The 260394-nt window shown below is 46.2% G+C and overlaps 6 protein-coding genes across 13 annotated transcripts; 1 reads left to right on the top strand and 5 right to left on the bottom strand.

Annotated features, from left to right (window-relative positions):
* Positions 1–17550: 17550 nt before the first annotated feature.
* Pu (GTP cyclohydrolase punch) lies at positions 17551–47796 on the top strand. 2 transcript variants are annotated; one of them, XM_050192674.3, is made up of 6 exons: positions 17551–17810; positions 29434–29791; positions 41594–41759; positions 42484–42515; positions 42601–42685; positions 47504–47796. In XM_050192674.3, exons 2-6 carry the CDS (start codon positions 29500–29502, stop codon positions 47634–47636), a joined length of 708 nt encoding a protein of 235 aa, XP_050048631.1. In that variant the 5' UTR covers positions 17551–17810; positions 29434–29499; the 3' UTR covers positions 47637–47796. The 2 variants fall into 2 exon arrangements, with proteins under 2 accessions (XP_050048631.1, XP_050048633.1); XM_050192676.3 differs by having other exon boundaries at positions 29411–29791.
* On the bottom strand, positions 47658–55958 carry LOC126545047 (RNA-binding motif protein, X chromosome-like). 3 transcript variants are annotated; one of them, XM_050192677.3, is made up of 3 exons: positions 55815–55958; positions 49241–49776; positions 47658–47955 (listed from the first exon to the last, which is right to left on the bottom strand). In XM_050192677.3, the coding sequence occupies exons 1-3, from the start codon at positions 55815–55817 to the stop codon at positions 47943–47945; spliced, it is 552 nt and encodes a 183-aa protein (XP_050048634.1). In that variant the 5' UTR covers positions 55818–55958; the 3' UTR covers positions 47658–47942. The 3 variants fall into 3 exon arrangements, with proteins under 3 accessions (XP_050048634.1, XP_050048636.1, XP_050048635.1); XM_050192679.3 differs by having other exon boundaries at positions 49274–49776; positions 55815–55957; XM_050192678.2 differs by having other exon boundaries at positions 49241–49755; positions 55815–55957.
* Positions 55959–59309: 3351 nt separating this feature from the next.
* cn (Kynurenine 3-monooxygenase cn) lies at positions 59310–97217 on the bottom strand. Its single transcript, XM_050192666.3, has 14 exons — positions 96988–97217; positions 84731–84800; positions 84033–84223; positions 81061–81109; positions 79729–79816; positions 71851–72019; positions 70344–70537; positions 70128–70185; positions 67221–67310; positions 66354–66411; positions 64649–64731; positions 63258–63359; positions 62457–62516; positions 59310–60222 (listed from the first exon to the last, which is right to left on the bottom strand). The coding sequence occupies exons 1-14, from the start codon at positions 97030–97032 to the stop codon at positions 60127–60129; spliced, it is 1353 nt and encodes a 450-aa protein (XP_050048623.1). The 5' UTR covers positions 97033–97217; the 3' UTR covers positions 59310–60126.
* A 10862-nt stretch (positions 97218–108079) lies between these two features.
* LOC126545037 (RAC-beta serine/threonine-protein kinase-like) lies at positions 108080–118291 on the bottom strand. Of its 4 annotated transcripts, none has more exons than XM_050192662.3 (8): positions 117654–118291; positions 117094–117223; positions 115179–115348; positions 114842–114964; positions 114657–114768; positions 113465–113975; positions 112294–112749; positions 108080–110341 (listed from the first exon to the last, which is right to left on the bottom strand). In XM_050192662.3, the coding sequence occupies exons 3-8, from the start codon at positions 115321–115323 to the stop codon at positions 110105–110107; spliced, it is 1584 nt and encodes a 527-aa protein (XP_050048619.1). In that variant the 5' UTR covers positions 115324–115348; positions 117094–117223; positions 117654–118291; the 3' UTR covers positions 108080–110104. The 4 variants fall into 4 exon arrangements, with proteins under 4 accessions (XP_050048619.1, XP_054934141.1, XP_050048621.1 ...); XM_055078166.2 differs by lacking the exon at positions 117654–118291 and adding an exon at positions 117302–117643; XM_050192664.3 differs by lacking the exons at positions 117094–117223; positions 117654–118291 and adding an exon at positions 116472–116562.
* Positions 118292–118790: 499 nt separating this feature from the next.
* Cpsf100 (cleavage and polyadenylation specificity factor subunit 2) lies at positions 118791–172462 on the bottom strand. Its single transcript, XM_050192656.3, has 16 exons — positions 172153–172462; positions 170231–170496; positions 163382–163627; positions 156852–156940; positions 152164–152262; positions 150569–150691; positions 147323–147490; positions 145051–145148; positions 142554–142641; positions 141830–141936; positions 138088–138173; positions 134786–135030; positions 132157–132325; positions 127473–127528; positions 126592–126726; positions 118791–118908 (listed from the first exon to the last, which is right to left on the bottom strand). Exons 1-16 carry the CDS (start codon positions 172299–172301, stop codon positions 118816–118818), a joined length of 2217 nt encoding a protein of 738 aa, XP_050048613.1. The 5' UTR covers positions 172302–172462; the 3' UTR covers positions 118791–118815.
* An 11510-nt stretch (positions 172463–183972) lies between these two features.
* On the bottom strand, positions 183973–244846 carry LOC126543700 (atlastin-1-like). 2 transcript variants are annotated; one of them, XM_050190806.3, is made up of 11 exons: positions 244438–244844; positions 228989–229312; positions 227442–227690; positions 222687–222908; positions 212042–212218; positions 211931–211987; positions 206990–207061; positions 204475–204621; positions 197949–198188; positions 193439–193534; positions 183973–184271 (listed from the first exon to the last, which is right to left on the bottom strand). In XM_050190806.3, exons 2-11 carry the CDS (start codon positions 229304–229306, stop codon positions 184221–184223), a joined length of 1629 nt encoding a protein of 542 aa, XP_050046763.2. In that variant the 5' UTR covers positions 229307–229312; positions 244438–244844; the 3' UTR covers positions 183973–184220. The 2 variants fall into 2 exon arrangements, with proteins under 2 accessions (XP_050046763.2, XP_072141161.1); XM_072285060.1 differs by lacking the exons at positions 211931–211987; positions 212042–212218 and having other exon boundaries at positions 244438–244846.
* Positions 244847–260394: the final 15548 nt, after the last annotated feature.

The following is a 260394-nucleotide window of genomic DNA, read 5'->3' as shown; positions in this document are numbered from 1 at the left end:
CTCGACGGGCGCTGCCACTCTGCTAGCATGTTTACATTTGGCCAGCTGTACCGGCGTTCGATTTTGCAAACTTCGGGCAGGTTCGGGTTGTCTTGGGATCCCAGCCCACGTGACTTCCTCTCAGAACCGGAACTAGCTGGCTGCCGTCTGGCTCCCAGCGGGCTGCCAGAACTCCGAAAATCGAAGAGGCCCATTATGTCATGACGTCACGGCACTGCATGCTTCTGGGAAACGAAACCGGAACTCGCTGTAGCAAAAAGTTGTTATAATATTATTTACGGCACTCTGAGGCTCGTGTGGTGACGTAGAGGTAGAGCATCCGCCTCGCGTGCAAGAGGACCGTGGTTCGAATCCCGGTGCCGCGCAATTTTCCACCGGATTAAAAAAAATCCACGTGTTGATAAAATTGCATAAACAGGCCTGGAATGCGGCCTGATCCCGGTGACCAGAATCGGTAACGAACTACCTCACCAGAGCAGGATTGGCCACCCTGGTGAAGTACTTGGCCACGGCCTCCTATATGAATACAACAATCAAACCCCGGCCCTCAGTCTCCAACAGCTGCGAAGCAACGGACCACGGCGGTGGTCAGACCTGTGATGCAGCAGAGAGTGAAACCCTGGATCCAAACAGTCCACCATTGGAATCTGAACATGGCAACGTTTAACGCTAGAACGTTATCTAGAGAGGCGAGTCTAGAAGTGCTACTGGAGAAACTGGAGGGCAGTAAATGGTATATTATAGGGCTCAGTGAAGTTAGGAGGACAAAAGAAGCATATACAGTGCTAAAAAGCAGGCACGTCCTGTGCTACCGGGGCTTAGCTGAGAGACGATAACTAGGAGTCGGATTCCTGATTAATAAGAATATAGCTGGTAACATACAGGAATTCTATAGCATTAACGAGAGGGTGGCAGGTCTTGTTGTTAAACTTAATAAGAGGTACAAATTGAAGGTCGTACAGGTCTACGCCCCTACATCCAGTCATGATGACCAGGAAGTCGAAAGCTTCTATGAAGACGTGGAATCAGCAATGGGTAAAGTAAAACAAAATACACTATACTGATGGGCGACCTCAATTCCAAGGTAGGCAAGAAGCAGGCTGGAGACAAGTCAGTGGGGCAATATGGCATAGGCACTAGGAATAGCAGGGGAGAGTTATTAGTAGACCTTGCAGAACAGAATAATACGCGGATAATGAATACCTTCTTCCGCAAGCGGGATAGCCGAAAGTGGACGTGGAGGAGCCCGAATGATGAGACTGGAGAAGCCTTCGTCCTTAATTAGATTCTTAAGCTGACTCAGCGAAATGTTGACTGACTTCTTTGGATTTCTTCCCCGTGTTTCTCTGTGACTGACAACTACTTTACGCTGCCTAGATAGTACAAACACACTTATGTATTAATTGATTAATTCATTAATTCATTTATTTATACTACATACTGCAGCCCTGTTGGGCTATAGATGTAGTGGGCAAAAAGTAACCACGTACACACATTGAGTAATAAATACAAACCGCCCAGTGTATAAGAATAATTTTAAAAAATGCAAAGCCAGAAAAACACTCTCGGTGTTAACACCCTACGGCTTTCTTTTTCTGATGCTAGGGCTTTCAGGAATTCTGACAATGACAATGATCGAATACTGCCAGCTAACGAATTCCAATGATTAATAGTGCGCGGAAAAAGAAAACTCAGTGCCCTTCCACTCTTCGAAGAAGCATGACCATCGAAGCTGCGTACGTATAGGCGAACTGCACCTCCACCGCGGGTCGAACCGGTATTGCATTATCTTCAGGATCGGCCCACGTATGGGGAGTGCTTAACGCCGTCGCCACCTTCGCCGTGGGTCGGCCCGGTATTGCACTATCTTTTGGATCAGCTCGCGTATGAAAAATTTTGAGGATGCTTAAGCTTCGCCTTGAAGAGTGGAACGCGATAGCGTTCAAAGATCCCTGACTGCGTTTCATGCTTCCTGGCAACTGCAGCTTATGTAACCGTAACGTTTACCGGGGAACGCTGGCTGCAAACACTATGCACGAAGGCGAGCTTTCTGGTGGAAACGCGGCCTCTTGCGTCGAACTCCTGTTATTGTTTCGCACTTTTAATATTTCACTCTGAGAAGAGCTAACATAAAGGACATGCGCTGTCGGTGTTCTTTTTTCATTACATTTATTTGTGGGCTGCCGTTCTCAAAATTCCGAGGAATAACTTTGTAAAGAATGAAAGACAAAGTATTAGCAACTTCGGTAGTAGAGAAGTAGTTGGGTATGCGTGGTTCGGAATTTAGTTCGAAATTCATTTTGCCGAGGCAACGTCCGACGGCGGACGCCGGATTTCCTGCCACACGCGCTCCTTAACGGTTAAAATTGTTGGTCTACACGCGGACGCGATCCGCCAGATCCTAACCATAGACAGTTTCGCTGTAAAAACTGTATTTGCACATGGCAGTGCGCGACTAGAAAGGTGCGAGATTTAAAGCAAGGTGACTTCGAGTAAAAGACGGGTTATCAATATTTATGAGACTGTTATTGGAGAGGTAGCATAATAAATAAAAAAAAACAATATAGTAACTTTAATTACTCATTTTTTCACCGCGTTGGAAGTGACTGAATGTTGGACGCGTAGATAGCTGATGAAGGTGAGGAATCGCGGTCATACCCGCGGTAAATGAAGCGCATGGCTTTTCTTTCCACGGCCTCGCATCAATTTCACAAATTTTATGTAAACTCCAGACTGCAGAAGCATCTTCTAAAATAGGATGTGTAAGTGATTGCATGTTAGTAGGCAGGTTTCTTTTGCCACCTTTGTTAATGTTGTGCCTAAGTAAGCCAACTTTTTTAGCGCATTCGAATAGATATATTATGGTTGGACCATGACATGTTAGAATGTTACTCAGTACATTGTTACGTAGTATTACGCAGTACGTTGCTGAAAATGACGAGTTTACAAAGTCACGAAGCTGTTCGAAGCCGGAAGGACGAAGTTTAGGCAAATCCATATATTTCCCATAATTCCCATGCTGGCTCAACCGCTCCTATTGCAAATCCCATAGGAACTAGCGCCAGAGTTGCCTCTAGTAATTATTGCATGAAACTCTATGCCCACTACGGCGTACCTGGTAATCACATCGTGGTTTTGGCAATTAATATGCCCGAATACAAAAAAAAACTTTGCTTATGCGGTACATGAAAACTCATTACAACAAAGTATAGCGACAATAAAAAACAGAAAAAAAAGTTTTTTAGAACAAAGTGTACAACTTACATGAAAAAGCGGGCAGAAAAAGCAAACCCAGTGCATTCTCTTCACAGTTCACATCGTAAACAATAATGATTATGTGGTGGACAGTAGTCATAGAGCCCCGCGGTGGAAGAAAAGACTGGACTAGCGCCATCAGGCATATAGGCTCGACGATGGTAGCCACGACATCAACGGCTACAGTCACCTGATAAATAAATGGCAGTTATTTGTGGGCCTTCTGTTCCCACAATTACACAAATTTTAAACAGGCTATACGATTTAACAAACCTTGTTGCTGAGCTAGTTGGTTCATGACTTAAAAACAAAAGTTACGGCGCTAACCAGACGAGGACGAAGTGAGACACAAACGACATATACGGGCGCCAACTTCCAGCTGTTTATTTATCAGAGACAACGCAATGTTATACATGAAACCAAAGTGCAAAGTAATCACAGCAGAGAAAACATAATAAAATAATAAAAAATTGCGCTCGCTACTTACAGATTGTACCGTGTCAGCCTCACCTTCTCGGGGTCTAATGAGCTACAGCGCATAAGCAATAAAAGACCGAAATCTGTTTCTCTCGTGGGAACATCAGTGATCTGGCCCATCGCCTGTGCTGCTAGTTTTGCTCTGGTGCGCATGCGTTTAGCTTGATCGTGCGATTTTGTGATATGAGTTCACTTAGCATGCATATATATATATATTATTTCATTTATTTATTTATTTACAGCATACTGCAGGCCGTGTGGCCCAAGCAGGAGGGGCATGGTAACAAATAAAAGTACATGTATAAAAGGCAGAATTGCAAAAATATGAAATTCAAGAAATGAAACAATATAACACGAAACAGCAATGTTAGTTAGGAAATACTAATAATATGAGTTTGAATTGATTCAGGTGAGTTCAGATGATGGAAAGGGATGAGGTTCCATTCTTCTATGGTTCGAGGAAAGAATGAAAATTTAAAGAGGTTTGTCCTGGCAAGGTAAGGGGAGAGAGCGAGGGGGTGGGTATGACGGGTTTCCCTGGATGCGGAAAGTGTTATGTATGGACTAGGATCTAAAGAAAGTTTACGGTTTATCAAGGAGTAGAGGAACTGCAGGCGTATTATTTTTCTCCTCGTTTGAAGGGTGTGAAAGCCATTTGTCCGCAGTAATTCAGAAACAGACTCTTCTCGACCGTATTTGGAAAAAATAAAACGTATGGCTGTATCCTTTCAAGGGCGTAAATGTTGATTTTGGTAAACGGGTCCCAAATAACACACGAGTATTCCAATTTGGGTCGAATAAATGTGGTATAGGCTAAGGATTTTACTTCATGGGATGCATGTTTAAGCTTATGGCGAAGTAGACATAGCTTTCTGAAAGCAGCGGAGGCGGTAGCAGCAATATGGCTATTCCAATTTAGGTTGTTCGTAATTGTAATTCCAAGATACTTGTACTCGCTCACTTCGACCAAGGGATCTTGGCCAATAGAATAAGAAAATTATATATATATATATATATATATATATATATAGTGTAATGAGGAGAAAGAGATGACCTCAGACTAGGGTGCTGGCACGGCGGGCACTTCACATGAAGAGGCAGAAGTAAACGGGCGCTCTGCTACCTCACCACACCTCGAGCTTTCTTTTAGGTGCCTCCGAAGTGGGCGAAGTCTGCCTATATAGTATATAAGGCTGAAGGAATGCGTGACCGCTGATGGAATCGAACCTTTGTCTTCCGGTACAGCAACCCAATCGAAATGCGAAAACACCCGTGTACTTAGGTTTAGGTGCACGTTAAAGAACCTCAGGTGGTCCAAATTTCCGGAGTCCTCCACTACGGCGTGCCTCATAATCAGAAGGTGGTTTTGGCACGCAGAACCCCAAAATTAATTAATTACAGCAACCCAATGCTCTAACCGTTAAGTCACGATGGCATTTTTTCCTTCTTTGTTGCCTATTCAGCAACATCAACAATCAACAATCAAAAAACGTAACCACCATCATGGCGGATCATGCATTAAAGTGTTACGCCGCACCACCTGCTTCTCTCTCGTGCAAAAGTGCGCTCTTTGAAGCGTCTGGCGCGCCGCGTCATGTACCCTTTTCTCGTATTCTCTCGTGACAACTAGCGCTTTTGAGACGCGGTATTGGACTCGATTAGACTGCAGTGACTTCTGGAGCGCACATGCTAACAATGATGATGGTTTTTGTTGGCATCCCCATTCGAACCGATGCGGAAACGGAGTAAAGAGAGCAAACTGAACACAAGCAAAGAAACTGAGCACATGGAGGCTGAATAAGGACACATTTGAAAGAAGTGTGCCTATTACCCCAAATGCCCCATTGGCTTTAGCGCATGATCAGAGTTCACTCACCGCTGTGTATCAGGGTAGTGTTGCGAGAAACAATATAGTTTATTCAATTTTTTATGTGAGGTGAACGCTCTGTGCTGCATCCTAGTTTTGCGGCACTGGGCACGTGTGCTATTCTATGTACAGGCTGCAGGCATTTGTGCCGAATGTGGCGTAAATGGGACTGTCACGTGTATATAGGGCTCTTGTGGCTAAAGGGCACACTCAAATTGGCGCTCAAATTTCGCACCCATATGCAATATCACGGTGCATGCAGTTGATAGCACTGTGTACGCTCTGGGGCGTTGCTCGCCTTTTCGGCCAGAATAGATAAGATCTACGGCGACGCCAGAAGAGAAATGTGGATCGCTCTGAGAGTACACAACATTCTACTTGTATAGCAAATCTACCGCGCCGGGTAACAAGTAAAAAAAGAAATATTAGCACAAGATTTATGCTTAGAAGCTAGCTGCATTGTTCAGTTATTCCTTGCTGCACGAGTGGTGAAAACGAGCACCCGTGATCATTTCATTTCACTAATGACGTCAAATTGCAACACTCCGCGACAATGACATCGACGTGGCTTAAGGAGGCCAGTGACGCAAGCGAGATTTCGTTACGTTAAGCGAATACAGTCGGGGCACTGGATGCCTCGCAGGATGCCGTTTCGTTGCGTTGTACAATTCTGACGAATTGCTTGCAGTCAACGAACAAGTTTTTCAGATAAGGATCTCAGCCGTCATAATGCGCTGCCCTTGACGAAATACAGGTACTAGAACTAGCGATGGATTGATTGATTGATTGATTGATTGATTGATTGATTGATTGATTGATTGATTGATTGATTGATTGATTGATTGATTGAAAACATATTTATTTGCAGGATATTCGTAGAACTCGTGGGTGGGCCGCCTATTCCGGTTGCCCACTGGTTACTGCTGCTGCGCTGGCCCTCCCCACCAGCCAGTGCTGACGCTCAGGATCATCGCCGAGCAGAATAGTCTCCCACTGCTCTTTTGAGGGATTTGGAATGGGGCCAACTATGGGATTAAATTGGCAAGCCCACACCATGTGGTAGAGGTTAGCTACCTCTCCACAGTGTGGGCATTGCGGGCAGTATAGTGTAGGGTACCACTGGTGCAACTTAGCTGTGTTCTCTTCCAACTTACTGAGGGATTTATGTGGTGTTGGGTACTCCTTCCTGGCTGTTCTGTATGGTGCGAGATTGTCAGCATACACTGCTAAAGCAGTTAGGTCCCAGCACTCTTCACGGTCATCAGGGGGAGACGCCCAGGACAGCGCAAAAAACAACACCCGAACACACCGCGCCTGCATCTCCTCCATGGTTATCCATCAGGACTACGTGGGAACGTACAGCTTTCTCTGACAAGAAATGCTTTGTCATAAGGCCATTCACAGCATTGAAAGCGCAGTAACATCAATTCAAAACAACAAAGGTCACGGCACAAGTTGCAGAACATCGACAATTGTTGGCTCCTGTCCGTGAGCAGTAAAACACATGCGCGCAAATGTATACCACGCTATAGCAGCAGGCTCCTCTACTTGGGAAATACTGGCGAAAAGCGCTGTCCTTTCATATCCAGATTTAAAATATTCGCGATCGTCCAAGAGGCCCTGTCGGCCGTTCAGGTTGAAAAGCCTCGTTGGTCAATCCCGCTAGAAGAAAAAGAAAGGACACCGACCAAGAAGATGTTGAATTTACTACCCGAATTTACTGCAAGAATTTACTACCAGTGCGGACTAGATGTCGGCAAACTACCAATTTCATATCTCAATAGCGACTATGAGTATCTGTCATTCAGCGACTTGCTAAACAGTGAACGCTCTCGCGAACAAACGCATTTCCGGCAGGCGCCAAGAACTATATACACTGATCCTAATCCCAAAACGAAGTTTGTGGAGGGCTGAACAGTTGCATCGACCTGTTACGTACTGGCGAACTTCAATAGATCGTGCTGCATTAATGCGGTCATCGTTGCAAACTTTATATCATATTCGCTTTCTCCATTACCTTTTCTTCCCCTTACCCCTTTCCCCGTATGCCAAGGCTGAGTGGCAGGGTAGAACACGGTAGTTCAGGCCGACCTCTCAGCATCTCTGTCAGCTCAAAAGGAACGCACAAGGCGACAGAAGAACACAGTGCCATATCAACCAGTTCATCAGTCAATGCTTTCATACCTGTCGGCCATTTAATTTTGTACTCGTGTTTGGCAGTCGCAAGTCATAGGGAACGTAAATAAGGGGTAAAACTATATTTTCTGACATGAAACGGTCACATGGGCCACTTGGTCAATCTGCTCCGTGAGGCGGAGCATGGAATCGATACACCCGTCCATCACATCCATTGTCTGCTGCTTCGTGCAGCTTCCATATAGGTATAATTCACCTCGTAGGGCTGCGAAGCATCTGCTGCGGCGTGGAAGCAAAGGAAGCGCTCGGCGGTTCAAAGCTCAGTAGTGAGAGCATGACGTCCGGCCGTTAGCCTCGGCGCGCCGACCCTCCTTTCTTATTTTAATGCGATAAACATTCTTAGGGTACTTCACGCCCTTTCCGGGGCTATCTATCTATCTATCTATCTATCTATCTATCTATCTATCTATCTATCTATCTATCTATCTATCTATCTATCTATCTATCTATCTATCTATCAAACCATGTTCCCGCCAGCCTGGGTCACTGGGTATAGTATAGGTTGCGCGTCGGGCTGCTGTGCTGAACAGGTTTCGAAGCCGACCTTCGGACCAACTTGGGACACTGGGTATACGTACTAGTAAGTGTGTGTCGTTCTACAATGACAAAAGAAGGGATCCTTTGAATGTTTCCGATGCTCGGCGGAATCGGAGCCGCGCCGAGCGCGGACTTTGCGGGGGACTCTCACGGACTTTGTGGACTTTGCCGCTAGATATGGTCCATCGTGTGCAGTGGGAAGCGCGGGAGAGGAGATCTGCTGCATTCAACCAGCCAATTTCGCGGCGGCCGATTTCGACCCGCCTAATGTACCACTAGAAAACCTTTGAAATGTATACTATAGGCTGGGCGGAACCGAACCCACTTCGCACGGGTTCCTCAAGGACCACACCCGACGCTTAGCAAGCTGGCCACAAATTCGCTGGGCATGAACCGATTGTCATTGACTGTCTTTCACCAACGATTTAACGAGCTGCACACTATCAGTGCACTGAGTATGTGCCTCTCTTCAATGAACGTCTCGCCAGCTTGGGTGCCACTGGGCGTGCGGCCAGCGAGCGAACAATTATCAGCGTCTGCACGTACCGGCGCGCCAGGCATCTTGTCTCGATGGCTACACACGGGCTTCTCGGCCGCGCTACTAGATGGCGGAGAATTTCCAGAAAATAAGTACGAGAGACAAGCCCGGCGGCCACGGGACACGTTTCTCGGTATTCGCAACCACCGGCGCCCTGTGCATTTTGGAGGCCACGTGCACGCTTCGGGGCAGCTCCGCTAGGTGGCGCTGAGCGTACATGGAACAGACGCCTCATACATAAGGCATTTCGACGGCGGCAATATATATATATATATATATATATATATATATCTGACAAAAAATTTATTGCTAAGGCGCGCAGCCACTTCGCGTCAAATTATGCCACCATGATTATGGTGGTGGTGGTAACAACTTTATTGACAATCCGGCAAATTCGTGGCCTGGGCTTAGGCCGCCCCCGAGGAGGTCCGGAGATCCTGGCTTGCTGGATGGCCCATAGTTGATTTTCGAGGTTTGAGCTGCGCAACGCGGCCGTCCATCGCGCCGCAGCTTCATCTGGGGAAACTGCATTTTCTCTGCATATAACTTCACATTCCCAGAGAATGTGTCTAAGAGATGCGTGAGCCCTGCCGCATAGTTTGCAGTTATCGTCTGAGTAGATGTCCGGATATATCCTCCTGAGATGGACGGGGTTGGGGAAGGTCTTTGTTTGTAGCTGCCTCCAGTCTACCGCTTGGGCCCTGTCGAGTTTGGGGTTAGGGGGCGGATAAACACGCCTTGAGTTTTGATGAAATTTTGTAATATCACAGTACCTGGTCATTCTGTCCCTCTCTGTCCATGCTTCCGTTGGATTTCCAACCCCAAGAGAGGATCCTTCTTCGCGGGCGCGGAATGTGAGACCTCGCGCTACGCGGTGCACCTCCTCGTTGAGGTTGGGTACGGGGGTGTCGGGGGACGTGTGAGCTGGGAACCATATAATGTGTCGTTCCTCCGTCTCCTCGGAGGTGACAGTTCGCGTTGGCTTTGAGTATAGCCTCAGCCTTCGGCGAAATTCTTATGCTATTCAGACATTAAAAAACAATAAAATTTCATTTAGGAATTGACGCATTTATATAATTTATATCGACGACAAAGCTGATACATGACTTGGCTAAAATGGGGCTATAAAAAAGCAAGACAGTGCACTATCGTGTCTTATTTGCAGGCCAGACTTGTTGCAGCCCAGGTAACAGCGGAGATATCGTTGTTTTCCAGCCAGATTTTCTAGTTAGTTGTACGGCCACGGCTACGGCTACGTACGGAAAACAGTGAGCGATATTTTCCAAGTCGCCTATCACTCAATCGCGCTTTCGGCATTGTGTGCATGCTACATTATCCTAGATTTAAAAATACAGGAACGAAGCTTTGCGCTATAGAGAGAGAAGAGAGAATAAACGTTTATTTGGCAAATAGGAAATTTTCCTCGATGAGAAGAGCCCTCAGACCAGGGCTCCATTGCCATGCGCTGCTTCGCGGGCCAGCTGGATCAGCCGTTGCTACTCCTGCCAGCTTGTGCTGAGCAGCGCTGACTCCCAAGGGGAAAGGGTAGGGTTGGGTACAAGAGGAACACCCGAAGGGTTAGGGCATTTCTATGTGGAGTGGTACACCGTGGGTTTGGCCCCACAGTAGGAACATAAGGGTGGGACGAAAGATATGTAGCATGTGGAGACAAGGAATTGGTCTGCAGTTGCCGCCAGGCAGTGGCATCTGCCATGTATTAAGCGAAGGATGAGGAGGGGGATAGCTATGACGGCCTTGTCGGTAGTACTCGAGCGTCGCGGTGTAGTGTAGGGGCTCTGGCGGTGCGTCGTCTGGGTTGGACAGCTCTTCCGATGGTGCCCGGCCGGTCAGACTATGGAAAGAGGCGTGCCCAGGAGTCCAGACGATGCGCACCCTGCGTAACGCGGGAGGGGGGACAAAGGAGAGGATTCTACTTGCGTGTGCAGTCACAAGCCCTTGCGCGAAGGCCCGGCAGGCAGCCTGCGAGTCCGTCACTATGGTGATGGGGTCGCCATGTGTGGGGAAGGTCGAGGCGTGAACAATGGCCAGGCAGATAGCTTCCTCCTCTGATGAGCAGCTGTCCGTTGTGACAACTGTGGCACAAACCCTAAGTTCCTCTGTGTTGTCAGTTTTACAGCTAGACACATGGCACGCCTCCCCGGATAGCGGGCCGCGTCAGTGTACAAAACCGGTGTCGTTGCGGTGCCATCTCCAAAAATGCGTGCCAGGGCCTGAGTTCGGGCGCGTCTACGACCGGCGTGTCGCGCGGTATGCATATTGCGGGGAATCGGAGCTAGCGCGTAGAGCAGCTCTGAATGATAGCGCGTAGAGCAGGAGCGAGGCGATATTGTGGGACGTGTGTGAGTGTCTCAGGGACAGGGTAGCCAAGATGAGAGAGTATAGCGCAGCCAGGACGGCTGCGCCTGAGACGTTGGGGCTGACCGTTGCGATGAGCCTTGAGAATCTCGCCTACGGTGTTGTGGATACCAAGCTGAAGAAGCTGTTGCGTGGAAGCATGTGGAGGCAGTCCAAGAGCCGCTTTCACTGCCTTCCGTAGAAAGCCGTCCATCTTCTGAGTCTGAATGAGGTTCTGACATCGCTCTGCTTAGGACAAAAAAGAGACAGACACAGATGTGCGCAAACTTTGAAATGTTTATTATTCGCTAGCGCACGTCAAATATGTACACGAAGGGTGACTGTAAAGAAAAAGAAAACTCGTTGTCTTTTTCGTGTATATATATTTGACACGGGTATATATTTTACGTGCGCTAGCGAATAAACAGTTGAAAGTTTGCGCACATGTCTGTCTGTGTCTCTTTTTGGCCTTCGCATAAACAGTATAGCGCAGCAAGCAGAACGATGCCATACCAACTGCCATACCAGAGGGAACAATAAAGCTTGGACTGGGGCACTCGAAGCTTTATTGTTCCTTTCTGAGTGCCACTAGCCCTCGCCATCCTTTCACATTCAAGTTTTTCCTTTAATCCATGTCGCTATTTCGGAGTCCACCTCCGTAAACTTTCTGCTCCGCGGGAAAGGGGCGAAGAAGGCGGGGGAGGGGGGCCGTCAGAAAATTTCGGGAGGGATTTCGACCCTCTCCTGGCTATGCCAATGCATGGATTATTTTTTTCACCCTCCATGCCTTTGGGCCCCATCTGCGCGGCCTTCGCCATTGGCTTTCCGCTCTGCAATCCCTCATTCTCTATTACCGCTAAATTACCGCTTGCCTATCACGCGGTATGGGCCAATTTCCCATGAACCTTTCGTTTATATTCTTAAAGCCAAGCTTTCTTTGCCGCTTCCTTCGACTTTATCCCTGCTTGTTTGCTTGCTTTTGCTTGCTTGCTTTTGCTCGCTTTGGTTGCTTGCTTGCAGTAAGAGAGGAAAGGCGACGGGAGAAACTCGTTTTCACCTCACTGCGCCGAATGTGCGCAATGCCCTCTGGATCTCCCTGGCTGTCGCCACATTAGCCGCTTGAAAGCTGTAATTATCGCTGACTCCCCTCAGAAGCATTGCAGAAATGCAGCGCTTCCTTTTCTACTAACTTGCGAGGCCAGAGGGGACGCAGATGGAACTGTATAGAGGAGAAGAGGAGAAGGAGAGGGAGGATAAGAGGCAGTTCCCTTATGAGAGTGGAAGGAGGTGACGTCAGAAGGCAAGGAAACCTCACTGCTATACGACAGCGGTTGCGGGGAAACAGGATAAGCTTAACTTCAATGTACGCTACAGTACGTTGCTGCTATTTCTGAAAAATAAGCGCTATGCAAATATGTCAAGCGGACAAATTACGCAGGGCGTGCAGAAGCAGAGCCACATTATTTAAAGCGCACCGCAGGGTCCAGGAGACTCTACAGAAGCGGTCAACCGTCAAATCAACACTTCTGTGCCCGCCGCGTTAGCTTTACCGCTATTGCTAGAGGTCGTGGAATTGATCCCAATCGCGGCAGCCGCATTTCGGCGGGGGCGAAATAGAAAACGCACGTGCACTTAGGTTTTGGGACACGTTAAAGAACATCACGGTGTAAAAATTAATGCGGAGTCGGTCACTAGGGCTTGCCTCATAATCCGAGTGTGGTTTTGACGCGTACAGCCCCATAATCCGATTCAAGTTTAATACTTCTGCCACAATGCGATGTGCCATGTGAGGAAATGACTATGGTCAGCCCTCTCAGAGGTTATAAAATATGGCGGACAACAACGCCTCAAGCAAACACCTTTCCCTGTGTGTTCTGTGTACTACGCAGACGAACAGCAGTGGTGCACGCAAGGTAGCGTTTAATATCAACTCACCACTCTCGTGTTAGCCTAAATGTCGAAGAAATTAAGCTTTAACCGCCAACATCACCGCTAATTATCGTCGATCAAAGCGTCCAGCACGGAAAGCTTCGCTTACATCATTTCCCACAGTGCGTGGGATCTATATGATTTTTATGGCTAGGCTTCAAAATTGTCACGTCCCGCTGCTTCCTGGACCTCTTTAATTTCCTCCATGGGTGAGAGGGCGCCCTTAGAGCGATTGCGCAGGGGCCAATCAGCGTACATCCCGCACCGAGGCGGAGAAACGCGGTTTACGCGGAAAATTAGTCACTGCGGCTACAGTGTACTTAAAAATTAAATTATTGGGTTTTACGTGCCAAAACCACTTTCTGATTATGAGGCACGCCGCAGTGGAGGACTCCGGAAATTTTGACCACCTGGGGTTCTTTAACGTGCACCTAAATCTAGTACAGTGTACTTATTCTAGTACAATGTACTGCGGCGCGCTAGCCAAGGCCGCCATGTTTCCGGCGGGGCGACGCTTCCCGCGGAGATGACGCTGACCGCCAACACGCGCCAGCTGGGGAATGAATGAATGAATGAATAAAACTTTATTTGGGAGTGAGGAGGAGACGCGGGCAAACGCCTCGATTCTCGCAGCGTGAGGGAGTGCGCGAGACGGATGCGCATGGACACGGAGGTGGATTAGTGTGCGCACACCAGTAAACTAGCGGCGAATGAATTAATGCGATTGGTGAGAGGTAAGCCTTGATCGCACGCGGTGCGGCTGACATTTGCGGCGACAGCGCGAGGAGAGGCATGAGCGCTCAACAAGTGTTGGCGAGAAAAAAAAAGTCAGTCAGGTTACTGCAATTGAGTTGTGCGCTTTAAGCTGTCATTGCCACGTGCGAGGTCAAGAATCGATCGGCGTAGGCGGTTGTATTTAACTGTTAGTGTCTCCGTTCTTGTTTCTCAGGCGTGTGGTTCTTAAGACGAATGCGAGTCAGCCGGCCCACGCAAAAAAAAATTATTAAGTGTGCAAGCATTCGATTCTAGAACACTACGCTGCGAAGAAATATTCCTTCTTACCAGATTTCGTTTTGTAAATGTTTGCAAGAAGAGAGGTTCTTGAATAGATGCGTAGCCATTATATATATGTAATAAAATACTCTTATCACGCTTAAGCATATGTCGAGCAGAGTTGCGAAGTGGCAACTCCGGAGTTGGAATCATTCGAAATCATTCCACAATTTCAAACAGACGGAATGGAGTTGGAATGGCACGATGCATGTCGCGCAAATGGAATATAGGGGTAAAATGAGAGGCCGAGATTCAGGAATGAAGCTGGAATGGAATGGGCACTTACTCCTGGAGCGCTAAACGTTCATTTTGAATAAGTCAACAAAACCGGCATATTTGTCAATTACCCTAAACTGGACCGAACCAATTTTGCATTTCTAAGTTTTATCTGAATAGGCTGGTTCTTTCAGTATATATAGGTGACTGCCTCTGCGGCAGTAGTTACATACAAAACGATATTCTACACATTAATTCTACACGTCTGAAGAGTGATTCCATTTAGCAAGAGCATGACTGGTTTGCGACGCGATAGTGGAGGCCAAAAACAATGTCGCAAACGGTTGCAACATGCGCCAGTCCATGGTCATTGGGAACACGCAACATGTTTTTTCGCATATTGTCTTGTATCTAGAAGGCACGACAACAGGCGGTCGCGGCGGTATGCATGCACGAAAGAAAATAATGCCGATGAAAACATGCCAGTAAATATATTTTTTTAATTCCTGCAAAATACGAATATGCGTCTCGATTTTCAAAGTGACAGAATAATGGCGGAACGCGAAATAAAATGGTACGTTACATTAATTGTACCGTTGTCATGGATTAAAAATTTTGCTTTTTGTTACGAGGCAAGCAAAGCGAAAATAGTAGACAATTATACAGAAGGAGTTTAATTTATGGAAATATAGGAGTCGAAAGGATTACCTCAGCCACTCCATAAGTGGATATGGTCCAACTCTTATCACAATTCTCAGTAGCTAAAAGGAGTGAAATTAACGGGGATTTCCACTCTCCAGAATAGAGTGGGAATGGAATAAAAAGTAGGCAGTAATAATAAGGAGGCAGTAGTCTTCGATTCTATAGCAGCAGCCATGGAAGAATTGCGCAGCCTCGGGCGCTGAAGACGATGACGCTGGCCATGATGATGAATATATAGAGATGAAGAAGATGAATGGGTAATATAATGCTCACACAATTACCCCCGCGCGTGGAAGCGGCCAACCTGGCCGCTGGTTATGGCGGGAAACGCCATAACAAAAAAAAATCCACTCGATTAAGATATACATCGGGATCTTTTGTCGGTGTGCTTCAGTGCGGGCCATCGGCGTCATCATCAATCTATGTCCACTGCAGGACGTATACAGTCTGCTATCTGCAGTATGTGTGACGAGACGCGGACTGTACTCGCCGTTTTTATAAAGTTCAAGGAATTAAAACCTCAGACTAAAAAAAAAAAAATTCCCTTTAGCATATCCACAACACGTTTCTTTCCACCAAGGAATGTTTCTTGGGATATAACCGTTTCTCGACCACAGGTTAGTCTTGAAGTTTCTCGAAGATGCCGGTATATATATTGCGAGTTATCAGCCTCCTACACTCGTAGCGCATCCTCTCTCCGCATGCTGCGCTAGCATTTTCGCGGAGCTATAGCACACGCCCGAGCGCGTCCGCGATCGCTTCACAGTGTGCACGATGATCGAAAAAAAAAAAAGAGGTATGAGGTGTAGAAACGTCGCTTTGATAAATGAGAGTGCGAAAGGTCGCCCGTGATGACCGCACCTATGTCCAGGAATTTCGGACATTGTCCATTTGGCTGTCTGTCGAACTTCACCGCATGTAGTCCACCAGCATAACTCAATGGGCAGCGTCTTTTTAAAACAAAGTGACATTTCAGAAGGCCGCTCGAATTTCGACAACTTTCCGTTTGCAACGCCGAGAGGGCATGCGCTTTTATTAGCGCACGCGTATTTGCGGCACCTAGTCGTAATTAACGTCTTCGCTGCGTTATAGCAGTGTTTTGTTAGGTTTTAGAAAGCTGCTATAACGCAGCAGGAAAGTTTCGAATAAGTTCCGCAAACACGCGTGTTCTCTGAAGACCATATCCTCTCGACATTGCTAATTGAAAGTACTTAAAATTCGGTTTCCTCGCTTTCTGAACATCTGTTTTGTGTCATCTGCTTCCGGAGCTTTTCGTCTGCGCTCGCCCGTATCATCGCGATCTCCGCCGATGATATATGCAAACCGCTAAACAAGTTATGCCTGAGTTCTCCATGGCGACGCCGCACAGTAAACCGCAGCGACACCGGACACATATGCGACGCGTTCTTCGTCAGTCATGACGCATTTCGTGCGCCGTGTGTTGCGGAAGACGAGGTCTCTTTAATAACAGCAGCACCTGTGGTTAAAATCAAATTATGGGGGTTTACGTGCTAAAACCACTTTCTGATTATGAGGCACGCCGTAGTGGAGGACTCCGGAAATTTCGACCACCCGGGGTTCTTTAACGTGAACCTATATCTAAGTACACGGGTGTTTTCGCATTTCGCCCCCATCGAAATACGGCCGCCGTGGCCGGGATTTGATCCCGCGACCTCGTGCTCAGCAGTCCAACACCATAGCCACTGAGGAACTACGGCGGATGGCACCTGCGGTATGGCGGTTACGGACGGCTGCTATACGCGTTAAATGGTACGCGTTAAAATTTGCATGCGGTTATGTTTGAGCTGTGGGCCGACGATTGTCGTAGGTTTATATCGACGTTTAATTTGGCCTTCGCAGAGCGCAAAGTATTTTCCCACCGTCGTCCTCTTCAATCCCTCCCTCTTCCAAGCAGGTGGACATAGTGATCCTTCCAACTGTTCATTTATTTATTCACTTATTTACTGACTGACTGAGGGATGGATGGATGGATGGATGGATGATGGATGGACAGGCGAATGGATGGATCGGGTTCTACGTATCAAATCAACACACGGATTTTGAGAGACGCCGCAGCAGATATCTCCAGATCGTTAACGACCAGATTCCGCCCTCGTCCAAACACGGCTGCCGCGACCTCGTAGTGCCCGGAATCGGAACGCGGGTAAAGTTTGAAAGAACTTGTTTCTGTGCAGGGAAAGCGAAGTACAAGCCCAGAGGTTGCAGTTGCCGCTTAACTGAACGCACGGACGCCGGAGGGCCGGAGTATGAAACTCTATGCGCCGGAGGACAGCCGCGCTGTCTCTCTCTCTCTCTCTCTCTCTCTCTCTCTGGGCGGGGAGTATTTAGTCGTGGTAGTGCGCGTGCTCGCGGAGAGTGCGCACAGCTGCTCGGCACGAGCGCTCACCCTCTCCGCCAAACCACGTGGTGTCACCGACGGGGTTGCCTCGCCCGAGGAGAGCCATTCAGGCGCCAGCGACAACGGCGCTCCACGACACGCTATAGTGCGTCTCCTCAGCTATCGTCGCCAGTCGCGCAGGGTATACGTCAACGGAGGGCTTCCTCGGCCGCGCGACCCTCCACCACGAAACCGACTTGCCTGAGCCCATCTCCGAACGGACGCAGTCACCTGGCCGTATCCCCCTCGGCTTTCAACCGATTGCGACGCGACAATTACGGTAACAGGTGAGCGCTTATCGGTGCGAGTTATGCACAACACCAACATCGTCCGCGAACTGTGATTGAAGGTGCCTGCAACAACGACCACACAAATTCGTCTTTTTTTTTTTCTTCTTTTAGCGCTGTCGTCGTTTTTCATTTCGGATTTTCTTTTCTTTCCTCGTAGAAGGCAGCTGTGGAGTTGAGATATGCGGTTGTCATTAACGGTCACTTATCGCGCGGCCGATAAAAAAGAACACTGTACACCGTGTATATTCAAGTGTCACACCGTGTCACAGTTATGTACAGAGACTTTTAATAATGGGACTCGCAGTAACACTTCGAGTCCTGCAATAATGCCATGGATTGCGCAGGCGATGCCGCTGTGTGAATGGCTGCCCGTCGCACGTTGTCAAGTTGTGAAACTGCAAGCAAATCATAGGCGTAGTAATTGTTTATTTTTTTTAAATCTGTATACTACGCTGTCCCACTCAGGAATTTTTCTTTTGTATGTGCCTTCCATCTGTATATTCCACTAGTCTGCAATCCAATGAAACCGGAATATGTGTAATAAGCATACTTTTCACTAAGAAAAAAAAGATAAATGTGAAATAAAAGACAACTAGCTTGGCGCCAATACGTGGCAGCCGAAACCGATGTTTTACCGGCTGGTCCTAAGATCACGTACGTATTGCATACGATATGTCTCCGGTTTAATAGATGCCCCACGTCGCCCACCAAGGCCGCTAGTGGCGCTGGCTAACACTCCCGGGGCTATATAGATTACAAATACGTGCGAGTTAATCCCCATAAAACTGACGGATGCACCTCACGCGCGTCATATCGAGGTTGTGAGTTCGGCCGACGACGTGCTGTCTTTTATTTCACTTCCCTTTTCCTTCATTAATGTGAGGTTTATTGCAAACAATGCTCTCATACACAATTATTTCAGTCCTTCAAAAAAGTTGAATTCCTTCGTGCATTTCTACGGCTCCACTATCTGTTGGCCTCACAGAACACTTGCTAAAGCCCGAGTTGGGCCCTCGGTTCCCCTCCTTATGTTCTCTGATTGATATGTATTAATGAGTCAAGGCACGTGAGCCACGCAGCGTGCTTTCGCGGTGGTGTCGGCGCGTCAATCCCGCAGCGCGCGAGAACCTAAGCTTTCATTCAAGGGCTGCAGAGGGCAACGCCGCCACCATTTTCACCGCTGCAGCTACACCGTTTCCGCCACCTGCCAGCGATGGACACACGCTAGCTATATACGACGGCTCAGTCGTATATCACCAAGTGCATTTTATTGCGCGATCTGAACATAATGGATGCGTCGATTTTAAACGTCCCTTCGCAGAAAACACATCGGAAATGCGTTACCTGTGGCTTCCCATTTACAATGTCGTGTGCTACTCGCACTTTGTGCGAAAACACTCGCACACTTAGATTTTAGGTGCGCGGTAAAGAACCCCGGGTGGTCCAAATTATCACGGAGCCCCCACACTACGGCGTGCCTCATAGTCAAATCGTAAAACAAATCGTAAATCGTGGCACGTAAAAGCCCATAATTTAATTCGCACTTTGTAATCGGGCAAGAGACATATTCACCCACTACGATTCAACCGTGATAACTGCGAGGGTGCGTATTTGCGCAGCGCGTGAACTAACGCATCGACGACGCTTGCTTTGGTCGCCGCTTAAAAGGCGCACATGTAGCCTCCCGAGATTCCCTGTATCGTATCGCGTGAAGCATTCATTCCGGACATGAAGTCATATGCATGTAGCGCAGTGGAAGTGGTTTGGTCGCGTTCTCGCCGTAGCCTCCAAGAAAACTGACACCAGTTCACGCACGGTGTCGCAGACCATTGCGTCGTCACTGATGATCGATGAAAAGCACCCGTCAAGGGCGTGCGTTTCGAATATCGCGAGATGACGAAATTCACGATGCAGTGTCAACATGCGAACCAATACCACACGATGTTGCGTCTTCATCGCTGGGCTTATAGGCAGAGAAAAGCGGTACTTACCGCAGCAAACGTGAGCAGACCGCTACCTTGTCCACAAACACATGGAGATGCTGTTTTCACCAGCTAAACATGGTACTTAAACAAAAAGAAAGTATATTTTTCTTTCACTCGACGGTGCATAGCATACTAGTAATAACAAGTTCGAAAGAGATTCTTTTGAGCTGTGTCTCGGTCTCAGAGGGATCTGTGTACTGGTGTTCCCTCGCTTGTGCGATCGGATCCCTTGACTCAGGTCAAGCGCGGTGTCGGATTTTTTGGCACCACGCGAGATGACACGTTTTGCTAGTTCCTATACGTGAGGTGAGTGTGCCAGTCCCCTTCCGCTTTGTATCGAGGTTGCAATAGTACAAGTTCAATGTCTCGCAACATTCACAGCAGGAAAAAAGAAATTAATAGCGAGATAGAAAAAGAAGTGGCAGAACCATCGCGGCAGATATCTATTTTCATGCTGTAACAGCGGTGGCGTGTCCACGCACGTCTCCTTTCTTTTTGGCTGGTAGACAGGTTAGTTACTCTGGCTTTAAGCTTTTCAGCTCTTATTTCTGTTTCCCTCTCTTTCTGACCGGTTTTCGTTGTTGTTATTATTATTATTATTACTATTATTATTATTATTATTATTATTATTATGCTTTCACACATAAAAACAGTCACAGAGAAGAAGAGAGCTAGCTGGCAACTGCCACCAGGAGGGGGCAGAATGCCTTCCGGCTCTGTAGAAGAGAAAAGGTACACAAAAAATGTTAATGAATGAAACAACAATAAATATATTGAGATAGAGAAAAACAAATTGGACCGGGGCCGAAGAAAAACACAAGAATAAAACGTGCATGTGCGTCGCAGACTCATATCGGGCTGATGTCGACGCAAAATAAAACGAGCCAATCGCGTATAGGCAGTGCGATCAACGCCATGGTATGCCGATATCGATAACGCTATTGCATTAAAGCCGCTCACGTGCAGCAACAGCGTGCGTAGGTTTTTTTACAATTTGTATTCTTTTGTTTTTAACCACTCGTATACGCGCTACCTTCATGTACTTTATCATATTTTACTACTCGACAGTTACTAACACACTTTCCAGGCTGTGTAGTGGGGCTCCTTATCCAAGAGTATGCACAATGCGCTAGTTCAACTAATCAATCAATCAGTCAATCAAGTGAAAGTTTATCACGATTAGGAAACGTCCCTACAGAGATATTCGGACGATAGCCTGAATGGCTACAGTGACAGATCCAGTACAAGCTATAACTAGAAAATGCTCTAGAAGATGTTACTATTTCATTTCATTTATTTCATCCTTAAAGGTCCGAAGGCATTACATACAATTCGCGTAGAACAACGCATAATAGAAATACAAGCACAATGAACACAAACACTGCAAACGTGGAGGGCGAAACAATAAATATAGACAGACAAGGGATTAGTAGGAGAGTGACAATATAATGAACACAAACAAATGCGATTCACAATCGCTAATTATTAAACACTGATTACTTGCACAAAAGAAACGACCACATAATAATAAGCAAGAAATGAGCTGTAAGTGAACGAAAGGAAATGCGCAAAGTCTCCCAATGAATGAAAGCATAACGTGAAATTATCAAGACGGTGCTTGGCTAGAGAGGAAGCCGTGCTTAGGCATGTTCGTTCTCGGCACTTTGACTGCGCCGGTGTCATTAGCGTAGACACGCGTCAGGGCGCGTCGTCCGGTGGTGGGTGAGGTCGCCAGGCCAGTCGACGACCTTCGTGCGAGTGGGCAGAAAATCCGGCGTCCGGCGTCGGACGTCGCCTAGGGCAAAAGAATTTCGTACCAAATTTCGAACCACGCGTGCCCAACCACTTCTCGACCACCAAAGTTGCTCGTGCCTTGTCATTCATTCTTTACCGAGTTTCTTGGACGTCACTCACTCGCTCGCTGCACTAACTCGACGGGAGCTTGCTTCACTCCGCGGCCACATTGCGTCATGTCCGCGCTGTCCTCCAGCCTCGATCTCGCGACGCGCGAAAGCGGTTTCTCCATCGGCGTTCCAGTGTACTTTTGTGCTTGAACGCGTAAAACGACGTTTCGTCAAGAAAGTAACTGGAACGCCAATGCATTTCCGCGCAAAGTTCGAGAATTAATATCTCGAAACTGGCGTCATCCTGAGAATTCCTTCCAACTGGATCCGATCGCCTTGCGAATTCCACGGCTTGAATTTGTAAATTGCAGTAGGGGCTGTAAATTAATTAGTTAAAGAACTTGATTAGTGTATTTTTGTTGGTTAGACAGTTATGCTTTTAAATTTTCTGTGCAAGTAATGTCCGCCTCTTCGCGTAAACCAGCTCATCAACTAGAATTGTGCTATCTGCTACAAGAAACCTTTTAAAAAAATTTTGAAAGTGTTCGCAGAAACATGCTGTATAAGTAACCCGGGTAGGGTTTCGGTAATCGAAAGAGAAATACACGTGGGAATGAAATAATCTAACAATATATAGCCACAGCGAGTTGGATGAGCATGACGAGGCGCATGACGCATGCGTTTTGCAAACGTGAACAGATGATGACGACCCAACGCACAAAGCGCCACTGATTAAAAACGCGGTTGCGGAATGCAAATATAGAATATACGCCAGGTTAGAATCGCGCCATTCCGTCACGTACGTCCGCTTTCTTTGTTCTTTTACGCTCGTTCTATAGTCATTACGTCATTGTAACACTAAGCGCAACACAATCATGCATGCCAGGCGTTTATGTTATCTTTTTGCGGATCGCGTATGGCACCCCCTTTCTAAACCTGAAGAATGCAGAAATTGAAAAACTAAATATCACGATTAGAAAAGCTACCAAGACTGCGTTGGGGAATTCCCGAAAAAGCATCTACGACGCGATTACTCAAACTAGGCATTAGCAATACATGGGAGGAACTCGCAGAAGGGCACAAAACACGCCAGTCTGAAAGACTCAAATTGACTACCACCGGGAGAAGCGTGCTCCTTCGGCTGGTGAACCAGGCGAGGGAAGCAGCAAGGCCAATGGCTATACCTGAACTGAGGAGGCCACCCGACTTGGGTGAAGAATGAACTCTTTCTCACCGATTCGCATTATTAGATGTTTGTTCTCTCTCTTCCAGTTAGCAGTTTCTTAAAAGCGTACCTCCAAAAGCTCGGAGCGACCTTATAACTGGGACATTCTTTTTAGCAGATTTCGATGACGGATATTTCGAAAGTAATGCAGGTATTCAGTGTTTCCGCAAAGCAGACACGACTTCTACTCCTCGGCTTCAGTATCGCAATTGCCACTTGCGCGCTAAAGTTAGCAATGACGTTATTAGCACAATTTGTGTGTGTGTGTGTGTGTGTGTGTGCGGGGGGGGTAATCGGCGAGACGATCGTTAAACATTTTCTTGCTGCTAATGTCCGCCTATATAGCCGCGTACGTCGCCTATATATCTAATAACTAATAGGCCACTGCCACGTAAAAATGTCAACAAAAGCTTGACCGACTTTCGGTGCGACGACAGTGCCAAGACTGACTGTTCTGAAAGTGGCCTTTCTTCCCCCTTCCCTTCCCCCAAGTGCAGGTTAGCAAACCGGAGGCTTTAACTCTGGTTAACGTCCCTGCCTTTCTCTCATTCGTCTCTCTCTCTTTATATATATATATATATATATATATATATATATATATATATATATATATATATATATATATATATATATATATATATATATATAGATATACCGTGCTTTGGGTCGGGTGCACGTTAAAGATGCCCATTTTACGTTTCAGATTAGCGCGCCAAAAGCATAAATGATTACTCGACCAACGAACCCATATTGCCGTGCCTTGTTACCATTCGCGAGTAGTGCCACGCATCCGAGGTTACATTTTAACTGTTCGGCCTCCTAACATTTCTGCACTAACTGAGGAATGACACAGAAATGTGGGACGAGCTCGGTGACTTGCGTAAGCGAAGCAGACGCCGACGCCGCTGCAGCGGCGAAAGTTTTCAGATTACGCGGTTGCAAGAGGCGTGCAGACTGGTCGGCGTTCGCGGCCGGAGTGGCACTGACATTGGGTCAGCGAGGTGATAAAGTGGTCAGCTTCCGAAAGAGCAAAAAAAAAAAAGAAAAAATATGCCGGCGTCGTCCTAAGCTATATCGCTTTCACCGCGACCCGCCATGAGGTCGCGCCATGCAGGCGCGCTCGCATAAAACTTTTTTACTCGCGCCGCTTGACTCGTGTTTCCCTGGGACAAACCGATGGTGACCGCACTGAGTGACCCTGTGTACTTTATTTCCTTTTCTTTCTTTCTTTCTTTCTTTCTTTTTCTCGTACGTCTGAAAGCCCCTACCGCGCCAAATATCACGACAGCGTCGTTTCCTGTATACTTAGCAAACCGTGAATGCATGATACAGTTATATCTTCGCTTGGCTCGCGACATCTACAGTGACGACGATTTCGCGGGATGTTTCGCCACTCGCTTATACATTTCATTCATCCGTTCATTTAATCACTCGCTCAAACATCACTTCTCATTAGTGACTTCACTCGCTCACTCACTCACTCGATCATTCATTATTATTCTGTTTTTACCCTGTGCAATGGCTACATATCGCTCCGTTTCTCTGCCGCTAGAATTGAGGCCGTGGCTTCAACTCCAAGCCCGGAGGGAGACAGAACGGAAATACAAAGAAAAGAGCAACGATAGAAAATTTGTTAAGTAGTGAACTTTATTCTCTTTTGGGGGAGGGGGGGGGCGAGGAGGGGGGAGGAATATTGTCCATTTATTCTACGGGCGTGAAGCGTGCACTGGAACCGAGGAGGTTGTACACTAGGTTACTGGAACACAGCAAAAACCGATGCCCCGTTGGCTCGGGTACTGCGGCTTTTCGAGCTTTATGGCCTTCAAGTATAAGTGCCTCCCTGTATGTACGTGCATACTGCGTGCTTTAATAATACACTCGCGTACAGTATACGTTCGTGCAAGAGAGAGAGAGAGAGAGACAGGAAAGGGGGAAGGCAGGGAGGTTAACCTGAGGGAGAGATCCGGTTTGCTACCCTACGCTGGGGAGAGAGGGGAGGGGGAGGTAAAGTGGTAACAAAGTAGAGATAAAGAAAGAAAGGAGCGTAGACATACAATCACAGTCGGTCACTGTCGCCGCATACTGCCACCGCACAGCACAGTAGCACTTGCAGCACTATAAACATCTGTTCAGGCTACAGCCGCTTGACCAATTCTGTCGCCCTAAAAAAAAAAAGCATCTCCAGTGACCACTGAAGAACGGCTCTCTCCCTGCGTCTCTCTCGTGCGCTCTCGTTAGAGAGCTTTAGACAAGCGCCGACACGCAAAGGCTTGCGCTCCGCCTCCTCGATCCCAGCAAAGCACAGGCAGACTCTGGCATACAGAAGCCCGCTTGCACCTCCTCTATTGTCAACAGACAGCGAGAGCGCATTCACATATATGCGCCCTCCCTCGCTCGCGCATGCGACACGAAGTGCGCAACGCTTATAATTTTCCAGGACGACATCTCATTTGCATTCACCTCAGCAGTCACATCGGAAACGCCCTCCTTCCTCCCCGCTTCTCCGTTCCTCGTTGCGACTCGTCTAATTACGCTTCGATGCCCAAAGGCGCATCGTAAATGCTGCCCCGTCAAATTATGTCGGCGTTGCTGCCGCCAGAGCCGGCTCTATAATGGCTCCCTGCGCAAGCGCGCCGCCTAAGCGCCGTCGTCGCCACGTGACCTCCCCACAAGGATTGCAGGACAACTGGTTAATTGTTCCGTCTCGTAAGCTGCGTACACACCGAGAAGACGCCTTACTTCTTTCGTTCGACTATGCCTTCCACAATTTTGCTGCCGTCACCACATCGGTTTCGCGCGCGTCAACAAGGTCACATGACTGACAGCATCCGCATAGTTGCGCAAATTCGGCGCCTATACAGTGCGGCTCGAATGTCCTTTTTTCTTCGAGCGCCAAGGTTGGCGTTACGGTGGCCCTCCCAAGTATACCTGAGGCCACCCACCCAAAACGCAAGGCTGGCGAGGTGCACTGTGGGACGTGTGGAGAGGGCTGGCGACATTGCTCCGAGCAGCGCGTGCCCACCACGATAGCTCAGTCGATATGGCGCTCTCCTGCTGAGGTTTCTGGTTCGACTGCCAAACGCGGCGACCGCAATCCGATGAGAGCGGGACGAAAAAAAAAAGACGCTCGCGTAAAGTGCTTGGCGCTAGCGTTCAATTGGACCCCACGTGGTAAACATAAATCCGGAGCCTTCCAGTACGATGTCCGTCGTAACTCAGTGGGCAGTTTCGGGACGTTATAAGGCCGCATAATGATTATTAATGCGAAAAACATTATACGCTTCATTACGCGAAAATCCGTCGGCCTAGTCGGCCAGACAGAAAGGTGCTACCGAAAGTGTCCGACGGCGCAAAGAGTAAAAACACGTCAAAAATAAAAAAAAAGCTCGGGGTGACGTCGATCTTCTCACGGAGGTTTCTGCAAACAGAGTAACTTAATCGCTTTGAAAAGGAAATTTGGTACATTTCGGTCTGGGTTAGAATCGAATCCGGGCTTCCGGGGTTGCGAGACGAGCAGACTTCCCCAACGCCACGCCGGCTACACGGTTCTGGCTGACTAGAGGTGTGGCCTAGCGTGTGCGTCATTGGGCACGTGATGGCGCAGCCAATGGGGAAGAGGTGGCGCCACGTCATGAGCGTACAAAATGAGCGCGTTGACGACGTTCCGAGGTCTACAAACGGTGTAATGCTTTCGCATTCCCACACGTAAGCATAATTCAGTGTATTTGCCGTATGTTCTTTTTTATTTTCTTTTTTTAGCATGGCTGCAGCAGCAGCAACCGTTACGGAGCCCGAAGTATAGAGGAGCGGGAAATTTAGTGGGAATGAGGAAATGTAAAGCGTCGAGGAAATTGAAGCACAACTAAATGTTCAACAGAGCAGACACGATAATATATGGCTTGCAAACTGGGATTTAAATATAGCACAGTAGAAGCAAAACGATAAGTACGAAGTCGCGACAAACTTGTTTGGGCACTTGACGCGCATCAGATCCACGTGGCACCGCAGCGGAAACTACAGCTGGTGCAAGCTAACCAAATGTGCTTCTGCTGAATCGTCGAGCATGTGATTCCCCGAACGCCAGAGTACACTTTGGTTTGCTAAGAGAAAAAAAAGGAAAAAAGAAAAAAAAAAGGCAAGTATGAGTTTGCAAGGTGACTTTGGCACGCAGCGTTGGCCGTGTTAGCCAGAGACACTGTGTGTTTTAAACTTATTGTAGTGTTCCCTCTTAGCCTCTCCTTGTGTAATTTCCTGTTTTACCGGGCGTTCGTATTACGATATTCTCAAAATTTTGTTATTCTATTTTCTCTCTTTGTGTGTGTGTGTGTATTTTGCGTTCTCTTTGTGCGTTTGTACCTTTGTTTAACACCTTTATGTGTATTTATTAAACTTTGTAGCTGTAACGCCCGTTTTTTTTTCCCCCCTTGGCGCAGCGCAGAGACACCATCTCTGGTAATGCGGTTTCAAATCTGCCGCTTACATGTTTTCATCACTGGCAATTGGATTGTTTTTTAGCCCAGTTGGCGGCGAGTATTTGGTGCGCGGCACATGTGTGCGGCTCTCGAACAACGGTTTCCGGTTTCCTCTCCACGTGTGCACAGAGTCTTAGGTTATCCGAGGCCAGCGTTCCCAACTGAGATCAGGACACCCCAATTTGAGCGTAAAAAACCGTTAGGGAAGCAGCAGTTATAAAGGCCCCGAAAACGGAAAAAAAGAATAAAATTGAATAAAGAGAGAACAAGAACTCTGAATTCAGGCTGCGATCAAGAACACCATAGATAGAAAACACTATACTTCTATTTTATTGCACCTGCATTGACCAACAAGAATAAACACAAAGCAAATGGGCTTGATTTTTTTTTATTAGTTAAAACCACATGAAGGCGACAGACGATGAAATTGAGTTAGCGGTTCTTTTTAGCGGTAATGTAGAACTGAAAAGTGTACGAAACGACAACGTGCCACAGGTGGCAGTGGGACATATCACGTGACTGGATGCTAAAGCACCGGAAATAAACATATGCATCCTTTTCTTTCTCTCTCTCTCTGTCTTTGCGATGAACAGTTGTCATAAGGCGCAATGCTTAGTGTGCGTAACGTTTGCGGTAAGGACATCGCAGTGTGTGAATTCAAGAAATGTTTTTGTGGTATCCGCTGTCGCGTACCCAGCGATATCATAGCGTGACACTGCGCACAGCATATGCAGGAGGCTGTATCGTTTCGCCTAAATGCCTGCATGACAAGTTCGTACTGGGTGGCGAGCACATTCTTCCGTCGGTATAGACAGTTCGGACATACCGTGGAAAGTCTCATCTCTTTGAGATACAGAAATAGATAAACGATACGCAATGTGAGCAATAGGGCCGTCCAGCAGGCCCGCGAAGTGGCCGCCAGGTACTCCCTGTCGGTCCCTAGGTCACGTGGGAGACACGCGTTCTGCAGGACCAGAATAAAGTTTTCCAGTCCATTAATAAACGTTTCAATTTTGTGAACGGCACATTTGTTTTGCACATGTGAACTTGATAAATGATGTCGCTGTACTTCTTTTCTAACTGTCTCTTCTACACGGTCACTGCTTGCAGATACAATTATCATGTAAGAGGAATATCCGGCGCCACCTAAAGGCACCAAGTCTGTTTAAGTGCAGTTAGTAAACAAAAAAACAAGAATAAAGAAAAACAGATTCTTCTCTTGTTTATGAAAACAAAAAGAGAGTTAGTGGCATTATAATTGTGACGACTGCTACTTTTTAAATTATAGCCAACAAACACTGACACGAAGGACAACACAGGGGAAATTACTTGTGCCTAATAAATGAAATAAAGAAACGATAAATTAATGGAAATGAAAGTGTATGAAAAACTTGCCGCAGGTGGGAAACGATCCCACAACCTTCGCAATGCGACCACAACCTTCGCAATGCGAAGGTTGTGGGGTCGTTTTTCGCCTGCGGCAAGTTGTTTTTTCATACACTTTCATTTCCATCAACTTATCGTTTCTTTATTTCATTTATTAAGCACGAGTGATTTCCCCTACGTTGTCCTTCGCGTCAGTGTTTATTGGCTTCTTATGATACATGACTAATCAAAATCGTGCCCCTCGGTTAACTGTCTTTCTTCTCGTTTATATATATTCTTATGTATTATCCTTATTTTCTTTATTCTTCATAAAGTATTGTTAATTACGTATTTACGCCCACGTTTCTCAACTGTATGTAGCAAGTAATTTGCCTTCTGCTGCATTTCGTATTTTTCCGATTGTGTGTTTACAAGAAGGCTAGCCTTTCACTCTCTCATGTTTAAGACCTCCTTTTCTATATATTTCACGCCTAAATGTGCTTATACTGTGTGGCATAAGTAGAATTGAATTGAAACGAATGTTGAGATAAGAAACAGCGCAGGTTAGGAAAATCTAGAGCAGAATTTACGAGAGTGTACGTAAACGGAACTCCGCACGCGTAGACGCACTAAAACACGCAAGGACAACATACGATCCTCGTGCATTGCGGGACAGCGTGTCGAGCTCGACCCTCTCTGAACGCAGCGTCGGCGCTTCGATCCCTTCAGGCTGCGGCGGTGTTGCGACCGGTCCCCACCTGGTGGCCCCCTTGCCCGGCCGCAGAAGCTCACACCATGGGTCTCACGTCGATAGTCGAGCCCCCAAAGTCCGAGGGGGCCCGCGAGGCAGAGCGCGTCTCCTCCTCGGTCGCCAATGGCGTCGCGATGAACGGGTCCGATTCAGTTGCCATGGAGCCACCGCGGGACGCAGAGGAGCGGCAGCTCGTCGAGTCCATGGCTCGCGACTACCGGTCCCTTCTCGAGAAGGTGGGCGAGAACCCCGACCGCCAGGGGCTGCGCCGGACACCCGAGCGGGCCGCCAAGGCCATGCTCGCGTTCACCGCCGGTTACAGCCAGGACGTCCGAGGTGAGCCTGTTCGCGAGGCGACTTACGCCCTCCCAGAATGTGGAGACCCGTGGCTGCTGATGCTGTCTCGCCAAGTAGCACTAATACGAGTTAACCCTGGAGATGTGTCGGTGGCGGGCTCTGTTCTTTACGGAATTATACGCTAAGAGGCCGTGCTTCTCAGTACAACACACACACCTCTTCAAGCGCGCAGTTCTTTTATTAAAACGAATAGGTTATCCGTGCCTCGTCTGTACGTGCTTGGCCCGTTTGCTCGGTCGGCTTCGTGCTGCCGAGCAGATGGTCTAATGGCAAACTGAGCTGATTCCGATGATGTTATTGAGGTTAAGATGTGACATGTCATTGCTGTTGTATATTCTTATTGTGACGTTTTTGATGTTAAGTTATGGCATAGCGACTCTACAAGTACAAAAAGCAATACAGCACTGCGCGCGATCCTTGAGACAGCCGTGATCACATAACGGATAGCGTGCCGAAATTTCGTTGAGCTTTTGTTAAGATAAAAAAACACGATATGGACAAAACATAGCGCAGTGGTCTCTACAGACGACTAAATGTCTGCCAATGCGGTTGCCCGTTTCCGGCGGTTACAAGACTGTGGCACTGGTTGCGAAGGTTAGACCAAACGCCTCGTGGTTCACGTTCCTCTACGCACATATTTCCCTGCTCTCTATAGGTCTCTATTCCATCTCTATAGATATAGTACAGCGCATGAAAGCAAACCGGCACCTTTCTTTAGTTAGACTCTATGCCCTTTCTATTTGCATGCTTCTCTCTCTCAAAAACATTAAACGAGTCTAGTGCAACCCAGACGATGATGGCTGACTACGGCACGACGACAAAAAGGGGGAGGCCGATTGTAACAACGACAATGAATGGACGACGGCGCCGCAACACTTTATTCTAACAAGGTTGTTAGAATGAAGACGCATAGTGCTGTGTTGAACTCCAGAGACCACCGTTTTCTCTTTTTTTTTTTCAAGGCTCGCGCGCTATCTTCCAACGCGGCAACTTCTGCTCGCATATCATATCAGTTCGCGTTATCGGCGCGAAAAAGGGGCGCAGCAGTGCGTTAAGCAGACGAGCCCCCCTCCTCCACGTGGAACTTTATAACTCGCAGTGGCCAATCAATCATCATCAACGAGCGGCCTCACGCGAGGACCTTCCCAGTCGACTCGAGAGATAGCGGGAACTGCCTGAAAACGAGAGAGAAAGAGAGAGGCTGGAAACCACCGAACAGGCGACGCGATAAGAGCGAGCGAAGACAGCGCTTGGCTACAAGGCTCGAGCTTAACACCGGGGGTGCCGTTAACAGTACTTCGTATCTCTTGTTTTCCGCCCGAATTGCTAAACAGTCCCAGGTGGTCAACGCGAAATTCCTGGCCTGTTCCGTGTAAACACTGCTTATAGACAAAATTTATGTCCGACATGCCCAGGCAAATTCAGAGAGAACAGACTAACTGCGAAGTGTTTCTCTCTTTTCCTTTTTAGAGTACGGGATCCTAAGTAAACAGCACAAAAACAAAAGCTACTCAACACACACACACACGCATATATATATATATATATATCGCTTGGTTTTAATCAGTAACTAAAAATGAACATATTCTTCGCTATTAGATCACAGCGTACAACAAACGGAGAGGGACTGGCAGACACCACCAAGTGCTTGGTGGTCTCTTCACCACCAGTTCGTCCTGAGGATGTTCTTCACATTCGTTTTACATTAAAAAAATACTGTTCTACCGAGTATTGTAGAATGCTTTTGGACATTCATTCTTTCTCCAAATATGCGTATGTTGCGTGTATTATATTTATGTGTCCATTGTTCCACTCCCGCTTATAGCCCCCCCCCCCCCCCCCCCCACACTAAGGTTACAGTACTGTGATCTGTCTATCTCTCTTATCTATCTAGAGTGCGTGTCTTGAATGCGCCTGGCAGAATGAAAATATACGACGTTGTTCTTTATGAAATACCATATACTTTCGTTCAATTAAGTACATGTAACTTCCGCTGCGTTGTCCTTGGTGTCGTTGTTTGTTGGCTTCTTGATATATACTTACCACAAATTCAAGAGGAGTTCGTAGATATTCGGATACTCACCATATAACAAAGGAATGCAAAATTTTGACCACATGTGCGATTGGAGCGAACGTTCGATTTTGTTGTCTCTGCGGCAATGGGTCATTTGGCGAACGAGGAGCGCCATTTGTCCAGTGTTCTGCGCTTCACGCAGGCTCCGAAAGTGGCGGCGGTCTGTGCCCGGCATCTCGGAGGCCATAAAAAAAGAGGACGAAGCTGACGCCATGTGCACCGCAATGAAGAATAAAATTTTAAAATACTAATTTTACAAAATCTGAATATTTGAGTTCAAAATATGAGTTAGTCTTAACGTAAATGCTCTCTTTTAGCTTAAGTACTATTATTATGTTTAAATTCTCCCTATTTCTTCTAATTTGTGCAAGGCCTGAGTACTCTATTACAGATCATACTTTATTTGCGATCGGTTACTTTCATATTGTCATTTACATTTTTGTTATCATAGTACAATCTGAGTTATTGCCGGGTTTATGCCATTGCGACATAATCATCAATATGTTTGCTGTGAGAAAGTGTTGCGGTCACAGTAAAATTAGTTAATTTGTAGTTGGAGTTTTAGCTCCCCAAGATCTCAGTCCCTCAGGACTCAAATAAAGTTCTTGTCATGTCATGTAGTTGGAGCAATCGCTGAAGTTTTCTGGTGTTCCTGACGCAGGCTCCGCGTGCCTCCTTTATTGCAGCCACGGCATAAGGTCAGGCGTAAGTGCGCACTTTTTCGTGTATAGCGTGTCGCAGACACGCAAGATACGAGGGGATCACAACGCTCCTATCGCCGGATGAAACACGAAACGCTCGTTTGTCGACGCCACCCTTCATGTCTGTACAGCGTACCCACCGCGGTAGCTCATGTGACTGCGGTGTTGAGCTGCTGAGAACCAGGTCGTGGGTTCGAACCCGGCCACGGCGGACAAGAACGCTCGTGTACCGTGCTTTACAGGTGATCGTTAAAGAACTTCAGGAGGTCAGAATTAACCTGGAGCACTCTACGACTACGACGCGCCTTGTTGACCCTTTTCGCGGCGATCCCGTGGGCGCTGCCATGTTTGACCACGTGGTGACGCGTCCATTGCTTGTCTTAGCTGCCTCCGTTGCCTCCGTGTTTACAACGGATGGGTATGACGCAGGTGCGGCTTAGCAAAAATCTCTGTTTCGGGAGATATCGCAGACGGTGACTGGGCGGACGACACGAAGCTTTGGCCACACTGCTTCAGAGAACATGCAAAAGCGCTTTCGGAGTTGGTTAAGCTATGTCCAAACGGCAAGATCAGCGCATATGGTGCTTGTTCTAAAAGCGGGGCTAAATATGTATTCCAAGCTATCCAAACTTTCCGCTTATGAATTGAATCAGGATTAGTGTGTGTTGCCGTTCGTTATTTGTTTGGCAAATATTTTGAAGCAGCGGCTTGTCATATTTCAGACTCAGTTGTACACTGTAATACCTTGTAGCAAATATGTATTATCGCTAGTAACTCGCTTACCCTTGTGGACCGTCACGAAACATTCAGTTTCGACCATTCGTGCGTTATCGGTGTAGTCCGTCGCTTATTGTGCGCATATGGCGTGCACATGTTCAAGTGTGCGCCCATTCCCTTCTTGACACGTCGGCGATAGAATGGGAGGAAGTTTCCGCGCCAGTTGGTGTAGATCTGTGTAGATACTGTGCGCGAAACTTATTATGACAGTAAACGGCGCTACTCCCTTTATCATTGTTTGACGAGCGGTACTCACTTTTGCCGACGACGTTCCGGGGCTGAAGCACTTTCTTTGAAGGTTAGCGATACAACGCTGGCGGATGAGCAAATTTCCGTATCCTCGAGGAAAGCCGTACATTTCGAAGCGCCGGTAACATGTACGGACGGTTGCAGCAGCGGTCCGCGAACTTGGCCACACAGGTTCATTCCATTCCCTTATGTGCCAGTCACTATTCTTGCAGCCAACTAATGCACACGTGCTTCAATCCTCATGATTCAATACAGCGTGACTGGAGCACAGTGCGTTAGCGAAGACTCAGTTGCATCTCCGACAGCTGATCGCACAGAAGCAAGGTAGAAGCGGTAATGGTTGCGTATTCGTGCGCTGCCGCTGAGGCCACGTGTGGCGCGCCGCCAAAAGCGCCATCTCGTTTCTTTAGAACAAACCACTCCACGAAGAGCTAGGGTCAATAAGCAGATTGAATAGAATTATGGGGTTTTACGTGCCAAAACCACTTTCTGATTATGAGGCACGCCGTAGTGGAGGACTCCGGAAATTTTGACCACCTGGGGTTCTTTAACGTGCACCTAAATCTAAGTACACGGGTGTTTTCGCATTTCGCCCCCATCGAAATGCGGCCGCCGTGGCAATAAGCAGATTGTGGTGTTGACCCGTAAATACCCCCGCCCCAACTTCCCTTAATGTCTATGGCGGTTCGCTTGTCTTATGACTACACACTAGTATGATGGCAGCCTGTACGTGAAAGGCTTCAAGTTAGTCCTTGGAAAGAGGGATTACGGTGGCTTTGTTCGAAGTATACGGTATACGAATCGGGAACGTGTAAAGTTTGCCTGGAGTACGGAAGCAGGTCGAATTCACAAATGCTTCATTTGACGTGTAGGAATTTGGCAATTCAGCACACTGAAATTTACACTTAGCTTTCCTGCTCGCAGAGCGACACATTGTACTGTAGAATATTTTAAAGAAATTTCGATAGGCAGGAACAAAAAGGAGGGCATTTTTCGAGGACATTAATCATAAAGGGTGAAACCGCCACAGTGAGAGATGGTATCGAAGCGGCGAGGAATAAAGCACAAAATAATAGAAGATGGCATTATGAACGCAGCTCCCTTAATTTATACCAGCTATAGAGAAAAATATGGAAATGTTCACACGTTCTGCACAATATGAATCATATAGTCCACGCAATATGATGTGGACTTCCCGATGTGTCGTCTGGTCAAATATATTTAATGGGATCGAAAACGACTGCACTGTTCAACCATGCAAGCTGCATTGGTTCAGCCAATCTCGCACAGTCTGTAGGCAACACACCAGGAAATGAACTGATCCACATCCGGCCCTGTAGTATCTTTTTCTCTTGTTTTCTTATCAACGAGATAAAAGACGCTCCCAGTTTTTGTCTGGTCATCGCACACATTTATGCAGTAAACGACACCATAAAAAAAAAACAACAGAAGCAAGAAAGGTGCCCTAATAAGTGCGATTTTAAAGGCGGAAGTATACTTTTTTTTTTTCATTTCTTTAGCTGCGCATGTTGCCTCTGTGGAGCGCATGTTAATTGCTGGAGTGCGCCCAGGAAACGCGCCTGTTCAAGCAACAGGTGGCGCGCGCGCCACCTGTTGCATCGGTTTTTTGTCGGTATGTCGAACTGTTGCGAGCAGCAATGGATGACGACGTCAAAATACGACAAAGAATGACGGCGTGTTCGAAACGAGACACGTGCAGTAGATTGTTTTGCTTGTTCCCGGTGACCTTTTTTTCTCCGGATGTTATCAAAGTCATTGCTCGGTGCAAGTTAATATATTGTTCCGAGTGCGCGCGCGGTCGTCTTTTCTAGGCACAAGTTCGGCCCGTTAGAGTTAGATATTCGAACAGTTTTCACAGGTGTTCGACTATTGTTCCTGACAGCACATTTGCATGCCCTGTTTTGTTCCGTTAGTGCCATTTCGTTTCGGTGTGTGTGTTAAAGGTTACGCTGTCCGCAAGATCATCTCAACTGCTAAACGCTCTCATCCAAAGCAGTCACCCGCTGCGGCAGCTCATGCAGTGAATATGGCGCAGCCCTGCTGAGCGCGAGGTGCCGGGTTCGAATCCTGCTCAGGCGGCCGCATTCCGACGGGCGCGGAATATGCAAGAACGCTCGTGCAGCGTGCATCGGGTGCGCGTTATAGAATCTCAGACGGTCGAGATTATTCCGGAGTCCCCCCCTGAACGGCATGCCTCGCAATCAAATCGTAGTTACGGCGCGCAAAATAGCGAAATTTAAATTGAAACTACGCAACCGCGTGGTCAGTCTCGCGCCATATATATTTGGTTGTCCACTTGAATCGCGATACAAATTAGCCGCGCGATCACGTAACAAAAGGTGGCGTATCGCGAGCCGTACATTGTCCATCGGCTACTTTCGGGGATATTTACACTTCTGCGAGGCCTATATAACGTGCTTCGTGGGTGACGCCTCGATGGCAGAGACGGGCACTCGGGTAATGCATTCAGGAACTACATGTGGCGTCAAAATAACCCTGGTGGGAGGCGTCCATAGGTCGTCCGCGCGCTCACATCGTCCGCATAAGGCCTTCAACATTTCGACAACCAGCAGCGACAAAACCTAGCGATTAATAGAGCGTTTCCGGTGCTACCATAGAGGCGTGCGTATAGCACCTTTTCATTCTTTTTTGTTGCTTTCTCTCGAGAATTAGCAGATGCGAAGTACACAGATCCACCAAAGAAACGCGACGCAATGCGATTTTGCAACCGGCCACGGAACGAACTGTAAGAAGTTGGTCTTGACAACGTAAAGAACAAAACCGTCTTGTCTCTTAAGAAAAGAATTGGATTGTAAAACTTTATTTGTCCAACAGATGTAGGGAAGTCTTTAAGCCTTCCCACCTAGACGACGGCCAGGAGTCCTTGGACCCTAGCGGAGGTTTCGGCCACAGTCGGACGGTCTTCAGTTGAATTTCCGGATCGGAGCTGAGTAATAAAGTCTTCCATTGTTCTAAAGACTTTATTCTTCCCTCACAGAGAGCCTGCAAAAATTATTACCGAAAGTCGTTCCCGTTTCATCTCATCCTATTCGTCATATCAACCACTTCTGTCCTGCTACTGTTGCGACTGGCTGTCGGAAATGCAACTGGGTTTTCGCTCACGCGCTGTGCTTCATTCATGCTGCTAAGCGTGAAATGGTATAGATGGAAGACTTGTGCAGTGCTTGGCTGCAAAAATGGTGACTAGCATCTCAAAGGAATGGAATGAATCGGCGTGGACAAATTCACAGACCGCTACTATAGAGAACAACTGCCCGCGTTGCCGGCATTTCGCGATGCACGGCTTTTCCTCAAGGATAAAAAAAATCACTATTCCGCCAACGTTGCATCGCTAGCCTCCAAAGAAAGGAATTCAGCCCCGGGACGTCGGCAAGAGTGAATATCGCTCGTTAAACAATGACAAAAGGAGCGGCGCCGATTTCTGTCACAGTTAAGTATCTGGTACTTTATATAAACACACGCACCCCAACTCACACGCAAACTTACGTACACTGTATCGCCAAAGTATCAACAATAAGATAATGGGCGCACGCTTTAGTCAATGCGCCGAAAATTCGTTGCGGCTACTACACCGCCAGCTACACACCAATGTTCGAAGCTGAACGTTTCTGGACGGTCCACAGGAGATAAGCGACTATAGTTACTAGATATAATACGTCTTCGCTAAAAGCTATTACAAAGTACAGAACATCCACGTTCCAAGTCCTTGCGCGCAGCTAGTACAAATACACCGCAACCGAGCACACCTACCCGCAAGCGATTAGGCAGAAAATAAAGAATTATTTCTTTATTCCTCTGAAGCTGTGGCCAAGGTTTCGTGTCGTCAACCTAGAAACTGTCCACGATATGAACTGAAACAGAGGGTTGCTGAGCCGCACCAGGCGCTGTTCAGATCCTTTGTGAACACCGAGGCAACGGGGGCAAGCAATGGACGCGTCACCACGTGATCAAATATGGCGGCGCCCACGGGATTGACGTGGAAAGAGTCTATAAAACAAAAAGGCAGAGTACCATTACAAAAAGCAAAGGCCGCAGATGAAACATGGTCAGCAGACCATGCAGACGGCGTTTCCATAGAGGAAAGTCAAAGAGGAGTCGGGAAAAAGTGGGCGGTAATCTGGTAGGTCGCGGTGGCGCCGTCCAAAGTTGGCGGCGAACTTCATGACCTCCGAGACGGCCGACTATGCGCCTCTGAGGCTGCGTAAAAGCTTATCGAGTTGCACAAGCTGTCGCTAGTGAAAGTAGATGAGTACTTATATAAGGCGCGAGGTCCTCCGGTGACCCACGATGTGGAGTGTTGCAAGAGTGTCGCACGCGCAACTCTTTTCGAACGACCCGAATAAAAAGGAATTACCAAGGCGAGCGCATGGCGACCGTCTGGCGCAGCAGGTGTCCCCAACGGCTAGAGAGAAAAAGAGGGGAGAAAACGAGAAAGAGGGAAGAGAGAGCGGATACGCAGGGACGATGCTGCCTTAACAGTTGCCAGGCAACGGCCGAGAAACGAAAGAGCTGCGACGTGGGCCCAGCCACCGACATTCCTCCATCCGTGGACTGCGAGAAAAAGAAGGAAAGAGAAAGCGTTTCAGTCGCGACCCTTTCCTCCTTGACTTGCGCGCTACCGCTGTCAGGACGACGACTATACGATCGATGGCCACGTTCAGCCGGAAGTCATTCAGGTCGCGCCGACTGAAAAAGAAAGGCGAGCGACCCAAAAGTGCAACCGTCTCCAGCGTGGGCAGGATGGAAGTCATGGCCAAGAGGATATATACTGCGCGCGATAGGATTTTTATAACGCCCCGTACCTCCCACCGATTTTTTTCTTCTTTGTTTCTTTTTCCTTTCTTTGTAGTCTTGCGCGGCGTATAATCCGGGTCTCCGGTCCCATCCGTGGGGGGAAGGTGCATGGCTCAGCGCGCATTAGCGAGGGACGTGCTCTTTTATTCGCTTAGGAGCCACGGGAGATGCAAAGACGCTGTCCGTGAATTATGCGCATAGTACAGCGCCGACGTCTGCCGCGTGAACAGAGATTGCTGCGAGTTAATCACCACCGTGGCTGCAGCTACTCACGAGACCTCGCTGCCGTCAAGCGACGCGTAACCAAATAGCGGATGAAATGTAACGGATATAGAAAAGGGACATTGAAGCGAAATACTATATACAAGTGTAGACTGATAAAGTGTTATCACGTAAATTTTGCGGTAAGAGGTTGATCACGTAACAAAGAAAAAGGTCAAATTTACCTTAATTGAATTTCGCGCCTAAACACGAGCGCCGGGGCGTCAGTGTGACGTCACGGATTTCAAAGTATTTTCTCGAATGTGGGCCATCACAGCGTAGTAAAAGTTCTTGCAATGTTCTAAAGTCCTGTCTTTGCTCCTTTGGAATACAATGTGGCCCATCTTAAGCGACAGAACCAAGCCCGAGCAGACGTCATAAAAATTTATGTGGTGTGCGAACTTCAAAGCGGCATCGAGGTTGGGGGTCATCCATCTTTCGCTGATGCGTACTGTCTGGCTTATATACCATGCCTCCTTTCACATACTACACTTTAGCACCTTTATCGGTGTATAAAGGGCGCTTGCCTGTCTCACGGCCCTCACCAGGCGACATAGGAAATTTCAGTTATACGCTGGAAGTTTTTGGTGGAACGCCCTCTAGAGAGCGTTCTACCACAAGAATTTTTCGAATTAGTTCAAGTCCTGTTTATTTGCATCATTACAATGCGGGCATGCTCGGGCAAAAAGTGAAGATCAATTTACTTGAGAGCGCCCGAGAAATTCAAAAAACAACTCCACGAGTTAAACAACGTAATAAAAAAGGAACTACTTCGCAATAAACTACAATATTACCAGTTACTAATGTGCTTCAGTGCATGAAACGACGTTTTGTAAACAAATTAACCAGAACGCCAATGCATTTCTCCGCAATGTTCGGGAATTGATATCTCGAAAGTGGTGTCATCTTGAAAATTCGTTCCAACTGGATCCGCCTTGCGAAGTCCACGGCTAGAATTTGTAAATTGCAAATATGGGCCATAATGTAAGTAGTTGGAAACTTAATTAGTGAATTTCTATTAATTAGTCGATTTTGCATCTCAATTCTTTGTGCACGTATTGTCCGCCGCTTCGAGTAGACCAGCTCACGAACTAGAATTGATATCTGCCACCGGCAACTTTTAAAGATTTTTGAAAGTGTTCGCTAAAACACCCTGTACGTATAAAATATGCACTGTAGCACATGTTCAAAACTCTAAATCTTCACGAGACAAGGAACGGCGGGCACCGCATTCAAGCGCCAACATCTCTTCCTTTGTCATGTCTGTAAGAGAAGAGCACTATACCATATTTCCAGTAGCCTCCGCTGGCGAAGCAGAAAGGCGCTTAAGGGATGCTTGCTAGAGGACGGGCGCAGTCTGGTGGCTCACAGCCAGTCATTGTAAAGCCGGACTTGCCTCCGTGCATTCGCCCATGAAAGAGGCCTTGCGTACTTTTCTTGCATGTGCCCAAGAAGGAATTGATCAAGGGGAAAAAAAATTGAACATGCAGGCGTAGGCCACTTTATTATTCAGGCAAAAAATTGGCTCGTCGTCAGGGCGATGGCTTCATGCAGGTGACATCAGCACCACCGCCTATAGTTCGGCTACACAGAAAAGATGCCCAAAAGAATAAAAAATGTGTCGCAATAAAAGTTTGGTTTGCGCTACTTCGTCTGTTCCCCGATTACGGTTAAACGTACCGAGTAACCTTAATACAAGGTTTATAAGGGGAAAACTCACAGCCCTAAGCCACTACAAATACAGTGCACGTGTGTGTGTGTGGAAGGGGGGAGGGGAGCGGTGCCTGAATGGTGTCTCCCAGTAGCGACGAAGGAGAAACCATTCAGGCATCTTATGTGGACGGATGTTACGAGCGTCCCCTTTAGAATGGGGCGGTGGGTTGCGCCACCAAGCTCTTGCTATTATACTGTTTAATGTCCTACCTAGGTTAAAACAAAGAAAAAAAAACACTATGAACTCCCACAACCAAATTTTCTGACCCCTATTGTGAACTTTGCTTTTGTACGTCTTCGTTTTTTGCCGTTTCCCTACTTTTCTTCCACTAATCGCCTGTTATTAATCTCTATTGCGGATATGTTTACTTTTCCCCTGCTCTTGCTGAACCCACAAGGGCTTCAAGGAGGCCAGTGGTGCCTGCGCATCTACTAGCGTCCCCTTGCGGTCAGCGAGGCAAGGGACGAAAGGTCGGCGACACGCACAAACGCGCGTCCGGAAAGATGAAACATTATCGATGATAAAGACAACTGAAACCTGAGCTTATCTTGCCTCAACCTAAATGATAACCACGCCATCGTGCGACTGCAAATGTCACCAATATAAATTGTCATGTCGTTCGAATGAGACGTAACAACAATCAGCAAAACTAAATAGAGTCATCCGAACAGCCGTGTTCTTCCAGAACTTGTGTCCCAGAGAGAGAGAGAGGAAAGGCAGGGATGTTAACCAGAGGGGAAGATTCGGTTTGCTACCCTACGCTGGGGAAAAAGGGGAGGTAAAGCGATAACAAAGGAGAGATAAAGAAAGGAGCATAGGCATACAATCACAGTCGGGTCACTGTCGCTGCATACTGTCACCGCACAGCACAGTAGCTAGTGTCTCCCAGAAAGTAGCTTCGGCAGTTACGAAGTGGCGTCGTCAACGATCTCTTGCTTCTCTTCTTCTTACCACGGTGCCCTGCTATGCGAGTAAAAGCAAGCCCAGTCATTTTTTTTTTTTTTGCGTATTCGGCAAGTTTACCTGTCTTCACTAAAGTTCTATGTGTGCATTTGCGCACAGATCGCAAACGCATGCACACAAACGCACACGATTCGTCGGTAGTCAGCTGTGTTAGTTTGTTACCCAGAGCTTACTACAAGAAACAAAAACCCTCACGTGCTTCGCAGATGTAGTCAACGATGCCGTGTTCCTGGAGGACCACGACGAAATGGTCATCGTCAAAGACATCGAGATGTTTTCGCTATGCGAGCACCACTTAGTGCCCTTCATCGGAAAGGTGTCCATCGGGTACCTGCCCAACAAAAAAGTGCTGGGCCTCAGCAAGCTGGCCAGGTGAGCGGCGCTTAGATTTTATGCGATTAGCATTCTTTGGGAACTTCACGCGAAGCCGCCGTGGTGGCGTAGTGGCTTCGGCGTTGCGCTCCTAAGAGGGGGCTGTAGCCGCAGGACCAAATCCCGGCCGCGGTGGCCGTAATTCGGTAGGGGCGAAAAAATAAAAATAAATAAAGAACGCCCTTGTACCGTGCATTGGGTGCACGTTAAAGAACCCCTGGCGGTCCCAATTATTCCGGAGTGGCCTCTACGGCATGCCTCATAATGGTATCGCGATTCTAGCGCGTAAAGCCCCAGAATTCAGTTCGACTTGACGCACTTTTCGTTATGCCCGTAGGTACTAATCTCTTTCACGCCGGGTTATTGCATAACCAGTGCTTAATTACTACGAGTATGTTAAAGAGGGGACAACCGTGTGGGGGCGTTCCGCTTTCCTCTCCCCCACTCCCCGGTCCAGTACCCATTGTCAGCAACACGCGATAACCGACGAACACGAGCAAGAATTAGAGCCCACAGGACGCGACATTAACTGTCGTCCTGTGTTAAGTCGTGCAAGAATTAAAGACCACAAGACGAGCCATCAACAACGATCGTCATGTGTTTAGTGCTAGCGAGCGCGGCTTACAGTCGATCACTCCCAACCTGCCCGCTTTACCATCCTTCCAGAATACCAAGCACGAATGTTCGTTATCCACCTTGCCCTTGGTCTTTTTATTTTTTGCAGGATTGTGGAAGTGTTCAGCAGGAGGCTCCAAGGTACGTTGTAGCTGCTTTGAAGATCTGTCAAGGCTCACATCGTAGGCTGCGGTTAAAGCCATTTGTTCTTGTGTTTTTCTCACAGTGCAAGAGCGGCTAACCAAACAAATTGCAATGGCAGTAACGGAAGCAGTCGGTCCCACCGGTGTGGGAGTGGTGATACAAGCAACGTAAGTGCACGCGACTGCAGCTTCACGCCTGGTAGTCTGTCGTACGCAGCAGCTCCGAGTGATCAGCTCTTTCGAATTGTGCCCTGTGCCCGTACGACATGTTCCCGGATCGCTACCAGCGCGCCATACGGCGGATGACTGGCGAGTTGCGACAGAGTGCAATTCTGGAGTCCTGCGAGTGACCTAAAACGCAAAATGTCTGGTACACAATAGCTAAAGTTATCTTTCATATTGCGCAGACTCGCCTTTTACTTTGGACTGACATATATTTGCTTTCGTTTTCTTTTTTTTCTGGCCGTTTGACTGTCTTAGCAAGCTTACTCTCAGATTGATGCGTATTTTGCAACAGCTTATGTGTTTAAGGTAGGTTTTCTTGTAGCGTTATCTTCGTGCGCTCATTATAAAAATGCTAACTGCACTTTTACTAATTGTTATTTTAATCGTTAGCTTTTACGTCAATTGATACACTTACATTATTTACATTGCTTAGCTTAGGTGTTCCGACTCGTGATTGCTACGTGCATCGCCCTCCTTACACTGTGCCACAGTTGAGCTCTCGGGCATATCTAACCGGTGTCACATGTACACTACTGATCGCGATCGGGGCAGATTCGGATCGAGTGTTTGCTACACGGTCATTTACGATCTCCATCTTGCGGATTTGCATGTAGGTTGCCTCGATAACCTCATCGCCCGGCGGAGGACATCGAGGCACACTAATGCCTAATCACAGGCTGACGTCTGCACCCTCTAGCGCAAGTATTCTGAAACGGTTAAAGAAAGAAAGGCAGCTCGAACGTTTAAAAACCTGTTTATCAGTAATAGCAAGCTGTAACATTCAAACATTGTCCAAATTTAGCCATATTTAGCGAACCTAAATTTGTAGTCGAAGCGTTATGCAGTTATAAGTTCACGATCAGCAAACGACAACTCGATCCGGATCGTTGCACCGTGTATAGTCGGATACAACTCAAAAGTCTGCAGTGAAGCCCCGCCCACGCCCTCATAACCGCCGGCCACTGTTCGTCCGCGAGGCTGCAAATAGTTCGTACTTCAAACTTTCTTCGTTACCTAAATAAGGCCGTAACCATAAGAATAAAATTTAAGTGCGTAATTTTGTACGTTTTCACTCGTCTATTATAGAGGAACGGTGAAAACCTAATTCTTCATTGAACTGAAATAAAACGCATGCTTCGCTGCAACTATTTATTGTCACGTTTCACTTCAGTTGGCAGTGAAGTTTCACAGGTAAAACGGAGTCAGCAGTGAAACGAACTGTGCCGCCGGCTTTTGAAGAGTGAAGAGCTCGACACCATACACTTTGTCCGTGTCTGTTGCACACCTCATCGCTTCCGCTGATGAAGACTTCAAGAACAGCAGACGTTCCGGAGGTATCAAGTACGATGCCATTTTGAAATGGTCGCCCGACGACGTTTCTGTTTGCTTCCGCGATTGGATGGCGGAGTAACAAACCCGCGCAGTCCGTGTGCCTTGGTTGCCAACTGCTGATCTTTAAAGTTGTATCTTACTATAGCTGCGAGCACTGCTCATCGCGATCAAGAAATAAGATCCGGATCGACCCCGATAGAAGTGGGCGTGCGCCATCGGTAAAATGAATAAGGTAGTAAAGTTCTTACACGTTGGCCACGGGCATAAAGGACGGCAGCAACGCGGATACTTACTCGCCAATATATAGTAGGATCGGCACTCACTCACGTTGTATAATCATGCCAAGTTACACTCACTAACACTCACTCGCTTTCATAATCTATTCCGTTCACACTTCTACTGTTCTTAGCACTTATCCGCATTCACTCACATACGTACACTCATACTCGCACCCACTCAACGTCACCGTTTAAACCGCCTAAGGCCTAACGCTCCACGTCAGGCTTGTGAAATAATCGTGTCTCTAGAGCACTCGATATTGGCCACTGGCTGGTACCGCACTTGCGCAAAAGGTCGTACACAAATCCCGACGTCGCTTAAGGGGGTATTGTAGGGTAAACCGCCCATGAATTTGCAATTTTGGCATGCAAAGAATCGACTGCACTACGAGGAACAAACCTGTGGAAGCGAGACCTCGAGCGCCCGCTCAAGGCGGTTCAAATGTCGCGCCAGTGTGCCGCGCGCCCTGGCGTTTAAAGATGGCGGGCGGAGGCCGGTCTGTTTATCGTTGTCGTTGGCGGCTTTCTTCCTTGTGGAGTCTTTTTTTTTTTTTTTTTTTTTTGTGTGTGTGTGGTAAGTAAATGATTTGTACTGGAAAATCATACATTAATTAAAAGAAAATGAAACATCCACCCAATCGCAGCAATTGTCACAAAGGAATCCCATACAGGTTCCCAGCAAGGAAAACATCGCAGTTGAAAAATTCGTTCTGGTCCGGGGCTCGACCCCGGGACCAGTCTTTCTGGGGCAGCCGCTCTTCCATCTGAGCTAACCACGCGGCTAGCAGATGACGGGGCGAAATAGAATTTGTTAACTCGAACTAAGAGTTTGGCATGCAGAAAGGGAACTTTCAAAGAATCAGTTTTCTGAGCAAATGTATTCATGGACGAACACAGAACAATGAGTCGCTCAACCAACTCATCTGGTGCCGCTGCCCCAAGAGAACTCAGTCAGTGCTTACACATTGAAGACCGCAACTAAGAATGATTTAGCCTGCTGCAATGACGGTAATTCTGCACGAAAAGCTGTTCTGGAGGCCCTTGGAATCGTTCCAGGTCTTGTTTTTTAATATTGCCCTCGACAGGATGGACAAAGAGCGTGTTGTCAGGGCAGAATTCTACGACTGTCGAGAGCAAGGAAGGACGACGGATAAAAAGGAACCCTAAGGGATTTGGCGAAAATTTCAGGAAAGTCAGCAGCGATATATATATTCTTCTGGAGCATTTCGAGCATCCATAAGTAGTATTTGAACAGAACACTTCAATGTTTCTCAAATTGCACTTTTTTATGAATTTGTCAAATCCAATGTATCTTTTCAAAGTATTCTTCGCATTCCAGTGAATGCTTCGTACACATGTACTACAACCAGCCATAAATATCCCGAACTAAAACATCTCTGATATGAATAGCAATGGAAAAATTTGCACTGCAAACCCCCCCCCCTTGGGGCTTTGAGCAAGGAGATTCTTTTTTAACGCAATATTTCGCAACAAGCAACTGTGCAATGGAAGCGTTGTCTTCGAGTTCGAAGTGCAAGCCTACACAACCCAGTTTTACTCAATGCAGCTTTTTTAAAAACGAGGTATTGTTAAACAATTTATTTAGAGTTCATGGAAAGTAAGCCATACAGGGGCGAGAATGCGGAAGCATCTCGATTTCGTCATCGCTCAACAGGGCGAGGCCGGAGCGAAAATTGCATACCGCCTGCTCAGGCAAGGTTCGGATAACTTTCGCAAAGCTAAACTTGTCAAAAGGCTGAAACCAGCATTTACACACTTTAAAGTTTACGGTGCAAGACCAAAGTTAATGCGGCTAGTGCCGCTATTGCCAGCCCGCCCAACCCTTCGAATCGGGCGGCGGCGGTGCGCGCCACCCAGCCTTGAATGGTACCATATGCATGTAAACCTATGTATTTACTCCTTAACTTCCGCGTTGATATTATTCACCAATCAGATCGCCTCAGTTTAGTTTATTTCTACCTGTTCAAAGTCCATTTTACTTTCACTGTCTCCCTAATGCAAGTTTTCCTATTGGAAGCGCCCCTGCAGTTCCCGATCACAAAGCGGTGACGCTATGTACTGTACCTTGGGAACGGGGTAGGGGTGAGCAGGCTGCTTACGCAGGATCGCCTAATCAGAGTTACTTGTGCATTAGTACGACGTCACATCACACACTGACCACGCTTTCTCGCTGTCCTGCGTGCGCTAGGCTTCGTCGTACAAGAGACGCCAGCTGAACCCAACGCCAGACGTCTCTACCGTACCTACCTTGAGTTTTTGTTTTCGGACAACCGCATCCGCCGCACCAAATGCCTGCATCAGCCTAGAAACCGGGCTTGACCGTATGCAAGCACAGTGAACATAGCTACTACCGCCGTCGCGAATGCATGCTACAGGCGAGTTGCTACTACCACATGCGGCGAGGTCGTAGGTTAATTCGAAAATGGACATCAAATTCACGCTAACTAGGCAATGCTGACCGTTAACCATGCGAAATTTGCACGTCAAATCCTCCGGCGGCCAACAGCCGCAGTGTTCAAAACGCGGCGTTTTCAGATCCACGTCCGCTCTTGCCTGTTACGTTCACCCGGGAACTCGTGCTGAAACAAGTAAACTTACCCGACCGCTTTGCTGGCATGCCCTTTGAAAGATGGCGACGACAGTAACCGTTTAGTTCAACTAATCGGGCTTTAAAACTAGCATTTTGGTCATTTACAGTCTCGCTCTTCCATTAAAACCAGCCTCGGTCCACCAACTCTGCTTCTCGATCGCTGACCAGTTTAAACTCCCCCAATCGGCTTTGAATGCCAGCCTCTCCGAAGGTGCGTTTCCTGCAGGTCTTGCCTGATGAATATCTTGACATTCCACGGCGTTGTCCAAGTCGCTTCCGGACTCTTGCTGCCGCATTCATACAAGACTCGTCCTGTTCCAAATATTTGTGTTCGTTCCCTGGCAGCCAACTGTCCACAAACATTGCGAGGCGTCACATCGCTGCAGCCTTACAATTCAGATTCCTGTACTCTACCACACGAATTGGGCATTCCCACCCCGACTACGTCTAAGCTACGTTTCTTGCACGCATTCTCAGAGCTATGCTAAGCGCTTTCTCGGCTCAGAGGGAGGCCAACCTGAAGTCTTCTCAACTTCGCAGGCACATGTGCATGGTGATGCGTGGCGTGCAGAAAGTGTCGAGCAAGACCATCACGAGCTGCATGCTGGGCGTGTTCCGGGAGGACCCCAAGACGCGCGAGGAGTTCCTCAAGCTCGTGCTAGGAGGCCAGTGAATGCGAGACCAAGTCAACGGGTGGCGGGAGGGCCCGAGGTCACCACCCCGAGTGAAGAAAAATGTGTTTTTGGCTTTTATTGTCGTGACGCCGTGTGGCGGGCCCGTCGTACCCATAGACGGGCTCCACAAAAAAAAAATGAAAAAAAAAAAAAATAAAACGCTGTTTGTGAGAGCACTCGCGTAGCACAAGCACTCTCTCTAGGCCGGCCAATTCAGCGGCGGCCACACAGGAAGGGACGGCCGTGCGAAGTAGTAGAAGATGCGAGTCGACCCGGGCCGGCCGAGTGTCGACTGCGTCAGCGCCTCAATTGTAGCCGCTGCAGAGTGGAGAGAGAAGGCACCGTTGTGACGCAAAGATCGTGGCGTTGCCGGCGACGCCGGGTTTTAGGGCGAAGAAAACGTCTGATCATGCATACAGGCCACCCCCACTTTTTTGCCCCCATCCCCCCCATTTTTTTTTCTTTTGCGAGCAGAGTTCGTTCACAGCGGAGTCTGGTGGTGGCGCCGCCCCTGACCTGAACGTGGAAGCATGGACGACCACTGCTTTCCAAACGACAATGTTACAGCTAAAGGTGCTGCAGAGTGGTAGTACAAGCGAATGCGTCGGTTACCATAAGCTCGGCACTAGCAATTAATGATCGCGCAGTTCCACGTACCGAAAGTTTACCGAACGCTTCACACTGGCTACTCATTTTATTGCATTCAGTATATAACTCGACATTGTAACGAAGGGCTGCGAATCGAATCAATTTACGACCAGTCTGTACGCTAACGTACACCGGATCTCAGTACACGAGTTTTTTTTTCGTCCCCATCGTAATGCGACCGCCGCGGCCGAAGCTCGGGATGCGGTGGTGGCCGACAAAATGGCGTCGGTGTGTCACGTTGTTCCAAGGACAGTCGCTTGCTCCTGGACCAAGGCTATGATGTCTCGGAACCACAGAGGTGACGATGACGTTTGGACCGGGTCTACTGGTTGCTGACCCCCCAGGGGCTTCGTTGGCGTTAAGCACGAAGAGAGTTCGTCTGGCACTCGGCGAGTGTCGCCATTAGGGCTGACCGGTAAAGCGAGCGAATAGAAGGCGAGGCGGGTTGATCGTAAGCCCCTGGGTAACACAATGCCGCTGAGAGCAACTCGGGCTTCGGCGCTGTTAAGGCGGGTAACTTGTGTACTGAGCGTTCGCGGCACAGTTCACTCGGCCAGTGGCGATTCTCGGGGTCACCGGAGGAATGGTCTAGACGAATCGGACGGTTCATCCGCCCCCGTCTTGTTAACACTGGCGCGCAGGCACCACGCCGGCGCGAACGCTCGGGTACAGTTCGCGACGCGGCCGCGATGGTTCTGCACCGCGGTTCGTAAGTTGAGGTACGGTCCTAGACGACGGTTTTAAGACGCCTTGAGGGGGGCTGACCGGCCTCAGATTACCGTTACCAACCTAGCGAGCCCTCGAATAACCTCGTCTAACCCGCGGTCGGGCTTTTTTACGATTGTTCTCTCTCTAGAAGTTCTAGAAGAGGGGGCAGTTCATCCGCCTTTTGCTTTAAGACTGGCGCGCGCTGCACACACCTCCGCGCGATCAGATCCCTCCTCGAACAGAATACCTCTGTGCTCCCAAGGGAGATCGGCTACGGTACCGCGGGCTGGAGCCGGTGCCATAGTCCTGGCAGCCATCGTCGCCGGCACCACCGTAGCGGTCGTCGTGGCCCCACGAGTCGTAGCCCGGTCCGCGCCGGCCGCCACCGCCGCCGCCACCGTAGCCGCCGCCTCCGCGTGGTGGGCCGGACCGGTAGCCTCCGCCGCCGCCCGGGGACGGGCGCGGGGGTCCGCCGCGGTATCCGCCGCCGCCTCCTCCGCCTCCACGGGGACCTCCGCGGAATCCTCGCGATCCGCCCCGCTCGCGGGAGTACTCGACGCGCAGCCTGGACCCGTTGAGGACGACGCCGTTCATGTTGCGGATGGCCTCGTCCGCGTCCCGGTCGTCGTCGAACTCCAGGAAGGCGAAGCCCGGCGGGTTTTGCGCCACCCAGACCTGGTTGAGCCGGCCGTACTTGCCGAACTCGCGCTCCAGGTCATCCTTGGCCATGTTGTCGCCCAGGCCACCAACGAAGATGCGCGTCTGCGGCTTCCGCTCGTAAGACTACAAGGTGCAAGAGCAAGCAGAACAAAGGGAGCCTAGAGACTCGATTTCTATCGCAAACACATGGAGCCAACATATAATGAGGCCAGCGAAATCATAGGGCAAAGACTAACGCAGTAATTGTTCTGCGTTCCAGTTAAAATGAAAAGTTATCACAGACGCTTTCTCAAGCTTCATTGTCTGTTGGGTCCATGTATTAAATCAGGTGACACACATGGCTCGCAGGAAACGCTTCCAATTGTCAGATGTAGCTATGGCTACAAGTGACGACGAAGAATTAACGTTCACGGCAGATTTCTTTTGCCGAAATCATCCGATTATGAGGCACGCCGTAGTGAGGGGCTGCGGATTGCGTTTGACCACCGGGTGATCAACGTGCCCCCAATGTACGGGACACGCGCGTGGCCAATTATTAGTCGCGAATAACACCTCGCCTGAAGGGGTCCCGCAATTCCTCCGCAACCTAGGGACTAATATCTCCCGCGACACACACGGCCTCATACGCTGGTGTGCCGCCGGTCCCGGAGGCCACGCTCCGCCGGGCACTACTGTCTACTACTACCATTCCACGCTGAGATCAGATGGACAAAAGGCTAGGCAGTGATAAGATGTAAAACCTGATTAAATCAAGCAGGCTAGGGTTCTATTCGCCCCCGCCCCGTTTTAATGAGGATGCCAATAAGCAAACAAAAAACGGTGTGGGGAGAGCACTGGCCAGATTGTTTTAGGGAAATCCTACAAAATTGGCCAAGCTACACTTTCTATTTCTAGCACGAATAGTTGGTCTCCGAAAACACGGTGGCTACAGGATGTTTTTGTCTCTATACAGTTGCTTCTGGCGCATACAGTCAGTAAGGAAATTATGTTGCCTTCAAGATCAGCTGTTACTCCGAGCAGCGGTTGCTGGATGGTCACGATCTATTACGAACGGGACATATTACGTGGTAGCATGTAGCCTTCAAGATTCCACTGACACGCCTAGGGTGATATCTCGGAGGCCACATATGACGTAATATGCTCCATTCACAGAGCCGGCGGTACTCCTGTCTTAATTAAGCTCATTGTCCTCGCTTAATATAACACCGTTGGCGAGGGACGTCTTGAACTCGAGCATTAATCTGACTCAACCCAGGCTGAATAGTTGTTACTTTAGCGCAAATTTAGCAGTAAATAAATGGTAATCTAGCATTGTAGTTCATCCAATGTATGCCTTTACTGCAGTTCATATTTTCATTGGCATTTATTCAGGGACACTAAGAGAAACACTATCATTTGGGACTGATACTCCTTGGAAACTATTTGCGCTTATTACGAGGTAATAGTTTATTAGAACAGAACAAGTTGAAAGTTCTATGCTGTTTTATTTCCCGGCGAAACTCCACAAGCGGCGCGTCAATGTGAAGTCACGGTGTTAAAATCGTTTTGCTATTTGGGCGGCTGTGACGTAGTGAAAATTTCAAAACGTGCGAAGTTCAGTCTGTGACTCCTTCAGAACACAACTCAGCCCATCCATAATATAGGAGAGAGCATTACGTTCCGTAACCAGCCTTGGCGAGCTAATTCTTCGTAAAGCCATTGCCCTCGCTTTCCCACCCGCAGTATCGGCCCAGCACGTGATGTGCGAGACGCAGCGTATTGGCCGATAAGTTTTCAATCGATGCGCGCTTGTTCGCTGCGCTGCCGTGGCTCTCTGCCCGCAGTTCGGGATGATGAAATGAGGCTGGGCCCTTCGCATTGGGCAGGCAAATCGAATATGTCCTAGCCAAATTAAACAGGCACAAAAAAAAACCCATCCCACGTACGCACTACACTGCTAGTCCGTCGCTAGTGTAAGCGTACTTGGTTACACCACGTAGTCGAACCGCTGCGTCGCGCTCAGCCACTGTCCAATCCTCGCTTCGGCGATGCGAACCGCTAAAACCTGCGGCGCACGCGCCCTGACGTGCCATCACGCGTTGGGCCGATACGCTCTCGCTTCAATCGCGTTGGACGATGCTCGCTAATTTTTCCTTCCTCCGTGAGCTCCACGTTTACCGATAAAAAAAAAAATTATCCAGACCCGACCAGACGCTGTCACAGCGATGACGTCATCGCGATGTGAAGCCACCTGTCTCAAATCTGCACCATTTCTTGCTTACCAGGCCTCTTCCCACGGTAAGAGCGCCTTTCAGGGTATTACAGAAATTTAGCTTGTCCCTAAACGTATTGGCGTTCGCAGATTAGCGGTGATTTATTTATTGGCATCCCCTTTGAAACGGGGTGATGAACTGGCCTAGTTACTCAGGTATGCTATGCTATACACGCGTCTATGCTAGCATTCTTGTATAAATTTCCTTAACCATTTTTTTTCATCGAAGCTTCTGTCTTGTACCGTTAGCTATGCTGTAATGGATCTGCCGTATCAATTTCTTGCATTTTTTTTTCTCCTTCAGTGCTCTAAACGTCTCTTGCTTATCTCGACTGCGACTAGTTCATGCTCCAGGGGACGTGCACGCAAGCGACATCTTGTGACTGCTTTTAGCTACAGCAACGCCACCAGGCAATGAAGCCAAGTAAAGCGCAGGGGTCAAATAGGCCGCGGTTGAAATGTGCAAAATACGCAAAGCGAACAATTGGACTTCCCGCCAGCCGAACCCACAACCTCGGCATCACGCGTGCCTTCAACTACTAATTCTGTTACTACAGCCACTATGTTGGGTGAGTATGTGAACCAGGATAAGATCTAGCCCTGAAAGTGTTAGACCCGCACGCCGTGCCTATGAGTGGCGCTGGCTAACACACCCACGGCTAGATCTAGAACAAATAAAAGATATTGACCGGATTAAGGTTCGTAGCACAAATGGTGGCGCAATGCACGCCTAATTCGGAGATTGTGGGTTCCGCTCCAACCGACGGCAGCTAACTTTCTCGTCCACTTTCATTTTCCCTTTACTGTTTTCTACATTTCAACTTCAACCACAGCTAATTACCGCTATGTTTTCCCCGACTTCATAAGCCTGTTGGCTTTAAATAGCAGTGATTAACAATAGGGTACGTCGTGTTCTCCCCTTCTAGACAAAGTTAGCAGTGCAGTGACTATACCTCACACTGCGCCAATGCCGGAGCAATGCGTTGGTAACGATATAAACGTATACCTATTAAGATTTTCCGTCCAGAGAAAACGCACGAAATAAAATATTAAAACAATGTGTAGTTGCACAACGCGCCACGAGACGTCGCTACCAGCTACCAAGTGCAAGCCGCTTTGTGCAGGGGATGGCGAGCGGGAGACGGCGGATCACTCGATCCTTCGTCGGGCAAAGATGCCTCCCCCCGCCAAAAGGGGGCACCACCATGCCGCAAGCCCCGGATTTCTCGACACGGAGCGCAGTCGCTGCTTCGGAGGCGCAGACACAACAAAAGGTGGCCTTAAACTATGCTCGATGGCCAGAAGCAGTCGCCAACGGTGCCGGTGTTTTTACCTGGCTAGGTCACCAACGTTGAGCCAACCGTGACAATTGAGCTCAGTGGCCACAAACTCATCAGCATCATGCCACCCACAGCACCACGGCAAATCCCTAAATACAAGGTTTCCGGACAAGTTAAGACTAATGCCGAATAATAAACACAGCTAAACAATTTGTCAATTTAGTATTACCTTAAGATGGGCCTGAGCTGATTCGTACAACAGAGGCGCACAAGATCAGAAATTACTATGCTACAGGGAGACTCAACCGAGCATAGAAACGGGGTTCAAGATCATCCAGCGGACTAAATGCGCGTGTGACTGCACTGCTTGTTTTTGCTCCGGGAGTGTTGTTCGAGGGGGAGGCAAATGGCCGATAAGCCAGTGCCCGACCGCGGTGTCGGCCTACTTCTGCATCTTGACAACTCGCAAAAAAGACAATCGGGCTAACATCGCCACGAGCATCTAAACGCGGCTAACTAAATGTTTACCGAAGCACTGCTGGCATCTCTTCGCGGCACGTTCACATCAACGACGCGAAAATAGGCGGCGCAGGGGACGACACACACACATCTGCACATTTTTGCGCCGTTGTAAAAAAGTACCGCGAAACGGTACAAAACACGCCCTGCAAGCAACAAGCTATTTTGAACCGCCGACATCGGCTGAGCGGAGAATGCTCTGCAAGAAGCATACCAGTAAAGAGAAAAAAAAATCGTGTGATTTTATAAAGCAACGGTCAACTTATTGAGTCGCCCAACGTTAAGCTTTGGAAAAACAGCGCAGCTGCTTCGAATAGGTTTAACTACGCAGCATGGCTCAAGTTGCAGTGACCGCATTCCGCACACGGGATGTTGCAGCAAACAAACGCGTCTTATATGGTGACGTGCGCCGTGCATATTAAGCACGTCGAAGCAAACGACCGTTTCCTTCTAGGCGTTACAGATGGTGCCAGGTGCAGACTACCCGTACTTTTTAATGTATCTGACGCTCATTCGCCGAAAAAAAAAATTCCGCATCAAATTCAAGAACTCGGCCATGAGTGAAACGAGTTTACTCGGGCCTCCCGAGAACTGTGGAGCAAGAAAAAATGTTGTAAGGGAGTCAGCATTACAGCAAGTTAACATCAAACATTTGAGGTCTAAGGGGAAAGTCCACACGTCAGCCACCTGTCACAACAAACAGCAGCGTTGCACGCCAATGCACGCAATTAAGACTATCGAAGCATCCTGCAAAGTTCTACGTTTTATGCCAGATATTCTTTATCCTACTTAAGCGAAATAAATGGCGAAATCGACGAACAATCATGTACCCAGCAGGTATTATTAAACACCAAAAGCCGGAAATTATCTCCCTGCGCGGCACAAATTTCGCACTGGCTGCCTCTATCACTATGTTCTGAATTCTGCCGAGTCACCACCAACTTGCGCCGTCTGCGATAGGAGCAAAAGCACTTAAGCACCTCACCACGAGGCGCTAGGAAACGGTAGCAAAAATAATGTATTGCTTTCAATTGAAGCTACAGGTGCGTCGGAACAGCCTGCCTAAATTCCTGTTCCGATTCCTTAGCACACCGCATTTCAGAAAATGGTGCGATGCGCGGTCAGACGACGCATCCATTATTACTATACAGCCAGCTGCGGATGTTCGTGCAAGGCGCGTAAACAAAGCGCCTGTAGGTTGACGTATCACATGCGCAGAAAGCAAGGAGCTATCGTCTATAACCCCCACAGTACGAACCGCTGGCGTGGCAAAAGTCAAAGTACGCGCTACGTATTACACACTACACACGAGTGCCGAAGCGCAAATGCTAAGCCACGCGAGGCGAACGCCGGTCGATCCCTCCAGGCGATGACAAAGGAAAAACACGAGGCCCCTCAATGCACGTGAACAGGTTGCAAGTCCATTGTGCTTTGAGAACAAAGTGCAACCGCGTGTGTCACTAAGACGCGAAGGCTACGTGTAACGACGCTGCCGGCGTCGCTCGATATTTTTCTTCGTTTTACAGTTGGCGGCAAGCGCAGGAGCGGCGGAATTTGAGTGGGTCGCGCCTTTCCCGCCCTTCCAACGCGGCGGAGGGCCGCAGTGCAGGCGCAAAATAGCGAGGAAAACACTCCGGCATTCCGCAATGCAACGCGCCGCTTTTTAAGCGAAGCGCCGAAGGATAATTTAGGAAGGCCGCACGCGTAGTGGGTGCAGCTCGAAGGATAAACAACTGAACCACAGACAAGGGCCTATTTCAAAGTCAAGCTGCCCGACAGTTTTTAGACACGAACGCCAATTACAGAACGGAGCTGCGAAATAAACAACCTCGAAAACGCCGGCGAGTCGCGAGCTGGTTTGACACGGAGCGACGCCGGCCAAAATAGCGCGTCTGGGCAGTACAATGCTCGCCGCGTGAGTTGATAGTCCTAGGGAGGCGGCGGGAGAAGCGCCCACGAACGACGCAGCAGCCGCCGGCGCGGGAAAGAAAGAAAAATGCCGGGGCGGGTGGTTGAACGCGGCGGTAGCAACGCTCGGCACATTTCACGGCAGTGAACTTCGGTTTTCTTCCTCGGGAATAGCTAGGATTGAGATGCTGATCCACACTTACCATGACTGTATCGGGGACGGCGTCGGCGTCCGATGCGAAGCGATCAATACGAAGCCGGCACAGTAAACAGCACCCGTCAGGCCGCCGTTGTCGGTCGATATCAGTGAGCGTTGGGCAAGCGGCGAGGGAGGAGGCCGCCGTCCGGGGTTCACAAATCCTTCAGCACGGCTCGCCACGGCGCAGGGAGAAGCCAGTCATGTGTGGAGAGGAGGAGCAGCAGCTTCTGCTGGCTGGAGGCGTTGGCCGCCGCCGGATGGCGACGGATTCCTCCGGCACCGCCGCCGCCGCGCGCGGCGCGCGCATAGGCAGCGACGCGCGCGTTCCGCTGACGTATATCGTTTTGGGCGAGGTATGACAGCCGTGGGGAGAAGCTTGCCGCTGGGTTCAAGGCCGTGTTGGACGGGCTGCAGCGCTCATCAGGGCTGACTTCTGACAGCAAGGGAAAAGGAGCCCTACTTGACGGGAAAGCTTACTGCGCAAGAGCGCGCAGACTCAATGTATTGTATTGTGGTCTTGTTTCTCTGTGCTTTCGTGCAGTAGTCTTTTCTTTCAAATATGAAGTCAGCAGGCCGTCAAAAATTTCTGGGTGAAGGGAAGACCTTGTCCCCTACGTACCCATGTACGTCATAAGCGAGCGACCATTCCCGCTTATTATAAGCGAACTTCTCCTTGCTGTTAGTAAAGCTAGGTCTCCAGTCGCTTGCTGTGCTTTCGTTGTTTTGAGGGTAACGGGAGGGGGTGGATCAATATTGCGGTGCAATCTAGCACAATGTTTGATATTCGTACCATCAACTGCGACCCCAACCTTGTGGCAGCTAGGTGCAAGCATGACGTCTGACGAGTCTACAAGCGCATCTCTGACGGAACAATTGCCTGCGTAACGTTTCGTAACATTTAAATTAATTACCACCAAATGCACGAAGCAAGACGCGGAATTTACGTTCTGACGATGCGTGCCAATGCGTATTAAAAATTTGGCATCTTTTATTCACCCAAATTAATCCTTCCTATTTAAAACAAATCTTGTCTCTTCTTTTTTCTTGCCTCATCACAATACCGTCTGACTTCAGGTTCGGAGTCGCGCGAGAACATGGAGTCCTGGTGTTCCTCTATATACAGATCCGCCATTTAATATATATATATATATATATATATATATATATATATATATATATATATATATATATATATGTATATATAGGTCACCGATGAACAACCCGCGACATCGAGGTAAACTTCGTTCAAAAGCATCCTTGAAAACATCGGTGACAGTGACAACACAGAACAGGAGGCGAGCCAAGAGACATCTTTCTCATAAAAGACACGCGTTATCTAAGAGTCCAGTCACGTGCAGTGGCAAATGCATGAGTGTACTGTACTGAAGGACAACTTTCTGTCGCAATGAAGGGAAAGCTACGGGAGCTCTCCTGCTGCACATGTGTTACCGCGCCAAGTAGTGCTTTTGGTTGCTCGGAACATACGCTGAATCGACGCAGCTTCCACGTGAGACGGTTTCGCGTTTCCCTAGACGCGGAAGGGAAAAGCCGCAAAATAAGTAAACCTTTACGCACGGTGGTGTGTTGTGTCTTATTTAACTGTTCCTAGTAAGGTCTTTAAGATTTGTCTTCCCCAGCTTAAACAAAAACGCGGGACTCTTTTCGGAAACGCTGTCACTTGTGCGCGCTTTGCCTTCGTAGCTTTCCCTTAATTGCCACAGAAAGTTCTCCGCAATTATAGAACGGGAGAGTGGGTTCAGCGGGCGCCATGGGGTACGAGGGTGACGCAAGAACGTTGAAATTGCGGCGGCGCTGCCATCGTCTTATTCTGTAGCTATGGGTACTTCGGCAGCGCCCATCGGCTGAGACGAGCTCACGGGCTGGGTTGCTGTTGTCTGCTCGGCGCAACGTCGTTTTAGGTGGCTTGCATCGTTTCCGTCGGGCTTTCTCCATTTTACTGACTACAAGTGGATGGTGAATATGATCGCCGTTTCCGCCACCGAGTATGAAAACTAGATGCAGTAAAGTCAAGCGCCTGTCAAAGCTCCATGCTGCGGTAGGTTTTCCGAGGCGACAAGCGTCCGGCCGGCGCGTGGGGCCGCTCATTCAGGTGAAGGCGACGGTGGCGCCACCAACTCATCGATAAAAGAAAAAAGCCCCAGCGGGGAGCCCGCGCTGGATACACTCCCACTATTCTCTATCCAAGTGAAAGAGAATTAACGCTCATTTCCGTGGCGTTACGGCGAGACGTTCGTGGTTGAGCAACGTAAATAGATATCGAAGGCTACGCTTTTGCAGACTCCACACGCCGGAATTATTGCAGAGCCGGTATCACGTCATCCACGTTTTCGCTCCTGGGAACTGTTTCGAGCAAGGACGCACAGAAGATGAGTGGAGTGATGTTTTGCGGGCGTAACTCTCAAGTTCTGCTATTGTAGGTTTTCTGTGGCATGGAGGAAAGAAGTAACTAGGGGGGAACGTCACTGGATAAAAGTGAAACAAGCAAAAGCGGGCCTGCCCTCTACCGCCGTGCGGCTGCAGTACTAGCACACGTGTACGTTGCAATGAAGACCGCAAACTACAAATAGCCGACCGATGTTGCGGAAGCATGTAGGGGAAACTGTGCACAGAGCAGTTGGCAAAGCACCCGAGCAAGAGCGCATCAATTATTATCATTATTTGTTTTGAATACATATATACGTGTATACGGATGGCAGGAAAGGGAAAGCAAGGAGCAGGCTGGCAACTGCCACCGGAAGGGGCACAACGCCTGCCCACTCCTCAGAAAGAAGGAGACCGAAAAATAGAAATCGAAGATAGGAAGACGGGGAGGAGAGAAAAAGATGTCAAAAATCTCAAAAATTAAGTAGAAGACACACAGCACAGGTCACACACTGCACAGGTCGCTCATAGTAGGGTCGGTCACTGCTGGTCACGCTACTAAAGATTGTCATTTGAGAAATTGCAATATGCTACAAACGTGAACCTAAATTAGTTGCTTCTAGAAAAGTAACGAGAGCGCGATGTGCCTGATCGCGTCGAGACGCATATCCAATGGGGTACAAACGTGCATCTTAGGCCGACTTTTTCAGAAAGAAAAACCGAACCTGATGGCTTCACGGAGACTTGGCTTGCGTAAGGCTGGCTACCTGACGTCATTCTCCCACTTTCCTTCCTCCAATATATCTTCTAGGAGGTGCTGTTATGAAGTAGACGCACAACGGAACTCCGGAGGATGCGTATCCGGCAAAAGCAACGCTACTGTCGACACGTTGAGACGATATATATATGATTCGCGATCCACGTTCTTGCATGGTTCTTGTGTTGCGCGACTGTTCCCTCCAAGAAAAAAAAATGTTCAAGGACACCTTCGTAATGGTCATGTAACGGCGGGCACATTTACGTCAGCAGTAAAGACAGCCAGTTTAATAAACATTCCACGCGCTTTGCGCGAAGTGACACCAACACACCACATCGAATAAGTTTAGACAGATATGCATTCAAGATTCCATTTGAATTTATTTGAGGCAAGGGAAAATAGCTTGCTAGCGGAGAAAATGTAGAGCGAAGTTTTCCTTCTTGCATTTCGAATCCGAATACGCTATTTTTCGTGCTAACTTGCTGCGTTGAGCCCTTGGTTCCTTTACAGTGAGATGTAATTCTTCTGCGATGGGTATAAAACTAAGTAGCCTCGCCGGCAGGTGTCCTCAAAATCCATGACGTCGCGGAGGACTAGTGCGGGAACTTCAAGAAGGCGTCGCCACTTGCCTTTTCGTTTTCAGAACTTTCCTGGCTTGCATAAGCCTCCACTCATGATATATTCTTTTTCTATAACTTATAAATCCAGCTTAACGTAATGCTAACATATTGTGCCTATTTAAACACGACGTCGTGAGGTGTCGCAACTAGCACTGCTCTAACAAATGCATGAACGGCGCCAAAAAAAAAAAAAAAAGACAAGAATTGATGGTATAAGGTACAAAGAAAAAACGCACAGGCTTCCATATGCTTCTTTGAACTTCGAAGTTTATTCTAATCAAAGTAACTCTTTATATGATGGGCAGGGCGGAAAAAAAAAGTAATAAACGATGCCGTGACCAACGAACCTCGTACCTCCTGTACTCGTCTTTGTCATTTTTTTCCGCGTCGTTCACGCATTCATTTGAACAAAGAACCAATCAGCACAGACTGAGGTTTTAATTGAGCACTGCTCCTCTTGTCAAGGTCCTCGCGCACGCGCTATAACACGTCTTCGGTATGCAAGAACAAACGGTGGAATTCACGATGCGGAACAAGCTATGCGATGACCTCCGTGGTTACGGGTAGTAGTACAGTTGAAGCCACTTCAAGCCGGCCGCCAGCGCCGCAACAGCGACGCTCACCAAGGTGCCGTTCATGATGCGCGACAGTACCTGCGAGATGGTGCATGGCCCGGGGTAAATAAAGGTAAGACATCCCTCGGCACTCGATGGACGAGCATGACTCCACCTGTCGGTGCACTTCACACAGTCTAATCAACAAAACACACAGTGACAGAGGGAACAATAAATGTATACGCACAGGGACAGCGCTGAAATACACATTTGCCGCGTAGAGGACACACACAAAAGTAAGACACGTTGCCGCCACTGCGTCGTCAATGTGACTTCGTTTTTCGTGCTCTTTACGGCATCTATGTCTTTCGGGAAATGCCAACTATATATGCCAGGAAACAGTTATGAGAAAGGACAGCTATTTTTAATTTTCTTTATGCCTCCTTTACATATATAAGCACGCCGGCTGAGACTTAAAACCAGCTGAATTAGACCAAACCAACACAATGCCGTTCCCTCACGTGTTCCAAGCATCCTAGCAACTTGCGTAGAACCATTGTTGTATACGTAGTGGCTAACACCCAAACGTGTAAAGTCTGCCTAACGAGTTTACGGACTCTCTTTTCAAAAACCACACACACACACACACACACACACTGAAATACTGATAGTTCAGATATTGAAGCTTACTACGAACATCGGCGGATGGATAGCCTTATCTGCGTGTCGTATGTAATGTTCATAAAGTCGAGCATATGTACGTGGTTGCAGAACTGCTTCATACTTAAAAAACGCCAAAAATAGCTGAGAGATAAAATGGTATTGTCACACATTACAGCTGACAGCGTTTTTCCCCCTTTCTTATGTTCAAGTCATAAAGCATCAGTAGGGCATGTACTGGGGCGTTTCCCGCCCTTCCCCTTAAAATTTTCACGTGACACTGTAATGTACGCGAGTCGAACAAGCTATGTAACGGCGCAGCATTAGCATGTATTCGTACTTATTCATCTTTAATTAGCTACATAATCACAGTTCCGCTTCCATGCGGCTCAATATGTCAAGTAGTAAAAGTGACGTGGTGCCGTGAAGTTGTCACAGCGAGCTATACAACACGTTTCCGTGCCTTCCGCTTCGCTCGCGATCCTCCTTCGCACAGCCATCTTGGTTCACCACGCGCGCTACCGTCGCGGGCATCGCGAATTACGCGCTCTGAACAACCCATTAGAGAGCAAGCCATTATAGATTAGGGGACTCAAGCGGCTTGCGTACGCAAAAGCTAGGGGCAACGGTACTGCTCATGCGCAGACTCTGACGTCTGGGTCTGCGCATGCGCAGTATCGTCGCCCCTAGTTCTTGCGTACGCAAGCCGCTTGCGTCCCCTAATCTAAAGCTCTCTGATTGACGCGGCGTACGTGCCAGACAGCAGTAGCAGCAGCAGTGCAAAAGTCGAAGGAAGAGGCAAAGAAAGCTTCGCTTCTTTGCATCTTGCTGCGCGCATGCTGCGCCAACGATACGCAAGGACGAGGGAGTATCGACACAGACAAGCGCAAGCTTTCAACTAAGTTTTCTTTCCATCAGAGGCGTCCCTATAAGGAGTTTACCACATACGCACAATGAAACAACAAACAGACAAACCCACTGAAATATGAGCATGATCATTACGTCACCACAACAGTCGGCGCTTGAACTTTCTTCGCTGCTAAACAAAGAACTAAACGGAAGTTTCACTTTAACACATGCGTTTCCTGTCGAGGCAATACAAAACGCTTCTATCAGCTCTCTGGCAGTGGTATTCCTGGTGCTGCCCAGAATCTTGATCCTCTGGAGCCGCGTAGCGCACATGCAAATTCTACAATGCGCAGACAAATGCGCAATACCTCTCTTTCTTGTCCATGTTCATGTTCCATTGCACGATCGCTGAAGGAGCGGCCAGTTTTCTTCTGCTTCCTGCGCTGTGCGCTTTTTTTTTTCGGAGGGGAGGAGTCTATGTGTACTGCGAATTGTTCGCTGCATGTGTAATTCGAGCCGGCATTGGATCCCTATTAGAATGGCACAGCCCACATTTGAACCACGCTGTTAACCTTATGCCTTTTTTGGGGGGTCAGGAACTGCAAATACATAGCATAGTGCATTTCCGCGTGAGGCATGGCCGGCTGCTGCAGTTCTTCAGAGCCCATTGAGATCGAAGTGCAATAGCAATTTTGCTCTGCAGCCCCCTATGATAATGTAACCGCCGTGGTCGACAATCGAACCTGCGACTGCGGCCAATAGTACACTGAGCCACCGCAAAGGATGGTGTAATATCGGAATAGCTGAGAAAGATATATTGATACCTTGTCCTGCCACGCTCTGTTCTTGACGCATTCGTGGTACCTGATCCTTGTAAACGTAACCTGAAAATGCAAAAAAATAAAGAAAAGCGAAAAAGAAAGTCTGAATATTTCAGTGATTAGGAGCAGGTGCAGGACATGACATATAGTGATCGAAATTGGTGCCGTAGAGTGTAGTCGTGCCCATTAAATAAGTAATATCTGAAATAATTCGTGCCAGCTTATCTGTTCTCGCGATATTTAGTCGATGTACTTCATAGCGACGTGACCGTTTGATTGGGTAAGAAAATTGCAGTTCACGAGCTGGCCGCCGCGAGCATAAGTTATAAATTAGAGAAGTCGTCATATCGCAAACTGAGACATTCGACATAGCAAGTCGAAGTATAAACCAGAGCAGAAGTATAAACGTACCATAAGGACGGAACAAAGATGTTTTCTTTATATATGCGGATACCTCAGTATGCGTGAACCAAACAAGCCCTACAACAAGTTATTTTTAAGCCGCTGAAAGAGAAAATATAGAGTGCGTGCTCAGTGTAGTTGTCATTGTTCTTGGATATGTAGAATTTCTTTCGTTACACTTATTCATTTGCAGTCATAACAGCGCAAGCGTGGTGGTTCCTTGGCTCTAAAGTGACACGAGCGATCATCAGCAATTTCCATGCACAAAGTGTACCATTGTGAACGTGATTAGCTAAAATTTTTCGACATTTGTCAAACTTAAGCTTCCCAACACTTTCTAGATGATGGGCATCCTTCCATTAAAAAATTAAAATGTGCCATTAGGCAGCATATTGTACGTACCGTAGTGTAGAGTGGTATCCAGAAGTTCGGTAGGATCGTGTTCAAGAAGAGGTCGAACTTTTTCCGTATCAAGAACGAAGTGGAGTTCACCAGGTGACGCATCTGGAACGATTACAAAAAGATGACGAACCTTCAGGGGGGGAGGGGGGGGGAGACGATGATGCAGCAGTTTGAAAACAAAAGTTAAGAGCAAGATATGGGAACTGCTGTCAACATGAACTCGAGAGGTTCTGTTGTCTATTCTTATATTCGTGATCATGGAGCAATTAAGACAGGCGTGCCGGACTCGCCTGATGGGGCAGTCTAACTTTCATACCACCGATTCGAGCTTCGTGCAGCAACATATCGATGGCATTTATCAAAGCGCAACAAGGGAAACGTACAGAACAGGACACACATATATAAAGTGCCTACTACCTACACTAATTTATTCCGAAAAAAAACGTATACAGACAGACCAAAATAATTAATAAAGGGAGAATCAGACATTCACCCGTTCGTAGCAAATGCTACAAAGGAAACCCATACGGGTTCCTTTGTAGATGACGTATGGGTTTCCTTTGTAGCATTTGCTACGAACGGGTGGATGTCTGATTTTCCCTTTATTAATTACTTATCTCCACCTTGCGGGTTTCCGCAGAACTATGACGTCAAACAGACCAAAATAAGTACAGTGCGACATAAAAAGATCGAAGAGAAAAGCGAAACTTCATGATGTGTATTTATGTCGTGCCACTATACTGCTATTGACGCTCAGACGCCGTAAAACCTTAGTGGACAGCACCAATGACATCAGGTGGGTTATTAGGGACGCCGAAGAGAAGGGCTTCGAATTGATTTTGACAACCTGCGATTCTTTAACGTGCTCCTAAATCTGGGTGCGCGAGTGTTTTTACTGCATTTAGCTTTCCTTTGGGAGCGAACCGCGATTTCTTGCGTGTCTAACCGTTTTCGCGGGCCGATCCCGAAGATAGTCTAGTCGACAGCGGCATACAAACCGCACGCTGGTAAGAGGAGCGTTTTGCATTCGTCCCTCCCGACAGCTATAGCGTCTTGAGACGCTTTCGTTTAACACACTGAGCCTCTGGTCGCAGACACTGCGTGTGCTTCCGAACTGGTGCTTGAGGACGCGAAGTACCGGATGGCTCCTCCCGCGTACAGGCAAAAAAGGCAGGGTGGCAAGGGTAGCGCCACCGATAACACACAATACGGCGTATATAGTGCCACTAATAACCATCTCCAATGATATTCTTGGATAGCAACCGGGGTTACTTCACTTTTTCTTTCTGTCATTTCGCCCCCATCGAAATGCGGTCGCAGCGCCTGGGATTCGAACCCTCGAGCTCGGCAGCACATCGCCGTCGCGGCGGGTTCAGCACACACGCACTCACCTCTACGTAGTTGTAAAGGGCCAGGTCGCACATCGCCTCCACGTCGGGATTCCTCGTCTCGGTGAATTCCTCGAAGATGGCCTCTGCGTGGAGTGCAATTCAGAAAGTTTCAGCACGCGCGAGCTGTTGGGAGGTGAACACTCGCAGTGCCAGCATGGACTATATAAAGGGCGAATACGGGTATGACTGATATTCTACATGCTAACTGAGATCGAGAAAATGCAGTGGATGCAGTACAGGTAAAGCATACTGCGTGGAAAAAGATCACATGACCTTCCAAGCGAAAGGAAACGCCGTCGAGGGCGATGGACGATTACATGCATGGACTGGTTGGATTGGCGAATTTGCATGCGCAGGATAGAATCGGTCCAATGTATCCGGTCCAATGTACACACACACACACACACACACACACACACACACACACACACACACACACACACACACACACACACACACACACACATATATATATATATATATATATATATATATATATATATATATATAATTGACTCGTCATCCTGGCCCTGCGAAAGTGGATGTCCAGCGACGCTGTTGAAAGTCACCACTGCAACTTCTGAGGGGGGGTACGCAATGCTTTATGGCTTTAGAGTAATGGTAGTAATGGTAATTTTTACAGCACTCCGCAGCCCGTAGCGGTGCTGCAACAACATTGAAATCAATTGATAGGCTGGTTATATTATACATGAAAGGCTATAGGGACATCGCTTCCCACGTCGCAAGCTGCCGCGGCGACGGCAGCTTGCGACGTGGGAAGCGATTCATCAATTATCATCAATTATGTGGTGTGGATGCTTGTTTTGTTGAGCTTGTTCTTTATTGAAACGTATCCTTACTGAACGCACGCTGTTCTGCATGTTGTATGCGTGATTCAAAAGAAGGTATGCACTGTTCGCTTCACTTTGCCGAATGCTTGTAACCTTTGAGGGTATGAGCCATGGATGATGATAGTTTCTTGTCGACGCTATATATATATATATATATATATATATATATATATATATATATATATATATATATATATATATATATATATATATATATATACGCCACGAAGAAATCGCGGGATTTTAGCCATCGGCTTGTTGTTACAGTGTAATGGCCGTAACTGTGAGTCGTCCAAATTAGCAAAGACGATCGGCGCTCAAGCAGTCGCACTCATTCAGCTTTGCCATCGCAGAAGTCTGACACAACTTTCTCACTTTTTAGAGGGCTGGAAAATGCCGCCTTCGGAATTGCTTATGTAGGCGTCCCTGAGGCGCGAAGAGGAAGTTTAAGAAATCATGCCTGATCCTACATTTTTTACATGATGGCGGCTTTTTGCTGTTTTCTTAGAGGTCGCCCTTTTCTTCTGATGATTGTGATCAACGAACAGATGCCAAAGCGCGCAAACGGAACCATTAAAAATGAGAAACCTAGTAGTTTCAGCACTTCCAAAGCTCCAAGAAATCCGCTGAATTCCCGTGACTATCCGAACAGTATCCAACGTTTTATACAGATAGAATGAAAGAGAAATACGTTTTTTTTTTCGGGATATCGCCTGAAATTCTCGGAAAACTGAGACTACTTGTGTTCTTATTTTAACCTTTCACTCACTCCCTTAAACGATTAAGTTTCTTTCCTTTCTCACTTGTCCGAATAGGCTGCAATGATGTAAAAGTGAAATTTTGGTTTTTCTCACTCAAGTTGTGGCCGTGGGCGTCCAGGAGTTCATTCAGAAGACAACAGTCCTCGAAACCCTGCGCAGACGGCACAATCAAATTATATGACTCAGTCCAGAGAGACAAAAAAGAAAAAACTAAATCGCTTCGCGATATTGCAGTTTTTACAAATCGGTGAGTGTGGATTCAAACAATGGACGAGTTTACGAACAGGTACGACCGCCAACGTTGCTAAATCACTTGTTGAATTTTCAAACTCAGCCTTAGAGTCATCATGATCCCTTTCCCAAAACATAAGATTTAACTCCAGAATTTAATCTTTAATACCCTCTTCCTCGTTCTTAAACAACAGCGTCGATACTCATTCGACTACCGCTTCAAAAAGAGAGCCCCTTAGTTGGTCAGCGCACTGCTTCTTCATCTTTATTTTTTAATATGCGTCTGTTAGCGGCCATAATCATGAAACGTGAATACGCTTCGCTATTTCGGCTTGCGTCGACCTCGGATGCTAGTGGGCTGCTGGGAAAGTGTGACGTCACGCCAAGACACGCGTCGGTCGCGCTCCCAACAATGACTCGGCACTTCACGTGAACCTACGACGGAAAAAATCGCCGATTCATTCCGCGGTCCAGCAGTCACGTGGATCAGCTACACCGTCATCATACATTGCGCGAAGGTTCAGCTTTTTATCACTTGCTCGAGTCTGGGTGCCGAGTTTGGATTGGGTGCCACTGAGCCACGTCACCCCGGGCGACGGTGAAATGAATCAGCGATTTGTTCAGTCGTGAGAATCTGCTCTTCTACCAGCACTGCCGGCGCCAGTGTCACGGCACCGCTACACATAAGCATGCGTTACTCGGAGTCAGACGTATACAGTCGCCTCTTACCGCGTTCATCCCTTGGCCGTAGAAAGGAACCATAGCATGCGCTGCATCACCAAGGATCAGGGACTTGTCGAACACGTTGTACGGCTTGCACTGAAAGGACAAGCCGTTAGCTGATCATTTATTTGTCGTGGTCGTCGTCGTCGTCATCATCAACATCGTCATCATCAGCCTGTTTTATGTCCACTGCAGGATGAAGGCCTCCCTGCGATCTCCAATTACCCCTGTCCGGCGCCAACCGATTTCAACTAGCCCCTGCCAATTTCCTAATTTCATCGCTCCGCTTATAGTTATGCCGTCCTCGACTGCGATTCCCTTGTCTTGGTACCCACTCTGTAACCCTAATGGCCCACCGGTTATCTAACCGGCACATTACATGACCTGCCCAGCTCCACTTTTCTCTTGATGTGAGAGAGATATAATGTTTAATGACAGAAAGGTGGAGAGGTCGGCCTGAGTGAAGTGCCTCTAGCCTGCTACTCCACGCTGGGGAAGGGGCTTGGGGAATAACAGAGGTGGGATGAGAAGAGGAAAGAGGGTGGTGGTACGGCAAATACGATGAGGGCTGCACATTATACTGTATCTGTGCATTGTGTACGTGCACACTTCACACCACAGCACAGTCATCTTAGCGAGCAGAGTTAGAAGTTACTGCAATGTAGCCATGAGACTGTCTATAGCGTTCATAATTTTAACCCGCTGTTAGCGCCACTGGCGTATTTAAAGCGGACAGTAGCAGCTGCAGGGCGGCGATTATTTGTCGCAGCATGGTTTTGATAGCAGAGTCCGATGGTGCCATCTGATTGCACTGTCCTTGCTCGCGCTGACAGTCTAAGGCCCGTATGCGCGGCGGCAAGCGTGGCCATACATTCGATTCCGGGCTTGCGCAGCTGGCTTGAAGCAATGTCACTTAGAATATCGTCTATACCCGTTTGCTCGTTATTGCACGATATATACCCGATTGCTCGGTATTGATCGTTAAACAAATTCTTCATGTCGGAAAATTTATGTCGGAAATGTCCAAAAAGCAAGGACGTTCACCACTGAAAGTAATTCAACGCCGGAGCCACTAGTGAAACCTGAAATGTGCTTATACGAGCATATAGTAGTTATGCGGTGACGTCAAGGTTCGTGCCGTAAACGTACTACAATGTACGGAATAGCAGAACACCGGAGAAAGACATATGCTGAGCCGCGTTAGTAGTGCCGTCTCGTTACGCTAATGTAAACAATAGAGTCCACAGAAGTATAATTGTAACGATCATGGTATTTGCCGGTGCAAAGGACGTGCAGGCAGCAACAATCTATAACACGTGGTACGACAACCGCATTACTCATTCACATTCCATACTGACAGATGTAGTGGGATGTAGTAGTGGAAGTGTAATTTTCTTTTTTGCGAATTTCTCGCCCGAAAAGCTTTTGCAGCTGACTGTATGTATAATGCCGTCAACATTTAGGAAAGATCACCTGGTGGGGAAACAACTATGTAGTGTATATATAAGCGCAGTATAGTACTTGGGACTTTATGAACTCGTAATATTCCTTCTTATACTAGTATTTATTTTTATTGCTATGTAATAAAAGTAGCCTATGTAATAAAAGTAGGTTAACAGCATTCTTTTACCCTCATTTTAATAAAAGAAAAGCAGCTTAAATTTACAAAGAAGGCTCGTAGATCGACATTTCATTAAACAATGTTTGCGTTAAGCGTCCTATTGGCTTGGTGCCTCACAGGGAGATGTTCACTGCGTCTTTTTAGTGGAAGGCAGTTTCATTGACCTTTGACAAAAATTTGTTTTTTACCTAGATTCCCCAAATACTTTTGAGGTTGGAGGTATACGATACGTGTAGCAAGTCCGCCGGCGTTAATGAATTTACCGTCGCGCTGTTCGTCGGCTGCTTGAACCGTGCTTTTAATTCTATTTCTCTTTTTTTTTCTCTAGCTTCTTTAGGCGCATTTGCAGATGTCCACGTCATTGTACAGTGAGAATTATTGGGGCTATATATGCAACCTGTGAGAGCCGCCGTGCGTTGCTCGCGCGTATTGAACTGTGCAAGGGCTCTTTTTAATGCACTCGCAAACAGCGTCGTGCTGGCGTTTTGAACCAAACAGAGCAAACGCAGCTTTGTGATTCAATCAGAGACGACGAGATGGCATTCGTGCGGAATTTTACGGTGTTCAGGATAACATTTACGGAGCGCCGAAGCGTGAAGTCGTCTTCAGCGACGAAACGCTGGCGTGGGTCGTGTTGTTACGATTCTGCGCACAATTATAAGATAAAACTCTGGCTACCGCACGTACTTCAAGTTATAGGGCTGCACCTAAAGAATAATCGCCCACGAGATAAAGAGAGAGATAAAGAGAGAGAGAAGCAGAATGAAAAAGTGAAAGTGTATCCTCACTTCCTGGCACCAGTGATGCCAACTACCGGCACAAGACACCCCATCATCAATGCATACCCTTTGGCTCTGTCTACACGCGCAAGAAGCAATGCGACAAAGCGTCTCAACACTACACCCGTCTTCAGTCCGAAGACTGGCTCTCTCTACCGCGCGAGACACAGGAACATCTACCGGCCGCGCGTGCGGCACGTTCAGCGCGAGCGTTGGACGAGGTCATGTGACTTCCGCAGAGCCCTGGACAAGGGGTTGTGTTGAATGCAGTTCACTTTCTTTGCCAGCATTCAAAGGAGCCTATATAGGCACGAGAACCGAAGCTTCCAAAAAATGAAAACGTGGACATCTAACAAGTGCGCCTCAATCGGCTGACCTTTCCTTTATCATCGTAATATGCACCCGCCTTCAGTTGGTTGCCCTGGATAGTTACCATTATACAGGCGACTTGTCTTGGCTAAATTTCTTTTTTCATCAGTCGCAGCTTTTAAGCAGGAAAGTCATGACTCTCACCTTGATCATGACCATAGGCGATGCCTTCACAGCAAAGAAACTCTTGACCAGGTGGTCCCTTTAGGGTCCGCGTCGCGTTGCATGGCATTGACGGCCAGGTTGTGGACGGGAGAAGGACACAGGACAGGGAGAGAGGAAAGACGCACAGGTCTTCAAGAAACGAACAGCACAAAAGAAGCTTAAGAGACGCGCGTGCATCAGGTGTTGTATACTGACTGTCCAATAAGAGGCACTGCATCTGGGAAGTACTTGTCGAAGAAGCTCAACAGCTTCTGTCGGTCGGTGAGCCCGTCGAACACGGCGAACGGCATGAACAGCGTAGCTGTGTACGTCTTGTCCTGGTTGGGCAGTGCGATCAGCATGAACTCGCCACGGGGCCAGATGTGCAGGTAATTCACCTCCATTGCAAACTGCACAGCCATGAAGTCGAACACAAGATCGAGCACAAAGTCGGACACAAAGTCGAACACAAAGTCGAACACAACCTATGATAGGTCCAACAGCGTCGTCACTGACGCAGTCACTAGGCTCTTGCAAGAAGCGAAGGATACCGGAACAGGAAAGCGTCGGGAGAAAGAGGATATTGATACATAATACATGATACATAATACATATATACTTACTATATAGTCACTATATAGATAGCACTACCCTATATATATAGCACTATATAGTAACTATATAGTACGTGCCCAATATAGTTTTAATGATAACGGATATATTTCGCACAATGGTTGTCGCACCATATAACAAACGCCTGCTGAGTCATGCAGAACTCGAGTACGTTCAGTAGGCCATCCAGCATTCTTTGTATCCTATAGCCCTTGCTTCCTCGAGATTCCAACCCATAGTGCCCTGCCAGCGACGTATCGCTGCCGTTTAAACAATGCCCCATCTGAGCGTTTTATTGTGTAGACGTCTGCACTGCACACGTCGACACAACTGCGGTTATTGCCCGCAGACTAGGCGGTAAAGAACACCTTGCGTGCAGAAAGCACTTCTCCAATTCAAAAGTTAGTGCTCCCGAACTGCAAGCCCTATCGAGAGCTTCTCTGATAAACAACAAAAATGCCGACTGCCCTGAAACTATAAAAACTGGCATCCGATACCTTTTTTCTTCTTCTGTTAGCCTAGAAATTCCAGCTGATTTTCCATGTGAATATCGTCATTGTCATCGTTTTTCCAGCTTCCAGCGCTTGAACTCGATACATTATTCGCACTCGCGGTACTAAATATGAGCTATTATAACATCCTGACAGTAGCTGTTGGAAAGCCCAGTTGTGACCATCAGCGCATCCTTCAACCACGCTTTCTGTGTGCATGCGTGCGTGCGCGTGCATGTGTCAGTTTCACCGTTCGTCAGTACTTCTAACAGGAGACAAAAGACGGCATATAAGTTGAACATGCTGTTTTTTCACTACTGCATAGGGGAAGGGGAGGGGGTGAAGGTGTAGAGGTGTTGCCTTTTCCGGGGATGCTCCAGAACTCGGGTACACTGTTAGATCGACGAATTGTGCATGCGCTAATTCACACGCCGCAAGGTAGGACGGCACACAGCTTTACGCCACATAGAACGCCGAAACGTCCCGTTAGCGTGCTGCCTGCGCTACAGAAAGTAGTGCTCCGCAGTTTGAGCACTTCATCCTGTAAGTCTCCGTTTTTTTTGTACTCGCGTACCTCCGTACTCGTTTGCCCTGCATACTATATATTGCGTAGTGCATACCTCTCCGTCCTTCGTGGGCGGTATGCAGAGCTCGAGGTATCCGTGCGGGATGTAGGTCTGCGAGTAGTTGAACATGGGTCGCCGCAGCATCTGGCGCCTCACCGCCGAGTAGGCGCCGTCGCAGCCGAGCACCGCGCGGTGGTGAACGCGGACCTCCTTGCCGTCGGGGCTGCAGCCAAAAACAGATATCGCGCCACAGTGTGGCAGCTGGACGTTACGGGATGATTGTGAGATTGGTACGTTCTCTCGCTGAATATATCCCATAAACCATTCGGCATCAATTTAGAAAAAAAAGGCTTCCTGATCACCGCAAGTGTTACAATAAACGTGCCTCTTGACACATACAAAGATAGCAGACCTAGATAGCAGACTGTACACTAGCAGCCGTTGCGCGTTTCAATATTTCTGTTCATTTCAGATTCAGTCGGAGTACACCGCGCCAAAGGGACCCCGTGTAGGCAGGCGCCAGGCATCGTGTTGCATCACTTAATGGCACGATGACTGCAGCGCCGCAACATACCTCAACGATGTTCGCTGCAAATCTCACGAACTACAACTGACGGCATGGCTGCATGCTATACCATCATATAGGGTAAAATATCGAACCTCTCTATATATGACACTGTTCACCTTTATTACCCGCCATGGTTGCTCAGTGGCTATGGTGTTGGGCTGCTGAGCACGAGGTCGCGGGATTGAATCTCGGCCACGGCGGCCGCATTTCGATGGGGGCGAAAACACCCGTGTACTTAGATCTAGCTGCACGTTAAAGAACCGCAGGTGGCCGAAATTTCCGGAGTCCACCACTACGGCGTGCCTCATAATCAGAAAGCGGTTTTGGCACGTAAAACCCCATAATTTCTTTCACGTTTATAACGGTTGCTGTAATTGTATTTGGTGTGCATGCATGCAAGAGAGGGATTTCAGTCGCTTTGCGTGCAAAAGCAACAGTTTGGATACGTGCGGAACTCTTTCGTGGGGTACTCCGAATTAATTTTAACACTTACATATTTTTTAACGTCATCTAAATCTATTACTTTCCATCCTCACCGTGGAATGCGGCCGGCCCAGCCGGCCGGGATTCGACCCCGGCACCCCGTGCACGTTTTCAATACCAGAACGTGCCACGGCATTCGAACCATCGTGAATCGAAGCGGAGCGATACGAAATGCTAGCGAATGAACGAGCAGAATGAAGTTCGAGAGACGTGTCGACACTCTTAGCCTCGTTCCACATCATCATCATCATCATCATCATCATCATCATCATAATCAGCCTAGTTACGCCCACTGCAGGGCAAAGGCCTCTCCCATACTTCTCCAACTACCCCGGTCATGTACTAATTGTGGCCATGTTGTCCCTGCAAACGTCTTAATGTCATCTGCCCACCTAACTTTCTGCCGCCCCCTGCTACACTTCCCTTCCCTTGGAATCCAGTCCGTAGCTCTTAGTGACCATCGGTTATCTTCCCTCCTCATTACATGTCCGGCCCATGCCCATTTCTTTTTCTTGATTTCAACTAAGACGTCGTTTACCCGCGTTTGTTGCCTCACCAAATCTGCTCTTTTCTTATCCCTTAACGTTACACCCATCATTCTTCTTTCCATAGCTCGTTGCGTCGTCCTCAATTTCAGCAGAACCCTTTTCGTAAGCCTCCAGGTTTCTGCCCCATATGTGAGTACTGGTAACACACAGCTGTTGTACACTTTCCTTTTGAGGGATAGTGGCAACCTACTGTTCATGATTTGAGAATGCCTGCCAAACGCACCCCAACCCATTCTTATTCTTCTGGTTATTTCAGTCTCATGATCCGGATCCGTGGTCACTACCTGCCCTAAGTAGATGTATTCCCTTACCACTTCCAGTGTTTCGCTACCTATCGTAAACTGCTGTTCTCTTCCGAGACTGTTAAACAGTACTTTAGTTTTCTGCAGATTAATTTTCAGACCCACCCTTCTGCTTTGCCTCTCCAGCTCAGTGAGCATGCATTGCAATTGGTCTCCTGAGTTACTAAGCAAGGCAATATCATCAGCGAATCGCAAGTTGCTAAGGTGTTCTCCATCAACTTTTATCCCCAATTCTTCCCACTCCAGGCCTCTGAATACCTCCTGTAAACATGCTGTGAATAACATTGGAGATATCGTATCTCCCTGTCTGACGCCTTTCTTTATAGGGATTTTGTTGCTTTCTTTGTGGAGGACTAAGGTGGCTGTGGAGCCGCTATAGATATCTTCCAGTATTTTTACATATGGCTCATCTACACCCTGATTCCGTAATGCCTCCATGACTGCTGAGGTTTCGACTGAATCAAACGCTTTCTCGTAATCAATGAAAGCTATATATAAGGGTTGGTTATATTCTGCACATTTCTCTATCACTTGATTGATAGTGTGAATATGGTCTATTGTTGAGCAGCCTTTACGGAATCCTGCCTGGTCCTTTGGTTGACAGAAGTCTAAGGTGTTCCTGATTCTATTTGCGATTACCTTAGTAAATACTTTGTAGGCAACGGACAGTAAGCTGATCGGTCTATAATTTTTCAAGTCTTTGGCGTCCCCTTTCTTATGGATTAGGATTATGTTAGCGTTCTTCCAAGATTCCGGTACGCTCGAGATTATGAGGCATTGCGTATACAGGGTGGCCAGTTTCTCTAGAACAATCTGACCACCATCCTTCAACAAATCTGCTGTTACCTGATCCTCCCCAGCTGCCTTCCCCCTTTGCATAGCTCCTAAGGCTTTCTTTACTTCTTCTGGCGTTACCTGTGGGATTTCGAATTCCTCTAGGCTATTCTCTCTTCCACTATCGTCGTGGGTGCCACTGGTACTGTATAAATCTCTATAGAACTCCTCAGCCACTTGAACTATCTCCTCCATATTAGTAACGATATTGCCGGCTTTGTCTCTTAACGCACACATCTGATTCTTGCCTATTCCTAGTTTCTTCTTCACTGTTTTTAGGCTTCCTCCGTTCCTGAGAGCCTGTTCAATTCTATCCATATTATAGTTCCTGATGTCCGCTGTCTTACGCTTGTTGATTAACTTAGAAAGTTCTGCCAGTTCTATTCTAGCTGTAGGATTAGAGGCTTTCATACATTGGCGTTTCTTGATCAGATCTTTCGTCTCCTGCGATAGCTTACTGGTTTCCTGTCTAACGGCGTTACCACCGACTTCTATTGCGCACTCCTTAATGATGCCCATGAGATTGTCGTTCATTGCTTCAACACTAAGGTCCTCTTCCTGAGTTAAAGCCGAATACCTGTTCTGTAGTTTGATCCGGCATTCCTCTAGTTTCCCTCTTACCGCTAACTCATTGATTGGCTTCTTGTGTACCAGTTTCTTTCGTTCCCTCCTCAAGTCTAGGCTAATTCGAGTTCTTACCATCCTGTGGTCACTGCAGCGTACCTTGCCGAGCACGTCTACATCTTGAATGATGCCAGGGTTCGCGCAGAGTATGAAGTCGATTTCATTTCTAGTCTCACCATTCGGGCTCCTCCACGTCCACTTTCGGCTAACCCGCTTGCGGAAAAAGGTATTCATTATCCGCATATTATTCTGTTCTGCAAACTCTACTAATAATTCTCCTCTGCTATTCCTAGAGCCTATGCCATATTCCCCCACTGACTTGTCTCCAGCCTGCTTCTTGCCTACCCTGGCATTGAAGTCGCCCATCAGTATAGTGTATTTTGTTTTGACTTTACCCATCGCCGATTCTACGTCTTCGTAAAAGCTTTCGACTTCCTGGTCATCATGACTAGATGTAGGAGCGTAGACCTGTACAACCTTCATTTTGTACCTCTTATTAAGTTTCACAACAAGACATGCCACCCTCTCGTTAATGCTATAGAATTCCTGTATGTTACCAGCTATTTCCTTATTAATCAGGAATCCGACTCCTAGTTCTCGTCTCTCCGCTAAGCCCCGGTAACACAGTACATGCCCGCTTTTTAGCACTGTATATGCTTCTTTTGTCCTCCTAACCTCACTGAGCCCTATTATATCCCATTTACTACCTTCTAATTCCTCCAATAACACTGCTAGACTCGCCTCACTAGATAGCGTTCTAACGTTAAACGTTGCCAGGTTCAGATTCCAATGGCGGCCTGTCCGGAGCCAGGTATTCTTAGCACCCTCTGCAGCGTCACAGATCTGACCGCCGCCGTGGTCAGTTGCTTCGCGGCTGCTGGGGACTGAGGGCCGGGGTTCGATTGTTGTATTCATATAGGAGGTTGTGGCCAAGTACTGCACCAGGGTGGCCAATCCTGCTCTGGTGAGAGAGTGCGTTACCGGTTCTGGTCACCGGGATCAGGCCGCACTCCAGGCCTGTTTGTGCAGTTTTCTCAACACACGGTTTTTTTTTTGTATTTTCCGGTGGAGAATAGCGCGGCACCGGGATTTGAATCACGGTCCTCTTGCACTGGAGAGGATACTCTACCGTCCCCGTAGGAGTTAAATTAAAAATTAATTTATGGGGTTTTACGTGACAAAACCACTTTCTGATTATGCACGCCGTAGTGGAGGACTCCGAAAATTTCGACCACCTGGGGTTCTTTAACGTGCACCTAATTCTAAGTACACGGGTGTTTTCGCATTTCGCCCCCATCGAAATGCGCCCGCCGTGGTTGGGGTCCGATCCCGCGAACTCGTGCTCAGCAGTCTAACACCATAACCACTGAGCAACCACGGCGGGTCCCGCAGGAGTTGTACGCCTCATTTAACCTACAGTGGTGCCCTATTTGGTCAGTCAAGGTGGACCAATCTGAGCTCGGTTATACCGCATGGATGGCACTCGGCTAGAGAACCTGGTATTTATGACCTGCACATGTGAGTGTGAGGCCATACATATTTGAAGATATATATATTTCTTCTTTTTTTTTTTGAAGGTTCCCGTACAGTGATAAAATAAAGGAAAATACATTAAAAGAAAGAAAAAAAGGAAAGAAAAAGGGGCGAAAAAAAAAGAAGGAACATAACAGGTGATTTGAACTCGTGACCCTTCGATGTTGCCCGGAAAGATAGCTCAGTCGGTTGGTTCGTCAGGCCCCAGGCTACTTTCAAGCGCCACAGCTCCTGCTCCGAGCCTCACACTTACGTGGAAAGAGACTCATGTTGTCCGCGATAGTCGGTTCCGAGTAGTTGGAAGGCATACTTTCTAGGAAAAATGGCCGCTCGAGGAGAAGAGCGAACTCGAGCGGCTTTAGAGGCTAGGAAAACTGCCTTAAAATATTTAGACTTGAGGGAAAGCTTCGTTAACAAACTATAACACGGCAATCAGCACTCGAATACGACGAGAGAAATTACTGAGACGTGGAAAATTCCCTTGAAAAAAATCTGGTTTGCGAGACAAATGCTTGTATGTATTGAACCTCTTAAAAGATGAGGGGGGAAATATGCGCTCACCGAGAGGGCATCGCCAGCACGAGACCACCACAAGGCACCTTACAGAGATGTGGAGAGCTTCGCGGCCGGAACGAAGCCTCCCCTCCCCGCCGGCCAAGAGGGGAAAACGCGCTTTCCGATCGCTCAAGGTTGCGCGGACAAAGCATAACTCTAGCGTCTAGGAAAAGCTTAACCAGGTGCGATGGCGGCACGCATAGCGTGGGAAGCTAACCGCCAGAATAACTATACCAAGGACTGCTGCTGATGAGGGCGAAATACCTTCGTGTAATTATAATAACCCTAATAGGACTACTTTCGAAAAAAAAAAAGGAAACGGCCCAGAGGGCTATACTACGAGAGCTATGACTGATAGTTTTCTATATATATATATATATATATATATATTCATCTCATCTATGGGATCGCATGCGCGCGCTGTTTCTTTGTCTCTGCGTGTAGTACAGTTAAGAGAGCCAGTTTAAGGGCGGAGAAGAAGAAAGAAGAGAAAAGCAAAAACTGCAGCGCCGTGGTTTTAAAGCGCACCCGTGGTAGAGAAACGGAATGCGATATAAGCGTGCGTAGCCATGATACGCACACGACAAACTGCCTTAAAATATTTAGACTTGAGGGAAAGCTTCGGTAACAAACGATAGCACAGCAATCAGCACTCGAATATAATTATAACCCTAATACTAATTGTAAATATTCATCTCATCTATGGGATCTAATGCGCGCGCTGTTGCTTTGTTCTGTGTGTAGTAGTTAAGAGAGCCAGTTTAAGGGCGGAGAAGAAGGGAGGGAAGGAAAGTCTCTGAAGCAAAATTACAGCGCCGTGGTTTTAAAGCGCATCCCGGGGTAGAGAAACGGAAGGCGATATAAGCGTGCGTGGCCATGATACGCACACGACAAACTGCCTTAAAATATTTAGACTTGAGGGAAAGCTTCGTTAGCAAACGATAGCACGGCAATCAGCACTCGAATATAATTATAACCCTAATAATAATTGTAAATATTCATCTCATCTATGGGATCTAATGCGCGCGCTGTTGCTTTGTCTCTGCGTGTAGTAGTTGAGAGAGCCAGTTTAAGGGCGGAGAAGTGGGAAGGAAAGGAAAGTCTCTGAAGCAAACTTGCAGCGTCGTGGTTTTAAAGCGCAACCGTGGTAGAGAAACGGAAGGCGATATAAGCGTGCGTGGCCATGATACGCACACGACAAACTGCCTTAAAATATTTAGACTTGAGGGGAAAGCTTCGTTAACAAACTATAACACGGCAATCAGCACTCGAATACGACGAGAGAAATTACAGACGTGGAAAATTCCCTTGAAAAAAAATCTGGTTTGCGAGACAAATGCTTGTATGTATTGAACCTCTTAAAAGATGAAGGGGGAAATATGCGCTCACCGAGAGGGCATCGTCAGCACGACACATCCACAAGGCACCTTACAGAGATAGCTTTCATTAAATTAAGCAGAACATATTTTCAAAACTGCTAAACTTACTAAGCGGAACTTGTGTGGCACGAATGTCATTGAGCGTCGACTCTTCCTTCGGTCGAGCTTCTCGCCACTGTTACTTAGTTGGGCCCAATTCCGATTCCTCCAATTCTAATGCTTGTAAAACGCCGAAGTGCTTTTCTGAGATAACCTCTAGAGGAATTTTACTTAATTTTATTGCGTTTGAGAGAGAAAATTATATTCCAGTGAGTGCAAAAGGGAAATGTTGTTTTGGACCTGAATGTTTTTATTGATATTACCAAATATCTGGTAATTACGCTTGAAGACAAAATACAAGCCCGAAGTTTACAAATTCGTAATCCTTCACTGAAAACAGATATCGCGGTTTAATAAACTGCAACCGTTAGAGCGTCTAAAGAAGACAAGTTTGGTGCTATTAATTTACAGCTTATGTTGATTTGTTTCAATGTTTACAAGGGTTTTGCATAAGTCCTATCCACAATTAGAAATATATTTTACAGGTGTATATAATATATCAATGTTGTCCCCTTTAGATGTTTTCTTAGGTTCAGCTTGCTAAATTGTTATATCGTTTTCAATTACCGGGTTACAGAGTTCTAAACTTTATAGTAATTTTTTTTAATTTTGTTACTTTTAAGAATTCTTGCAAATAAAGTAACGGCTTAAATCAAGAATTAGCTGCCAGCGGTCACTAGCGTTTAGCTTTTTCCTTTAAATGCAACGAACCTAATCAAATTCGGCGCAGTAGTTGGGGAGCCCCCGCGCTAAAGAGAGAGAAAACAAGGATAGGAAAGGCAGGGAGGTCAGCGAGAAGAGCATCCGGTTTGCTACCCCACACTGGGAGTGGGGGAAAGGGGAATAGAAAGAGGAAAAAAGGCAGAGAGTAAGCACAGAGTGCGGGGTGTGTGAGAGGGACGCTAAAGCTTCCGAAAAACTTGGCGGAACAAACTTGCAAATATGTTCCACTTGGTGATACTTGTGTGGAACAGGATTAGAGACAGCGCAGCCGGCGGCCCGCTCACCCGCGAAAGTTGAGCCCCGCCTGGTCCAGGTCGGCCGACTGCAGCTTGTGCCGGAAGTGGAGCCGCACGTTGGGGTTGGCTTCGCAAGCTGGAAACCACGAACACCGCAAGGTCAGCGAAGCGCGCGTCGGCGACGATTGTTGCGCGGCGTCGAAATACACGTGGCATTTCTCAAGTGCATACAGTTAGCGCTGGGTGAAAGCAGCAAACACGAGTCGAGTTGATGCAATCACGCAAGTAAGTAAGTTTATTTCGACCATCACGCCATACATGATGATGCAGCTTGCAGCTTGCAGATGATGCAGCTGCAGATGATCGTATCATGTTTCCCTGCAGCGACGGCCTTCGCTAGCCCACATTTTAAGAACGCAAGGTAGGCGCTATATATATATATATATATATATATATATATATATATATATATATGTAGTCATATCATAAGCAGCCAACAAACACTGACACCAAGGACAAGATAGGGGAAATTACTTGTGCTTATTAAACGAAATGAAGAACTGATAAATCAATGGAAATGAAAGCGGATGAAAAAAACAAATTGCCGCAGGTGGGGAACGATCCCACAACCTATGCGAGTGTTCTGGGATCGTTCCCTACCTGCGGCAAGTTGTCTTTTTGTTGATTTCGCGCAATTTTTCTCACGAAGAGGCAAGGCGCTGCTTTGCATGTAGTTCAATAGACAGTGCACAAACTTCGAAGTATTCATGATTTATAGACAATATCGTTTTCGCCGCATCGCTCCACTGTTGTCGTTCGTCCTCCCGTTGCTCTCTTTCCGACCACGGACTAAACACTTACTCTCCGAAATTTGCACACGGCACGCACACTCATGCAGCATAGTCCTGTGAGGGACGAAAGCGCCCTTTTTAGGACTAATGGCCCAGTTACTCACGTTTTCCCCGAGATATTTCTCACAGTATATATATATATATATATATATATATATATATATATATATATATATATATATATATATATATATATATATATTAACTCTAAGGGTGCCTCCAGAAGCAGCACCGCTGTTCGACGAGAAGCTGTACATATGCCTTCGGGCATATGCTGTATACGTTGGACGCATACATATGCCTTCGATGCTTCAATGTTTCTACTTCGTGCAAAAGTTGGCATTGTTTTTTTTTTTTCATGGGCCAGTTAAAAAAAAGGCAGTATACGTTGTCGAAAGGTGTGGCTTTTCTCAACTAGTCAGATTCTGAATTATTCAAGTTTCAGTGGTGTCGATAGCTGCATGATTAGTACACCCGCCCACTCTGCCGTTTATTTCTCAGAATGCCCCACTGCCACAAAGGCACTCACCGGAAAGAAGGACCTCGTTGAGGTAGCGGCGACCCACGGAGAAAATACTCTGCAGATAAATCAATATTGTTAATTATACGGCTGACTTGTCTGCCAGTTTGGTTATTTTGTCTCAGTCGATGCCTTCATTCCGGCAATCCTGCGGAATTATATAATTAGATTGTTGAAGTGTACTTTGTTTATTCTGCAACAGCCTACCAATAATAATAATAATAATAATAATAATAATAATAATAATAATAATAATAATAATAATAATAATAATAATAATAATAATAATAAGAAACAATAGCAGTTACAACTTACAAAAATTGAGATCACAATCAGTGCGATATCCTGTACCACATATCCCTGTTCTGCCTTAATATGCTCTTTAACTTGTTATTTCTTTCTTTCTATTTTTTAAGGATTACCACACTTTCCATAACATTATTTGCTGTAGGATAAGTTTCTTTGTATGCTTTCAGTTACATTTTCCTGTCGTAATGCCACACGATTCTCGGCCTATCCGGCACAGGGATAGTTCGAGCTTTAAGAAAATCATCATCATCGACGCATTTCTCTGAGATCTGGGATCGCCTTCCTGCATCAACCATCCTGTAATCACCCAACATAGAGTTGAGAGCATTAATAAATGAAAACAAAAATGAATGAAATGATCACTTCCGTGCAAAACATCGGTCGTCTTCGGGAATTACTAGCTAAAATTGTATAGCCAGGAATTTTCTCTTATTGCTGTACTTCTCAATTCGATCACCACCCACTGTAACGCATTCGGACCTGAGGGAGGGGGCTCCTAATAAATGAAATAACCATCATCATTATCATCAACACGTACAACAGCAACATTTCTAAGAAATACAAAAGCGACGAGCAGAAGTCCATAGTAGTGAATATGCGACCCTGTCGCGCGCACGGCACTGTAAATTGCAACTCAAGGTGCACAAACGCCGACGGCGATTGATTCCAAGCGATTGTCTCTTAACCTTATCCATCCGAGTTTTTGGCCAACCCCACATAGCCATGATTTGGGAGGAAAACGAAATAAAACAAACACGGAACACCCGCGTGACGTCGTCCACGTCATATCATCACGTTGCGGTGCAGTTTTCAAGCCACGAGTCGTCGCGAAACAGTCCATTTCCCCTCTCAAGGTTTGCCTAATTCACTCGTCAGCCTCCCTTCACACCTGCCATCTGTTTGTCAGCCTATCAGCGGCACATTTCCGCCCCACGTGGCATTCACCTGCTGGTTATAAAATGATTCACGTATACGCCTTTTAAATTCTCAAGCGAACTCTCGTTTTGCATTCGGGACGGCATCGAAATCAAAGCTCAAGGGCAGCGCCTACACATTCCGACGTACGGTCTCTATCGCAGCGAGAAATGGTCGGCCGTGTTTTGAATACATTTAGCTACACGGACAACGTCGCCGCCTGCTATGGACCAAGGCCGCGATCTGAGTGGTGATATAAGACGATAGTAATAAATGTCTGGAGTTCCTTAAGCAGCTGAATCGCCGCGACGGTGGTGAATTAAGAGGAAAGTAAGGGGATTTGTTGTCGGCTGTTCTGCTGGCATTATTTCAGAGTTCCGCGCGCTGCTATACTGTATAGGGCATTATTGCGGGGAGTAGCTGTTCATAAAATAGGTCGGCATTCTTGTGGTCCACCGTTTCCGCTGATAAAGCATTGTCCACTCTCCCATGCTCCGAAAAAAAAATGAATAGATTTATCGTGGAATGGTATGAGCGTAACCTTAGACGAATTATCCTAACGTGATGAAACGTGAAGCGGATTGTGGACGCACGTTCTCGAAGAAATTGCTTTCGTCGCTCCTAAGTGTAATACCGTCCCGTGATAGCGAGCAATAGAAAAGCCGAAGTCGAACGCGAAGTGTCGCTCCTTTGAACAAAATGTGATAATTATGCTGTCATATATGCTCCTTCTGGTCTTTCACATAGACTACGTGCACAAATGCGCACAACTATTCGTGAGATTTCATGAGCATACCAAAGAGTTCGTCAGTAACAACAACAGCAATAAGTGTACGTGACTAGGAGAATACTTGGCCTGCAAGATGCAAGGAAATTCACGCTGCCTTCGTTTAGAAAAACAGAAGCCATTAGACGGGAAAATTCCGTGGTCTGTGTGACAACTCCGTGTAATTTACTTCGCCGGTTTTACATTATACATGTTCACCGCAGAAGTCACGTAGATTTCTCGCTTTTTAGCTTGGCACCGCGGCTCATGCATAACTATGAGAGACAATTCGGGTCTGTGGCCGCTATACTAGTGGCCTACGAACCATACATTAATAGCGCTGCATGTCTATAGTCGTGTTTCTGGGCGATGTTATGCCTCCTCCTGTGTCGCTAAGTGACATTTTCTTTCAATGCGCCATTTTCTTTTTTGCGTGCCGTTTCAGAGCCAGCAGCACTGACGCATGAAACATATCCGCGACTACAAAACTAAGGCCCTCTAGCTTTCTCTTAGGGTGACACGACATATCGATGCTGTTTTGGAATGGCTGAACAACCCGCTGGGAACACGCCGACAGCGCAGTGCCTACGCTAGTAGTTTCATATGGACGTGAGCCTGCGTACGTGCTCGCCATTTTCGTGATTTCACGCAATACGATTTTCTTTCGCATACTGCCCATTTGAAAGTTGCGCACCCCAACTCCTTTTGCTCAGCTTAAAATGAATGTTGAACCTGTGGGTTGACGTGCGAGGGCCGTTTTTGTTCTTGTTACTTAGTTTTCTAAATTAAGTTGCCGCTGTACGTTTGAACTACTTTGCTCAAGACGGTCATCTTGCGTCCCTAGAACCGACCACTCAGCAGCAGTATCTCGAAACTGTGCGTATCATGTCCATCAGCCAGCTCCTGGCCTACAGCATGCCAGCATGCATAATCTCCGGCTTATCGCTAAAGTGAGCATCTCTCTCTCTCTCTCTTATCGCAGGTGACTCACCTGGCCCTTCCTGCCGTAGGGGATGGGCTTGCGCGTGCCGTCCGTGTTGTGAATGAGGCGCCCGTGCATGGGGATGGCGTGCCGCTGGATCACCTCTTCCTCCAGCCCCACCAGTGCCAGAGCGGCGCGTCCGCGCACAGACAGCGCCAGGTTGATGCTCCGACCAGCCACGTGCTCCTGCTCGCGGATGTCTGCGCATGCGCAGAAACGGTGCTCGCTGTTATATGTCCTTTCGGTTGACACGTTGGCTGAGAAGAGTTAGAGGTCACATCCCGCTTCATTGCCTCCGCGTGGAGCAATAAACTTGGTTATGCTGTCACCCCGAGTGCATCTGTACAGTATGGTACACTCTTAAAGGGAACACTGAGTTTGTACTTAGCAAACCGGTTACACGTACGAGATCCTGAAGGGTATATGTAACAACACTTCTGTAGAATATCTATATACATTTATGTAAAATTATATATATATATAACTTTGCATAACTGTTGCGTTTATGTTCAGTTTACGAAAACCTAGGTGCTCAAATGTGGACCTCATTTTGACGTGCCCTCAAAGCACGGCACAACTAGAGATTTTGCACTCCGCCTCTTTTCATTGTCACTACTTGCCTCGTCTCTCTAAGAGTTCTGACACTAGGCTTTCAGGTCATTAGAAACACTAAAATGTAATACTAGACCAATTATATTATCGCTCACCTTCTCTGGACTCGTAGAGGTCGACTTGGAAGCCACGGTTGCCGAGAAGGCAGGCGCATAATGATCCCACCTGCGTGAGTTTAGATATGATCCTAATAAATGCAGAGTTAATGATTCTTGCTAAGTAGAAGCATCAGCTCAGGCAATACTTTTATTTCCGGGCTTTCACGTGCCAAAACCAAGATATGATTATGAAGCGCGCCGTAGTGAGGGACTCCGAATTAATTTGGACCTCCTAGGGTTCTTTAACGTGCACCACATGCACGGTATACACGGGCGTTTTTGAATTTCGCCCCCGTCGAAACACGGCCGCCGTGGCTGGGATTTCGGCAACACTTCTTATCTGAATATTTATCGGTAACACGTAAGGAGATTGCCAGGTTCCGTCATAACAAACCTATTTGACCGTGGTTTGCTTAAGCTATAGAATAGATAAAGAATTCAGTTCTGTCTGCCTTACCTAAATAAAAATAAATAACTGAGGGCCATTACCAGCACGATGCTATGGAAAAAAAAGAAAGAAGGAAAGAAAACACTGACGCTACGCTTTCGGATGTTAATCTGCGTGATGGAAACGCAATTCTCAGGACGACCACTTTTGGGAAAGGAATAACTTTATTGGAAGGGAGCGGTAATAACGATAAGTTGGAATGGAGGTTTGTCCGAAAAGCAGGAACCCTGACAATGTACGATCAGGATTTAGTCGCTTATTCCTCCACGAACGCTTTGACGGGACGTATAGTGTTCCCATCTTGTCAACATGTATATATACATTGTTGAACAAGTTACCAAATACAGCCCGTCCTGTCCACCCTTACTTTTTTCTTCGTCTAAATTTCCGCTCGCTCCTACTAATTATTCCAGTTTACGTACACATGAAAGCCTTCGCGTAGCAGATTCGCACATCCTAGCGGCTCTTCCAGACCGTTCTGGTCAAACACAGTTCGTCAAGCTGATCCGCTTTTCTAAGACATCGTCCTGTCGTAAAATTATATTATATATAAGGTATTGTAAGATTCTGCTATCATAAGATTATTCCAATACGGGCTCGTTAGCAATCCATACTGGCTTTGGACAGTGCCGAAGAGACACAGACGTGGACCAGAAACAGAAAAAAGCGGCGACTACTAAATGTCTATGGGTGAATGTGGCTTGAGCTATTTGGTGCGGCATTTCCTGAAACGAAAGTGCAACCAACAGCAACAACTTTTCGCCAACATATTTCGATAACGTTTCGACATGTCATGGGCTTTCGCATCCAAAACCACTCGAGCAAGGGATGTCACAGGCTGGAGACAACGTTTCGACCGATTGGATTTTTTTCATCGCCTTGACGATCAAAGACAAGACCCCTTGCCGAAATGTTGGCTAAAAATTTTGGGGTGGGGGAATAATCGAAATTTCAGATACGAATTGAATACTTAACTATTCGTATTCGAAAAGGAACTATTCGGTATTTCGCAATATTAGAAACTAGCCAGCTATTTGGCAGCAACCGAATGGTAAAGTTTTGTTATTGTCCTTCGTGTGCTAAACTAAGTATCGAAAGTTATCAGAAGTACAACGACAAAAGTTTCGAAGCAATGTAGAAACAAAGTCGGTAACCCAGGCTTCGTTTTCGGTTTCGCCGCGGAAGCCTACACAAACACCCGCGATACTTGTGCATAGTGTGTCATTTAGTGTTTTTGGCAGTCCAGTCTTGCAGTAGCTTTAACTTGAACGCTGTATCCCGTGATGTATTCCTTGCAATGTGCCCTTTTACCATGTGTCTACGGCACATGCTTCCTTCAGGAACTCTTTTGTTCCTTTTTTCCCATTTCTAATCTTTCTTTGGGTAAATCATCCATTGGCTTTTTTTTAAAAACTAGCGATGTAGTAGCCATTCTTTCTTGGAGAGCTTGTTTGCAATCAGGCTCTAAAGCTCTTGAATGAGACAATTTGTGCACATTGTTTAAGGATAATTAGTGATCTGGTGCTACAAACATGATTCTTTGTTCCTGATAGTTAGCTGTCATTTTTTGTAGCAATCAGTAAAGGCGTGCCGTGGTATCTAATTACAGCAAAATAAATATTCCTGCTGCGACATGCATCTACGCTTGACCATTTGGTATTCAATTTGATATTTGACGCTTAATATTCGTATTCGATTCGTATTCAAACAATGTTTATATTCGCCAACCTCTACTATAAATATTCTTTGTGTGACCACTGTTTATAACTCCATCTTCTTGTCAACCTTTCTCGTGCGAAAAGGGGTTACTCTATTATGAATGACGCGAAGATGACGTCATATCGTAATTCAGCCGTTGACATGCTGCACAAGCGTGGGGGTATCGCGTCCTGTCTGTGCACCCAGCGCCCTCTCTTGAGGAGCATGCGAAGCATAGACAAACGATATCTTACACCATTCAGTCCCGAAGACCCTTCTTACCAGCTTTACCACGACTTGCCTGAGACTCTTGGTGCGCCAGTGAATTTCGGGGGAAGGCCCTAGCGAAGCATCTCTCCCAGATAAGGAAGAATCACCCGTGCTTATCAGTGTTTGTCTGAGTCCCTATCGCGCTTGTTGGAGTCGCAGTAACAGGTGGCCTTCATTCCGACACCGATAGCGTAAGGTTATCTGTGCTTCTCAAGAGTTAACATTTGTTTTGCACGCCTGTTAATTGCTCCCACTGATGCAGCCTTCAACGGCGATATCAGGGTATCTTCCTCCGGTTGGAAGCGGTAATTTTCGTGATAAGGGTTCGTACGACCGCCGCGGGTTTCGCTGCAAGGAGACGTTGTGTTATAGGATGCGCCGCTGAGTTCGAAGGATTATCGAGTTGGTTTGTACGTGTTTATGCTACAATTACACAAGTAGTACCTGTGAGTAGAGCAACACGTCATGACATACATGGTAGATACCAAAAAGGTCTAGCCAATATTACTGTCACATCGTAGTGACGGCGAATATAGGCAGAAACACTGCCAGTAAATAATGGAGCTTTTTAATTATTGGGCGAACTTCGCCTTACCTGTAAGTATACCCTGTGCACTTATTTTATTCCCCACTCACACGCGTTTCTTTATGTTCTCTATTTCATCCCATTTCGTCCTACCTCTATTTCATATATATATCACATGGAGCCAACAAACAAAGACACCAAGGACAACACAGGGGAAATTACTTGTACTGACAAAATGAATTAAAGCAATGATAAATAAATGGAATTTAAAGTGTTCCCCAGCTTGCCGCAGCTGGGGAACAATCTCATATATATATATATATATATATATATATATATATATATATATATATATATATATATATATATATATATATATATATATATATATATATATGCAGCACGACATCCATCATTAGCATTCCATCATATAGCATTATATCACCACGCACAGTAGCAAATGTTCCGCGTACATAAGCGGCAATCATTGCATTTTAATAAGCACATTTATTTCTCTCTCGCTCTACTTTTTTCTCTCTCCACTGATAACTCCTCTTTTTTTTTTTCTTTTTCGAAAAAGAAATGCGAACAAAAGTAGCTGGTGCCCTGCGGGACGGAACTTCCGGGGCCGCGGTTCCCACACATTGGCGCCAAGCGTGGGCTCACGCACCAGGACGGACGATCGAGTTCGATATATACACATAACCGCGACCCTGAGAAAGGCCACGATATTGCCGCCTAGCGCGGCTCACGGCAACAGTCCCCACAAGTTTTAAAAGAGCGCTTAACCGTTCCTCAGTGATTTAGCGTCTCTCTTTTGTGCTCCGTTAATTAAAAAAAAGAAACATTCTTAAGCGGATATTTTTTAAGTGCTCAAGATAGTGTGGCCTCCAGTGATGATTGCCGGGGAGCTATTGGAGAGCAGACTCTGCACTGTAAAATAATTTACACCCTTAAAAGTGAAAAAGGGTGTAAATGTGTTTATAACCCACACTCTTAGGCAAAGTTACACCCTTTGGCTTGCCCCTTCTGCCACTCAACAATAATCGTTATCTGCCTTGATGCGTTTCCTTTCTTAAACGCTGCGAGCCCGGTACTTTCCAGTAACGAACGACACGCGCGTTATCAGCATAGAACAGTTTACACCCTTTGGAGCGCCCCTTTTGATAACGCGCGTGCCGTTCGATCGTTACTGGAAAGTTCCGGGCTCGCAGCGTTAAAGAAAGGAAACGCATCAAGGCAGATGACGATTATTGTTGTGTGGCAGAAGGGGCAAGCCAAAGGGTGTAACTTTGCCTAAGAGTGCACACATTTAGGGTGTGATTTATATAAATGACACCCTAAGAGTGTGGGTAATTATAGACACATTTACACCCTTTTTAACTTTTAAGGGTGTAAATTATATTACAGTGTGCCCCTCGGCGAAAGGAGAACAGTCCCAACTAGGAGAACTAGGAGAACAGTCCTAACAGCATCTCTCCGCGAAAAATAGCGTTTCTTGCCTTCGTGTAGAGCCTGAGCTTCAAGAGGCCGCGTATAACCTGCAGACACAAGTAAGAAAAAGTCGGTGGTGCCTGACGCGTCGCAGTCGTCCCGTGCAGAATTTAATTTGTTAAATAAGAAGATAAAAAAGAAGAGCAGGCCCGTCTTATGCAAAAATCTTGTTGCAGCCCTCGCAGTTCTGTCGCGGTGCGTATATACACGAACACCGGCACGCTTCTTACTCGTAAGACTTGTACAGCGCGCTTGGCAAGAACGAGCTTTAACCGAGGGAGACGAGGGAGAATCATGTTTTGAGTAAGGGCTAGTTGGTATTCCATTGCAAATGTGACTTAGAGCTCGCATACATAGGCAAGAGCACAGAAAGAACAACGAAGACAAGCGCTCTAACTGCCAAGTCAGCGCTTGTCTTCGTCGTTCTTTCTGTCCCCTTGTCTATGTAAGCGCCGTAAGTCATGTTTGAAAAGGATCAATAAATAGTTGGGAAGAAGAAAAAAAAAAGAGTCGTCGACGAAATTTGGATGACTGCGAAAAACCTGGTGCGTACAAGCGTGGACGGGGAGCAGTTGTTGCTTTCAACATCACCAAAATCATCACGGACTCACAAGCTGCGTACAAGCACTACAGATCTGGCTGGGTGTCCTTTGCGGGACTAAAAATCCTCGGAAAAGGTACGCCTCCTGAACAAACAATCGAACTAGTTTGGGTCCCGGTCCACTCCTAAATTGAGGACAACGAATATGCTCATCAACAGGCCCGAGCGCTCAACTCCCGGGCCGCCGAGGAGGAGGCAAGGGGATGGCAACCCATCCCCAGTTACACAGATATAGTCAAGTATTACTGGGACGGTAGGAAGACATTTCCACACCCCCACCACTTCCTGACCAGAGCCGAACAAATGGTATACTACAGGCAAATCCAGGCAGGATCCTTTCCCCATCCCTGCCTCCAGAACATTATGTACCCTGAAAGACACGAGAACACACGCCCTCACTGCAATGTACTAGGCACCCTCGGGCACGTCATATATAGGACAGCGCAATTTCTCCAAAGGCCCCCCCACCCCTACACATAACTAACTCTCCTACTATCCCTACCCTTTACGAGCGATGTGAGATCTTGCTATCCAGCCCCGCCCTGGAAGACCAGCTCCGACTGATCCAGAGGGGCCAGGCGGCCCTGGAAGCATATGGAACCCGCGAAGAGGGAGCCACCCCAACAGGCGCTTAACGCACTCAATTTCGTTATGGATCAATAAAGTTGTTTCTCGCTCTCTCTCTCTCTCTCTCTCTCAAAATTTCCGAAGCCACAGTGACAGCGGGAACTTACCCGTCATTGGGCCCAATATACTGTGATTTATTTATTTATTTATTTGTTCAGTGATTGAAAGATTGTAACATATTTTATTAGGCCAAATAACCAAGAGGATTTGGGTCGGAATGCTCTTGTTGGTACGGCATCTTTTCTAGTGTATATAGCGCAGAAACTTTAGAAGTGAAACGGACAGAAGACGAGACACAAGCGTTAACTTGAACCATGGGTTATTAGAAGCCGGATCATGTATTTATGAACCCAAGACAAAAAATCAATTTTGCGCGAACAATATGAGCCAGCGAGGACTGACAGTTCTCGCTAGCTCATATTTTGCGCATGCTTTCTTTTTGGCTCGGGTACATTAACCCGAGATTTGGCTTCTAATAAACCAAGGTTCAAGTTAACGCATGTGTCTCGTCTTCTGTCCGCTTCGCTTCTGAAGTTTCTGCGCTATATACACTAGAAAAGACGGAATGCTCTCTGGCGACGCCACCTCTGAATTCAGGCTGTGATCACGAAATACAGTGAGCGCGGAAGTTTGTTGTGCCTGCGTAGCAAGAAACGGTACTGAGAAGGTAATGAGAAGTGGTATAATGTGTGTGGCGGGTGTGGACGAGGGAAGGGCTGGTGCATGTGTCTGTGCTGGAAGTCTATTTTATTACAGCACATAATAAATCGAAGGGGACAGCTGGAAGTGTATTACCCAGTGTTCTGTAATCCCGTGTGACTTGGAGCTTCCAGCAAACGGTCTTCCAAGCCCGTGTTGGCCGCCGTTCTTTCCTGAGCGCTATACGGGTATTCCACGTGCCTTCATTCCTCAAGCTGAGGTTTTCTTAGAGCTTGCCCTACAGGACAGTTCGCTGAACGAAAGCGCGCCTAATCTCACCTTTCTCAAGTGCAGGACCAGCCTGAGCTATTGTTCAAGGGGCGTATACAAACACGACACAAAGAAGAACTAGTGTGAAGTAAAAGATAATTTCCTGAATCCATCATAATAGCGCGAAAATCGTATACGGACGTTCTCGGCCGCGAGTGGAACGTTTCAGTAGAGCGTGGCAAGGTGTCCCTCGAAGTGTTCATCGCGTGTGACCTCGAATAGTCGCGAACGAGCGACTTCCATACAGGCTGAACTGGTCGCGTGGGCCAAAAAAAAAACGAAAAAAAAAACGAAGAGAGTTGTTTTCATCGACCGTTCTATTCTTAGAAGTGAGCGCGCAGACATGCGGCGTTTCTTCGAGGAAGCACACGACGACGTTTGAGATCTTGGTCTGTGGCGGCTGGTCAAAGCCAACTATGGGGACAGTGTACTAGAATAGATTCTAGTACACTGTACTATGGGGTTGCGACGCCGGTACGCCATCTTGGTACACTAGCGTAGCGCGCAACCAAGAGAAGACGCAAGAAAAGCACATGAACGACGCCTGTATCAGTGTCCATAGATACTAGGCCAACTCTCCCGAATTTTCCTCGCAAAGTTTAGGAATTTGGGCTCGTTCCCACGATTTTAAGAATGTTCCAACAAATATTGAGAAAGATACGCTTGATTCTGCTGGTGAAAAAAAGTTTCCCTCGTCGGTCTCCGACCATATCTTTGAAGGTGTTCTTTCCGATTGTGAAACGACACCGGAAGGGGACGTGCTTCGCGCAAACATTTTTTTTTTTGTCGCAGGCCAAATCGGCAACCGTAAAGTTAATGAAGAAGTCGCTGTGTTGCTAGCATTTCTGGCTGTTTCAAGTTTGCTGCTGCTATTCTGCCACGAATAAAGGTGAACAATTGCACGTATTCCTGAAAGGGTGCACGCTATAAAAAATAGTTTATATTGATTTATTTAATGCGTGCTACTTCTCCAGCTTCCAATGTTATGTCTGCGGGATTTTTACGAATGTTAATGTTCCCAGGTTGGCAAATATGGTTTATATGTTCTTCTCGTGCGCGTTCATCCTTTTTTCTGTTCGTGCGTGCCTGTTCCTTTCCTACTGGCGGATACCATTCTTCGTCGTAGCTTTACTTTAGTCTTTGTGCCCTGTAATCTTGCTGTTACTTTCCTTTTTAATTCACTTCTTCCTATTTCCAACTTATGTTTATATCCCCTCATTTAAGAGCAGGCACAGCGCCATCCATATACCACAATGCCCGTACACTCTGCTTTATGACGTCGTGCTAACAGGGCCGAAATTTCTATTGCCAAGCCTGGCGTGACGAAAGCGGTGATGTCAAAATCACCGCGGCGTACTCACCAGTTAGCACTCCAATTAGATTCTATGCCAGTGGGCCATTTAGCATGACGTCATAAAGCAGATGTGTACAGGCCTTGTGCTATCCTGGTGGCTTTGGTAGGCACGCGTTGTGCCCACTGAGGAAGGAAATTACTATAGGATAGAGTATTGCGGAACGCGACTGAAGCAAAGTAGTCGAGCAACACGCCATCGTCACGTCAGAGCACGCGGTAGATTTCAGCGTTGCAGCTTTGCAGGCAGTGCTACGACCGTGCTTGTCATGTCCCCCGGTGTAAAAAAGAATGGAAAAATAAGAATGGGGGTAAGCCCGCACCACCAGTAAGATACAGCAGGCACGAAGTCTAATATAAAATAATGAAAAGAGGTTGCGGAGGCAACCCAGATTAAAATTAGACAAAAGCCAATTAAAAAGAAAAAACAATGCGGACGTAAGTTTGGTGAATGGCATGAAAATAAATAGTCCTACATATGTAAGAAAATGGTTTGAAGATGCAGTATATGTGATCTAGAACTGTCTCCTAAGAAATTGATAAGTTAACTGGGCACCATCTGCAATTAGCGCCCCAGCCCCGGCGCAAGCCCCGATCGCTCCCCAGGGCCACCCGCCGACGCCAAATATTCTCGGCCAATAGGCCGAGTCTCTGACGTGACGTGTTGGGCCTATACTGCGTGCGAGGGAAAAAAAACGAAGGGAATGACTTCGCGGAGAGATCGCTTGCCAAAGTTGGCTGCGCGACGTAATGCTCCCCCTAGCTTATTATTGCGATAGCAAATACATGGACACTCCAAGCGAATTTATGCTGTCGCCGTCGCCGTGATGTTCCATATAAAGTTCAAAGGACCGATAACATCGTAGCCGCGCGCCGCATACTGTATGTGCGAGTGAAAGCGTGCGAGGGTGAGTCGACGATGGTGGAAAAAGCGCGCTGTCTTCCGTCGCGCGCAAGGCACCTACGGGGGGGGGGGAGGGGGGGTGCCCTCCCTTCTACACCGGCGGCTACTGCGTAGGTGCGGCCGCGCGGGCCCTATGTTGAAAGCGATCTGCGGTGGGGCAGGGTGCGTCGAGTGCTGATAGTTTTGTGTGGGCTATGTTTTCCCCGCTTAGTTCGCTTTAAAGAGAGAGGCAGCACGAAGGTCAAATCGCTCGCTACTGCTGCCGCGCTTCCTCACTCCATTGTTTTGACAGCGAGTTTCCACGGTCATCGAAGTGAGGTGTGTTCACGTTTGTTTGTGCGCGCGTGACACCATGCTTGTTAATTTAGTTGGTAAATGAAAGTTTGCAAGTTTATACGGCCAATAAAACGATTATGCTTACTTCGTATAGCTGTTTACCCATTTGTTATCGCAAATGATGCTTCGCCTTTCGGGTGAAACTGCGACTTTTTTGGGGAGCCTTGATTCCCTGCTTCCACGAGCTGACTTATTTCAATGACTCTTACTCGTAGTTTTGCTACATTAACAGGTGACGGCACATCCTTACATCTCTGTTGACTCGTTAAATCTGTACATTGTTGTTTCCTTAATTATGTATTGCATTTTGTTCTCCTCGCAAACACGATGGACGAACGGACGGACGGACCGACCGACAGACAGATAGGCAGACAGATCTTGCTTCAAAATCTGGCCATTATGAACATCAAGCAACCATAAAGCTCTTGAAAAATGGACTAGTTTAATTTTATTATCAGGGGTTTTGCAACCAACAAACCCGACCCGCCATCTTGTGGGCTTATTGAATAAACAGGCACTGTGAGTTCTCGCTCCGTTTATGGCTGCCAAGCGGTAGAAGTTCGCATGACCGAAAAGCTAACCGTTGTAGGAAAGAGCACGTCTGGCAGTAGGCGACAGTGAAAGTTTTATTTTCAGTTGAAAAAATAAGAAATCAAGGCGATAGAAACGAATGATATGCTTGACCCAGTGATGTTGGAAGTGAAGGTGTTGGAAAACTGACGGGGACGTATACGGCAAATAAACGACTCTGCGCGCTCTCAGGGAAGGACGTCTGCTGAGCGTTGCAATCGGTCGTATACATATATGTGGGCCTGTAAACTCCGGCCACCGAGATAAGGCTCTTCGAGTAGCGAAAAGAAAAAAGTTCTTGCATCAAGCCTCCGCAGTGGTTACAGTTAACGCACAGCGAAATAAGTGGGTATATTATGCGCTGCGATTGCCTTTGTGCCATTAGGCAAGCTGCCAAGTTCAACTAAATCGTGAGTAACCGTTTCAATTGACGCAAAGACGACTCCAATGTTCTACAATATTCTGCCGCAGATGAGATACGACACGAGCGCCTGCATAATACATTCGCATGCATGCATACATGCATGCCTGACGCATGTACCGCACGCTTTGCTTGCGTAAAAGGATCCCGCTTAGCTAGTACGAAGATTGCAAAATATTCATAAAGTATTTTCATGCCATACTAAAGTCGTCTTTAAATTCTAGAACTGACGTCATCGTGACGTCATGACGAGCATCAAATTTTGACGCTGTCATGAAGCTATAATGCGATGTATGATGGCATTATACTCATGAAAAAAAAAAAAAATAATCACTAGTGCTGCGCTCATTTATCCTTGCTGCAGCAGCAGCAGCAATCGCAGTGCACTGTGATATCTTAAGGACTCCACCTACGGTCCTCCACCTCGTGGTTACCGAAACCAAAATTGGTCTCCGAGGCATGCAAGTATATTTTCTAGGGTATCGAAATGCAGGACTTTCATTTGAAGAGACATTAAAGATTTAAAAAATTATTTGAGCTGCGTTAATAAACTGCCGTTCCACAATAAAAAAAAACATTCTAACCGCGAGAAGACGCTTGATAAGCGAGAGAACACGCAAGAACGAAAAATGGCCGCGTGGCAACGCCTCGAAATTTCCGTACCAGCTCACCTTGAGGTCATGGTTTCTGACCCCGTCTGCTCAGGCTTAGTCAAGTATTTATCGGTAAAGAGGTATTGAATTGTATTCTATGAGATACAAACACTGAAGTTAGGTTTTTTCAAGAACGTCTATCGAACCACAACGGCCTAAATTTGAAAAAAGAAAATACTACGCAATCCGTGACGTCACACGGACGTAAATACCCTAGAGTTTCGGCGCTAAATTAAAAAAAAAAATTAAACTTGAACCGTCATTTTCACTTCTAATAATGAACCTATTACCGCGAAATCAACGAAAATATAGTTATTCGGGAGTACTTTATCAATGTAAACGAATTCGGTGTTTCTCTCGTTCTAGTGTCCGTAAAATGCAAAAAATGAAAAGTAAAATGTGTCATGTAAGTGCACATTTAAAACGCACAAATTGTTACAGAAAATGTCATTTGCTGCGAGACGGTTCACATTCCGTATGAAAAGGGAGACAGTGAGAGAACATGACGTGACATTCCGGTTTTTTGGCGACCAGGCCTGGACCACATCTTTCAACAATCCATTTCACAACAATCCCTTCGTATTTGGCTCGGAAGTCGGCGCGTAGTTGTCATTACCGCGGAGTCAAGCCAGTGGACACTTATGACCAACGACGAGAAATTAATAGGTAATTAATTGGTTCGTTACAAATTGAAGAACATAAATTTCACATTGGTCTGCAAATTATATGAGTACTGTTGGACGCTCTCATTAAACGTACGAACCGTTATGACTGTAATATAAATATTATTTAATACGCAAAGAAAAAAAGGAATGTTTAAGGAAATCGGCGGTTAACGCTGGATAATTATCATCAGCAGCTTTAGTCATGCCAACTGCAGGACGATAGCCTCTACCAGCAACCTCCGACATACCCGTCTTGTGCCAACTGACACCAACTGCCAGTATATTTTCAAATTTCATCGCACCATATAATTCTCCGCCGTCCTTCACTTTGCTTCCCTTCCCTTGGAACCCAATTTGTAGCTCTAATAGACCCAATGTGCAAGACCGGGCTAGTTGACAGTCCATTACAAAAATAGCGCAACAGCTCGTCCATTCGTTCTTAATTCGGTCCTCCGTCCGCTGTTGAGCTGTTTCTTTATGAACTAATAGACCACCGATTTTCCGTTATACGCGTTATACATCTGGCCTGGCCAGAATATCGGCTAACCCCGTTCGCTAACTGGTCCACACCACTGCCTTCCCATCTCCCATAACGTCACGCTTATCGCGCCGGCTTAGCACAATGTGTCGGGAAACGCGCGTCCATTAATCGACGCGGCGTGAGGTTACAGCGCCGGCGCAGCCATAGGCCGGAGCACGTGAGCGATATGTGTGTACGCACCAGGCCGCCTCCGACGACAGCGAGCGAGTCCTCCGTCGCAGCCATGACGCCTCTTGCGGCAGGCCGCCAGTGAACGCTGCCCTTCGGCGACCGGGACGGAAAGCCTGTCGGCACCGAGATTCCGGCAAGCACAACACACGCGCGTGCGTCTGATCCACTGCTCGCCCCTCTTGCTGCTGCCGCTGCCGACGGTGCGAGAGCGTGGCCGGCGCAGGAGAGAACGCGACGGGCCTGTAAAACGTTTTTGCGATAGACAGCTGTGCGGACTGGAAAGAGAACGGCGGGGACAACAGCTCTCTCTATTGCCGCGAGCGGTATTGCCGACGTCCCGTCCAGTCGCGCCATGCTCAGCGGCGACAATTCTTGATTTTCCGTTCGTCTGGGACACCGGTCTTGCAACGCAGGCGACTTAACATACTTCTGACCGCGAGGCGCTTCGATGGATTATTAAATTGTGGGGCCCAGCTCCTGAAATTGCACGGCGGGTGCAGGTACGCTGTAGAGTGGAGTTTGGGTTAATTTTTCACCAACTACGGTACTTTAACGTGCACCCGATGCAGCCGCCGCTGCAGGGGGCGAACCTGTGACCTCGTGCTTAGCAGCGCAGCGTCATATAGCCTTACCGCGGCGGGCGCCTCGATATCTAAGAGGGCAAAATACAAAAAGAGAGGGGATCGAACACAGCCGACCTACTCGGCGTCTTGAACACAGACAAACAGGTCACAATATCAGCGTCACGATATGAAGGAGAGGGGGCGGAGGCAGGTGATGCGGATGCTCTACATGTTGAGCGAGCAATTTGCATATTCAACACTTGGACGATGAATAACGATTCGCACGGGCGACATCGACTCTCTTTTTTTTTGTCACCACCCATGGGAGTCTTTCGTATAATCTGGCACGGGCTCGCTGTTTGCGATATGAAAGTCACTTGATCTTCCACTTTCGGTTGCTCTGTTGCTAGTTTACTTATGGATGAGAAGTGGAGCACTGTATACAGTCCTAACTAGACGTGCCATCTTGCGTGTGTCTGTGCGTTTTCTTTCCACATGTCTTGTTAGAATAATTTGCTCGACCGGTGTAACGGCCTGCGCCAGATTGCTCACTAGAGTAAAAGGGTCAGGATGCTGTCCCTCAAAAGTACTATAGTGCGGCCGGCCATTGTTGCTGTGTCCGTTTGTCGTTTCCCTTACGACCGCCAAGCCAACACCGCACTTCGAACAAACAAAAAACAAAGAAGAAACAATTCACCCTCAAGCGATGGCATAGACCGAGCTGCATGATGTGTCCCTACGGCAATGTCATAGAATAAAGAACCAGCAATGTGCAGTTGAGAGCCTGGAGTGCTTATCACTTCGGGCGGAGCTGTTGCCGGCATGACTCTGCAAGGCCAGTTGATTTTTTTTACTTTTAAATAAATAGCTAAACACATTACTAACCATGACCGCGAACGTTAACAAAATTTATATGGCCTGACGGGGGAACAACGGTATATGTCGTGGACTCGTCGTGGGCACTATCAAATTCATCCATGTTGACGGTTTGAGCCAATCAGAATGGGCGTAGCTGCCCTGTCAATCTATCAGAGCTGTAGAAATGGCGAATTTAGCATGAATAGAAGAATTTGAAAGAATATCACTCCTTTTTTTACAAACTTCTGCCCAGTGCAGAGTTATGACGAATCCCGAAAATCGCATCGGTGGGCACCGCAGCGCCTCGGTTTGGCGACGTTTCATCCAATCACCGTCGCCCCAGGTCGCCCCTGTGCGCATGGGTGCGATTTACCAAATTCGCCTTTAGTTACACAACTCTATGCTTCCGACTCGCCTGACATGGAAATTTCAAAGCGTTCTGCTTTTTTGTTGCGCCGTTTAAGGCGTGCTATCCGCTTGCAGTAAGGTCTGTAGAAGTGCTGCTTGCACGGCCAGATGGTTCATAAAAAAAAAAAAAAAAATGAGACGCAAACACGTGTTGTCTCTTATTTCCTTCGTGCTTGCGTCTCATTTTTTTTTCGCTGGTTTTCTCAAGTAACAGTAAGGTCGACTAACTGATCTGCAATTTCATCGGCGTAATCTACCAATCTAACGTACATTAATGTTTATCTTCAATCACTATTTAAGCAACGCGCCGATAGCACCGAGGATATGGCGCCATATCCATCTACGTACGCAACTCTGCAGCGATGAAATAAGATTAGATAGGTTCGACGTCACAAATGGCGTGTTTAGCGTCCGCATCTGAGCACATGCCAATTGAGTAGTGAACGGTATTACCCCATGCTCCTCCAATATGTGTGTGTGTTGCAAAAGGTAGGCATACATACATATATATATATATATATATATATATATATATATATATATATATATATATATATATATATATATATATATATATATATCATAAGAAGCCAAGAAACAATGCCACCAAGGAAAACATAGGGGAAATTACTTGTACTTACTAACAGCATTAAAGAAATGATGAATTAATGGAAATGAAAGTGGATGAAAAAATAACTTGTCGCAGGTGGGGAACGGGCCCATGTCTTCGCATTATGCGTGCGATGCTCTACCAATCGCTTACCCTTTCCGTGTGAGACGCTGACGCACTGTGAAGCCGACTCCTAGAGCCGTGGCCGCTCACTTCGCCACGGTCCGCGCGCACGGCTCTTTCAAACCAAGTTCGCAGTTGAGAGCGCTGCAATACGGTAGCGCACGAGCGCAGTCACGCGGTTCTATTTCATATTTCGCGGGATTTCTTTAAACGCCGTGGGGAAAAAAAAAATCACAACGCAGCATGTACGTTGTCACCAAAAAATGGATCGGTCGGTTTCGAACGCCCTCTACAACGTAACGAAAAGCACTTGGCCCTAAAGTAAATAGTAACAAAAAATGCATAATGGATTTTAGTTAACGAATTAAGAGCAATATAAACAATACCCTAAGGAGCGCCTCAGGATGGCAAACCATATGTTGTTGCTTTCGTTCAGTTGCGGTTAATCACTTTTTTAAATCCTTGGTTCAAGTTATGTGAAACACCCTGTATATATAAACGAGAGAAGAAGGGAAGCCGAGTGGCTCGATTTTTCTTAATCATGACCATACAGAGCCGACAGACAATGGATCGAAGGAAAGCATCGGGAAAATTAGCTGTGTTTGAAACTGAAATCTAGAAAATTATGGAGAAAAGATAAATGAAAGTGGCCAAAAAAATAACTTGTCGCCGGTGGGAGCCGATCCCACAACGCGTTGCACTACCAATCGTGCTACGGCGATGGCTATGGATACGTCCACTAACTTGGGTATTTATGTTTACTAGATCTAGTCCTGGAAGTGTTAGCCAGCGATATATATATATATATATATATATATATATATATATATACAGGGTGTCCGAGCTAACTTGGACCAAGATTTTGGAAAAAAAAACTGTGTTCTTCAGAACAGAAATCGCGTGGATGTTGTTAGCGTTTATCTAAACTTACAGTACAATTCTTTTGCTCGTCTGTTTTTGAGTAATTAGCCGAGATAAACTGATTAACTTTTTAAGTATAGCTTGAAATGTTCAGGCGTCAATAGGAAAGTTGTGGAGCTCCACAAATATTGCCCAACCCAGGCATTTCCAACGAGATAGACTTAGCGTGGCCCTTTTTATTAGGGAAGAACGAAAGCCCGTGGAATTTAAAAAATACCACGTGACAGCGCGCTCTGTGCGCCCGAATGCGCCTAAATGCGCCACAATTACAGCGCTCTCAACTGTGCATCGTAAAAAAACATTGCCAATTTCGGTATACCTTGGCAGCTTTCCTCTTTGTCGCCCCGTGCAGCTCCCGAGGCTAAGACCACGTTCGCCTTCTGCTCGCTTGAGTAGTACGGCACGCTTTAGGCACTGCGAAATCTTCGAAACGGTTGCGCGGCACGACAGTAAACAGTCGAGCTCACATGCATCTTGCCGCTGGCACAGCTTAGAAGCGGCGTTGTAACAAATGCTCTCTCTCGCACAGGTTCCAGTTGTATGATGCATGTTTTGTGTGTATTTTTTCTATTCCGCATCGTCTTGAACGCTGGAAAAAAAATGCTCTTCTCGTCAAATCGGAATAAACGGCTGATGACGGCGCGTTCCACGGCGCGTTCTTCGCCGACAGGCGCGAGCGGCTGCTGACGAAGCGCTTTTTCGGAGCGCCGTAGCCAGCCGCTGCCGGTAGTGTCAGAGCCGAGCAAAGGTTGAAGACCGTTCTCATAAGTGAAGGGAAGGCGCGGCGCTGGCGATGTTTGTACAAATCACTCATGAGAGCGCCGTAATCGCGGCGCATTCCGGCCCACAGAGCGCGCTGTCACGTGATATTTTTTTAAACTCCGCGGGCTTTCGTTTTCCCCGAATAAGAACGGCCACGCTAAGTCTATCGCGTTGGAAATGTCTGGGTTGGGCAATATTTGTGAATCTCCACAACTTTCCTATTGATGCCTGAACGTTTCAAGCTATATTTAAAATGTTAATAAATTTATCTCGGCGAATTAGTCAAAAGCAGACGAGCAAAAAAAAAAAAAATGGCTTAGATAAACGCTAACAACGTCCATGCGATTTCTGTTCTGAAGAAGGCATAGTTTTTCACAATCTCGGTCCAAGTTAGCTGGGACACCTTGTATATCATATGAAGACAACAAAGGCACACAGGACAACATAGGGTAAATCACCCGTACCCACTAATTAAATTAATAAATCAATGGAAAGTGGATGAAAAAGCAAATGGGCGCAGATGGGATACGAACCCACGTCTTCGCATTACGCGTGCGATGCTCTTACCAACCTCTCACCATCTCTCTCTCTCACACACCCACACACACATTTGCGATACTGCCAGACTCGGCGAGACCATGTGTATATATATATATATATATATATATATAAACGGTAAACAGAGCGACAGTAGGTGAAAGGAAAGGAAGACGAAGATAAAATGCAGTGTTCGGGCAACAATGTCGGTCTACGACAGTGACCTCCTGCTCGTGTCACACACACGCACACACACAGAACTTGGAACTTAACAGTGTCCTGCATACAGGCCCCACCCACTTGCAAGAATGCCGATTTCAAAACATATTGGATATAAAGAATTGAAAACTGTGGTACCATCCTCTGTAGTATGCATTCTATGGTAAAACAGCTAACTTACTAGAATGTTTGCAGGCTATGTTATTGATTAGAAGTTAAGGCGCGAAAAAGAAATAGACACGAAGGGACATACATAAACAAGACGAGCGCTAATGTGTCTCTTAGTCGAAGTTTTCTCATGCCTTAATACTTATACCAGTATTTCTGACTAATTAACTAGCTCAAACAAAAGCTATGCTACACCAAAAGAATTGATGTGACAGCTGTGAGCTAGCTTTGAGAGTAAAATGCTACGATTGTAACTCTAACGATGACGAAGTAGTGCAGCCTGCCAAGGTTGTGTCATAGCCATGATTGAGTCTCTACCGAGCTTCGTTTTTGTGAAGGGCCCATCACTTTGTCATGTGAAACACTTGTATGCTTTAGAGAAATGTGTCAGCATGCTTTCCGAGAAGCAAGCAAAACTGACAGATTATGACTGCCTGAGAACAGTTAAAGTGACACACTTTCCTTTGACGTAAGATGTTTAAATATTCTACTTTTACACATAACCTGTTTACAAAAATGCAGTATCCTAGGCAATATTTTATAAAATATTCTTATAAACGGGATGGATTGTAGAACCCTTTAATCTGGCTACATGTCAGCCGTTATTTTGTGTCATCATCATTGCGCCACTGACGACGCCCTTGTCAGGTCAGCTATGACTGCTTTGTGCGAGAGCGTTTCTTTAAATGGCCCTGTACATGTTTTGCTTTTCATTTTTCCAGGCTTGGAGCAAACTGAAGTAAGTGCCAAAACGTCACAACATTCTGTTCCCACAAGACCACCTTCATGTCATAGTAAGGCTACGATAGTAAATTATTTGACGCAATAGTGCTGTGGAAACCTGAAAAGTGGAGAGAAGTAAATTATGTAGGCCTGTCAGATGCTTGCCAGTATAGTTTTCTAGGTTTTCAAGGTAGAGGACCTTCATTTAGTGCAAAAAGAAACTCAAGGCCACTTAAGTATCCCTATGCGGATGAATTCGAAAGCATTGTGACATGTTTCCCGATGACGCAATGGTGTTGTTTTCATATTGCCTCGTATCATTTGCTGTCTCACATGCCCTGGCCTCATTTGCGTACTTGTGTGGACGTACAAAGGAGTCGGGCGCTGCTACTGACTGAGAAGTCGAAGGTTCGTTCATCGGAGCGCACGACAGAACCCACCGAAATCAGTGCACCGACTGGCAGCAGGCCAGTGCCGTCAGCGCCTTTGCAGATGAAGTGGCAGTACGGGAACACTGGCCCGACGAGCGGCATTGCAGCCAGCTGTGGAAGACGCCGACGAACGCATGAGCAGTGGCACGAGTGCGTCTCCGTGACCAGTGCGACTTCTTGTACTACCTCCGTCCACGCCGCCAGATTTTCCGCTTCACGAGCCATGTAATGCTTTCGCATTAATACGAAAAGATGTCAGTACTCTTTTGAATACCCATCGGCGTCCATGACCACCGATGATCACATGGGAGAAGCTCACAGGATCATGTGAAGGGACGATATCCCAGAGGGTGCCTCAAAGGCGGAAAGCATCCTTCGTATCCAGGCGCAAGAATTAAGGTCTACACATGGGGGAAGGAAAAGCTTATTCCCTTTATCCCAGTAGGTTCCCTTTGAGAAGTTCGCGTGCGGTGTTGTCATAAAGCAGTCCTCTTAATTCTGGGTATATACTGCAGATCCCAACAACCGGAGACTCGCAGGGGCGCTGCTCATCGGAGAGGAATCAACAGCAGATTCCTCATGCAACAAAATACACATGAACGAAGCATGGTGGCCTGAAGGACTAAAGGAACACAAAGAGAACACACTCTGGACTTGTAAATTACACTTAATGAAATCAAGAAGCAGCCTTACCGCGAGCACAGTTTTGGTAAGCCAGAAAGGACGTATATAAATGAAAAACGGTTTGATGTTCCCATGCTTGCCCCTTGTGACGTCACAATACCTAGACAGCGTCTTCTCGAAACTAAATATTTTAGCAATACGCAAGAATTACATTGCATTCCAAGAAAGAATTATGAGAACATTTTGTAACGAAAATGACCAGAACGTGAGAAAATACTTATATATTAATGTTATCACACCAACGTACTAGTATGTGCTGCAAATCGAGCGTGAAGTTCAAAAATAATAATGAAAAAAAATATTTCGGCTAGTCACTAACCTATTTCTGCCACATAAATGCGAATCGGGTCTTGGAAGAATCACTTCACCAGCCTAAGCTAATGCACTTGCCGAAGCCCAGCCACCAGAGGCATTGCGCACAGGTAGTGCCAGAGGTGGCATGGCGTGGCCTCTTGCGTATCCAAATTCTTGCATATCATGCAGTTGCCCAGACATCGTGCACCAAGTGTGTCAAACTACATCAGCAATTCCACAAAACGATGTTGTCAGTCCTTAGTGGCCTCTATGTCAACTGTGAATGGAGCATATGGTTTATATTCGTGTTGCCTTGTCAAGGAATACGTCAAACCCTTGCTTGGAGCGAGGAGGGCGAGGATATGTTTAGTTGTGAAGTTCCACAAACTAAAATGAAGAGAACAGAGAACACATGCGCAGCTGCAGAGTAGCATATTTACTTGCTCCACCAGATTCTTGGCCAACACTCCCCGTATTTTTCGTTCTCTCTCAGTTCCTTAATTGGCATCTGTGCATACTTTTTAGGCCTTTATGGAGTCACGCCTCTCATTAAAGATGGAAGGTTTGCGTTTTGTATAACTGCCACATTATTCATGGCTTTAATGTGAAGCATTTTTCTTTGGGTCGAACGGCTTTCTGGCGGGCGAGTCCATCTCACTGTTTTTGTGGGCCAGTCTAAAATTGTGTCACAGGGGTGACTGGACATGTGCACTGAGGCCACTGGGTTTTCGTTTGCTTTCATTCTCATATTTTGCCATTAACACCAACACTGTTTTACTTAGTATAAATACTACAGCCTATAATATTACATAACCGTTCACTACACAACATTACCGATACGACCATCTCATGCTGCAATGATTCACACAATGCTTTGCATTACGTAGGTGTCAACCACAGTCGAGTCTGCCAAGTTGTTTTTCAATAAATGCCAATTGCTAGTGTGCGCCAATGTGCCCTCTCTCCATTTGCCTTCATCTGTACAGCTTCAAGAATGTACTCATATTTACCCTCTCATTCTTTTACCAGCTCGGAAATCCGGTTACTCCCTATAGTAGACTGACTACTAAACATCTCCATCTTCTTATTCTTCTACTAATAAGTAATAATTCAGGTGATATTTATAACTTCTAGCTTTAATGCTCTCAGACTTATAAAGCCGTGCTGCTAAGTTGAAGCATACACAGGGACAAAAACAGCACTGACAAAGTCTTTGCTATTTTCGTCCCTGTGTATGCTTCAACTTAGCAGTGTTGCTTCATAACTATGATATTCCACCTAGCCCCAACAAAAGCCTTAACTAATAGTCTCATTAAAGCTATTACTACTATTCCCCCAACCTTTTATTGCTCTACAGCACACTTCATGGCCAATTCCCCATTGCGAGCATGTGCCAATGTCAGCGATCGGCACCATCATTCAACCAACCTTAAGGTTTGAAGGGCAAGATTCTACAGTAGAAGTAGAGTTGAGGGGTAGCAGGTGGACCACAATACAGATGTTGCACAATAGTAACTCGTGCCAAATGATCTACTATACATAGCGTATCGTTGACCTTGACACTCAACATGCCTTGGATTTGAGTATGGTAGAAAGACAGCAAGGACGACAGGCACTACCACGGCACAGGCAGGCCAGCTGTGCGCACACTCCAGCAATGGCACGATTGGGACAGGAAATAAAATGAAATCAACCCAATAGCAGCACGAAGCTACAAATCTGCAAAGGTTTCTCAGGATGTCCCCCCAGCTTTGAATTAAAGTTTGTCCGTGGATTGAAACTAGGACCAACAGCTTTCTGGAGCGGTCGCCACACCATCCGAGCTAACCAGGAAGCCTTCAGATCACACAGCAAAGCAGCATTGTCAACTCAATGCACGGGGACACTCGTCGAATATCTCAAATCAGTTTTGCAGAAATAGGCACGGTGGAGGACAAAGCATAGCCAGCTTCATGCTACTCTACAGGTGGAGGAAAATTTTTCCCTTCCATGAAACGTCCTCCACATAGTGCATTTCATTTCTGCACTTAGTGCAGTTTGGTTCAAAGCAAGAAATAGTGCTCGCATTGCCCCCCCCTCCCTAACAACTCCCACAGTGCAATGGAAACCAAGTGGACTTATCAAAACAAGAGAAAAATAAATGTGGGAAGATCTTCGTATTGGTAGCATGCTTTGCTCACACTAATAAAACGAGTCAGAAATTGCCAGTGCAGTATTTCTCAAGGCTATGGTAGGCATCCTATGAACACTTTTTGCCCCCTTTTATTGCAACAGCCTACGAAATAATTCTGACAATGTCCTTCTTTTTGACCTCATATGCAATTCATCTACATCGCACCTAATTACACATAGCATGCTGTAAGCACTACTGCTGGAACTGCTGATAAATAGTATCTCAGTATTGTATTATAAAGTGCTGTCAAACTTCATGACAATGACTAAAAGTGTGCATTATGTTTTGCATGGCCTCTGGGATTGTGGCTTTCTTCCGTTGTGCCCCAATATTGAAGGCTGCGCTTTTGGAGCATAGAAACGTTGATGCTTATTCTCAGAATAGCGAAGTGCGCGAAGCACAAGCGCATGGAAAAAGAGTGTTTCATTGAATTTAGAATGTCAGATGCAAGCATAACCAACAGCCAACTTCACAACACCCATTCGTATAAGCCTACTGATAAAAGACAATGGAAACAATAGACAATAAAATGCAACGTGTTTGCGAATCCCCTCACAAGACGACAAAGTGTTGAACAGAAAAGTTTTGTTATGGTTCACTAGGAACAGTTTAGTTCCAGCAGACTGAAAAAAAAAAGAAGCTTAAACTGCTTCGGGTTCATTTGCCTAAGAATACAGTAAACCAGCACAAATTTAATTTGTACAAAAACTTGACGATGCCGCTAAGCTGCCCTGAAGGATTACACCTGTTTGTCCTTCAAGCTGCACACAGTTACAAAAGAATTACACAGATCCAACACCAATGCTCGAATCTATGCAAAGCAAAGCTTTATTGAGAGAGAGAGAGAGAGAGAGAGAGAGAGAGAGAGAGAGAGAGAGAGAGAGAGAGGGAAGGGAGAACATATTGAGGAAACAGTCATCCAGCCTGCTACTCTGCTCAAGGGGAAAAGGGAAGAGGAGAAAAATAGGGGACCGAGAAGCAACGATGGGGACGGGTAGCAGGATGCGATTATATACAAGTTTGTGTTTGAAGGGACCATCCACAACCGTTAATGCTAAGTTGAGTGAACTAAATATTCTAGGAGAGCCTTGATGGCTTGCTTCATTGGTATGTCCGGTAAATGTCCTAGTAACACTATTTCACTGGCTGGCCTGTTGTTCATTGGTGATAACGAATAGATTATAGCCTGCCATTCACAGTCATACTGGGGACAAGCAACACGCACATGAGCTCCACTGTCTCGGCTACTTTGCACGCATCACAGTCTGGCGAGTCCACATTTCGGATGCGATGCCATGTTGTCGTGTTAACACAACACACAGTCTACCTCTTACTGCAATATGCTGAAAACCCTCCGAGATGTTTCTACGTTCAAAATTATGAGAGGAGGGTGGGTATTTACAAATAAGGTAGCATGGTTAAGCCACAAGAGCAGGCAATGCATGGATGAAAACCTCCTGGAAAGGTGGCCAGCCTGAACCGAAAACCATTTTGTTTCTTTCGGTTTTGCTCATGAGCGAAAAAAATCATAATGTTCCGGTTCAGTTCTGGTTCAAGCAAAAAAAAATATTTTTCTGTTAGGTTTGACACCATGGTGGAGGTGCCCTCATCCACAATGTAGTCAGAATCTCCGTGAAGCATTTTATTAGCCCCACCTCAGGCCTTACATTATGTACACGTTGCATTCCGTTCTTCCCAGGAGTCAAGCGGAAGGGCAACTTGGTTGGTTCCACTGCATATCGGTGGCTTCAGTGCCAACTGATCGGGCAGAAATGCAAGTCTGTCCACAGCACAGGATTTGCTACAGCAGCTGAGGGAAAACGCGGCACCTATCTCAGACTGCAGCGCAACTACAATCCCACCCAGAGGGGGTCGAGTGAAACTGTGCACCACAAAGGCCCCAACATGACTTCAACACAAATTCTTGGGAAAGCTCTAGGCAGTGAGGGCCCAATGTTTGTGCACTACATCGTCATTTTCACAACGGATTTTGGGTTCCGGGCACAAGTGATGTAATTTTTTTTTCGTGCCTACACCAAAGTCCCTTTGCATAAGCAAGCCACTCGAGTTGCTATTTCTAAAGTTCTCTTGCAGCACACATATCTGCAAAATGACCGCAACCTGCAATGCAAATTTCTGTAAGCAGGCTATTCCACACTCCTAACTTGCCCTAGCGAAGATGGCCGCATTGCGACTCGTAGCACTGTTAAAGCTGAGGCGCGTTTTGAGAGCTTGAACAGTGAGGAACACAGGACAGCAAGATGTCACTAACCTGCATGTTGACAACTTATGATTCTAGCCCAAGGACTGCTATTCTGGTTATGTCAAATGAGGTGTGTGCACAAGCGCACTTGAGTAATTTCACGTACTCTGCAAGAGCATGCACTTGACACTTTCACCCCCACAGATGTGACAAACTGCCATTATCAGCAAGGTTACATGGCAGCAGGCTTGTGAACTTGCAGAAAACGCCAGGATTTATCGCAGGTCAGCAGTGCAAGTACCAAAGGCATGCCATTACTTTGCAGTCTGTATAAGCTAGCTTGCAACACAGAGCAACAAAGTTCTTACATAAAAGTTAATACAATGGAATCTCGATAATACGATCACGGTTTACTAGAATTTGACGGTGCTATGAATACCTAAGTAGTCCTACAAAAAATTAAGTATGATGCGTTCTGTTTTGGGATGACTTGAACGCTATACTGGGCTGTAACGAGTAGTACGAATTTATGAGTAGCCACCAAACCTATCACAGTAGGAAGAGTATGGCTGTCGTGCATAGCAGCAAAGTGGCACATCACATACTGGGCCTCTCATGATCCTGGCCAAGAACTTTGTAGTTGGAAAGCACGCACTGTGACATGCACTGAGCCCTGGATAGTTAGGCGAAGAAACAAGTGCAAAGTTTTGCGCAGTCTGGGAGTGCCTACTTGACACAACGCTAAGGGAATGAAGATCCGTAAGGTCATCAAGAACATCTTCAACTGGAAATAGCCACAAACGTAATAAACAAGAATGTCTTAATGTCACTTACATGCCGTGAGCACTTATCAATACTATGAATTTCAGATAATAAAAATCCTTTATGATGCGCCAAGATATTCATAGCATCGAGAGTTTACTGTACTGTAACATGGAACTGACAATTCCTGCAGTGTGTTGCTGAGCGCTGAAATAGCATAACCTCATAGCATGCTTTTGTAACAAACAGCCCACCAACATTTTGGTTGAACGTCATGGTTCATTGCACCTTTCCAGAGTGAATGCAGATACTAAACATGATAAATATTTCACAGTGTCCATTAAGAACATGTGTAAGTGCCTACCATCTCAAGCAAAAGCTTTCCTGAAAAATCCAAAAAGGACAGAGCACACTCAAAGATGACGTGCTGGGTCAAACAATTGCTTTTGCAATCTCAAACCATTCAACTCTATACAGGACCATCGGCAATAAACGGGGTTGTAGGGGTAACTTCTGATGGATGACAGAACACGTTTCACCCTTGAGTGGCTCATGTGTTCCATTTCACTGCGGCCGACACAAGTTCACTGCGTAATCTGGATGTCGTGTTCCGCCTCAGCTGTGTGCGCACTGTTCGTGAAAGAGAGAGAGAGAGAAAGAGAGAAGTTCCACAATGGCCTCTTCCGCTCAGGAGAGGATGGCCTTTCGGTCTCCTGCCGAGTAGCCACGGCCCCCTCCGCACAGGGCACCCGAGCTGCCGTGGTATGAGAACTGCTGGAAATAGGGCTGCTCAAACTCCTCGGATATGGAGTTCAGGGGGCCTTCCTCAGGCGGCGTCAGCTCCACTGTTTCGCCCGTGAATTCCTGGTCGAAGTAGCGCGTGTCCGTGTCAGAGGTTACTAGCGGCTTGAAGGGCGGCGTCACCTGTGGGTAACAGGCAGGGCTGGTCTCACAAGCCTGTCGCGACAGCAGCCCCTTAAAGGGACACTAAATAGGAACACTGAACCTGTTTAGACTGATAAAATATTCATTCAAAACTCTGTTAGCCTGAGCCCACATAATATTAATTTGGCTGCCTATGATGACTAAACAGATAGTATTAAGGCATGTAAGAAGATATGCTATCGTAGGTCAGCAAACTCGCACAGAAGCACACCTGATTCATATCTGTTCTACACACATTAAAAGGCATGACATAGAGTGTTCGCAAGCGAAGAAAGGTGCGAGTGGATGCGAGCATAAGCAGGAGTAAGTACCGGTTAACATAATGAAAGTCAATGACAGTGATGTTGACTTGGGTATAAACATGAGTAAACGACTTCAAATGACCACCTGTGTTTGCTGCTCGTAATGTATCTCATGAAGCTGTCTTTGCACAATCTGTGCACTAGCCTTACTGCCATGAGTTTCCGAGTTAAACTTATTTCCTGGTGTAAAGGTTTTGGCAGTGATATAACCTTTATAGAGCAATTTTGGTCTTTTTTGTTCTTGCACCAAGAAATGTGCAGCCTAGGGCAGTGGCATTGTAGCAATTCCTTCCAATCGGTTCTATGCCACTCTTATCGTACACCATTCATGGCTGGCTGATCCCACTGATAACATGGACGGGATGTTGCTTTGACCACCGATGAAACCCAATAAGTCGGAAAAGGCATTACTAGAAAAGCACGTCCAGGGAGTGTTCAGAATTCCTTACAGTTAAACACATTGTCCTGACATGTATATAGTTACTGACGCTCTTGTTTCTGGCTTTGGTTTCTAGGTGGTGTTTCTTGCTTCTTGAGAAATGAGCTACCTTGCATATGACCAGACATACAGATGAATCTCAAGCAGCTACTTCTCTGATATGACAAAATAATAATCAAACTTATCCTTTAGGTTAGGATGAGCACCTTCATGTGCAGCAAGTGCTTAATTAAAACACTGTTAAAACATTTAACAAAAATTGAAGTAAAAGATGTATAAAAACAAAACAGTCCAGACCACACATCTAATGAGTCACCTTAAATGCACTTGGGCAGTGATTTGTAACAGTGAAGTTCTATTGCATGTGAATGGCAAATGAGAAAAAAGGGGGAAGTGAAAAATGACTATGGCTGGCTTTTCAATAGTCATAGTAGGCATGGTAATCACGATGGCACAGTGCAAACGAAACAATGACACAATGGCATGACAAAGCCCTTGTCACAATCTCCACAATAACACCCAACATCTTTTACAATTCTACAACAAAGCCCTTTTGGAGGCCAGATAAAAACAATACCCCTGGATTTTGCTTGAAAGGTGAAACATCAAGAATGACAGCAAGGTATTGTGAACAGTATGCAACGGTCACCTGGGCCCCGTCAAGTCGTTTTCATGGCTTTCAGCCCAGCAGACTTTCCAGCATACTGTCTGGTAAATAAACTTGAATTTGAATGTATTAAAAAGAGTAAGACTAGCGTTTTTTTTATGGGCACTGCCGCCTCCTCAACTTGGGCACAATGTGCGTCTGCTTCCTGCTCCATAACTGCATAGTAGTGGTGTACAGCCACACCACACTACTATGTCACTGTACCTCCGGCGTTGAGCTGCAACACTCCTTGCAGAGCAACTAGCATTCTGCGGCTTCAACTTTGGCATGTTTTGCCGGACAGCATGTTCAAGGACGATGTAATCCAAGACAGCTTTGGGTAGTGGGAAACAGTGGAGGGATCTCACTTCACAGCGGAATTGCTATTGCCATTTTTTGTGTCTTTCTTTCCCTGACCAAAACTGGGAGACGTCGCTGATGTTACGAGTGCGGCTGGAGTGCCCACACAATAGCGACCACAATAAAACAGAAAGCAACTTGAGGAGTGGCAAACTTTAGCCCCGATCCCAGGAACAGCCCTCACCTTCTTCTGAGCCACGTCGTCCCAGTTGACGGAGCGGAAGAACGGGTGCACCTTGATGTCAGCGGCATCGTTGACTGAGCCACCCAGCCGGTGCCTCGGGTTCTTGACGAGCAGTCCCGAAAGCAGGTTCCGTGCCTCGGGGCTCATGCTCTTGGGGTACTTGACTTCCTCAACGAGGATGAGTTCAAACAGCACATCATGGTCTCGGCTGTAGAAGGGTAGGCGGCCACACATCATCTCGTACATGACGACACCCAGGCCCCACCAGTCCACGGCACGGCCGTAGTCGGTGTCCTCTAGAACCTCGGGCGCCAGGTACTCGGGCGTGCCACAGAAGGTCTTGGTCGTGGACCCAAATGAGATGTCCTCTTTGCAGAGGCCAAAGTCCGCAATCTTGACGTGGCCCTCCCTGTCCAGCAAGAGGTTTTCCAGCTTCAGGTCCCGGTAGATAATGCCCTGCGACAGACCATTTAAAGACTCTCACTGAAATGGAGCAGGCTCCGTAGTTGAGATGGACAAGGCCTTCAGGAAACAAAAGGGTGAGTCAGCAACTCTGCAAGGCTGTTTCTCAATCAAAAACTCTCTTCCACTGACATTTCTTCTTCTAACTGCAGTTCTCCTAGGGAGGCCTGAGCAGCACCAGTTCTACTTGCTGCTCTTGTTGTTGCTAGTTGTTCTTGTCCTGTATTTTTGCGCTACGCAAACTATGTCAGAGCATGAAGGCTCTCCGAGATTTCTTCAGAAAATATGTGTTGTCACAGTCGCCCAACCAGTTATCCTTACACAGGGAATGTATTGTTCCCGTACAATATTTTTCACCACAGGCCTACGTACACAGAGTAGAAGGGCGTGCGAAGGCTTTTGGTGGTGGTAAAGGCAAGACTACCGAATTGTAACAATATATTATTCTATTAGTCTGTGGACAACAGTTCCTGGTTGGAAAACAGCCACTCTTGTGTGACAATAGCATCATTTTCCCGCAAATGATCTCTTCTGCGTCTCGTCCTCCCATGGCATGCACACTCCCTTAGCCTCTGCTCAACACAAGCTCGCCAGACAAGTGTTCTTACATCTTGCCCTCACTGGAATGTGGCCACCGAATTAAAACGTAGCAATCGAGTGCTAGTGCATCTAGAAAGTGGGATGCGGCAGGTGAAAGGTAAAGACGCACCTGGCTGTGTAGGTATTCAAGGGCGAGCAGGATCTCGGCCGAGTAGAAGCGGGTGCGCTCCTCAGTGAAGACGCGGTCGCGTGACAGGTGGAAAAAGAGCTCGCCACCGTTGACGTATTCCATGACGAAGCAGAGGCGGTCAGCCGTCTGGAAGGAGTAGCGCAGAGAGATGAGGAACGGGTGCTTGGTGCTGCGCAGCACCCGGTTCTCGGTCAGCGTGTGTGCCACCTCATCCTTGTCAATGACCACCTTCTTCTTGAGAATCTTGATCGCATACAGGGACTCCGTGGATTTCTCACGACACAGCACCACCTTGCCAAAGGTGCCCTTGCCGAGCACTTTGAGGAACTCAAAGTTGTCCAGGCTGAGTCGGTTGCCTGTTGCGTATGTGCGGGTGGAGATGCTGAACTTGTCACGCAGGGACTGCTCGTCCTTGGGCTCGGCCATCTCAACGTCCTCCTCGCTCGCCAACTTCTCGGACACCTGCTGGATGGCCCGGCACCAACCCTCCCTACGTCAAGCACAGAGACACACAGAGCCACCATGAGGCAGGCAGGGCAAGGCTTCGCAGCTACAAAGCAGACCTCGCCCAGCTTCCAATGTTAAGCTGTGCTCTTGGCACACCTTCAAGACAATGGTCGTGGTGTTTCGTTATTAACCAAACATTTGCTGTCATCAATTTTTTGGGCACTTGAAAAGTACCGTATTTACTATAATAATAATCGCACTCTTTTGTCAAAAAAATTGACGCAAATTCAGGGGTGCGATCATTACGCTGGTTAAATTTCCCGCGAAAAGAAGTTTTTTCATCCTGTATTTGCTGCGGGATGACAACAGGTCAACAAATAGGCGCCTGCCGCTGTATGTAGTGCGGGACACCAAAACAAAGATGGCGGCCGGCAGAGCAAGCCGAACACGCACTTCCCACTAAAGCTATGACAAAACTATTTTACTTTGTTGATGCCAAGTCTCGTAGGCTTTTGACAGCAAGCACGATGCAGTCAGCACAGTAAAGACAGCAGCATGTGGATAGCATATTATGTATGCACATGTGCACTGCGTGCATTTAATCATTGCATTGCTTGCTTGTCGTGTGTGCAGCCTAGCACATGACACGCAAATATTCAGAAGCATCAACAATAGGCAGCTTCCACGATTGTGGACACTCTTATCTCCAACAGTAAGGTCTCACCGGTCATCCTCAGAGTCGACGCAGAACATGCGCTCAATGACCGTCGTCCACTGCAGGCCACGTATGATGAAGGTGAATGGCTTTGGTCGCTCAGACTTCATCAGTTGGCAGCCTACAGCAGGTGAGAGAGGAGAAATTACCACCTGTCAGGCAGACTGTTTATTGCGATGATGAGGAACACAAACCTTTTACAGTAAAGTTGTTCAGAGGGTCAGCGTGGCTATGCTCAGGCTTAAGCTTGAACCCAATCAATGTGCCATCCTCACGTAGCACAAAGTAGCGCTTTCGCCAGTTCTTGATGTGTTCCCCTGCATTGAACGCATCAAAAGGACCAGTAAAGAAGACGCACTGATGCCAGCTCTAGCTGGAGACCTGTTACCGAACAGCAGCACTGCTGAGCTAGAAAATCCAATGAGGCTTAAGACAAACATGCAAGGTTCATGTGACAACTACCACAGATGGCGTTGCAATGATTTCGTATAGAAAAAAGAGTAATCACTGCAGCACCAGCCATGGACTGACCTCGTTTGTTGAGCCAGCCTTCCTTGACGATGGACGGCTCCGGGTCAGCAACGATGGGCTCCATGCCGAAGGGGGCCATGCTCATGCCTCCGGGGTGCATTCCGAGCGGGGCACGTTGCTGCGGCGCCAGCGGCGCTTCCATCATCGTGACCCCGCCGGACCAAGCCAGCCTGCGCAACATATGAGGACAACATGGCAAATCAGTTCCGTGGAAGCCCGCAAGGTGGAGTAAGGTTTATGAAAGAGAAAACTGTCATCCACCGAACTTCAGCAAGAAGTGGCAACGAAAACTCATGTAAAGGTTCCTTAGAAAGAAAGTGTAGCAAAGAAACTTGTCATACACAACAAGCCTCTTATTTTTTAACTTCGGAGGTGCACTAAGTGCAGTGATTTGCCTTTTCCTGTTGGAAACGCACATGACAGCTACCCTGGCACTTCTACGGCTTCTAGTATACAAGAATCTGATTGACGTGATAACTGCCCCAGCAGTGCAACTCGGTCTAATGAAGAAAAAGAAAGCATTCAGTTTTATTTAAAAGTATCCAAAACAGCTTCTAAAGGATGTGCACAAGCAAGACATACACTGCATGCAACTTAGTTCCTAGGGAGTTGGTAAATACATTCAGAAGAACCACTCGATGGTACTATGCATATAATGACCACTATGCTCAACAGAAACATGCAGAACTACAAATGGACGAACAGAAACCAAACACCGACGTATTTTGAACATCTGCTGGTTCAAGTAACGTTGGTTAATTAAGCGTGTTACCCCACGCAACGACGCTTAAAAAATCAAGCCATGCTATACAAGCTATTCCTTCATCGGAGCACATTTAAGTACTGTTCTAGAAGGACGCCAGGTTGCTCTCACCTGTGACTAACGCGTTTGCGCGAGGATCATCGACAAATGCTGCATAGACGGCTTCGCAAACCGCTTCCACAAGGCTCACAGATCATCCCGGGAGAAAATTTGGTTGTGCTTCAATTGTCTGGTCTCTGTACACTATTGCACAGATAGCACTGCTTTCAACTAATCCTGCAACAAGGCTGCTTACGATACGATCAGTACAGACAGACAAACAACGAAATCGCAAGCGGATGTCGGCGCGCTAGTGCGTATTTTCAGCCGCAGGTGCGGACAAACAACCTGCGTCCAGTGAGCAACATTTCCGCTTTTAGCAAGCAACGTCAGCTGCACTATAGAATGCAATGACGACTCCGAAATGACCTCGCCTGTTCGGCAGCCCGCCCGCCCGAACCAAAAATGCACAAACATCTTGTTAGCATTACCGCTGACGGTGGCTGTAGGTGTTTTTGGGGCTCTCTTCACAGCTAACGGCGCAGAAGATAAGACCGAAGAGATGTTGCAGCTAGACTTTGCGCAATAACACCACGAGGTAAAAAAGCAGACGGAAAAGACGCGAAGAGTTCCGTTAGACACTTTGTTTTTCTTCTCGCTGGCAATAACTCATTCCTGTCCCAAACAAAAAGAGAAAGCTACACTGTCAACAAGGCTTGTGCGAAGGACAACCACTGCGCTGGTGCGCACATTTGGCAAGCACTCGGCTCGCCAGTGGAGAGATCGAAGTGAGCACGCTGCTCAAAACGCGGCTGCAAGGCGAATTCTCTCGTTCTTGCGGGGCGCTAGACTAATGGCAGTACGCGAAGCTGCCACGGTGAAACTGTCTCTCAGAACTGCTGCACCAAGGCACCGTAAATACCTAATGCCGCTGTCGAGGTCACGGCGGCAACCTCACAGACGCATTGCAAGGAAGAGACAAGCAAGGACACAAAACGACAGCTCACGCAGATCACCTTAATCACCAAACAATTCGACAGCTTTTGTATGTCCAAGCGTGTTTTCCACAGAGGAAGCCAACGCAATATGCACTGCTGTAGGAAGTGGGCTCACCTAGCAGCGGCAGTTTAACCCCCGGCCCGACAAGATATGATGCTGTGAATCCGCAGTCCGACGCAGCGGCAGGTCACTGGCGTCCTCGGCTTATATCCAGTCAGTGGTGACGCCCCGTCGATGAGCGGCCCTAGCGAAGAAACAGGCGCGCAACGTTAGCTCGACCGCCACCCAAAATCTGCCAAGGCGGACAGCCCGCTGCCAACACCTAGATGGGAAGGGGGCTGTTATCGGAACAGCACGCCGCTTTCCAACTTCTCCCAAGCCGTGTCACCGTAGAGGCGGGCCTCAACGGCAAGCTGCACACCAAGGCTGCTAGGGAGAAGCGCAAATTTAGGCGACCGGCGAGCAATTAACACGGAGGCCACGCTCCGATCATCAAAGTAGGCTTAGCGACGATTGCGGCGGCTGTCCTGTGCTGCCGCCTTGCCTCCCACCACCTTCCGTGTGTCGGCAAACAACATCGGCCGCGTACGGCGCCGACAACCGTTCTCGGATAGACGCACGCAGGGAATGCGTGTCGCGTGCTGAGTGATAGTAGGCCGTAGAGCATCGCTTACCCGTCCATGGTCAGGAAAAGTTAACATTACTTGACTCAGTCGCAAACACAACTTCCGAGAACACCCAAAGCCCCTCACGGTCGTTCCCAATGTTTGTTTGTTTGCACGTTTCCCGTGCTCCTGTGTGTGACCATCCGCGCCAGCGCCCCAAACCTCCTCTCCACCAAGTTCGCGAGCGATATCAAACAAGTAGGTTATGATGGGTGAGGCTGTCATCAATTCAGAAGAGTTGCTCTAGTTTTGTCAAAGGACGTGCTGCATCGACGCCGACAGGACTTGCTTTGCCTTTTCTTTTTTTTTCTCGCCAGTCGACCATGCGTCTACATCGAGCGAAGTGTGCCCAGAAGTGGCGCCAACTCATGTTACGTGGCTCTTGTTTGCCCTGCAACGCTAGTTTTTGGATTCTCACGGCCATTCTGCTCATCTCCGCATTTACATAGCTGAAAAAAAAAAAAAAAAGGTGAGAGTTGCGTTGCGATGCATCATTCTCGGGAAGCTCGCGTTTGTGCGATTTCCACGATTGTGGCGGTATATTTAAACGTTAAATTTGGTTTAAAGTTACCTGTTCGAAAGTGCGATAATTACAAGCTTCAAGTGAATTCCGTTGCCCACGAATTTGGAAACACACACACACACACACACACACATATATGTATGTATACATATGTATGTATGTATGTATGTATGTATACATATGTATGTATGTATGTATATATATATATATATATATATATATATATATATATATATATATATATATATATATATAAATGTGGCCAAGTCCACCGATTAGCACGGAAAATAGCCTGGCATAGTGAGCAAAATGTAATCAATAATGAATACCAACACCATGACCTTCACGTTTGTAGTCTCTCCTACGAGACTTCTCTTGTTTCATTATCACCTTTTAGCACTAAAAAGTATAAACATAACCAATTTACCTGAATTTTTGCACTGGTCAACAAAATGAGCATTGGATGCCTAAAAAATGGTAGAACATTAACATTTCGTTACCAAAAAAAAGAAAAACGCATCGGCGGACCTGGTTCAGGGAATGTTGGGAGATGCTACAAAGAAAAGCATTAAGGAGTGACACCAAATATTTTGTGCGTAAAGCACGCCACATGCAAGAAAGAGTACATTTATAAAAACATGTTTATTTCTAGATGATGGCATACTGCTGGTAGAGGATCTCGCGCACTTTGAAGTAGTCTTCGCACAGGCAACCTTCAATGTTGATTCGGCCGGCTTCATTCTGCAAAAGATCAGACACACATTGAAATAACTAGAATACTAACAACTGTGGAGCTGAAATACACAACTGCTCAGCAAAAGCTGAAATAAACAACCGCTAGCCACACCAAAGTACAGACTGGTATGAAAGCTTACAGAAGACGAGTTCAAATGTGAATTTCTTGAAAGAGCGTAGGTTAGGGCGTGTTGGTATTCCATATATGTGTACCGCTTCATGGAATAAAACAATTGTTGGAAGCTAGCGCTGTGTCCGCGTCTTGCCACTGTCTTTCGTCCCTTTTCGTGCGCTAAAAAACCTCAGTAAGTGAATTTCTGTTTGGTTAACGCAGTCTGAAACTTTGAATTCAAGTTTATAGGCACAGGTTTCGCAAGAACCGGGCGTTTTCACAAATCCTGTGTCCTGTATACTTTCCTGGCCAACTACACATTCTCGACCTCATGGTGAAATACACCCCTCTTGTGAGTGCCAAGAATAAAATTTAGTGCGATTTGAAGATACAAACAATATCATACTCTTTTCTCACCCCTACAAATGAGCTTAATTTTCCTCTAATTCACGATGCATTGTCGCAACATATGCTGTGATACATAATACTGTTGCTTAATCGTTTGCATTTTGTATGGAACAACATAAGTTATTGTCCACGAAGTTTCTCAAAATTTTTGTGAAACTTCAAAGGAGCATCTCACGAAGTGCAAATGAAAATAATAATTTGCAATTTTACTGAAGTAAAAGAAAATCTGAAGCATATGAAAGTATGTTTCTCTCAAGAAGTTAGACCATGGCAAAAAGCTATAAAGATTTGGTGACATAAATATTAGCGACTGTATGCCCATGTTATGCAGAAAAGCCGTGGCTTTGCAATTGTGAAAACAGGTATGCACCCATTTTGTAGAGAGTATTTGTTTTGAATCCTTGCAGCAAGCAACTGGTTCCATTTATTCTGCATTCTGTATGTTGTGTCTTGAGCAGAGGTACAGGGCCAAAATAACACATCTTTAATGGCAACGCATGCATCTGCACCACCGTGTCCACACTATACACACTTCAAACTCTTGAAGCAATGGTTGTCAGGTCAGGGAACATAAACTAACATCCTCATAGTTGATTATCATCAGGCGTAATGCTAACGGATAAAAGCAACCCATCGTGGATGAAGTTGCACTCAATACTAGTTGAACAATATGATAATCAAAACAATATCCACACCTGCATGTGCGTGTGTTTGAGGCATCGTTAAAGCAGTGTAGCAGGAAAACTGGATGACCTGATAGAAGCTCCCTTGTCTTCACTGTTGCTGCCATTTAAAAATTATGCAGCCAGGTCTACCCAAGTGCACATTTTGCGTCACTTGATGTTGGAAGTGCAAAAAGCACTGGAAGCCAGTTTCGACGATACCTTCTGTCGAAGCTTAGTTTTTGAGACTCGCCAATGCATCAAATGTTGACAAATCTTACCAAAAGTAAAAGGGGAGTCTTTTTTCCATTATGATGGAAGAGTTACAACAGCAACATTTCACATGTTGAAATACTGTTGACCAAAGTGATGCATTTCCTATGACCCGGTAATGAAAGAGCCGAGTTTACAGCTCTTCAAAGACCATAGCTTTCAAACTTGTGTGACGCTGCCACTCTTCTTTAATGCAGTAAGTTTCTGTGTCTATTTAGCTGTATGCTAACTGACTGTGCATGGTTGGTGGCTAGCTAACTGCTGCAAAATTTTATTCCTCCCACTAGACTGTTAAACATTATTTTTCTTTGTTTATCGATTTTCAGGACAGCCAGAACATTTTGCTTACTAAGGTCATGAATTGCCTTATTACAGAGTGCTGAATTCACTGCCCAAATGGAATTGGGGATATAATGAAGAGAAAAAGAAGCCTATAATTCCATGACAGAGAAACCAACGCCGCTCAAAGGGGTCCTGAACCACCCCTTGGGCTTGGTGAAAAAACAGACTGCAGATAGAATATGCTGCTGTGAACATTTAAGCCAAATTTTGTAGTTGTGCACGGTGCGTAGAGCTAACAAGCAGAGTGTGAAGTTGCCGTTTTGTCAAACACTCTCTTTTCAAACAAGACCTTGTCCTCAGCCGTTTCAAAGCAGCCGACGGCTCGCATATGTCATCATATGCAAGATTCCTACAGACGGATGATATTGGCCAATAGCGAACATCAATCAAGAAAGGTGTTTGAACCAGCGCACTTCTTTCTACTGTAGTACGGTAGCTAGCTGGGCGAGTCAGTACATCTGCATTATTATTACTTACAGTGCGCACTAAAAACACAGACAAAGAGAGAGCGCTCGTTTTTCGTCTCTCTTCTTCGTCCTTGTTTTTAGTGCGCGCTGTAAATAAAAATAATCTTTCTACTGTTACTGTGTATATTGTTACATGCGCTATCATGCACAAGTACTTACGCAACAATATTTACTGATGCAGTTAATAAACAGGCTGAAGTAAGCGAAAATGTGTGTTTCGAATTTCGAAAAGAATGATGTACTTCTAGAAGGCGGCGACTGTAGCCTGCTCACGCTCGGTCGCAGCCACCTGCATAGGAATTAAACTTTGGCCACCCTAGTTATTGGTGTTGTAGCCATTGGGCCTCACTAATTTCGATTAGTTTTGAACACTCAACTAGCCTTGAACCACGCAAAGGTCAGACCACATGTACGCTTGCCAATGCTGCTCCTGAGTGGACACCTTGGCAGACATCGCTTCACATTGAACTATTGACAGTGCTTCAAAATGTGCAAGTTGAATGTGGCTACGAGCCAATAGTCAAGCTGGTGCAGGACAAAGCCGGTCTGCACCACATAGCACACTTAGCACGGCTAGACTAGTGCACATGAGCGTGAGTGTGCACTCCAGCCTGGTCGTGCGCAGAGGAAACATTGTGCATATACACTACAAGTTGCATGTAGCTGTGTCTGCTACAAAGTATAGCTACGACGGGCACTGTGGGGTGCTCCGACAAGCCCACTCACTGGGCTCAATGTGGCTTTCCAAGGTCAACCACCTTTGGCGCATTGTAGGCAGGGAGTCGTAGGCGCGAAAATTGTAAATAGTGGCATCACCGCGAATATTGAAAATCAAATTTGAACTGCGCACCATGGCGACATTGAGTAGGCAGAGTGTTGTGGGTGCACCCCGCTCCTTCGTAGCCTTCGCAGTGCAAGGCATTGAAGAAGGAGCGGGAGCATCATGAAGGGGTTCAAAGGCGATTTTTGACTGCCAGTTACTACGCTTCTGCTGAACACTTTGAAGAACCTTTTGCTGCAACGTATTTCTGAAAGTCTATTTTAACTTCAAATCCATATCTCGAATTCATCAAGTGGTTCGGTGACCCTTTAAATGACTAAAATAACCTGATGAGAGGCAGATTATACTCAGTCGAATGTCATTATATGGAATTCAAATACCACACAGAAATGTGTTCATTATGTCTAACATTCGACACAAGCATATATTCATTACATGTTGAATATCGGCAGGAAAATTTTAGACCTAGTTCATTGTGTCCATGTTCACTGTACAGAGGTTCACCTGTAGTGACCAATATTGAAGACAAGATGCAGGCTTGGCCAGGATGTGTGACTCGTAGAACAGATATTTGTTAGTCCGGCACATGGACTAACACTGAATACCTATGCCAAGAGAAGAGGCATACTTTCAGAGGTGACAGAGGAACAAATGAAGTGGTGAAGCTGTGGCACCTGCAAGTATAGCTTGCTAGCACGAACTGTAATGTATCCACTAGATGCGCAGCCCCATAGACCTCTGCATGACTAAAGTGAGCATCTATTAGAGGTCACATATGTGAAGCTGCGATATCCTTACAATGTTAGAGCATTGTGATCTGGATGGGAGAGTATCCACGGTATATATTTGTAATGTTGTTTGGACAAATCTTGATACCTATAGGATCTGTGCAATGTTTAAAACATCATGCTCTATAGACATATATAAAACATGATTGATTATCTGGGTGATTGATTATCGCACTTTTTTGGTCGGGACCAAAAAAGTGCAACGTAATAGCTGGGAAAGCACAATAGCGAGGAGCGTATCAATGGGGTTCCACTGTATAAGGAATACATTAGAGAAGTTCATTTAATTTAATTATAGGCGAGTTCAGGTAGATCAAATTACATGATTTATCTACCGAAACATTGTGCTACTTAAACCTGCTTATTACAACTGGGCTTGACTGCAACTACATTAAAGAGATCGTAAAGACAAAGACCAAATAAGTTTAGATTGATAAAACAATTTCATATATCTATTTTGTGTTCATTTCATGGTAATGAAATGATTGCTAGACAACAAAATTAATATCAAACTTCAGTTTACTACTATTTCACATCAAAACCTCAGTGCCAGTGCATAGGTGAGAAACTACGGACTTCAAAGTACTTTGTCGAATTTAGGCCATTGTGGCAACACAAAAGTTCTTGAAAGTTACTAAGTTCAATCTTCAGCTCCTTTACAATATGCTGCAGTTCATCCTTATCGATAAAAGATTACCTAGGGCTGAGAAGATGCCACAATTCACGATGTCACAGCAAGCTTCCGCTGGAACTTAAAAGGATACTAAAGGAAAATATTAAGTTGACCTAGATGAATAGACTACTTGTCTAGAGGTCTGTAATTGTTTTCTGTGTGCTAGTATATCACTTTGCTGCGCAGAAAATTGCTGCCGGAAGCCTCACTGCTGCTCCTTAATTTGAACTGACCTGGCTAAAATAGATCTATTTTTTTTGGACACAACTGATGATTTCGGCGCCTTTGTGACACCGCCATATATCCCGTAGAGCCAATGTATAAGGAGGTCTGATATGTCAGACACCGAAACCCTCCTCTGTCCAGTTTTTCTGACTTTTTGCTGTGACTGCAGGTCTGAAACGGTATGAACTGAAGCTGCGACAGCCATCTTTCTGATTATTTCGCAGCCTCAAACCAGTGCTTTCGCACGCCGATCTGGCAGCCAAAGTAGTCATTGTGTGCTGATGTTAGGCCTAGCTGCTTCGATGTTTACTATCAAGCTTCTTGGGGTGGAATCTTATAACGGTTTGGAAAGCGAATGGTTCACTTTGCCGTATGCGTCACTAAATGGGCAGCTCCCAAGCTGGAGGTGGAAGAAGGGGAGGATACGAGCAATAGAAGAGAAGGTGCCGCCTCTGAAAAGAACGTCATCATACTGTGCGCTAGTCAAAGAACTTTACAATCTTCTGCTTGCTCAATAAATATAAAATACAAACTAAATATTATTTTGCATTTTGCAAGTGTTAAAGTATGAACGTGTAGATCTGGGTGCTTGCACGATGCTTGAAGTAAGTTATTAATGTCATTCGTTTTCATTCTCAGCAGACAGGTAGTGTCACAAGCGTAAATGCGTTGGCAGAGAGCAGCACCACATCACCTTCTACCAGGAGCTTGCACGATGCACCCACCAGGAGTGCAATGCCAGTGTTAAGTAGCGAGTGCAAGAGACCCATGAACTGTTTTTTTAGGGCCACTTTTACTAAAGTTCCTTATCAATCTTGCTTTTTCTCTTGCCCTTTATCATCAGCTTGGGCATGACTCAAATACCGCCGCCCTGCTGTTACCACTGCGATCTGCCTCGGCGCATCGTGTCATAAAAACAATGGAACCTGAAATCGAACATTACAACATATGAGCCCTGCATTGTCTGCTCGAAGTAAAATCCAGGAGCAAGGTGTTGACGGCGCATGCTGCACTGTGAAATTGAGAATGAAGTGCAGCCCTCCTGAACTAAGTAAGGAGGGCAGCCAAATCTGGGGAGGCATTCTGTAAGAGTCCACCTAGTGGACATGTCCATTTCGTCTGCTGTTGAAGTGCTGATTGGCTGCGGCACCTCACTGCTGCGGACACGCAGACCAGCCCAGCCAATTGGAACTTCAACAGCAGACGAAATGGACATGTCCACTAGGTGGACTCTTACAGAATACATCCCCAGGTATCTCTACACTCTTCCCATCCTGATCACTTTGCAGTCTTATCAGCCGAACAAAAAGAAGCACTGGAGCTGCCTTGGGTGAACCCTTCAGGCTGCTAAACGGGGATCCGTAAGCTATGGATGCTGGTGATAGCACAAGGGAAACCAATCTTGCCATGCAGATGTCTTCTCGGCATTGGCTTTGACAACCGGGGTCACCCAATGACACCCAATGACAGCACTGCGAGAGCTACTTTGTGCACAGTGTCAGCAACAGAGATCTAGGCCGTTCTGATGAATGCTTCACTTTGGACAGGCCTCTTGACGCTGCAGGAAAGGTGGCGATGAGCCGCAGGGCGCAATTCATTCCGCTCCGTGGAATGACCCCTGCACGCACACTGAATTGTACCTGAGTCACCTCCAGTTTGTAGCGTAGCCAGCAAAAGGTATGCTTAGAAAGCTGACAGTGGCGGTGCAATTAATTTTCTGTCATCTCTTTGAATGCACATTATAGCTCCAGCTGTCGTTGATACAAGAATAACCCCAAGCAGACGAAAAAGGCAAGTGATAGCCTCCGAAGCAACCAACGCACGCACGCAGTGGTCGTGTGTCTCTGGGGCAGTGCGGCCAGGGTCGCAAGTCAACAGCCAAGCCATAGCAACCAAACCCAAGGTGGACTACCTCTTTGCCAGTTCCACTCTTAGCCGACAATTGGTTTGCTTTAAAAACGATTGACAGATGCGTGACGTGTTCATAATTGATGGTCTCGCTCCGCTGTCACTTACAGCCGGTGACGCAAGCACAATTCTGACCACTCACATGGAGCCAAGTGAATCATCCGCTTTCCGAACCGTTACAAGATTTCACTCCTGCTGTTTGGCGCCGCGTTTTTCCTTTACAGGATTCGCCACAGTCTGCAATAGTGCCGACTCTGCATTTGTCATCCTCGGCGATGGCACCGAGGAGTGGAAAGCATGGCAAAAGTTTAAAGCGTTGTGTAATGCCACTTCCTGAAAGTCGGCCTTGCCGCAATACATGGTGAAGCATACAGACTGCATTGCGATCTAGCATACCAAGAGTGGGAAGGGGCTACTGCCACGGGACGGAAAATGTGTTTAACTACAAAAATGCAGACCCATGATCTCCTGTCACAGTATGAGCACCGGGACGTCTAATGCGTGTGCTGGCAGGCCTTTAGAGCTTCTGTATACTGTTTTTTTCCTCTTGAGTCTCCTTTTTCCACACCTTGCGGTAGAGATTTCATCCAGTACACTATAGAATTATTTCAAGCTATTTCAGATGTGGCTGTGGCAATTTGAGCCCTTGAGGGCAGTTAAAGGTGTGCATTCACTGTTTCAGATTGCCAGATTTTTTTGATGCTTTCGCAGTCCTTAAGGAATCCGAAAAATCTAGGGAGTCTGAACTCTGATTTTCTGTTTTGGTCCTTTTTCTCACTTATGAGAGCTCTGTTGCTAGGAATGATGAATTCATTACAACAGAAGCCTAATCTTTCAATTTAGCTAGACAATATTTTTCTTTAGTGCACCCTTAAAAGGTGGCATCACCATCTGTCTTTTGTTTTCGCATCTTTTCTGTCTTGGCAAGCCTATTATCCCAGTAAAAGCAGCTTTTTTTTGCTATTGCATAGAAGGGTAACTTACTAATACAGTTCAAGTCATTCCTCTCTTTATAGAGTCCCTCTGAACATTGCTGAATACAATACCAACCCTTCGCACTGCCACAATGCCGTTGCAGTACAGGACTCCACCGGAGAATTCAGCTTGGACTCCATTGCGAAGAAGCACTTGTTTGAAATCTGAGAGTTTGAGTTCGTTAACGAAGATGGTTGCGTGTCCCGGTACCTAGAAAATGATGAAGACAGTGTGAAACAATTTGAACACCACTGTGCAGCATTCTCTCTCTCTGTAAATGCACTGATGGACCTGCAGAATCCTGTGCAACTTCTGCACTTTTTAACACCATGTTGACTAATGAGAAACCAGTATTTATTCCACATACTAAAAAGACCACTCTCATACCCCTTGAAATATTACAATGGTCTATCTCTGCAAGCGTAGCCCTGAAGAGTTTGGTAAGTCTACAAACTACATGGGATTAAATAATTTGTTTTCGAAGTCTTCATGGCTTTAGACGTTTCTTTTACCTGCACGAAAAAAAACAAGGACACAAGAAAAAAGACACATGCCACACCACGAGCACACACACCACACCATGGGCGCTTGTGGTGTGGTGTGCGTTTTCTTTCTTGTGTCTTCATTTTTTTCGCACAGTTAAAAGAAATGTCTAAAGCTATGAACCAACCAGCCCGCCAGAACGTCCTACTGAAGTGTCCATACCGTCAAGACATTATACGTACTTAATATGTTTGGCATCTGCAATTTCAATTATATCAACCTGTAAGAGAACATCTGGGCACACTGCTTTGTTTATGAGCTCCATTAAACGTTGTTCACTGCAACAGAAACTATGACTGCTTGCAGTACAGAAAATTTGTCAACTGACAAACTAAATGAGCAGTAATGAATGCCATCACACCTATTGTCGCAAAAACTCTGCATTTGTGAAAAAAGGAGTCCATATAACCTACCTGACTGGGTGGCAATGGTTGAAGTATGTACATGCTGTCACGATTCTCGTCTTCATCTGCAAGATAACAAAACAATTGAGTGAACAACTTATGTACATCAGCAGGTGCGTTATTTACAAGGCAAGGGCATGGCTATGTGTAGTTGCTAAGAACTTTCATGACGTACGAAATGAAGATGAAACCTCTGTCATGGTAGAATGAAACAGAGATGAGACAACAAGATAGGAGGCAAACATACGTACTCTCCCCGCACAAATTTGCCGGTGAAGTTAACACTTGTATGCACAGGCACAAGTGCAAAAGCACCGACCTAATTGTGTGCATGGGACTGCTGCATATGATAATGCCAGAACAGCAGGAGCAGGAAAACACAACAAAACAAAACCACATCAAGTTCGAACTGCACAAATTTCTGCCTTGTGCTGACGATAGTGCTTCACTAGTAGGCTTGGAGTGAATGACCTAAGTCAGGCTGAACTGCACACATGGTGTCAGCAGCAGCCATGATGTGACTGAAACAATTTGATGTGTGCAAATCGGTAACTCAAGACAGGCTCAGATGCAGTAAAATTAAAAGAGTGCAAAAAAGGACATGGAAAAGACTAAACAGCATAAGTGCTCACAGAGCACTTGTGTTGTTCAGTCTTATCCATCACTGTTGTCCAGCAACAACAATAACAAAAACCACTACAAGACGCAACGCTGTTCATAAAAAGCAGAGAGATTTGTTGGCACTGAAGTATTTGTCTACATGCTACTCTGCAAGGTAGGGGCAAAGAAAGGTTTTAGTAGAAGAAGGGCAAAAGAAAGTGAAAAAAGAAAAAAGACGACTAATACCTGCGCCACATAGGCAAAAAATGAGATTCGATTGTTAATGCCTCAAATTATGCAATGACATTTGCTTTTTAAATGGAGCTGCCACACATGCAAATTTAATGACTTCTGAAGTGAGAAATTTTAGGGTACCGATCAGAAAATAAAAAGATGTTTACAAGTTTAATTTGCGTTCATGAATAGTGAAATGTAAAAAAATAAGCATACTACGAAGCCATTAGTTTAGTTTATTGCTGTCTTTACAATGTTGCAACTTCAGCAACTTTGGCCATTGTACGTCAGGCTCAAACTCCAGAAGCAAAATAACGGCTGCTGTATCAAAGCTGTTGCAACGCTGGCCAGATGAAGTTTGCCAAGTACAATTCCTGACATGAGCATTGTAGATGAAAGTTTATATATTATATGACAGACGCTACTTCAATTATACTGCACTGCACAAGCTACGGCATCAAGAGTACGCATTTCTCAGTCAGATGAGTTCTTGCAGACAAATTGAGCTGTGAATGACTTTAAGGCAAGTGACATTAAGTTCGTCCATGTGGCAACATGCAAACAGCATTAAAATTTAAGGCATTAGCAAGTTAATGTTACTTTCTGCACCTGTGTGGCACGAGCACAACCTGAGATTTATAGGCACTACAGTCAACTTCCGTTAATTTGATCCTGATGGCACTGACAAAATAGATTGAATTATCCAGTGGGTCAAATTAAACAAGATGCAGAAAAAAAAAACACCAGAACACAACGCTGATTAATTTGGCAGCCTTTTCCTGATTCTAACATACCCCCGAATCAAACGCACGCTCGCCTTAGTGTGTAAAAAGTAGAAACTAAAGTAGAGATAACATTAAAGTTTCTGAACAAATATGAAATCTAACACACACCCGATTTTTTAGCAAGATGGGCAAGATGCTAATATGTGTTGCAACATGGTGCCCGGTTTCCCCAAGATCAGCTCGCTGCACAAATTCTTAATGTCAGCTTCGCCGCAATGCATGCGTCTTATGCAGCAAAGCATACAAACGCCGCGAAGGCGCCTTTGGCCTTTTGTCCGATTGCACCGCACAGGCAATTTACGGCCCAGTTTTCTTGAAGAAAAACAATACAGAAAAAAGAAAGGGTCCGTGTTCAAATCGGATAAATACTGTAATTAGACATTGTGAGCTACAGCTATTGCTTGAAAATCTTCCTAGGGCATGCCGAAAATAGGTGTTCTCAACGGGAAATGACGTGTTTAAGACATTTTAACGCGAGAGCGTTAAGGAGCTCGTGTCGCAGAGAAGCCGGTGTCGGCGGCGTCGCTGTTGGCGGCGTTGGCCGTGAGCGATAAATCCCGGCAGGCACTTCATGAATAAAAAACAACTTGCAAGATGGGCTGGGTGAGAATTGAACCAGGGTCTCTGGAGTGTGAGACGGAGGCGCTACCACTCAGCCACGAGTTCGATGCTTCAAAGCGGTACAAAAGCGCCTCTAGTGAATGCGGTGTTGCCTTAGAAACGAGCTGTTTCTAAGGCTCAGGCGTGCGCCGCTTGCTCAGGCGCACGTTTCGTTGCCGCGCCGAACGCTGTGTTGCTCGACGCTCACCGCGTCCGATGCGGGGCGCCTCGTAAGTGATCGCTGCGCCGTAGCCCATTGTCTTACAACCCTTGGCGGGTCGACGGGGACGCTGTCGCGTTCCACTCTTGAAGGCGAAGCTTAAGCGTCCTCCAATTTTTTTCCTAAGCTGAGACAGGTGCTGCCAGTAAAGGGATCACTGCTGGGGTCACCGTGGTCAGGTGCATGCATGGTGACTGGTAAAGTTCAAGTTATCTGGCTAAGGCCAACTTTAAGACCAATATAATGAAAGTACGGGCCCACAGAAATACACGGGTGCTGGCTAGTACCTTTGGTCAAGATAGAATCAACCAAAATATGGAGTTAACCAGAGTCAAATTAACCGAATTCTACTGTATACCATCAGTTATGAGTTAATTTGGCATACACAAACAGCGTTCTCTACCACCTTGGTCAAACCACAAGCCCCTGTTGCAACAACTGTGGCTCTATGAAACCGATTGAATATATCCTGCTAGACCCTAGAGTGTACAGTGATGAAAGAGTTAAAGTCAAACCCGGCTATATCAAACTTGCAAAAAAACGCATATCAGTTCGACGTAGGGCACAATTCAATATAAGCCTGCTAAAGAATTGGATGTCATAAAAGCACATACCATTTATAATACCACTTTATTGATGAAACTAGCTTAGTTTCGCATGAAATAGTGCTGTATCTTCTTGTGCTTGGGCTGTTCCACTGCCTGCAGTGCACGCGCTTCACATTGTCTAAAGAGTCGGACCAGCTGAGGCTGCAACTTTCCACATTCGCACAGAAGCACCAGACTAGTGTGAGTGCACCAATCACCTAGGAGGATGTGGGCAAAGGACCTTTGTTGCTTTCCTCATTGTGCCCACTTTCACTTGTGTCTGGTACGATGCCGGCATGTAGTCTTCGTTTTCAGGTTCGCCCGTGGTCAACGGCTTCCGGGAATTTTGACAGCTTGCTCCAAACTTCGGCAACACCGGCAACGGCTACGTAGCACTAATCAGAATTTACAGTAATCACCGGGCACACGGAAGTGGGCACATCAGAAGCAATTTCGGATGAACCACTTGTACACGGCCATGCATACACATCTGGTGCCACAGGCACTGGGTCACAAGTTTGTCTGCTTTAGCTCTAATCTCCCCCTTATTCTTCAAGATTGTGCTGTGAGTGCTCCTCGAACTCTTGCATGCTGCGGGGTCATCCGACTTCTCACCGCATTCGACTCGATTTACGATTTCAAGCTTCATGGGGAAAAGTAAATTCTGTTGCTTCATCACGGCAACACTGCCGGAGAAGGCCCGCAAGGCGCAAACACAATGAACCAGAAAAGCAGCGAGACAACTCGCACTTGCACCATCTTGCACAACGAGGCCAGGATCATTTTTTGCAGGGCAGTGTCAACGGCTCGCCTGACGCAGCATGGTCCCGGTAGGGACAGCGGTTGGATGGAGCCGCGCCGCAGGGTTTCTCCGTCACCGCGAGGGAAAGCGAACTTCTGGGGGCATTTTTGCGCCAACTGTTGTTCGATATCGGGAGTCGCTGCTATTTTTGTTCGATGTAAGTGAAATTTTTGCTATATATACTAATTGTAACTATATTGCCTTCAGAAATTGTTCGATATACAGAATAATTCTATGTAAACAGGTTCGATATACTCGGGTTCGACTGTACATACAAGACATGATGAAGAAATTACGGCCACTGACCAAGTCAAGGTGAAAAAACACACAGAGACGTTTCGGGACCCATACGGGTTCCTTGATCACACTAAAAGCGGGCAAGAGTTGCAAGTCGGCTTGCGGCTCTTGCCCACTTTTAGTGTGATCAAGGAACCCGTACGGGTCCCGAAACGTCTATGTGTTTTTTCACCTTGACTTGGTCAGTGGCCGTATAATTTCTTCATCATCATGTTACCTGACCAGACGAACTTTCGTCGAACTCTCGACTACATACAAGACATATGTGGCAACAATCTGTCAAGGTCCTTTGACACTAAGGCTCACACAGGGTCTCTGGCACTCTCCATGAATGCAACGTCAAGCACTTGATTTCCTATTTGATTGCCTCGACTCAATACTCCAGCTGTTATTCGAACAACGCACATCATCAGAAAGCCAGCAGTGAAGACTCGTGTATTCAGACAAATAGGGCTCGAAAGCAAAATCAACAAATCAACGACCACAAGAGTGACTGCACATCCTTAAACTCCTGGTGAAAGTCTCACGTAGTTGCAATCCTCTCGAATTGTGCGGGTGCAATACTCACCGATGCTCTCGTCACGAGTCCCGTCGGGGGCGAGGTGCTCCTCTGTTGCAATCTCGCCGTCCAGCCAAGCCAGCTCAGCATTCTTGGCTCGTGCAAACTGCAGGGAACTCACTAGCGAGTCGCGCAGCTTCACCTGGTAGATATGTGACTCAGTTGTTGCATCTACCACCTGCACAGATGGACAAGACAGGCTGAGGGTAAAACCTCACTATCGTAGCAAGTTCCCTTAAAGATGAACACGATGGGATCCTGAAATTCTGTTCGTCTTGCGAGAAGCTTGTCCCAACAGAAGTGCAATAAATCCATGGAAAGGCAAGTGATGTTCTCCAAACCATTCAGTTGCTAAAAAATTTACTAGAGGCAATGCTAGCACCGTGACTGCTCAGCTAACATGTGAAGGATCATTAATGCAGGGGCATTTTGTCATCTTCATGCTCGTGGCTGGGCACGTTCTTGTGACGCTGCTTACAATGCATCATCCTTCTAAATTTCCAAAAAATGTTTTTCTAAGTGCATGAAGGCAATAAAAATCTGTCCTGCATGATCATTGCAAATTGTTACATTTATAACACAATGTTCTGTTGAGGATGATCAATTTGAAAAGTCACAAAGCCATTTAAAGCCATAGGGACAAAGTTTAGGCAAATCCATGAACCACCCATCATATCCAGGCTGGCTGGAATCACCGTACTTTAAGCTCTCGCAGACATAAGTGCCTTATTTCCTACTGCCATTAATTTATAATTTATTTAATTCAATTATTAGGTACAAGTAATTTCCCCTATGTTGTCCTTGGCGTCCTTGTTTGTTGGCTTCTATGATTAATAAAAATCGGGCCCATCAGTTAACCCCCTTTCCTCTCGTTCATTACATAACGAGGATCTCAAATCCGGCAACATTGATGCCTTCAGGTAGCATGTGTGAGTTTACTGACCAGTTGCCTTCAACCAAAAAGATTACGTACTTGTGACGCCTGCGGCAGAAAGAATGTTCCACATCTTCCGCCAAGATTAGTGAGTGGTGGCGCAGGCTAACACTCCCAAGTTTAGTTCTCGTAGTAAAAACATAAATACCCCACCGCAGAAAGTGGATGGGGAAACGGTGCCACGGTAGCTCAATCGGTTAGAGCATCGCATGCGTAATGCGAAGACGTAGGATCGTTCCCCACCTGTGGCACGTTGTTTTTTCATCCACTTTCATTGCTATTAATTTATAATTTCTTTAATTAAATTATTAGGTACAAGTAATTTCCCCTATGTTGTCCTTGTTTGTTGGCTTCTTATGATTATGTTGGCTTCTTATGAACTCCCTTTCCTCTAGTTTATTTCCCTCTAGTAATTTTTGTATAAAACTCTTGCTCCAAACTGTTTAGCTTACTACAAAATTCAGCTTAGGTGTGAACTAAAGCAGACTGTTAAATTAAACAGCCCCTCATCTGTTTTGGACATTTCAAACAGACAAGCCTGGGTGCACAGATCACACGCTGGCGACCTGCGCTGTATGATTTTTTCTGAACTTTTCGGCATGAGCGGAGGTCCAGAATGGCATTAATCGAACCCCCAACTGCCATCATTTTGATTATCTCGCCGCCTCGAACCGGCGCTCTCGCACGCAGTTCCGCTGGCAGCCGTAGCCACCAATGTGGCACCACTAGACTAGCTACTTCGACGTTACCTACCAAGCTTCTTGCTATTCGGTGCCGCGTATTTCGTTTAAAAATTTCGCCGCTGTTGGTAATGGCGACGACTGCGCATTTGTAATCCTCGCAAATGGCTTCGAAGCTCGGAAAGCACATTGCGCGGCATAACGGCAGTTTCCGAAAGTCGCCTTCGCCTCAACACAGCAATGTTACGCAATGAAGCGCACGCGCATTGAGGTGAAGCATACCAAGGGTAGGAAGGGGCAACTGTCACGGGGCACGGCGTGTTTTTACTTGTACACGCCGTGCACCCGCCGTCTCCTATCACAGCACGAGCACCGATATGCCTAATAAGTCTACTGGCAGGCCTTCAGAGCTATTTCAAACATGCCTGTGGCGATTTGAGCCCTTGGGGGCAGCAAAAGGCATGCAAATTTTTTCAGACATCTTTGCGGCCCCTAGGGAGTCCGAAAAATTGGATGTTGACTGTATACAATTGTTGTAATGACAACTGTAATTTCCCAATTTTTTATTTGCGACACGGAACTTATGTGAAGACGTAACCTTCAGTAGGTGACCAGAAGCTGAAATGTTTCAGACACAACTCTTCGCTTTGAAAGTTGAGTCATGGAAGTTGCTCCCACAGTGAAACGTAAAAATTGTGAGAGAATGCACGTTTGATTTACAAGAACTCGCACTTAGTTATGAAGCATTAGAGAGATAACCATGATCTGTGGAAACTCACCTACATTCTTCCTTGGCTGTGATGCTACTGCATTAAAGAACCAGCACAAAGATAATGACTTGCGTCAACTTACTTGTGGAGTTGCTGCACGCACTCCCAGTAACATGTACAGTAGCGTTATGTTGGTAGCAGATGACAACACCCATCACGTTTAGTGTCTACATTTTCTATGCACGGGTCACATACACAAGGTCATCCATGCATCTCCTAGCCTTAAGTTTTGCTACATGCAAATGAGAACTTACCTCGCCTAGCCTTGGGGTGAACACGCGGCCTTGGACAGAGCCCGACGATCGGCAGAAGGCAGCCATGGCCTGTGTAGCCTCGGGACTACCGCGCACCAGGATTACCCGCTGTGGTTTCATCATCTGCACTATCTTCCGCACCGACTCGCCGTCCGAGCGGCCCTCAAAGTCGATGAACTGCAGTGAAGCGTTCACATCCAACTGCAGAGAGCTCTCCAGGCACTTGGTCGGAACCTCTGTAACATCTGCACAGCACACCAGAGAAAACAGGTCATTGACTACTAGCAGCTATTCCTAATAAGAATAGTTTCTAAACATTTTTTGCCTCCCAAAAGAGGTGTAGAAGCTGCACTTTTACATTTCATGACCACTGTACGCATTGGGAGATGTTGCATTTAACGAAAGATTGGAGATGTTTGCCTGACTGATGGCTTGGCATGTTAATCGAAGTGGGTGACAAGCATGATATATACACAGCGATCACTCAAACACACAAATGGCACATGCATGTAGACACGTGCACACTCCCAGACTGTTCATAAGGTGTCACTAAGGCCTGTAATTAAAAAAAAAGATATATCAGAAGTGCTTTCACTGTGTGCAATGTCTCACCAGTATTTCTCTCGGGGCCAAGAATGTCCAGCTGTTTCAAGTTTGAGTTATGGTATAAATATTCAAAGATTGTCTGATGAGTAATGATTGCGGTCACATAGAGCATGCTGTAAGTCCTCAGGTTTGATGAAGCTTAAATGAGCTGTATATATTCATGCTCATGCTTTCATCTTATGTAATACTACGCCAAGGGGTCTCTCAAGGCACCCTGAACCGCTCCTCACGCTTGGTGAAAAAGCGCATTTTGTGGATAGCACATAATGCTGTGATCATGCCAGCCAAATTTGGCAGCCGTTCATGGTGCTTGGAGCCCACTAGCAGAGCACAATGTCACCTTTTTCTAAAGTAATCCTTTTTCAGACAGACGCCTTTTCCTCACTTGTTTTTGGCACATAGCTGACATCAATTGAAAAGAGTGTTTGGATCAGCATGCTTCTGCTTACTGTTACTGTATATATTAATTGATGCAATTTACTAAACAGGCAAGCAAAAAAATTTACCGACGATTACGATACTCCCTAATTCAAAATTTTATCACAGCTGCATACGTGTTTTCATTTCGCAATATAATGGCTGGTGCGGACAATCTGTCTCGTGTGGCACGTTGCAAATGGAGCGATATGTGGCACGACTGTGTCACATACTTGGAGATCATGAGAGGCGGCTCGAGGGTGATGTGGGCACGATTCACAGTAGCTGTCGCAGACAGGTCTTTGTTCATGCAGCGTTTTGTCTCCATACAGATTACACGCGATACACTGGTGCCATCTCGCTGCAAAGTCCAGCTTGCGTGGCACTACACCATTTTTCTCATGCTTTCACCATACTCTCCTCCTCCGCTTTCTTTCTTGCACTCTCTTTCCTATCGCAGTCTTTTATCTCTCGCTGCGCTCCTCATTTGCTTTCATCCTTCGCTGTGTTTGTTCGCTCGGTTACGAGGAACAACGCCAACTCTCACCCCTGAAATTAGTGGCTAAGAGCTGTACTCTAAAATCTGCGGTCTGAATTTCAATAAGAATTACGCAGTTCCAGAAAAATCGACTATCATCTGCTCACATGCGGCCGTTTGCGCACGTCTCGGTTTCTGGTGCATATCTCGGCCGTGGCTGCGCATGGATGTAGAGTGCGGCTGAGAGCATATGCAGCCAAGCATCCTGCTTCAGAGAAACTACCTTGTATGAAACGAGTGAGGGTGCTGAGACGGTGTGGCATCATGTAAGCTGTCCTCCAGTGTGTTTAGTATTGGAGATTGCATAATCTTGAGTTTCAATGACCTGTTGGAGCGAAAGGCAGATGAAGCATTCGCTTCCCGCTGCCAGTGCTTTTCATGATAGTGTCGTCACAGTGCGGGCGACGCTATCAGCCGTGTGGGCAGAGTGCACATGAAAGCGTGGCTGGCTTCACTTAATCTGTACCACCTACCAAACTGAAAATATCGTCAACGTGGCATGAAACCGTATCATTCGTCCCCAACTCCCAAATTTATCAATGTGAATTTTTTTCTCACTCAAGTTTGCATTCTTCAATTGCCCGACAATTCAGAAAAGTCTGTGGCCCCTTTCTTCTTAAGAAAGATAAATTGGCGACTACTTATTTGCGTAAAAGGTCGAATTTCAATACAACAAATTTTCGCTATAACGAAGCAAATTGCCGATTTTACTGACTTTGTTATATCAAGGTTTAACTGTATCTACAAGGGACACGTGCCAGTGTGTGCTCACTCCCAGCTGCTCCTGACTAAACATGCTTTCCACTGAGCTATTGATAGCACTTCAAAATGTGCATTGTGGATTTGCCTGCTATCCATGCAGGACAAAGCCGTGCACTACAGTTGCATGTAGCTGGGTCTGCTGCGTAGCATAAATATCGTGCCCGTTGCAGGGTGCTGCAACGAGCCCTTTGAGTTACCATGGTGGACATATTGAAATACATTTTCTTGGGTATTTGTGCATGCGTATGTATTTGTGTATGTGTATGTGCATTACATAGTCCTAGGTCACACAGGCATTGCATAGTGCTGTGTAAAGAATGCAGCTTGTGTTAAGATACGACACTGAAAATGGTACAAAGATAGGATACAACAGACATACTGGCTTCTGTTATTCAAGAATTGTGAGCACGTACCCATCAGGCACTGTATGCACAATTGTCAATGCAAAGATAATGCATCAAAAGCAAATAAAGCAGTGTTGAATATAATATTTCAAATGTGTCACATGAACTTTGAAAGACTTCTGATTGGGTATGTGGTGGAAGTTTGAACAATATGTGCAAACTGGTTTTAAATGAAACAAGTTGGAAGAGCGACAGTTGGGTGTTTGCTCTTGGCTTTTGTACATTGTCAAATAGCATGTTCACTTCCTAAATAAAAAAAAAAATTCTACAGCGGACATATTTTTCCAGTGGCCAGATAGGTGCTTTCCAAGTATGCTAAACATGAAATAGCTGATGTCTTGAGATTCAACATTCTTGAAGAGAGCCTGCATGAGATGTACATGTTCTGTAAACTTCAAAAACAGACTGAAGAATTGAAAATTCTAAATCTGTTCTACAGCTGCATGGTTCTGAATATCCAAGAAATGTCGTGAAACAGAATTTTCGATAGACTGAATTGATTGCCGCCTTGAAGAGATATGCAAACAGGCCAGCCTTCTAACCACAACCATCTGTCACATGAGACAATAACTCACCCTGCATGAGGTCATCATCCTCTGCCTTCTTCTCATCGGCCTCTTCCTCCTGCGCCGTCTTGTCGACGACCACAAAGTCTTCGGGCCTGCAGACACCACATACCAAAAATTATATAATATCTTTTGTTGTTCCATTGACGGTGAAGAAACGAACACTGTTAAAAGTGTGAGTTTAGAATCTAACTCTTCATTGGGTGATCTGGTACCCAGAAAGACAAGCCAGACTCATCATGACAGTGGCAAGCTCAATTGGATGTTGAATCTGAATTTCATGTGTTCAGTTCATCTGCTTTTTTTATACAAAAAGTAAAGCAACGACATGTGGCAGCATGGTAGCTTCGTATTGGTTTGTAATGCTGTATACAGCCAATGATTCAATTGCTATTGCTTGATCTGGAATGTGTTCTGCATGCGATAAGGCTACAAAGTAACCAGAACATGACCAGTGGAAAGAGCAACAAATACAAACATTAAATCAATGCTAGCTCAGTGAGGGAAGCTCACAGTAAAATTGATTATGAAGAACAACTGAGGAATATGGAATAAAGTAAATGGGCTGGGAGAGTGTTGAGGTATTTGTACAAGAAAAATATCGATTCACAGTGGAGGAAAAGAACTAGGAAGCTTACCAGCAAGTATGTGGCCTGTAGGATGAGCAACACAGCAACAAAGAACGTCAAATGGAAAGTCAGAGAAGCTGAAATAATCTCATGGGTGGTGGCAGTGGAAATCTGCCATGAGTAACTAGTTAACAGGAAAAAACGAAATCAGGAAAGAAACAATTCATGATAACTCAAAGGGAAGCTCATTACTTCTTGAAGCGAGATTAGGATGCTTTAAAACATGTACCTATAAAGCGAGATATAAGAAGGAAGAACAATCATGTGCTTGCAGCAGTAAAGCTAGGGAAACGATGGAGCATATTTTATTAGAACAGGAAGATATCGGCCCAGCAGTCGATTTAGGCACCACTGGCCTTCTTGAAGCCCTTGGGTTCAGTGAGAGCAGGAGAAAAGTAAACATATCTGCAGTAGAGATTAGTAAGAGGCCATTGGAAGATTGATGGAAGTAGGGAAACGACAAAAAATGGAGACGTACAAAAACAAAGTTCACAATAGGGAGTCAGAAAATTTGGTTATGGGAATCCATCATGCTTTTTTTTTCCTTTTTAACCTAGGTAGGACATTAGGCAATATAATCACAAAAGCTTGGTGGTGCAACTGACCACCCCGTTCCAAAGGGGACACTCATAACATCCATCCATCCATCTTAACACGAGTAACTTGCTTCTAAAGTGTGGTTTCCCGGCAGCGCAGCGTGTGCTGCCGTGAAGCCACACCTCTAGAAAAAATGTTTGCTACTATGAAGCGTGCACCTAAAGGCAGAATTTGCATATAACCCACACACTGACCTTACTGTTAAATTTTAAAATTTTTGGTGCAGGTGATACGCATCAAGATACGGTATTATAAAGTGTAAAAAGGAGACGAGTTCAGTAGCTGGTGCGTGGATGCTTAAATAACCATTGAATTAACAGCTAAAAACGCCTGTGTTCGAATTAGCGGCCATTTTTGTACATTCACAACATTTCACTGTAGTTTAGTCATAACATTTAAAGACAGTAAATAAAATGTTAATAAATTCAATGAGCTACCTCAAATTCAAAGAAATGTAAGCGTTTTTGGGCAAACTTTGGCCCCTGACAATTTCTGTCACTAACACAAAGCTAACCTGACACACATCATCGAAAAAAAGATGTGCACTACAGAAAGACAACCAATTTTAGTGGAACAAATTACACCTTATAGCCTGTGCTCAGTTTCTTGGGAGTGATATGCCAACACATAAATTATAGATCAGTGCCCATGCCTATAACTGACATACCAAAAATTTAGTCATATCATAAGAAGCCAACAAACACTGACACCAAGGACAACATAGGGGAAATTACTTGTGCTTAATAAATGAAATAAAGAAATGATAAATTTAATGGAAATTGAAGTGGATGAAAAAACAACTTGCCGCAGGTGGGAACCGAACCCACAACTTTCGCATTTCGCGTGCGATGCTCTAACAATTGAGCTACCGCGGCTTTAACCGAGGGGCCCGATCTTTAGTAGTTATATCATAAGAAGCCAACAAACACTGACACCAAGGACAACATAGGGGAAATTACTTGTGCTTAATAAATGAGTTAAAGAAACGATGAATTAATGGAAATTAAAGTGGATGAAAAAACAACTTGCCGCAGGTGGGAACCGAACCCACAACCTTCGCATTTCGCGTGTGATGCTCTACCAATTGAGCTACAGTGGCACGGTTTCCCCATACAATTTCTTGGGTGTTTGTGTCCTAGTAGAACCCTGGGAGTGTTAGTCAGCGCCACCACTCACTTTGCGGCGGACGTGGAACGTCCTTTCTGCCGCAGGCGTCACGAGAACGTGATCTTTTTGGGTGAAGGCAACTGGTGAATAAACCCACACATGCTACCTGAAGGCATCAATGTTGCCGGATTCGAGACCCTTGTTATGTAATAAACGAGAATAAAGGGGGTTAACCGAGGGGCCCGATTTTTAGTAGTCATATCATAAGAAGGTTGTGCGTTCGGTTCCCACCTGTGGCTAGTTGTTTTTTCATCCACTTTAATTTCCATTCATTCATCGTTTCTTTAATTCACTTATTAAGCACAAGTAATTTCCCCTATATTGTCCTTGGTGTCAGTGTTTGTTGGCTTCTTATGATATGACTAATAAAAATCGGGCCCCTCGGTTAATCCCCTTTCTTCTTGTTTTATACCAAAAATTTGAAACACCAAACCATATTTTTCATCAAAAGTGGCAGAGTGGAATCTATACACATCAAAAAATTTTTTGTAGGCAATTGAGTCATTTTCCTACCTTGGGTATCTTCAGTGTGCCTTGGCATGACTTGTCGTTAATGTTGTATTAAATTTAAGCTTGTGCTGCTCTTCACGAGGTACTGGCCCACAGCACCGAGTTTCCCATAAAATTTACTTGAGAAATATGTGGTGCTAGCGAGTATAGAAGCTGAAGGTATGGCAGTTCAGCCACCATGGGAATGACAGGCACTACATTGATTTGCCTAAACATTGTGCTTCTAGGTTCAAACGACTTAAGTCACATTGGAAATTAATCATGTTAAAGAAAATACTTGGTTATGAATGCAACAATTCACAATGACTATGCATGCATGCGTGCATGCAGAGTCTTACCGACCTTCGTGGACTTATAAAAAATATACAATTGCTTAAAAATATAGGCCAACGATGACAGATAGAGATAAATAAGGCCACAAGGACACCTGAAGCTACACAATGAAAAGATTGGACAAATCTATCATTCCAATCATCCCCAAATACCATTCATTCCAATGGTAGCTGAATAATTGCAGCACCAGACCTTCCTCCAGTAGTAATAAAAAAAAATTCAATTTTTGGGTTTTATGCACCAAAACCCCAATGTAATTATGAGGCACACCGTAGTGGGGACTCCGCATTAACTTTGACCACTTGGGGCTCTTTAACATGCACCCAATGCTCGGTACATGGGCATTTTTGCTTTTTGCCCCGATTGGCATGTGGCGATCACTGACGGGATTTCATCCCATGACCCTGTCTTTAGCGGCGCAATGCCAAAGCCACTGAGTCACCACTGTGTCCTTTAATAGCTTTAGAATGAAGCCCTAAGGTCCATAGTACAACACAGTAAACAAGAAAACTAACCGTATTACTTCTCCGTAGTCGTCCCACTTGATTTTCTCTTCCTTTACTGGAAACATGAGGTATGACTTTTTGGCTTGCTTGAAGAAGCCCATGCTCTTGGATTTTGCCTGCAAGTGTCAGATGCAAGAACAGGTCAAGGCACAGCAAACTAGGCAAGAACTAAAGCAGTTCGAGGCTACGAACATACCTTAAAAACCTAGAGAGAACAATTTAACGCCACAGTTTCTGCACATGGCTTATGCAACATCACTGTCTATATATATATTTTAAATTCTTTACCAAATGAACAGGTGCATTTTATACACCGGTGTGGCTTACATACGCTTTTTATTTTTCAGAAAAACAGTCGTTTTGAGGGGGGTGCAACTTATAAGCCAGTAAATATGGTATTCCATAACTGAAAACTCGTTCCAGCATATTAAAAGCAGTACTATAGGCTTACATTACGTTCCCTGCACTTAAACCAGAATTTTGAAGTATCAAACACAGTGCAGCATAAATAATACTCCAGGATATACAGGGTTAGTTATCAGAGCTTGATTACATACCAGTACAGCCACAAACATTTAGCCATGTACTCTGTTTCCTTGATACATTGCAGTCTGTGATTTAGCACGAACGACTTTCTAAACAACTGTTTGGACATGGACAAGTTTGTAGTTTGAGCTTTCACAGGAGTTCCTGAGAGATGTAAACGTTTACTCAATGTTATTATGCGGCCCACCTCTCCTTTTGGCTCGGGCAGTGGCTTCTTCTCATCAATGTCCATGTCATCCTCACTTTCTTCACTTGAGTCAGAAGCGTCCAGCTCCCTGCAGCAGGGGACAAAAAAAAAAAAAAAAGGACATCTTGGAGCACATGCTCATACCTGCCTGTGTACAAACAGCCATAGAGTTTTCCACGAAATTTACTAGAGAGAACTTTGGCGCTGGTGTCTTCGGAAACTGCTAATGTGGTGGTTCAGCCAGTATGGCTGAACCATCATATTATGCCATAACTTCGTCCTTATGACTTTCGAATGGCTTAGTGACTTTGCAAACCGGTCATTTTAAAGATGCTGCATTATCAATGCAGTGATTCGCAACTACTATGCAGATGCACAGAGACCAACTGCCTCGCTGCATTCAGAAAAAAAAATATTGCTTTTCGGAAATTTAGAAAGACAAGGCATAATAGTTAACATCGCAAGAATGACTGAAGCCACAAGCATAAAGACTACACAAATCCAGGTATTAACCACTACTGCTATGGTACCTGAACAATCGCAGCACCAGAGTTTCCTCTAGTATACACTGTAAAAATCCTTCAGTTGGTGCTGTGTGCACAATTGAGCATTCCAAGATGGCGCATCAAAAGCAAAAGCACTGATGAAGATAACAATATTTCAAATGTGTCACAAGCACATTGAAGCCCTTCTGATTGGACCTGTACTGCAAGTTTGAATATGTGCAAGGTGTTTCAGTAAGATGACTTGGCTGGAGGTTCGCTCTCGGTGTCAGTATGTCGGCCTGTGGCGGGTTCACTTTCGTATTGTTTTTCACGCTTTATATCAGGCATATTTTTCAAGCGGCAGGATGGGTGCTTTATTAGTATGATGGACATGAAATAGCTGATGTTCTTATATCTGAAGAGTTCTTGATGGAGTCCACCAGGGTCCTTCGAAGAAATGTTTGAGGGGTGGACTTCTTGCGACTGGAGGTACATATCCAAATAAGCTCTATTTTAGCTTTTGTTTTTTTATAAGAACATTCTGGCATTTTTAATGTTACATTCAACAATTTTGCATTTTGAATGTATTAATGAAAGAAACATAGGCGAAGCCAGCGGAGCAGTCTATCGGTATTGCCAAACATTGCCGGGTTAAAGAAAAGCAGAGCACACCGCAGTAAAAAAATGCAAACAAAATCCAAGCAATTCAAATCTGCGTCAGCCAATAGAAGCGCTTTTTGTGAATGGCAGCAGTAACAAATCGCTCTGCCAGTTTTTTCCCTCTTTTCACTTGCTTCTTCGGCTTTTAGTTTTGCATGGCAAAGTACAGCACTGCGGCTATCTGAAGTTCCTATCTCTCCTCTTCGCGGTGATAGCAAGATAACGGCATTGCATTAACAGAAGGTTGTGCTATCCGTCTTGCGATGGCACCTCCCGAAGTCTGATTTTCTACTCTCTTTTTGTTGCTGCACACGAAAAAGTGTGATTTTCTCAACTTCTACTTCTGATTTGTTTCTAATATTTTCCCATGTTATGAACAATCAACTAGGAACTGTGGGGAAAAAAGACAAGAGTGAGAACTGAAAATTTTTACTAAACGAACCATTCTCATTGCAGAGTCCCCCCTCAACGGGGTGGGCAGTAAACCAAAACAATGGGCAGCACTTCTCCCGCCGCCGACCGCGACGAGAACCCTTGAATCCACATTCTATAAACTTGAGAAGACTCACCAAACAATTGAAAATCCTTAATCTGTTTTCCAGCTGTATGTTTTTCATGATTCTGAATAGGCAAGAAAGTGTGTTGAAAATGAAATTTTCGATGGTCAGAATTAATTGGCATGTGAAGGAGATTAACTGTGGCCAACGACTGGAAAAGTGGTGCTCTAAGTGACCCCAGGTTTTGGAGTCCCTGAGCACGCAGCTAAACACAGCCAGACACAGATCAGCATAAATTCAAATCTGGACAAGTCGAAAGTGGCTAGAATGCATTGTTGCATTACCAGCATAATCTGCATTTTTAATTGCGACTTAGCTCCTGGTCGAAAACATAGGTTGGGGTCAACACCAAGCGTAGGAACTGGCTACGGAGTGATTGCATGTAGCACTCCCACGTGGTTGCACATTCTAGGTGTTCTGACTAGATTTTCTTTTATGTCTAAGTTTCAATCCATGCTCACGCAACATGTTCATGGTGCAAACACAAGCAAAAGTTGGTTTCATGCCCCTACGACACAATGTGGCCATAAGGAATGCTCTAGTGGGGTTGGCTTCGTATTCATTTTTGCCACACTGGGTTCTTTAAAATGCACCTAGATCATCTAAACAGTACACCTGTATTTTAGTAACCGGGTGTTTTTGCATTCCGTTCCCATCACAATGCGGCTGCAGTGGTGGGAATTGAACCCGCAACCTTGCACTTGGCAGGAGAATGCTGCAGCCCCTGAGCTACCTCACCGCCTGCGGGATCACGAGCATCATAAGTTTCTGCTGCGACTACATAAAAAAACTCACGTGTCACGTTCAGCTTTGTGCCGAGCTGCGGCCAGCTCTTTCTCCTTGCGCATGTATTCTTCAAGTTCGGAACCTTCTAAGCGAACACGCTTCTTGACCTGTGAAAAAGGAAGACAATCAACCAAACTAGAGCGAGCATGTCCTTCAGCACATGAGGCTTTAAACTATCCATCCACTACAAAGGAACAAAATAATTAGAGCAGCACCAATGCAATGTGATTGTTCAATCTTCAACTCTATGCATAGGCTAAAAGTTGTCAAAGGCCTTGCTTTGCCGCTACTTGCAGTGTACTTGAGTTAGTTTTTCACAAAGTACAATCACTTGACATGTACTTGTGCATATGCTGATAGGACTCACCTTAATTTATTTTTGTTCTTTCTGTGAGGTTTCTGCATTTTCCTTTTTGAATTGGCTGTCGTTTTAGCATGCATTAGTGTTGCTCACCAATGCTGGGCCTGAATGATTTTGTGACAAAGAAGCTTATGGCTTTCGCAGGCCTGAAACTATCTGTACAAAAATGACCAATCAAATTATTTTTTTTTCTTCTAATTATTACATGTTTTTTCACTTTAAGTGTCATCACAACTGTCCAGCCCTCCGAATATGTCCTAATTACAGTCCACAAAAAGCTACCTGCTAATTGCACAACCACTACAAGTCTCCCGACTTGCCTTTTGAGGGCTATATTCAGCATCACAAAATACAGTAACACTGCCTGAATTTAATTCTGTTCAACCATATTTTATTTCGGCGTGACCCAATGTGTGTTTTAGTCAAGAACACAGCACAGATAAGTTTATCTAAAATGTTCTTTGCTTTTGCTAGCCTCACTTTTGCTAGTCAAGCTTCCCTGTTAAGCTTTCAAGCATTCTGCTCGGCTGCCATATTGTTTGGACAGCAAAGTAGCCTGAATCATTTTTTACTTTGATGCTGTCTTTGTGAAGCTGTTCTTTTTTGCTGGATTTGTCGGAATTAAAACGATACTTGTGAGAAAGCTTCAGCTTGGGGCTAACACTGATTTCCCTGTTTGAACACACGTGGAATGCAGAAATGAAGTTTTAAGAGACAGCCGCTGGACCAACTTAAATGAAATTTGTTGCATTTGAGAGAGAACGGTAAATTACAGCGACTCTAGGAAGCATAATTTTGATCTAAGGCCTGGAATTTCTTTCTGATATTCCCCAAAAGTGGTAAGCAAGAAAAAAAAAATGAAGCAAGACGATTACCTCTGCACTAAAGCAGATAAGCAGATAGCACTGCACCAAAAGCAGATATTGCAGTTCTGTAAAGTGCGTCTCTCAGAGCATCTCAAGCGTACAAATATATGCGGGTATACAGCTTATGTGAAATTGTTGCGATGTTTACGAGGGTTTTGCAAAAGTCCTACTCACAAATTATCGGTATATTTTAGAGCCGTGTATAATACACAAATTTTATTTGCTTTAAGTACATTGTTAAGTGCAGTTTACAGCATTCTGATATTGTCTTTCATAGCTGAGTTGCAGAGTCGAAAACATGGTACTCGAGTTGCTTTTCAATTTTCAACAATTTCCATTAAAAAAGAAACCTGCACCCTAAACAAAAACTCTGCTTCCTACAGCTGCTAGAGTTTACTTTGTTTCAACTGCAACAAACCTCACTAAAATTGGTGCAGTGGTTACCGAGAAAAACCGTGTCTCTGTTCCCATTTATTTACATAGGAGCCCCCCCGAGCGCTGTCCACTTGGCTGTCTATTTGGTCATCTACGGCAAGCACTGGAACATAGCCTGTGAATACAGTGACAAAGCTCCGCCACACAAAAGAGCTGCGACAAATTACACCATGTACGTACAGGTGCGAACAAAAGTAACTGGAACACAGGAGCTGTGGCTGAACTGCCTTCCAGTGCCACCTAGAAGCCTCTGCATTTCAGTGCTGGCATGTGTGCATGAGTGATCCGATTTGTATTTTCTCCTTGGGGCCGCTAGATGGCACTGGAATGCAGTTTGGACACAGCTCCTGTGTTCCAACGGGTTTTGTTTGCCCCTCTACTCCTCTATATGCATGCAATCTGTTAAATGTTTCATGACCTACCGCACATGTAACACGCTCTTCTGTTCCTTGTACAGCAATACAGCTAGATGCTTTGTGTATATTGCTACATGTATGCTGTTACATGTTTATGATTTTCTGCCAGTGTAACTCATTTTTGTATCTAACCTCTGCAATGTCTCATAGTGAGATGGCAGTATTTGTGTATAAACAAAATAACTAAATGATGGTGCCCTCACCGTGATAGTGAGCGACTGCTGGTGTGGGTTCTCGATGAGTTGCCGTGTCAGAGTACCGGGTGCTGATCGACTTGTGAGCACCACGCTGTTGCGCGGGCTGCTGCACCACTGGATGAAGAGCTCCCGTGAGAAGCCGCACTCCATGTCTGACATGCTGGCTAGAACAACCTGCGAGATTTTTTTGCTTTGTCTATGTAAAATAAAACCTGTTTCTTCTGCAAACTGCACAAAAGTGCAAAAGTACAAATGAACATCTCTTGACCTCATACATCGCAGATGTCAAAACAGCCACCAAAATTCTACCTGTGTGTTGGATATTGCATTTGAACCTTGATAATTATGAAGACTGATTTAGCGAAATAAAATATGTTAATTGCCGGTATCTGCCTATGATGAATATATCCTTATAATACATATAGGATATAACAAAGTTGTTTTCATGTAGGGTGCGACTTCATTACATTGGAGTTTGATTTATTTATACAAACAGAACGACATGAAAATTGGCAACATTTTACGTGTTGGCTTATTAATGCACAACACAAGGCACACATCGCCAGTGTGGTCCGAGGGAGGAAGACAATGCAGCTAGCTTGACCTGAGCACAGTTGACTGCTGGTTGGTTAAAGCTAGGTTATATTTTTATTTCGCACAAGAATGTAAGGGGTTTGCACCAAATTGTGATAAAGTAAAGCATGATCATAGTGCTGGCCTTACAAAAATGACACAAAAGAAGAAGAGAACCATTCAGGCCATATTCTGAAAAGGCAAAGCTTGATGATCATCTCTGTGCCCTGTCCAGACTGCCAGATATGTGGCCAACAAAACCTTAACTGCAATTACTGCCAATCACATCTTCACGTAAACAATGAGACATACATTCTCCTTGAAATTTATTGATATGACAGAACTAGCAGTGCCGCTTGCACAAATGGCTTGTGTCAGCTATAATTTACTTATGCATTTACAAATAGACTAGAAAAGCATGTCCTTCGAAAGCTCGAAGTGCTAGCTGAAAGGAGCATACTACAATAGACATATCAACTAATGATGAGTTAGTTGGTGGCAATGATTTGCTCTTCTGGAGAACAGGTGAGTCCAGAAATAGCTTGCACTAGGAAAGGTCAGTCAACATTAAATCATAGGATATGCGTTGCAGGCATAGTTAATGTATTTGCATGAACAGGAAGCCAAGTTTTCTTCTCCTATATTTTCCAGCCTAAAAATGCACTGTGTGCTTTTTTCCTAACCGTGCTAAAGTATTATCTCAGAATTTTCTCTTTCTTTAATGCACCAAGCTCAGCCACCAACAACTGGTGAGACAAAAAAAATAAATAAAGATCATGACAAAGTAGACTTCACTACAAAACTAGAGTGCAAAGTGGAAAAACATAACGGTACAGAGATCTCGCCCCAAAATGGGGGATAGCATTGATGCAGGCCTGAGTACTGATCTCATTAATTTGCACAGCTGTCATGCCTGCACTTCTTTCATGTGCAGTATGCTTAGCGCATGAACATGAGCACACATTAACTAGCAGCCCCGTTCCTCTCTACTTACTGCACTGTTTTCAGGTCTACACTCTAAAAATCTATTTATACGTTTTCGGGTGTATCTTTGTCCCACAACAATTATCATTATCTATCTTGTGTGGCTTCTATTTTTATTTAACGCTGTGTGCCTGGTACTACCAGGTCACGAACGAGATGTGCATTATCAGAGTGGCTTAACATTCTTTACAGCAAAGTAGTGAGTGCAGAGTTTTCAAGAAAGGAAATGCAAGCATTACAGATGATGATTGCTGTTGTGGAACAATGAAACACCCTAAAGCGCAAAAACTCTTTTTAGAGCGTATGCGCCGAGTGCCCACCATTCTGGAAAACAAAGAAAAACTATGCCTGAAGACAACACACATTAGCAAGCTCCATTGCTTATTTTGCTAACTGTACTGCTTGCAAGCAGGTGTTGCAACTAGACGCACCGCTTAGTAGCACGACGGTGGACAGTTTAGCAACAAGGTGAAACAGACAAGATTATGTGCAAACACAGGAAAAAGAATACAATTTCTTTTTGCAGTGAAGATATTTAGGGAAGTCTAGCAATCATTTTCATGCAGCAATGAAAGCCAGGGAGAAAAGGCGTGCTTGGTATGAAATGTCAATAAAAAACCAGCCAGTAACGCAAGCTGCATTGGAGTCTCAAATATTTGCTTTAAAACATGATTATCAAGAGTTACAAAATAAAAGTTACCTCGAATATGCATCACTTGAATAGGCAAAAATTTCACTGAGTGCTTATCTTAGCTAGTAATTGCAAATTTTCATTTCTCACGTCACATTTAACCAGCTACACTTTGGATGTCAGTTAGGACAGGCCTAAATCCACAAAACATTTTGCGGGTCTTGCATCTGGATCTTTTGGCTAAGGTTCTTTTTTTTTTTAATTATGGAGTTTTACGTGCCAAAACCATAATCTGCTTATGAGGCATGCTGTAATGGGGGACTCTGGAAATTTGGACGATCTGGGGTTCTTTAACGTGCACCTAAATCTAAGTACATAAGGTCAATTTTACCTCAGCATTTGTGTTCCCATGCTACCAGCATTTCATCAGCATTGGCTTCAGCATCCATGGGCCTGCCGGGGATCTCGCTTGCTGCTAATCCATTTTAGTTAGCTACGGCTAAAGCTATAATTGTTGTTCACAAGGAAAAAGGAAGTTTCAAAGGTTGTTTTTAGGGAGTTTCAAGTTTTCATTTGTGACACACTATCAATTTGTTGGGTTGTCCTTTGTCATAAATGTTCTTCTTTCGAATTCTGTACACAAGTCACATTCTTTACCGGAAAGCAACACAGCTGTGAGTATGCGTGTTACCTAGCCTGTGCCACCTTGGTTCTAACCTGTCCTTTGTTGCATTGCAAAGCAGTGAGTGAAGCCATGATGTTACACCAACTAGTTCTCGCAGCATTACAATCAAGCCTTACTATAATGACATTGCACCTGACACAAAAATACCTTCGTTACATCTAATATTTGTTTAGCATACATTTGTCACATGCTGATATTAGCAAGAAACATTAGATTTAGTGTGCTATAACTGATAATTCTTTATATCCATGCTTGTTACACTCAGGTTGCACTGAACAGCAATACGGTGTAAGGTGCGCAACAACCAAACCAAGACAACCCAACCAGACAAAGAAAAGGATACAGCAGAAAAACGCCTGCTACCCAGAAGTCCACTGACCTTTGGCTCGGGGACCCTGGCGAGTTCTGCCATGCCGTGGCAAAGTTGGAGGTGTCGGAACTGGAAGGGATTGTTGCGCGCACCTTCGAAGGAGCGCATCACCTTGTCGCTCATCCACTCCACCTGGGGGCAGCAGCGAGCCAGGTGAGCGCAACGAAGTGTGCTGCAATATCTCATTCCAAGAACAGGCCATTTTTTCTTATCTGTAAACATGCTTCTCTGCATTGCACATTTGCCCAACAAACAGCAGTGCTGGTCAAGGTTCAAACAAAGATGAAGTTGTAGCTGCAACATGCTGGAGCTTGTCTCCATAGGATATTTTCAGCACGAGAGTCGTGCCTACATCTTCCATGTAATAAGACAAGCAAACTGTTTTAGTGTGTGGCAACTGCCAAAAATGACAAATGACTATGCTGTTATTAGCTTGGCGGACTGCCTCGCAGGAAAGCTAGCTTTACAATTATGAAAAGGCTCCGTCTTGCTAAAACCACACTCAAATTCTGCAATAATTAGTAAAAATGCTCTATGAAGGATTTAAACGCGAAAGATGATAAAAAAATATAGTAAACAAGAATTTTAAGGCTTGAAGGTATAAATCATTTGATACCTAGTGATGCCACAAATACAAGATAACACTTATCTGTGGCACTTGTTTACTTCGACGGCAATGTGCTTACCGAATACCTTTAGAAAAATGCTACGAACTTTACATTGCCCACTCCACTGAGAAAGTTGTATCAAATCATACCATGTTAATGCTTATGTGAATTATTAAAGTATGGCAAATTGATGCTTCCATTTTGCTAAGGCAGAAAAATCTATAAAACACTAATTTAAAGAATAACCTAGTCTGCTAAATATTTTTGTGAATCTGCAAATAAAGATAGGTTGACAATACCATGATGTAAAATCTGCTATATGCTAAAAGTGCATTTCTGGCACTAGACAAGCCACAAATTTATTCGAACTAACAGAAATTCTGTGAAAACAGAACATTGACGTGGCCCTTGTGTGGGATAAGAAACTCCTTCAACACATAATGGTTATGAGAAGTGTCTTGCATTCCAAGTGCCTTCCAGCATAGCCATGCAATGCTACAGTTGGTGAACCAACTGGCTCAAAGAAATACTTTGCTACCAGCTGGCATCATCAGAACTGACGTGGTACTGTTAGCCATTAGCATTCATTTAGTGCCATTGTGTGCAGGTACCGTCATTAATATAAAAAAAAATATCAATCAAATCGGCGAGTTGGTAGGTTACCACTGTAGAAAAGCAATACGATAGGAGCGCAGAACAAAAAGAATTAGACAACATGGGCAATGTACAGCACCTGTGTGTTGTCAACTCCCCCATTTTGTGTTCCTTTCACGTGTTTTTTTCTTACGATGAAAAACATCACATCAAAACAAATTTGCTCTGTCTGAAACACAGGGTTGCTAAGGTGGCATGAGCTACAAAATGTTTCCTTAGTCCGTACCTTCATACATGGCCTCTACAATTACACACATTGCCGGGAAGCAGCACTAATGTAGGTGGGTCACTGCTCGGATGTCACACTAAAGAGAGAGCTTCAGTGAAGTCCCCCCCACTCACCTGTGACTTGGCAAACTCAACCACATTGTAGCTGACATTGTTTAGGAGGGCCAGAGAGTAGGCCATCAGGCCAGAATCCTGGTTGCGCCAGAGCTGTTCCTGTGAGGTGTGCACACAACAAGTCGATTTGTTGGAATCCTGAACTGGAATGTGAGAACTAAGTAAATTAAACTTCAAGACCTAACATTACAAGGTCTGTAAGGTAATAAGTCAAAATTAGGCTAACATATCTCTCCCGTACACTGTACAGAGATTGTTTTAGTGATTATAAATTTTTAGGGGATGGTACTGTCACACTTGCATTATGTTATCTGCCATCGTGATTGTGAGTTGTGCTGGCTAACACTCCCAGGGCCAGATCTAGCAGTCACACACAAATACCGAAGAAAGTGGGAATTGAGCTATGGCCACAACCTTACCTCAAGTGGTAGAACAACACACCCACATTGTGGAAGACGCGAGTTTAGCCCCTACCAGCAGCAAATTGTGTTTTCCTCCACTTTCACTGCCATTCTCATTATTAAGCCAGTTAAATTAAATATAACAGTTAATGTCCCCTATGCTTCCCTGGCATCATTGTCTGTTAGCTTCATCATCATCATCAGCCTGGTTATGCCCACTGCAGGGCAAAGGCCTGTCCCATACTTCTCCAAATACCCCAGTCCTGTACTAATTGTGGCCTTTTTTCCCTGCAAACTTCTTAATCTCATCTGCCCACCTAACTTTCTGCCGCCCCCTGCTACGCTTCCCTTCCCTTGGAATCCAGTCCGCAACCCTTAATGACCATCGCTTATCTTCCCTCCTCATTACATGTCCTCTCCATGCCCATTTCTTTTCTTTAGCTTCACTGAGTTTTAACTAACAAAGAATCAGTCCCCTCCATTGCCCATATTTTTTGCACTCATAATGACAACAGTGACATCTCACTGAAGGAATACGCAGCATAGTTCACCCACTGGTGAACTATGCTGTGTACCTACCAACATGTGAAACTTATACAGTAGAATCCGCTTAAAATATACTCAAAGGAGCAGAAGAAAGTGATCCATTTATCCAAAGTTTCTTTGAAGCGAATGACACTAACATCAAGAACAATTATTTTATGAAAAGCATCAAGTGTCTTAGGTTTTCTGCATTGAACAAAATGACGTTATGGTGCTTTGCTTCGGATATCACCACTCATGCATAAGCCATTAATGCCATATTAGATGCAACCTCTGCAGCCTTCTATGTCAGCATTGGGCAACTGATAGAAAAACTGTCACTTCACGGACACCTGAACTGCACGAACGACACCTTTTCGGTTTGTTCACGGCGAGATGTACACATCCACATGCAGTCCTCCAAAAATCAGCCGTTTCAGGCAGCTTTTATTTTCTTTTGTCTTTCATCATCCCTGACAATGAGGATTTCTGAATACAAAGTTTCGCCACATTTCTCGTCTGCCATGATGTCCATTTTTGTAGCCACTGTTGGCACTTTGTGCTCTTAATTTTGACTGGTGCTATTAAGAGGCATGGAACATGAAAACTAAGCAATGTGAAAGCCGCATAGCAGCAGGTGTCGCCAAGCCATTGCAAGTGCCTGATGGAACTGAATCCTCATCGTTTAGCATCTCCATTTTACATGGTTGTCAGACCCCGTTTTGAATGCAGTATGATGGCCCACGAAGTACTTGGTTGTTTGGGTTCCAGTTTTGTTTAACTGGAGTTCTCTCTCTCTCTCTCTCTCTCTCTCTCTCTCTCTCACACACACACACACACACACACACACACACACACACACACACACACACACACACACACACACACACACACACACACACACACACACACACACACACACACACACACACACACACACACACACACACACACACACACACACACACACACACACACGCATTCCGTTTAAGCAAAGTTTGTTAATATACTGCCTACAGGCAGCCAACCAAAATTGGTATGCTCAGCGAGTTTTGTTTATCCAGAGTTCACTGTATTCCTAAATGTCACACAGGCACGACAAGGGTTGGAGAGAGGGAACAGGATGCATTTTAAAATGTTTCATGAGGGAACACACGCTTTCGTGGAATACATACCTACTTTATTAATGATGATTTACTACAAGGACTATTCTTTTTTTCGAGGTCCGATTGGTCACGAAATGAAAACCACAGGGCAAATCAAAACTGTTTTATTTGGAACAGTTAGACACACTTGCCAGCTACATCTCTACATAGTTGCCGTTCCAATTGAGACATCCATCACAGCATGGTACCAACTTTCCTATACCCTCGTCATAGAAGGCAGCCATCTGTGCATACAACCAATGCTGTACGCTGGTCTGCAGCTGGTTGTCCGAGCCATACTCCTGTCCTCCTAATCAGTGTTTCGTGTGAGCAAGAGCAATGAGGTGGTAATCAGAGGGAGCCAAGTTCAGGCTGTACGATGGGTGATCAAACACTTCCCATCAAAAACGCTGCAGATGCTTCTTTGTTGCAGCTGCACTGTGCGGCCGCGCATTGTCATGAAGAAGGACAATGTCTGATGACAACATTCCTCTTCGCTTGTTCTGAATTTCCTTTCGTAGGCATTGAAGAGTCATGCTGTATGAGGCTGCAGTGATGGTCATGCCACATTTCATGAATTCCACCAAGACAACACCATTGCTGTCCTAGAACACAGTCGCCATACACTTTCTGCTGGAGAAGGTTCGCCTGGACTTCTTTGCTTTCGAGGAGTCAGAATGCATCCACTGTTTGGATTGCTCTTTTGTTTCGTCAGTTTCAAAACCGACCCATGTCTCGTCCCCTGTGACGATTTTCTTCAAAAAATCTCCTCCTTCATCATGGTAGCAATGGAGAAATGTTAAGGCTGCACCCATTCACTGTGTTTTGTGATGTTCAGTCAGCATCTTGGGAACCCACCTCGCACAGAGTTTGCAGTGCTGGAGTCTCTCACTCACAATGGTATAGATAGCTTGAAATTTTGGGAAACGAATCATTCGAAACAGAAATTGTGAACTGATGATCTTTTCTAATTGCCTGATCCACTCGCTGAACAAGATCATCGGTTGACACTTGTTTCCTTCCCTGCCCGCCTGCATCATGAACGTCTGTGCGTCCTGCTTCAATGTTCCTGCACCATTGCCACATTTTGCTGTCACTCATGAAAGTTGTACCGTACACATTACTCATTCGTCAATGAATTTCGGCTGCGTTGCACCTATCAGCACGCAGAAATCGAATCACAGCATACACTTCACACTTAGCGGGAGACTCTATTGTTCGATGCATGTTTACGTGCTCACTGCGCACTCAGAATTGACATCTGCGACCTCATGCGATCGATGGGCGTACTAGAGACATTGTGCAACACATATGCACACAGCATCATCGGATTTTCACTGTGGTTTTCCTTTCGTGACCGATCAAACCTCTAAAAGAAAAAAAAAAATTTATTATACATTGCACAAAAGCAGCGGCAAACTTTGTAAAGCAGAGCCGAAGAGCAACACATTGCTTTTAGATCACAGCGACTTCGCTGTTGTTGACACGGCCTGTTCAGGAACTTTTCTGAATAAACTAGTTCGAAGAAAGTACCCCTCTGGTATGTGGTGTACTACCCTACCACAAGAGGGCGGCACAGGTACCATCCCAACTTCTCTTTTGTATATGCCCTGTTTTGCAATCTTGCGCAGCGTCTTTGACCACCCTTAAAGGTTAAACAGAATTCATTTTGCATAAAACTTGATGCAACACTTGTGAAATTGTAGAATGAGCCAAAATTTGTAAACCTTTAGAAAAATTTGGTACAGTTGGCAGTTATGGCTACGTGACATGGATGTAGTGCTGATGGAAGGCGTGATATGTTCTTCGCCATTTCCAATTCTGCTAACTTTGCCAGTCAATGTACAATAAAAATATAACACATCGAAAAGAAGTTTACCAATGCAACCTTACAAAGCACCAGTGTTATGCAAGTAAAAAGTATTTAAATTGTATAGTTCATAAAACATTCTTGCTGTTTACCCTAGTGAGAGCTTAACCAGACAAATGCATGAACCACGAATGTGCAACTCAAGTGGCAAGCTGGAAATGTGGAAAAAAAAATAAAAATAAGATAAAAGCGCCAGATAAGAAGTATTTGGATTAAACACACATAATATCCTGTGCAGGTTAAGCATGTTCTTTCAATGGTACCGTTTACCAATATGATTACATAAATCAACTTTAGCTTGGTTAAAAATTAAATTAATTAAATTGCGATATAAGAGCCAAACCCAAGATATGACTATGAGGCATGGCGTAGTGGGGGACATCGGATTAATTTTGATGGGCTGGGGTTCTTTAACATGAACTTGAATATAACAAGTGCATGAGCGTTTTTTAATTTTGCCCACACGGAAATGTAACAATTACAGCTGGGATCGAACCCGTGCCCCCAGCTTAGCAGCACAACGCCATAGCCACCTGTCTGCCATAGTGGGTTTTAAGCTTAGTGCGAGAATGATTATTCATCTCAATGGACGAAGATTGATACTCAGAAGTCCAATTTCATTACCTGTGTCCCACGGACTTTATAAGTGTTAAAAAACAAAAACAATAAACACAGTCTACTACAGTGGCACTGTTTAAGTGTGCAAATATTAGCTTCAAGCTTGAATAAGCATCAGCAGACTTTTCGTACCAGCATGTGGGCCAGTTCAAGCACACGACCAGCAGTGTCAACGGCCACTAGAACATTGCCACCGTTCCGCAGGGTTTGGAGAATGTTGGCTGCAAGAAACATATCAGAAATGATACCAGTCCCACACTGTAATGCTTCAGCAGTGCAGGTCATTTTGCCAGATAGACAAGTAAATAAATCAACTTGATCACATACATCTGAGCATCATTACAATGAAGGTGCATTTGACACAAGACTGTCTTCATATCCAATATTCATTGTAAGCAACATGCTGAAACATTTTAGGCTAAATAAATTTGTGATATTATAGTTGCTTCAGTATACCTGATATTTCATTATATTAACTGATTCCTTATACTGCATTTACTTGAATCTAAGCAGCTATTAAAAAACAATGTGCAAAAGTAGAAGGTCAGCTTAGATTTGAGGATGTGATTTGGCCGCAACTACCAGACACTTACTATCACCTCGGGGCCCCAGACTTGCAGTGGGCAAATTGGCGACTGGCGTGTGCGATTTAGTTTTTTCGTTTTCTCAAAGTGTGTCATTCTGAGTGGTTGCGTCTGCAAGCATTTCACTGTTACCTTGTTCTCGTGAAGAGCCCATGCTCGAGGTGGAATAGGACCCACCAAGTGATCCCACTACACTGTGGCCTTTAAGCAAAAGGTTGTTTCGCAAGCAGAGAAAACATCAAACCTCCAAGTCAAGTGTAAATTCAGCGCAGATGAAAAGAATGTGTGCTGATGGTGGAACAAATGGAATGAGCTCTTAAACTGTGCTGCAATGTGGATGGCGTTCACCGGACCATAGAAAGGTCAACACTACAAAGTGAAAAAAACAATATGAACTTCATCAGGACACAGAGAAGCGTGCATGCCTACAATGATGGAGATTACAGGTGAAGGCAAGGGGGGTTGCAAATGTTCGAGGCGTTGCATGAACCCAGCTCACGGCCAGCAGGAGCTGGGTCTTGCCATCTTTGAAGCGGTTCGTGTGCAGCCTTTGATGATGGACTTCAGCATGTTAAAGGCGTTCTAGCGAATTCAATGAGAAGCTCATCGTATTCAAGTGCTATGTAATCAACGAAGGACTGGAGAAGGGCTACCAATTGGGTCAAATTGGGAATGCTGATCAGATGCCAGTCTACTTAGATATGCCTGTGGCATTCACAATTAAATAAAAAAGGTGCCAAGGAAGCTCATGTCTGAAGTGCAGGCAATGAAAAGCAACAAACGATGACAATGTTGAATTGTGCTGCTGACAGGTGGAAGCTGCTGCCATACATTGTTTTTAGACACAAGACTCCTTTAACCGAAGAAGTACTCCTGAAGAATGTTGTCGTGTATGTTTACGAGAACAGGTTGATGAGTAGCACAATCATGGAAGACTGGGCCAAGATGGTTTGGCAATGCCATACTGGGGCCCTGTTGCATAAGGAGTCGCTCCTGGTTCCCGACTCCTACTGTGGTCACTTGACTGATGTTCTAAGACTGTGATTTTGCGAGGCAGTATGGACATCATGATTATATTGAGGCTGCTTGACGTCAACCTTCAAAGACAGGCTTTAGAAACTTTATACTGACTGGCTGACATTGCAAGAGCATCAGTTCACTTCAACTGGACGCATCAAGCGTGCTTTGCTGAGCCAGCTGGTGAACTGGATTGTTGTGACATGGGACGAAATTATGGCAGAAATGATTGTATGCGTGTTCCAAAAGTGTAGTACTTCTAATGTGCTGGATAGAAGTAAGGACGATTCACTGTGAGAAGGAACAAGTGACAAAGAGGACAGTGATGTTGCGGATGCTGCTTACGCCAATGAGTAAACGTCGGACGTGCCTATGACAGGTATGCTTGTGTAATACGATGCATGCTCTTTTCTCAGTCAAGTATATTTCTTTTTTTTCACTCTGCTTACATTAGAGTTCTTTTATTTTCTGGCCTTGCAAATTTCGAGGGTCGGCTTAGGTTCAACTAAATATGTTATTCGCTGATATAGATGAAATAAATTATGCATATATCATATAACTATTGCAATATAATCTAACAATATCTGCCTGATTTTGTGTTGAATCTTGTAATAATTTTGTGCTGGTGGCAAAATTCCTCCTGTAAAATCTGTTTAGCCACTGGACGTCTGAACTCTGCAAGAAAGCCAGCCTTTTAATAGCAAGGGGCACAGAATTGTGGACAGCAAGATGTGCTCTTTTGCAACGCCAGCCCCAATAACGAGCTTATTGCTTGACAGCAGACACAATGAGTGATGGCTGGCACAGGGTCAAATGCCTCTGAGTTTATGGGCATTTGATGTATAATAAAACACGGGTTGGCGAGAACAGACAGCTTGTGGGAATTACTCAATTTTCCAGGTTAACATGAGCCAAATATACAATATTTTAGTATAACGGCTTATAGACATTTTTTTACCATATACAATGCAATTGCGAAGTTCCAACATGTTAAGATGACTGAAACTGCTAATAAATGCACGTATGTGCATATCATTATTTGATATTCGAAGCTATGTATCGCATTCGATTCGGATTTGAAAATTTTGATATTTGCACACCCCTAGCACTGTACACAAATCTTCATGCAAACGCACCATGCAGGCCTCTTTGTAATCATTACCCCAGACTCATTGCTCTCCGTGCACAGTGATATAGACCAGTTCCCTTCCATAAAGTGACACTGATGTATTACTGTGCTTGCACGAAGATTTGTGTACACTTTTGATCTCTGCATTTCAAAAAGAGTTCGTACCCAGCACTCGTCCTGTCTATGTGTGTATTACTGTTGTCATCATCTGGTTCATACAAGGTCCTTCCCATTAACAGTTATGCACCAATTAGTCCAGTAATATGTTCTTGTTAATCACAAGCCCCGTCCTTCGTACCAGTGTATGTAGTTGGTGAGCAGGCATATAGCCCCCTGATGACATAGGCAATTGGAGCTTTACCTATTTATCTAGATGTTAAAAGGCTTGGATTAGAAGATTAGCCGATGATAGTTGAAGGAACAAAATCTGAACAGGTTGGACCACAGAAATGCAGGCCTAAATGTGCAAGTGATGGGAAATTACCAAGTCATAAATGAGGAAAAAAATTTAATTCTCAACTTCACGTTACACAGTCACAATATGAAAAGGTTTCTTGGCGGCCACAAATCTGCTGTAAAAATTATAGTATATTTATATTCCATACCTATCTGACATGTGCACCTATTCTTCGTTTATGCTGTGTGAGCTTTATCTCATAACTTTTTGTTATGTTTGTATTGCTGTTGAGGATCCTCCTTTAATAATGCCTTCTGAGCAAATGCAGCAATCTGAATGATATTTTTTTTTCATAATTTGAAATTTCAGCATGCCACATTAAATAGTTTTGTTATAATGTACAAGTCAGTCCACTCTTGGAGGGAACATGCGAGTGCATGGCTCACCCTCTGTGCAGCGCCATGTATGGGAAGCACCAAAAAGCAAGCACATGCACTAAATGGCGCTGGGGCAGCGCACGCCGTGCAATGTTTGCTGCCCACCCCATCACTACGCCTTCGTGTGGATGGGTGACCACACATCTTGAGCTGTAGTTGCAATGAACGCGATCTAAAGGAACAAAGATGCATTTCACTTGCCAGGCATCTGGATGATAAGAGCATAGAAATGATCAAGCTTTCAAAACATTATAGGCGACATGAGCAGGGTTTCTACCAAGTTGACATTTCCAAGTTCCCTGAGTTTTCCAGGTTTTCCCTGAGTGCCTTTGCTAAATTCCCTGAGTGACGCAGAACTATGTTTTGTGTCGAGACGGGCTGAAACCATGTTGCCTGATGCTGTCACTCTCTAGTAAGCATGTGAAAAAAAAAAAAAAAGCCCGACGATCTAGTTTAATACTATGGAGTAGTGCTTATTTTATTCAAAAAGAAAATAGAAGGGATAGGTTAGTAAAATGCATAGCAAATAAAATGTTTTCGAAAAAAATTGCAAATCGAGTCAGACATTCTCAAATACGAATAAAAAGGAGATGCATAAAGAAGCAAATATTTTAGAATATGAGCTATTTCTATCAACTGATAGCAAGCTTAGTGGTATGAGGCCTGAGGCCCGAACTTTGTCAAAAGTGAGATTCTCTCTCAACAGCTTGTAAGTCAACCTCAAATGTCCTGACATACTCTCAGCCAGCACACGATGCCTCAGTGTTGTGTTTCACTGCTTTAAAGAGTCTATTTTGGTTTGGATGAGGGACAACTGCATCTCGGCATCAGCCAACAGTTTGTTTTTTGAGCTCAAGCTCCTTCAAAACGGTGACAGCATCCTTCCTTTCCCGTTCATTTCTCAATGCGTAGGTCGTTTCTGTTCTCATCCTCTTTCCGCCGCTCGTTTGCCCCATGGACCATTTGAAGCATCTTTTTGGTCAGTTGTACAGTCAACGTCTGATTTTTTAACTCTCTAGGGCCTAAGAAAACATCTGAAAAATCGGCCAGTTGGAAAAGAATGCATGTCTTTTACTGTCCTTAAAGAACTCAAACTGCCACGGGCACATTTGAAAAAGCTCTGGAGGCCTGTCGGTACACGTATTAGTCATATCAGTGCTCGGACTATGACAGGAGATACCGGGTGCACCTGTGTATAAATTAAGGAATACATACTGCGTCCCGTGGCAATAGCCCCTTCAGTCTTGTTATGCTTCACCGCAATACTTTAGCGTAGCTTCACAAAGTAATATTTCTGTACAAAGGCGAAGCTGACTTTTGGGAACCGGCATTATGCAATGCACCATTTCTTCCGAGCTTCGAAGCCAATCGTGAGGACCACAAATGTGGAGTCGGTGCCATTGCTGACAGCGGCAAATTCATTCAATGAAAAACACTGCACCCAACATCAAGAAGCTTAATAGCGAACGTCGAGCAGCTAGGCCTAGCGATGCCGCAGGATCTGCATGCGAGAGTGCCGGTTCGAGGCGGCGAGGTAATCAAAACGACTGCAGTGGTGGCTTTGATTGATGCTGTTTTGGACCGGCGGTCCCGGCAAAAGCTCAGGAAAATCGTATGGCAAAGGGTTCTTGCACCTGAAATTTCAGATGTTCTGATACATTGACTCTATGGGGTACGTGGAGGTACCGCGAAGCCGTCCGAAAAGTCGGTCGTTAACTGTACACTGGCAACTCCTCCAGCCAACGATGTGGCATCAGAGATGATTCGTTACGGTTCCTGTCTGTTACTCGAGCCAGCATTACCGCGACTTTCGTTCCCTTTCAATAAAATTACAGCTAATTTTCCCTGATAGAAGCACAAATTCCCTGAGTTTTCCCTGATTTTTTCCACACTACTCAATATTCTTGAGAATTCCTGGTTGGTAGACAACCTTATGAAGCACTGTTTTTTCTGGAGGAGGCTTAGCATTCGGACGTTATCACACGACAGATCGAAACAAATTCACTTCATGGATGGAGCATGGCAACTGACTCAGCAAAACGAGTGACACCGCAGTTTGTTTATAGCCTGTGGCACATGGCATGTTTCAATGATGTCTGCCTGCAACGTGCTCAGTTTGTCGAGTTGCTGGAAGATACGAAATGCTGTGTAAAGCTGTCACTGGCACATCAGGAAACGTAAACATGTATATAGTTATTCAGAAGTATAGCTGTTTTCCTCCAAAGTGATAGTGAGGGAGTGAGACTAACACATATAAGCAAATACATAGATAATAATTTGCAGTTACTGACGGTGTTGTGAATGTGTTTCCGTCGACGGAATGCTCGCGCGAGATGCAGCACGGCAATGCTATTTGGCTTGTCCAAAAATACCATTCTCCGAAAAACAGTTCTGCCCCTGATTATTCGCCTTCTATGCCGCTGTAGTAGAAGTGAGTGTACTTGTGTGCTTTCTATGTCTCACAGGTAGCAGTGCACGGAACTAAATGCTTCTCCTTGAGGTAAATCCTGTTCATGTGTGATTGCATGGCAGCACGGCACTGCACAAGCAAAGCAAAGGGGCGGGTTGGTAGCAGATGACGCATGGCGTGCGCCGCACCGGCGCCGTTTCACGCATGCGCTTGGTTGTCGTCGCTTTCCGTACATGGTGCTGTGCTGACCATGAACCACACACTCGCGTGTTCCCTCTAACAGTGGACCAACCTGTACATATTGAGCTGGTTTGCTTCGATGAAGTCTAGCAGTGATCTATGGTGTTGTGTTGGCCATAGATCTACAAATTGTAGCTAAGTGAGTGGCTTGGATGTAACCCAAATTTTGACCGTTATAGTAGTGCCTTGATGAGCGCAGTCCAGGAGAACTCCACAAGAGGCACGGTTGCATCTGCAAGAGCAGATGAGAAAGGACAGACGGGACAAGTTGCATGGAAGGCTGGCCGATGGTCTGGTCCTCATAGCAAATTTAATTAACATACTTCTCTATTATATGCGTGGTGATCTATTAGCCCACGGGTGTGGATTCTGCTTACTGCACACAAAATATACGCTGTACAACACCTCAACAATAGTGAAATCTGGAGAAATAGAAAAGGGTGCTTACTCATGAGCTGCTCGTCACGCGTCCTTCGGCGTGCCTGTGCATAGTTTGCATTGTAGCAGTCCGTGATGAGCAGAGATGGGCGGCTGATGGTCTCGAGGGCACAGCCATTAAGGTGCCGCTCCTTCTTGTGGTTGAAGTCCACCGCGTACACAATGTCCTCCTCGCCATCCTTGACTATGCGCCACACTGTGCCTCCGATCATGTGACCGGCTGGAAGTGGAGTGATGGAGAGGCCCTGGCCTTTACCTGCAAACAAGGCAGAGACCGGCGTTTCCCAAAGTACAGTCTATCTGCCATGGTCGCTCAGTGGCTACGGTATTGTACTGCTGAGCACAAGGTAGCAGGTTCGATTCTGCACTGTGGTGGCTGCATTCTAATGGAAATTGAATGCGTAAGTGATAATGTACGTTGGGTGCCTGCTGAAGAACTCATGGTGGTCAAAATTAGTCTAGAGCTTTACACTATGATGTGTCTCACAGTAGCTGCTGCTTTGGGACATTAAACACTAGCCATCAATCATTACACCAATCAAGTATTATGTTAATCAAAGTGTGGCCTGCAGACACCCGTGGTTCCCTAGAGGAGATTTGGAACATCAGGAGCAGCTTCTGATGCAATTTTTGGAGCAGTAAAACCTTGGTTTTGGATCAGAATATTTTTAGTTTCGAGCAGGTTAACAGGGTAAAAAGGACGCTTTTGGAGCTGCAAATTTTAAATTTGGAGCAGCTTATTTAGAGCAGTACCACTTCAAATCTGCAGTGACTCAATGAAGTAATTGATCACAATTTTTACTATAGTCCTTAATTTTGCCAATAGCTTCTGCAGTTACAGGTCCAACTTCAAGGTGCGCAAAAGACCTCTATGTTCCACTTTCCAATGTGTACCAGGTACAGTGAAGTCCTTGCAGAGTTGAAACTCTATCTAACGAAGTGATGACCATGCTTGAATTATTTCGTTAAATCGGGAAGTTCTGAAACACGAGTAAGGGATTTTTTTGGTCCTTCGAAATCAGAAATTGTAGCACAGCAACACCCACAAGCTACTCTGGCATTGCATTTGCTGCTGAACCATGGCTGCGTGTGCAAAAAGTCCGCAAGGGCAACCGAGCTACCGGCTCTCCTCACGCCATCCGGTAAGTAAGAATGCTCGCAGCTGCTGAGTCTGTTGTTCTGTGCATGGGTGTGGCGTGCAGCCTCGCCAAAATAAAGCTAGGGCCGTGACTAGGGTGCTCGGATGTTTTAACGTGATAGCGCAAGAGTGCACGCTCTAAGAAAAACCCATCTGTGTCAAAATTAGAAAATAATCCCAACAATTTTTTTACTCATTCATTTCTGAAAAAGCTTCATTAAATCGGGTTTAACGCAAGCTAGTTTCGTTAATTCGGATTGATGACAACATGGAACCTTATGGGTACTTGCTGGGGAATCGAAATTTCTTTGTTAGATCGGGAACTTCGTAAGATTGGGTTTCGTTAGACTGAGTTATAACTGAAGTTCTAACTCCCATGGTTGAAAATAACGGAGGATTCGAACAGCATTTTGGGACCTGTTACGGAGCAAAATACTTAGATCATATTTAGATTCTTCTATTTAATTCTTCCAAGAATTCAAACCACAGTGTGCACAGTGCAACTGCAGACAAAGGACAGAAAAGTACAATGGAGACAAGCACTGACACCGTGGGTTGTTTAAAAAGGTTTCTTAAACCAAGATAATTTCTACCATTAGTAATGGTTTCGTCAGTTTGCAAGCACGCTGTTCTCCTATGAATGTGGCTGACGTAAAATGCATTCACATGTTGACGCATGCATTACTAACTAGTGCCAACACTCGCCGTGCATCATTAACCCAGCCATGCTTCCAGTGGGAGTTCTTTTGCGCATAATCCGTCTTGACCAGTATAAACATGACCATGCACTTTGCTGCTTCGTCAGCTTTTTCCCATTAAATATCTTACTTCTATGGCTTAATGACATAGACGTAACGGCCTGCTGGGCCTCTACCGTGAGTGCATTTGACATGGTGGCGATGGGGTAACTTGTGGATTGCAGTCTAGCTTTGTATCAAAGGGACTCCCATTATACCAGCCCCTTTATGGTCCTATTGGCTTTAGTACCTAGAGTACAAGGTGAGAAAATATTAGTATTCGATAAAAATGGTAACATTGTTACAATATGGATGCTTCAAATTAATTTAAATCAGATACCCTTAGACTCAACTGCGAATTGTGCGCTGCTAGTGTTCCTAGCAAGTGACAGGGAGCCTAATCAAAGTTATTGCATTTACGTTTTACAATGTGTATTTGCACTGCTCTAAGTGAAACAAGTGCGCAGAAATGAAATGGATGCACTGAATGGGTTTTAACAGGTGTGTGCTGACGCCGAGTGAACGAGCAAGCAAAGCAAGTTTGGTCTACAGGCCCCACTGGAAGGTATGAACTTGCACATGCGTTGGCGTCTTAGGGGATAAGTACGAAGGTATGCCACTCATAAAACACGAACGCGGGCTCGCAGGTGTACTAATATGGTTGTGCATTATTGCATGTGAATGCGCAGGCTCGAATGGACCAGCAAAGTGCGGTACGCAATGACTCCCTATATCAGGAGGATCAAGTTAACAAAACATAGGCTATCTACCTTGAGTTCTATCACTTCCCTCTTCCTGCCTTGAATCAGGCTGCCCTAAGTGGTCGCACTCAGGTGTTTTGGAGCATCTTGGACGCAATATGAGGCACTGTTATGGTTTTTGCGCAGCCTGGCTTGGCAAGTCACAAATGTAGTACTTAGGCGCAGCTGGTGCTGCTGTGCCACCCGTGCTAGAGATTTAAAAAATGTCTGCGAACCCTACTGTAATTCCATGCAGCTAACAAGCATAGAAGGAACAAAATAGTTTGCTCCACTAGTAAAGTCTCTCATAACCCTTGTGTTGCTTTGGCACATGGAACACATCAACCAATCAATAGATCAATAAAGTAATATTTCAATCAATGAAAGTGTGATTGTGGACACCAGAGAGCTCGAAGGGGTCTGTATGAACTGCTGTAATTTCATGCACCTGATATGCATTAAAGGAACAAAAGAACTACCGTATTTGCTTGAAGATAGGTCAAACATGTATACAGGTCAACCTCTATATTGGACTTGCAGAGAAATGAAATTAGGTAATTCAAATAAAGGCAGACCCATATCTTTTTACAAAAACAAGAAAACTTATATGACGCTCGCTTATTTACTATAAGTTCGGCTACTAAATTTTGCTAGCCAATGTCACAAGCTACATCCTCGTCCTAAGAGCCAGAGTAGTTGTCCTCGTCAGATGCTTTGCCAACGTCCCAGGTCCTCGTCAGATGCTTTGCCAACGTCCCAGGCACCCCAAACAACATGATCCTCGGTGCTGTTAAGTACCTTGCATATGCAGAATTTCCTAAAGCCAGTCTAGATAATCTCCAGATTGTCTTTACAGGGGGTGTGAAGGAGGCACTCCATTCGCATGGAACTTTTGCTAGCTTGGTTCATGAGTATAGGTTGAGATACTTTTGTCACAAATATAGGTGGATAGCTCATTCTGGGTATCATTTTTGAAAAAAAAAAAAAAAGAAAGGTTGACATCTTCGAATAAGTATGGCAGGTGTCACACAAAACTGACAAATCTGTGCGTGTGAAGATGCCTTGTTTATGCAAGTGCAGACCAAATCGAAAAGATGTAGAACGAGGTTGGTGCTTTAATGTTGGATTGTACTATTGTGAATAGAGGCAGATGAAGAACCAGTTTTCTGGCAGCAACATCATTTCTCTCCAGTGATTGCAAAGTGTGAGTAACATTCAGAGCACTGAAATGTCACTGTAGTAGCTGAATACTTTAGTTCTTACGGCTCAAGTGTGATGTACCGAGTTATATGCATGTTTTTATTTTTAAAAATTGCATAGGCTGTATCAGCGACGCAGCTGTGGTGGAGCACGTGAAATGTCTTGCGCGTGCTCCAGGGGGTATGCTGGCAATGGGGTAAAAATGATGTAGCTAAATGCACAAGTTCATTTATTCACATATTAGAAAGCTTAATTTATGTTACAGGTAGTCGGGGTGGGTCTTACGGTTTAATTTTGCCCTCATCCTCGCTGCCTATCCATAGTGGGTCCATTTATTTTGCAGAGAGTCTCGGGGCACTAAGGTAAAGAAATGATCCTCCTACTAGTGCCACCGGAGTCCGCCGCCCTTGTATGTACATGGTAGGGGCACCTGCGCTTGTGCTCCCAATGGAGGTGGACACATTCTGCTGTCATTAAAGGGGTCGGACATCCCTCTGGCTTGCTGCCCGAGTTTCCTCATGCCATTTCTGGACTGTGCGTGTGCAACGCAGGGGCACCATAACCAAGCAAGCGTGAAATTTCAGCAATAAATTGCACACTTGTAGCCTTATAGCTCCCAAGGAGCACAAGTTTGAGTTTGATAAATTATACTTTTTATGACTGAGGGAGTTCTCTCAAATGCAACCACTCCTGCTTGAATCGACAAATGCACTGACTAGGTACGCCTCTCCGAACGCCAAGCAAACAGCTAAATTTAGCTTCGATTATGTCATGTGTGGCATGACAACTGCATGAATGTGCAAGCAACACATTCATGATTGAGTAATTGCTTCTTTCCTCTATACAATGACATCAAAGTAAGATGTATGGGTAGCACAGCTGCAAAGCTATCAGTGATGATAGATGAAGGTATTCATTATACCCATATTAATCTGTTCTGCAAGCTCTACTAATAACTCTCCCCTGCTATTCCTAGAACATATGCCATATTCCCCCACTGACTTGTCTCCAGCCTGCTTCTTGCCTACCCTGGCATTGAAGTCGCCCATCAGTATAGTGTATTTTGTTTTGACTTTAGCCATCGCCGATTCAACGCCTTCATAGAAGCTTTCGACTTCCTGGTCATCATGACTGGACGTAGGGGTGTAGACCTGTACGACCTTCAATTTGCACCTCTTATTAAGTTTCTAACAAGACCTGCCACCCTCTTGTTAATGCTATGGAATTCCTGTATGTTACCAACTATACTCTTATTAATCAGGAATCTGGCTCCTAGTTCTCGTCTCTCCGCTAAGCCCCGGTAGCACAGGACGTGCCCGCTTTTTAGCACTGTATATGCTTCTTTTGTCCTCCTAACTTCACTGAGCCCTATTATATCCCATTCACTGCCCTCTAATTCCTCTAATAGCACTGCTAGACTCGCCTCACTAGATAACGTTCTAGCATTAAACGTTGCCAGGTTCAGATTCCAATGGCGGCCTGTCCAGATCCAGAGATTCTTAGCACCCTCTGCTGCGTCACAAGTCTGACCGCCGCCGTGGTCAGTTGCTTCGGAGCTGCTGGGGACTGAGGGCCGGGGTTTGATTGTTGTATTCATATAGGAGGTTGTGGCCAAGTACTGCACCAGTGTGGCGAATCCTGCTCTAGTGAGGGAGTGCGTTACCGATTCTAGTCACTAGGATCAGGCGACACTGCAGGCCTGTTTGTGCAATTTTATCAACACGCAGATTTTTTTTAGTCAGGTGGAAAATTGCGTGGCACCGGGATGCGAACCACGGTCCTCTAGCACGCGAGGTGGATGCTCTACCTCTACGCCACCGCTGCACCACTGATAATATATTTCCATTTAATTCCACATTTTTGCATGAAAGAAGTGCAAGCCATCACTAAACAGGGGACTGGCACTCGGCCACACAGTCTGTTTTGGCACTTCATTGGTGTTATTTACGCATGTTCCACTTGCATTCTGCCTGCTCTGTTGGTGTCACCGTCGCGCAACTCAATTAATGCCACACTTTCTGTTAATCATGCGGTCATGTAATAAAAAAAAGCATTTGCTAACTGTTAATGCTCACTCTATTTCACTGCTTGTTTATGCATCACCGTTTTTTTTTTTCTTCTGTGAAGTCCAAAACAGAAACTAAGTTCAGTAGACAGGTTATGTATGCCACTATGAGTGACAGCACAATGGCATGATCACCACAGTAAAATGGATGTAGTAATAGCTGCCAGCAAATCAGTGGTACGACTTCCTGTGTCTTGTGACTGCCATGTGCCATATGATCGTCATGTAATGCTGTACTTTCGGTTTGCTTAACAAGAATAAATTTTGATTGAAGAAAAGATTGTCTTCCTAATGGGACCAGGACCGCATAATAAAGGGACATCTCAGGCACAGATAAAGGTGGTCACACAGCCATGCAATTATATGCCTGATATCAAGTGTGTCCTGCAATATAATGCGAGTTCTTACTTTCTTTTCTACTGCCAAGTGATCTTCACGTACCTCATCCATGTTTCGTGGTATCACATAGTGTATGGAATCACCAACACATCCAGACAACAAATTGCAAAAGAGCTACACCCATGCCTTGCTGTGACCATTTCAATTGTTTAAAATGATGCCAAATGCTTTTTGTGATGTAGTTGAAACGCAAGAGACACACACAGAAAATATACATGATTGTGGTGAACCGAGGGTGCGACGATACACATCACGTGCTCGACACGTGCAATTACTAGTCTTATTGCAGCGCAAATCCTAATGCTTCCCTTGAACATCAAAAATTGCATTTTAGCATTTAAAACTGCGCTTCAGCCACAGAACAGAGAGCCTTTAGCAAATATGCATGCCACACGTGTGCATATAAACACACAGTGGCTAGCAGAGAATGCGACATGCCGTTCGAATTACGCGTGGTTCAGCCAGTGTCTGCTAAGCATGAACCCCACTCAATCTTGTGGCCCACATCTAGACACACAGTTGCATCTGTGGATCATGAGGTTGTGGTAGCATGCAGCGTAAATGTATAATGTGACCTCACCTTTCAGATTGACTGTTTGGCTGTACTTGAGTTGAATGATTTTGTCGAAGGCAGCGTCGACATCGTCGAGGGTAAAAAGAGTAAAGTCCTCCATGTTATGGCGTGACTGGAACAGGTCGTACATGAACATCTGGCCCATCTTGTAAACGGGGACAGTTGCATAGATGGGGCACTTGAGCTCACACTGCCCCACCAAGTATGGCAATGCCCCGAGGTGTCCACAGTCAGGAAATGAAAGAAGTACTGCATCCACCTGGCTTGCATGCCTGCATAGAGAAATGATGTGAGCACCATATTTCGAATCCTTCATAATGTAAAGATGAAGGAAGTCATACAAATGCTACACATGATAGCAAATATAAGGTAGGCATTACTATATAAATTTCCCAACATAACCGCTTAATAATAATGATAATGGCAAGCATTGCATTTAAATTCTGCATCCATGCTGATGTTTTTAATTCGAGCATTTGATGACACGGAAACTACTCATACTGGGGCCCTATAACGTAAAACTATTCCAATATATTTCTATTCCAATCTCCTGACGTCAAATTTGCGTAACCGCCAACGCAAGCACCGGGCGGTCACCCGCAGGGTTGTCTGAACAGACCAATCAAACGCTCTCCTCGTTCATAGGAGGTCACTTTTGTTTGCTTGAAAAACGAATAACATTGCCTACACTGATCGGCTTGTCGTATCTAATTGGCTGACAAGAGGCGAGGAGAACGCTCAAGTGGAGAGGGATTCGATGGGGCCGAGCCACTGCACTGAAAGTCGATAACCGGACGAAGAGGGTGGTGCCGGCTTCTACGATTGGTCGGCTTTTTCTTACTTAGCTTGCGGTGGCTGGTCGAAAATCGCGGTGGCATGCAACGGAAGCTCAAGAATGACGCTAAAACGGACCCTCAGCAAAGAAGAGTTGGCAGAATGAGGGGGTAAACGTGCCGAAAGTGCTCGAAAACGTTACAATGCCACGCAAAAAGTTTTATTATAGGCAAATACACCCATGCTCTCCGGCAAGTGCGAGTAGCCAGCGTCTGAGCGATCGGCGGGAGCCATCTTCTATGCCTTTCGGAACGGGGCAGCCTGCGGCTATTCCGAAGAAAATTCAGTTTTGTTCGGCATATTAATGCATCTTTATCGCGTACACGTCACTTTGACGCGGTGAGTTCTTGCGGTTTTGTGACGTTGCGTGACAGGCAGGTGAAGTGGGTGCAGCCCGAAAACTTTTTACCAATAGCCGAGGGCTAATGGCGAAAAAGAGTCGAATCAGAAATAACGGTTTTTCTTTTTTTCTGTCAAATCATGCATAATCAGTGTGTACAAATCATATCAGATGGGGAGGTATCGCGGTTTTCGTGACGTCGCGTGACAGACAGGTGAAGTGGGGGTGGTCGAAAAAAGTTTTTGACCAATCGTGGAGGGCTGATAGCAGAATTGGAATAGAAAAGTTTGGAATAGTTTTACGTTATAGCGCCCCTGAAGTGTTCCTTCCGCTGTTCCCGAAGGTTTTATTTATTTATGTTGAAAAAAGGATCTATCATGGCAAGCTAAAAATAAAGTGTGCTCAGGCATTACTGGAGAAAAGTGCGCACACATGTGAACTTAAGGATAATCGTGCACCCAAGCGATATGAAAACATCACACAATGCTGCGGCCGCGCCATGAGTCAGTAACACCTGTTGCGAGATGTGCACAATGGTCTCTACGTTGGCCCTTCCCTACATGAGTACATAAGTTCATCAAATGCCCAAAAATAATGTCTAGAAATGCCTAGAGTCTAGATGACACGACTACTGTAAAATCACAAAATCAAGGAACGTTTAGAAGAAACGCTTAAAAGACAAGTTGGCTACGAAAACAAATGGTTGTCATAAGAACGCCGACTAGCACTTGTACCCGGTTTCACGCTCACTCACTTTTTCATTTCTTTGACAGCTTGCAAGCTGAAGAACTCATCCCAGCCACAGTCGAGCAAGAACTTAAATTCGTCCACTTGCAGGAGGTAGCACTGCGGCGATTCATCTTGAACGCCCGAAATGGCGTGCAGCTTGATAATAGAAGTCATACCGAAAAAAACGATGAGGTGCTCTGCAGCGAGCACCTACGAACACATACGCCTGTGCAGTCAAAATATGCACATTTGGGAGCGCACAAAAGTTTAGAAAGACCGACGCCGCGGAACAAATGCCGGCATTGCGTCTGCCATGTTTAGCGCGTTGGCGTGGATTGGATTGTCTGCAATGTGTCTTTCTTATGCACTGTCAAGCCATTCTAAGCCATTGCGCAGTCATTGCCTCCTTTACTATCTATCTATCTATCTATCTATCTATCTATCTATCTATCTATCTATCTATCTATCTATCTATCTATCTATCTGTCTATCTGTCTATCTATCTATCTATCTATCTATCTATCTATCTATCTATCTATCTATCTATCTATCTATCTATCTATCTATCTATCTATCTATCTATCTATTTATCTATCTATCTATCTCATAGAGTTTCTCACTACATTACCTAGAGGGAAATCTGGCGCTGCTGCGCTGTGGTATGCATGGGAATGCCGGTATATTGTGGATTCGGATTGGCATCGTTCTCGTAGAGACAGGACTAGAACAGCACTTAAAAAGCTGTTTTAGCTTTATTATTACGCGAAAAGATGTTTTGTTTAACTATGAGAACTTGTTATTGTGTGTACGACTACATGTTACGTAAGAAGTATCAGCGGGCCGCTAAAGTTTTGAAACAGTTGGTCGTCTGTTCTTGCTTTTCTTCGCTTGGTCATGCATCGTGGGTGAGTAAAGATGTAATATGCGTGAATGGAAACATTTTATGAAGATTTTACTTTGAGAATGCGCTATTTGCGTAGCCATATCCACGTTTTAGACCAAGCCTCTTACAACACCAGCCAACACGAGCCTCGCAGACACATATACCGTCATTCCCATGACGGCACGGTGCCCGCTTAAGAAACTCCCATAGACGGTGGCGCCAGATTACCCTCTAGGTGTTGTAGTGAGAAACTCTATGTCATACTATAGTGCCTAGAATATACTGGCTAGTGTGCCGTCCGCGGCCTCCCGGTTGGCACCGGATGCAATGAATGCCGGCGGCTGCCGCTAGGAGCGCTGCAGTGCAGGTGGGTGCCGCGGCACCATCCGGTCTTCGTAGGCCGCCGTGTTTCCACCGCATCGGCAAGCGGGCTGTTGCGCTTTTTGTTTTTATTAAGCTGTAGCAGCAGCACAGTTCAAATGTGGGCAGCTGATTTATAAAGCGTGGTTTGTTTTGAGAACAACAGGCTTCTCTAGCGCTTGTCGCTTGTGTGAAAAGCGTGTGCTATCTCAGCTCGGCTTCGAGCGGGGAACCTGATGTGTTTCTATGCTGGCGAAGAGAAAACGTAATTTTTAAGGCAAATGCCTTAGATCTCCATGTTCCAAGGCCGTTTTGCGAGGTACAGAACACATCACACGATCTAAGGAAGGTCAGAAACGAACCAAAGCATGTCCAGCCGTGTATAAGAGATGCTAAATGATTAGCAAATTTAATTATTGATTATAGTGATTGGATTAAGGGGCATTAGGTTGAATTAGGGGGATTAAGGTGTATTAATTAAGGAGGATTAAGGTGGATGAAGGAGGATTAGGGTGCATTAAGGTGAATTACAGTAGGCTTTACAAGGCGTTCGCCTTCGTACATATGTCTCTTCGGCGGTAGCTAAGGATACTTGTTTTTTATTCTAGCCATGATGGCAGCGTAATTTTTTTAAGGGTAAGTTTTAGGTTACATTTTTCATTCTAATAAAGTAAAGGAATTCTAAGGTTACGTTACTGTTCTATTGATGTTATATTAATGCATAACCATTGAAAACCGCTGTAACCGATCATCCATTGAAATGACTTGAATTTTGCTGTCCTCTCTTTTTATTTGCTGCTATTTCTGCCTATTATCGTATTGTTGTCCTCATAGATTTGAATGTTTTTTATTGTTTGTAAACCATGTACCCATCTCCTCATTGCCGACTCCAGTAACGAACGGCACGCGCGTTATCACCATGATAGAATTGCCGACAGGCAATGCTATCATGCTGATAACGTGCGTACCGTTCGTTACTGGAAAGTACCGGGCTTGCAGCGTTAAAGAAACTGTCGGCAATTCTATCACGCTGATAACGCGCGTGCCGTTCGTTACTGGAAAGTACCGGGCTCGCAGCGTTAAAGAAAGGAAACGCATCAAGGCAGATGACGATTATCGTTGGGTGGCAGAAGGGGCACTCCAAAGGGTGTAAACTTTTCTTAGAGTGTAGAGTTTCTCACTATAATGTAGTGAGAAACTCTATGCTGGATACACGAGACGTTAATTTGAGGGCTCGCCAGCATATAGTTACTATATATTAACTCTATGCTCGCCAGCCGTTTGTGCGCAGGCGCGATATAAGAACGGGCGTGAGAGGCATAGAGTTTCTCTATGGTGAGAGGGAAAATCTAGGGGCCTATGCACTACGGAGGAGGTTTCCTAGCGCGTGTTGTAAACATTTGTCCCATGGCGTGCCGGCATTGCCGAGTGGGGTCAAGTTTTCTTACGCTCGGACGCTGGCTGCCGGGGCAGTAAAATAGGTGCGGTTGAACGCAAGTGGCTGAAAGGCCGCCGGTGACGATGACTGACAGTACCAGTCATCGTCACTGGTGCTGCAGAAGTGGCGGGGCGCGGTAGTGCTGGACTTATCGTCACAAATTGGCGCCTTGATGTGATTATATTTATTCAATCGAGTTTGTTTACAAATTGTAACATCATCATCATCAGCCTATTGTATGTCTACTGCAGGACGAAGATTCTTTATTCTATGACGAAGGCCTATCCCTGCGATCGCCAATTGCCCCTGCCCTGCGTGCCAACCGGCTCCAACTAGCACCCGCAAATTTCCTAATTTCGTAGCACCACCTAGTCTTCTGCCGTCCTCTATTGCGCTTCCCTTCTCTTGTTACCCATTTTGTCACCCTAATGGTCCAACAGTTATCTAATTTGCGCATTACACGACTTTCCCAGTGCCATTTTTTCTCTTAATGTCTATTAGAATATCGTCTATTGCTCTCTGATCCAAGCCGCTCTCTTTTTGTCTCTTAAAGTTAGGCCTAGCATTCTTTGTTACATCGCTCTTTGCGTGGTCCGTAACTTGTTTTCAAGCTTCTTTGTCAGTCTCCAAGTCTCTGCCCCATATGTCAGCACTGGTAAAATGCACTGATCGTACACTCTCTGTAATATCCTGTGTCGGCTTCCAGTTTCGGTTTCAAATGGATGAATGTATGGATGGAAGGTAGAAGCGTCCCCTTTGGAACGGGACGGTGGGTTGCGCCGCCAAGCTCTTGCTATCATACTGTATGATGTCCTACCACGTGGTCCTACCCATAGAGTTTCATATTAGTATCCCATAGAAAAACTCTATGAGCATACCTAGAGGGAAATCTGGCGCTGCGATCGTTCAACTATCATGGGAATGATGGGAAGTACAGGCTTCGGATTGGCATTTTGTTGACTGGCTAATTAGTCTACAAGTATTTTTTGGCAGTTTTGGTTTCGCTCCCAGCGCAATTGCTATAACCTGCAGTGGGACAGTGCATTGACGCAAAGCTCTCTGCCTTTGTTCTGTTGCTCGAAGTGGCGATATCGCGCTGGGCCAGTGGCTGGGACGATGTTGGTGTCGCGGTGTGGTGTTGAAGCCCTGACCAGAAAGCGACGGCATCGTAAACGTTGAAAGAACATGTTTTGAGCGTTTGGCCCTTGGTTTGTTAAGTGTGTTAGGTTGGCCCTGTAGCGCTACGTGCTTTATGAAACTTCAGAATAGGAAAAAGAAGACACTACTGATACAAGACATCTACAAATTACAATCAAATTTTATTGAGGGCTTCATTATGCATTGCTCGTTTATGTGCTCATGGAAATGCGTGTTTTAGGACTCTGAGAACACAAACTTACTTGTGGTAGGAAAGGTTGCTGCTTCCTGGCTGTAGTCTAGTGTCGCAAAATGGATAAGTGCAAAGCCACGCCATAACGCTTCGGAAGCGGTGGGTCAATATAATATATAATGAAGCATACTCGTAGGAGGCCACAAGCGTCCTAGCTAGCACTGCAGCAGATGTGCTCAAAAGTACTTGAATACGTTCAGCAATCGTGAAAGCCGACGCAGCCTTTCGAAAGAGCGAGAGAGTTCGCACGTGCCTGTCGTCAGCGAGAAAAGTTTTGCGTTTGCCGCGAGCAGGCGTCGTAGCAGACGGCACTTCTAGCATTCCGCTCAAGGGCGCAACACTTTCTCACAATACAACATGTTTATTTCAATAAATACATGATGAGTATTTTTATATAAGTACATGCACGGTTGTTACTGCTGTTGCAAAAATAAATAAATAATTATTCTCTGGCGTTAAATCGGGAACAGAATCGCACAAGAATGCATACCCTGGTGTGCCCTGGTGATAAAACATATATAGTAAACCGTGCTTCCATCTCAAAGCCATACAAAGTTTATGTAGCATGTTGTACATTGTACAGCATACTGCAGAAATAAAATTAGATTTTACGCGATAATATTTGAGTATAGCTTCGTTTACTGCACCGCAAGCAAACGCCACTAGTCTAAAGATCGAAGTCAATCCGAAGCCTGTACTTCCCATCATTCCCATGTAGGTTGAGGCAACGCTCATGAGAGCCCCCGTAGACGCTAGCGCCACATTTCCCTCTAGCGTATTTATTTAGAAACTCTATGGTCCTACCATAATCCTACCTAGATTAAACAATAAAAAAAGAAAGAAAAAATAACACTATGAAATTCCACAACCATATTTTCTGATCTCCTATTGCGCACTGTGCTTTTGTATGTCCCCGTTTTTTTGTCGTTTCCCTACTTTTATTCCACCAATCCTTCAATCGCCTCTTACTAATCCCTATTGCGGACATGTTTACTTTTTCCATAGAGTTTCTCACTCTATAAATTTTCCACTGCTCTCGCTGAACCCCATGGCAGCCTCCAGTGGACGAGACGTTCGTTTGAGGGATCGCCAGCCGTTTATGCGCAGGCGCGAGTAAGAGCGGGCGCGAGAGAGAAAATCTGGAGGCTTTTGCTCCTTGTATATATAAATGACTCTGCCTAGGCACTACGGAGGAGGTTTCTTAGCGCGTGTTGTATTCGTTTGTCCCCAGACATGCCGGCATTTCGGAGTGCGGCTCAGCCGCTGGCTGCCCGCGCGGTGAGGCAGTGGGCGCGGACGCCCCTTGGTGATCGCTGTGTCTGAAGGGGCAATGTTCCGACTGGTGTTGTATAAGTCGCGGGTCGCTTTTAAAAGCGAAAGCTTTACTGGCCGTGAACTTGCGATTTCGCCATGGCCGTGCTCCGAGGAGGCACATGACGTCACACTGCGTTCCTGCACCGCGTTACTCGTCGTTGCGCTCGCCTCCGCTCGCTTTGCCAGCTGCGTCGCATGCCTGATAACATGTCGGAGGATTGAAAAGGAGAGCTCGCGTGCGCCGCAGCCAGAGTTGAGGCGGCAGTATGGACGGCGACAATTCTGATAAGCAGGAGGAGGTCTGGAATCGACATCGGAACGAGATGAAGAGGAACCGAATCGCCCTGGAAACAGACGAACAGCGCGCCGAACGACTGGCTAAACGCCGTGACATAGCTAGACAACCAGACTAACCTGGACTTGCAATCAAGATTAACCAAGGCTAACCATGCTATGCCTTAGCTTTCGCTACGTATATTCTGGCATAACCGAGCAAAGCCACTGCCAATTTTTTTGTCGCGACGATAGATTGGATTTTTTACGAGGACTGCTCCAGGAGGGCACATGTAACCGGCAGAATGAGGCCTCAGGAAAGCACCAGAGGTTATAATAAAGCAGGCGGCACAGGCTCTCCAAGGCACCCAAGGGGTAGCGGAAGCAGGGCGGCCCGTGGGTTGGGGCCGCGGAGGCCGAAGCGTGCCAGGGGGTGTTCGCATAAAAAAAGTTGGCTGTCCGCGACATCTTGTACAACCCTGGCACGCGCAGGCCTCGGCGTGCGGCACCCCACGGACCAGTTTGGGTTCTAGCTTTGGTGTCCCCGTTGCCGCTTGGGTATCCTGGAGGCGCCGCCAATAACGCGAAATAATGGTTACAATCAGTAAAAACACGATTGAATAAATATAATTACGTCCAGCCGCCAACTTGTGACGCAAAGTTCAGCGCTACCGCGCCCCGCGACTTTTTTCAATATATGCGGCCCGGGCTCTACTACGGTCGCTACTGCTCCCACAGAAACATCTGTGATGTTATTTACAATGTACATCGCTGTAAGGCGCGAGAAAGCTATGAGCCGCCACGACTGACTTAGCACGAGCGCCGCAGGTGCGAGACAGTCTGTCCGACACAGCGCTCGCCAAATGGGGCGTCACCTATTTTACAGCGCCGGCCGCCAGCGTCCGATAGCAAACAATTTGCAATTCAATTTGCAAACAATTCAATTTGCAAGTTCCGTTTAGGTGACGAGTTGCTATCTGTCATCACTATACGCTGCGTCCCCGTTTTCATTTCTCATGCGAAGGCAGTGTGTTGGGGAGTACCGCGTACAATGTTCTCCTGCGTGCATATATAAGCGCTTTCGCGTAATGCAGTGACCTGTACCATCATTGTTGTGTAGACCCAAACAAAAATTAAATATCGCGCTTTTCACATATAGGCTCCGTGAATAGTAGAGTTCATAAAGCACCAATTCAAAGACTACTTGTTTCTTGTGAACCATGCTGCGCCTTTCATACATTTATAGCGTTCTGGAATCAGTGTGTGCATGCTCCAATATATAATGTTCATGATAGGAGACGCTGATCGTTTTTTTTGCATTTTTTATTCAATACTCACGAAGCAACAGAAAACCAATATGGAATCAACTTGTAAACCAAGAGAAAGGAAGTTCATCGATGTAGGATACGCATATCCCTTTGGCATTCTTCATCATTCTTGTGTTGGCAGTACTAAACTGGTCCTGGCCGCCTTCTATTGGCACATCACTTGCTAACTCCAGTAACTCGTAATTTACTACATTTTGCTTTCTGTTTCTTCTTTTTCGCTTGTATTTTCTGCCTATTGCTCTTTCTTTTGGAAGTGCTCCACAGGCGTCAGTTGTCACGGAACACCGTTCTTTGAAAGTGAAGTGTGAAGAAGCATGAAAATAACTCGGCACAGCATCTCTAGCTAGAGAAGCTCTTCGAGTAGTGCTGGCTAAAACAACTCCACTCTGCATTGCCGTCCATGTTTTTGTCACACAGACTGGGTCGAAGTGGTTCTCGCACACGTAGTCGTCTAGTTGCAGGACTCAGTCTTCACGCTGTATGTCATCCCGCCATGCTTGCAGTCGACTCTTTTCTTTAGGGACACTGAATATCGATACTTTGTCTTTGCACGAGTCATATCCGTTCTTGCAGTTTGTAACGAAACCCTTTTTACCCATAGTGCGATTCGATCCCCCACTACCAGGCAACGTCGCTGCTCAAAAGGTAAATCTCTCTTCTTCCCTCTCTTGCGATTCTGCTTATTCGTCCTTTTCCATTATTTGCATTATCCCTGAAACGGTTCGGACAAATTTGTAGACGCGAAGGGTACAGCTTAAATAGAACATTCGCACCACAATTTAAGTGAAGCGTTACGTATTAATGGAGCTACAAGCGATTACAAGTTACCCTCCTCCCTAGCGATGCTTTTCTTCTTCAACTCGTTCGCCGAGCGATCGGGGCTATGCTCCGCCTTCCCTGGTTCTGCGTCACGATGCGACGTCTCATCGTCCACTAGCGGTTGTTTTGGAGGCCGCCCCCACCCGCGCGAGACCTCTCCGCTAGCCGCTTGGCCATCGACCTCAAGCGAGAGCTATCGAAGCAGCGTGCGTTGCGAGCATTCTGTCGCAGCCCCGAACGTGTCTGGTATTCCGGTAGTAACATACTAGCTGAACGTTTCGACCAAACGGTGGAGGCATAAACTCAAGCTGATGAAGGAACTTTAGCGTAGACGGACGTGAGCTACCTGATCGGTCTCCACGGTCCTGCCACCCGTTGGCGCAGAGCTTAACCAGCCAAAGAAAGAGCTAATATTGCTCTAACCAAGTGTAAAACATTTTAAACATTTACGAAAACAACGTGTTAACGATTACACTCCTGCGAAAAATTTACACCAGCAGCAAAGAAGAACACATTTTGTTGCTGCTACTGTGTGTGGCTGAGCTCTATGCCACCAGGTGGCTGCAACGTGCAGACCACATTCACGTTTGCGTTCGTCCCGTGAAACGACACGCAAGAGGACACAGCCAGGCCCTGTTCCCTTGCGCTTGCGTTTACCCTAATACCTGACTCGCGAAACGCTATTGCATTAGTAATCTTCCGGTGTAGAGTGACGGCCGCAATCGCGCAAATCTTGGCGCCGATCGGATAGCGGCAGTCCGATGCCCTGCAGCCAGTCCGCTCGTCTACTGGCTTGCAGAGGGACACGATGTCGCAGCTTGACATATTGCCAGTCGCTACGTTTGCAGTCCACAACGCAACAAAGTCGAATCATAGCGCTCGCGAAAAGACAGACCGACACTGACGGCAGAGCTCTCGTCAAAGACGGAAGCACGGTGTAACAGAAGCTGACGACACTTGCTGTGTGCCGGATGTACTGAAAAATTGCTCTTGTGCATTCCTTTTATGTTACTCTCTTTTTATAAAAACAAATTAACTAGCGTTCCAACTATTACGAACATCATTGTTTACCATAAAGTTGGAAAAATTATCGATCACGCGCCCTGGTCAGCCAATCGGATAGCTCGCCCCACTGACGTGATATGGGTGATTTCCGCCATATGGGTAGGGGCGGCTTAAAATTCCGCCGAGCAGTGTGCTGCGATCGGCAGCGATGTGCATTTTTAAAACCTTGTAATAAATTACACGCTTTACACGGAGCACTTAGATGCGTCAATTAATGATCAGAAGGAGCTACGCTAACGACTCAGTACGTTCGTAGAAAATCGTCAAAATCGTTTCATGGTCCCTTTAAGCTTACACCGAAAACAAGGATGACTGATTGCTCAACGGTAAAGCAAACATTGCAAAAAAGAAAAGAGAGCGAGAGAGAGAGATGGATAGATAGATAACTTATCGTCTGCCCGCACCGCTTTTCCGCGACTGCTCCCAGCCTTTGTCAAACGCCATAGCTAGAACAAGCGACGCGACCGCAATGTTGGAGACATTATCGTCTGTTACGGCACCTTAGGAACTTCAATGAATATAATGAATGAAAGAAGCACTAAAAATTCGTTTTTGTTTCTTTCAACGCGTTTTACGTGCAGCTATAACTGTCTACCCTTTCGAATTTCCCGCATTCTCAGCCTCCTTACGTGTGCTGCCATGCTGCGGTGCAGACGTGAAACACCACCGCTAGTGGCGTGCGTCTAAATGTCGTACAAAAATCCCTCAGGTGACCTGACCCTAGGTGCCTAGGGACAGCATCGTTTAGGGACTTTTGAGAAGGCGCGATGGTGGCGCCAAGTGATGCCGTGGCGCCATGTGGCGCTTTGAATCTCCGGCATCTCCGGCCCACGCCGACGGCTGGTCGTATGATGTCTCCGCAGTGGGTTCAGTATTTGTTGGCGAAAAGTCTTGCAGTAGTAGGGGTGAGACATGTCGGCTTTTGGTCTCGGAGGAACTCATGGCTGAACAGCATCCTAAACTCCTCCATGCTACAAGCGCGTTGTCCGATTAGGGGGTACCACCGCGCAGCTTGGGCGGTCAGCGAGACAGGCAGTATGGTGCCTATAATCACGCTGTCTTGCAGCCTCATCGCTTTCTGGTATTGGCATAGAGACTCCAGGTATTCCGTAGCGTTCATGCGGTCTGAGTAACCGCTGTACGTCGGAATATGTACCTTGAAGTTGCTCGGCAGGGCAGGCCTAGGGGGCTAGGTTCCACCACGGTAGGCCTGACACTAGCCTGAGATTGCGCCGTTTCCATCAGCGACGATAGCAACTGCGTGGCTGCGTTGTGCAGCGGCGATTGATGCGGGCGAGGCTTACTGGGTGCCTGCTGGGATGTGCCCGCTCGTGGCCCTAAGGGACCGGCGAACGGCAGAGAAATATCGTGCGGGCATATGGGAGGCCGGCCGACGGTGTTGCGAAAAGGTTGCCCTCCAGGCTAACTGAGGCCGGATAGATCACAGTCGCCGGCGGAGCGGGATGGCTCCTGCTCGGCAGAACGCCGAAGCAGCTGAGTAGTTAAAGGGCTCACGCTGCTTGGACCGTAGGGTGCCGCTGGGCGAACGGACTGACGAATGGGCGTCCCTAGGGGGTCGCACCTGACATATATTATAGCATGGGCTTGCCACGAAGAGCATCCCTGAAGCTTACAGCATTGTCCGCTGCCTCAAACGACAGAAGGTCCGCAACCAAGAACTCAGGCTGCGGCGGGGGCCGCGAAGGGGCCATGCCGAGACCTAGTTGGGCGCCAGATATGTGGGGCTTCGGGCGCTGACGTGCCCGGACCCGGCTAGCTAAGGTCAAAGGAGACACGTAGCTCGTCCCCACTCCGTAGCGCACGCAAAGGGGCGCCGCGGCGAGTTCGCTGACTCACCGGCAAGGCGTAGAGACGACTCCAGCCGTGGCACCAACGAATGGGGGTTCATTCCCTGTTATGTACAAAATGCGCGTACGGTACAGGAATACGGCACTGGGGTGACAGTCGCAGACCACGGGTGAAAGCTCCCGGGAAGTCTGCTCCGCTACGCTGGCTCTTCCGAGCAGGTTCGCCACACAAAAGGGGGCCGCCTTGCTCTGAAGGGCGCGGGATCAAGTGGTCCCCACCACGGTGTAAGAATATACCATACTCCGTGGTCCCCACGTGCGACAGCCAAGAGCACCGAAAGTCAATCTGTCGGGCGAAAGCGCCCGCGCACCTCCGATGCTGAAGGAGAGAGAAGCCGAAGAGAGGGTGAGAGGGGCCCGCTCCTCAGGCACTGTTGCTACGCGCGGCGCACGGCGTAGTAGGCGTAGCGTGAGCCGCGCGCCGCATGCAGCAAGCTCCGTGTCGCGCCGGCGCCAGCGGCCGCGGGGAATGTACGCTATCCAAAATAAGGCTTGGAACTGCGTGTCCCCAGCGATCGCGCGGGCGAATGGCCCAAATCGCGCGTGAACAGGAGCCAGGGGTCCAAAAGGGGTCCCCACATAATATAAGGGTAATCGTTACTTGTTTTGTTAGTTTCCTTTCGACAAGTGCACTTCACGCATGTGCATTCTTCATTATCCGTTTGTATTCTTTCCCCGAACCGCTTTTCATCTGATAACAAGTACTAAATGTATTATTCTTCGCCATACCGACAATGTGACAGCATCGAAACAGCATATGTGCGTGCCCTAGCCCTCTGTAAGAAATTTCGCCTTGAGTTCTGATATTTAGGAAAATATGCACCGAAAAGAAAAACAGCTCCGCTTGTAACATCCTTTATTCTGGTATTATTTATGCAAGCGCTTCCGAAAAATAAGGACAGAACAAAACACTTCCAAGCCGGCGCTGACTAGCTGTCAACTGTTTTACTTCCAGAATCTGGCGGAATTCATACACATAATAGCAGGAAGCTATGATAAAGGAATAATACAGAGAAAAGAATATGATATGACTCACAGCGAAGGATTCCCTAGACGAGAGGCACTTCATCAGTGAGGTGTGCAGCTAACCTGTTATCGGCTCCGGAGTAGCGACACAATACAAAAATCTTTATTGTACTCTTATTTTGTACAATTCAGAGGCATCAGGTAAATCCATTCATATTTTACCAAAATGCGCTTGGTTGAGCATTCTAGTCTCGGCTCCACTGAGTCGTGAGTATCAGACATTTGTCCACGAATCCAAAAGGAGCCTCTGGTCGAGTTCTGTCTTGATGCAAGTGAGCTGCACGTGCTGGTCGGTGGGGCAGTGTGGCAGGGATGAAAGCACGTACAGCCTATTTTTCTCGTTTCTCATTGGTGAAATTCTGGAAGTGTTCCTCCAGCTCCTGCAAATTCAAACAAACGAGCACTCTGTGACTCTCTTTCAGCGGCTTGGTTGAGAGCTAGAAGCAATGGGCCTTCTGTTCCGCTTACGCCACACCTTCATAAATATAACAATAAAGCACTGATCGGCATAGACTGCAAATAAACACATGAACGATGAATTTTATTCTGAGGTGTTCCAGACTCACATGAAAAAAAAAAGAATTTAAACATTTACACGGTGCTTTGGGCACCTTCGGCTCTGTCCTCCGAGTTATACACTAATTATTTATTGATGTAAAGGACCGTCAGTCATGTCGTCCTCTTTCAGAAATGTTTGAACCAATGGCTCAAAGCAAATGAACGGACTAATTGTTGGCAGCAATCATTACGAGTCAGGCAGAACCATTACCTTGCCATTGCTCACAGAACCTGGCACGTCGAACATTTGGTCAAACAAGGTGGCGCCATCACTGAAGTAGTGAAATGAAGCGGAATGTAGCCACAGTGCATAAGCAAACCAGTCAAATAATCCACTGATCCACATCGACACACACACACACACACACACACACACACACACACACATATATATATATATATATATATATATATATATATATATATATATAGACTTGTTATGTAAAGAACAAGAAGAAAGGGAGTTAAACGAGGGGCTCGATTTTTATGACACATATCCACAACTCCAAATACTCAGTAAGATTCACCCTGCACTCTATGGAGATGCATGTCCTTGGTGCGGGGAGCAACAAACCCTTGCCGATGTAAAGTGGACGTGTACGCTACCGCCTCCAAATTCCAATCCGCCTCTTACAGTGCAAGTGCCAAGTGGGAGGTTGCGCTTGCCAGCGAAGATCTAGAGAGCCAGAGAGCTCTTCTCAATCAAGCACAGCGAACTGCACAGAGCAGTGGAGCTCTGGACTGTGGGACAAACGCACCGCCCAAAACCAATAGGAGAAATAAAGTTTATACTACTATTATAAAATTTCCCTTAAGTCGCGTAAGGTTCCATTGTTGCGTGGCTCATTGTCAAGGAGGGTTGAGTCACTTTTCAGCTAGTTCTTTTTTTTTCCCGACGTCATTAAGCGCACTTGTCATTCGATGTGCTAGCTGTCTTGTGAACGTCTGCGTTTCTTTACCACGCTTTTCGTTGGCCCAAATTTTCGGTCAGTTCGTTTACTCTGTAGTATATGACTATATGTCGCACGTATTGCGTTGCCAAAAAATTTAGCAGACTGTTGTAAATATGTAGTCACAAATAACCAATTACAAAGGCTCTAAATCTGCAAATAAAATAACATCGATGCATATAGCACACTTACGAAAGACTGGTGCAGGTATCCTAGACCGCACCCCCCTACCCCCCATCGCGCGTTCCCATTCCTGTGGAGGACACAGGGCAGAGCAGTCACATCTCAGTGAAACATTCGTTCATAAAGCTTAAGAACACAGTGCCAGAAAACACTCAAGATATGAAAGTATCCAATATTTTTGTTCATGCACACATCTCGCCTCGCTGTTCTGCCTTCGGAGTGGTGACAACAAAACTACTGCTTAATCTGTGCACTCAAGAACGCAATTTACCGTTCATACGAACTTCTCTACGACGAAGCGGCGGCGCATTACAATGGTAATTATAGGTAGGCGGTGTTATCGGCGAGAGGTTAGCTCAACTACGCACTCAAAATTTTAGAATTGTCTCAACTGTACCACAAGGGGGTTCAGCGTCCTTCCACAATCACTACCAGTACTCTATTGCCTTCTTTTTATGTCCCCACACCAGAAGAAGGCTTGCAGTTAACCCATATTAAATTTAAGGAGGAGTACTGGGCTGGATGCTGTAGATGTTTGTTGTGCCAGCGACGAATTTACACTTTTGAGCTTGGCTGCGAAGCGCCGTAGCACCCTCTTGCCGGCCGAAGAGCAGCTTTGACAAACACATGTTCCCCCAGCGAACTCTCGCGATCGGTCGTGGTTCCACCAGCTTTTTGGTTTCTTTTTTCCTTCCCAACAAACATGTACTTTCTCTTTCCGTATTTCTGTCGTTATTACACTTAGGTCACTATATTCGCACTCTTTACTTGGCCATTTGCAAAGTTCTTCCTCGACTCTAGTGACTATATTTTGTTATTTGGTCAGCGTTCAAATTTGGACTGCCCGTTTCGCACTCCTTGCTCTCCTTCCCAACTACATATCCCATTTTCACAATGATGCGTTTATGGTCGCTCCCTATGCTGCTATATTCTTCATCAATGACCGTTTCTCTCAACGTATCATGAATTCCTTCTGTCATCACGCAGTAATCAATGGTCGATTGCCGGTTTCCCACGTGATCTGCCATTCACACTTAGGCCCTGTATTCACGATAACGAGGTTATGTTGCTCACAGAGGTCTAGCACTGACTTCCGGTTGTTGTCAAAATAGCGATCTAGATATCGTATGTGGGCATTCATGTCACGTAACAGGATAACTTCGGCATAATTCCCGAAACCCTTAATATCAGCACTTATGCATTCCACTACCTATTTATTCTTCTCTGCGCAATATTTCCGGTCCACGTATATGTAACGCCCATGACATGACATGACATGACAAGAACTTTATTTGAGTCCTGAGGGACTGAGATCTTGGGGAGCCAAAACTGAAGGCTCCCGAAGATCAAGTCGGTGGCTCCGCCCACGATGGGACCGAGAGATCAAGTCCCGCCGCAATGTCGTGGGCCCTCTGGACAGCCTGGAGTTGAATGTGGAGATTGCTGCTCTTGAGAGATTCCTGTCGTTCTTTCGTGATGGGTGGAGAGGCGTTAAGGGGTGGGTACAGCCAGAGCATGTGGTCAAAAGAGCATGAGTCATGAACACATTTCGGGCACGACTGCGAGTGTTCAGGATCTATCTTGTTAAGGGATCGAGGAGTGGGATACGAACGGGTTTGCAGGAGTCTGAGTGTGGTAGCCTGAGGTTTGTTCAATTTGGGGTGAGGGGGTGGAAATGTCCTCCTGCCTAGTCGATAATGGGAAACAATTTCGTGGAAAGTACATAATGGATCTTTGTGGATGTTGACCTCGTTCCAAGCCTGGCTACCCGCGACAGCGCGGTGCGTGAAATCGCGCGCTCTCCGGTGGGCCTGCTCGTTAGGATTACATCCAAGCGGGTTAATTGAGCTATCTAGATGGGCTGGGAACCACGAGATTCGGTATCCTCCTTCGCTGCTCGCCTAGTCCTTTGAAGTGCTTCAATCACAATACTGTTCGCCTGTTCAGATATAATGGCGGACGAGAAGGATCTAACCGCCGTGCGCGAGACGATAGTGGGAACTTTTGAGCTGTGAAAAGCCAGAGCAATCGCCGCTTCCTCCGCCACATGGGCAAACTTCGTATAAACAGAGGCTGCATTGACCAGGTTGCCCCTCGCGTCTACCACCGAGACAGCGAACTTATCCCCACTGTTATATCTGGCAGCATCGACAAAGAGAGCATCTAGTTTCTGCTGATTGATCTTTTTAAGGATGGACTTTGCTCTGGCAAATCTTCTACCCTCGTTATGCACTGGGTCGATGTTTCGCGGGATGGGGTCAACCATGATGCGACTTCTGGCTTCCCGGGTCAAGCTAACTTTGGTCGCCGGTTCATGTCTAGGTTGGATTCCCGCTTCTTCTAAAATCTTAATCCCTGGCTTAGTGGATGAAAGTCTCATTATCTGAGTCGCTGTGTGAGCTTCTATTAGCTCATCGATGGTGTTATGGAGTCCTAGATCCAGCAGCTTCTCAGTGCTTGTGGACTGCAGAAGGCCGAGCACGTGCTTTAGGCCGGTTTTGATTAGGGAGTCGAGCTTGGCCTTCTCCGCTTTACCCCAATTAAGGTACGGCGCGATGTAGATGACATGACTCAGGAAAAATGCCTGATAAGCTCTGAGCAAATTATCCTCTTTGGGACCGCCTCTTCGATTTGAGACGCGGGCTACAAGTCTTAGGACATTATTAGCCTGTCCAGTGAGCCTGTTGAGGGCCGTCGAGTTACAGCCCTTGGCATCAATGAGGAGACCCAGAATTTTGACCCAGTCCATCCTCGGTATGGGATGCCCATATTTAGCTCGAATTTCTATTGGCAGTTTCCAGAGGCGCAAGATTTCTGACCCCCTGTCTCGACTGGCGGTATAACAGTAGCTCTGATTTAGCGAGGGAGAGTTCAAGGCCCGTGTTTGAAAGAAAATCTTCGGTAGCCTCCAACGCGTTTTGTAACGAGTGTTCGAGCATGGCTAGCGATCCGCCCGGCGCCCAGATCGTGATATCGTCCGCATAAATGGCGTGACCCACGTTCGGGATTGCAGCGAGGCGAGTGGAGAGTTTGTGCATGGCTATATTAAATAAGAGTGGGGAGAGAACCGAGCCCTGCGGGGTGCCGCAGGTGCCTAGTTCGTAGTGTCCTCCCGTGACCATGCCTAGTCGGAGGTGTGCCTTACGATCCGCGAGGAAAGATCTGGTGTAATCATGAAACCACTGCCTCAGGTTGAGAGACGAAATCTCTGTCAGGATGTGTTTATGCGCGACCCTGTCGAAGGCCTTGGAGAGGTCCAGTGCGAGGATCCCTCTCACGTCGCGAGTAGGGTTATCAAAGATTGCTTTCTTAAGCAAAAGCATAGCGTCCTGTGTGGACAACGCCTGTCTAAAGCCGATTAGGTTGTGTCTAAAGAGCTCTTTGCTTTCAATATGTTCAGTGATCCTGTTATGTATCGCGTGCTCCGCAACCTTGGCGATGCATGACGTAAGGGAAATAGGCCGCAGATTAATTATATGTGGGGGTTTTCGTGGTTTGGATACGAGTACCACTCTTGTAGTACGCCAGTCTATCGGGACCTGTCAACTTTTCCATACCTGATTTATTTTGGCCGTGACTATCTCGATTGCCCTATCGTCTAGGTTCCTGAGGAGTTTGTTCGTGATTCCATCAGGTCCCTGGGCTGATCTGCCATTTAGATTGAAGAGAACGTTTCTGATCTCTGACACGGTGAAAGGTTCGTCTAGATCAGGTGTCGAGAATCCCGTGTAGTTCACACGCTCTACCGGGCGATCCGCGTCTTTGGCGAGGGGGAGATAAGTACTTGCTAAGTTGTTGGCTAATTCCCTGTCGGTGAGACCGATTGCGGTTTGCTTCTTAATGAGCCTACCCGTTGCAATGCTAAGGGTGTCCTTAGACTGTTTATCGTTGAGGAAACTTTTCAGTAAGCTCCATTTGCTACCTCTTCGCATACGCCCGTCCGTTTCAGTACACGTCTCGTCCCATTGCTGCCGAGCGAGCTGGGCCGAATAGGTTTCAATCTCCTTGTTAAGAAGCGCGATTTTCGACCTGAGTCTACGATTAAGCTTTTGGGTCTTCCACCTGGCTGAGAGGGCGTGCTTGGCCTCCAGAAGGTGAGCAAGTCTCGAGTCCATTTGAGGAACTTCAAGATCCGTAATGATTTCTTTGGTTGCTCCTTTAACCGCCATATTCTGATTCTCTAGCAGATCTGCATACGTTTCGTCTGGCGGGACTGTTTCATTTCTGATTTTTCGAAACGTAACGCCCAGCCAAGTTTTTTTCCCACTCATTGTACATGATAACCAAAGATGTTCTTGACATTTTGAATTTACTCTTTTCCATTTGTGTCTCTAATGCATGAGCATTACGACTTCCCCGCCCTTTCTTTCCAACTTCGTTCTGTTGCACCCTTCCCAAACATAATTCTCAATCACTGGCGGCTCTTCCGAGTCTATAAGGTGCGTTTCTGTAACCGCATACATCCCTATTTGTTCTCTATTTAACTGCTCCTCAATCTCTGCCCACTTTTCCTGTCTTTTGCGGCCCTGCATGTTTATGTAGCCTATTGGATGGCGAGCTCTCTTTCTTACTTTCCTCCTTTTTCTCTTATTGATGGCGATGCTGTTCTGAGGTTCCCTTATGGGACCTTCTTCATTACTACCTACCCTGTCCTCCTAAGCGCCCGTGGGTGCCCTAAAAAGCAACAGTGCGACCAGCAAGTCGCCAGCCCACTTCTCGTGCAAGCCTGTAATTGAAGTGGAACCCGTCTCGTTAAAAACCACCACACCTTCTCACTTCCCTGTTTACTTCGACAACATCGAAGCTTTTCTCTCTACTCATTTTCCATATCGCCTCATTAGCAGCCACTACGGCTCTTTGTACGTGACTGTCACATACAGGCACCTCCGGCACTGTGCACACCACGATCTGCACCTGAGGGGACAGCTCGCGCAAGCCGTCCACCCACTTCGCCAAGCACTGGGCTAGTCCTGTCCCTTTCCTGTTTAGGACGTCATTTAGCCCACCTGCTACTATGAGAGGGTTCCGCACGTGGGCATTTCCGCGAGCTTTTTTTTTGCTCGCGCCATGACAGAACCCCGCGTCCGACCCGGAAATGTCCATACCGCCACTCTTTTATCGCCTTTCACCCTGTCCACAATTGCTTCTGAGCACCTAGCCAGGTTTGAGTCACCGGCGATAATCACCATTTCACTCTCTCCTACCTCTCGCTGCTTCCCTTTGTCCTTTTCCGCGTCATTCGAATTCGACAAGGGGGATTGACCCCTGCACTCTGGCTTTTTTTCTCGTGGCAGCCGCAGGTAGGTGCCACTCTTTTCAGCTCACCACATTGCACGCATTCCACGTACTTTGCTGGGTTTTCCTCTCCTGTCACATCGGGATCTGCGTTCCATCTTCACGACCATCTCGTTCACAATGGCGGCCCTATTCAGTTTTTCCTCGGCTGCTTCAAGTCTTTCTTCCACTACCTTCGGTGCATCACCCTCCCTATTTAGCTCATTTTTTAGCTGTTCAACCTGTTCGACAAGCTCTTCCTGGAAGCATCCATTTTGTTCAGCCTAGCAATTTGGATGGATGGATGTTATGAGCTTTGCCTTTGGAACGGGGTGGCGGGTTGTGCCACCTAACTCTTGCTATTATACTGCCTAATGTCCTACCTAGGTTAAAAAAAGAAAAAATAACCCGATGAACTCCCATAACCAACTTTTCTGATCCCTTATTGCGAACTTTGCTTTTGTACGTCTCCGTTTTTTGTCGTTTTCCTACTTTTCTTTCACCAATCTTCCAGTCGCCTCTTACTAATCTCTATTGCGGACATGTTTACTTTTCCACTGCTCTCGCTGAACATAAGGGGTCAGGGACGCCAGTGCTGCCTAAATCGACCGCTGGGCAGGCGTCTTCACAGTCTAATAAAAGGTGCTTCATCGTTCCCGCAGCAAGAACCGCAGCAAGAACATGCTTCTTCCTTCTTATATCTTGCTTTATAGGTGAGTGTTCTAAGGCATCCCGATCTCGCTTCAAAAAGTAATGAGCTTCCCTTTGAGTTATCACGAATTGTTTCTTTCCTGATTTCATTTTTTCCTCTTAAGTAGTTACTCATGGCAGGTTTCTTTTCCATTGCCGCCACCCATGAGATTATTTCAGCCTCTCTGACTTTCCGCTTAACGTTCTTTGTAGCTATGTTGCCCACCCTATAGGCTACATACTTGTTGGTAAGCTTCCTAGTTCTTTTCCTCCACTGTGAATCAACGTTTTTCCTGTACAGATACCTCGACACTCTCCAAGCCCATTTACTTTTTTCCATATTCCTCAGTCGGTCTTCATAATCAATCTTACTGTGAGCTCCCCTCACTTCAAAACTAGTTCAGCCCATATCACCCTGCACAGCTTCATTTGCAGTCTTCCCGTGAGCGCCCAATGCGAGGCGTCCCACTGACCTTTGCTTCTCATCGAGTTTTGATTGTACCCCTGATTTAAAGCAAACAACCACATTTCCAAAAGGAAGTCCTGGAACCATTACACCTTTCTACATACCCAGGAGCACCTCGTACCTATTGTATCCCCATAGCGCTCTGTGCTTCATTATGGCTGCATTTCTCTTCCCCTTCAGTGTTATTATTTTTTCCTGTGACAGAGTCAGCTTTTACCGTCATCTATCGGGCTGCGCAGTAACTATAGATAGTTTAGTGACTTGAAGCTGCTCCAGGTGGTGGTAAGCATGTGTGTGTGTGTGCACGCGCGACGGATTTATGTATAGATATCTCTATGTTTACGTAAGTTCCACGCCGCGATGTTCTAGCTATGCCATTCCTTTTCGCGCTCGGACTGGGGTTAGAGCGACGCTCCGCCTGCGTTATTTAGCATGATCAGCCGGCCGTCAATGGTGGGTGATAAGCGGGGCAGTCGAGCGGAAAGCATCGCTACAAGATCGTGTTGTATTTGCACCTGATTCCGTGTACGCGCCAAAGAAAGCTTAGCGAGAGTGTTTTTTTGTTGTTGCAAATATCAGTAACGTACACTATGCTTATGACGCGTACGTTGTTTTCCAGCTGCAAGCTAGCACAGTTCGTAGGCCTAGTCGCATCCATCGTTTCGCTTGCCTGGAGTCGGCCTTGCTGGTTTTGGAGAGGGAGGAACTGTTGCTCGCATGCATGAGGGAGGAAACTGGAAATTTTCGTGTCGTAAGCAAAAAACTCCCCATACGTGTAACCGCGGGGGAGGTGCAGTTCGTCATTAAGGGGCCCACATACACAGCTTCACTGAGCATCTTTCTTCACAGAGTGGAAGGGCACTGACTTGTTTCTTTTTTCTTAGACTGTATACATTATCCATCACTCCCATGCTGGCTCAGCGGCCATATTTGCAGCGATAGACACTTCAGTTCCTTAAATAACTATCTCAAGATTGCGCCATTGCTTCTTTTCCGCTCCCCTCCTCCTACATGGAAAGCCACTAGCACCCCCAAAAGATTCCAAACGTCTCAACACGCGTGCAATAACAAATAGCTTCTAAGTTGCGCCGTACTGCACTTACTATCAATACTCATTTTGAAACGTTATTACGTGCACTAAACCCTTACTAACGCGCACATTGGCGTAAGCTATGCAACGTGAAAAAGTTTGAAACCTGTTGGGACCGCTAGTGACCAGTGCGGTCATGCGTAAATGCCACGCGACCACACTAAGACAATCAGGCACGGGAAAGAGGGGGGGAGCACGAGGACGAGGAGCGCGGCGACCCAATACCTTGAAACTCTTTGTCTAGGGACATTATCTAGTACTATTGCTAGGAAACTATGCTTTCGGGACTCTACTAACTACCCTTGCGGATTCCCGCTGAACAGGTTTGGTACCCACTTCTTGTGTGTCCTCGTCGTCGCTGTCATCGTCGTACGTTTTGCTGCTGTTGGCTGTTCCTGCAGCCCTCGATGCGTTGTTCTGCCTCGCCATTCTCTGAAAATTAAAGAGCACGCTGATGATAAAGCTCTTTAGTTGACCACGCCTATTATTGAAACCACGCCATTTAACGACACGGTGTGTAACTTTATTTATTACGGTAACCGCGTGATGCTTAAAGATCATGTGAACATCAAACTGATATTATTCCTTGTGAATTAATAACTTGTTGATTATCAATGTAGTAACGAGATGACAGCAATATAAGCTAATATTTGAACAGTGTTTTGCGTAATTATTCCTAATTTTGTTTCCGTAGACTCTCTAGTCTTTTTTACCTTGAGAGAGCTGCAATAAATACGTAAATTTCAGCCACACATCCAGAAATGCCTTTGGCCGTTTGGTCCCGGCTCCTGTTCTTAAAGCTACCATCATGAAGTAACAATTGTTGCATTAGTGTTAGTATAATGTTGTAAAACGGCAAGTGAAGTGGCAAACTTTCGAGCCTGCGTACTGAACTGCAGCCGACTAGGGTCACGGCTGACATGTGAATGACCGCCAGCAGAAAAGGGCGGGGGAATATGAGTGAATGACATGCATTCAGGATAGGGGCCAGGATAAATGATAAGAAAGCTATATACACATTTACAGGTGTTTCTTTTTTATGCGGAACAGTTTTTTAAAGAAACTTGTCATATCTAGGCCCCTGCCATTCCTGCAGATGGGCTACGTAGCTAGGGGGACATTAGCAACAAGAAAAATGTCGACTAATAATTTCGCGAATTACCTCAAGTATGCTAATGAAGTTATTAATTACTCACCTTAGGTAGCATGTTTTACAAAATACCTGGGCGTTCCAGTTAAATTTCCTATAAGAAGGTATTAACTGGATTGGACGGTATTAACCGGAACGCCGAGGTATTTTTGAGCAGACTATATGCACCGATATTTAGAAAGTAATGCTAGTTATAGGATTTCTGATAGTTGTCTCAGTGTAACTGGATTCGCCAAGTAGATCGTTTGACTGTGCGGATCGTGGAAGGCCTCATATCGCTCGAAGAGCCGCTTGATGATCTTTCTCTAGCTGAGCCATCAGTCGAGGTGGAACATTGACCAAAGTGAGTGCAAAACGTACTCTTGACAACTCGGAACGGGCAATATTGCAACGTACGCATATCTTAAGCACAAGGTTTTGGTTGCTGCCGCGATGCATGCGTCTGGGTTCACCATGAAACGCGGCGCTTCTATGGTAGCTGGGGACAGGAGAAGGTGCGCCCAACGGGAGTAAATGAAAAACTGTAAAAACTGTTATTTAGTGGTTTCCGGGCATTAACGGCCGATGTGGCCACCGCTATTGAACCACAGCAAAGCCCGTTTGAAACAAATGTTGAGCGCTACAGTTATCCTGTCTGAACAGCTGCTAGGCTGCTGCGTGACACAGCTGTCGCCCTTCTACTGTAGTGCCCATCAAATTTAAGTGATCAAGGCCACACCACCTGCTGCGGCTCGCTTCTTCAGTAATGTAACTGGTTGCGTGTAATTGGTTACTGAAAAATGTATTTGGATTGCACTGAGCTTTACAAGATAAAAAAGTAGATGATCAATTGAACAATTGAGTCGTTTAAATTTCATTCTTTACGTAAAAATCTGAACATCGAACACGACAGCAATCGTCACGCTGCGAAATGGGTGGACGGAAAAGCAACTTCCAGAGCACTTAATTGCGGTCGCAGTGAAACATTTTATACTGCACTGAAGTCACACTTACATCCATCACGTGGTTCTTCTACATAAACGGACTTCATTCTCTTAATGCGTTTCTGCATGTTCAATGCACTGTATAAAAAGTACTTGTATTTCTGCACATATGCTTGTACAACTTTCTGCTTTTCTTGATGTACTTTTTGTCTTGTATAAGTTGTACACCTTCTATAGCGTATTTTACTGTGTCCCGTGTCACATCGCTCGAGTACACTTATATTTATCTAATCTTGGCATGACCGCACAGCTGCGGAAACAACTACGATTGCTGTTATAGACTATGTGTAGAATATTAGACTATATAATCCAGGCTTTCCAGAGACCACCGTGTTATGTGATCTTCCACGCTTCGTACTCATCTTTCATCACACTTGTCTGTCCCCTTTCCTCCTTCTCGTGTGCAGAGAAGGCCAGAAGATATTTTAGTCGCGGACAATTTTATGTGGCAACGAAAGGGTGTCAAAGCACGCAAAGTATAGGAGTGCTTATGAAAAAAGTACCACGTCTTCATCCGCTTTAATTCAAGCTGGGGAAGAAAAAATATTAGCACCTTATTTATAAGTCTTGATAATATATAGGTCTTGATAATATGCATTCAAACCACATCAAGCTAATTGCCCACCTAATCTCAGATGTTCTCGCAAGTATTATTAACCTATTATTTAAGACTGGAACCTTCCCACAAGAACTAAAACAAGGTAGAATTACTCCTGTATTTAAAAAGGGTGACCGTGCCTTGATTACTAATTATAGGCCCATTTGCATTCTACCCTTCTTTAGCAAAGTTATTGAACGGCTGGTAGAAAAGCGCCTAACTAATTACATATCTAAATTTAGTATTCTTTCACCGCTCCAATTCGGCTTCCGCAAGGGCTATTCAACCGAACTTGCCCTTATCGCCCTAACTGAACAATTAAAGATGGCAATCGACAAGGGTATGTATGCTGGATCAGTGTTCGTGGATCTAACTAAAGCATTTGATAAGATTAACCACCACATTTTATCCTTTAAACTTGAATCTATCGGAATAACAGGTCCTGCATTAACTTTGATACAAGATTACTTAAAAGATAGAGCCCAAAAAGTTAGAGTTAATTGTGTTCTTTCTAAATCAATGACAACAAACATGGGTGTACCTCAGGGATCCATACTTGGCCCACTTTTGTATTTAATATATGTTAACGACCTGCCTAATTGCCTGCTTTCTTCTAACTGCATTCTTTATGCAGACGACACGACTATCATTAACTCTGACATTTGTGTACGGAACCTAGTTTCTAAACTTAATACCGACTTAAACAACGTGTTAAATTGGTGCAATATTAACCAGCTCAATATAAACTCGTCTAAAACTAAATTTGTTTTATTCACGTCCCACCAACGCTCATCCGCATTCATTCCTTAGCTCTACCTTGGTAATAATCTTATCCCGCGTAGTACTTCCTGTAACTACTTCGGTGTAGAACTTGATTCTAACCTTAAATTTCATCAACACATAGCCAACGTTAGGCGGAGGGCAACATATGGAATAAGGACACTTTTAAAAGCTCGGTATGTGTTTAACCAGGAAACACTACTCTCCTTATACTACTCATTTATCCATTCACATATAAAATATTGCATTGCATGCTGGGGCAATACGTATCGTACCCACTTACAATCATTACAAGTACTACAAAACCAGGCTGTTAGAATAATTACATTTAGTCCTAACCATTTCAATTCCAAATACTTATTACACAGCTATAATATTCTTACTGTGGACGAGCTTATTAACTTTAGTCTTGGTACGTTTTTATATCGACAACTGAATAACGCTTACCGCAACAGTCTGATACCTCAGTCTTGTCTAATGAATACTAATCTTACGCGATTTGCACTAAACAATAACTTTATTCTTCCCATGGTTCGCACAAATTATGGTAAGCAGAGTGTCCATTTTTCGTCCGTTTCCTTCTGGAACACACTACCTCCTACTATCAAGTCATGCAAATCATTTCAATTTAAACGACAACTAAAAGACCACATTTTATCATCTGCAACCACTTAGATAAGTATATTTTCCCCTCCAAATGTCCATTTGGCTACGCAACACAATTTAAAGTTCATTTGGTTAGGTCTCATTATCCATTTACTTTCAAAATGATGTTATAGTTCTGTAATTAGTCTAATGTAATAATTATTACACTTTTTTGCTAGCATGTCTGCTGCTGATTTGTTTAGTACTGCCAAACCTAAAACAATACTAAATTTGTTATCTTTTGAATATTTTACGCTATTTGTTGCAACTGTTTTTGTTTATATTCTTTCTTATACTCTGTACAGGAGGTCCCATTACAGTCTTTGACCTCGGGACCTCCTCCTGTATAATACTGCCTTGTACTACTATATCTTGTCTATTAATAATAAAACCTCATTCATTCAAGAGCAAAATTAGACAAAGCACCCCGCTGAGTAAAAAAATTTTCCTTTTTTTTCCTGCTTAGCTCTTCCGTGTCTAGCCAAATGCGAAACCGTCGCACTTGGAAGCAATGCTGATTCGTTACCGATCCGAGAAACCAAAAGCGCTGTCTAACGCTGCCGGACTACTTTGCGCAGTAATATACGTGCACAAGCTCCGCCCCATTAGCTTTCCCTTTGGCACGGAAAGTTGTCCGCGACTATATAAGCTCAGGCCGATCTCTCTGCCTTTCATGATGATGATGAATACCTTTCGCTTCGCAAGCGTCAGATCCACTATCGTGTGGATAATGTGTCCGGTCAGGGACGCAGCGCCCGCAGCCGCGAGGCCGGCGGCTACAATGGGCAGCTCCACCACGGCCAAAGCGATGGCTCCAACCGCCAGACCGGCGGTCACGACGCCGTGCACAACCTTGAAGACCACGCTGTCGAAGACCGTGCTCTTTTCTTTCAGGTACTCGCAGAAGAATTCGAAAGCGATGTCGATTTTCTGAAACATCAAGGACGGCGTTTAGGTTTATATTAGAAGCGAACACAATAATGAACACCGATAAGCACACTAATTTGCTCGGGTCTCTTTTGGTATCAGAAAATTAAAGGACTATATGGCTAAGTATCGATCGGTCTGGAATCCTTGTGTGGGAAGCTCTATGATGGGTCTTTTTAGCGTTGGATAGCGGCAGTATCTAGTCCTGGAAGGACACTAGTATTTTACCAAACACCAAGCTTAGAGCATATGAGAAGGCAAGGAAACGCAAATTAAGTTGATAGGTCGAGCCACTAAATCGAAATCCACGAGCCATTATGTATGTAGCCTTCGCTGAGACCGAGTGTACTGCGTGGAGCGCAGGGTTGGCAGGATTTCTTTTAAATTCAATAGAAATGAATTCGTTCAAAGGACGTATTCATCAACAGCATCTGAACTTGAGTTTCTTCGTGCAGTTTCATGGTACAAACAAAGCGCAAAGCACTGGACAACAAAGAAAGTACATAACGCAGGGTAATTGTGCGCTTTGTGCAGTTTCTATATCATGAAAATATACGCATACACTCACTAATCTGTCCGCTCGAGCTCTATGACTTACATGCGTGAATGGGCAGCATGCGCAAAGCATTGTTTCAGTACAAGGGAGGTGCTCTACTACGGAGTGTAAATACTGTCGCTGGTATAAAACTATTTACACGATATATTTACAAGAGATACATAAACAGCAGCTGAGATTCCCGAGAGGCTGTTGCAACTTCGTTATCTTCGCCGTCGTCGACGTTGTCCTCTTTTCCCACCGTAACACGACCGCCGGCGGAAAAAGCACCGACCCAGCGCGCCATCGGTAAGGGCATAGGAATGGTTAAGCCGAGACACATGGTCGACGTCGGGTGATGTGGAACCGGGTGGCATGATGGAAGTCACGGGGATTATCTCGTAAGTGACATTGATTACTTGACGTAGAACGCGGTAAGGGCCTTTGTAGCACGGACGGAGTTTCGCGGAGAGCCCCACTCGGCGGCAAGGAGACCAAAGTAATAAGAGAGAGCCTGGTGAAAAGTAGGTGTCACGATGGCGGCAATTGTAAGCGTGCCATGAGTTTCCTGCGATACCAACAAACAAGTATGGGCAAGCTGGCGCGCATGGCCAGCATGGGCGATGGCGTTGCGGGCATACTCGGTCCTTGAATCGCGTACCAAAGGGAGTGAAGTGTCCAATAGTAGTACACCGACACGACCACAGCAAGTAAAAGGGGGAATACCCAGCATTGTCGTGGCGTGATGAATTATAGGCGAACGTGACATATATAGGCAGTGCCACGTCTCAGTCCTTGTGGTCGGGTGAAGCGTATTTCGACAGCATGTCAGTAATGGTCGATTAAGACGCTCAGTAAGACCGTTGGTCTGGGGATGATAGGAGGTAGCCAGCTTGTGTTTGGTAGAATATGAGCGTAGGATATCGGCGATGACTTGGGAGAAGAAAGTGTGGCTGTGGTCGGTGATGGGCTGTCGCGGGGCGCCAATATACTAAAATGATATCCCGGAGCAGGAAATCTGCGACGTCGGTTGCGCAACTCATGGGAAGTGTCCGAGTGGTGGCATAGCGCGTCGTGTAATCAGTAGCGACATCGATCCACCTGTTGCCAGAGCTGGACTCGGGCAAAAGGCCAAGTAGATCCAAACCCATGCAAAAGAGTTGGCTCAGGTGAAATGTCGATCGGCTGTAAATACCCGGCAGGAAGCGTTGCTGGCTTTTTCCGACGTTGACAGGGCTTGCAAGCAGCTACATAGAGCCGCACGGAGCGTGCTAGGCCGGACCAGTAGAAGCGGCGGCGCACGCGGTCGTATGTGCGAGCAACCCCAAGGTGTCCGGAAGTTGGGGCGTCATGAAGCTCATGAAGCTCCTGAAGCACGGTTGAGCGGAGGTGTTGAGGAACGAAAAAGAGAAGGGGAGGACCGTCAGGATGAAAATTGCGTCGGTACAATATCCCGCCGTTGAGGTTGAACCACCGTAACGATGGATTAGTAGCAGCAGATTCTATTCGGTCAATGAGGATCGTCAAGGTAGCGTCATGGCGTTGCTCGCTGGCCACGTCCAAAAGCTGGGAAATGGAAAGAACACTTGCGGAAGCGGCCGTGTCAGCGTTGGCGGGCGTGGGTACAGGGTAACGGGTCAAGCAGTCAGAGTCCTGGTGTAGGCGACCAGATCTATACACCACAGAATAGGAATACTCTTGTAGCCGCACAGCCCATCGTCCAAGCCTCCCTGTGGGTTCTTTTAAGGACGAAAGCCAACAGAGGGCATGGTGGTCCGTTACAATAGAAAAGAGCCTGCCGTATAAATAGGGGTGGAATTTCACTACTGCCCACACAAGGGCCAAACATTCGCGCTTGATAATAGAGCAATTCCGTTCCGCAGGTGACAAAAGACGGCTAGCGTACGCGATGACACGTTCATGGCCGTGTTGAACTTGTGTCAAGACGGCACCGATTCCGTGGCCACTGGCATCGGTGGGCACCTCTGTAGGGGCTGAAGTAACGAAGTGTCTTAGAATCGGCGGGGTGGTGAGCATGGTGGTAAGGCGAGAAAAGACGGCGGCCGGAGAGGCTCTACGTGAAAACGGCACACTTTTCTTCAGATCTGTTAGAGGGCGTGCTATGGTGGCAAAACCTTTAACAAAGCGGCGGAAGTAAGAGCAAAGGCCCACGGAACTTCGGACATATTTTGCGGACTGTAGAACAGGAAACTCTTTCATGGCGCAAATTTTCTCCGGGTCCGGTCGGATGCCAGTCGCATTGACGACATGTCCAAGAACAGTAATGTCACGATGGCCTAAGCTACATTTCTTGGAGTTGAGCTGTTGACCGGCCTTGCGAAAAACAGCAAGTACAGCGGAAAGGCACTCAATGCGTGTGCTGAATGTGGGCGAGAACACATTAACGTTATGTAGGTAGCAGAGACAAGTCGAGCACTTGATTCCTTAGAGGAATGAGTCCATCATACGCTCAAAGGTAGCCAGAGCGTTGCATAGCCCAAACGGCATAACTTTTAAGTGGTAAAGACTATCAGTCGTTATAAAGGCGGTCTTTTCACTATCGATATCCTCCACCGCGATTTGCCAATATCCGCACCGTATAGGTCGATGGGCGAAAAATACTGCGCCCCCTATAGTTAATCGAGGGCGTCATCGATACGAGGTAGTGGGTAGACGTCCTTCATCTTGATGCTGCTGAGGCGGCTGTAATGGACGCAGAATCTCCATGCGCCGTCCTTCTTTTTGGCAAGCACGACAGGTGAGGCCCAGGGACTTGGCGATGGCTCAATGATGTCTTTCGCTAGCATCTTGTCTTCTTCCGTTTTGATGACGTGGCGCTCTGAAGCTGAAACTCGGTAAGGTTGCCGATGGAGGGGTGGATATCGCCTGTATGTATACGATGTTTGACAAGTGACGTCTGGCCTAGGCGTCGGTTGTTCAGGTCGAATATGTCCTTGTACGAAAGCAATAGACCGCAGAGCGTCCGCCGGTGAGAGATTCAGGGCGATATTTTCCGAGTGTCGTTGTCAGTACAGTTGGCAGACCGGAAAGGCTCACAGGAAGCATCGACGTCAAAAGACTCAAGGAAGCTAACGTCTAAAGCAGTGATCGTAGCCAGGGCGATATCTTCAGGCAGAACTTGCTTAGTGAGCCCGAAATTCACTACAGGGAGATACGTGCGATTCTCTGTGACCATCAGTATTGTATGCGGGACAGTACCGTTGTGGGTGAGAACGAGGGCAGTTATAGGAGCGGAGACGTAATAACCATAGGAAATTGGCGTAGAAGGCGACATTTCGATGTATGTCAAAATCTGTTGTGGAAGGTGAACAAAATCAGTCAGTCGTAGGCGAATTTCGTGTGGTGTCGGAGGAACGTCCAGCAGAGGCAAGTCAAGACGCACAGTACTTGATGAACAATCGATGAGCGCTGAATGGGCAGAGAAAAAGTCTAGGCCTAGGATGAGGCCCGTGGGGGCATTGGTCAAGCACAGTGAAAAGGACGACAGTATGGCGGCCGGAAGTGCTCACACGTGCAGTACACATTCCGACCACGGCCACCATGCTGCCGTCGGCGATTTGTACGAACCGAGTAACGGCAGGCGTAACAATTTTCCTTAAATGGCGGCGAAGGCGGCTGGTCATAATCAGAATGTGTGCTCCGGTATCTATGAGTGCTGTGACGGGTGTGCCATCAACTTGGACGTCAAGAAAGTTAGGTGTCGTAAACCACGTCAAAGGAGGATTTTGCGGCGAATCCGACATTGCAGCACCACCTCGAGGTGCCGCATCACCTTGTTTTCCAGCTGGAACGGTCCTGGGTAGGTCGGTGAGGGCGAGCGGTGAAGCTGGGGCCGACGTACAGTTGAAAAAAGAAGCCTAGGAAAAGCATTTAAATAGAACAATCACGTGTCGCAATAAGAAAAGACACCTGAAGTGCTCATTACATGAGCGTGTTAACGGAAATACCAGCAACTAATATAACAACGTGTTATGCAAATGAACGCAAGTCACAACGTTAGTTAACGCAGGGGCAATCAATAGAAATGCTAAGTCATTTAAGGTTGCAAGCTTGGACGAGTTGGTATTAGTGTACAGTGGTGTATTGCGCAGCACACGAGTGGCTTTAGGAAAAGTACGCAGGAAAAGGAGCGCTGACTTCCAACCGACATTTTATTTTCGAGTAGAGCAGTGTATATACGAAGGTGTCTAGAAAGAAAAGACCAAAGTACAAACCAAAACCAAGGCAAGTCAACTCGCTTATAGCACGCGTCCACGATTGCCCCTCAACCAGGCCAAGTAGTCACGCTCAAGGCTAGTGCGATATTCACTGGCGCGATTTTTACTGCGCCAAGGTCCCAGTAAACGCATGAAATAAAAGCAGAAGAAATTTTGTAAGCTCGGAGACTGCTGCAGCGTAAGCGCTCCATTATCGCACTATCACGCCTTGGGAGAGTTGATTACTTCGCCGGGTTAAGGGGCAATCGTGGACACGTGCTATAAGTGAACTGACTCGTCTCTGTTATCCCTGGTCTTGCTTTTTTAGACAGTTGTGTCTGTGTACTGCTCATCCCGAAAATAAATATCAGTTGGAATTCAGCGCTCTTTCTCCCGGTACTTTTCCTGAAGTCCTTCACGCGCTGCGCAAAACATCTCTAAAATCATTTAAGACTGGCGAAGTCGTTCTTTTCCTTTCTTTTTCAAAAGCCATATTCCTTCCTTCTACGTAAGAATGCTGATTACTAGATGAGATTAGAAAATAAGAGTTGCTCCTTGAAGTGATGTCTCCCAGAGAAGGCTCTCTCTGAATAACAGAAAATGATCTCGAAGATCGCGCTTTCTGCTAGCTGCATGCGCCCCAAGCGATTCGGGAGCAGGAAACACGTCATAGACGTTCAAAAGGGCCATGCTAGTTGGTGGCTGTTCATAGTGTCTCCTTATGCTGTCTACTTAATGACGAGAGCGTTGTCACCATCTTTGTTACCGTGCTCATCATTATGTGCAAAGCGCAAGAAAAAACTATGAAGGTCATCGACGCCATGCTTTGGACGCCATCTAGTCATACTTGATTGTAACTCCGAAACCTAGCACATCAGAATTCCTTTCTCAAGTTTAAAGGCCGACGGCAACGAATTTTCACATTGGCTAATTTATGGCAGAGAGAGTGAGAGAGAGAGATTGCATAGAAAGGAAAGGAGGTTAACCAGAGGTAGTTCCGGTTGACTACCTTTCACGGGGAAGGAGTAGTGGGATAAACAGAGAAAGAGTGGAAGGGTAAGAGAAAGAGAGATGAACACGAACAAACCGCATGCAATTGTGCCAAAGCTGCAGGGCTGATATTCGTTTAATTTTTGTATAACAGCCTTTAAATAGCCCCTTAGTAGACGACGCGTATACATTGTACTTAGCAGCTGTGACGTAGAAGCTAGCACATCGCCTCCGAAATTTTCAGCATGTCGCAGGCGCCGCCAAATCTCTGACGTCACGCTCAAAAGACGTGCTAGTTCTCAGCGTTCTAATTTCTTTTCCGTCATTTCCGACGAGTAGCAATGATGGTATTTTTTGCTCAGTTTCGGTATCGAAAACGTCTATTTCTGCGACTATATCACCACACATTCACTCGTATTTCAAACGCACAATTTTGCAGGCAGGCTGTTCCGTATCTACGTTAGCCGAAACAACAAACCCTTACGCGGTCCAAAATTTCGTTGCAGTAGGCCTTTAATGGACCCTACAACAAGTGGAAGGAACGTGCCTCTTCTAGCTTCTGCGAATAGAGCAGTGCCAGCTCCTTCCCGCCCATCTTGGGCGTCACTCTATACCGCTCGAACGCCTCTTCGCGGAGCCGGTAGTGGTGACCCTGCATGATCTCGCGAGTGACGTCGCCAGGACCCTGCCACACCTGCAAGCATTCAGGAACTGTCAGTCCACTGCAATTCCTCTTGCCGTAGAAAAGCATAGTGCCGCGCAAGATGGGCTCTGCGGCGACGATGGCTACTATATGGCGCCAGAGTAGCGCATATCGTCTGTTCAGGGATAACGCCGTTGATACCATATATAGAAACAAAGCGCTGCATGAGCGGAGGTCTGTCTGCGGTGGCTGTTGTGAATCGCGCCCACATGTCACCCACGCGCTGCCTCTCACGATCTTCCAATTAGCGAGGCCGTCGTGCAACACTTGGCCACCACGTTTGCAACGTGCCATGCGAGACAGATTGTCCGCGCCAGCCAATATATCGCCAAATAGAAACACTATTGAGCTGTGCTCAAATTGCATTAGGTAGTATCGAAATCGCCGCTGCATTTTTTCTCAGCAACCACTGCACCAAATTTGATTATGATTGTTGATTCAAAAGAATAGTTAAAGTCTATGAACTGTTGGACACAAATTTTTCTAGTTAGGCCGTCGACTTTTTGTTAAGATTGTTGAAAATCACAAATATTGAGAAAACGAAACTATGAATTTTACGATGCTTTGACTTGGCAATGAAAACTGATTTCGCTATTCTATAAATTGCAGCTACTAGTACATTTATTTGATTTGATAAAGTAATATATTGTCCCGGTGTAGTGACGATGAAGAACACAGTAGCGAAACTGTAAATCCCGAAACAACTCTTTATTGGGCGAACCCGTGCCCAAAAAAGCAAGCGAGACTTGAAGCACAATGACAGCGACCAGCACAGTCGGCGATCGTCGAATCCGGATCTGTGGGTTACGCGCGTCGGCTTTTATACATGGTTCGTCGAAGGTTCCAGTGTAACCGCTGGTGCTCGCATACCTCTCAGAAAATGCAACACTGTTCGCGTCGCACACACAATTTGATTAAACAAAGCTCGGCGAAATTACACACAACAGATAGAAACAACCATAACCTTCGAGTTAGTTCCAAATTATGAAGGCGCGTCTTGCGCTTTGCAATGTTAACGGCTGAAATTCAGTCCCAGGAAAAAGGATAAATGATAACACGTGTCAATGCCCCCCCCCCTCTTAATAGCATTGCTTCAAATGCGAGAGCAAGAAACTAAATCACACGTAGTATAGAAAAATAACAAACAAACATACAAAGTCCCAGAGTTCGTTAGCGCCGGTAGAAGGGCTTAAGGTATCTTTCCAAGCATGAAAGAAGCCCGCGAATACACAAAAGATTGCTGTGCGACTGGCCGCTCGATGCGCTTTGTGTGTATTCGCGGACGTTTCTCATGCTTGGGAAAATACTTTTATGTAGCATGTATTTAGCAACAGAAAACTTTATAGGGAGTTTTTCATATTGCTCTACAATTTTCTCATTGACAATTTTCATCTAACTATATTTGAGCAGTTAATTAATTTATTAGGACTAATTATGTAATCAGGCGGAATGGGAAGTAACCTGACTATCTCCAAGCGATAGCAAACATTACCTTCGTTCTGTCGAGCTACGTGACATTTGCATATATTTAACGTTTGGCTCAAGTTACGTGGGGCGCTTTCTATATTTAACGTTCCTTTATTTCTGCCTCATTCTTTACAAAAAGAAAAGTACGAATACCAGGGCAAGAGCAAAAAGTCGCTGTTTCAGCGACTTGAAGAAGGCGCCTGCCCCGATTGCATTTGGCAGCCGACATTGTAAATACATCACCGACACCTGCATGGAATAATACACCCGAGAAAATGCGCTTGAACATGTGCATATCGGCATGACAGAAAATTTTCATATTTCGCATAGTGCAAAGCTCTGTTTGAAGACGGTCACAGACTGATATACCAAGATGAAATATTCTCTTTTTCAGCCACAGAAAAAAAACAACATTAGAGCACAAAGAAAAGCTTGCGAGAAAAGCGCCAACAAACAAAAACGGCGAAGAAGAAAGTTGACACAGACCTTATTCGCGACGAACGTTAATAACGCAAAGGTGCACCATATATAATCAAAATAACGCAGTGCCACCTCTTCTCCTTCCCCACAAGACCTTCAAAAATTAGTTATAAAGCGCGTGCCCGTTTTGTGTATTTCGTTCTCTTCGTTTTTTCGCTCTATAATACTTCCACCATGGTATAGTGCAGTTTGTACTGAATTCCTAGGTTCTCACAGAGTACAGCTGAAGCTTGCTGGAAAATACGAGTGTTACCGCTTTTGTTGGACTCCCCGCGGTGTTCATTTGATACGAAAGGTTTCATGTATTTATTTATATAGTGATTGATAACGAGGAGTGTGAGGGCTTCTTTACCAGATTAAATGCATACCAACATTCTAGGGCTTCAGTTTCCTTACGGTACAAACCACTCACTTTCAACATACTGGTCGTGTAGAAATCTAAGGCAATTTCCATGGCTGCACGGATGCTTGCCACCTCGGTCACCTGGAGAGAGAAAGAGACAGTTTGTTGAAAGACAGATGTATCCGTCCATATACATGCTGATCTGCTCTTCGGTATAAGGAGGAGACCAAAAAGTTCTAGGGAAGGGCTGCTAATTGTTGCTCATTAAATGATGCGAACCAAGGAAAAATGGGTCTCTGGAGCATCGGTTACCCCACAACGCCTAAAACAAGCACCAGCGGAAAAATATGAAGGAAAACAAAAAGAACAAAATCCTATAGCAAGGAAGGGTTGAACAAATCGTGTAAGTCAAACGTAGCGTTGCCATACTTCATGAAAAATGTGACAAAATTAGCAAAGGAAAAGAAACCACGTAGGTAGAGATGACAGCATTGTTTACGTGTCAGTAGGTAGCAGAATTCTAAGCTTTTCTTTAACACGAAGGGAGCTTTGCCTATGCCAATTTCAGAAGGCCAATTTCAGAAAGCTGGAGCAAAGCAGTCCTATGCCTTCGAGTCCTAAGGAAGGGTATGGAAGGGTTCTATACCTCCATACCAAGGATGGCACCAAGGACGACAGCTCAGCGTAAGAGGTCATGCATACATTTGGCGTTCGAAGCAAGGATTTTCGTCTCTGTGCACAGGTCATTCAGCAATGGCGGAACAGAAGGAGCTGCAGCTTGGAGTCAGCGCTTCGTCAACTCGGATTTGCCGTGGCCAAGACAAGACCCTTTGAAAGTAGCAGGGAAACTTTGGCAAGTTTGTGTACGTTTATACTGGACAATACACATCGCTAACAAACATGAGTACGAAGTCGTTAGTATCACAGGCGAGTGCTAGTCACAGTCATCCATCGACAATATGGCCCATACCGCGTTATGTGGATTGGCCAAGAAATGGGTGGTCTATTTCAAGTTATAGCCACAAATAAAGCTTCAGGACTGCTACACAGTTGAGTGCTGTTGAAAAGTGAAGTTGCACGTTAAAGATGAAAGCAATAATAGCAAGAAAAGTCAATTATCATTTAAGTACAGATAAAGTGTCCGACGATTACGAAATACTCCATAACATGAAATTCGATCTGAGCTTGATACGTGATTTCATTGCGCGATATATTGAGGCAAAGAATTTGAGACCGAAACCACCGCACTTTCTGACGAAACCACCGCGTCGGCATCTTCTCAGAGGGCGGGGCAGTACGGGAACGCTGGCATGATGAGCGGCATCTCAGCCAGTTGTGGAAGACGACGACGAACGCGCGAACAGTGCCACGAGCGCGTAACGCTTAACCCAGGAATGGTCGCCTAGGAGCTGCGCTCTAATATGACATACAAGTTGAGCAGGCCACTCGCTTACACTGCACAAGAAATCCCTAGGGAGAACACTTGACTCTTCCGGTAATCCCTTCCTTTGGGGCTACCATGTGGGGCATAGCTACAAGAACATTTGTGATGCCCTCTGAAAATTTCTGCACGAGACAAAAAGAACTGAATGCTGAAATTGCCCTGTTACTTTTTATGCTAGCATAATTACTTGATGCAATGTTTAGATACTTTAGCTTTGAAATCTCTAGCAGTTGACATCTTATTTTACAATTTCATGCCAACTTATTTTTCTCTCTTCACCGCCCCATTTATGGCCCATCCCCCAGAGAGGGGTGCGCCATTTAACAAAGGAACAACATTCTTGAGGCACCAAATGAAAGAATATCAGGTTCTGTTATGTCCAGGTCAAGCGCTGCTGTGCGATCCTACTTTGATTTCTTCGTCCTCGTCTTTGTTAGTGCTGTTTATTGTCAAGTATGAACGAGTCACTTTGTCGGATCGCTGGCTGCAAGCTGAGGATTCCATTTTTCGCCCAGCGCTTATTATTTCGAATTAAACATGCAAAAGCCTATCATTTAATTCTAGAACTTGCGGGTGCTCCTAGCTTTCTGATAATTGCACGATTATTTGGCGTAGCAGTGACAAACACGCGTGGGAAATCGTCAAGTCAAATCGATTTTAAAGCTAAGTGTTTCGTTCTGAACGTGAAAAGTCATTTCGAAGATGGAAGACTGCGTTAACGCTCCGTCCTTCTCCTTATCGAATTAGAAATCTAGTATATTGGGCACGCGATTCAACCACATCAAAACAAGATTATTTGCTGCGTCTTCGTGTTACCATGTTTTTGTACTTTCTTTCTTCCCCGGTATAGATTTACTTAACTTCAGGCAGCGCCGCGTTTTTTGAACAACCTGTTCCCTTGATCGTGACCTGCCCCCTTTTGAATTTGCAACTCGCACAAGCTCACGCCCTGTTCACCTCTTCAAGCTTCCCTCTGAATCTTTTGTGCTGTTGGAAGTGCCGCCCTTTGAGGTAATATATGAATGCCCCGCTTGTCGCTACTTGGAAGAGTAACCGCAGTTTCGGCCTGATTCAACTGGCTCCTACCACGCTCTGACTCGGCATGCAACAATGTGTATTCCACTATTGGTAGCTATTACAGAGTCCAGCAACCTGGATCGAGTTGGTTGAGCTCGCTCAGCATTACGACGCAGACAGCGTAGATCCCGATATACTGAATCCAGATCGAGATAAATCGCGCTCGAGGGTGCCCGTGTAGAAGCACCCGACCCGGGTTGAACTCGACAGCGCTCCAAAGTGCCTCAGTGACAGGGGTATAACTCACCAAGTGTCCATATACCTCAGAGATGTCACAGTGGTTGTGTCGGGCGACGCAATGGTAAAAGCGTCACTCTTGGTACTTGTGAGGCGGCTTCCCACGCGGCTTCTTTACGTTCTTTTTGGTCATTAACGAATCCTTTGCCTCTTTCTTCATTTTCGTTTCTAACGTGCAGTAAGATCGCGACACATAACTCAGCTCGCTGCACTTGCGCGAAGCCGCGCCGCTGCTTCCGACGCTCGTCGGTGGCACCCAGCGGAGGCTACGAGCAAGCGCGACTTACTTGGCTCTTGACTATGACAACATGAGCAGCGGTGCACGCTTTTCTCCTCTCTTTTCCTTTTTTTTGCGCAACCTGCCCGGAAATATGGAGAATTTTAGGCGCATGTGTCAGCCACTCGTGTTTTCGAGGCTGTTGTAGCACTGAACGGCACAGGCTTTGGCAGACAAATGCACGGTAGACAGAATCTCGCCGCCCATACTCTCGTGCACAACACGCCTACGCAACCACGCTGCTTGACGGCTCTTTCGTTTCTTCCCATGAGCTGCGCTGCTGCGCAACATCCGCAGCGCCGCCCAGCACCAGTCGGGAAGTCTATTTCGACAAACCGAATTTATTATGACCCGCCAGAGCGTTTTGAAACACTTTAAAGCGACCAGCCAAATGTGCCACAAGTAAACAAGCATTATATCACGCGCCTAAAGAGCCACATGAACCGAGTTCAGACAATGACCACGACGAATCGCGCTCACAACGCTGGCGTGATGAGGAGCACCGGCAGCGGGGGGCGTGCGCAATGCTTGTTGCATAGCTGACGTTCCATACTGCCACTCCCTTCATTACTTCGACTGTATCGCATATTAGAAACACAGCAGATCACCTGACTTCAAACAGTGGACCCGCAGGGAGAACAGCGCGCATCAAGCTACTAGTCTTCTCTGCTCCCCCTGGCAGCCACAAATCAATTGATATCCAACACGCAGCACGCGGGCCGGGAAGGCTTGGCGCATAACTTGGGGGGCGCCGCCCATAACCGCCTGGCGCACTGACTAACGGTATTGGTGCATGCGCACCGATGCATGCATCCGCATAAAAGGTGAGGCCTGCGTCCCTCGGGGGTTGTTGTCTGGCCGGCTGCGCGACACTCGAGTTGTGTGAGTAAACGCTCTTGTTCGAATTGAGCACTCATGCCTGTCTTTCCACCTGGCTTCGGAAGGGTACAGTAAGCGAACCCCACAAGCTTTATGGCTAGCCAGGCTGCGCATGCGCTTAGCGGCCAGGAAATCATGGGGGCGAATTCACGCATTGATGATCCGTGCATTTACTGCCGCCATGAAAAGGAAATTGGGTAAAGTTACAACGTCCAGCCTTGGCAGACAAAATACACCGCGTGGCTGCACAGGCGCCAGGTCAGCTTCAGATGCGGTGGACTCCGCGAGACGTTAGGTATTGCCAGTCACATTTACAAGCCGACACCGCTATACACAGTGGGCTACCATCTACTTTTGGCGTACCTATGCCAAGTGACCCACAGGGCAATTTCTTCCAGCGAAAGGAGATTCTCCACGCCACCGCACGAGATTTAGCCCCGTATTCCCAAACCATCCTCGACTCGAAGTTCTTCCTCCACTCGAGCTGAGTACAGCGCCACCCATCGACAGAAGAAGGTGTGACGCTTCCCAAGAATTGACGTTGAGTGTCAATGAAGCGCAGTGACACTTCAGTCGAGGAACGGCGCTGCCATGAACTTTTTTGAGCCGAGGTGGCGTGTTGAGCGGAAGGACATTGAAGGATATGAAGGTTAATCCCACCGTGTCGTTCAAACCTTCCAGGCGGCATTGCCCGCAAAGGGGAGGTGGTGTTGCGGAGACTCCGTGTGGGGACGGCCCTTACCCCGTCGGTCACCTATGCCTCGCCACATCTTCATGGATCATTCGGTGATACCCTCCCATATTTCTCAGCTCCAGCATCCACAGCTACAATGAAACACCTCTCGTAGATATACCCGACCTAAACCAGATATGACGCAGCTACCTGCTAGCGATGGGCCTTCATCCAACGAGACCAGCCACTATGATTCTTGGCTCCATGGGCCCAACCATCGAGAACTACAGATCTACATCACTGAAACCGAACTGGATTTGCATATTTTAACGCCTATACCGTTGGGCAAGCTGTTGAAATAAAAAAAATAAAAAGAGTGCTACCGGGTGCTCCGGAAACCTTACGGAATTCAGAAGCACTGACCTCCATCATAGATGTCGGCTCGCGTAGCCGGTCTTTCTTGGTTGCCCTCACGTAGACCTGCAAGGACCAGTTTCCGTTAAGGCAGCTGCAAACGAAGCTCACCGAACTTACCCTAAAGTACGTTATCAGCTCCTGGCACGTTATTCTGCGTCCGTTGATTTCCTTGGGCAGCAGATTGCCTGGCTCTAATAGCAAACGCGTGAATTCCACAAGGTGTCGTTTGAAGGCATCGCCGATGTCCGACAGGCGGCCGTCGAATTCCCAAGCAGACGACGACGTTATCGCCACCTGTATGGCCCGAAGGACAAATTGTACCGTTTGAAAAAGGACCAAAATAGCGGTTTGATCCACTGGCGAATCCAGAGGGAAAGCCGTGGGGGCACTCCCCCCCCCCCCCCCCCCTGAGTATGCCGGCACTTTAGTGCTCACAGTAATAGGCATACAGCAAGCGCTCCCTCTTATTTATTTTGCATTTATTTATAAGAGCCGCTCCATGATGCCCTGGATCCGCCGCTGGTTTGTTCCGAATGTGATGCATCAAAAACGATAGCAAGGTTTACCTTTGCGTTGAAGGAGTGTCTGAAACTTGGCGTGAGGAAGAGCACCGCACCACTAGACCGAAGAAAAAACGTCGGCATCTTTCAGCATTCAGAGGAACCTTTATATAGATTTAGTTTGACGTTTGCGGTCTGTTTCCCTTAGATAATCGTAGGTATATACAATGATGCGGTATGCACACGGCTGACCTGTTGGAATGCTATAAATATAAACCAGTACTGCAACGCAGGCTTGTTGGTATGGCATCTTGGAGTACTATCGTAGTACATACAGATGAGCACGCAAGGAGGCAAATGAAAGACAGAGACATGGCGCTAACCCTTTTTTCTGTGTCCAGTTCAAGAAATGAATCCCTCAAACAACATTCTAGTTCAATGGGACCTTCGGGATCTATGTCGTACCGTTGCCCTATGCGCCACAGCAGCATGCAGAGCACGTTCTGTAAGCTTCTATTTACGGACGCAAATTCTACCGGAAAATTTCCGAATGATGTTCAGTGGATTGATTCCTTCAATTGGATTAGAAGAAGAGTTAGCGCCGTGTCCGTGTCTTTCGTGTGCCTTCTTGCGTCTTCGTCTCTATGCGCTACAATAGTACTCCGAGATGCAATGTACGCGCGCGCCCATGACACTCCTGCCAGCGACGGAAGCCAGAACACTAACTGGGCCTCCTCGGTTAGCCATCCCTGGCAGTTGCGGACTGCCCGAGGCGTGCTTTCATCCAATGAGTGTTGCGTATGCAGTGTCTCAGGCAGCCCTAAATGACAAATTGCAGAGGTCCACTGAAAACGCATTGCCGCTGCGATCACTAGCAATGTCGATTTTAAAGCTCGATAATAAATTACGCGCTTTACACAGAGCACTTGAACGTACCCCTTAAAAGACAAAGAGACCCACTCTACCGGCTCACTGCATATGTGCGCCCAATCGTTTTCAGGGTTTCTTTAAGGTCGCTGCATCAACCCGCCATGATGGCCATCTTATAAGGCTTCTATTCAGTCCTAGTTAAATCTTTAATGGTAACGCTCAACTACATCATATATTAAAAATAGCTGTTGATTTAACTTTGTGAGAGAGAGGAAGCACAACTTTTATTTCCAATATTTGGAAAGATTGGCGAGGGTTGGCTACATTTATTTATTTATTTATTTATTTATTTATTTATTTCCTGCAGCGCCCGAAGGCATTATTGCAGGGGTGAATGCACAGGGTTACATAAGCTCGGATAAAATACATAACTGATCAAACAAAAATAACAAAACAGAAAGGTTCACGCCGCTATAAATTCAACAGAAATGCTCTGAACGATGCTTCAGTACAACAATCGACAATTTCCTGAGGTAGCTGATTCCACTGTGATATTGTGTGTGGGAAAAATGAGTGCTGGAAGACGTATGTTTTACAGATAATTTATCTTATTTTTAAAGAGTGGTCACTTCTGTCAGATAAGAAATGAGGAAGTAAACGGTAAGTTCTTTTATCTATTTTAACCATACCGAAATAAATTTAGAAAGCATTTCTAATCTCATGCATACTCTAATAAGGGTCTTACGTGTGAAAAGTAAAGTAGTTCTTTAATTTTGGGAGGAGCTAACCGGAAGTTGCGCTTAAAAAAATTTAGCATTTTACAGGCTTTCGCTGCAACATACACAAAGTGCTTAGTACAAGTTAAATTCGATGAGAAATAAACACCAAGATAATTATACTCAGTTACTCGCGATAGCTGGACGCTGTCTAATGTATAATGAAACAGGTATTGATCTTGTTTACGTGTAAAGGAGACGTATTGAGACTTACTGGGGTTCAAAGACACTTGCCACCTAACACACCAGCGCGTATACAGTCCAAATTGGGTTGCAAGTAGTCGTGGTCAGTGAAAGACCTAATAAGGTGATAAATCACACAATCATCCGCGCACAGACACACTTTGCATGACCCAACCTGTAAAATATCATTGACGTATACCAGAAACAGCAATGGCCCCAAAACAGATCCTTTGGGAACTCCCGAAGTAACAGCAATATAATCGGATTGTGAGTTATTAATCACAACACATTCCATGCATTCTTGTAGATAACACTTAATCCAATCAAGCAATGAAGGAGAGATACCGAGGGATGATAGCTTATGTAACAGCAAAACTTGGGGCACAGAATGAAATGACCTTTTGAAATCTAGAAATATACAGTCAATCTTTACACTGAGATTGAATGAATGAAAAAGATTGAGGCTGAATTCTAGGAGCTGTGTCGAATAAAAAATGACCAGACCTAAAAGCATGCTGATATTCGCTAAGGATAGGATAGGATAGGAATAACTTTAATAAAGTGCCGGCAAACGACGATTTAACGAGTCGTGACGCTGGCCAAGCGTCGACCCGGGGTTATACTCTACTCTGCACTAGCCCCGTTGGGCCCGTTTGTAGTGGGTCACGAGGCTTGTGCTTTTCGAGCGCACCCCTGGCCTGCTGGACGGCCCATAGTTGTGAGTCCTTGTCTGTAGACTGCAGTGCACTTTGAAGTTCTGGCGGGTAAGTCCTGGAGGTAGCTGCCGTCGGGAACCTGGCACAGTCCCACATGATGTGCCATTGGTCCGCCGGACCCGCTGCACAAACACCACACAGCCCACTCGGATAGAGCTCTGGGTGAAGCACGTGCAGCATTGCGGGGGCGAGGAGTGACGCGGTCTGTATTTGTCTTAGGATTACGGCCTCCTCCCGACTGAGTGCCGGGTGGGGAGGCGGCATTGTCCGTCGAGCTAAGCGGTAACACTTGGTTACTTCGGCATAACTAGTCAATCTGTCCTTGGTTTCGAACCACCACACGGAACGGTCACTCTCGGGGGCGCGGAAGGTAAGCGCTCGCGCCGCCGAATGGGCCGTCTCGTTGTGGTTCGGTGAGGATGCACACTCGCCGGCGTGCGCCGGGAACCTATTCGCTAAAAATGATTGTTTTCTAGATGTTTTATTATGGCACTGTATACTATGTGCTCCAGTATTTTACTACACACACTCGTCAGAGAAATTGGCCTGTAGTTGGAGACAATATCTTTTGGGTCACTTTTCTGGATTGGTACCACGTTTGCAACTTTCCACTCCTTAGGTAAACAAGAAGTACTTAACGATTTCTCAAACATAATAACCAGATAGTGGGCCATTCTGTCAGAACAAGTCTTTAACACATAGGACGCTATACCAGCAGGACCACTTGCAGAAGAAACATTTATATTGTCAAGTAACTTAAGTATACCACCGTGTGCCACAACCAGTTCTGACACAGGTTCGAACACATTGTCGGGAATACGCAGTAATTCATTATGACAGGGAGTTGTGAAAGAAGGCTGGAAATAAAGATTGAAGCAAGAAGCGTTATCGAAGCCTTCGGTAAGAAGTACACTGTCGTTTTTTTAAGCTCGGGATGCCAACTGACTCGGTTCTTATTGTTTTTAAACATTTTCACATTTCTTTTGGATTATTTTCTAACTCAGTACATGATTAGTACATGACCGGGGTAGTTGGAGAAGTATGGGAGAGGCCTTTGCCCTGCAGTGGGCGTAACCAGACTGCTGCTGCTGCTGCTGATGATGATGATTTTCTAACTTTGGACCCAATGCTAAGAAGTATAGCAACCCTGTTTTTTTGCTTTTATATCTGTTCCAAGGGACTTCAGCATCACAAATACAGAAGGGTTACGCTGCTTTGTATAAGCATTCAGAAGACGATGTTTCTTATTAATCAATCGCTTGACCTCCCGAGTAACCCAATGCGTATCACTACGTTCTTTTGCAGAGAAATGTTCACATAGAACATGAGTGTCAACCAACCATTCTAGCGTGGAGCAAAATGTATTCCATAGGGTATTGCAATATGTGGACTGAGCTACCTAAGTGACTGAATTCCTGCAAGAATATGGCAAGATCATTAGATAATGGAACATAATTGCCTTTGTAAAAAAAATCTTCCTTGGGTGATCATGTGCACATGAGAAGGGGACGTTCTGAACATGTGTTACAATGCAGTCATGATCACTAATACCGGAAACTACAGCGTTGTCAGACACAAGCAATGGCTGGTTTCAAAAAAGCAGGTCTAAGACAGAGGAGCTATTCGGACTACATAGAGTAGGTTGAGTAACAAACTGATAGATATCATTGGTAACTGCTGCCTCGTGGAACGCTGTAGACAGAGCGGATGAATTAACAAGGACAGGCTTATTGTGAACCCACCTAACGTCAGGCACATTGAAATCACCGCCAATGAGATAGCCATTATTTATTGTAGAAAGAAACTCGGAGAGGGCTGTGAAGGTCTCAGGCGGTATGGACGCGGGGGAAAGGTAAAAGGAGCCAACTGTCAGCAACTGCCCAGTTTGAAATCGTATATTGCACCAAGCTGACTCGGGAGAATCAGTTGGGACTAACACGGGAGACGATTACAAGCACGAATAAACAAGTAGAAAGACTCCAACGCCATTAGCATTGCGATCGGAACGGTACACGTGAAACCCAGGCGGAAAAACTTCGGAACTAACAACAGATTGTTCGAGCCAAGACTCCGTACCTATAATCACATGAGGTTTGACTGAAGAGGTCAAAGTAGCAAATTCATCAATGTTGTTTTTTATGCTTCTGCAGTTCACGACCAAATTGGTAAGTTCTGAATTTGGATTTGAATTTGGACACGAACACATTGCTTTGAAGACTGATTGTTTGGGCACCACCACTTTTGCAACTTTTTCAATTCAACAACAATATCCTGGGTACTATTATACACATATCACTTCTTATCAACGACTAGCTTATCGTATCGAAGTTTAAAAGAGCAATTCAATGTTTTTGCATAACTTAGAAGTTTAGATCGTGCAAGCCTGACGTCAGGGCTGAAATCCTCACAGATGGTAAAGTTAGTACCACGAGATAGGATACGTTCCTCATCTTTGAAGTTAACAAACCTAATAATGACCGGTCTGTTTTTGCTTTCGTGAGATTTATCAAGCCAGTGAGCACGCTCTATACTTTCCGGAGTAATCTGTTCACCCAGTTGCGTTTGGAAGAAAGAAAGTACTTTTCCCTCCGATTCATACCATGTCTCATCGGCTGGATCATCCAGGCCAAAAATAATGAGGTTGTTTCTTCTGGATCTGTTGCTCTCGTTATCAAGCGACGCCCTAAGCTTCGTCATATCATGGCGAAGGGCATCAAGAGAGCACGAAGCTGAGGCTGCATTGCGCGTATCAATCTGCTTGAGAGAATGCATATCAATTTCCAGAAGATTCACCTTGCTAACAAGGGCTTGCACTGACGTGTTCCGTACATTTCATTGTTCTTTAACAACTTTTATTTCCTGAGGAAACCTCGCCCGATTCATATCCAAGCCTTTAACAACTTCAAAAATTTCAGCAATCTTCAGCGACATCCCTTCAGTGATGCACTGGAGGTGACCTCGGTCCCGTGGATGGAGGCTGCCTCCAGCGCAGCGTTACTGATATTGCGTTTTCAAATGTGAGCTAGCCATGGTGGTCTCCCAGTCGTTGTTCTTGATATTTAATGCATGCTTTCTTTTGGGACACCGCCAAATTATGTGGAAGATGTCTATGATGCCACCGCAAAGGTTGCAGTGGGGATCGTAGATCTCTGGATATATTCTGTGCATAGGGGCTCGCGTTGGAAATGCCCGTGCTTGCAGTCTCCTCCATACCCATTCCTGTTTTTCATATAATTCTTTATGTCCTTGCGAATATTTCTGTCTACCGAGTTGGTAGTGCTCGGTGATTTCGTTGTAGCCGAGTAGCCGTTTGGTTTGGTTTGGTTTGGAGCCTGTAGATATAGCACAACCCACTACGGGGGATTGGCCATGAATCGGGCGGCAGTGGGTTCAAAAAGAATAAATGCCTAAATAGAATTTTTTTTACTGAAAATGTGATATTAAATTAATTCTAATCGTTAATAATAATTTTCATGCTATAGTTTCTTAAAATTAGAAGTTAATATATATTTTTTTGGTTTCTTGTTTTGGAAAATAAAACAGTAAAATTAGCATGGAAGTCTCCTTGTTTCCATTATAAAATTATATATGGCATCACATACGTTCCTATTACAGTGTCCTAGTGCCGACGCCCCCAGAGACAGAATGATAGGTAGCGTGATGGCTAATCCAAGTTGGCGGAAGGGACCTTCTAGAAGTCGTTTTCTATGCACTTTGAACCTACGACACTCAAGAAAATAATGATCCATAGTTTCGGGTTCATTGCAGTAAAAACATTTAGGAGAAGGTGCCAAACCAGACCTATGGGAATAGAAATTAAGCCGTGGTATTCGGCAACGCAGACGCGTAAATGAAACTTCAAATTTTCTTGTTGCACACCATACACTGTGCCAAGGAAATCTAAGGTGCTGAAAATCGGCGTTATCTAATACACATGATTTGGCATGTTCTTCTTGAATGGAAAATTTTTTAAATCTTGCAGAAGTGACGTATGCCGAAGGTATGCCGAAGCCGTTCTGCCGGGTTTTCGCCCACTTCATCTTCGTCTCCGCTTAGTCCTCTAAACCGGTATGCGAGTCCGTGGGCGAGTGCGTCAGCAGATTCATTGCAGGAGATATGAATGTGCAGTGGCCCAATTCAGAAGCTTTCTGATATTTTTGGGTATTGAATTTAGCAGTCTAAGCGCCTTTTTGGACATTAGGCCGTTTGCGTAATTAATAATAACTGTCTGAATCACTGATAATTGTTCTCTCACCTTCTATGTTGATAGCTAGGGCTATTGCGCATTGCTCCACCGCTTCTATGGAATCGCACGAAATGGTGGCAGTGACTTTCATAAACTTTTACTAAGCCACCCCCCCCCCCCCCCCGCCCCAGAATATAAGTGTAAGAAAAAAGTTGGCAGTCACTTAAGTATCCTTACGGGATTTGAATGCGAAAAGATGACTTTTCTAAGTAATCACCTTAGATTAAAATCTGCCTTAATCCATATTAACCCACCTTAATCCACATTAACCCACCTTAATCTTAGTTATTCCATCTTAATCCAGTTTATTTTACCTTAATTCACATTACTCCACATAATATACTTTATTCCACTTTAAACCACTTTATTCCAATTTAAACCACCTTAATCCCCTTTTATGGGTGGGCCAAGTCAATGTTGGGAGTGGACCAGGTTGGTTTTGAACATGTGTCATCTCAATTTTCGAATAGCGCAAAATTAATTTTTTTAGGTGTGGGATACGGCGTCCGTCCGACACCGTGGCTGCACACCGTGGGATTTCGCAGTGCGAGCCGCAGCAGCTCCGGCGCCGGGAATGTGACGTCATCACTTGGTCACGCGGGTTTTGGTATCATCACCGGACGGGCGCCTGATTTTCCGCTTCATGAGGCACATAATGTTTTCGTATTAATACTTTCAATTATGCTACATCACGCTGACGTACCGGCGATGGGGTTCTCGAGCAAAATTAAGAAACGGTACCTCTGACCTTCAATTTCTTTTTTTTCTAACCAACATAATAGTGCGAAATTAACAAAAATTATGTTTTGAAAAAGTACTTTCCGAGTTTAAACTGCTGTTGTCTTTCTCTTGGCTTAATTTCCCGTTTGCAGTTCTTTCTTATTTTTTTGATCGTTCGCGTTAACGAGACGTTAGATTTATGGATATTTTTTTATGCGCACAGGATGCCATTCTATGAGCGTTGTCGTGTTTTATTTTAGTCTTTTTGATTTTCAACTCGTTCCTCATTTGCTTTTTGCTTCCCAACTTCCTATCTTCAGTGTTTGTTGGTCCCCTCCTTCTTGAACGCAGTTGTGTATTCCCCGGAGCACTTACCAGCCTTCTTCTCCCGTTCTCTGCATCTCTATCAGTTGAATATATGTGTTCCCATATGGCAATAATAATATTATAGTGTCTGTCATATCCGAAGCCCACTGCGGTAGCCCAGTGGCTATGGCATTGCACTGCTCAGCTTGAGGCGCTGCTGCTGAATGCGACCATGCGATGAAGGAGGAGTACAGAAATTATCGTGTACTGCGCACTGGGCGCACATTATTGAAACCCAGGAGGCCAAACTGAGCCTGAGTTTTCCACTAAGGTGTGTCGCAATTAAATTAAAGCTCGATGTAACGGAATTATCGATGTAACGAAGTGTTTATCTATAACTTTTTGTCCATAGAACGCCATGTATTTCGAACCACAATATAACGAAGTGTGCATCAAGACGGTGAGTTGGGCTAGTTGGTTAGGATTCATTGTAAGGTTCATAGCAGCGCAACACAAGACACGGACAAAAGGAAGGCAAACAACAACACCAGCGCAGTGTTGTCATTTTTATTGCGAAGCAATACTACTTTAGGTCGCACTTCAGCCCGTTCCGTGGCGAGGCGGTGGTAGGCACCATTGACCTTTAGCGTGACCTCGCTGCGTGACGTCACACCACGTGACCTAGAGTGACGTCACACCAGCTGTGTAAAAACGGGGCCCCATCTCACGCCGTCGCGAGGCGAGGCGGTAGCCACCAACGGCGGCCTAACTCCCGCTCCTCTCACCAGGGGCGCTACGGTCGGTGTGACGTCACACCAGCAGTGTAAAAACGGGGCCCCATCTCACGCCGTCGCGAGGCGAGGCGGTAGCCACCAACGGCGGCCTAACTCCCGCTCCTCTCACCAGGGGCGCTACGGTCGGTGTGACGTCACACCAGCTGTGTAAAAACGGGGCCCCATCTCACGCCGTCGCGAGGCGAGGCGGTAGCCACCAACGGCGGCCTAACTCCGGCTCCTCTCACCAGGGGCGCTACGGATACTATTGCTTCGCAATCACCAGGCTTAACCAAGCTAAGCCACGGCCGTTTTTTTACCTTCCTCTTGTCCGTGTCTTGTGTTGCGCTGTTACGGACTTTACAATGAATAAAGAAGTCTGTTTGTACATAGTTTCGATATAAAGAAATTTTGCTGCCACCTCGAAGGAATGTCGAGACAATACATGAAAACTTCCGCGGACGCAGATGGTGAAATGAATGAATTACAAGTAGCTGCTTACGAACGCAGCTCTCAAATCCTATCTCAAATCGCGCGCCGCACGACAGAAAACGACCGCCGCAGCCCAGCAGCGTTATCTTTTGTATCAAGTCCAAGTGCGATAAGATCCCGCCGGGCCAGGCACGCTGTACGTTTCAAGTGCGAGTGAAACTGCGAGGGTGGTCCGAGAAAGATGGAGGCTTGATGAGCGTAGTCTTCCGCACGAGCAAGCCGAAAGGATGGAGGGGAGCGCGTTCACGAGAGGAAGGGGGGTAGAGAAGTGAGGGGGGGCAGGTTGGCGAGCGTCTCCTTTCCTCACACAACCGTGGCTGCGTATGAACGTCAGCTCAGCTGGCCGCGTGTGAAAAGAGTGGGCGTGCCGAGATGGCGTGATGTCTTGTGCGCTGTCTTCCTGAGTTACGTAATCTCGAGTTTCGGAGATAGAAATTTGAAATTGAGATTGAAATTGAAACGAGATTCGGCGTTGAAGTGAGAGGCAGACGGCGCATTCACTCCCCGCTGCCAATTCTTTTTACGATAGCGTGGTCCTACTACGGTCGACACTAACAGCCACGGGCGCGGAGTAGACGCGGAAGCGTGGCTGGCTTTGCATAGTACCACCGATGTGAAGATAACGTCTAAACAGCATAAAACCATATATTTTGGCGCCAACATTCAGATTGAACAAATTAGGCTTCCTTCTCATTCAAATTGCCTTTTTCCGATTGCCCGATAATTCGGAATGTTTTGCTGACCCATTAGTGCAACGAAAATTCATCGGCGGCTGCACTTATTTGCATAAAAGGTCAAATTTCTATATAACGAAATTTTGATATAACGAAGCAAATTGCCGATATTACCGACTTCGTTATATTGAGGTTTAACTTATATCGCGGTTTGGCCACGTAAAATTCGAGAAGTCTTTATGAAAAGTACATTCATCAGGCCTACCAAAGCCAGCTAGTTTACACTTAATAGGCAGCGTGCAAAACCTCATTACAAGAAAGAGAAAATAGCAACAGTGAACTAACAAAAAAAATTCAAATGCGCATGTATCCGTACAGAAGCCCCGATAAGCACATAATACACACATTTACATGTATACACGAATGTATACAAGTAATATTAACAATATTTGAAATATTAAAAATCTTACAAAAGTATACAAAGAACACCGTTAAAGTAGTTGCACCTTTTCGCCTGGGAAAGGCATGAGAAAGGAGCGGATCGTCTTGAAGCAGCTCCGTATCTTCTCGCGAAGCCGCCGCAGGTCCTCGTCTTGCCCTGGCGCGATTGTCAGCCGCTTGTCCAGGAGCTTTCGGCCGCCCTTTGCGCCGTACTCTATCTCGCTCGGCGACATCCAGTCTCGAACCAGAAACCACAAACTCTGGAAGGGTCGCATGCTCCCTTCCCCCTGCGAATAACGGATTTTCACGCAGTCCATGGTGAAGTCCGCAATTTCATTCGCCATGGGATGAAGGCGAGTCAAGGAATGAGCGGTAGGAACGAGTTTCCTGCAAGGATTACTAGAGGTAATCTCTAGCACTAATTAAGTGATGCCTAGGGGAGTTGGAAGCATGGCGGCTCCGTCAGCGTGCAAAGCGTGGGTTAAATGAATTTAAAATTTATGCAGTGCTATGTGAGCAGTGAAATTCATCTAACTAGTACACGAAGTAGTGCAGCTGACCATACATAGTATTCAGGTATACACATACCCTGATTGTGTAGGAAGGAATTGAAAAAGAAAAGCAGCAGTGACAATGTGACCCGACGACGTGCCTAATGCCGCCATAACCTACAACATGCAAAGCGATCTGCACCATGGGCTACTGCATTTTCAACAGCACGGTAATGAAAGAAGCGCACATAATTTTACACTTATAATTAAAAAATAAAAATAAGAAGGCACGCAGTCAGATATTATTTAACAAGCTACTCATAGAAGTAAAACGACAAGATCTTCATTTCAGCAACGGAGTCGTAAACATTTCAAACGTACAAGTCGAAAAGCAGAATGTAAGGTTAGGTATAACAGTGCAACACTTGTGCCCGCCTTCGCGCAGCGCACCTGTGTCACACCCTTCTGAAAAGAGAACAGATCAAAAATAAAAATTAACATCTGGAGCATGAGTGGATAAGCACTCATCTTGTTTTTTGAGAAAACGCTGCTGAGCGGCATTCTACCATGCTGGTAATAACATGATGTGTATTAAGTAGCTAAGGAATCATGTGTGTAACTTTGTTCTTGCCTGCCGCAATTTGTCCGGATTCTCCCACAGTAACACGCAGTGTCTCGAAAGCTATACGTATGCCGTTTCCGAAAATAAGCATCACGGAATGCATCAGCGTTTGATCTCATTTTGTCGCAAACGATTCTCCTTATCTTATTGTAAAAAAAAATATATATTTTCAGACGTTAGAATGCAGCGCCTGTGAAAGTGTGGTGCGGAATGCGGAATGGTGCGGGTGCGGAATGCATATTGTAAGGCGTTCCACGCCTTCATTAAGCGCAATACTCGTTTTTGAAGTCTATGGATACCTTAATTCTTTATTTGTTTTAGTGGTTGTGCGCCAAGTTAGCAAACAGTAATGGATTCGCGAGTACACTGACGTATAATAAGTTGCTTTGCTGCCCAATGTGGAAACAAACACCTTATTTCTCCGATTATACTAATGGACTGTGAAACGTCCGTACGAAGTTTGTTGATGCGGAATGACGAATCTGGCGTTTGATGGAAACTAACGCCAAGGAACTTATGGCATACAGCGCGTTCGCTCAAGAAGCCTGGAAATGTAACGAATTCCGCGGAGTATGCATTTGTGTCTTGGTCGAAAATCAACATATTTTGTCTTTTTACTGTTTAGCTCAAGTTTATATATTTTTAGCCATACTGACCAATTACTAAACGATTTGTTGAAATTGAACCCGCGACATATATATTCAGTGAACCGTATCTGCATATACAGTCACACCGGCGCCAGGCGTAGACTTCGCGGTGGCACCGCTAGATGACGCAGCATGTTCAGTGGGAAGCGCTGCACTGCCTCATTTGTAAAACCAGAGATGAGGCAGTGCAGGGTGACATGGTTTGGGCCTCGTTTGAAGTCAAAGAAGCACAGAGCAAAATTAGTTTTGAACACAGACTCACGAACACGAATGAAAATGAATGGCCAGCTAGCTAAAGTGCACAAGTATGTGCACTTGAAAAGCGTGAACACTGAATGGTGGAAGACGTCACGAATGTTGGCAACAAAGTACATGGTAACTGAAGCTGTAAAGAGACAACAAGGAATCATCATCAGAAAGAAAGCGAGAGAAACAGAGACAGTTAACTGGATGCAAAGAATGGAAACAAAAAAGGACTGTGGAGATTTACAATGAGAAGAAAGAAATTAGAAGGGAAAATCTGTACGATAACACAAAGGGCAGTGCCTTACTATTCCAGGCTCGAGCCGGTTACCTAGGGACAAAAACATACTGGAAGTAAATGGGGCATGCGGAAGTAAATGGGGCATGCGTATGCTGAAGGAAAAATCCGGAGACCCCTCAGAACATCCCAATGAAATGCGAAGGGATTCGCCCAGTGAGAACCGTAGGTAACCTACACCTTACCCGCCGTGGTTGCTCAGTGCCTATGGTGTTAATCTGCTGAGCGCAAGGTCGCGGGATCGAATCCCGGCCACGGCGGCCGCATTTAATTCGATGGGGGCGAATTGCGAAAACACCCGTGCACTTAGATTTAGGTGCACGTTAAAGAACCCCAAGTGGTCAAAATTTCCGGAGTCCTCCACTACGGCGTGCCTCATAATCAGAAAGTGGTTTTGGCACGTAAAACTCCATAATTTAACGTACACCTTCCAGAAACGCGTAGGTTTAAACTGGACGGAAGCGCCAACCTGTCAGCAGTCGAGAGAAGCAAGAGGCGTTTACAGTATCAGTAGAAAAAAAGCCGGGAATAGTTTGATAAGACCAGACCTGGCTGTATACACGTTTCATAGATGACGCGTTTTAGTGGTGGCCATACAGCTTGTGGCTACATCGCTTCAATGATAATCGCATTAACGTTGACATTCATCTTGAAATGGGTTCTGCCTGATCTCTTTCTCTTTTCTTTGGGGGGGGGGGGAGGGGGAGTTGTTGAACCTCATGAATCAGTGAAGTACTTAAAATGTAATTGATCTGAACAAAGGGCGCTCTATAGCAAGCCGTCCGTGTTCCTTGTTGGCGTTGTTCCATATGGTGTACGATAAACGGTAGAACCTGTCCATAGAGCCGTCAGCCTTAGCGCGATAGGCATGTTCTCCTATCATTGTTTCACAGCGCGTAGAGCGTAGTGCCGTTGGAACACTGCACGCTGTTAATATACGATAACCCAAACGCGCCGCTGTTCGCTTCTGAGGTCAGCGCGAACTGAATGCCATGTTTCGCTCTGGCGGCATCGCGCTCCCGTGTCGCCCAAGTCGAATTCGCTTCGGTTTCAAAAAGAAAATTATGGGGTTTTACGTGCCAAAACCATTTTCTGATTATGAGGCACGCCGTAGTGGAGGACTCCGGAAATTTCGACCACCAGGGCTTCTTTAACGTGCACCTAAATCTAAGTACACGGGTGTTTTCGCCCCCATCGAAATGCGGCCCCCGTGGCCGGGATTCGATCCCGCGACCTCGTGCTCAGCAGCCCAACACCATAGCCACTGAGCAAACACGGCGGGTTCGCTCCCGCCGTAGCAGCTTGACGTGCGTTGGCGTTTCGTGGGGCGACGATTCGCGCCGAATGGGCTCCCATGAAATCGTCCAGCTCGAAAAAGCTGCTGACACTGGCTGAATTTGAGGAGCGCAAGCGTAAGCTCGTCGGAGCCGCAAAAAAACGATAACGCGCATCTCCGACCCGATCGGCTCGCGCCGGCGTCTCGTGCTGTAGCGATTCGCATAACGCTTCGCATTACGTAGATGTCTACTACAGTTGAGTCTGTCAAATTTTGTGTGGCTTTGGATCGCACGTTTCTTCTCGCGTTTTTTTTCCTAGACGTACGTGTGAACGAGGTTCTATTGTACTACATTAGATAAATGACTGTACTCGTGTGCAATGTCTTAAATGTGCACTTGGTAAAGAAACTTTGTATAATATGCGTATTCGCGCTACTATCCAATGTTTCAGAAACTCGGATGCTAACAAGGAAGCCTGCGAAGGTAAATACCGCGAAACAAGCAAATGGAATGGAAAATCACGGGTGCAGTGGTAATACACAAGAATAGCCATATGCCAGTGTAGATTGTCGATAAAAGGCCAACCGTTTAAAGGGCAACTGCAACAAAATTTCATTTTGGTCAAACTTGTCATAACTGAGAACATGCAACACTGAAGGAACCTTGGCGAAACGCAGAGCTGATCATTTATAGCTTCGTTGTTAGCAGTCTAAGTAGGCGGCGCATGCGCATAGTGGTTGTCGCTATGACGTAAGCGTCCCAGCACGCCGCCTCCGAGATTTTTCAGCGGGCCCGGGGCCAGCCGCCGGTGCCGTCTTATCTCGTAGGTCGTTCCAAGGAGACGAACTTTTTAGGATATAGGTCACTTCCGGCGAGTGGTAATAGCGGCGCCCTTTTTTCAGTTTCAGTATCGAAAACGGCCCTTTTCGCGAGCTTTTTGTTACGCTGCCGCTCATATTTCCATCGTGAAATTTTCCGCGAGGACTCTTCCATGTCTATACGCTAAATTAAGCTGAGGGTTTTCGTGATCATGACCGTCAACCTAGACATGTGTAAATTTGTATTTGTATGAGGACTAAGGCCTCTCTCAGCAATCTCCCGCTATCCCCATGTTGAGCTATAGCTGATGCCAACTTGCGCCTACAAATTTTTGGGCGTCTTACGCGGTCCAAAATGCGCAATGCGTAAAACAGGTGACCAGGGCTCTGTTTGAGGAAGAAGACGAGGTTTAAAAGAGGTTACCTGCACAGCAGAAGCAGATTGATGCTGCCGCTGAGCAGACTTCAACAGCACGCCGTATTCGATGAAATCTTGCAGATGCTGCAGGTAGTTCTCCTGAATGTTCTGGGAGACGTTGTAGACGAGCACGGAGCTTATCATAGCACTCAGGGCAAAAATGTCGCGGTGTATTTCGTTCGAGGATTCGCAGTCGAAGGTCCCTTGGGTATCCATCAGCAGCACTGCCAGCTCCTCGCCCCTAGATGTCTTCACCTGCGCAAGGGTTTGTATGCACTAACTCACACCCGCGATGAGGGCGATATCCTCCCATTCAAGAAGCTAACTGCTCGAAGCGTTTGGGCGGCGAAAGCAACGTGACTAGCACATCTATAGCGCTGCGCATATTACCAGCATAAAAGGAAAGGAAAGGAGCACTTGAAGTACTTTATAATCCACCGCGGTAGAACAATGGCTAAGGCGTTGCGCTGCCGAATACCGCGAGGTCACGGGATCGAATCCCGGCCCCGGCGACCTCATTCTCACGGGGTAGAATACAATAACGCTCATGTGTACCGCGCATTGGGCGCTCGTCAAAGAATCCCAGGTGGTCAAAATTAACTTGGTTTACCCGTCCCCCACTGCCACGTGCCTCATAATCAGGTCGTGGTTTCGGCACGTAAGCCCCGCTATTTAATTTAGAGCGCGTGATCGTGAAGAAGTTGCAGTACTGCCGTCAGATTAAGCGTAAATAGGATGCTTAAAGAGCTGCGAATGCCTTGCCAGAAGAAACCTATGCACGCACCACTTAGATGTGACAACGTTGCTCACAAAATAAATATAACCTTTTTGCAAATCTTGCTCTTAGTCACGACGTGACGTGTACTGTTGACCAGAAGTCAATCAATCAATCAATCAATCAATCAATCAATCAATCAATCAATCAATCAATCAATCAATCAATCAATCAATCAATCAATCAATCAATCGATCAATCAATCAATCAATCAACCTACCTACCTATCTACCTACCTGTATCACATCTGCAGTAGGAGGGAAACTTGGGTCAGGGAGAACTGAATGTTCAAAGGCGCTGAATTTGATGAAGGCTAAAATAGGGTATAAACTTGCGGACACCCGTCGTAGTTGCTTAGTGTCTGTGGTGATGGGCTGCTAAGCGCGAGGTCGCGGGATCAAACCCCGGCCACGGCGGCCTCATATCGATGGGGACGAAATGGAAGGACACCCTTGTACTTAGATTTAGGTTCTCGTTAAAGAAATCGACGTGGTCCAAATTATTCCGGAGTCCTCCACTACGGCGTGCTTCATTATCAAATCGCGGTTTTGGCACGTAAAATGCTATAACTTGTTTATTACACTCACGAGCGCTGACATGGAACATATGTATATATGTGTGTGTGCCTCTTCATTATATTTGAAATGCTGGGGGTGCGCCTGGCTGACCGGCGGTTTTTCTTCGTTCGTTACAATATAGATAGATAGATAGATAGATAGATAGATAGATAGATAGATAGATAGATAGATAGATGGGGCGTTCTTGCCGACATTCTCACCAAGAAAGCCTCGCTCCAGATCACGATGCCCTTAGTGTGGCGGTCGCTGCCTCCGCGCCACTCGAAGCCATCCAGTGGAGCGTTCGGATCACCGAGCCAGTCGGCCCGGCCCAGGTTGCGCAGGTACCGGAGCAGGAAACATAGCAGGAAGGACTTCCCCTTGCGGAAGACTCCGGCTATTGCTATCACGACCACGGGCTTGTCCTTGACGTGGTCGGCCAGCAGTACGCGTGCCAGTGCATGCTCGTCCAGCACCAGACCGCGCCCATCCACGTCCAGGATCCTCAGCGGCTGTCCGCCGCTATCTCGGTCACACATGTCGGCCTGCGCGTGTGGCGGGCAATATAGGAAGCTCCTAATGGCTGCCGACCACCTGACACGGGAGTATAGACTTTTTCATCGGGCGAGCAGGAAAACCCCTTAAACTTCGTAAAGTAGTGCCACGCTTTGAAGAATGCCTACTCCTCCTCGCGCCCTCTGGCCGAGGCCGAAGCCGCGCCGCTGTTGGCCTAATAGCATCACGTGGGCCCTTGCGCCGTGCTTCAGCGCCATTTTCGCTCGAAAAGCGTCTACGGAGTGGCGAGGAGCGCATGTTGGCACCGTTGCTACGCTCGAGCTGCGGTCGAGGATGGAGCGTGAAAGAGAGGAGAAACGAGGAGGAGTGAAGCCGGAGGAGGAGAGTGTCACCACTTTACTAAGTTTAAGGGGCTTTACCAGCACCATCTGTTGTGTTCGATTTACGCGCGGCGAGCCTTTCCTACTCTCTGGCTTGTGCGATCCGGCGGTGCGCTGCTTGAGAGTATTGCTGTCGCGTGCTGCGGAACCATCTGGAGATGTTTTAGATCGTACTTTGTGAAACTTACGCAATGTCCGTTCATACAAGGTCGTCAGGGAAGCCTTTCGGTGCATCGGCAACTACAGTACGCGGAAATATATCTCTTGGGTGCGCAAACATGTGACGCGCATTATCAGCCGCGGTGTGTGTATGTGTTGTGCACTATTTTGCGTACATCGGTTTTAATTCAACGAAGAGATGCGGTGTCTCTGTATTACCAGTATGAAATGGCAACTCTTCTCACTATCTGATCGCTTGGGGTAGGGACTAAAACATAAAACATAAGAGCGCATGCTCATGTACGGCCAACCTAAGGCAACCACGAGACATCTAAGCGGCAGGCGCTATCAAATATTTGTGGTACACCGGCATCGTTCTCACGCATTACAAGTCTAGTAGGCTTACCCGCCATGGTTGCTCAGTGGCTATGGTGTTGGGCTGCTGAGCACGAGGTCGCGGGATCGAATCCCGGCCACGGCGGCCGCATTTCGATGGGGGCGAAATGCGAAAACACCCGTGTACTTAGATTTAGGTGCACATTAAAGAACCCCAGGTGGTCGAAATTTCCGGAGTCCTCCACTACGGCGTGCCTCATAATCAGAAAGTGGTTTTGGCACGTAAAACCCCATAATCTAATCTATCAAAGTCTAGTAGGCTTCAAATCACTATGTCTACGCTAGCTTCCTGCATGAGGCCGGTCGCGTTGCTCAACACAGTGATCCCTGCGGCAGGTGAACCAGCATGATACATATCGACTCGTGTAGTTGTTTATCTTTATCGAGCGACCACGTTTCACCGCCTAACAAATGTTATCGCACAGTGCAGGATGCGCCTGCATGTATCGGAAGTTTCTGGAATGTTACCGATGGTTCCATCCGCTAGTCTTTGACCGACCCTTGTGTACTCTGATTGCACGTATGCGCGACGCGAATAATGTAGAACTTTGTGGAAGACAGGCGGGTCCCAGCGATTACTCTGGAACGTTCGACGACAGATGTATAAAAGCCGACGCGCTTGACCCGCTGATCAGATTTTGATGATCGCCGACTGTGTTCACCGCTGTCGCCGTTCTTGCGTAGTGTAGCCTGTTTTTGTGGGTACAGGTTCGCCCAAGAAAAGTTAGTTTAGTCTTTCACAGTACTGCTACTGTGTTCTTTACACGTTACTACCACGCGATAATATATAAGCTATGTGCTTCGGCAGTGCCTTTTTGCCATATAAAGTCATAATATTAGAGAGAGATCGCATTTAAACGATGCGATGGGTATTGTTGAGGACAAAATTTCCGCAATACGTGTGAGTACGTCGTAGAGAAGGAAACGAACACAACCGAAAAAAATCGGTTATCATTCTCTTTCTCGAAAAAGAAAGAAAACGTGCTAACCCCGCAGTACCACCTCGCATATTTCTACAGCCCAACATTTATATATCTATAAACGCTGATGCCGCATTCTTGGATCATGCGCTATATAGAATAAAGATACGTGTAATCTAGCACCTACCTGTGCTCTGGATGCTCGCGCAGTTCGTAAACGGTCGTTTTGATGTAGAAGTATAGTTTACACTGTAATGCATGCTGTTAGTACTCATCAAAATTATTTTATTCATGGGTGAAAATATCATCCACCGAACCAAGTTGTCACGCAGTGTAATTTGCAGCTAACAGTTTGAACGCTTGTCAAAGTCTAACAGCCTAGCTCCTATCGTAGCAGAACGGTGCCTACGCTGTTACGATCGTCACGTATGTTTCATTAGAGACTTTTAGCTCAGCGGGTTTACGTTTCGCTCCGCTCGCGGTCGCCACCGTTGCGCCAGCGGAGCGGCTCGCGAAAAAAGAGTTTTAGCTCGGCGGATCACTCACCCGCTCGAGCGGGGTAAAGAGCGGGGCGCTTTGCTGCCCCACCTAGTGGTCCGAATAGGAGTTGCTGAGAAATGAATTTGAATTACGCTTGCTTTTATTATGCAAGAAATGTTGAATAAAGATATATTACATGTTCTCAGTACATTATTTGTTAATAATGAACTGAGTACTAATGTACGGGTCAGCGCCGCAGTCGCCGTCGTCGATGCAGAACTGCCGGCGTCCATGTTCGCGGCTGCCATCTTGCATTTCCCATACACGCCCGCGCGCGCTTACGCACGCTCGCGCGCTGCGTATACCCTCCGCTGGGAAGTGCTTTCCAGCGGGCGTAAACGCTGCTCCGTAAAACCGCTGGCCGCCTCAGCGTGGTGCGCATGCGCAGTCGCGTCTCCGCTCGCCCGCTCCGCTCCGCTGGCCGTAAACCCGCTGGGCTAAAACTCTCTATTGTTCCTAAACCGCAGCTTAGAACTAGAGGATAATAAGGTCACATTAGTGAATGGAACTTTCAGAAACACACAGCTGATCTCCGAGGCTGATTGTAGGCTCAAACATGCGCGCACACATCGCGCTGCGAGCGCATGCTTCATGCCTTTCATGCATTTGCTTGTGAAACCACAAGTGTGGCCTTTCCTACAGTATAAATGAGCGCAAAAATGTTCTCATTTGTGATCCTAATAATACTTAAGCTGTTGAGATGCATTATAGTTGGGCAGACATCAATTTAATGGACAGCAGCAATATTTTTAATATTAACGTGCTGCTTACGCACCCTACAAAAGTGTACATTTGCCTGTATTCTGCGGTCACAAACAATTACAATATATATATAACAGCTTGATGCTTTTCATATTGAAAAACTGTGCTTTTTCAATTTCTCATGCAGTCAAAATTTCTGCTACAGACATGCAGTAAAGAGGATGGTACCAGTGTAAAGCAACACACTTCACGCACTAAAGAGAAGCTACTGCCTGCTACAACAAGGCCATTGTGTGGACTTTGCCTACTACTACAAGGTAAGCAACAACGGGTTCGGAAATATGTATGCTTGACATATGCTGTATTGGCTTGGTAGTCTTGAGGTACATGTTCTTTGTTTGTAGATGATGATATCAATGTTTGTTCATATTTACGGTTGAGCATAATTGGTTCAAACATAAAAGAAAACACTACATGAGTTTGGCGAATCTGTGCTGTATCTCATGTGTTACTGTTCTGCCCCAACCAAGTCTGCACTGAAGACATCTGGTCATCACAGGAGGCCCATTACACCAACAGAAAGGGGCTGGAGACGAATTTGCAAGGCTTTTACACCACGAACAAAGAAGCGCATACAGAAGTATTTGGATGAGATATCAAGTCTACGGAGGACTGCGTCAGGACTGAAAAGAGTTTCAGTCATCATTTCACCAGCACGGATATTGGCCCGAGTCATCCAGGTACCTCAACAAAGACTTCCTAGAAATTTTTCGTGTTCAGATACGCCTGCAGCGTCTGAACAAGCACGGACGGCGCTGGCCACAAGAGTTCCGTCAGTTTGCCATTTCTTAATCAGCTTCCTGGCCATGTCAAATTCCATTTGTGCCAAGTATAAGTTTTTGTATGAATGCAGGCTTTTTCATTTCCCCATTCTTTACTTAGAAATAATTCTTCTTCCTCTTCCAAACATAAAAGTCAACCGATTCTCTGCTCATACTTACTACCAGGCACAACATACCTGTAGTAGTATTTTCTAGTATAAGTAGCCATGTGCAATTGCTCTCCTGAAATAGCTGATGCGGCATCACCATTTGTCCTAGATTATACTTTGCACCATGTCCTATGTAGCATTTGTCTTCTCTTAATGTTGTTGGCCTTCAGTGCTTGCAGAGCAGAGTGGGTTTTTTCTTGAATGCAAGCTTTCTCATTCCCATATCTAATTCGAAGTGTCGTTGAGGATTGCTCTTCTTGCTCGATACCCACGGTCTTTGCGCAAGCTACACTGAAGTGATCGACCGCAGAACCTGGTTTCGCTGCTGTCCCACTTGGTCATGGTCGCCGTGTTATGTTTCTCAGATATGGGGGCCTGGTCAGTTGCATTGGGAAGCAGTCTTTTGAGGTAAGCACTTGCTCCCGCAGTCCGCACAGCGACATAGACTCCAAATATACATGCACCGTAACTGAAACTCCCCGTTCGTTATTTCCTGCTGCGGCCGAGGGCAAGTTGTGTTTTTGGCCTTCGTCGGCCGCGATTCGGCGTGAACGGAGACATGCTTACGTGATCGGAAGCGTCTGAAGTTGATAGCCACATGGGTGGAAAGGCCCGCCAATGTGGCTGCCAAAGGTGATGCGCACGAAACTGACATAGTGAAACAAATTAGGGCACCAAGAGTGAGCCACACATTAGCGGTCCGCGAAAGAAAAGATACGTGCAGGTTGGAAAGGAGTTCACGATGAAATGCCGGGTAGTCCATGTCGCTGTGTTGGCTGAGGTAGCAGATGCCTGAGTTAGCCGATTGCCTCGCAATGCAAGTTGCTTATCTTCAACGGTGACTGTCGGTGCAAACAGGTGGAACACGCCGCCCAATCTGTTTGCGCTGTTGGTTGTCGCTCGTTAAAAAATCATGGGGTTTTACGTGCCAAAACCACTTTCTGATTATGAGGCACGCCGTAGTGGAGGACTCCGGAAATTTCGACCACCTGGGGTTCTTTAACGTGCACCTAAATCTAAGCACACGGGTGTTTTCGCATTTCGCCCCCATCGAAATGCGGCCGCCGTGGCCGGGATTCGATCGCGCAACCTCGTGCTCAGCTGCCTAACACCATAGCCACTGAGCAACCACGGCGGGTGGTTGTCGCTCGTTACCAGATCACAATGTGCGATGAAGGCAAGCACTATGCCCGTAGTCGGACTGCCGAATGTGCCGTAAGAGAACCGTGTACGTGAATGCTCACTGTTGCCACATGAATCTTAACCAATGTATAATGTATTATGTGAACCTTATGGGATAATTGATTGATTGCTGAGTCTCATTTCGCTGTTATCTCACTTGGGTAGGGTCGCTGCGTTGCGTTTCTCGGATGTAGCGGCCCGGTCAATTCCATTGGGAAGCAGTCTCTCGTGGTAAGCATTTGTTACTGCAGTCAGCAGAGCGACATAGACTCCGAGTTTACACGCACCCTGATTGGTGCTCCCCGTTCCGTCCTTTTCTGCTGCAGTCGTGGCCTTCCTCGGCTGCGATTTGGCGTGAACGGATAGCAGTATACGTCCTTACATTGTTGGAAGTGCATGAAGTTACTAGCCAAATGGGTGGAAAAACCAGCCAATGTGGCTGCCGAACGTAATGCGCACGAAACCGAGCATGTCCATATTGAGAGATAGAGGGGCACCAAGTGTGAGCGAAACGTTAGCGGCCCCAGAAAGAACAAAAAGAAATGTGCAGGTTGGAAAGCAGTGAACGCTAAAATGCCGGGCAGACCATGTGGCTGTGCTGGCTACGACAGCAGATGCCTGCGTCACCCGATTGTTTCGCAATGCAAGCTGCTCATCTTCAACGAAGACTGTCGGTACAAACAAGTGGGACGCTGTCCAATCTCCTTGCGCTGCTGGTTGTCGTCCGTTAGCAGACCGCCATGTGCGAAAACAAAGGTGAACCGTTTACGAGATCACGTTAATGATTCCAGCGTATCTCGACATGCATATTTTATTTCTACTCTTGTACGAGAAAGTTCACTGCTTGTCTTCTGCCGATAAAGTAAACGTACTGTTCACTCACTTGTGGCTTGTTTGTATGAGCGTCAGCAGAGGCTCTTTAATCTCCTGGCAATTAGAACGCACCAACGTTTTCAGATTAGCTCTAAAAACGTTGGCTGCCGCGTAGCTTTGGCGTTCTAATTTCCAGAATATATTGCCAGAAGCATCAGGGCGTTTGCCGTTTCCACGAGTGACATGGCACGAATGACATGGTGTCCACTAACGGAGCAGCAGCATTTGAAAAGTACCGACCTCTGCTTTATGTGATTACGAGGACCATACCGAGTGTCTCTAGAATTTATGCTACGCTCAGCCTCGATGTACCAACCGTCCCAATGGTAACGGCAACGTTTCCTTCGTGCGAGCTGCAACCGGGAGGCTTGCTATTTCAATCAACGGCTACGTGGATTCTCAAGTCGCTCAAGATGAGTATTCTTCATGGACTACGGCTTTTAATACCTGCCGCAAAGCCGGGTACTAGCTGCCGACGGTCTCCATCCGAGCTTCGAAGGTGTCGCGGTCATAGCTAGCCATACTAGTGAACTTTGCTGCCAGCACCACGACAACGACGTGTCGCTGTGGCGTGAATTCGCGTCGTGCAAGCTCTCGCGTGGTGCCACCCAGACTTCAAGCACGTGCTACTCTCGACCTTCTCCAGACGCCACCCACGGCTCTCCCGTTTCGAACCGCTGCGATCCTCGTGAAGAAAGTACACAGACAACTCCGTCTGTGGGTCGCCGCTACCCTCTCCGCAACCACTCCAGTCGAAACAACGCCGCTGACTACTAGTCCCCGGTAACTCTGTTTCACGTTTGCCTTCTCGTACGTTCTTAAAAGTTAGAAATATTGCTGAGAAAGGCATCCGTTCTGAGTTGCATGTCACCACATTGTCGTCCTATTTGAGCGCTTCTGTAGTTCCAAAAGGCTTACAGCTAAGACTGAAACCGGCCACGTCCGAACTTTCCACTTTTAACAAAACAAAGTGGCAACAGATATTAATTAATTCCTCGTTGAAGTTACTGCATGTAGTTGTTAATCACTACAAATCGCGTATGTTACGTCTTCGTAGCGAAGAAAAGCGCCTCGCTACGCAGTTCGGGACGCGTGAATCAGAATACTTGGCAGCCTTTACACATACTAAGAAGAACAACTTATGCGCGCTCAAACGCAATAAGTTTATACGCGACGGCGTAGCCCCTTCTGAATGTATTGCCAATACAAATAATGCCCTCGTTGAACCATCACTTATAAGCCCACTGAATCGAGCAACAATGTTGTAAACCTTTCCACGGTAACTATTTCCGATGCCTTATCGAAAGGCCTTAATTTTTGCCCAGCATCAGGTGGATTCAGTGAATTTCAGCTTTTAAAATACCTACACAAATTTGCTAGAAACATACGCTTAAAGAGCTTCATAACCGTGAAAGTTCTTGCGAGACTAGACTGCTTGTGCTCACACACAAGAACTAGACATCACTGCCGCAACGCGATAACTGTCTAGATATGTACATCAATGCTGTACAACGTGATATACTCGAGGCATACAAGGCCTGAGTTCCTTACCGACCGAATCTGACGAAGGAAGAAAAAAAAAACAGCGCTTGAACAATTAGGCAATAACCATGACATTGTTATTAAACCTGCAGATAAGGGAGGTGCAATTGTTCTACTTAATAAGCAGGATTATATAGAGGAAGCTACGGGACAACTCTCGGATCTCACTTTCTACGAAGCACTTCCGAATGACCCAACCGATAACTTTCAGGGAATTTTGAAGGATACACTTACGGCACTACTAAAGGAGAACAAGATAGATGAATGAAAAAAAAACCGCTCGGTCACTTGTACCGCTCAGTTTTGTGGCTGGTCGATTATGCTTGCTCTCGAAGATTTACAAACAAGGTAACCCGGGCCGCCCGATTATTTCCGGCGTAAACACTCAACTGAGAACCTATCACGCTACGTAGACTCTCTTATTAACCAGATTCCCGGAACATTTCCGTAATTTGTAACAGATACGAACAACATTCTTCAAGGTATATTAAAGCTTGCCATTCCGCATAGCGTAATCCTTGTAACGCTCGACGTCACCTCTCTTTATACTAACATAGCGCATGCCGATGGAATCGCAGCAGTCCTTAAGACATACGATTATTCTCATTTCGAGAAACCTGTTGATAAAGAAACCCTGGGATCCTTGTTAAAGCTCATTCTTGAGCTCAATAACTTTGAATTTAATAATTGTCATTACGTTCAGATTAGTGGTACGCCAATGGGAACTCGAATATGCCCAAATTACACTAATATCTTCATGGGTGTTCTGGAAAATGATTTCTTATCCAGTACTAAACTGCAACCTTTCCTTTATGAGCGCTTTATTGACGATATCTTCTTGATTTGGGCTCACGGGGAGGCTAGCCCGTTAAAGTTCACAGAAGGGTTCAATCACTTTCACCCTTCAATCAAATTTTCGCACAATTACTCGTCAGCGTCGGTGAACTTTTTGGACGTCACAGTTACGCTCTCCCAAGGTAAATTATTGACAAAACTTTATCGCTAACCTACTGATAGAAACCAGCTTCTACATTTCCAGAGCAGCCATGCACGACATTGCAAAACCGGTATCCCCTACAGTCAGGGTCACCGCTTCAAGCGATTGTATTCCGATCGTAAAGATTTCATTTCTAATTGAGAACAACTCAAAAGTGATCTCGTTAAACGGCAGTATCCGTCAAATTTAATTGAAGACGCCATATGCCGAGCAGATCAATTAAACAGAGCCGATATTCTTAGCGGAAACCGGTTACTCGAAAAACATAGCACCAATCTTGTACTAACATTCTCGGCATCAGCGCCAAAAGTCTTTTCTGTATTGAAACGGCACCAAATGTCCTTTCCCAAAGTGAACATCTTCTCGATATCTTTACTGAACCGCCTCATGTCGTGTACCGACGGTGTAAGAACCTCCGCGATATGTTAACATCCTCAAAATTAAATGAGCACAACAAGACGTCTGGATGCGCCCCATGCAACAAAGCACGTTGCAATGTGTGTGTGCACATGCAAACCACAGAGAGAGTGAATAGTACGTCCTCAGACGTTACCCTAAAACTTCGTGGATTTTTTAATCGCGATACCTCGAATGTTGTATACATGCTTGAGTGCACAGTCTGCAGAAAACAGTATATTGGACAAACAGAAAACTCATTTCGAATACGCTTGAATAACCACAGATCGCATGCTAATACGCTTCCTAAGCTACCATTACCAAGACATATTCAGTTACCAGGGCATTCTTTCAAAAAACTCAGGACCACTATACTTGAATGCGGCTTTCATTCCCATCACGATCAAGAAGTCCGCGAGTCTTACCTAATCTATAAGTTCAACACCGTGTCATCTGGCATTAACGAAAGCACAGGTACACTAACCAGAGTGCCTACTAAGCATCCTTGACATTAGCCGTGACTCCTTATGTATGCCATGAGACCCAGTTTTCTTTCAAGAACTCTCTATTACTCTTTCCCCATTTCTCTTTTTCATTGTTGCGTCAGTTCTGTGTCACATAATGTCCATAGCCTGCACACGACACTGTATTCGACCGTCCACATGCCAATAACAGCCCTGAGTTGAGTTGAGTTGAGTTGAGATGTTGTAGGCTACTGGTGGGATTAGCCTTGCAGTTGCTGCCGGCAATTGCTCCACCGTAGCGACACTTAAAATAAGTAAATCACATAATCAGACACAGTCCTCACAAAATACAAATGGTCACTCCTCAGTTCACCATGTGGAGGCCAAATCTGTGTCCTGCAGGTAATTTAAAAGAAGGCGAGAGACCTCCTTCCTACACAACCGGTTCCCGCGCGGGAAAACAATGTCTTGAAAAGAGCTGTGAGGAACTCCTGTCTTCTTGAGGGACCCGAATAACACCCTCCTTTCCGCGTTATACACAGTACAGCACATTAGGTAATGTTCTATGTCACCGCAAACACCACACGTTGAACATAATGGTGATAACGCCAGGCCAGTCTTATACATCCACGCAGGGGTTCGAGCAGAGCCCGTGCGAATGCGGAGCAGTAAGGTGGCTTGGTTTCTTTTGAGGCCCTTGATCACACATGGCTTGTGAGGTGAGCTCCACAAAGAACTGAGGTGGCACAACACTGCTTCTCTGAAGAGTCTGTTGCCGTCTTGAGGCACTCTTCTCAATGGATTCCCAGACAGCGCTCTATGGGCGAGGCTGTCCGCCATCTCGTTGCCTATGATACCTGTGTGCGAGGGCACCCATTGGAAACGTATGGAGAAGCCTTTGATATGGAGATTGTGCACCGAGCGTAGGGAGCTAAGACATAAGGCATCAGTAGGGAACCCGTGCTCTAACCTTTGAAGGGCAGATTTTGAATCTGTAAGAATAACAACAGGTTGAGGCGTACAAAACCGTAGTTTCTTTAGAGCTGCCTCAATGGCAACGCTTTCGGCCGTTGTGGAGGACACGACTGCAGTGAAGCGAACAGACCAATCATACTTCAAAGAGGGAACTTGAAAAGCAGCTGCACTAGATCCTTTGACCTTGTCCACAGAGCCATCAGTAAAGATTTGAAGATGACGTGCATATTCAGACTCAAGATGTTCCAGTACCAGCGAACGCGTTGCCGCCAGAGGAGAATTCCGCTTAGCGCGTACGTGAGGAATTGTCAACGAACAATCGAGGCTCGCGAATGACCAAGGTGGTTTCAACCTCTTAGTTCGACCTCTAGTGTCAAGACCCAGGTAACCAAGAGTATTTAGTGCCAAGTACGCTCGGGACTCAGATCTCTTTCGAAGGCGCTGTAGAAGGGCTCGGCCGGCTGCCCACTGCTTGAGGCGGCCAATTTGCATCAATAACCTTTGTGAAGCGACTAGGCTAAGAGGTCTCGATAGAGATTCACAAAGTACTGCTTTGTTAGGAGCAGTCTGCGGAACGCCAAGAGCCCTTCTCAGGCCCTTTCTGTGCAGAACCTCAAGTCGTTCCAGCTGTGATGTCGAGGGGGAAATTAAAGGCAGCTGATACATTATCCGACTCGTCACTAGTGCATCGTGCAACCTGATCATTGAGGAAGGGTGATTTCCCCATTGCTCACTCGCAACTCTACGGATCACATTGAGACGCGAAGATATCGATGTCACAACCGAGTCCACAGCTTGTCGCCACTGTAGACGGTAGTCAATAATGACACCCAAAAAGCGCTTGTGTTTCAATTGTCGAAGGCAAGATTGATCAAGGTCTATCTTCAGCCGCGCATACCTTCTTCCTCTACCTGGAAACATGATGAAGCCAGAGTTTTCCACCGAGAGAGTCAACCCAACACCTTGAAGGTAATTTTGAACTAAAAGTAATGCCTGTCGAGCTATCAGAGCTAAACGCTTGTGTTGATATCCGGTTAACCAAAGGCAAATGTCGTCCGCGTATATCGACATATGGACATGCCTGTAATGTTTTTGCACTTCAGCGGGAAGACCAGCCATTACAACGTTAAAGAGCGTTGGGGAAAGAACACTTCCCTGAGGTACACCTCGTGATACCGCCCTTTCGGTGCTTGTGGTACTTCCTAACCGCACTTGAATTTTACGATCACTGATAAATGAGTGAATGAATCGCAGAAGATAGCCCTGTACGCCCATGGCCTGCAAACTATTTAGTATTGAGCTCTGAAGGACGCTATCATAAGCCTTTGATACGTCTAGGAAAATAACTAGTGTTGAAAGACCGAAAGCTCTATGATGTTCAAATGGCTTATCAAGTCCAAGACGCTATCTCGCGCGCTTAAACCTGTTCGGAATCCAGTCATGCATGTTGGTAGAGCCCTTCTATCTTCGAGCCACCAAGATAAACGCTTACTTGCCAGCTTCTCCATGAGCTTAGACACGCACGACGTCAGTGATACAGGACGATACGAGGCCAAGTCTGTCATTTCTTTGCCGGGCTTCAGCAATGGGACAACACAAGCCACCTTCCATGAAGGAGGAACGTCGCCAGTCTCCCACACTCGATTGAGATAGCTTAGGAGCATCTTCCGGTGTTCCAGAGGTAGGTTCTGCATCATCTGATTGGCGATGCCGTCAGGACCTGGTGCACATCGACGCCGCAGGCTGCTGAGTGCTGTCTGTAGCTCTCGAAGTGTAAACGGGGCGTGCATCACCGACGTATATGTTGCAGGCGGAGCGCAGGGATGAATTCCTGAACTTGCACTTACGAATGCATCTGCAAATTCCTCTGCCAAGCACACGAGAGGTTTCTGCTTGCGCAGTGCAAGCGCTTCGAAAGGTTTACTAGGACGAGAATCACCAGCAAGACTGCCAATGACTCGCCAAATTCTCGTCATCGGTGAGAAAACCGTCAAGCTAGCGCAGAAGGACGCCCACTGCGACCTACAGAGCTTGTTCGTATGGCGTCGAATGGCAGAGTTAAGCCTATTGAAGGTCGTCTTCTAGGATCTGTCGTCCTTTTTCCGCATCAGTTGTCGCTCCGCCCTTCTGCGCGCTGCGCAAAGGTTCCTGAGTTTTAAATCCGGAGTCGGAAAATGATTAGGCAACTTGACCGCTGTGGTAGCAGCCATCTTACCAGAAATCATTTTGTCAATCACATCACCAGAAACATATGCAAGTTTCTCCCTGTATTTGTCCCAATTAACAACATGGCTAATTTTAGAGTCGCGCATGTGGAAGTCGGCAGTAAACACAAAAATTGGATAGTGATCACTTCCCATGCGGTCAGCTGCAGTTGACCACTTCACGCGGACGTCAGATGAATGCAAGGTTAGGTCTATAGATGTGGCTGAGGCTGGAGGCCGGAAGAAAGTGGGACTTCCGTCATTGGCCACGCACAAATCCAAACTATCAATAATTTCTACAAGTTTGCGTCCGCGGGAATCTGTGTTCCTGTCACCCCAGAGAGAGTGATGGGCGTTGAAGTCCCCGCAGATAATTCGGGGCGCTGGACAACGGTCACAAAGCTGCTGCAGAAACAAGTCCATTGCTACCTTCTTCCGCGGAGACACGTATACGGATGCAACAGAAAGAGTTCGGAAGCCAAGACGTATCCTCACAGCCGCCACCTCAATACTATCGGTGCAAAGATCGGTGACGTTTAAAGCCACATGAGGAATCTCTCTTCGTATGTAAAGGGCGGCACTTCCCGCGGGAAATGACTTTATGCTGCAATTCTTATGGGCGACATATCCAGTCAGAGATCTCCCGCTTGGTAGGCCAGCCTCCGAGAGGGCCAATACTGGAACACACGTATCTTTCAGAAATAATTTAAGTTCTGCTAATCGACTTATAATCCCAGCGCAGTTCCATTGCATAATAAACGGCACTTTTCGGTGATTTTTAGTTGCACGAGGTTGAAGAAGACTAGCCATATTATAAGGTAAAGGTCGCTACGAAGGTGGTAATCATTGACTCAAAGGAAAGAACGAGCTGTAGAAAGTTCTTTAAGGGGCCAGTCTGCATTGCCTGAACATATGAACGCAGGACTTCAAACAAAACTCGCAGAAGGTCGGACAGGTCCTGATTTTTGAGCTCCTTATTTTGCTGTACGCACTGCCTCACAACTTCAACAAAAGTTGCGGATGGGGACCCACTCTTGGCCATTGCCTCTGGTTTCTTCATCCCTTTTGAGGCGAGGGAATGTCCTCCATGTTGTCGAGTCTGGCTGTGATCTGGTCGCTGAGGAACTTGGACACTTTTTGCTGCAGCAGATCGAACAACCGACTTACCCACAGATGATTTTGCCGTCTTGCTAGGCTCAGGTCGCTCACTGACGTTGCTTGTTACCATGCAACGAACTTCCGACCCTAACGCAGGGAACTCAACTGCCGAATCTAACGCCGGGAACTCGTCACTTCCAGGTATCCGCTTCTCAGTAGGTTGTGGTTTGGGACCACTAATGAAGGACACTCGGCGCCGATTCGCAGCCGCTTCACAACGCAAGGTGCTCTTTATTTAGATATCGCCACGGAAGAGCAAGTTGACATTCTTCTCCGGTGCTCTCAAATTGGTGATATAAGAGTTAAAGCCCGGCTGCCCCACTCCTACATGACTAACACATGTGTTATTAGGGGAGTACCAGTGTGGTATTCGGAAAGCGACCTTCTGGACTACTTCAAACCGCAAGGTGTTCTGCACGTGAAACGTCTGATGCGCCGGGTGGAGACTCAAGAAAAAGAATGGGCAGCGAAACCTACTACTTCTGTTGTGATAACGTTTGCTCCCAACACCGAGCGCCCCGAAAAAATTGACCTCGGTTTTACCAAGCATGCAGTCAAAGAATTCGTTGAACCTCCTCCCCGATGCTTTAGGTGCCAACGCTTTGGGCATGTAGCCAAAGTTTGCATCAAAGATCAACGTTGCAAACGATGCGGTGGCGCCCACGATTACAAAGCCTGCAAGGCAGATTTTGCTTGCGCTAATTGTGGTGGTGACCATCCAGCGAGTTTCGGTGGCTGCGCCTTCCGTGTAAGCGCCTTACACCGCCGAATAACAGCCCTGATCACTCATCCTCATCGCTATGACAACTACTGAGCAGTGTGCTTCACCTGTACCCTGAATGCGCTGAACGCGCGGTGTCTTATTATCTCCATGTTCATTCTTATTTTATTAGTTTTTATTTTTTGTTGATTTCAAGTGGTTTACATTATAATATTGAGTAAACGAACGATTAATTTCTGCACTGTGTGCCACTTGTGTGGTATCGCTATATTTATGTTTGTTGTTATTATTATTATTGCGGACAATTTTTTCTGATGCACCATCGGGGGTTTATAAGGAAGCCCAAAGGCATGTACATCTTTACTTTGACTACAAGTCGCCTTCACAAAATGCATCTTGCTAGGTATTGAGCGCAATTGGTTGTCGACGCGACGATAGTCTCGAGGTAAGGGCAAGACCGATCGCCATTACGAGTGGCGGCCGACAGAACGCCGGCAAATTACGAAACGCTCTCAAGTAACGGAGAGAATTCTGCGAGAAACCAGCGGACTCACCGGGACGCAGAGCACTCCTGAAACCGAGGTTCTCTGTCTTCACTCGTTGCATAAACGTAAGCAGGTCCCCGAGCGTACGCAGTCCGTTCAAAAACACCCTCGTATAATACCGCAGCAAAACGAAACAAAGCGGGAATAGATGGCTCGGTCGGCGAGCCCCGAGAAGATCCAGTCGTAGCGACTCCCTCGAAATCACGTGCTTGTCGAAGAGAGTATCCGTTCCCGCCCAGAGACAGGCGGTGGGGGTGCTTCAGTATGCGCGTATGTACAGCGCCTATTTCTCAGTCACCGTTTCTGAATGTCTCGGTGGCGTCGGTTAGATGACCTTAGCGCTCTGCATCGAAAATGAGCCTCGTTTTCGGCCGCTCGAGCACGCTGTCGCGTGCCTATACTCCTCTCCCTATCTCTCCCTTTCTCTCCATCTCACCTTCTCGTCCATTGCCTCGGCGCGGCACAGCAGATGGCGGAGGCGCAGAACGAGAAAGACACCGCAGGGGCTCCGCTCCGGCGACTGGTTCGTCCAATGGCGCACCTCCGTCATGACGTAAGAAACTCTCGGGAAGTAAAAAGGCAGAACACAAGCAACACTCGCGTCTTGCGCGCGCTGCCGCATCCGACGGCGCTGTTCGCTTTCCTGGTGCGGCGCGGTATTGCGCCATCCCCTCGCAATGCACCTTCGATAGAACCAACGACACAGCGGCGTAGTCAAACAACAACAACAACAACAACAACAACAACAACAACAATAATAATAATAATAATAATAATAATAATAATAATAATAATAATAATAATAATAATAATAATAACAAATTTTGGTGTTTTCTGTGCTAAACCAAACATGATTATGAGGTACGCCGGGGCGAGACACTGCGGGTTGCAGTCATATCGCCAACGGGCTCAATTATCAACGCTCTTATCCGGTCACGTTGTAGAGCAATATAGGCACGGTGCACTAATAAAAATGAACACCTAGCTGGTTATTTCTTTCTCTCATTGATTAATTTTATTTATTTATTTATTTACTCATTTATTCATTAATCTATTAGTTAAATTAGAGGGATGACCTAGCAGGTTATTTCTTTCTTTCATTGATTAATTTTATTTGTTTATTTATTCATTTATTCATTCATCCATTAGTTAAATTAGAGGGATGGGCGAATATCAAAATTTTCTAAAGATAATCCAATATGAACAGTAAGTAGTTCACATCCAATCGAATATCGAATAGACAAACGCCAGACCCATATATTTACAGCAGAAATATGTATTTCGGTATAATTTGGTGCCACGCCTGTACTGGCTATAGTGCAAAAAGAGGCAGCTATTAGGGCGGATGATAATTTTAAACATCACGTCAACAATCTTCATTAGAAAAGCTGCATAAATAGCCTCTATACAACGTTAGAGCCTGGTTGTAAACAAACTCTCCAAGAAAGAATGGCTGCTGTATGACTATATTGCGTTCTGAAAGTGCTAAATGAATGGTTGCCGAGAGCTGCGGAAAAAAAAAAATGTTTGCTGAAGAAATTGTGTACCCTAGACCCATGTAAGTAGCCCGCTGCAAGGAAAACGTCACAATATTGTAATGTGAAAGATGAAACTGTACCAATCTCTGCCGAAACACTAAGCGATCGACTACAAGCAAAAATCCCAGGTTGTCATCTAGGCTTTCAGCGCGAAACCGAAAACAAAGCTTGTTCGTTTCTTCATTGCTTCAAAAACTTTCGTCGTTGTCGCACTTTTAATGTTTAGTGATACTTTAATCAGCGGTCTTATAGAAGTAACGAGATCTAAACAGTCAGTTGTTGCGAAGTACTTGGTTAGTGCTGAATAATCGAAAATACGAAATAGTTTCTTTCCAAATACCAATCGAATATTATCCACTATTCATTTTCGTATTCGAATATTCGCCCACCCCTATAAATTATTTCATTATTTCTTTTGTTCTCCTTTATTTATTTCATTATTTCTTTTGTTCTCCTTTATTTATTTCATTATTTCATTCTTTTTATTGTAATTTTTTTTATTGCTTTCCCCATTCTTCGGATATCAGTTGTGCACACTCATCATGGCATACTGACACTCAGGTTCAATCTTTAAAAAGGCTTTAACAGCGACATTCAACGCAATGCAGTGAACCGACTTCACAGAGAGAGCGGAAGATGCGGTTGAGGGCTTGCGGTTTTCCGAGGTCAACTGCAGGAAAACCGTTCATCTGTTCAAGCAGGGGCACTCAACCTTCTCTAATAAGAGCAGGGTATGAGGAAGATATAACTCACTCTTTTCTTAAGGAATCAGCAATTCGTAACTGCGTCTGACATTTCGCGAGAGTAAAAAATTCTTGCAGAGTAAAATGGCTCCTTTACTCCCTCGATTCCCTCTCCAGTTTCTAGAGTCTAGATAAGCGTCTTATCTAGAGTTACTAGATAAGACGCCGTCCCATAGGGTAAAATGAGCCTCGATGGCTTTGTGCGTTGTTTTGAGTTCTGTGCGCGGTTTTAGTACTCGAAAAGTGCTTACGCACGATCTTGCGCGCTATACTGCAACACAAGTCCTCGAAAGAGGGCGCTCCTTGCTTCAACAAAATGTGCCGAAGGTGGGCGGACCCAATGACTACAGCGAGCTGCGCGCGGCCTCCAAGCGACGACCATAGTCCGGATAGTGCGAGCATATGGTACAGCACACAGCTCTCCGTATTGAGTGACGCCGTCATCGGGGGTCGCAGCCGGTCTCACTTGCTTCGTTTTGCTGTTCAGGCTGCACATTTCACTTGTGTTCACCCGCCGTGGTTGCCCAGTGGCTATGGTTTTGGGCTGCTGAGCACGAGGTCGCGGGATCGAATCCCGGCCATGGCGGCCGCATTTCGATGGGGGCGAAAACACCCGTGTAGTTAGATTTAGGTTCACGTTAAAGAAGTCCAGGTGGTCAAAATTTCCGGAGTCCTCCACTACGGCGTGCCTCATAATCAGAAAGTGGTTTTGGCACGTAAAACCCGATAATTTAATTTAAATATTTTCACTTGTGTTCGGGTGTTTCCTATGCCGTAAAAGAAGGCACTTTTGTTCGCCGACAGTACGCTGGGCCTCGTCTCGTCAAAAGTCCGTCACCTGCTTCGCTAAACCTCGCAAGAATCTTGCGCGATGTAGCGATGCACGCATCCAACACGTATGGAGCAAAAAAAAAAAAATGTAGTCGAGACTCTCGAACCATTAGTGGTGGTCCCCCCCCCCCCCCCTTTTTTTTTGAGAACTGCTACGCACAAAATTTTTGGTGGTGAAGTAGGCATAGGTAATGAATGGAAATCTCGTACAGTGGTGCAAACTGCTTCAGAATATGTTGCTGATATGTGTTCGCATTCTACGCTGCTCTTACGCAATCGATTGGCGAACAAATGAATCAATTGCGGCTGCATCGTCCTCTCTCGAACGCAGAAGCTATACTGAGGCAGAATCTCGCTCAATTTACCGGCGGCCACTGCCGGGAAATCTGCATCGACTGTTGCCGGGATTCGCGTGATTTTTCAACTCAGAACATTCTTTGCGCACTATATAAGAAATAACGTTGGGAGTTCGGAGGCAAGCAGACCGCCCGGTTCCCGCGAACCCGTTAAATTGTCAAATGTCAAAGACAGACGAACGCCTGCCCGAGACCCCTCCGCGATCACCTCGCGCGAGCGTAGGGCCAGCGCTCTGTCTTCACGGTATTCTTCTCGCGCAACTTTTGCGCTATTCGAAACCCTCGCTAGCACCAGAGTATTGAAGGACCCTGGTAGGACCGTTCGTACTGCGTCCAGGCAGCGGGGCCGAGGAGAGGCCTCCCTCCCGCCGATGCGAGCCGTCACGCGTCTCCTTGCGACGGTTAGAGACACAGACAGCGGAAAGGGCGTGGTGTATCCTGAGAGTGCTCATCGCATTGCAAAGATTCTGCATTGCTGCGTGCTTCTGGGCTCCTGCCGCCGCTTTTGTGCTTGCTGGTATCAGCTGCAGCTAATTGAGCGCGTTGCGGTTGGTCATATATCCACTGCTCTCTGATAATTACATATAATTAGCGCTGTTGTCGAAGTTGTTGTGCAACTATTAGGGCGGAGCGACCTACATCGCCGGTTGTTGCTGTGACGATCGAGACGTTGGAGCCATGCACTCACAGGCAGGGAAGTCCAAGCTTAGCGCGCGCGGCCGCCTACTTGAACGCACGGCCCGTGCACCATTGATATGATCCGAATGAAAGTTAGATCTTTATTCGGACATGAACATGTCCGAATAAACTGATTTGACTTGACCTCGCCAGCTAGGTGGGTGCGAGCCAGTTCTCTATTCCGTCTTCTCCTAGGCCGCTGTTTTGTTCGCGGCAGACGGCATTACATCGTTCTTTCCGCACGGAAAATAACTTTTTCAATCCGCGGCAGCGCCTGCCGATCGAAGGCGGGGCATCTACCAAGTGCGTGCGTGCCCAGAGCAGGCTTAGTTCACGTATAAGTCACCTGCGATATTTGAAAAGACTTGGCTAACAAAAATCAGCGTGACAAAGACGCATACACAATTAGGATACAGTAAGCACAACGGACTGGCTGGAGTGTACGCGTCCGGCCACAGCCGCTGGATCAAAACGCACAACTATAGGCGTTCTCTTGTGGGCACAACCTTGTGCGCCGGCCGCGGTCCAGCATTAGCCCCGTGCACTCCTTGTATCATATGTGTGCGTTTCCTTCGCTGGTTTTTGATTGCGTGAGTTGATCGACAACATATCAACTCGCCCAGCGTTTAGCCCTGCATGTTGAACGGCGTTGGCACATGTCATGGAGAGAGCGTGCCACAGATCTCACGCTCTCCGCAGCGCAGTGGCATAAACACGTTCTAGCTTTTAAAGGAATTTGAAAAAAGGCGCTTAAGGAAATAGTGCTTCGATGCACCCGTATCCGGATTTTCTGGACATCAGGGTTTAGTTCGCGTGAGCCACCACGTGGCGCAGTGACCTTAAACTTTTCAAGCTCCTCGTGGTGACGTAGTGTTGACGACAACAAAATGAAAATAAAAGATTTAGAAGCTATCATTGCGCACTGAACTTCACCGCAAAGCTTGTCCCGCCAGCGTTACCAGTGTTCTTGATAAAGCGTAGCCGCTCGTCAGCTGGAAATGACTTATCCTAAGAGCTTTTAGTCGATACGAGCGATGATTCATTCTGGGCTTTTGAGAGGCTACCCGAAAGGCACCTACGGTTTTTAAAGCGGAAGCTTTACTGGCCGCGAACTTGGGATTTTGCCGTGGTGTGACACAGGGGTGAATCTCCACATGGCTGCCATTGGCTGTTTTCGAGCAGACGCTCTTTCGACGCTAGCGCTAAGGTCCCCTTCAGTTACGGCCCTAACAGCAGGGCGACGCAGAAGCAAAAAAGCAAGATGGCGGTGCACATGATTGTTTACGTTGTCATGGCAACAGGAACAGCAGCTGCGCGGCGACTCCTCTCCCAAACGTTCTTCTTTTCTTTTTGTTTTTATTATGCCGACCCCATGCCGCCGCTTACTTTTTTTTTGCTTTTACCTGTACGTGGCGCGTCTTTCTTGTTGTTTGTTATCGCGCGCGCGCTACGACGTACCACGCGCCAGCTCGCAAGCAATGCGAGTGCTACGCCGCGCATTGGCATTGCTTGTGAGCTGGAGCGCGGTGCGCCGTGGGCTATGCGCTGGCAAGCACGCAGTCTTGTCCATACTTATATTATACCAGCATGTGTCGGGACATAAAAAAAATTCCACTTCCAACACAACAGATCTTTGGTCTCGCTTTATTGACTTGGTTTCCGAAAAGAAAGATATTTCTTATAACGTGGTGTGATACACGCTCAAAAAATGAGCAATAGTGAAAGGTGCATGACATATACAAGAGTACTAAACACAAAAGTTCACAGACAGTGAAATAACAAAAAAGCGCTAGAAAACGCGAAGGCCGTTTCATGTACACACACATAAAGAAACAAAGATTTTATGTAACCCCCTTAAGACCGAAATGTAGACGAGCTTCTGATATATGCACTAAGATATTGCACAAAGCTGGACGACATGTATGACATAGTCATGAAAACTATAGAAAGGGAGAACTAACTGGTAATGGCAAAAACAATGACACGCAAAATACCTAAAAATGGAATAAAATGCTAACATTGTTTGATTGACAGCCATACCAAAAAAGAGCTTACTTATAACCTCCACGAAAGTATATGAAATGTGTGACATGTTCATTACTACTGAACAAATTGAAAAAGACATGACAGTACAAAAATAGCATTGTACTAAAAACTGAAATACACATTATCACATTATTTTGCACTTAGCCGCAACTTGAGTAATGGTGGCAAGGGGAAGAGAAGGTAGTCGGCTTTTGCAGCAGCACATAAAAAACATTCGCAGAAAGGCCTATTCCTCAATCAAAGACCAGGTAAGATAAGCCAACAACACGACTTCTCTTTCGCCCCGAATGCAATGCTTAGCAGTAAAGTTACGTCACTTAAGGCACCAGGCACGTACCCAGGAGGGGGGGCCCGGGGGGACCTGCCCCCCCCCCCCCCCCGAAATCAAGTGGCATACCCCCCCCCCCCACCCTCCGCACCCACGCCACCACTCCTCACGCATTCCTAAAGCGCCGCCAGATCAATGTTGAGACTTGGCAGCTGTTCATCGGTCAGCATTATGCTGCCTTTTTCACTCCTTTTAGATGGCGGTAGTTATCGGCATCTCTTGTAATGTGAAGGACAGTTTTCTCATAGATTCCGCACCCACGCGATTAACTGGAGATGCGTTCAGTTGTCACCATCTATTCAACCGTCACGCGCATAGCTGTTGCTTTTGTTAGTTCAATCTTCTTTGTTTAGGCTGATCCTGGGACTAGGAGAGCGATGCGGCTGTTACTCAGCTGGTCTGTTCTCTCATGGAACGAGTTGCGGCCGGAGAAAACGCCACTTGCGTTTAACTTTTCCCTTTGCTTCATTATTTCCTTGAGTTACGGCTCGCCGCGACGCTGGCAGATGCCCGGAACCATATACACGTGATATAGGTTAGATAAGGTGGGAAATAAAATAATGTGAAAGAGCGTCCATCATGAAACCCTGCAATAACCCTTAACCCCATAAGCAAGATGACTGTCGTCCGTTACCTCGTCTGTATTTCCCTAATTGTATAGCACTTTTCGTGCAAAATTGGCAACTGGAAACAAAAATCGCAAGGAGTTGAGAAATTAAGCGATCTACTAAGGGAGAGAGCCAAGGCAACAACCAAACTGCAAGCAAAAGCGAATAATAAAAAAGTTAACCGTTGTTTATGAGAATATTTATGGATCAACATCTTTTTACTAAAGAAGGAAGTAGAGAAAACGCCGACGGAAGTGGAGAACAATTACTTGTTTTGAATGACGCTTCTAGAGTTATCGGTCGAACCGCATCACGTAGCCACTTCTGTGCTGTGCTTATGTGGCTGTTTTTCTAACCTTTCGTGGTGAGCGCAGTACGTCTAGAATCGCAAAGTCCTGGGCTCTACGCGGTTGTATGGGACTGGCGGCCGCACAGCGTTACGCAATTCGCGGAACTGTCAAAACTGATCAACAAGGCGAAAATAACTGATATTCGAAACTATAACATAAGACTGAAGAAGCCGTAAAAAATGAACGCAGCCTGAAATCAGTAAAAAAGAAACCTGTCATAGGACAAACCATGATGTATGCACTAAAAGATAAGAAGGATAGTATCATCAGAAATCTCGAAGATATAGTAAAAGCAGCGGAAAAATTCTAAGCTGACCTGTATACAGTACTCAGAAGAGTCGCGATACCTCACTTAGAAACAGTAATAAACAGGATGCAGAAACTCTCCTATAACTAGCCATGAGGTCAGAATGGCCCTGCAAGACATGAAACGATGAAGAGCGGGAGGAGAAGGTGGAATAACAGTCGATTTAATCAAAGATGGAGGAGACATAATGCTTGGAAAACTAGCGGCTCTTTATACGAAGTGTCTATCGACTGCAAGGGTCCCAGAAAACTGGAAGAATGCAGACATTATACTAATCCACAAAAAAGGAGACGTTGAAGAATTGAAAAATAATAGGACCATTAGCTTGCTCCCAGTATGATATAAAATATTTACCAAAATAATATCCAATATAATAAGGCCAACATTGGATTTTGTCAACCAAGGGAACAGGCTGGCTTCAGGAAGAGATACTTTACAATGGATCACATCCATGTCATCAATCAGGTTATCGCGAAATCTGCAGAGTACAAATTTACACAATGGACCACTGTCGGAGGACCTCTTGCTAGGCGCGTGGCCACAGAGTTGGCAGACGACAGAGACAATGCGTGCACTTTCACGTTTTTTAGGTGACACGGGCCTGGACTCACGCCTGTGATACCAGTTGTGTAATGTGTCATTCACCTCGTTCCTCCCATTATCATCCCCCATTGTGACCCTTTTTCTTCCCCTCTTCCCCTTCCCTTACGTAGAGTAGCAGGCCAGATGCTCCATTATCCGGCCGACCTCTCTACATTTCCAATCATTAAAATACTTCTTCTGCAGAGTACAATAAGCCCCTCTATGTGGCTTATATAGATTACGAAAATGCATTTGATTCAGTAGAGATACCAGCAGTCATAGAGGCACTACGTAATCAAGGAGTACAGAACGCTTACGTAAAAAGCTTGGAACGTATTGCTACATGCGTCTGGTATTCGTTTGTTTGACCGATGCGCGTGGGCGCCATCACTCCAGAAAAGAGGAGGAAGAACGAACTGGGCTCGCGCTGTGAATCTAACCGGTCAGCGCTGCAACCGTTGTTGTAAATATAATCTGTAAATAGTTTCGCGTCTTACTGACTCGTCCTTCGCGTAAGAATATCTACAGAGGTTCTACAGCTACCTTAATTCTACACAAGAAAAGCAGGGAGATACCTATAGAGAAAGGGGTCAGACAGGGAGACAATTTCTCCAAAGCTATTCACTGCGTGCTTAGAAGAATTCAAGCTATTAAACTGGGAAGGCTTAGGAGTGAAGATCGACGGCAAATATCTGAGCAACCTTCGGTTTGCCGATGACATTGTTCTATTCAACAACAAAGCAGACGAGTTACAACAAATGATTGGAGACCTTAACAGAGAGAGTGTAAGAGTGGGGTTGAATATTAATATGCAGAAGATGAAGATAATGATAAATAGCCGGGCAAAGGAACAAGAGGTCAGGATCGCCAGTTGGCTACTAGAGACTGTGAAGGAGTACGTTTACCTAGGTCAATTAATCACAGGGAACCCTGATCATGAGAAGGAAATTCACAGAAGAATAAAAATAGGTTGGATCGCATACGGCAGACATTGCCAGCTCCTGACTGGAAGCTTACCATTATTATTCAAAAGTAAGGTGTGCAATCAGTGCATTTTGCCAGTGCTCACATATGAGGCAGAGACTTGAGAGCAAGTTAAGGACAGCGCAAAGAGCGATCGAACGAAGATTGCTAGGCACAACGTTAAGAGAGAGAAAGATAGCGGTTTGGATCAGAGAGCGAACGGGTATAAACGATATTCTAATTGACATCAAGAGGAAAAAATGTAGCTGGGCAGGTCATGTAATGCGCCAGTTAGATGACCGTTGGACCATTAGGGTTACAGAATGGGTACCAAGAGAAGGAAAACGCAATCGAGGACGACAAAACACTAGGTGGAGCGATGAAATTAGGAAATTCGCGGGCGCTAGTTGGAATCGGTTGGCGCAGCACAGGGGTTATTGGAGATCGCAGGGAGAGGCCTTCGTCCTGCAGTGCACATAAAACAGGCTGCTGTTGCTGCTCCTGCTGCTGATGATGATGATGGAGGTGGTGGTGGCCCCCCCCCCCCCCCCCCCCGAAAAAAAATCCTGGGTACGTGCCTGTAAGGCACTAAGACCTGCCTACTGGGCACTCATTTGTATAATAAACACGAACTGCAAAAATCTGCATGTAGGACACTTGCAATGCTCACGCTTTCCAGAAGAAAAAAAATGTGTTATGCCTACACATCAAAGTTGTTCGAGCGGTTTTCCCATCGGCGACTACTGAGATAATACACAAACACGAACAGTAATTCTTCAGCTGTTAGTACGTTTGTAGAACGTGACACACAAAAAAAGCACTGAGGGCAGTATGGAAAGCAGGGAAAGTTACTGAAGTTGCAGAATGAGACTTGGCACAGAAAAACACGTCATAGACCAGGTGACAATCAGGAGGAACATCTATTTGTCAGCTTTCTCTGCCAGCAAGAGGGAAGTGTAGCACAATCAAGGCGCAACGACGTCCGGAGGCTCATGGAACACACACATGGACAGGGCTGTGTTCGTATACATGCGTCTTCTGATGTCATTGGGTCTGCGCGCTCACCCGTTGTCGTTAGGCACCCGGAACAACCTTGCAGGACTTGTTTTTGAGGTATTCGTGCACCATTGCACGATGCACGAGCGGTACGAGTCGTGAAACGGGTGAAACATTGCGGAGCACAAGCACACAGCTACAGAGGACCATGAAACTGACGAAACTACCCACGCCGGTCAAGGCACAGCAGCGCACGCTTCTCGATAACAGCATATAACGAAACATGAAACCTCATGCAGCGGGCTAAGGGCCGATTTACGCTCGAGCCGCCCATCGCCGCAAGCCGCACCGCACGCGTGCGGTCGCGCGAAAGATTGCACGTATCAAACACTTGTGCACAAATTTCGGTTTACAATGTGTAAGGTATACACTGTGCACACAGTGTAAATGGTAATTTGTGCACGAGTGCTGGATACGTGCAATTTTTCGCGCGACCGCAAGCGTGCGGTGCGGCTTGCGGCGATGGGCGGCTCGAGCAAGCTGGCGCCGGGCCGGCGGGGCCGCACGGCGCGCGCGCGGGGACAGTCGAATGTGAGGGAATGTGAGGGCGAGGGGAGAGGAGTTGGGGGGGAAGGGCTCGGCCAGCTGGATCGGTGCGCGTGCGCGCGATGATCTAAGAGGCCATGCAAGGGAAACGGTTTTTCGGCTTCGCCCTCTTCGTAGATGGCGCCAATTACCTCTGCCACCGAAGCCGGGGAGTTTCTGACCGCGGGCGGTGCTCCGAGGAGGGACATGACGTCACAACACGCGCCTCGCCGCGGATATTTCTTTCTCTCGCTCCCTAGTCACTACTGCGCATGCGCCACTGGTAGCACCGAGCCACAGGTGTTACGCCACTGCGCAGCACTGCGCCTTTCCGCCGCCGCCGTTTGGTATGACGTCGCACCGCGTTCCTCGTCGTTGCGCTCGCCTCCGCTCACTTCGCCAGCTCCGTCGCAGGAATGAAAAGGAGAGCTCGCGTGCGCCGCAACCACCGTTGAGGCGGCAGTGTGGACGGTGGCAATTCTGATAAGCAGGAGGAGGCCTGGAATCAACATCGGAACGAGATGAAGAGAAAACGAATCGCCCAGGAAACAGACGAACAACGCGCCGAACGACTGGCTAAACGCCGCAACAGAGCTAGACAACCAGACTAACCTGGACTTGCAATCAAGATTAACCAAGGCTAACCATGCCATGCCTTAGCTTTCGCTACTTATATCCTGGCATAGCCGAGCTAAGCCACTGCCAATTTTTTTCTTTTGTACTATGGAGTAAACTGTCTAGTGTAATCATCGGAAGCACTCCACAGCAGCTTTTCTTCAGTATGCGTTTAAACATTCCCAGCGACCGAACCTCGCGCAGCGTCTACGAGAGGCGCCGTCATGGACAGCTTTTGATTTTAACCTACCGTTTTCGATAAGGTGCCCCCAATTATTTCCTTAGCGACTTTGCTATCCGCACTCCTGGGCCGCCGCAGTAGCTGCAAATCGACATGTGCGTAACTATTGAGATGGATACATGGATAAGTTGGTTTTGTACCTTGAGGCAAAGTTCACGACACATGAATCGTACAAACTGTCTCTGTGTCGTCGTCCGTTAGCACGCTATGGCCGAAGCTGCTCGCAATATTACGCCCCGTTTAATGGTCATCAGGCCAGGTACACCTTTGGGCATGACATAAAGAATATTTACAGTTAGTTGTCAAAGTACTGTCCTGTCATAGTTATCTTATCTTATCTTATCATAGTTAGCCTGGATGTCAGGCTTTAGGCAGGAGTGGGGTACATAACAATACAGCATGTAGGAATGCAATGTACATTTGGTCGAGCAAGTACGGCATGAGAAGAACCCACATAAGCTATACAAAGCGGAGTACAAACAATATGCCACGACAATGTGAAGTATCGTTAGCTATTGTGGAATGCACTTAAGAAAGAAGACACCGTCGAACACTCAACCACATTGGCAGGTAGGTTATTCCATGTGCGAATTGTGCTCGGGAAAAATGAGGCTTTGAACATATTTGTTCTGCACAAGAACTCGCTCACCTTCTTTGAATGGAAAGAACGGGTTTGTCGCTGGGTAATTGAATGAAAATATGCATTTTTATTTATTCCAAGTTGGTTATGGTAAATTAAGTAGAACATTTTTAGTTTTTTCTGGTGTCGTCTTACCTGTAGGGTCTCTCAATTGGCTGTTTGCAAAAGGGCTGATGGAGATTTTTTTCAACAATAACAATATATATGAACCTGACGCATTTGCGTTGGACATTTGCAAGTTTGGTAATATTGCACTTTGTGTGTGGATCCCAAACAATTGCTGCATATTCTAGAATTGATCTAATGAAAGTTTTGTACGCGAGTAGTCTAATTTCTGTGGAGGATTCAGTAAGAGTTCTTCTTAAACATCCAAGTTGTTTCATAGCCTTATTTACGGTGTACGTTATGTGGTCATTCCATTTAAAATCTGATTTAATTATGACTCCTAAGTATTCGTATTTTGTAACCTGAGACAAGGCGTTGTTATCGATGGTGTAGTGGAACTTCAAAGGATTAACTTTACGTGTCACAGTCATAGCTACTGTTTTTTTATAATTAATGCACATTTGCCAAGTTGAGCACCAGGCTTGAATGTTACGTAGAGACATATTTAATAATTCCTGATCGTCGTTGCATAAAATCTCATGGTAAAGTATACAATCATCGGCAAACAGACGTATTTTAACTGATATATTGGCTGCAATATCATTTATAAATACCAAGAAAAGTAATGGTCCCAGGACGGAGCCCTGAGGAACACCGGACTCTACAGGGGCAGGGTCCGAACCGATTCCATCAATATATACTGTGTGATGCCTGAATGATAAGTATGCCACTATCCATGCGAGCAATGTATCATTTTTCATAATAGGTTTAAGTTTCAAAAGCAGTTTTTGGTGGCACACTCTATCGAAAGCTTTCTCAAAATCCAGAAATATCATGTCTGTTTGACTGCCCCTACCTAACGCTGCTGCGAGGTCATGGACAATCTCTAGTAACTGCGTTACCGTGGAATGTTTGCGACGGAAACCATGCTGTCGGCTATCAATAATGCAGTTGTCCTCAGCAAAAGTGGAAACATGCGCGAAGATACTGTGCTCGAGTACCTTCGCACATGTACATAATAAGGAAATAGGCCTGTAGGAAGAGACAAGACACCGGTCGCTGGTTTTGGGTATCGGTGTGATTTTAGCATGTTTCCAATCGTTCGGAAGTTCAGCACAGGACAATGATTTATCAAATATCAAGCATAAGTACTTTGCGCACCATTCAGCGTAACAGAAGAGAAAAGAAGCAGGAATGCCGTCAATTCCCGGCGAATTTCTGATATCTAGATTGAGCAGAAGTGTCAGTACACCCTCTTCACTAATAGATAGATTATTTATTGCAGGAATTCCGTCAAAAGCATTGAATTGTGGAATTACGTCATCATTCCTAGTGAACACGGAACAGAAGTAAAGGTTTAGTGCATTCGCTACGTCCCTTCGATCCGTTACAGCAGTGCCATTTATGATAAGGTTTGAAACTGATTGCTTCTTTGGCGACAAGTGACGCCAAGGTTTTTTTTTCCAAGAAAGTATGCCTTCCAACCACTCGGAATCAGCAATAAGCGACTATCGCGGACAACATCAGTCCCTTTCCACGTAAGTGTGAGGCTCGGAGCAGGAGCTGTGGCGCTTGAAAATAGCCTGGGGCCTGACGAACCAACCGACTGAGCTATCTTTCCGGGCAACATCGAAGGGTCACGAGTTCAAATCACCTGTTGTGTTCCTTTTTTCTTTCTTTTTAATGTCTTTTCCTTTATTTTATCACTGTACGGGAACCCTCCTAAAAAAAAAAGGAAAGATATATATCTTCAATTATGTATGGCCTCACATGTGCAGGTCATAAATACCAGGTTCTCTAGCCGAGTGCCATCCGTGCGGTATAACCGAGCTCAGATTGGTCCACCTTGACTGATCAAATAGGGCACCACTGTATATTAAATGAGGCGTACAACTCCTGCGGGACCCGCCGTGGTTACTCAGTGGCTATGGTGTTAGACTGCTGAGCACGAGGTCGCGGGATCGGATCCCGGCCACGGCGGCCGCATTTCGATGGGGGCGAAATGCGAAAACACCCGTGTACTTAGATTTAGGTGCACGTTAAAGAACCCCAGGTGGTTGAAATTTCCGGAGTCCTCCACTACGGCGTGCCTCATAATCAGAAAGTGGTTTTGTCACGTAAAATCCCACAATCTAATTTTTTAAATTTAACTCCTGCGGGGACGGTAGAGTATCCGCCTCCCGTGCAAGAGGACCGTGATTCAAATCCCGGGCCGCACAATTCTCCACCGGAAAATACCAGAAAAAAAAACAACAACCGTGTGTTGAGAAAATTGCACCAACAGGCCTGGAGTGCGGCCTGATCCCGGTGACCAGAACCGGTAACGCACTCTCTCACCAGAGCAGGATTGGCCACCCTGGTGCAGTACTTGGCCACAACCTCCTATATGAACACAACAATCCGACCCTGGCCCTCAGTCCCCAGCAGCTGCGAAGGAACTGACCACGGCGGCGGTCAGACCTGCGACGCTGCAGAGGGTGCTAAGAATCCCTGGCTCCGGACAGGCCGCCATTGGAATATGAACCTGGCAACATTTAACGCTAGAACGTTATCTAGTGAGGCGAGTCTAGCAGTGCTATTGGAGGAATTAGAGGGCAGTAAATGGGATATAATATGGCTCAGTGAAGTTAGGAGGCCAAAAGAAGCATATACAGTGCTAAAAAGCGGGCACGTCCTGTGCTACCGGGGCTTAGCAGAGAGACGAGAACTAGGAGTCGGATTCCTGATTAATAAGAACATAGCTGGTAACATACAGGAATTCTATAGCATTAACGAGAGGGTGGCATGTCTTGTTGTGAAACTTAAGAGGTACAAAATGAAGGTTGTACAGGTCTACGCCCCTACATCTAGTCATGATGACCAGGAAGTCGAAAGCTTCTATGAAGACGTGGAATCGGCGATGGGTAAAGTCAACAAAATACAGTATACTGATGGGCGATTTCAATGCCAGGGTAGGCAAGAAGCAGGCCGGAGACAAGTCAGTGGGGGAATATGGCATAGGCTCTAGGAATAGCAGAGGAGAGTTATTAGTAGAGTTTGCAGAACAGAATAATATGCGGATAATGAATACGTTTTTCCGTAAGCGGGTTAGCCGAAAGTGGACGTGGAGGAGCCCGAATGGGGAGACTAGAAATGAAATCGACTTCACACGCTGCGCGAACTCTGGCATCATACAAGATGTAGACGTGCTCGGCAAGGTGCGCTGCAGTGACCACAGGATGGTAAGAACTCGAATTAGCCTTGACTTGAGGAGGGAACGGAAGAAACTGGTACATAAGAAGCCAATCAATGAGTTAGCGGTAAGAGGGAAACTAGAGGAATTCCGGATCAAGCTACAGAACAGGTATTCGGCTTTAACCCAGGAAGAGGACCATAGTGTTGAAGCAATGAACGACAATTTTATGGGCATCATTAAGGAGTGCGCAATAGAAGTCGGTGGTAACGCCGTTAAACA

This window comes from Dermacentor andersoni, chromosome 10 (assembly GCF_023375885.2).
Source record: "Dermacentor andersoni chromosome 10, qqDerAnde1_hic_scaffold, whole genome shotgun sequence".
In the NCBI taxonomy this organism is placed as follows: domain Eukaryota; kingdom Metazoa; phylum Arthropoda; class Arachnida; order Ixodida; family Ixodidae; genus Dermacentor; species Dermacentor andersoni.
Note: the sequence above shows the minus strand (reverse complement) of the source record. Positions and strands in the feature narration are given on the sequence as shown.

Excerpts from the sequence above, each read along its gene's own strand:
- LOC126543700 (XM_050190806.3), bottom strand. The coding sequence starts at position 229,306 with ATGTGTGACCGAGATAGCGGCGGACAGCCGCTGAGGATCCTGGACGTG. Across the intron at positions 227,691-228,988 it reads TCTGGAGCGAGGCTTTCTTG|GTGAAGACATCTAGGGGCGA; the intron begins GTGAGAATGTCG and ends ACCCTTGCGCAG. Across the intron at positions 184,272-193,438 it reads ACGACGAGGACACACAAGAA|GAGCTGGAGGAACACTTCCA; the intron begins GTGGGTACCAAA and ends TTGAATTTGCAG.
- Pu (XM_050192674.3), top strand. The coding sequence starts at position 29,500 with ATGGGTCTCACGTCGATAGTCGAGCCCCCAAAGTCCGAGGGGGCCCGC. Across the intron at positions 29,792-41,593 it reads TTACAGCCAGGACGTCCGAG|ATGTAGTCAACGATGCCGTG; the intron begins GTGAGCCTGTTC and ends CGTGCTTCGCAG. Across the intron at positions 42,686-47,503 it reads GGAGTGGTGATACAAGCAAC|GCACATGTGCATGGTGATGC; the intron begins GTAAGTGCACGC and ends TCAACTTCGCAG.
- cn (XM_050192666.3), bottom strand. The coding sequence starts at position 97,032 with ATGGCTGCGACGGAGGACTCGCTCGCTGTCGTCGGAGGCGGCCTG. Across the intron at positions 72,020-79,728 it reads GCGGGGCTCAACTTTCGCGG|CCCCGACGGCAAGGAGGTCC; the intron begins GTGAGCGGGCCG and ends TTTTGGCTGCAG. Across the intron at positions 66,412-67,220 it reads ACGGCCAAGGGATGAACGCG|GGTTTCGAGGACTGTTGTCT; the intron begins GTAAGAGGCGAC and ends CCGTCTGCGCAG.
- LOC126545037 (XM_050192662.3), bottom strand. The coding sequence starts at position 115,323 with ATGATGGAAGCGCCGCTGGCGCCGCAGCAACGTGCCCCGCTCGGAATG. Across the intron at positions 114,965-115,178 it reads AGGCTGGCTCAACAAACGAG|GGGAACACATCAAGAACTGG; the intron begins GTCAGTCCATGG and ends CGTTCAATGCAG. Across the intron at positions 113,976-114,656 it reads GTCGACTCTGAGGATGACCG|GGAGGGTTGGTGCCGGGCCA; the intron begins GTGAGACCTTAC and ends TGCTTGACGTAG.
- Cpsf100 (XM_050192656.3), bottom strand. The coding sequence starts at position 172,301 with ATGACTTCTATTATCAAGCTGCACGCCATTTCGGGCGTTCAAGATGAA. Across the intron at positions 152,263-156,851 it reads TTGAACTGGCCCACATGCTG|GAACAGCTCTGGCGCAACCA; the intron begins GTACGAAAAGTC and ends CACACCTCACAG. Across the intron at positions 142,642-145,050 it reads CACAAAGCTGAACGTGACAC|GGAGCTGGACGCTTCTGACT; the intron begins GTGAGTTTTTTT and ends CCCCTGCTGCAG.